We start from the raw sequence: 277900 nt of genomic DNA on the forward strand, positions 1-277900 counted from the left end.
TTCTTGATGCCTCTTCTAGTGCAGAGATTCCACACATGGAATAAAGGAACAAAGGAATTCCATTCCCATGTTGTTCTATAGGTTCTGGATGGTTACTACATTCCCAGTGGAAAAGATCTTTCCTCTTTTTTGGTGCTTGTGACATCATGCTCCTGAGTTTCTAGTCGACATTCTCCCTCCCAGTCCTAGTGTGATTGAAGACTGACAGCAGTGAGGCCAAATAAGTGATTCCATAGACACCATATCAATGGGAGGATAATAATGAATACATCTTACTGCCACACACACATAAATGCCCCAGAGAGTCCCCAGGGAGCTTCATATAGGGAGGACAGCCATTCTGCAGCGTGAGTGAGAGAATCCTTGTATCCTACTGGGGTAGTTGCTAGATGAGAGCCAACACCCCAAAGCTTCCCTTTAAAATCACTAGCTGTTGTGCCACTGTGGGTTAAGTTAGCAAGAAAAAACATAATTTAGAGGAGTCTGATTATCAGAAGTAGTGTTATACACAAGTATAGTGGCACAAATAAAGGTGTCTCCTTTAGAAATATTTGTGAACAAGATAGGCTTAGTGCAATTCCAAATGGTACTCAAATTTAGAGTAGCATTAATTCTCTCCTCTCTTTTAACACAAAATGGAAGATGGGTAAAGGCAATACTACTGGCAGGACAATACTCCTACTTTTGTGGGCAATGGTAGAGTCATTAAGAACCACAAGGAAGTAGATATTTCCCATATCAGCAAAAGTGACGGCCTACAGGGCTGTCCACTTAGGGTTTTTATCCTTTTTGGTTATATAGCATAGCACATTACTAACAGAAAAGGGGGTGGGGGTAGGATGGGAAAAGTTCTTCAAGCAGAGGGGGTGCATTATAATTTCCATCAATTTGTAGTTCCCTCCTTCACCTGACTGGGTTGTGGAGTGGTCTCATTCTCATTAATGGGAAGGACCATGCATGATTCTGGGTCTCCCTGATGCGTGTGATGGCACAACCAACACCCAGGAGGTCCAATAGCTTTAAGGTAATACAGAGCATGTTCTACTTCTCCAAGGATGTTGCTAATGGCATCAAGTCTTTTCCAATCTTCTTGTGAGGAGTGGACAGGAGAAATTCAGTTTAGGGTAGAAAACATAAAAGCAGTAATGAGTAACGTAGTTAGGATAGGGCCAGGGAATAAGACAGAGCAATATTGTGTCATGGTCAATACTAAGTCCTTGTTATAAAGGGCAGACTTTACGTGGGAATAATGTATCCAGCAATTCTCTTGCCAATCTTGATTGTTGTTGGAATGGTCAGAAGCACCTGGAATAGGCCTTTCCAAGCCAGCTGGGGCTTGTTGGTTCTTTGGAATTCCTGATGTATATCTTATCTCCGGATCAAAATTATGGAGTGAAAAGTTCAATGGTCCAGTCTGTACTGCCACTTCTGCATCATGAGTTCTTACAGCCTGGTTTGCAGATCCTGTATACAAGAAGCAACAGAGGTATCTCCTTCTAACAGAGATGTGTATACTGAGGGGAAAAGTCTTACTTGGGGGGAGGGTGTGTGTGCCTGAAAAGCATTTCAAAAGAAGATATATGTAATTGTTCCCTTGATCTGCTGTGCAGACAGAACAAAGCCAGAGGAAGTGTATCAGACCACTTTAGATAGGTTTCAGCAAATAATTTTCCAACCATCATTTTAAGTTCCTTGTTCAACCTGATCAAAGCTTTGGGGGTGGTAAGTTGTGTGAAATTTCAGGACACCCTCTAGGCAAAAGTAAATCTGGATAGGATAGAATCAGTAAAGTGGGTACCCCTATCAGAATTAATGTGGGCTGGAGGGCCAAAATGGGAAACAATCTCTCTCTCTCTCTCTCTCTTTTTTTCTTTGCTTTTTGGTGAGGCAATCGGGGTTAAGTGACTTGCCCAGGGTCACACAACTAGTAAGTGTCAAGTGTCTGAGGTCGGATTGGAACTCAGGTCCTCATGACTCCAAGGTTGAAACTCTATCCACTGTGCCACCTAGCTGCCCCAGGGAACAATTTCTTTAAGGAGAACCTTTACAACAAATCCACCTGTGGCCCAAGAGATAGGAAAGTCCTCAATCCATTGAGTGAGTTAGTCAACAATAACTTGGCAGACTTTAAAGTGGCCAGACAGCATATACATAAAATCAATCTGCAAATGCTCAAAAGGTGTATAGGCTAGGGGGCACCCACTATAGGCAATGGCAAGGAAGATGTGCTAATTAAATGTTCAGCAAATGGGACAGGAGGCACACACATGGGCAGCTATGGGGTAATGCCTGGGGCAACCTAAACTCTGCTTACCAAGTCCACAATCCTTCATGAAAGTCTTTTTTATGAATAGATAGACATACCTTGTGAGAAAAGCTCTAGGGCAGGAGCAGTTTGCTTCCCACAGTCACCCAGACTCCAGCAACCTGTTTAGCCTGAAAATGTTGTTTCTATTGTGTAATCTCATAGTCACTGCAGGCAAGAGAAAGGTCATCAGAAAGGGAGAGAGGAAAAACATGTGCAGGTCCCTCTAGAGCAACGAGTTTCATGGTAGGTGTCAGCACATCTCTTGTGAAAAAGGATCTGTTCCATTGGTGTGGACAGGACAATGGACAGTGGTCAGGACATTGGGAAGCCTCAAGGAAGATATGAGATCTCTAAATGAATTCTGCATTTTCAATGACCTTACTGTCAGCCAAAGCATCCCAACCCCACGACAGACACCAAATGAGTCAGTATAGATTGAGGCACTTTTTCCACTGGTAAGGTGACATGCCTAGGTAAGGGCATAATCTCAGCAGCCTGGGCACTGAGGTTTAAGGGCAGAGAAGCCATCCAAATGAGGTCATGGTCAGAGACCACAGCAGTGCCAGTGTAACAAAGACATGAAAGAAGACCTGTTGGTATACAAAACATAATCAGGATTTTGCAAGTGGGTATCAGAGTTCATTGAGGGATTTTTCAGACATGCCCACTACAGAGGCAAGATCGTGCAGTGGCTCCTCTGAGACTGGCAAATCAGGGAGCAATGTGGGAATGAGGATGGCACATTGCTTGAAAGTGACATTCTCTTTACCCAGCAAGGTCACTTTATATTTGGCAAGTCTCTGGTCAGAAAAAGCCTGAGTTCAATGGGAAAGTAGAAGGACCTCAACTTTGTAAGGACACCGCACCTTCAAGGGGGCACCCAGGACCAGATTAACAACTTTCTCCAAAATTGCAGTGGTGGTCACAGCCCATAGGCAAGGAAGAATGCCAGCAGCCACAGCATCAATCTGAACAGAATAACAAGCCACTAGATGCGAAGTGGACCTAAATGTTGGGTCAGAACCCTGGAAGCCACCCCTCTTCATTCATATACAAAGAGATGAGACATTTACTTTAATCTAGGAGTGCCAGTGCTGGAGACAACAACCTCATCCTCAGATGTAGGATCATTAAAATCCACTGTCCCCATCACCAAGACTAAGGGAGCACCACCCCCCTATCCATTCCTCAATATCCTTTGTCCAGGGAGACCATTGATGGTATTTCAAGGCCCTTTTGAGAGCCTTAACGGCACAGAGATACTGCTGATCAAACTGCAAAGGTTCTGGAATAGTCTTTAGTCAGAGAAATAAAGGTTTAGAGATCTCACCAAAGGATGGGACCCACTGTCAGTAATATTCTGCTCCTCAGAGGATTTTGCACAGTTGCCTTTTGTTAGTAGCAAGACAGCTTCTGTAAGATCCTGCACACACTTAAGGGAAACAGAGTGGATGCCGGCAAATAAAATGAATCCGAGATATCACCCCGCCGGAAGCATCACTGAACATTTGATGGAGTGGTCCCAAGCAGGTTATGGCTCTCATCCTGACAGACTTTAACATCGGGTCCTGCCAGTAGGAAGTCATCAGCATATTGGATTAAAGATAAGCACTTGAAAGTGATGGAAGCTAGATCTCGCTGCAGGAGTCAAGAAAACATGGTAGGGCTTTCTAGGTATTCTTGAGGTGAAAGTGTCCATGTCCCTTGTGTGTTCTTCCAGGTGAAGGCAAACAGGTACTGAGGATCTAGGTGAATTGGAATGGTGAAAAAAAAAAAAAAGCTGACGAAAGGTCTATTACAGTAAAACAGATAGCCTCACAGGGAATTGAGGGAATGATGGCAGCAGAGTTGAGCATCACTGGATGCCAGGGTATAACATTCATTCACAGTGCACAAATCTCGTACAAAACAATAAACAGGTTTGTCATCTGGATCTGGCTTAGGTTGCTTAACAGAGAAAATCAGTATATCACAAGGCAATGTGCAAGGCACAATGATATCTTGATCTCTTAAAGAGTCAATAATGGGTCTAATACCTTCAATGGCCTCCCTGGACAAAGGATATTGAGAAATGGAGGTGGGAGGGGCTCCCTTCCTCTTGTTGGTGATGGGGACAGTAGATTCTAAAAATTCCACCTCTGAGGATGAAGTCACCCTTTGAATCAGGGATATCAGATGGAATCCACAGACTATCATCAGGGGTCTCTTGGGCATTCTGAACCAATACTGAGAACAAAGAGAGGGAGTCCTTAGGAAATTGCAAGGACAGAGATCCATTGGGGGAACAGGAAATGTCAGCCCTAAGTTTGCAGAGGAGATCCCAGCTCAACAGGTTAATGGGGAATTTGGGCATTAGGACAAAGGAGTGTTCATCAAAAAGGGGACCAATGGATACCAGTAACGAGATAATTTTGGAACACTCTGAGGTTTCCCTACAACATTCAGAGACCCTAGAGAGGTACAGTTAGAGTCTGGTTTACTCATTAAAACCTAATTAGAAGTTCCAGTATCTAGTAAGCAATCATAGATTGTATCACCAACTTTAAGGCTGACATGAGGTTTACTAGCGTGGGAAGAGACATCACTGGGATGGCTGGGACAAGGACATATGATCAGGGAAAACAAAAGAGCCCTCTCCAAAATTCTTAGCCCCTTCCCTCCCATGCACCTTCATGGAGTAGAATTTCCCTGGGCCTATCTAGGTCCATTAGTATTTTTATTCCTAAAGTCTCATTTTTTTTCTTTCTAAATTCTTGGGCAATATGGCCCTTCTTGTGGCAGCAAAAACATTAGTGTAATTTTCAGGTTCCTGATACAACCTGTGCAGAGGCAAGGATGGCAGTTTGGTCCTTTGACTTACATTTCTCTTCCTCCTTATCCTTTCCTACATAAACATATTGGACAATGCTTTTGAAGTTCACTTATAGGCTTTTCATGCCATCCAGGGCAACTTTTACGAAAGTACTTCCATATTTCTGACTAGGATTGACTGACAAAGGCATAATTTACAATTCTGGCATCTCACAGATTGAGTGGATCTAGGCCCACACACCATTTAGCACGTTTATATAATCTATTATAAAAATAGTTTGGAGTTTCATTTTCTTCTTGAATTGTCCTTTGGAATTTACTCCTATTCTCAGAGCAGACAGCCAAGCCTCCAAGCCTCTAATTAAGGATCATCTAGCCTGAAGTAACATGGTATAATCAGCAGGAGTGTTGAGGTTCCATTGTGGGTCCTGTAATGGGTAGTTCGGGAGGTCCACAGGGCAAGGCTCTCCTACCTCCTCCCCCCACCCCAGCCAGAGCTTGCTAATTATCAGTTTCAGTAATGGCAGTTCTTTCACAAGATTTTCATAAGTTTGACCATGCCCCCCCAAGGTGGGATTATAACCTTTAAAGATGGCCTGAGTACTCTCGCAAGATGGTGGAGTAAAAGTAGTGACTTGCTTGAGCTCTACCCCAAACCTGTGGTCAGAAGGACTGCCAGAAAACAAATTCAGGTCTTTTTTCTACATCTTCAGTGTTTTGTTCCAAAGCTACAGCTAACATATTTTGCTCTGGGTCAAGTGACATTAAATACACTCTCAAACTTTTAAAACAGATATATTCAATTGAACAACATGTGCTCAAGGGAAGCAGGGAAGAAGGGATTTCCCCAAGGATTCAGTCACCAAAGTAGGTGAGGAAGAGGAATTTCAACCAATCTGAAAAAATTGTTCTTACTGACTAGGAGTTTAACTCACTTGTTTCTAAAAGCTTGAAGGACTAAGAGTTCCATCAGTGCACTCTAAATGTACATACTCTGTGAAAATATTTGGTCATCACCTCACCCTAGGCATGATTTTATTTGTTTCACTATACAATACAATGGCTCTTCCATAACTCACATTCCCTCAGAGAAGCCCAGCCCAGCAAGGTGTCAAGAAGCAAACATTACAATTGTGTGATTAAAGTACTTTAAGCATTCTGGGGATATTTTAATAGAGTTACTTATTAACCCAAATCCACCTCTCTAAATATTGAAACATGTAAAAGAAAGATTTGTGACCAGAAAGGTCATTCCTTTCCCCTTGCTTACTCCCAGGAGCACCACTTGTCCCATCACTGCATACAGTAGAAGAGGGGTCAGTCACTGGCAGCCTACTTCTATCTTAAACAAAATACAAAAGGGCAAGGGGGAATTGTTCAGACTAAAAAGAGTAAGAAAATAGATTTCAGTAGAAAATTTTATCCAATGATTCAAAAAATTAGCTTCCAGTGAAAGTCAAAATCATACATTTAATATTTTATAAAGTTTTCCATTTTGGAGCACATGTAGAAGCATAATGTATGTGACAACGGTGTTTTCACCCTTTCCCCCCGCCCCAATTCATTATATATGAATAAAGACTATATTGTGAAAACAAAAAGATGGCCTAAAATTGGGTTAAGACTGCTCTTGGATCTTCATCAAACTTGGGGGTGCCCTTTCTCCAGGTATAAAGATCAGAGGGATTGAAAGGGTGATGATTCCTAGTTGTGACCATATGACCAGACTGTGCCAAGTTATGTACAAGCCTTTCTTGAAGAGGGAAAACACCAGTTGTGGGTCCCTCTTGCTCAAGAGAAATTAAATCTCCAGTTAATTCTGGAAAATAAGATAGACATGCAGCGGGTAGGGAAGAGAAGGAATAGCAGAAGAATAAGTACCTGAAAGGCATTGCAAAGGACCAGGAGAGGGAGCAGGCAAGACGAGACAAAGAGAAGATATGCACAGGTATGTCAGGCATATGCAATCAGAAAGGGCAACCCAACAGAACCAGAATTCCATCTGGCTTGGATGTTTGTTTCCTATGGCTAGTTTTATATCCTTTATTTACAATACTCAAAGGCACCCAATCAAGGCCAAAACAATCAGCTGAATGTCTCACAGTTTTAGACCAAATTTCACATAATCTAATGACTTCTTGGTCATTCCTGGTTCAACTGGAAGCTTCCCCTGGACTCATTCTATGAGAATTTTTTCAGGGGGGAGGGTGATTCCCTTCAGTATGCTGTTACTGGATTCCATTATTCCCTTAAAGAGACTTTCCCAGGCATGTGGAGGCTTGCCTTAGCTTAGGAATTGAAATCAAGGGGGAGTCTGACCTCTAGGGTAGGCTTCTGTGGAAAAATCCTTCATTGAGAAAAATCAACCAGAGCACTCCGAATTCCTTGGAGAATTTGTCCCTGTACCTGGGGTCCCCTCTCAACTTCCTGGCTGGCTTGCCAATTAATAATTGTAATTAATAATTACTAGTACTTTTGTAATAACTAAGGAAACAAAATCTAAACTATTTGATTTATAAGCAAGGCATGCAACTGCAGAACAAATCAGGTCCAAGGCCCCTCAACAGGCACAAGGACCCTGAAGAAAGATTTACAAGGGTTTTTATACAGTTACTATTTTTTACTATTTTAAGATTTAGGGACTTTCCACAGTCCAACTGGGGACTTTGGTTGCATCCCTCAACTAGAGATACAATAATAAATGATCCCCTTGAAATTAAGTGACTTAACTAGGAAAACTAAACTTAACTCAGGAAAATGAGATTTGACTCTAGCAGTTGTACAGAATGTCAGTGATGACACAAAATGGAATTGATTTGGTTCCGTCAATGGGAATGCTACAAAACTGGAAGGCACAAGTGCTGTTTGTTTTTATAGGAAAATCAACCTCCACAAATCTTTGCCAAACAAAACAGAGGTTCCTGTGGAGAGGAGCAGTGGATTACAAATCTAGAATTATTTAAGTGCTTCCGGTAGTAGGCACATAATGAGTGTAAGTGGCAACAGACAGTAGCTGTATAGTTGGCTAGGCTCCAGAGAGTTCCAGGATGTTAGGAAGTGCTGGGAAAGTGAGGAGGTGCCAAAATACTGGGACCATCGTGCTTCCTGAGAATCTGCCCTCAGGAAATCATTGTGGTGTGTGTGGGTTTGTTCACTGGTGAACCCTGGTCAGGATTTTGTAGCTTGGTTGCATATGAGTACATGGAAAGAGTTCTACACTTGGAATCAGAAAGATTAAACCTGGGTTTATGTTCAGACCATATACAGGTTTTCTGTCTGCTTACTGCATGGCAGAGAAAAGGTTTTGTTTTGTTTTGGTTTGGTTTTTAAAAAAATTTTATAAATTAATTTATTTTTAGTTTGCAACATTCACCTCCATAAGACTTTAAGTTCTAAATTTTCTCCCCCTCCCTCCTCTCCCTTTTCCCCAAGATGGCATGTAATCTGATATAGGCTATACATATACATTCCTATTAAACATATTTTCACATTAGTCATGTTGTAAGCAAGAATTAGAACCAATGGGAGGAACCACGAGAAAGAATTTTTAAAAAAGAAAGAGAGCAAATAGTACTCTTTGATCTGCATTCAGAGTCCATAGGTCTTTCTTTGGATATGGATGACATTTTCCATCATGAGTCTTTTGGAATTGTCTTAGATCCTTGCATTGCTGAGAAGAGCTAAGTCTACCAAAGTTAGTCATCACTCAATGTTACTGTTATTGTGTACAATGTTCTCCTGGTTCTGTTCACTTCACTCATCATCAGTTCATATAAGTCTTTCCAGGTTTTTCTGAAGTTCAGCTGCTCATCATTTCTTATGGAACAATAGTATTCCATCACATTCATATACCACAACTTGTTCAGCCATTCCCCATTTGATGGGCATCCCCTCAATTTCCAATTCTTGGCCACCACAGAAAGAACTACTGTAAATATTCTTGTACATGTTGGTCCTTTTCCCATTTTTATGATCTCTTTGGGATACAGCCCTAGACATGCTATTGCTGGGTCAAAGAGCATGCACATTTTTGTAGCCCTTTGGGCATAGTTCCAAATTGCTTTCCAGAATGGTTGGATCGGTTCACAATTTCACCAACATTGCATTAGTGTTCAAATTTTTCCACATCTTCTCCAACATTTATCATTTTCCTGTTTTGTCATGTTAGCCAATCTGATAGGTGTGATGTGGTACCTCAAAGTTGTTTTGATTTGTATTTCTCTAACCAATAGTGATTTAGAGCATTTGAGAAAAGCTTTTTTAAATTTTCTATGAAGCCAAAACTAAGAGTTGCATATATAGGGCTACAACAGAAAAACCTGGCCTCTCTTCCTGTCCTTGAGGTATAAGGATAGGTTCCAAATCTCTAGAGCAGATGTAGGGGGTACCTTTCTCCTCTCTCTAAGAGGTTGGCCATGAGTACATGGCCTCCTAGGCAAGCCAATACATTGTGTCTATGTCTTCTTTCCTTTGGCACAGATCCTTATGGTATCTTGAAAGGTTAGTAGAACCACCACAGATCCAGGAATTGGAAGTCATACCAGAATTTGCTGGCAGCCAAGCCTAGTGTGTGCTGGAAGCCTGGGAGGAATGTTCATTCCAATAGCCTGGCCACTATATCCTGCAGCAAGGAAGTGGCTCATCCAGTGTTATACCTAAAACTGAACTTGGCAGGGTGAATGCTCATAGCAGCCACTTTAAATATGAGCTCATTATCCCCAGACGCCAAGATGGTATAGAAAAGGGTGCGCCCCAGTTTTGGAGGGAGGAAGTTTTTTTGTACTTTGGCTCTTGATATATCTTTTCAGCAAATATCCCCTTATAAAATCTAATTGATGATAATTGGTTAGATGATATTCCAAAAGTTAACTGATATTAAATGGCTACATGATATTGGGGGCACTGGTAATTAATATTGGGGAGAACATAACAGGATGGAGACTTGAGCCATAGCATTAGATGAATCACTAAAACCCCTCAGGGCCACCCTATGAACCCTGAGGAGAAAATGTAGCCAGCTGTGCTCTGGGGTCCTGACTTGCTAGTGGGAGTTGAGATAAGGACTCCACAGAGTATATATGGGTTGCAAATGTATACAAGGATTACAGATCCCAAATAGTATGTTTTTCCAGAATCCAAAGACAATCCTGGAGGTCATCCTCTGAAACTGGAGCTAATAAAAGTTAGCATAAAATGAATGAAGTCAGCCATAGGCAGAAGTAATCCCCCCTAGGAGGTGGCTTGTAAATATGTTGCTGATTAGAAAAGAGTGATTCCCAAGTGTAAAAAAGAAATAAGGATACTTCCCCAACCTCACCAAGATGAAGGTATAAGTAATGTAAATTAAACTGGGACCTAACTAATTTGAACATATTTAAGACACTGTCCTAATGGAGTCTGGAAATAAGAGGAGCAATGAAGAACCTCTTGATGCACATAAGAAAGCGTACCCTGATTATCCTTAATTTGGGTTCTCTAGAGAAAAAATCCTGAAATTGGAAAGGGCCAGCTCATTAAATTGTGGTGACTTAGGGTCTTCAGAGGCCCATAGGGGTTAAATGACTTGTCTGGGACAACACAGCAATTATCTAACCTAGAATTAAAATCCAGAACCTTTGACTCCAAATCCTCTAGTCTTTTCATCGCACTATTTGCCTTTCAACTCATATCTATTTCCTTTTTCTCTAATTATATGCTAGTTGAACGATCTATTTTGAAATTAGAGCCCCTGGGTGGACACACCCATCAATTAGTTGGAAGTATTCCTTATTAATTTCCTTTATAGGTTATTGTCTAGGTCAGGAGTTCTTAACCTTTTCTATGCCTGGTAGTTAGACAAAGCCTTTTGATTCCGACTTCATTACTCTTTCCCTCTGCACCACCCACAAATACACAAATCAATGCAGCCATGTTTTTGCAAGTACATTTTAGTTTGTTGTGAGTCCATGTCTATGATTCCATTCATATAGGGAACTTTTGGCATGGAAATTCCCATCAGCAATACAAACCTGCAACTCCTCTACAACTTAACTGTCACAGAAAGTTGTCTGGGCCACTAAAGAGATAAATGGTCATACAGCTATTCTAGAGACTTGAACTGGGATCCTGCTGTTTTTGAGGCTGACCCACTATCCATTTAATGGTATTGACAGCTTCTGCCAGCCACAGCTCAAACGGAGCAGCTTTCTGCCACCCCCCCTGCAATTGTTTTCATGTTTCTCTTCCTTTCCTGCTGCTATCTTGCATGATGCTTCTTAGAGGACAGCCTCCTAACTCTCTGTATAAAGTCCCAATTCCCCAAATTTCTCACTAGTCAACTCACTAGTCCTTTTGTAATCATAGCCTATGCCTCAGCCTATAAATGCTTATATGATTCGCAACATGGTTCTCTCTTTGGTATCCTTGAAATTCTTTTCACTCTCATTTATTTTAACTGTCTTTATAGGATGTCCCAAAAGTCTTAATTCACTTTTAAGCTATAAAAACTTTATAGAGGGCGTCCCAAAAGTGTTAGTGTAGTTTTAATCTATCTTGGACCTTAGAGTCTTATCAGAGATATTTGATTTTTAAGAGATTTTTTCACAGTTAACCACTTCTCTTTTAAATTTAGTTGCATTAATTTTGTCCACTCAAAAGCTTTTAAATTTCATATTATCAAAATTATCTAGTTTGTCTTTTGTAATTACCTCTATAATTTGGTTCAGATTTGCTCCCTACCCATAGCTGTGAAATATTATTTATAATGTATGCATATATATTTAAATATAATACTTATGTACTGCTCTTCTTTTAATTTTTTAATGACAAGATCTTTAATATTCAAATGTAGTATCCATTTTTAATTTACTGTGGTACAAAAATAAGATGTCACTCTAAACTGGGTCAAGGGATGGGGGTAGTTCTTATATTAATTAATTTATTTTCAGTTTTTAACATTCACTTCCATAAGATTTTGAGTTCCAAGTTTTCTCTGTATCTTGTCCCTCCCCCCATCCCAAGAAAGTATGCATTCTGAATAACCCTTCCCCTAATGTGCACTCCCTTCTGTCTTCCCCCTCTCGCCTTCTCTTATCCCCTTCCCCTTCTATTTTCCTGTAGGGCAGGATAGATTTCTATACCCCATTGCCTGTATATCTTATTTCCCAGTTGCACGTGAAAACAATTTTTAACATTTGTTTTTAAAATTTTGGGTTCCAAATCTTCTCCCTTCCTCGCTCCCCACTCACCCTCATTGAGAAGGCAAGCAACTTGATATAGAATTTAGAAATACAATAATAATACAAACAACAAACTTCAGATGACATCAACTGCATTTCCAAATCATCACATATAGAAATCACTGATCTTATTATCTTTGACATTTTAAACCCATTTTATTTTTTTTATTAATTTGTTTTGATTTATCAATAATCACTTTCACATGCTTTTGAGTTTAAAATTTTTCTCTCCCTTCCTACCCACTACCCTCCCCAAGATGGCATACAATCTGATATAGGCTATACATTTACACTCATATTAAACATATTTTCACATTAGTGATGTTGTAAGTAAAAATTAAAACCAACAGGAGGAACCATCAGAAAGAGGAAACAAAACTCAACAGAAGAGCAAAAAAAATAGCAATTTGACTTCCATAGTTCTTTCCTTGGATGTGGATAGCATTTTCCATCACAAGGCCTCTGGAGATGTCTTAGATCCTTGTAATGCCAGGAAGGGTTAAGTTTATCAATATTAGTCATCATACAACATGGCTGTTATTGTGTACAATGTTCTCTTGGTTCTGCTCACTTCACTCAGCATCAGACCATACAAGTCTTTCCAGGTTTTTCTGAAGTCAGCCTGTTCATCATTTCTTACAGCACAATAGTATTCCATCACATTTATATACCACAACTTGCTCAGCCATTCCCCAATTGATGGGCATCCTCTCAATTTCCAATTCTTTGCCACCACAAAAAGAGCTGCTATGAATATTTTTGTACCTGTAGGTCCTTTTCCCATGTGTGTGATCTCTTTGGGATATAGCCCTAGAAGTGCTATTGCTGGGTCAAAGGGTATGCATATTTTTATAGCCCTTTGGGCATAGTTCCAAATTGCTCTCCAAAATGGTTGGATCATTTCACAACTTCACCAACAATGCATTAGTGTTCCAATTTTCCCACATCTTCTCCAGCATTTATCATTTTCCTGTTTTGTCATGTTGGCCATTTTGATAGGTGTGATGTGGTACCTCAGAGTTGTTTTGATTTGCATTTCTCTAATCAATAGTGATTTAGAGCATTTTTTCATATGACTATAGATGGCTTTAATTTCTTCATCTGAGAACTGTCTGTTCATATCCTTTGACCATTTATCAACCGGGGACATTTTAAGCCCATTTTAGAATTATCAGGTATGGAATAATTACATTCAATTAAAGAAATAATAATGTAGTAATTAGTACATGCCAGTCACTTTGTTAAGCACTTTACAATCATTATATTATTTTGATCTTCATAACAACTCTGGGAGATGGGTAACACTATTATCTTTCTCTTTATAGATCAAGAAACTGGAGTAAACAAAGGTAAGATAACTTGTCTAACATAAATTTCTGCAACCAGAACATAATTAAAATTTCTCTACATTTTTCCAGCATTTTTTTCTCAGCACCTATATTTGGGAATCTGATCTAGGATGAGAGGGGTTAACAGGAAGAGGTTCTCTGACCTGGGGGGTGAATCGCAGGAGTTTCTTTGGTTTAAACAATCTTTTCTCTTTTTATTGTCAGAAATGTCAAGGAAAGGTGAATAAAAGGTTGCTATAAGGTGCAAACCATTTGCCTATTTTTTCTTTCTTCACTCTGAGATTACTTCCAAACTAGTTGCCTTTCTTCATTGCCCTACAATAATGAAGCTATTAACCTTGCCATTTACTTTTAAAACTTTTATAAAATCTCATCTTTATTTTTCCTTAAAACAAATTCTATAGAGTGGTACCCCAGAACCTACTAAGATATTTCAGGAGGGAGTGAGCTCCTGGAATTACCTGCAAGGTCCCAGGAGTTCTCCCCTGAAAACTTAAAATGATTAGTTTCCAAATTCCTTAATCTACCAAGATGTTTTTAGCAGTTCTACAAACTTTGATTATCTGACTTGATTTCTGCAAGTCCAACATAGCCAAAACTAAAAGGATAGAAAAAGTGTCTTGCAGATTGTTTCTTTTTCTCTTTTCTTACAATCTAATCTCCTCCAGAAAGCCTAAAGAGGGTGTTAGTCCTGCTTACTGGGACAATTGCTTCAACTATGAAACTTCATTAATCTTTCCCAGTGTTCTAAACTCTCTGGCAATGGCCCTTAGAAGTTTTTCTGGCTGGCTACAGTTTAAATCCTTCTGCAGAATCTAGGTCACAACACAAACACTACAGAAACATTTTACATTTTACAAAGACACAGACCAAACGACAAGACAGATACAGACACATATAGCTTTAACAAAATGCACAGGTACAGTCCATACAGAGGCACACTGTTACCGAGGTGGAGAGTTTCAGCTTTACAGAGGTGTACAGTTTCAAAAACAACAGAGGCATGCAGAGGGACAAGAGGCATGCAGTCACAATTTTACAGAGGCTTGCAGCAAAAAAAAACAACAACAACAACCACCAACAGAGGCAGACAGAGAGACCGATTAACAGAGGTGTGCTATTTAAGAGAAGATATCCTTACCAGAATGATCAAGATGAACCCAGTCACCAGAGACTGGGCCCTGGACTTTTCCTCATGAAGAATGGCGAGTTTGACCAAGGCAGGAGCTCAGAGGATTGGAGGCGGGAAAAGGGCAGAGGACTCACCAGACGAGGGTGGGGTCAGACTCTGGAGAAATAAAGTTCTGGTGGTGCCTAGTCTGTTCCCACTGGTACCAGAGAGTTCAATGGCCCAGTTCTATGTCTGATTTTACTGCTGCTGCCAATTAATATCAAATGGACTAAACCTGTGGATACAAAGCAAGCTAGAGACAGGAGAGTCAGGAATCAAATAAAAGTTTAATTTCAAAGTGAGGAGAAATGGCTTGCAAGCAAGGACAGGGTGGGACTTGGGTGTGGCCAGATCTCAACACTTACACCAATGGCTGTGCAGTGAGCTGTAGCCCTGACAATGACTGGTAATAGCAACGATAGGACAAGTTTGATTCATAGCAGGGCTTCATGACCAGGACATGGATATGAGCTCAGAGGACACCTGGTGCTGGTCAAAGCAATACAATAATTATATGAAACAATTCTGGGATTTTGCTGCAGCTGAGATCATCCAGAGGGTGAGTGCAAAGGATTGTTGTTATGCCAAACTCAGGGCACGGCTAGCTTGCTGGGTCTTAGCTCTGGAAAACAGGGTGTCTCCTAGTATCTTGACACAAGATAGTGAGAGAGAGAGAGAGAGAGAGAGAGATACCATGCCGTTGAAAAACTGGTGATATTTAGCCAAGAGAATATTTATTTGGGTTATGGTCCAGCCCTTATCTTGCTCCTTAACTCTAGTCACCCAGATTTACAAGATTGGAGTTATTCTTGACTCTCCACTCTCCTTCCTCCCACAATACCCATGTGTGATAGGAATAGAACTTATTTTGTATAGCCATGGATGGTTAAGGAACTCTGTACATTCCCATTTGGCCCTACCAACAATAACTGACAGAGTAGTTATTTTTAAGTATCCACACTAACTCCTAAGAACTCATAAATATTCATCCCATAATATATTCACCCTGATTAACTATCACAACTGTGACCTAGATAATTGTGTATTTAGTAACTGGATAAAAGTATGGATCTGCTATTGGTTTGCAAAGATTGTGCCTTGAAGACAGAGGAGCATTTGATGGCTTTAGTAACCACACAGATGAAAGGGTTGGAGACTACAATAGGGCATGGCCTCTGACCCAGAGGGTTAAGGCTAAAGAATGTGTTAAATTCCACTGATATTTTGGGCCATGAGGGATAAGAACTGTGAACTGTCACTAGTGGTAGGAGAGTACCAGACTTATTCAGTTATTATCTCTACCAACACACCCCACCTCACCCACATGATCTGTATCACATGGGAGCATTCCTGGAATAAATCTCACCTGGTCATAGTGTATGATCCTTCTGATATCCTGCTGTAATCTCTGCCAGCATTTCATTTAAATTTTTTCATCAATATTCATTGGGGAAATTGGTCTATAACTTTCTCTCCCTGTTTTGGCTCTTCCTGCTTTGGGTATCAGCACCATATTTGTGTCCTAAAAGGAGTTTGGTAGGACTCTTTCTTCACCTATTTTTCCTAATAGGTTATATAGTATTGAGATTAATTGTTCTTTAAATGTTTGGTGGAATTTGCTTGTGAATCCATCTGGTCCTGGGAATTTTTTTCTTAGAAAGTTCATTGATGGCTTGTTCAATTTCTTTTTCTAAGATTGCGTTATTTAAGTATTTTATTTCTTTTGTTAGTCTGGATAATTTATATTTTTGTAGTTAGATTTATCTAGTTCTGAGAGGGGAAAGTTGAAGTCCCTCACTAGTATAGTTTTATTATCTATTTCCTCCTGTAACTTATTCAACTTCTTCAAAAAATTTAGATGCTATACCATTTGATGCATATATGTTTAATATTGACATGACATCACTGTCTGTGATACCTTTCAGCAAGATAGCATTTCCTTCTTTATCTCTTTTAATTAGATTCATTTTTCCCCTGAAAGATTATATTCAATTTTGCTGGGTAGGTAATTCTTGGTTTTGAATCAAATGAACCAATAGTTTATCTATTTTTTAATATAAAACCAGCTTCTAGTTTTATTTATTAGTTCAATGTTTTTTTTTTTTTACTTTCAGTTTTATTAATCTCCTTTGATTTCAGGGTTTCCAATCTGATGTTTAATTGGGGATTTTTAATTTGTTCTTGTTCTACTTTTTTTTAGTTGCATGCCCAATTCATTGATCTGCTTTTTCTCTACTTGATTGATGTAAGCATTGGAGATATAAATTTTCCCCTAAGTACTGCTTTGGTTGCATCCCATAAATTTTGTTATATTGTCTCATTTTTGTCATTTTCTTTAATGAAATTATTGATTGTTTCTGTGACTTATTCTTTGACCCACTTGTTTTTTAGGATTATATTATTTAATTTCCAACTAACTTTTAATCTTTCTATTATTCACTACTGGATGTAATTTTTATTTCATTATGATCTGAAAAAGATGTTTACTATTTCTACTTTTCTGCATTTGGTTGTGAGGTTTTTCTATTCCTATTCAATTTTCTCCCTCTTTCAAGCATTTCTAATTAAAAGGCTAGTGCTGAATAAAAATTGGACCTCTAAATATCTAACTTTTTCAGAATTTTACTCACTTCCTTAACTTCTTTCTTGCTTGTTTTGTCTGAGATCATGATTGCTACCCCTGCTTTCTTTGCTTCAGCTGAAACATAATAGATTCTGCTCCAGTCCCTTACCTTTACTCTGTGTGTATCTCTCTGCTTCAAATGTTTCTTGTAAACAACATATTGTAGAATTGCTATCTGCTTCTGTTTATGATTGAGTTCATTCCATTCACATTTATAGTTATGATAATTCTGTGTTTCCCTCCATGCTATTTTTCACTTGTTTATCCCCAATTCTCTCTTACACCTCACCTTTTCCCTCCTCACAAGTGTTTTACTTCTGATGACCACCTTTCCCAGTATAACCCCCTTTTTATTAGTCCCCCCTTCTATTAATCCCTGTCCCTTTTTACTTCCTTATAGGTTAACATAGATTTCTATATCCAACTGAGTGTATATATTATTCCCTCTTTGAGCCAATTTAGATGAGAGTAAGGTTTAAGTTTGGCTCACCTCCCCCCCCCCAATCTTTCCCTACATTATAATAGCTCTTTCATGCCTCTTTTATGTAGGATAATTTACCCCCATTCAACCTCTCCCTTCCTTCTTCTTCCAGTGCAATTTTCTTTCTCACCCTTTTATTTTGGTTTTTTTTCGGAGTATCATCCCATTAAAGTCACCTTATATCCACACTCTCTGTCTACATATACTCCTTCCAATTGCTCTTATACTAATAAAATTGTTGAGCTACAAATATTATCTTGTCATATAGAAATATAAGCACTTCAATCTTATTGAATTTCTTACGTTTTCTCTTTCTTGTTTCTTTTACCTTTTTATGTGTCCCATGAGTTTTGTATTTAGAGATCCAATTTTTTATTCAGCACTATTCTTTTAATTAGAAATGCTTGAAAGTCCTCTATTTCATTAAATGCCCATTTTTCCCCTAAAGCATTATATTCAATTTTGCTGGGTAGGTGATTCTAGGTTGTAATCATAATTCCTTTGCCTTCTGGTATATTATATTCCAAGCCTTCCTGTTCATTAATGTAGAAGCTGCCAAATCTTGTGTTATCCTGACCATAGTTTCACGATATTTGAATTGTTTCTTTTTGGCTGCTTGCAATACTTTCTCCTTGATCTGTGAGCACTGGAATTTGGCTCTGATGTTCCTGGGAGTTTTCGTTTTGGGATCTCTTTCAGGCAGTGACAGGTGGATTCTTTCAATTTCTATTTTGTTCTTTGGTTCTACTAAATCAGGGAAATTTTCTTTGATAATTCTTAAAAGATATTGTCCAGGCTTTTTTTTTTTTTTTTAATCATGGCTTTCAGGTAGTCCAATAATTCCTATATTATCTCTCCTGCATCTATTTTCAAGGTTGGCTGTTTTTCTGATGAAGAATTGTACATTGTATTCTATTTTTTTAAACTTTTTTTATTTTATCATATCTTAATATCTCACAGTCATTAATTTCCACTTGTTCAATTCTAATTAAGAAATTATTTTCTTCAGTGAGTTTTTGTACCTCCTTTTCCATTTAGCCAATTCTATTTTGGGGGGAGTTATTTTCCTCAGCAAATTTTTGAGTATCTTTTCCCATGCTATTGGCTCTTTTTTCATGATTCTCTTGCATTACTCTCATTTCTTTTTCCAATTTTTCTTTTATCCCTCTAATTTGCTTTTTTAAATCCTTTTTAAGCTCTTCCAGGAATTATTCTGGGGCCTGGGGCCATATAATATTTTTCTTTGAGGCTTCACATGTAGCATTTTGACACTACTGTAGTCTTCTAAGTTTATGCCTTGATCCTCTCTAGCACCATAGTAACTTTCTACAGGCAAGCTCTTTTTTTGTTTTTTGCTCATTTCTTCTGCCTTTTTTTTTTTTTTTTTTTTTTGGTGACAGTGTTCTTATGTGAGAATTGGACTCTGGTCCTGCACCGGCTCAAGCTTTTTTTGTGCTAGGGTTCCGGGTCTTACTGCTGGCTTTCACTGGGTTTCAGGGCTTAGCTGCTTGCTTTCTCTGGAGGGTAGACTACCCCTCTGGCTTGTACTGGGGGTGGGACCTCCCTGTTGGCCTCTCCTGGGTGTGGGGTTTAGCTGCTGGCCTGCTCCATGGGTGGGGCCTTGCTGCTGGGTTGCTATGGTAACAGAGTCTTCCTGATGGCTGGCCCCGGGAGGAGGGATCTTTTTGCTGGTCTGCCCCAGGGGTGGAGCCCTGCCCCTGAGTTGCTATGGAAATGGTCTCTCCTGGGCTGGGTCTCGCTGTTGGCGGTCACAGGGTGGGGCTTCACTACTAGTAGGTCAGCAATGGGGTCAAGGTCTCACTGGTGGCTGGTGTGTGGGGTGGAGCCTTGCCACGCTGCACAGATTGCTCACGTGCTTAGGGGGCTGCTGGGTTGCAGGAGGGTGGCCTTTGCCCCAGGCTTGGAACTTTGCAGCAGGCTCCCTGCTGTGAGGATGGTGGCTGCTGTTCTTGGACTTTGCTCCCACACAGTAAGACAGACCTTTTCTGCCAGGCTGATAAGCCGCTTCTCTATTCCTAGATCAATTCTGAAACTGTTTTCTTGTTTTTGGAAGGGAATTTGGGAGGGCTTTGGAAGCTTCCTTCTTCACTTTGCCATCTTGGCACTGCAAGAGAGTTCTTTACTTAAGTGAATTTTTGTTCCTCTTTTTTCCCATTTGGCAAATTCTGCTTTTCAAGGCATTCTTCTCTTCATTGGCTTTTTGTACCTCTTTTATCATGTGGCCTAGTCTGTTTTTTAAGGTGTTATTTTCTACAGTATTTTTTGTATCTCTTTCAACCAAGCTGTTGGCTCTTTTTCATGGTTTTCATGGTTTTTTCTCTTCCCAATTTTTTCCTCTACCTCACTTACTTGGTTTTAAAAATCTTCTTTGGGCTTTTCCATGGCCTGAGACCAATTTATATTTTTCTTTGAGGGTTTAGAAGTAGGAATTTTGACTTTGCTGTCTTCTTCTGTGTGTGTGTTTTATCTTCCTTGTCACCATAGTAACTTTCTAAAGTCAGAATTTTTTCTTTTTGCTCATTTTCCCAGCCTATTTCTTGACTTTGGACTCTTTGCTAAAGTGTGGCTCTGCTTCCAGGGTGGAGGGCACACTGTCCCAAGCTTGAAGGTTTTGTGCTGCTGTTTTCAGAGATACTTCTGGGGACCTCTAAGTTTTCAGTTTTTCCAAGGCAGTATGATCTAAGCAGAAGTGCATTTACTATTCTTCTGGCCTGTGCTCTGGTCTGTGAGCCACCGTAAGCTCTCTTTTCTGCCCTGGAACTGTGAGGAGGGTCCCTGCTCCACTGCTACCACAAACTCTGGTGTGTTCCTCCTCACCCTGTGACAGCCACCCAGGACTGGGACGCAGATCCACGTAGGGGCAAAGCAATAGGGTCCTGCCCTCAGTGCCAGCACAGCGACCCCTGCAATCTCCTTCTGACCAGTTGTTCAACCTTCTTACTATCTGTGGGCTGAGAGTTCCAGAAGCAGCTAGAAACTAGGCTACTGTGCTCATTTGCTTCTGTACCTAATCTGTTTCATTGACCTTGATATTTTTTAAGCAGTACCCAATAATTTTGATGACTATTGCTTTGTAGTCTAATTTGAGATCTAGCACTATTGGGCTCCTATTATTCCCACCTTTCTTTTTTCATTATTTCCCTTAGGACTGCTTGATCTTTTGTTCTTCCAGATTAATTTTGCTACTATTTTTTCTCTATAAAGCAATCATTTAGTAGTTTGATTAACAGGCAAGCAAATTAAAAGTAAATTAAGTTAGGTCATATTGTCATTTGTTTCATATTAGCTTGGCCTACCCATGAACAATTAATATTTCTCCAGTATTCCTTTGTGTAAAGAGTATTTGTTAAACCCACATAAATCATTGGCAGTTCTATATATTACTAACAAAGCCCAGTAGCAAGAGACAGAAAGAAAAATTCCATGTAAAGAAACTGTAAGTAATATAAAATATTTGGGTGTCTACCTGCCAAGACTAAGCCAAGAACCATATGAACATAATTACAAAACACTTCATACAAATAAAATAATTGGAAAAATATCAATTGCTCATGGGTAGGCCAAGCTAATATAATAAAAATGACAATTATACCTAAATCAATTTACTTATCCAGTGCCATACCAATCAAACTACCAAAAATTATTTTATAGAGCTAGAAAAAATAATAACAAAATTCATTTGGAAGAACAAAAGGTCCAGAATATCAAGGGAATTAATGAAAATAAATGTAAGAGAAGGTGACCTAGCTATACCAGATCTAAAACTGTATGTAAAGCGGCAATCATCAAAACTACTCGGTACTAAGAAATAGAGTGGTGGATCAATGGAATAGGTTAGGTACATAAGACACAGTAGACATTGACTATGGTAATCTACTATTTGATAAACTCAAAGACTCCAGCTTCTGGGATAAGAACTCACTATTTGACAAAAACTGCTGGGAAAACCAAAAAATACTATGACAGAAACTAGGCATGGACTAACATCTTACACTATATACCAAGATAAAGTCAAAATGACTACATGATTTAGCTATAAAGTGTGATACTATAAACAGATTAGGAGAGTGGGTGCTATCTTTGACTTCTCAGTTTTTCACTCCCATGTCTAATTTGTTGCTAAGTGCTGTCTGTTTCATCTTTATAACATGTCTCGTTTCATTGCCACCATCCTGGCATAGTCCCTTATCACCTCATGCTGGGCTATTGTGATAACTTGGCTGGTTGGTCTCCCTGCCTCGTCTAACCTCTGCTCAACTGTCAAATATATCTTTCTAAATTGTTGGTCTGACCATGTAGCTATGGTTAGTTGCTTCCCATTATCTCTAGGATCAAATATAAAATTCTCTAATATTCAAGCCCTTCATAAAATGGCCCCTTCTTTCCTTTCCAGTCTTCTTACACATTACTGCTATATACTCAGCTATCCTCATTATTCCTCTTGTTCCTGAAACAAGACATTCCCAAGATCTCCCAATTCTATGCATTTTCACTGACTGTCACTCCATTTCTGGAATGCACTCCTTCCTTGTCTCTGCCCCTAACTTCCCTGGCTTCCTTAAATGGCTCTCCTGGCTTCCTTCACATCCCATTAAGATCTCACCTTCAGGGGCAGATAGGTGGATAGAGCACCGGCCCTGAAGTCAGGAGGACCTGAGTTGAAATCTGGCCTCGGACCAAATACTTGACACTTACTAGCTGCGTGACCCTGGGCAAGTCACTTAACCCCAATTGCCTTAAAAAAAGAAATCCCACCTTCTACAAGAAGCCTTTCCTGATTCCCTTATTGCTAGTGCCTTCCCTCTACTGGTTGTCTCCAATTTATCCTGCATATCTCTTGCATAGTTGTTTGGATGCTGTCTCCCCCATTAGACTCTGAGCTCCCTGAGAACAGGGACTGTCTTTTAACTTTCTTTTGTAAGTCTAGACCTAGAACATTGCCTGGCACATCTTATACACTTAATAAATGCACGATGACTGAATGTAGAAACCAGTGGCAAGAGGTAGACTGGTGGGTTTGAGTCCAGTTACCAGCCCTGCCAAGGATGTAAAGAGTCAAAGAAATCTTGGGATGTATATCCCTCCTATCCTACACAGGCAAGCAAGGCATTGTTGGAACTTCTTTATTAAATGTAATAGATACACTTAAAAACACAAGCATATGTAATAGTAATTAGGGATTTCACACACAATCCTCATTTTTTTTTGTTCTTTTGGATGTGGAAATGTTCATATTTATTGACGTTTATCATATTCTGAATTAAAGAAAAAATTAAAGATAATTGGATCATTGATTTAGGTTTGGATGGAAATAGACGTCATAAATTACAACTCCTTCGTTTTAATAAATGAGGAAAATTAGGCTCATGCGGCTTATGTGATTTGCACAGGGATCCACAGGTAGGAGTTAGGCAATCTAGGATTTGAACACAGGTCCTCTTTCTCTGAAGCCAGTGCTCTTTCTTCTACACTACAGCTCATTTGTAACTTTATTGCCTGGAGAGGCTGTATGCCTTATCTATTGTCACACAAGTCCATTTGTTGAAGGTAGAATTTGAACCCAAGTCTTCCTGACTCCAAGGATGGTTTTTGTCTACTATGCCATGGTGCCTTTGTTACAATTTTGCATTTACTCTGTCTAGTAAAGATTAAGAGAAGGAACATTTTTAAAGTGCCTATAATATGTCAGGCCCTGTGCTAAGTGCTTTATAATTATCATCTCATTTGAATAGATGGCTGTTATTATCCCCATTTTATAATCAAGGACAGTTTAATGACATGCCCAGGGTCACACAACTACTAAGTATCTGAGCTTGGATTTGAACTCAGGTTTTCCTGACTCTGGGGCGCTGGTATTCTATCCACTATATACATAGTTGCCTTTAAGAGGAGATAACATGTACATGTATATGTCAATACCAAACAAATACATACAGAGCAAATGCAAAATAAATGCAAGTCCCTTTCATCATCTGTAAGCATTTATAAAATAGATATGGTAACGTGCCCAGTCTATCTCACAGAGAAGTGTTTGAGGCACAGTTTGAACTTGGGTTTTCTTGACTCCAGGCCCAGTATACTCTGTCCACTCGGCCATCTGCTGGTGGTCCAACTGCATATATGCCCCGAGACTTGCTAGAGCAATAGATGATTTGAGGTCTCCCTCTGCTTTCACTTTAGAGAAAGATCACAAAAATATCAGTTATTACCAGCCAGGTTATGGGAGAGTAAATGTTTACCTCAAGTGTTTAACTTAAGATTATAAGATAACTATGAGTGGGACAAAAGCTTTGTATGTAGTAACTTATTGTGAACTTTCTAATTTTAGATTTAGACTTCCTTTCATCAGCTTTGGGAGCGGGTGACAGAGGAAGCATGGAACATTCTTCAACATGTCACAGCTATCTCTTGGATTTCTGAATCATTAAATGATGCTTAATAAACTTAATTTTTACATTAATAATTTTAAATATATATGTATATTTGTGTTTATGTGTATACACACACACACAGAGCTAGGTGGTACAGTGGACAGAGCACCAGGCCTGGGATTAGGAAGACCTGAGTTCAAATCTGGCTTTAGACACTTACTAACTATGTGACCCTGGGCAAGTCACTTAACTCTGTTTGCCTCAGTTCCTCCAAGAAAACCCCAAATGGGATCACAAAGAGTCAGATATAACTGAACAACAACAATCTATCTATACATATATATTTACATATATGTAATACACATATATTATATACAATATGTTATATACACACATATACACACACACAACAAAAAGAAAGAATATACATTGTTGTCATCAAGCCTTTAATAGTAAAGGAGTGAGGACCACTGTTTTCCTTTGTCAACTTTTCTTCACTATCAATCAAAAAAGCTGAATCTGAGATCCTGTAATCTTTTCCAAGTTCAGTTCTCTTTTACCACTCAGAATTAAGCAAAATTTTAGAATAAAAACAATCAAAAACCCTGATCAAAAGGAATACTAGTCCACAGTATGAGAGTTGGTGTTAGGAACCACAAAAGAAACCATTTCTGCCTACATGGTATTAAACATGTTATCATGTGTTTCCTCTGTTAAAATATAAGAATTGACTGGATGCAATGTGGAGGATTCATAAACTCTACACTGCAGCACAATCATACAGGGTTGAGACAAACTATTTCCCAACCAACATTTGGACACTGATGTAATTTGAAGGAAATCTTGACATGTCACTGTTAGGTTTCTATGCTGCTGTTTACTGACTTTAAAACAGACTACATAGAGAAAGGAATGACAGATGTGTGTTTATCTATATAAAATGTCTGTTTGGGAGAAGGATGAATTGACTGGTAGAAATTGGTAGATATGGAAGAAAAATTTCCTCACTGAAATTGTCTGGATCCTTTAGCAAATTCATCAGTAGGTTTGTAGACAAAATACACACCATTCTCTTTATCACACTGGATAAAGATGCTGGACTTGGACTCAAGAAGATCCGAATTCAAATCCAGCTTCAGACACTTGCTGGCTCTGCAACTCTGATCAAGTCACTTAATCTCTTTGTGCCTCCATCAAAAAGGGATCATAATAGCACCTACCTCTCAAGGTTGTTATGAGAGTAACTGAGACATTTACAAAGGTCTGTGTAAACCTTAAATCATTATGTAAAAGCTAGCTATGGAAAACACTATGTAATTGTATTAGTAAGAAAGTCTCCCCAGTCCCCTCAAAATGCAAAAACTAGTAAACATTTTATTAGGGGATGGGTTAAGTACAGTCCTTCCTGGAGAAAAAGGAATAATTCCATAAACAACCACAGATTTGGTCTTCAGACATGTTCTGGTCTTGTACAGTTTTTGTGTAAATCACCTGTAAGAGAAATCAAGAGACGTGTGCCAGAAAGAGCACAAACTTCATTTATCATGATTACTCACCTCCCCTTCTTGTTTCTGTATTTAGACAAAGAATTTAATGGTGTACAGTGTAGGTGTAGTGGAAAGTGCATTTAACCTTGAAGCAGCAGGCCTAATTCCCACCTTCTTCATTTAATAAGTGTATGAATTGGGCAGTTCTTTTAAATCTCTGGGTCTAAGCTTACTCATGTGTTAAAAGAGAAAAGAATACTAGCCCTATCAATTTCAAAAGGTTGTGAAAGTCTCTGGAAATGGAAATGGGATATACTCACACACAATTGTGAATTATTTATTAACATTAAAGAGTAGGGGAGGCAGGGAGGGAGTAGCATTTGAATGAGATCTGGTCTTACTGGCAAACTCATATTGGCGGGGGAAGAGCACTGGATTTTTAGTCAGAGGACCTGGATTCAAGCTGGGCTCTACTATTAACTACCTGAGGGCAGGTAGCTGGTGTAGTGGATAGAGCACCAAGCCCGGAGTTAGGAAAACTCATTTTCCTGAGTTCAAATGTGGCCTCAGACACTTACTATCTGTGTGACCCTGGGCAAGTCACTTAACCCCATTGCAGCAGTTCCCTCATCTGTCAAATGAGCTAGAGAGGAAATGGCAAACCACTCCAGTATCTTTGCCAAAAAAACCCCAAATGGGGTCGCAGAAGAGTCGACAGACTGAACTACATTTACTACCCAAATAGTGTTAAACAAGTCCACTTGATTTCTCCGGCCCAAGGACCGCACATCAGTATGTAAAATAAGGAGGTCTGACTAGATAATGAGTAAAGTCTAAATTCTCCGACATCAGAACAGGGCTACTCTTCCTCACAGCTTGTTGGGTATAAACTCCCATTCTGTCCATCTGGCCCCACACAAGCTTTACAGATTCCCTGTCACTCTTATATTAACTATGCTTTCAGAGATTTTGACCACAAACAAGTAAGTTTTTTAGTACTTAGGGTGCATTCAATGTTGTTAAGTAATGTTGAAAATCTTTTCTAGGTCATACTCATCCTTGGACAACACTCAAACTCCACCCAGAGAAGGGGTAACAATATTAACTAAGAAAAATCAACCCAAGAGCTCTGGCCTTGGAGTCAGGAGGACCTGGGTTCAAATCTGGTCTCAGACCCTTGACACTTACTAGCTGTGTGACCCTGGCCAAGGGGACCCCCGATTGCCTAAAGCAAAAAAAAAAAAAAAATCAACCCATCAGGTACAGTATTGCCTGATTTAAAATGTATCCCCCAACTCTCCCTACCTGGGGGGGAAAAAAGGCTACTCAAGTGAAATATTAGGAAGATGGTGGAGAACTACGGACACGCTCTTCATCTTACCCCTCTTCTGCTTGGCAGGGCACAGTGCCCTCCTCCTCTAGTCTCACGCCTGAAAAAGTCCCCAGTGCGCAAAGCCTCCCCAGCCTCTGTGCTGCCTACTCCTCCAGGTGATCCACTTTCGCAGGGCGTGGGAACGGCTCTGGAACCAAATCCCCCCGTGTTTGTGGAACCCGATCTTCCTTTGTCCTGAAGGCACCCTCCACCTCTCTGACATCAAGCCGCTTTCCCAATCGGGTGATTTTCCGGTGGTGCTGTAGGGAAGAGAACACCCAACCTTAACCAAGGTACTGTACACACTCCTCTCTTTTCCCTGGTTTTCTCTCTTAGCCCGCAGGTTTGGTTTTCCCCGCCCAGTGCTGCAATTCTAGCTGCAACTACCCTCACACATCTGGCAGGACCGCAGCTTTACTCCTTGCCTTTTCCCTGAAGGGCACTGAGGAATAACAGGGCTTGCCTCCATGGAAGGTCCTAGGGCAGGTCGGACGTGGTGGCCCCGGGGACCCAAGCGAGAGTGGCAGAGAGAGAGGGAGAGAAAGAGAGGGAGGGAGAATGAAAGAGGGAGAAGGAAAGAGGGAGGGAGAGAGACGCAGACAGACAGGCAGAGAGAGAGAGAGAGAGAGAGAGAGAGAGGTGGGTACTGCACAGAGACCGAGGCGGCCACAAGGACCCCCGCCTCAGACGCCTCCAGCCAGGACGCGGACGCAAGTCGAGGGCCCCCTCCGCCTTCCTGCCCATCCAGCCCTCCACCCCCCGCGGCTGCAGCCTCCCTGCCCCAATGCGGCAGAAGTCACCGACAGCGTCCAGGGCGACCAGCAAGCAAGGGGCGGCGAGGTAGCGGCCTGGCCAGAAGCGCCTGGCAGGTTTGGGAGCCCGTGGCTTTCTCCGCGTTCCTGGCGCAGTGACCCAGACCTCAGGGCGTGGGTCGTGTGGGTTTGGCTGCCGGGGGCGTCGGCTTCCCCTTCGCGAGCGGACGGCTGCTCAGGGGAGGAGCTGGTTTCCGAGCTTCCCCCGCCGGCGTTTGGCCTCCGGCCCCGGGCTCTCGCCCTCTCTGCTTGGCCACCCCTGGCTCCCCGAGCTTGGAGAGGCTTTGGTGGGGAGAGGTAAGCGGCATTCTCCTTCCTCCCCTTCCCCCTCCCCCGTCCGGGAACCTGAAATCCATGCTGAGGAGACCTGAGTCTCGGGTCTTGGGTTAGCTTTAGAAAGGGCTGGGGGCCAGAAAGGAAGGGACCCCCTTTTAAACCACCTCCGCCCCCACCCCCACCCCCGGGACGCAGGGATTCGGGAGGGCGAGAGAGGTCTGTGAATTTTGGGTGCATTAGGTGCTGGTTCCGTAACAGGAGGAGAGAGGAGTCTTTGCAGACCTAACGGGCCCGGCGGACTCGGGCCACTTGAAGGGAGAGGCTCCCCGACATTACCTCTAGCCCAGGCGCGTAACGTGGGGGCGCCCAGAGCAGGCACGGGCGCGTGGGCGTGCCCGGACTCCCTGGCACTGTGGGAAGATAAGGACCTGCCGAGGGACATTTAGGGTCGTCTGGCTGCTCCAGCTGTCTAGAACTACTATCTCCATTTGGTCGTCTTTTTCAAAAGAAAGGAACTTTTGTTCTTTCAGAGTTTCCAAAAGAACCCTTATGTCTGCTAACAGTGTAACTAGAGCTACAAAAATAAAGCAGAAAAGGCGCCCTGGCAATGATCCTGCAAATTGGCTTGGGCAGCTAATTATAATGCAAGCAGAAAACTTGTGCTTTTGCTGTCATTCCAAGTGTTCCTTTGCCCCATCCCTTTCCTGTGGGTTGCTATTTTGGATAACAAACCCCAACCCCCACACCAATCCGGTTACGAAAAAGAAGGGCACACAAAGATTTTCATCATTAGAAAATGGGGTTTATTTAAAGTTTTTTTTGTTTTGTTTTGTTTTTAATGGAAAGTAGATCTCAAACCAAAGCCTCACACACCTAATTTAGAAATTATTCAGAAGTCCTTCAGAAGGACTCAGATAACACTGAAAATCTGCTCAGGATATTAGCGACTACAGAGCTCCTTTTTTAATCTCGTGTGCCTTATTCTCCTATTACATGTGCTCTGCCCATATTGACCTTTTATACTACTATCAGCCATTTCAAATAATCACATTCAAAAACCAAACCCTACAGTAGAACTCATTTTCTTATTGTACTCTTTCTACATTAAATAATTGTTGAAATTGCATTTTAGTTACATGAAGTTTAGAATTTCTGGGAGGCCCAGCCTAGCTGGGAGAACTTCCTCTATTTTTCAGGAGAAAACAGCTAGCTTTGACTCCACCTTTCAGTTTGTGGTACTTGACTCATTTCTTGACTTTTCACACACCAAGGCCTATGAAAATAAATAGGTACTCTCAGGGTAACCTAGTCAGGACAGAGTTAACTAACTCCTAGGGCTCTTTAGATAATTAGAACTTTGATTTGTAGGCTTAGAAAAAGATTTCTATGCAAATTTAAGTTGTTAGTGATATGCTGAACTACAAATTGAACATGATGGAATCCACATTTTCTATAGAAAGCTTTCTGTGGCCTTGAAAAAAATCACTATCTAAATGCTGTCTTATTATTATTAAAATGAGACTACCACTGAGACTTACTAATAAGCTTTGATGAGGATAATGTATTTGCACGAACAATGCCCATTAGAACAAAAATTCTTAAGATTCAGAGAGGGAAAATGGCAAAATATTGACAGGGATGCATTTCAAAGTTTAGAAAAATGCATGAGAAAATAATTGTTTCATAAAATTTTTAATTTCTGAATTTTCAAAAAATCAAAGATTCTCCTTGACATATGATTTGGCAGCACAAATTCCCCACCTCTTAATCCTGTTCATACGTAGCCCTTTCTCTGAAGTGCTGTATTTTGTGTCCTACCCTTATCATATATCTGGGATTTTTAACTTACTATTTTTTTTTACAATCTCCCTCTCTTCTGCTTTTAAATGCTTAATTATCTCTCAAGTGGAACACAGCATTGACTTGGTTCTAAGAAACTTTTCCAGTACCATTTCATTTCTCTCTTTTCTTATAGCTAAACTGCTGAAACAGATGATTTTTCTATATTTTTCTTAACACTTTTTACCTCTTTAAATCCAAAAGGTTGATAAGGAAGAAATCAGATTTTTAATATGTGTGTTTGTTACACTTTGATGTTCGGAATTTACTGATAATCTGCAGGACTAAGTTGGTTTCCTTTTGCATTTAAAAAAAAAAAGTTTTATACAAATAAAGTCTTGATTGCCAAGAAAATGGTTTACGTTTTTAAAAGTACAGCCTATTTCTGAGTGCTTTAGAAGCTCAAGTACTTAAGTGGAGACTTGCTCTGCTTAGGCTTTGGGTCTGTATGTTAATTATAAATAATTCTTATCTAGTCACCATGGTAGGAACTCTACCAGGCAACACTTAGTGAGTGTTATACCTATACAATGATATCTCCATGACTAATTTTTTTTTTCCTAAATAAAGCCAGCTTCAACTTAAGAGTTAGGAAAGGGTCCAATCTTCTTTTTCTGTTGGTGGCACAGGTGGTCAAAGAGGAGAGGTGCTCCTTGGGTTCAGACTCCTCAAAGACAGACCAGTGACTAGGTCTGGTTAAATAGAGGATACCGCTCCTGACATGTTTTCCAGGGAACTGGGAAGCTAAATCTCAAATTTGGTGAACCTATCATTGGACCAGTGAGGCTAGCCTGGTATCCCTTGCAGTTTGAGAGATTGGGCAGCCTTAACCTTCTGGAGGGAAAGGAGAGAGGGTGTATCCTGATGAGTTGTGGAAAGGAATCCATGTCTTGGAAAACATCCCTCTACCTTTTATATTCTTTGAATATCTGGTAGCAAAAGCATTGTTGGATTGCATCCTTTTATTACTCTCCTTGAAAATAACAAAAAGTATATTTACACTAACGATAGATCAGCAAACGTGATATATAGTGAATGCTGAATTTGCAGTCAAGAAGTTGTCCAGTTGTGTTCAACTCTTCATGACCCCATTTGGGGTTTTCTTGGGAAAGACAAGAAGTGGTTTTCTATTTCTTTCTGATTTTACTGATGAGGAAGCCAGGCAAACAGGGTTAATTAAATAGCTTGTCCAAGGTCACACAGCTAGTTAAGTGTTTGAGGCCATATAACTGAAGTCTTTCTGACTCTCAGCCCAGTGCTCTACCCACTGAGCCACCCATCTACCCCTTTCAAGTCAGGAAGAGCTGGGTTCTAATCTTATCTCTGACACATACATACTAGCTTTGTGGCAGTGGACAAGTCGTTTAATTTTTTTTGCCTATTAAGTTCTAGAATGGCTTAAAAGATCCTTGAGCAATTTTTGATGTTTAAGACTTCTACTGCTTGGTCTGATTTAGTGAGGCCCTGCTCTACCCTTCATGCATGAATAATCTGTGAACTCATCCCTTTGGATTTGGTACTGATTTTATTGCACTATTTTTAATTCAAGGTCAGATTTCAGTCTTCAAAGAATATGTAAGATTAGTAAGCATGTGAACGGGAGACTGGTGGGTTTTTCCACTTAAGCTGTTTTCTTAATGTCATGTTTAGATGTCCTAACCTCCCAATCACTTGGTTAGTTCCATAGGTAACAAGTCTTCTGTAGCTATTTGAGTTCAAGGTTTGGTAAATTGGGGAGGTATGGAAGCCAAACTTGGCATACTCAGCTATAGCACCTAAGAATGAAAATATAGCATGAATTTTCCTGTTTAAAAAAAAAAATTCCCTAGTTTGTTCTTACATTTGTTTTTAAGACTTTTGAAATTGAGAAGTGGATTATCCAGAATCATTCAGATGAGAGAAAAATAGATGATAATCTAGACATTTACTTGTAGTTTTGAATAAAAAGGACTGGAATATAATTGATTTCCACATGACCAAAAAAAACAAAAAAACAACCCTTTAATTTGTAATTTGATTTAACTGGCAGGTTCCAGAATGCTAGACAGGTTTCTTGTCTCCAGCCTAGAGACACTTTCAGGATCCAGTTTGCCCTATACTCAGCTGTCAAACACTGTGTTTTTTTTCTTTCTTTTCTTTTTTGAATTTTAATACAGATAATTTTTTTTACACTTAATAGTATTTTATTTTTTAATTACATTTAAAGATAGTTTTCAGCATTCATTTTTATAAGATTTTGAGTTCTAAATTTTTCTCTCTCCCTTCTTCCCCTCCCACCTCCCCAAGGTAGCAAGCAGTCTGATATAGCTTATACATGTACAATCATGTTAACCACATCTCCACATTAGTCATGTTGTGAAAAAAGAATCAGAACAAGAGAAAAACCATGAAAAAGAAAAAAAAATTAAAACTGAAAATAGTATATTTTGATCTGCATCAATCTCCATAGGTAAATTTTCTCTGAATAAGGATAGCATTTTTCATCATGAGTCTTTTGGAATTGTCTTGGATCAAAGTCTATCATAGTTGATCATCGCACAGTATTGCTGTAAACTGTGTACAATGTTCTCCTGGTTCTGTTCACTTCACTCATCATCAGTTCATACAAGTCTTTCCAGATTTTTCTGAAGTCAGCCAGTTCATCATTTCTTATAGCACAATAGTATTCCATCACATTTGTATACCACAACTTGCTCAGCCATTCCCCAATTGATGGGCATTCCTTCAATTTCCAATTCTTTGCCACCACAAAAAGAGCTGCTATAAATATTTTTGTACATGTAGATCCTTTTCCCGTTTTTATAGTTGCTTTGGGTTACAGACCTAGTAGTGATATTGCTAGATCAAAGGGTATGCATAGGTTAATTGGCCTTTGGGCATAGTTCCAAATTGCTCTCCAGAATAGTTGGATAAGTTCACAACTCTACTAACAATGCATTAGTGTTCCAGTATTCCCACATCTTCTCTAACATTTATCATTTTCCATTTCTGTCATATTAGCAATCTGATAGGCATGAGCTGGTACGTCAGAGTTGCTTTAATTTGCATTTCTCTACTCAATAGTGATGTAGAGCATTTTTCATGTGACTATAGATAGCTTTAATTTCTTCATCTGAGAACTGCCTGTTCATATCCTTTGACTATTTATCAATTGGACAATGACCTCTAGTCTTATAAATTTGACTCAGTTCTTTATGTATTTGAGAAATGAGGCATTTATCAGAAATACTTGCTATAAAAATTGTTTCCCAGCTTTTTGCTTTCCTTCTAATTTTGGTTGCATTGGTTTTGCTTGTGCAAAACCTTTTTAATTTAATGTAATCAAAATTATTCATTTTGCATTTCATAATGTTCTCTGTCTCTTGTTTGGTCATAAATTCTTCTCTTCTCCATAGATCTGACAGGGAAATTATTCCTTGCTTTCCTAATTTGTTTATGGTATCACCCTTTATGTTTAAATCATGTACCCATTTTGACTTTTTCTTTGTATATGGTATAAGATGTTGATCTGTGCCTAGTTTCTACCATACTCTTTTCCAGTTTTCCCAGCAGTTTTTGTCAGATAGTGAGTTCTTATCCCAGAAGCTGTAGTCTTTGGGTTTATCAAATAGTAGATTACTATAGTCATTGACTACTGTGTCTTGTGTCCCTAACCTATTCCACTGATCCACCACTCTATTTCTTACAGTACCAAGTAGTTTTGATGATTGCCACTTTATAATACAGTTTTAAATCTAATATGGCTAGACCACCTTCCTTTGCATTTTTTTCATTAATTCTCTTCATATTCTTGACCTTTTGTTTTTCCAGACGAATTTTGTTATTATTTTTTCTAGCTCTATAATGTTTTGGTAGTTTGATTGGTATGGCACTGAATAAGTAAATTGATTTAGGTGGAATTGTCATTTTTACTGTATTGGTTCGGCCTACCCACGAACAATTGATATTTTTCCAGTTGTTCAGATCTGACTATATTTGTGTGAAAAGTGTTTTGAAATTGTATTGATACAGTTTCTGGGTTTGTCTTGGCAGACAGATTCCCAAATATATTATATTGTCTTTAGTTATTTTAAGTGGAATTTCTCTTTATTTTAAGTGGAATATCTCTTGCTGTTGGGCTTTGTTGGTAATATATAGAAATGCTGATGATTTGTGTGGATTTATTTTATATCTTGCAACTTTGCTAAAGTTGTTAATTGTTTCAAGTAGTTTTTTAATTGATTCTCTGGGATTCTGTCAGTATACCATCATATCATCTGCAAAGAGTGATAGTTTTGTTTCTTCATTGCCTAGTCTAATTCCTTAAATTTCTTTTTCTTCTGTCATTGCTAAAGCTAACATTTCCAGTACAATATTGAATAATTGTGGTGATAATGGGCATCTTTGTTTCACCCCTAATCTTACTGAGAATGCTTCTAGCTTATCTTCATTACATATAATGCTTGCTGATGGTTTTAGATATCATTTTAGTGTATCATTTTAAGGAAAACTCTTCTTTAGATATCATTAGTGTAGCATTTTAAGGAAAACTCCATTTATACCTATGCTCTCTATGCTTTTAATAGGAATGGGTTCTGTATTTTGTCAAAAGCTTTTTCTGCATCTATTGAGATAATCATATGATTTCTGTTAGTTTTGTTATTGATATGGTCAATTATGCTGCTAGTTTTCCTAATATTGAACCTCACCTGGTCATAGTGTATTATCCTTGTAATAAATTGTTTTAATCTCTTTGCTAATATTTCATCTAAAATTTTTGTATCCATATTCATCAGGGAAATTGGTCTATAATTTTCTTTCTCTGTTTTGGCTCTTCTTGGTTTAGGTATCAGCACCATATTTATGTCATGATAGGAATTAGACTGGGCAATGAGGAAACGAAGCTATCACTTTTTGCAGAGAGATTTGTTGGCATACAGTTGGGCAAAATAGTTCCTAATTAATGCTTCAGTTTCCTCTTCCTTGGTGGTAAATCCACCATTTCATTTTTGATACTGGTAATTTGTCTTTCTCGTTTTTTAAAAAATCACATTAAATAAAGGTTTATCTATTTTATTGGGTTGTTTTTCATAAAACCAGCTCTTAGTTTCATTTATTAGTTTAATAGTTTTTTTTACTTTCAATTTTATTAACCTCCCCTTTGATTTTCAGAATTTCTAATTTGGTATCTAATTGGGGATCTTTAATTTGTTCTTTTTCCACCTTTTTTAGTTGCATGCCCAATTCATTGATCTGCTCTTTCTCTATTTTATTCATGCAAGCATTTAGAGACACAAAATTTCCCATAAGTACCGCTTTGGCTGCATCTCATAAGTTTTGGTATGTTTGTGTCTTTATTGTCATTCACTTTGATGAAATTATTAGCGCTGTGATTTGTTTTTTGATCCACTCATTCTTTAGGATTAGATTATTTAGTTTCCAATTAATTTTTAGTCTGTCTTTCCATAGCCTTTTTTTACATGTAATTTTTATTGCATTATGATCTGAAAAGAATGCATTTAATATTTTTGCCTTTCTGTATTTGATTATGAGGTTTTTATGCCCTACTACATGGATCTCAGAGTATGTGGGACAGAGAGAATAAAGTGTATGAAAGTCTCTTGGGGGGAAGGGTTACAAAGGGCTTTGAACACCAAATAAAAGATTTTATATTTTATCTTGGGCAGGTAGGTGGTGCAATGTATCATAGAATGCTGGGTCTGGAATCAGGAAAATCTGAGTTCAAATCCAGCTTCAGACACTTACTTGCTGTGTGGCCTTGGGCAAGTCACTTAACCCAGTTTGTTTTAGTTTCCTCACCTGTAAAATGAATTGGAGAAGAAAATGGCAAACCACTCCAGTATCTTTGCCAAGTAAATCCCAAATGGGGTCACGAAGAGTTGGACACAACTGAAAATGACTAAACAACAACTTAGGCTATAGTGTGCCTCTTTGCTATTCTTCATCTTGTTTGAAATTTTTATTCTTCAGAAGTTGTGACCAAATAATATTATTGAAAGAAAATATTGATGTTAAAAAAAATGGACTTATGCATCAGAAAGCAAACTGTTTGGGATTGTTTATGAGTACATTGGAGTTTGCCAAAAGGAAACTGCTTCCTCTGGTTTAATTCTGGGCTGAATTCATTGTTCATCTGCACTGCATGCCCAAGATAAATATATGAATGGACCAATTGAGTGGGCTGCCTGAACAATATGCTTTTTTTACTCTCTTATTTGTTTTTTCTTTGTGTATTGCTGGGTTGGTCTCTTTTGAATGATAGTGCATCTTATTGAAAAGGCCCTGTGAATTCTAGGTCCTGATGCAGTCACCCCAGTGTTGTTCACAAACAGAAATATCAGGAGAACCTCTCTGTATATATTGAGAATCCCTCCTACATTTGAACTTCAGACAGGTCATCATGCATGACCGCAATAAACGCTTGGCATCCATAGCTCCTTATTTTGCATTGCTTGAATCATGATAACCAGCTGATTGTTGGACAAAGTTTTTTTTAATCAAGCAATGATGAAGAAAGACAGAAATGATTAGAGAATAGGAATCTTCCTAGTATCAGGATAATTTAGAGTCATTCAAAATGAACTGGAATGTCAACATTTTGGGGGGAGTAGGTGGAGAAAGTTGTTGGTAATGCACATGTGAAGTTCTTTTGACTTCAAAGAAAAACAAAACAAACCCTTAAGAAAAAAATTTCTGAGACTTTTGTTGGGGGGGGGAAACAAATTCCTCTTATCTAAGGTTTTATAAATTCAGAGAGGCAGTGTTGTATAGTGGATAAAGTGACCATGGTTAAGCCACATGACCTCTCAATACTCTAAGTCACTCTAAACCTGCATGTTACAGATCACTTGCTAGTCTACATTGATGAAGGGAGTTTATCATTCTGATGAAATCACAGGTCTAGACCATCTTGTCCAAAATAAAATCCTAATGATGGATCTCAAATTTGGTCGGGGCCAACACAGTGCTTTATGCCTACATTCTTAGTAACTATAATATAAGGAGGAAGAGAAGAGATCCAAGTTCTGCAAACTTTAAGCACTGAGTTAGGAAATAATCCTTAAACATGGGAGAAATTCTTATTTTAAATAGGTCCATGGTGGGGGAAATGCCTTGCTGGCGTCTGGCTTACAAAGTTAGCATGCTATGAAACAGACTACCGAATGACTTCAGAGGCTGTGGGGGAAGCTTCTTTTCTAATAGAATACATCTCTGGTTTTCGTGATGAACTTTAATGAGAAAATAGGATTTACTTTACAGCCAGCTTTGCTGGGTCCTCGTCCATAAGATGGATGATACTTGTACAACATGAGTCTGTTAAATTATGTGAGGTCTCATGTATCTAGAATCCAGATGGACTTTTATTTGCAATGTTATTCCTGTGATAATGTTATACAAAGATTCTGAGGTCTTCACGATATTGAGGTAGCTTCCAAATCCTCAGAGGAAGAATAAATTATGTTTATTGCAGGGTTAGTATCAAGTGTATTTTATGTTCTGATTCTTCAAAGATTGATATCCCATGTATGAAATCATAAGCTGCTATTTGTGTCATACAGAAACTTCATATCTAGTTAACTCACAATTCTGATCATTAGAGATTTTATCCCATGCTTAGACCCCTAGGATCCAGATAATCCAAACACTGTGGGCCACATGAGTCCTATGTGGACTCCACTTTTCTATGATAATATTTTATACTTGGACATCACTTTAAAGGTTACAAAGCATTTGAATTATGTGTTATTTCATTTGTTCCTCTTAGTTAAATAATCCTGTATTGTATGTAGAACAGGTAGTAGCATCTATTTTACAAAAATCTGAGGGTGAGAAAAGTTAAGCAACTTGCCCAAGATTTCTCAAACATGGAAAGGATATTCTGTTTTTCTCAGCTAAGGTATTGGAACTCTTTTTTCCACTGCCCATGGCAACCAGGCTTCGAATTATTAGTTACCACTTAAGGATTTACATGAGGCCCATGGAGGTTCACTGATACTGGGAAGGTTCCTACTCTCTCTTTATCAATGCTTGATTAGACAGAGCTTTGTTCAGCAATCAGCTGGTCATCATGATTTAAGCAATGCAAAAATAAGGAGCTATGAATGCCAGTTATTTGCCACTACCATACAGGATGATCTTTCCAAAGACCAGCTGGTCCAGGGTCATAAACCTAATAAGGGTTTGATTTTACCCCAGGTTTTCCTGACTCCAGACCTATGGTATCCATGGTACCATACTGCTTCTGAGTTCTGGAAAATACAATAAATCTTGGAAGCAAAATTGGAGAGGGATGGATTAATCCTGGTTTCTTAATCTGGGATCTGTCAGCTCTAAAAAAACAATTGGATAGCTATACTTAAATATAATCCTATATATTTTATTTTATACATCTAAAATGTTTTTCTGAGCAGGAGGGAGGGAGAGAATTTGGAACTTAAAATTTAATTTTAAAAATGTTAAAAAGTGAAAAATTGAATTAATAAAGTAAAAATGTTATACTGAGAAAGGGTTCTTGGGCATCACCAGATGGCTAAAGAGGTCTACGACGTGACTTACATGTGAAGAATCTGTGGATTAGGTGAACTCTAATTTCTTTTTCTGCTTGAAATTCTTTGATCCTGTAAATTAAACTTTTATGGCTCTTTGAATTACAACATACTGTCAGTCTACTAGGGGGTGGGACTGAGTATGTGTATGACTCTTCTATAACCTATCACTCTTAACAGAAAAAGCAACTTAATGCCCAAGTCCTCCTGATGGTATATCAGTATCATCATCCTTGTTTATCAACATATATGGAATGTATGTTTACTTGATATGAATTGTCATAATGATATTTATATTGTTATGCTATATCAAATTCCCTTAGCTATTAGGCATCCCCAGTACATCTTGGAAAACTTTTGAATCATTGAGTTGACCAACTTTTTTTAATCTTAAAGCTTTTATCTTATTCATTGTTATGCCTACAAAGATGGTTAGATGAGTTTAAAATGCATACAATTAGAATTTTAATTTTTTTGAAACTTATGTGACCCAGGGCTAAGCAAACATGCTACAAATCATAACCACATTGCTTGCAGGCTTATACTAATATATAACTGTTTTTTCAGCATAGGTTTGTTAAACACTTATTGTGGGCTCGTCACTCTACTAGGTGCTAGGTAACCAAAGCTATGTAACCAGCTACATAACCATCTAGGCAAACAGTCTAAACCAGGTTGAGGATAAACCACAGGCCTCAAACCCCCTGGTGAGTCAGGGGGATGACTACTCCAAGCATGTGAAGAGTTTTCCTTCTGGAATGGGTGGGTGAGAACAGTTTGTTCCAGTGGCCATGAAGGGGACTGAAGCAGGCTCTGTGGAGCACTTAGAGCTTGGTCAGACATCAAAGGCACCAAGGTCATGTGCTGCATCCTGGGCCATCGCCAGTCATCCTGACTTCTGTCCGGCCGCTGAACTTCAGTGACTCTGGTCAGACTCGGAGAGTTGAGGCTGACCACTTGGTGCAACTCTGTCGTGATGTCATTAATCCTCTTCGAAAAGGAAGGACAGAGAATAACAGTTGGGGAAAGAGGATATAGATGATGATGATGATGATGATGATATGTGTATGCTAGAACACAACTGGAATGGACCTTAGGATTTACTTAATCCAATCTATAAGTAAGCAAAAATGTCTTCTGTGACATCCCTGACAAGTCGTAGTAATTGTACAACTACTACTTTAGTCCATAGATTAAAAGGAGAGGGACTATATCTATGGTTCCCAGTACCAAACTCCCGTTACCAAGGCAAGTTGCACCTTCTGTGTAACTTTTAATGTTTGAGACTTACCTAAAGCACTGAGCAGTTAAATATACTTCAGTAATCTAGTAAGCATTTATTAAGTGTCAGTGACATGCCAGACACTGTGCTAAGAGCTAGGGATTAATTAATTTCATTAATTAGTTTTTAATTAATAAAAAGAAAGGCAGTCCCTATCCTTAACAAGCTTACAATCTAAAGGGGAAGACAAAAGGAGCAAAGAGCAGGGAGAGGGGGTGAGGGAGAAGGAACAGGACACCAGGAGGTAACTTATGTCATGGAGTTAAAATCAGGCAGGGCACAGATACAAAATGGAGTGATCTCAGAGTTCAGTTTCTGCCCTCTGTAAAAGAGGGCGTTGGGAGACAACAGATACAAAGTTAAGTGACTTGTCTTGGGTCACACAGCGTATATGTATTGGAGACTGGACTTGAACCCGGGTCTTCCTGGCTTTGGGGCAGGTAGGTGGTACACTAGATAGAGACCTGGGCCTGGAATCGGGAAGATCTGAGTTCGAATTTGGCCTCAGACACTAGCTGTGTGATCCTGGGAAAGTCACTTAACCCTGTTTGCCTCAGTTTCCTCATCTGTAAAATGAGCCGGAGAAGAAAACGGCAGACTATTCCGGTATCTTTGCCAAGAAAACCACAAATGGGGTCATGAAGAGTCAGATAGGACTGAAAGGACTGAGCGACGACGACGACTTCCTGGCTTTGAGGTCAGCTCTTTATGTGTGCCGCCTCTTTATGTAAACTAAAACTGTATTAAAATGACTGCAGTTTTTAAAAAGCAATGCTTCTATCTGTATTGCTAGTGTTACAGAATGTCAAACTTGGAAGGGAACATAGAACGAAGTCCATCCACTAGCTTTTATTAAGCACCTCCTAGGTCTTCAGCATTTTGCTAAGTGCTGGGGATACAAAGAAAGGTCAAACCCAGACTCTCCTCTCAAGGAGCTTTTCTCACGGGGGAAAACATAGGAACAACTACATACACATGAGATACAGTAAGGACATGTGGGGAGTGGCCTCAGAGGGAAGGCATTCACATCCAGGAGATCTAGGAAAGGCTTCCTGAAGAAAGTGGGACTTCGGCCGAGACAGGAGGAAGCCAGGAGGTGAACATGCTGGCCCCTTGATGACTTGTGCCACTCACGTTATTGAGGAATAATACTGTCGACCTATTTGAGGACAAACACCCCTCCTAGAAGAGTCCCTCGATCAAGGGCTCTCAACTAACCGTGGTTAAAATATCTTAACAACTGCGTTCCAAGGTAATCGGTTTCCTTTATCATGCTATGTGCTGTATTTTATTTTATGCGTTTAAAGACAGTTTTCTGAGAAGAGCTTCGTAGGTTTCACCAGCCTACCAAAGAAGGGTCCGTGACCAAAAAGAAAGAAGGAAAAAAAAGGTTAAGAAGCGCTGCACAAGAGAGCTTCTGGGTTGTAGCCACGCCTTTGTCATGAGCTCTTGGTCACTTACCTCTCTTAGGTCACAGCCTTATTGTCTGTAAAATGAGGGAGCTGCATTAAATAACTTTCACATTCCTTTCCACCTCCGAGATTTTGTGCCCCACTCTTCTCTGGGGACTCTTCTAAGTGTATCAGGGCGTGTACTACTCTAGAAAGAGAACAGGAGGGCGAATTACTGATGTGAAGATGTGATGTATTCTAGCGCTAGCAAGAGAGACTGCTTATGGATTAGGAAAGGGTAAGAGATTTGGACACGTTTAGACACATCTAGCCCCGCTCCTTACTCTCTACAAGACTTCACGGTTACATTACCGCTGTAGGCCTTGGTTCTTTTATTTGTGAAACGAGATGATTCTTAAGCTCTCTTCTAGCCCTCGTGTTCTGTGATTACTTTTACCCATAGGGGAACATTTTGGCACGACTGAATGTTGTAGACGCATCCCTTCATTACCTGGATCAAAAGTTTCCCTTCATCTTGTGCCCCACAGCATGCCAATATAGGATAAGCTTACAAGTCATGGACAAATTTTGGAAACTTTTAAAATGTGGATTCAGAAAAATTTGTATTTAGTGTCTCAGAACCTAAGTAGATTGTCTAGTAACTGGCCGTCCCTGTATTATCCTTAGACTATCCCATAGATTTGCCTCCATGAAGTGGGGGTGGGGGTGGGGGTAGGGAATAAGAATTTATTAAGCACCTACTATGTATCAGGTGCTGTGCACTTTGCAAATGTTTTCTCATTTGATGCCTTTCAATGAAGTTTGTATTAAAGTGATTTCTTATTAAGTGAATTGTATTTCTTATTGAATTTCATTTAAAAATTAAAGATGCAGTCCACCGAATAATGACTTAATATCTAGGCAAAGCTATAACTAGAGCGAAGCAACTTTTCCCAGGGTGCCGTGTTTGCAGGGCACTGATAGCCTTGCCATCCTTTAGCAACAGAGAAATGATAGAACTCCTTGTTTATTCATAATCAGTCAAAATAGAAGAGAGGGAATGAGGGGTAGGAAGCTGGTCTCAAGAGATAAATACATGCATTTCTTCTGATACATACTGCTTATGTGACCATGGGCAAGTTAACCTCTCCACACTGTTAAGCAACTCACAGCATAAACATTTGCAGAAACGTTGTTGATTTGCATCAATTGAGGGAGTTCCCTCATGAGGAATTCTGAGCACCAATGAAATCCCTGATCTCTAACCAACTGCAAGCTTGTGGAGGTGTGCTGGATACCACCCCCCCACACACACACACCTCTGATGTTGTTTTGTTTTTTTATTAAAAAGGAGCTTTGCTCTTTTAGCACATGTCCTACTCTTTTAGTTTTAAGGTATGGAATGTCATATTAAAAAAAAACCATACAGAAAGCCTCTATTTGTTCACAGTGTAGCACCCCCCCTTCTGCCCCAGACGAACTTATCCAGACCACCTGGCTCCTTGCCCAGCCTCTCTCTGCCTCCCTCCCTCCCTCCATCTTGAGCCAGCCAGCCTGCCTCACCATTTTTTGGCTGCTTGTATTTTATCAGGATTTCTCTTCTTATCTCAAATATACATGAGTTTGATTTTATTCTGATTCAGTCTAGTCCCCAGCTTGCTGTGCTCATTCATTCTTTTCTCCTTCATAGCTATTGTTTTTTCAAGCCTTTTTGTTCTTACTGCAGAATTCTTCATTTTTCTATTTGTCCTTTTTTCTGTTCCTTTGGTGAATTTTTCCTTCCTTTCTACATGTTCCTTCCTTCTCCCACCCCCATCTGGCCTCCATTCATCTTTTCTTACAGTACTTTCTTTTTCTCCTTCCCTCATACCTCTTTTCTCTTAGAGGAAAATGTTGAATTACTCTGCTTGTTGTGAGAACACCATTCCTTTTATTTTTATGGAAAGGGATAGAGGGGACATGGTGAGTTTTAGCTCAGCCTCTCCTCCAAACTCAGCCGTCTGGGATAGGAAGGCGAAGAAGCCTTAATTTGGTTGGTCAATTTGATTTAGCTAATTACCTGGTTGAAGATAAAGATGATAAAAAATTATCTTTCCGTATATTTGGTTGTTGCTACAGCAAAAAAAAAAGTTCTATTTTAGGTCTTATTTTTAAATTTTAGTTGTAAATTAAAAAAATAAGTTTGTTTCATTAGCTTGATTAATAAAAATAATGACCTTTATGATTGGATAGTCAGTAAATGTTTAGCTTAAAAATGAATTACCTGCATACTCACCCTAACAAAATGTGCTACATGCCTGTATGTCTAGAACAAGAGAAGAAAGCTGGGAGAGGTTCCTGCCAGCTACCTGTGCCAGTATCCTGGGGTCTCATTCTCCCCTCCAGGTTTTGTCCCAGTTGCTCCAACTATTGAATGTATCTTTTTGTGGGATTTGCCCCCAAGTACTTTTTGGTGCTTACTCCAAGTGTAAAGACTTCTAATTATGGTTCTGATTCTGGATATACTAAAATTATATTAGATCCATATAGCCGATCTTTAATATGGTATATATTTAAAGGAAAAAAAGGCTTTTCAAGTAACATTGACCAAAACATCAGTATTTCTGTGTTTATGTTTAGAGCAAGTCAAAATTTAAATGATGAGTAGTAAAAATTGAGACCAACCCAGAAGCTCCAGCAGTATTTCTTTATCTGTGAAATAAGGTTATTGGACTGTTTTATTATCAAGATCCCTTTAAATTTCAAATGCTGTTTTTCTTACCCTATTTCATGCTGTTGTTAATAATAAAAGTAACTAGTGCTTGTTAGCACTTTATCATTTATAAAGCATCTTCATATATATTTTTGCATTTTATCCTTCCAACAAACCTATAAAATTGAATATCACCATTTGTGGATGAGGAAACTGACACTCAGAGAAATTAATTGCTTTACATGAAGTCACAAAACTAGTAAGTTAGATTTGGCTAAAGAGGGGCAATGCTGCTCAGTAGGTCTTTAATCTAACTTGGTCAGGGAGTTACTTTGGTGGTTTAGGTGGTGGTTTAGGAAGAGAACTTTTCTTCTTCCTCTTCTCCCTAATGGAACAGATCGGTTTTTACATCACATGTCGTTATGAACTATCCATACCTCTGTTATCCGGGTTAATCGACTGTAGCTTATCTAAGAATTTCATATTTCATTTTTGTTTAGAGCCATAGTGGACATATAGATTGCAAGTTTATTGGAAGTGGTTGGGTAAAAATTAGCATTCTCAAAAGATGTTTTGTTTTGGTGAAAAATCCTGAGTTTTGTAGTTGTAACCCATAACTATATCTACCAGCAACTTTTGAGTAACATTTTGCAAATCACTTTTTTTCTAATTGCATTTAAAATTTTTACATTCTTTAAAAAAAATTTGAGTTTCCAAATTTCCTTCCTCCCACCTGCCCCTCCCCTACCCATTGAGAAGGCAAGCAATACACCATCAGTTATACATGTAAGATCATGAAAAACAGAATTCCATACCAGTTATGCAAAGAAAGAAAGGAAGGAAGGAAGAACCCCTTCCAAGTCAAGAAAAATAAAGAAAAGGGAAAAGTATGCTTCACTCTGCACTCAGAGTTCATCAATTCTCTGTGGAGGTGGATAGCTATGGGTCATTATTGGTCCTTTGAAATTCCCTTGGATCATTGTCTTGATCAGAGCCTCTTAAGTTTTTCGTGATTATCATTGTTACAATATAACTGTTACTGTGTACAATGTTCTCCTGGTCACTTCGCTTTGCATCAGTTCATGTCAGTCGTCCCAGGTTTTTCTGAAACCATCCTGCTCGTCATTTCTTAGAACACAATAGTATTTCATCAAAATCATATACCACAACTTGTTTAGCCATTCCACAATCAATGGGCATTCTGTTAATTTCCAGTTCTTTACCATCACAAAAAGAACAGCTACAGATATTTTTGTGCAGATAGGTCCTTTTTCCTTTTCTTTGATGTGTTTTGAGATAAAGACCTCCTAGTGGTACTGCCGAATCAAAGGATGTGCATAGTCTTATAACCTTTTGGGCAGAGTTCCAAATTGTTTTCTGGAATGGTTAGGCCAGTTCACAACTCCACCAAATATGCATTCTTGTCCCTATTTTTCAACATGTCCTCCAAAATTTATTATTTCTTTTTCTGGAATGTTAGGCAATTCAGTAGGTGAGGTGGTACCTCAGAGTTGTTTTAATTTGCATTTTTCTGATCAATGGTGATTTAGATAATTTCTTATGTGACTCTTGATTGCTTTGATTTTTTTTTGAAAATTTCCTGTTCATATCTTTTGACCATTTATCAATTGGGGAATGACTCTTATTTTTATAAATTTGACTGAGTTTCCTATATATTTGAGAAATGAGGCCTATATCAGAGAAAGTTGCTGCAAAAATCTTTCACTAGTTTCTTGTTTTCTTTCTAAGTTTGGCTGCATTGATTGTGTTTGTGCAAAACCTTTTAAATTTCATGTAATAAAAACTAACCATTTTATTCCAGTGAGCCTCTCTATCTTTTGTTTAATCATAAATTCTTCCCTTATCTATATATCTGATGGGTAAATTTTTCCATGCTCCCCTAATTTGCTTATGCTATCATCCTTTATGCTGAATCACGTACCCATTTTGGCCTTATCTTGATATACAGTGTGAGATGTTGGTCTGTACCTACTTTCTATCAAACTGCTTTCCAGTTTTTCCAGCAATTTTTGTCACATGGTGAGTTCTTACCACCCAGACTTGGATCTTTGGGTTTATCAAATCCTAGATTACTATGGTCATTTACTGCTATGTATTGTGTACCTAATTTATTCTACTTACCCACTATTCTATTTCTTAGTCAGTACCAGATTGTTTTGATGATTATCACTTAATAATATAGTTTGAAATCTGGTACTGCTAGGCCACCATTCTTCTCATTTTTAAAATTTGATTCTCTTGGTATTCTTGACTTTTTATTCTTCCAGATGAATTTTGTTATTATTTTTTTCTAGCTCCATAAAACAATTCTTTGGTAGTTTAATTGATATGGCACTAAATAAGTGAACTAATTTAGGTAGAATTTTCATTTTTATTATACTGGCTTAAACTACCCATGAGCAATTAATATTTTTCCAGTTGTTGAACTCTGTCTTTATTTGCATGAAAAGTGCTTTGTAGTTGTGTTCATATAGTGCCTGGATTTTTCTTGGCAAGTAGACTCCCGGTTTTTTTTTTAATTGTCTGCAATTATTTTAAGTGGAATGTCTCTATCTCTTCTTGCTGGGTTTTCTTTCTAATACATAGAAATGCTGATGATTTATGTAGGTTTATTTATATTCTGCAACTTTGCAGAAGTTGTTAATTGTTTCAGCTAGCTTTTTGGTTGATTCTTTAGGGTTATCTAGGTATACCACTGATTGTCTGCAAAGAGTGATAGTTTTGTTTCCTCATCTCCTATTTGTATTCCTCCAGTTTCTTTTTCTTGTCTTATTTCTATAGCTAGCATTTCTAACACAACATTCAATGATAATGGTAATAAAAGATATCTTTGCTTCACAACTGATCTTATTGGGAGAGACTTCTATTTCACCTTTATTACAGATAATGTTTGCTCTTGGTTTTAGATAAATGCTACTTGTCACTTTGAGAAAGGCTTCTTTTTCCTATGCTTTTTAGTGTTTTTAATAAGAATGGGTGTTGCATTTTGTCAAAAGCTTCTTTATCAAAATGATCACATGATTTTTGTTGTTTTTGTTATTGATATGGTAATTTATGAACAGATTCCCTAAAATTGAACTAGCCCTGCATTCCTGTCCATAGTGTATGATCCTTGTGATATATTGCTGTAATATTCTTGCAGGTACAAATTTTTTGTACCAATATTCACTAGGGAAATTGGCCTACAGTTTTCTTTATCTTTATTCAACCTGTTTAGGTATCAAAACCATATTTGTGTCATAAGAGGAATTTGGTAGGACTCCTTTATCTATTTTTTCAAATAGTTTATGTAAAATTGGGATTAATTGTTCTTTAAATGTTTACAAAATTTACCACATCTGATCCTAGGGATTTTTTCTTAGGGAGCTCACTTATGATTTGTTCAATTTATTTTTCTAAGTTATCTTAAGTATTCTACTTCTGTCAATTTTATAGTTTTGTAAATATTCATCCCTTTTCTTTAGAATGTCAATTTTACTAGTGTATAATTGGGCAAAATAGCTCCTAATAATTTCTTTAATATCATCCTTGGTGGTAGTGTGTTCATCCTTTTCATTTTTGACACTGGTAATTTGGTTCTCTTCTTTCTTTTTTTTTTTAAATCAAATTAACTGATGGTTTATTTATTTATTTTCACCCCATAAATCAAGCCACTAGTTTAATTTATTAGTTTTTAAATTTCCACTTTTATTGTCTTTCCTTTGATTTTCAGGATTTCCATTTTAATTAGAGATCTTTAATTTGTTCTTTTCCTAGGTTTTTTTTTAGTTACATGCCCAATTCATTGATTTACTTTCTTTTATTGATTTATATATTTAGAAGTATAAATTTTCCTTTCTTAAGTTCTGTTTTTTGTTGCATTCCACAAATTTTGGTAGGTTGTCTCATTTTTATTCTCTTTAATGAAATTATTGTTTCTGTTATTTGTTTTTCTACCCACTCATTCTTTTTAGTTTCCAATTAATTTAGTTTCCAATAAATTTTTAATCTATGCTTCCTCTATTGAATGTAATTTTTATTGCATTATGTTCTTTAAAGGGTACATTTCTGCTTTTCTGCATTTGTTTGTGAGGTTTTTATGCACTAATACATGGTCAGATTTTGTAAAGGGGCCATGTACAGCTGAGAAAAAGGTACACTCTTTTCTATTCCCATTCAGTTTTTTTCCAGAGGCCTACCATATCTAACTTTTCTAAAAGTCTAGTCATCTCCTTAACCTCTTTCTTATTTATTTTATGGTTAGATTTATCTAGCTCTGAAAGGGGAAAGTTGAGGTCACTCACTGGTATAATTTTACTATTTATTTCCTCCTAAAGTTCATTTAACTTTTCCTTTAAGAATTTTGATGCTAATTTGGATGCTGTGCCATTTCGTGCGTATATGTTTAATATTGATATTACTTCATTGTCTATGAGATTTTTAGCAAGATGTAGTTTCCCTGCTTATCTCTTTTAATTAAGTCTATTTTTGTTTTTGCTTTGTCTGAGATTATGATTGCTATCCCTGCTCTTTTTATTTCAGCTGAAGTGTAATAGATTCTACTCACTCCCCTTATTTTAACTCTGTGTGTTCCTCTGTTTCAAGTGTGTTTCTTGTAAATACATTGTTAGATTCTGGTTTCTAATCCATTCTGCTATCCCCTTCTGTTTTATGGGTGAATTCATCCCATTCACAGTTATGATTACTGTGTATTTCCCTCCATCCTATTTTCTTCTATTTCTTCTTCTCTCTCTCTTTTTTACCATGTCCTTCTTAAAAAATCTATTTCGTTTCTGACCACTGCCTCCCCTAATCCACCTTCCTTTTTCTTTTATCACTTCCCCTTTCTCTTATTTCCTTTCTCTCCTCCTTACCTTTAGGTAAGATAGATTTCTATACTCAATTGAGTATGTGTGTATGTGTGTATGTATCATATAATATTATATAATATATATTGTATATATTATATATATGATATATATTGTGTGTATTGCCCTTGAAGGAAAGACAGTAATTTTTTTCTTTAAAATTAAAATTTCATTCTTTCTACTCTCCACTCTCAATTTACCCATAATCATATATGGACCATTGACTAGTCTTTGATCAAATGCAGTCCATTGTTTCTCTTAAGCATTCACAACTTATGCAGGCTGAATAGTATTCTGTTTGCCCAACTTATAGCTGGATGGAACCTCAAGAGATCCTTTGGTACAAGTTCCTGTCTTCAGGAAGAGCAATGTGTCATTTCCCCCATTTTATAGATGAGGCAATGATAGATACCCAGAGGGTTTGTGTGACTCGTGCATATTTTGCACCTAATGACAAAGGATGTCATCAGAGAAGGCAGTTTTGGCATGTGTTGTTTCCCTTTTTCGAGGTGATCATACTTTTCATTCACCTCAGATAGCTTTCTCAATCATTTTTGTTAGTTGACTTGTGCTAGTTAACTACTTGTGCTAAGTATAGACAGGATAATTTGTGGAGAGAGAGAATTAACAGCTTAGGATTTGTGATAGGATGAGCAGGAATCTGAGAATAGCTCATCTCAGGAATTTTCAGAGAGCAATTTTCAAAGAGTGTTGCGAAATGATGAATTCCATAGACTGAAATACAAGTCAGCCCAGTCTGGATGGGAAGTTCTCCAGAATGAAATTCTAAAGACATAGAAATAATCCTGGTAAGGAAAGGGTGGGGGAATTGTCAACGAAACCAATGTGGGAGTACAAGTAGATGCATCATGTATAAACAGTGGAAGCAAAGGAAGGTCACAGAAGATGAGTAGAAAGTTTAGCATGGTTCTATCAGCAGAGTGTTCAGAGTATGAATCTCAGAATGAGTCTAGACTGCCAGAGAGGAGGCTGAAGACCATAGGAAGGGCTGTTTTTGTTTGTTTGTTTAGCAGTATTAAAAGGAAGAGGAAGATCAGAGAAGGGATAGGGCCACTGCATGGGGTAAATGGGATCATTGTAACAGAAAAAGAGGCAGAGCTGCTCAACTCTTTATTTTATTTCAATTTTCTTTGGCAAGGAAAATGACCTTTAGCTTCTGAAAGGCAATTCAATTTAATTGTACAGATAATTAGCTAATACTCTATGTAATGTGCTGTGCTGTGTTTGGGTTACAAAAACAAAACAACACCTCCCAGAACAGAAATGGTTAATAGGGACCTGATGCCCAAGAGGAATAGGGAAATAGGAAGGGACACTTCACTACCATGATGAGTTCAAGTCATTTAATCATATGAGCCAGGGGTGGTGGCAAAGTCAGTGGCAGAGAGGTCTGTGAATTGTGGGGAGAAGAGAGGAGGCTCTTGGGGAATGTCTTTAATTTTTTCAGTGAAATAGATTGCAAAGGGGAAAGTGAAGAGAGGGTGTGGGACAGGAGTTATGGGAAATTTGAGAATGGATGAAAAATCTGGAAGAGCAGCTGTGGTATAATAATGAATCAGTTAGGGAGGGGTAAAAAGGTTGCCTTGCTTTATTGAGCCCACAGTTGAGATTATGTATTATAAATTTGTAGTGGGTCCAGTCAGCATGGTTCTGTGATTTTCTCCGGCTTTTTTTTAGCAGCATGTGATTAGAAGTGAAGGGAGCAGATGGTGGAAGTAATCTAGGACTGAGAGTTGGAAAGATTGGTGATGTTATAAGGGGGGAGAATCAAGAGAAGAAGAGAGTGTAGAGTTGAAGTGGTCCATCAAAGGGTCAGGTCAGGAAAGGGAGGACAATAATGCAGGGGAAGTATCCTAGGAAAGAACTAATGCGTTGAAATATTGGAGGTGTCAGTGAAGACGAAGAGTGGGGTTTGAGGTTACAAGTTAGAGGGAAAGGTGAAATGAAAGAAGATTGTGATTAGGTTAGAAAAGTTAAGAGTTCACAAACACAGAAGTGGAACGAACACTTGTGGGTAATGGCAAGATCAAGGGTATGACTATTTTTGGTTGTGACTGAACTAAGGTAGAGAAATTAGTCATAGGAAATTAATAAATTGAGGAACTAGGAGGATAGGACGTTTAGGACAGTATAGGTATATATCTTGAAATACCCTAGAATGCAGGCAGAGATTGGAGAGGAGAGAAAGACCATGGGCCTGACAGAAACAGGTGTCTTAGAGGTCAGTAGATAACTGCTACCAGAATTGTGATTGGGTGGTTAAATATAGATGTAGTGAACTTCAAGAGAAGAAAGGTGATGCAGGTAGAAGGGAGAGTCTGAAAGTGGTGATGGGGAACGAGGAATTTTCTGAATACCCCATCTTGACCTGTGAGTCAGGGGTTCTGAATAAAAATATAAACACTGCTGCAAAGGATAGACAGGATGTCTGTGTTATGTCATCAGGAAGAAACCAGGTGTCGATGAGTGCAAGAAGATTGGAGGAATGGGGAAGGAAAAGATTTAAAGTGAAAGCAATTTGGGGCTGGAGGGATGGATTGCTTCAGAGTGGGACATTGGGAAAATAACTTTAGTCAATTACTCCCCTTTAAAATTTTCTTTTATTCTTTTTCTTTAATTAATTTATATATTTTTAGTTTTCAACATTCACTTCCACAAGATTTTGAGTTCCAAATTTTCTCCCCATATCATCCCTTCCCCCATCCCAAGATGGCATGCATTCTGAATACCCCTTCTCCTGATCTGCCCACCTTTCTATCTCCCTCCCTTCTCCTATCCTCTTTCCCTTCTATTTTCTTATAGGGCAGGATGGATTTCTATACCCCATTGCCTGTGTATCTTATTTCCCAGTTGCATGTGAAAACAATTTTTAACATTTGTTTTTAAAACTTTGGGTTCCAAAATTTCTCCCTTGCTGCCTCCTTCCCTCCCCACCCACCCTTATTTAGAAGGCAAGCAACTCGATACAGGTTATAAATGTGTAGTCATGCAAAACACTTCCATAGTAGTGACGTTGTGAAAAACTAACTATATTTCCCTTCATCCTATCCCATCCCCCATTTATTCTCGTCTCTCTTTTGACCCTGTCCCTCATTAGAAGTGTTTGCTTCTGATTACCCCCTTCCCCAATCTGCCCTCCCCTCTATCATCCCTCTGATCTCTTATCCCCTTCTCCCTTATTTTCCTATAGGGTAAGATAGATTTCCATACCCAATTGAGTGTGTATCGTATTCCCTCCTTAAGCCAAATCCTATGAGAATAATATTCACTCATTCCCTCTCACCTTCCCCCACTTCCCCTCCACCATAAAAGCCTTTTCTTGTCTGTTTTATGTGAGATAATTTACCCCATTCTACCTCTCCCTTTCGCTTCTTCCGGGATAATCTCTCTTAACCCTTAATATTATTCTCCAGATATCACCCCTACATCTTCAACTCACCCTGTGCCCTCTATCTATATATATATATATATATATACATATACATATATACACACACACACATACATATATACACACACACACACATACATATAATTTTTCCCTCCAACTACCCTAATACTGACAAAGGACTCATGAGTTACAAATATCATCTTTCCAAGCAGGAATGTAAACAGTTCAACCTTAATAAGTCCTTTATGATTTCTCTTTCCTGTTTACTTCTTCATGTTTCTCTTGAGTCTTGTATTTGAAAGTCAAATTTTCTATTCAGCTCTATTCTTTTCCTCAGGAATGCTTGAAAGTCTCCTGTTTCATTGAATGACTATTTTTTACCCTGAAGGATTATACTCAGTTTTTCTGAGTAAATGATTCTTGGTTGTAATCCTATCTCCTCAGGAATATCATATTCCAAGCCTTCCTGTTCCTTATTGTAGAAGCTGCTAAATCTTGTGTTATTCTGACTGTGTTTCCACAATACTTGAATTGTTTCTTTCTGGTTGCTTGCAATATTTTCTCCTTGACTGGGAACTCTGGAATTTGGCTACAATATTCTTAGGAGTTTTTCCTTTGGGGATCTCTTTCAGGAGGTGATCAGTGGATTCTTTCCACTTCTATTTTGCCCTCTGGTTCTAGAATATCAAGGCAGTTTTCCTTGATAATTTCTTAAATGATGTCTAGACTCTTTTTTTGATCATGGCTTTCAGATAGTCCAATAATTTTTAAATTATCTCTCCTGGATCTATTTTCCAGGTCAATTGGTTTTCCAATGAAATTTTTACATTGTTTTCTATTTTTTCATTCTTTTGGTTTTGTTTTACGATGTCTTGATTTTTTGTAAAGTCATTGGCTTCCATTTGCTCCATTCTAATTTTTAAGGAAGTATTTTCTTCAGTGACCTTTGGACTTCCTTTTCCATTTGGCCAATTCTGCTTTTTAAGGCATTCTTCTCCACACTGACTTTTTAGAACTCTTTTGCCATTTTGGTTAGGTTATTTTTTAAGGTGTTATTTTCTTCAACATTTTTTTGGGCCTCCTTTAGCAAGCTGTTGACTTGTTTTTCATGATTTTCTTGCATCACTTTTATTTCTCTTCCCAGTTTTTTCTCTACTTCTCCTACTTGCTTCTCAGAATCCTTTTTGAGCTCTTCCATGGCCTGGGACTGATTCGTATTTTTCTTGGAGGCTTTGGATGTAAGAGCTTTGACTTTGTTGTCTTCTTCTGGTTGTATACTTTGATCTTCTTTGTCACCAAAGAAAGAGTCTATGGTCTGACTTATTTTGCACAGTTTGCTCATGATCCCAGCCAATTACTTGAGTTATAAACTCTGTTAAGGTAAGGATCTGCTTCCATTGTGTAGAATGTACTGTCCCAAGCTTTGGGGGTTTTGTGCAGCTGTTTTCAGAGATACTTGTAGGGACCTGTAAATTTTCAGTTCTTCTAAGGTGGTATGATCGAGGGGCAAGGTGTTTACTCCTTTCCTGACCTGAGCTCTGGTCTATGAGTGACCACAAGCACTCTTTTCTGTCTTGGAACTGTGAGGGGGATTTCCTCTTCACCACTACTATAAGCTCCACCATGCCAGCACTTCTCCTTGCCCCAGGATCGTCACCCAGAACTGTGACCCAGATCCAAGCATGGGCAAAGCAAGAGAATCCTGCCTCAGCACCAGCAAAGAGATCCCTGCAATCCCCCTCTGCTCAGCCACTCGATTCCCCCTCAGTCTGTGGGCCAGAAGCTTAGGAAGCAGCTGCCACCACAGGAATGTAGCTGGCACTGGGGCTGGGACCAACCTTCTTTCTCACTATGGTCACAGACCTTTTCTACTGACCTTCTAAGGTATCTTTGGCATTTGTGGGTTGAGAAGTCTGGAAAATGCCACAGCTGCCTGTGATTCAGTCGTCTGAGGCCTGCTCCAGGTTTGCTGAGGCCTGCTTTTCTTGCATGCCCACGCTGAACTGCGTTCCTCTCCCAGCCTGGCGCAATAGACCTTTCCTATCAACCCTCCAGGTCGTCTTAGGCTGGAAATTTGTTTCACTCTTTTTGTGGGTTCTGCTGTTTTAGAATTTGTTTAGAGCCATTTTTTACAGATATTTGGAGGGTTTTGGGGGAGAGCTTAAGCAAGTCACTGCTTTTACTCCGCCATCTTGGCTCCACCTTTCTTAATCATAAGGTAGACCTATAAGGTTATCTCTGCTGCGTTCATTAGAAAACCTTATATGATTTTAGCATATTACATGGGTTATACTTTATTATATACTTTTATATATTATACTATACTTCATTATATACTTTTATATACATTATGCTATATATATAATATATAATTACCTATATTGTATACTTTCAAAATTGCATTTTGCTCCACTAAATCAAATGCTGTTTTAGAGTCAAAAGAATAAGCACAGTGGAATCTTGTATTCTATTCACCTTTCCATCAGTTGTGTGACTATAAAGATGTGGTCTGTTATGGATTATCATTCCAAATGCCTGCCTCTTCATTGGGGCAGCTGGGTGGCACAATGGATAGAGTGCCAAGCCCGAAGTCAGGAAGACTCATATTCCTGAATTCAAATTTTCCTCAGACACTTACTAGCTATGTGACCCTGGACAAGTCACTTAACCCTGTTTGCTTCAGTTTCCTCATCTGTAAAATGATCTGGAGAAGGAAATGGCAAATTACTCCAGTCAGTATTTTTGAAGAAAATCCCAAATGTGGTTACAAAAGAATCAGGCATGACTGAAACAAGTGAACAACAACAAAAACCTCTTCTCTTGTCATATTTTGTCAAGGATGCCCTTGATAAGGTGTAGATTATTCTAACAAAGATTTTGTAGAGGTGAGAAATTAGATATATCAATTGGTAGCTATTACTATCCTCTGAGTTGTTTTCTAAGCAATAATAAATATTTTTAATTTTTCCAGTAATTTACCTCTTCTCTTATTTTCAGATATCTTAAAAATCCATCTTTTCACAACGTCAAGAGGAGATTGTCTCTTTGAAAGCTGGACTAGACAAAGTATATGTAGAAGAGGTTCATGCAGAAGGTAACACAGTGAACTTTACAGGTTGTCCTCAGCTTTTCTTTCCAATCTTATCTCCTAATGCCACCCTCCACAAACCTTTTGCTTTTGACTGTCTGGTTTATTCTGTATCCCCCAAACACATCTTCCTTCTTTGGTTTTCACTTTCAGGGTACAAGGTGAGGAGATAGGGGCAGGATAAATCATTTTAGAAAGCTAAAACTGGATTAACCAACATTCAGGGTTAGGTGGAACCTAATTATATAAGGGCCCTTCTAATTCCACAATCTTAAGAACTACTCCCAAGATTCTGTGCCTCGTAAATTAATTCAACTCACACATTTAAGTCTTGGGTTGTATGAGTTCAAAACTGTAGACCTTCAGGCATCCATCACTTTATAATAGGTATACCCATTTCCTTCAACGAAGATGATGGCTGTTTTAGTGTTGCCATGCACTTTAAGTGGTCACAGCTGGTCTCTGTACAATTCAATATGGAGTCATGACTGAGAGGGTCAGGGCTAGCATCCATTCTTTTTAAGGCATTGAACCCTCCTTCCGGGATCTACCATTTAGGGGACTAGCTGTGATACCAAGCCTACAGTGTGGCAGTGTAGATAGTCATGCATTTGGAAGTGTATGAGTCATAAATTTAGTTTTAAATGGCCACCTTACAGGTAATTTTTAGTTTGTCAACATATCCTAGGATAGAAGCTATGGCAGTGTAGCAAGAATGACCCTGCATTTATAGTTAGAACTGGAATTCCAGAGCAGCTGCTTAGTGACCTTGGGCAAATGTCTCATCTATCTGGGACTCACTGTCTTCAGCTGTAAAACTAGGAGTTTGTATTTGAAGAGAAATATTCCTTCTGGCTTTAACGCCTATGAACCTCTAATTTTCAAATGCAAGATATCATGCTCTTAAAGACTTTTAATATCTGATTCTCCTACATCCTCTTCTCCTCCCCGACTGCCATAGGTTATACGCACTATATTCCTAACCTGAGCTTCTTTCCATGTATCTTGACTTGTCATTTTTGTGTAATGTGTCAGTAATGATGCTTTTTACACTGATGGGAGAAGGGCCAAAGTCTGAGAAGGTCCTCAAATGCCTTCTAAAAAGAGTTCCCTTTATAACTTTAAAAACCCTCTGAGACAGATGATGATACAATCATTTTACAAATTGGTGGCTGAGAAATTCAGTGACTGACCAGAGTTATAGTGTGATGTTTTGGGGTTTTTTTTGCAGTGCTCTAGAAATAACTTTATTCTTCAAGTCCAGCTGCTAGACTAGACATAAACTTTAGAGAATTTGGACTCTTTGATGTGGGTGAGTACTTCCCTCTTAGGTCACAGATCTATACCTTATCTATCTGAGGCAGCTACATGGTACAGAGGATAGAACTCTGGGCCTGGAGTGAGGAAGACCTCAGTTCAGATCTGCCTTATACATGTGCAGACTGTGTAACCCTGGGCAAGTCATTTTACCTCTTTTTGCCTCGGTTTCCTGAGCTATAAAATGGGGATAAGAATTGCACCTGCCTCATAGGATTTCTACGGGGATAAAGTCTGATAACATGTGCAAAATGCCTGCCCAATAGTAAGTGTTGTATACATACTTCTTGTTGTTATTGTTATCGTCATCATAGTATTATTCCATCTTACCTTATGTTGCTTTCCTCCATGCCCCCCATGGTGGGTCTTATCAGTGCCCCAGGGGGACCTTTTTGGGGTCTTTCAACATCACTTGAGTACAAAGGTAGCACGCCAGCTCTCCATCAGTTATCCCTCAGTTCGTGCATGGCCAGACCACTTCCTTTTCTGATATGTTAATTTTTTTGTTTAGATTTGTGATTTTATTAGCGTAGGTAAATCCTGATGTGGAAACTTCTTTTTCCAAGGCAGATCATCAAATCTTCTGTGACTTTTTAGTCTTAAGCAAGGTGCCTGGCACAAGGAGCTGAGATTTGCCTGGGTTTACAGAGCTAATTCGTGTCAGAGGCACTTCTTAAACATCGATGTTTCTAACTCTGAGCCTGGTCTTCTCCCCACTCCCTAAGATACCAGAGTTATTTTCCTTACATAAGCAGCATGTAAGCATCTACCTCTAAAGGTCCTATTGATTTCACTGTTTGTATTTGCTTTGGAATGGATCATGTGATGTTTTGGCAGCATCTTGTTATTCTAATTATGTTTTGTTTGGCAGATGTCAGAGTTTATTTGAGTTCTTTGAGCAAGTACAACCAGCTGGTTGGGAAGGTAGCTTGGAGTGCGTTGGGGGACAGAGTAGGAAAGTCAGTTTGCATAAAAATGTAGTGCTTGCAGTTATTAAAAACTTTTTTTATGACAGAAAGCTGCAAGGTAGCTCAGATAGGGTATGTTTTAACTGTATGTCCTATTGATTTGTTAATTCTTGAACATATTCTGCATCTTTTAATAAATGTTGATAAAGATTTATTTATCAGTCAATCCTTTATTATATAATCATTCACTTTTTTAGAGGCTGTCATAAAGTGGTTTGCTGTTGAATGTTTAACAACTGACTCAAAAAAATACATGTATATCTAATGTCACAAGATTATCATAAATTTTACTAAGTAACACATAATGTACAAATAATAATAAAATATATAAAACTCTTTATTATAAATTCCATAAAGACACTGATTCTCACAAAATGCTTTTGTTGATTTTTTTTTTGGTGAACTCTTGTATCTGTAGCCAACCTATGGTTGCAATTCAACCTTGATATAACAAATGGAGTTCCATCCCAGTTAAGTTTTTTCCCAATTTATTACCATTAAGTCTGAGATGACATCTACCATTGAAGTATTTCTTACCCTGGTACAGTTTATATTCATTAACCTGAAACCTCTTTCAACCTCATCATGGTTAATGGGAGTAGTACTAACTAACTTTTTAGCTTTTTGTATAGTTGTAGGGATTGGAACATTGAGTCTATATTTTTATCTGCAAAATCTTAAAAATTGTTCATATCAATTTCTTGTTTCAAAATTTCACTTAAGTGATGTAGGGTTTTTTTTTTTACCCCTATATATATCAGCTATATACATAGTCTATACCCACTATATACCAGCTATATACATGGCATATACCCAGTATATACCAGCTATTGATACATGGCATATATCCAGTATATACCGGCTATTGATACATGGCATATACCCAGTATATACCAGCTATTGATACATGGCATATATCTAGTATATACCGGCTATTGATACATGGTATATACCCAGTATATACCAGCTATATGCAGGTGAAATTAGTTCTTCACAAGGCTAGGTAGATAATAAAATCAAAATTTTAAATGTTTTAATAATTTCTATCTGATAAAAGATATAAGTCCATGTTTTGAATTCTGTTTTCTAGTAACATTCTTAGGAAGAGCATTAGATATATTATTTTTATTCAATGAGGTATCATTAAACTTATTTGACTTAATCAGATCTTCAGCTTGAGATTCATGGTTTCCAGTATCAATCTTTAAATTCTCCCAAACTCTCATGGAACATTTGATTTTTATGCTTTCTGAATGTTAGCTAATTTTGACTGTAATGCAGCTGACTTCTTTAGGAATGTCAGTCACTAAGGCAAGGTGTTAAAAGAAGTTAATGTTCGCTAATCTCTTTGCCAAATCAGAATAAGAAGAATGAGAAAAATGCATGTAGAGTATGGGCTATGCACAGTATACCGAAGTAGCAGTTTATAAAGTACACACCACCCATCTTGGTCCTACACTCAACCAATATTAATAATTTTCATTTCAGGTTCTTTAGTTTCTCACTTGGTTGGTTTTTTATTAGATTGGCAAAAATAGAATATGTTTTATCTAGAAATATTCAGAATTGTCATAATTGATCAATTGAATAATTGATAATTGAATCAATTGATTTAAAATAGTGCCAAATAATGACCTTAGGAAAATTTTCTAATAACTTTGTGGCTACTCCAGAATTTATCCCCCAATATGTATTAACACCATCAGAACAAAATTCAATAGTTTACTTTCAGATATTCAATATTAAAGTCATAGTTATTTAACGTATACAATAACACATTGAAAACACACTCTGCTGTGCTTGATTAACAACAATGCTTTCATGCCAACAAATAACATTGCTGGCATAGGAACTGGTTGAACTTTGCACCAAATTCCTGAAAATTTAGCAATTTGTTTTCATGAGCCAGTAGGGGCTGACTCCAGCACAATGTTCTGTCATTCTACCCTGAATTACCAAATATTATTTTGCTTCAAAAGTAAATTAGAAATTGTTTTAGATATTTAGGAATATCTAAAGTCAATGTAGCTAAATACCATGATGTTCCATTTTGTTTCCCTAAATTGATTTACCTTGGGGCTCTTTGTATATTTGCCTAACAAATTACATTTCCAAGTTTTGATGTTATAGAACTAGTCATTTTAATCTACCCATTTACATAGACTGGAATTAATTTTTTAATAGAAGTTACCCCTCAGTTTTGTAACCCAGGAATATTGCTTATTTCACTCTTAATTAATATCCTAAATCTTTCAAGGGCTAGGGTGCTTTTCTCTATAGTATTTTTTAGTACGAAAAGCAGTATTGTGTAACAAGGGGTAGGCAAATTATTGCCTCTAACCCAAACATACTGGCATTTACATAATACATAAATGTAAAAGCCATTCTTACCTTTGGGCCATGGTTTGTCAACCTCTGGTGTGGTGGATAGAAAGCCAGAGTAGGAGTTAGGAAGACCTGGGTTCAAATCTAACTCTGGGACATTAACAAGCCCCCATTGATGTGGCTACTTTTCCCTCTGATTTTTTTTTTTTTTAAGCAATTGGGGTTAAGTGACTTGCCCAGGGTCACAAAGCTAGTAAGTGTCAAGTGTTTTGTCTGAGGCTGGATTTGAACTCAGGTACTCTGACTTCAGGGCCAGTGCTCTATCCACTGCGCCACCTAGCTGCCCCTCTCCCTCTGATATTTCTTTGACCCACCACTTCTTTAGGATTGTCATTTGGTCTCCAATTTTTAATTCTTCCATTAATGACCCTTTATTGAATATAATATTCATTGCATTATGGTCAGTAAAAGATATGTTTTGTACTTCTACTTTTCTGCATTTCTAAGATTTTTATGTGTGTTTTTTATAAAGTTTTTGTTGGTTTTCTTTTATATATTTGGAGGGAAGCTGGGAAGCAGTGAAAATGAATTCATGTTCTTTTCTTTTTAAGTAAAAGCTCAAAAAAAAGAAAAAAATCATATTCAGAACAGTATAAAATGATTCCACTTGCAATTAATATGGTGAGAAGAATTGCCCACCTTCATTCCCTCACAATCAATTGATTGTGAATTACAATTCACTGCGAGATATCTACAATTCACAATTAGTGGAGAAACTGAAATATTCTGATTTTGCACAGCAGATGAAGCAAGAGATGTAGTTTAAAATACTAATTTGATTATATATGTACAATATATTGTATTGCAGAGCTGTCAGACTCACGCCCACAAGCAGTACTGGATTAAAATGTAATTGGGAAATGTTTAACAAAGTTTTAAAAAATTTAATAAAAATATATAATTTATGACTTTTTAAGTGAATATGTTTCCCAAGACTCATGGGAATGCTTATGTATGGTTTAGTGGACACATTTCAATTTGAGTGTGACACCCCTGTACTGTACTGTGCTCACAGAGGTTATTCATTTTTAGGAAGACATTTGAGTGTATTAATACCCATTAAAATTGTAACTTCTCATGTAATTTGGAGGTGAGAAGCTCCATATGGTTTTTCAAACACAAGAGCATTCAACTTTCTTTAAATGCAAACAAAAAAATACAAGTCGATTAACAAAAAGGCTCTTTTAAAAATTGCTTAACAATATAGGGGAAGGGCACAATAATACAGGAATGCCCTGTGCTCTTCTCCTGTATTATTGAGGCACATGCTGACTTTATTTTCCCAAAATAGTGCAAAGGGTATTTGTCCCAATAGAACTTCCTCTAGGATAATTTTTAGGCCCCTAGAATTTGCAAGGGCCTACTAATGGGATTCTCTATCCAGTACTCTTATTCTTGAATACCCTAGTTTGCAGGGATCCACTAGAGAAAAATTAACATTTTTTCTCGTGTTAGACTGTAGTTGCACAAGCTGTTTTTTAGTATGTGTCATTACAAGTTAGATGAGTTCCTTTGAGATAACTTTTGTTTGTTTGAATGCTCATGTCCTAATGTATATTGTGCTATTGTGCTTATCTGTTTGAGATCATGCAGTTACTTCAGTTCACTGAGAGCATGCTGTGATAGCAGATAATTAAATGTTTATTTCTGGGGCAGATAGGTGGCACAGCGGATAGAGCGCTGGCCCTGAAGTTAGGAGGACCCAAGTTCAAATAGAAATACTTGCTATAAAAATTGTTTCCCATCTTTCTGCTTTCTTTCTAAACTTGGTTGCTTTGGTTTTGTCTGTGCAAAACCTTTTAAATTTAACGTAATCAAAAGTAACCATTTTGCACTTCATAATGTTCTTTGTCTCTTATTTGGTCATAAATTCTTCCCTTCTTATAGATCTGACATGAAAACTATTCCTTGCACTCCTAATTTGCTTATGGTATCACCCTTTATGTCTAAATCATATACCTATTTTTACTTTATCTTGGTATAGAGTGTGAGATATTGGTCTGTGCCTAGTTTCTGCCATACTGTTTTCCAGTTTTGCCAGCATTTTTTGTCAAATAGTGAGTCGCAATAATCATTTATTACTGTGTTTTGTGTACTTAATCTATTCCACTCATCCACCACGCTATTTCTTATCCAGTACCAAATGGTTTTGATGATTGCTGCTTTATAATATAGTTTTAGATCTTATAGGGCTAAGCCATGTTCCTTTGCATTTTTTCATTACTTCCCTTGATATTCTGGCCCTTTTGTTCTTCCAGATGAATTTTGTTATTTTTTCTAGCTCTATAAAATAGTTGTCATATTGTAATTTATGCTATTATGTAATCTATATATTAAGTAATTTATATTATAATAATTTTTGGTATTTTGGTTAGTATGGCACTGAATAAGTTAATTAATTTAGGTAGAATTGTAATTTTTATTACATTAACTTGGCCTATCCATGAGCAGTTGATATTTTTCCACTTGTTTAGATCTGACTTTATTTGTGTGAAAAGTGTTTTATAATTGTGATCATATAGTTCCTGCGTTTGTCTTGGCAAGTGGACTCCCAAATATTTTATATTATCTACAGTTATTTTAAATGGAATTTCTCTTTTTATCTCTTCTTGCTGAGCTTTGTTGGTAATGTGTAGAAATCCTGATGATTTATGTGGGTTTATTTTCTATCTTGCAACTTCGCTAAAGTTGTTAATTATTTCAAATAGTTTTTTAGTTGATTCTCTAGGATTCTCTAAGTATATCATCATATCATCTGTAGAGTGACAGTTTTATTTCCTCATTGCCTATTCTAATTCCTTCAATTCTTTTTCTTCTCTTATTGCTAAAGCTAGCATTTCTAGTCCAATATTGAATAATAGTGGTGATAACATGCATCCTTGTTTCACCCCGATCTTATTGGGAATGCTTTTAGCTTATCCCCATTGTGGAAAATGCTTGCTGATAGTTTGAGATAGATATTACTTATCATTTTAAGGAAAGTTCCATTTATTCCTATGCTCTTTAGTGTTTTTAATAGGAATGGATGCTGTATATTGTCAATAGTTTTTTCTGCATCTGTTGAGATAATCATATGATTTCTGTTAGTTTTGTTATTGATATGGTCAATTATACTGCTAGTTTTCCTAATGTAGAAACCATCCCTGTGTTCCTGGTATAAATCTCACTTGATTGTAGTGTATTATCCTTATGATGAATTGCTGTAATCTCTTTGCTAATATTTTATTTAAAATTTTTGCATCAATATTCATTAGAGAAATGGTTTCTACAAGCCAGTATAACTTGCAGCCCATGGGCTGCTTACAGCCTTTGGGCTGCTTGCAGCACACCAAAAGATTTCTAGTGGCCTGCGAAAAATATAGAGGAAAACACCTTTTGTATGTAGAGGAAATCCTTTGGCATGCTGCAAAAAGCCCGAGGGCCATAAGTGGTCCACTGGCTGCAAGTTGTACAGTCTTGGTCTATAATTTTCTTTCTCTGTTTTGGTTTAGGTGTAGGTATCGATACCCCGTTTGTATCATAAAAAGAATTTGGTAGTACTGCGTCTTTGCTTCTTTTCCCAAATAGTGTATATAGTATTAGAATTAATTGTTCTTTAAATGTTTGGTAGAATTCACTTATAAATCTATCTGACCCTGGAGATTTTTTTCTTAGGGAGTTCATTAATGGCTTGTTTAATTTCTTTTTAAAGATGTGGTTATTTAAATATTTTATTTCCTCTTCTGTTAATCTTGGCAATTTATGTTTTTGTATATATTCATCCATTTTACTTAGATTGTCACATTTATTGGCATACAATTGGGCAAAATAGCTCCTAATTATTGTTTTAATTTCCTCTTCATTGGTGGTAAATTTTCATTTTTGATACTGGTAATTTGATTTTCTTCTTTCTTTTAATCAAATTAACCAAAAGTTTATGTATTTTTTTTCATAAAACCAGTTCTTAGTTTTATTTATTAGTTCAATAGTTTTCTCCAGAGGTCTGTCATATTTAGCTTTTCTAAAATTCTATTCACCTCCTTAACTTCTTTCTTGTTTATTTTGTTTTAAGATTTATCTAGGTTTTTTTTTAACTCTTTTTATTTTTAACATGTGTTTTTAAATTTTTGGGTTGCAAATTTTCTCCCTTCCTTCCTCCCCACCCACCCTCACTGAAAAGGCAAGCATCTTCATACAGATTATAGATGTGTAGTCATGCAAAATACTTCCATAGTAGTCATGTTGTGAAAAACTAAGTATATTTCCCTTTATCCTATTCTACCCCCCATTTATTCTATTCTCTCTTTTGACCCTGTTCCTCCTCAGAAGTGTTTGCTTTTGATTATTCCCTCCCCCAATCTGCCCCCCATTCTATCAACCCCCTGCTCTCTTACTCCCTTCCCCCCTTATTTTCCTATAGGGTAAGTTAGATTTCCCTACCCCATTGTGTATGTTATTCCCTCCTTAAGCCAAATCCTGTGAGAATAAGATTCACTCATTCCCTCTCACCTTCCCCCATTTCCCCTCCACTATAAAAGTCTTTTCTTGTCTGTTTCATGTGAGATAATTTACCCCATTCTACTTCTCCCTTTCTCCTTCTCCCAGTATAATCCTCTTTCACCCCTTAATTTTATTTTCCAGATATCATGCCTTCATCTTCAACTTACCCTGTTGCCCTCTATCTATCTATCTATCCATACTTACATATAATTTTTTCCCTTCCCACTACCCTAATACTGACAAAGGACTCATGAGTTACAGATTATCATTTTTCCTGGTAGGAATGTAAACAGTTCAGCTTTAATAAGTCTCTTATGATTTCTCTTTCTTGTTTATCTCTTCCATGTTTCACTTGAGTCTTGTATTTGAGAGTCAGATTTTATATTCAGCTCTGTTCTTTCCCTCAGGAATGCTTGAAAGTCTCCTATTTCATTGAATGACCATTTATTACCCTTAAGGATTATACTCAGTTTTGCTGGGTAGGTGATTCTTGGTTGTAGTCCTGTCTCCTTTACCCTCCAGAATATTATATTCCGTGCCCTCCGGTCACTTAATGTAGAAGCTGCCAAATCTTGTGTTATCCTGATTGTGTTTCCACAATACATGAATTGTTTCTTTCTGGCTGCCTGCAATATTTTCTCCTTGACCTGAGAATTCAGGAATTTGGCTACAATATTCCTAGGAGTTTTCCTTTGGGGATGTCTTTCAGGAGGTGATCGGTGGATTCTTTCAATTTCTATTTTGCCCTCTGGTTCTAAAATATCAGGGCAGTTTTCCTTGATAATTTCTTGAAAGATGAGGTCTACGTTCTTTTTTTGCTCATGGCTTTCAGATAGTCAGTAATTTTTAAATTCTGTCTCCTGGATCTATTTTCCAGGTCAGTTGTTTTTCCAGTGAGATATTTCACATTCTCTTCTATTTTTTCATTCTTTGGGATTAGTGTTACAGTGCCTTGATTTCTCAAATTGTCCCTAGCTTCCAATTTCTCCATTCTAATTTTTAAGGAAGTATTTTCTTCAGTAAGCTTTTGGACTTCCTTTTCCATTTGGCCAATTTTGCTTTTGAGGGCATTCTTCTCCTCATTGGCTTTTTGGACCTTTTTTACCATTTGGGTTAGACTTTTTTAAGGTGTTATTTTCTTCAGTATTTTGGGGGGTCTTCTTTAGCATCACTCTCAGTTTTTCCTCTCCTTCTCTTACTTGCTTGTCAAACTCCTTTTTGAGCTCTTCCATGGCCTGGGACCAATTCATATTTTTCTTGGAGGCTTTGGATGTAGAAACTTTGGCTTCATTGCCTTCTTCTGGTTGTGTGTTTTGATCTTCTTTGTCACCAAAGTAAGATAATATAGTCTGACTCTTTTTGCGCTGCTTGCTCATGATCTCAGCCAATTACTTGAATTATAAACTCTTTGTTAAGGTCGGGGTCTGTCTGCAGTGTGGAGAATGTACTGTCCCAAGCTTCAGGGATTTTGTCAGCTGTTTTCAGAGATATTCTAGGGACCTGTAAATTTCCAGTTCTTCCAAGGTGGTATGATAAAAGGTGAGGTGTTTACTCCTTTCCTGGCCTGTGCTCTGGTCTACGAGTGACCACAAGCACTCTTTTCTGTCTTGGAACTGTGAGGAGGATTTCCTCTCCACAGCCACTATAAGCTATACCATGCCAGTGCTCCTCCTCGCCCCAGGACCGCCACCCAGAACTGTGACCCAGATCCAACGAATCCTGCACCAGCAGAGAGATCCCTGCAATCCCCCTCTGATCAGCCCCTCAATTTCCCCTCAGTCTGTGGGCTGGATGCTCAGGAGGCAGCCGCCACTCCGGGGCCAAGCTTGGGTAATGGGGCTGGGACCCTGGAGAGAGAGAACTCTCACCACCGCAGAAACAGACTTTTCCCACTGACCTTCTAAGTTGACTTTGGCGTTTGTGGGTTGAGAAGTCTGGAAACCACCACAGCTGCCCGCGATTCAGTCCTCTAAGGCCTGTTCCAGGTTAGCTGCGGCCTATGCGCCCACACCAAACTGTGTTCCTATCCCAGCCCAGTGCGGCAGGCCTTTCTGATCAACCATCCAGGTTATCTTGGGCTGGAAATTTGTTTCACTCTATCTTTTTGTGGGTACTGCTGCTTTAAAATTTGTTTAGAGATATTTTTTTAAATAGATATTTGGAGGGGTTTGGGTGAGAACTCAAGCAAGTCATTGCTTTTACTTTGCCATCTTGGCTCCGCCTCCAAGATTTATCTAGTTTTGAGAGGGGGAGGTTGAGGTATCCCACTTAGTATAGTTTTGCTGTCTATTCCTTCCTGTAACTCACTTAACTTCTCCTCTAAGAATTTGTATGCCATACCACTTATTGCATATATGTTTAGTATTGATATTTCTTCATTGTCTATATTACCTTTTATTTTATTTTTTTACTTTATTTTTTTATTAATTTATTTTGATTTATCAACAATCATTTCCATAAGCTTTTGAGTTTAAAATTTTTCTCCCCACCTCCCTCCCACAATCTGATATAGGCTATACATATACATTCCTATTAAACATATTTTCATATTAGTGATGTTGTAAGTAAGAATTAGAACCCATCAGAAGAACCACCAAAAGAGGAAACAAAACTCAACAGGAGAAAAAAAAATAGCAAATAGTATGCTTTGATCTGCATTCAAATTCCATAGTTCTTTCTTTGGATGTGGATAGCATTTTCCATCATGAGGCCTTTGGAGATGTCTTAGATCCTTGTATTGCTGGGAAGGGTTAAGTTTATCAATATTAGTCATCGCACAACGTGGCTGTTATTGTGTACAATGTTTTCTTGGTTCTGCTCACATCATTCAGCATCAGACCATACGAGTCTTTCCAGGTTTTTCTGAAGTCAGCCTGTTCATCATTTCTTATAGCACAATAGTATTCCATTACATTCATATACGACAACTTGCTCAGCCATTCCACAGTTGATGGGCATCCTCTCAATTTCCAATTCTTTGCCACCACAAAAAGAGTTGCTATGAATATTTTTGTACATGTGGGTCCTTTTCCCATTTGTGTGATCTCTTTGGGATATAGCCCTAGAAGTGGTATTGCTGGGTCAATGTCTATAGTACCTTTTAGCAAGATGTAATTTCATTTTTTGTCTCTTGTAATTAGATCTGTTTTTGCTTTTGCTTTGTCTGAGATCAGGATTGCTACGTCTGCTTATGTTCTGCTCCACACTTTTACCTTTACTCTCCGTGTCTCTCTCTGTTTTGAATATGTATCTTTTTATGCTTCTCTTGAGTCTTTTATTTGAAGATCATATTTTCTGTTCGGCTCTGGTCTTTTCATCAGGAAAGTTTGAAAGTTCCCTAATTCATTGAATGTCCATCTTTTCCCTTGAAAGATTATGCTCAGTTTTGCTGGGTAGTTGATTCTTTGTTGTAATCCAAATTATTTTGCCTTCCAGAATATCATATTCCAAGCCCTCCAGTCTCTTAATGTAGAAGCTGCTAAGTCCTGTATAATCCTGACTGTTACTCTTTGATATTTGAATTGTTTCTTTCAGGCTGCTTGCAGGATTTTCTCCTTTACCTGATAGTACTACAATTTGGCTACAATATTCCATGGAATTTTCATTTTGGGATCTTTCTCAGGAAGTGATTTGTGGATTCTTTCAGTGACTATTTTGCCCTCTGGTTCTAGGATATCAGGTTAGTTTTCCTTGATAATTTCTTGAAATATGCTGTCTGAGCTCTTTTTATGATCATGGCCTTCAAATAGTCTAATAATTATTAAATTATCTCTCCTGGATCTATTTTCCAGCTCAGTTGTTTTTCCAGTAAGGTATTTTACATTTTCTTCTATTTTTTTCATTCATTTTGTTTGACTGATTCTTATTGTCTCATGAAGTCATTATCTTCCACTTGCCAAATTTTAATTTTTTTTTTTGCAAGGCAGTTGGGGTTAAGTGACTTGCCCAGAGTCACACAGATAATAAGTATCAAGTGATCAAGTGTCTGAGGCCAGATTTGAACTCAGGTCTTCCTGACTCTAGAGCCGGCGCTCTAATTTTTAAAGAATTATTTTCTTCAGTTAGCTTTTGTACCTTGTTTTCCATTTGGCCAATTCTACTTTCAAAAGGAGTTATTTTCTTCAGTGGATTTTTTTTTTCAATTTGGCCAATTCTGTTTTTTAAGGAATTGTTTTCTTCAGTCAATTTTTGTACTGCTTTTTCCAAACTTTTGACTCTTTTTCATGATTCTCTTCCATATCTTTCACTTCTTTTCCAAACTTTTCTTCTACCTCACTTACTTGATTTTTAAAATCCTTTTTTGAGTTCTTCCAAGAGGACTTTTTGGCCTTGAGCTGAATTCACGTTTCCCTTTGAGATTTCGTAAGTAGGAATTTTGACTTTATTGTCCCCTTCTGAATTTGTGTTTTGATCTTCCCTGTCACCATAATAACTTTTTATAGTCAGTGCTCTTTTTTGTTTTTTGCTTATTTTAAAAAGTTGAGCTGTGCTCCTGGGATACACGGGTCACTGTCCCAAGCTTCTTGCACTGGGGTCCAGGGTCCTGGACACTGACTTTCTGCACTGGTGCCTCTAGGGCTAGTAGCTTGCCCGCTGAATTAGGGGGAAATATTGAGTATTTTAAATAAACCAAGCTAGGATCCCCAAATATATATACCTCTGATTCAGAAAGATAAGAAAGATTCAACTCAAAAAACCTTTCTGCCTATCAGAGCTATCCCACAATGGAATGGTCTGCCTTGAGAGGTGGTGGCTTCCCATTCCTTAGAGATTTTCAAGGAGAGCCTGGATAAACCCATTTGTACGTAGGAAATTCTCTTTCAGTTGTCTCTGAGATGCTTTCCCAGTTTTTGAAACTTTATTATTCTGTGACGTGTATCTGGAAGAGGCTAAGCATACACACTAGGACTTAAAGCTTTCAAAACTAGAGGAGAGGAGAAAGCTGTTACTTCAACATCTGTAAATAAATATTGCCTGGTTTATTATAAAATAAAATATTTATTGCCTCCTTTAGCATGTCAGTCATCTATCAGAAGCAAGGAAGAGAAAAAATAACAGGCAAAACAGTGTAATAACAAATATAAAGTTAAAAAAATGGAAATATTCAGTTTCTTTTACCAAAAAAAAAATACAATGAAAGAGCTGCTAAAATAGAGAAAGGCATTCAGCTTCTACGCTTATTTTTGTTTAAAATTCTTCCATTAAGAAATACTTGAAAAATGGCACAGAAAAATCTGCTTGGTTCCTAGCATGAATATGAAGATTGATATTCCATTCATCATTCCTGAAAGTTCTCAAAATGGAAAAATGCATCCAAATCCTACATCATGCCCCATTTCAGTGACTGTTTTATGGCCAGAACGCCTCTTTCCTGAATAGATCATCTAAGAACAAGCAATGCCTGCTCTCTCCACGTCTTCTAGTAGAAAGATAGCCATACTGGTGATGGCTTTCATCAGAAGGCATAAGAGCATCTTGGTGAGGTTTTGGTGTATAGCTAAATCCATATGCACAAGGATCATGCTTGCTGTAACCACACTGGGGCAGTGAGGCACCAAAAAAGGGAGCGGATCAGAAAAAACAACATTTTTACAAAGGGAGGAAAGAATGTATAAAATTATGTTTAAAAAAAAAAAGGAGAGAGGCTTAAAGGACACTGGAACACAATGAAAAGTCATGAAAAAAGAAAGATTCATAAATATAGTCATATTTTTGAAAAAAGTTCAAGTTCAAGTTGTATATCATAACTTTGCAAAATAATATTTATGTTTTCCAATTTAAAAAATTCTTCCCTGAAAAATTAATTCCTGGACTGGTCAATAGAAGCAGTTATCATTTTCTTTTTAAGATCTGGATATTCCAAATGTAAAAAACTATATATATATATATATCCTATTTAGTATAGATACACATGATACATTTGATCTTATGCCATCTGAACCTGAACAGTGAATAGATTTAGCTTGTGATAGTACCATGAAGCAAGCATTTGAACCGGAAATCTTACACGTTTTTTTTGTCTCCATGTGAATAGAAAGTTCTCTGGTGTATCAAAGTGATATGATTTTTTTAGTACCATCCATAACATCTAGTCTTTGCAAAATAGGGATTTTTTGCAATAACTGTTATAAAGACAAACTATCACTTTCAGTCGATCACTAGTTGAAAAATAACTCTTAAGTAACACTATCAATGATGCCATGTTTTGAGACACTTTGTCCACCCATCATATTAATGTTTTCATCATGGTTATATATATGTGTGTGTGTCAGATTGGCACCTACTTTGAAACTTTTTCATTCAGCCTTGATTTTACAAATGAGGAAACAGGCTTAGGGTAGTGAAATGATTTGGCCAAGGCCCCATGAAATGTAATAAGGACCAAGATGGGACCTGAGACCAGGTCTTTCCACTCTAAGCCCAGTGCTCTTTGGGTAGATTCTCTTGGTCTTTTATTAGAATTTAAGAGTAACACTAACCACAGTGTATTTGTCATACAATATGTTAACTAATTTGCACTAGTTTACTTAGATGTAAAATTGGAACTTTTAAAAGTTCTTACTTATTTTTGGAATGTTGATGTGCTGTTTAGTTTTTTACATTTATATTTTTCTGGAAAAATGTATGATAATAGGTACATCTATTGACTAAATGAGATGTTTGTAAAGTACTTTACAAACCTTAAAGTAATCAGGTATTGTCAAATGTATAAGCATTTATTAAGTACTTATTATGTACCAGGCGCGGTGCTAAGCACTTTACAATATCTCATTTGATCCTTAAAACAACCCTGAGAAGACAGGTGCTTTTTTAGGCTCATTTTACAGCTGAGGAAACTAAAAGTAGGCAGAGATTTAATGACTTGACCAGGATCACACAGCTAGGAGGATTCGGGTCTTCCTGATCCAGGCCCAGCACTGTAGCTGTCAGGCATCATCATCATCTAAGAAATAGCGACATTTAAAATTATGAAAAATTTAATTCTAGACATTGGAAATGTTTTCAGTAGTTTCCTTTCCTATTGTGTTTTAAATCTTTAAATTATATTTAAGTAGAAACTTAGAAAGGAACAAATTATAAAATTAGCTTTTTAAAGAATCATATCAAGCTCATAAATAAGAAAATACTTTTTACAATGGAAGACTCACTCATTTCCCATATTTAGAAAGAGAAAGATAGATTTTCTTTAACTCTTTGTGGAAAGAGAATAATTTTTGAATGTGAATCACAAACTCATCGAACATTCGACCTGGAAGGAAATTTAGAATGCATCTAGTCCTTTACAGGTGAGAAAGGCGAGGTCTAGAGAGGAGCACTGATTTGTCCAAGGTCACACAGCTAATTAGTAGCAGTCATAATTTGATCAGTCTACACTCTCCTCTAGTTTAGAGTTCCACATATGGAACCCTATGTCGATTACTATGAACACATCATTCCATGAGATGTGTTTTTCTCCAAATATAGGAAACTTGTAGTGAATTTTCTGTATAATTTGCTTTCTATCACATGATGAAAAATTCATGTTTCCTCTTTCCTTGACATTTCTGTGATGTATACATCTCTTCATTGTTATTTCTTCCTTTGTATGCCCTGTATTTGTGTAATAACCACGATTCTCTTTTTTTTTCTCTCAGGCCTATAGCTTTACCAAATATATAACTCCATGTATTGTAATTTCAGGTTTGCTAGCAATGAGACGATACCTGGTGTTCATAATTCTGAGTTGTGTCTTTCTCTCTTATGTACTTCATTGCATTTTGTGGAGAGAGAATCATATCAGTTGGTAAGTTTTATTTTTCTGTTGAAATAAAAACACCCTGATTGGTTAATTTATTGTAAATATATGTTGAACTGAGGTTTTTGTAGAGATAAATATCATCAGGGACTTCCTGAATCTCTCGTCACACCCATGCATATATTAATTGTAATAAAAACATTCTAGCTCTCCTGTGGAAGTAAGTCCACTGAAGATATTACATTTACTTAATAGAGTCTTGTATTTCAACAGACTTTCTTTTTAAAAAAGCAAGAAGCAGTGTGGTGTGGTGGGAAGAGAGATAGTACAGGAGTAATAGTATCATGGGGAGAGCATGGGATTTAGAATCAGGAGACCAAGATACAATTCTTAGCATTCCTTCTTATGTAGCTGTAAGAGTTGCAATGGGGCAGCTAGGTGGTACATGGGGCAGCTAGGTGGCGCAGTGGATAGAGCACCAGCCTTGAAGCCAGGAGGACCTGAGTTCAAATGCAGCCTCAGACCAAACACTTGACACTTAGTAGCTGTGTGACCCTGGGCAAGTCACTTAACCCCAATTGCCTAAATAAATAAATAAAAATAAAAAAATATATATTTAAAAAAAATTTTTTAAAAAAGAGTTGCAAATCATTTAATCTCTCTGAGTCTCAACTTCTTTCTCTGTGAAGTAGGTATAATAATAATTGCAATGTCTACCATACAGAGTTGTTATAATGATTCATAATGTATGTGAATAAGCTTTGTAAAAAATTATGACAAGATATTATTGGTTACAAAAGAAGGTGTAGCCTCAGCTCTTTATGTTGTAGATTATTTGTTGTTGACTCTTTTTCAGTCATGTCCAACTCTTTATGACTTCATTTGGAGTTTTCTTGGCAAATATAGTGGAGGGGGTTGCCATTTTCTTCTCCAGCTCGTTTTTACAGATGAGACAACTCAGGCAAACAGGGTTAAGTGACTTGCCCATGGTCACATAGCTAGCAAGTGCCTGAAACTAGATTTGAACTCATGAAGATGAGTCTTTTAGATTCCAAGCCTGCCAGCTCTATCCACTGTGCTACCTAGCTGCCCTAGGTACAGATTATACTTTGCTGCTATTGCTCCAGGCTTAATGGAGCTAATGGAGGAGTGGCTTCTTTGACTTTGTGGTGTTGGTGGGAGTCAAAAACTAAACTAAATTCGTCTCAAATGATGTTTTCATCCCTGAAACCTGAATTAAATGTTGACAACTTTATGTTGAAAAACTGAGTAGTACATATTTCGATATAATAATAAGGATAAATAAGTGGCTTGTCTCCACTTCAAAATTCCTTTTGGAAACCCATGATGTTTAGGCTGATGAAACTGCAATATTTATGTAATGCATGGGGCTTCAGATATTTCATGAATATTGTTTTTCCGTTTTATACAAAATTATTTTTATACAGTGAGACTTCTTTGAAACATCACATATTGAAGACTTTTAATATTTATGTGCACTTTTGATAGATTGAAAACTTCCCCAGAGAGAATTTTCTATTCCAGCATTAGTTTGGGTAGCATTTTTTTCCCATCCTCATGCCCAGAGAACTGTGATTAAAAATAGCTTTCAATGACCCTTTAAAATACAGAGCATGTGACCTTGACGATTAAGTCGAAATCAATTAAATGCTAGTTTCCTTTTGCATGAAAAGAAGCGCTAATGCAAGCTCTTTGGTTCAGCATCAAGTCCTAACTAGTTCTTCTTTAGCTTGTATTTGAAAACTAATGATACATTTAGGCTGTGCTTCTGCATTTAGTTCCTCACTTCCTTAGGTGCCAACCTAAAAGCTTCTTAGGTAGAAAGAGAAGGAAATGTACTTTGTGAATCATTAAGAACTCTTCCAGAAAGAAGGACCCCGTGCTGGGATCTCTTCTGAGATGTGGGAGATAACAGAACAGGGATAGAGGTAGAGAAGGAAATTTATTGATTCATCATTGATACTTATGTTAAATATTACAGGGGTGTTCTGATAAATGTTTAAACAACTGGCTCTCTGGGGCAAAAATATACATAGGGCACACTTTTAAGTTTAATTCACATCATTAACATTTTACTCATCACTTAATTAACAAAGCAGTAAATCAACCCCTGATTTGTAGCATTTGCTGATTTTTGAGGTGTAAATTCTCACACTGAAAATTTAACAATTGGTTCTCACTAACCAATTAAAGCTGGCACCAGAACACGGCTATATACATCCAAGTTGTATTAGTGTTTCCCAGTCAAATGCTCCTTCCCTGTGCAGATCCCTCCTTTTTCCCTCCATCCACCTTTTCACTCTGCCATACTATTTTAGATGGGGTATGCCAAAACCAATTCCAGTGTTGGGCTTCTAAGTTTGGTTGGAGAAGGGATCCCCCCATAAAGCTGGAATAAGGCTCAGGATGGATCCTAACAGTAGCTCTGAGGCACAGCTGGGATTTCACAAGCCAAACACAAAATCCGACCCCAGCCTCCTGGCCCTCAGTCTGATCGAGTCTCTCCTTTCAAATTACCTTGTAGTAAAGGAACCACAGCAGAATCTGTGAACTGGAAGACAGCCCAGTGGTCATCTAGCCCAACCCTTCCCCAGAGAAAAACCAAGTCCACATCAAACCTGACAAAGTAGCCATCTGGCCTTTATTTTAGAGACTTCAATCAGTGGGAGCCTACCACCTCCCATTCTACTTTTGGTCAACTCTAATTATTACAACGTTTTGTTTTGTTTTTTTTTTCCCTTTCCCCCCTACATTCAATTGTGAGCCCGGCCTAAATCTGTCTTTCTTCAACCTTCACTGTTGATTCATCATTTTGTACATTCTTTCTATCCTTGTAAAGCTACCCTAACCTTGTTGTTTGTTGTTGTTAAGTTGTATTAGTCGGGTCCAACTCTCCGTGGCCCCATTTTTTATGGCTTCTCTTGGCAGAGATACTGAAGTAGTTTGCTGTTTTCTTCTCTAAGCTCCCCATTTTACAGTTGAGAAAAACAGAGGTTAAGTGACTTGCCCAGGGTCACACAGATAGTAAGCATCTGATGCTGGATTTGAACTCAGGTCTTCCTGACTCCAGGCCCAGTGCTCTATCTACTGAGCCTCCTAGCTGCCTTCCTGACCTTAGGCTTTAGTATTTCTGTTGAGGAGTCATCCTTGACTCTCCTGCCCTCACATGAATCAGTTGCCTACTATTATCCATTCTACAGCCACCAAATTGGTCCCCTTTTCTCCACTTGCATGGCCAGCACCCTAGTTAAGGAATTCATCCCCTTTCCCCTGGACTATTGGAAAAGGCTTCTAAATCATTTTCCCATCTTCCAGTCTCTCCTTCCTTCACTATGTCTTTACATGGCTGCCAAAATAATCCTCCTAAATCCTGAGTCTGGCCGTGTTTGTCCCTTGCTCAGAATCCTTCAGTAACTCCGCATTGCTGACAGGATGAAGCCTACTTTCTTTATTTTGGCTTTTAAAGTCCTCTCCTGTCTGACTTCCACATCTTCTCTATCCCTAATTTCCGCTGACTGCTCACTCCCATGACCTTTGCCTTCTAGCCAAACTGGGTAACTAGGGGCAGCTAAGTGATGCAGTGCATAGAGCACTGGCCTTGGAGTCAGGAGGACCTGAGTTCAAATCTGGCCTCAGACACATAACACTTACTAGCTGTGTGACCCTGGGCAAGTCACTTAACCCTGATTGCCTCACTGCCCCCCTCAAAGAGCAAACAAACCCTGGATAACTAGTTTCTGACAGACCCTGAGGCTCCTCCTTTCACATCTGCCTTTGCCTTTCTCCCCAGACCTGCCTGTAATACCCTTCCTCCCCATCTTTGCTTCTAATAATTCCTGTCTTTCTTCAGGGTCAAGCTCTGGTGCCTCTTTCTTCATGAAGTCTTCTAGGACCTCTGGCCTCAATTTTTAGTGCTCTTTTCCTCCACAGTTTCTCTTGTCTTATACTGATTTGCATGTGTTATGTTCCCTCAGTAGAATGTCAAGCCCCTTGAGGTCAGAAACTATTTCATTTTTGTCATCATTGTCTTACATTCCCTAGCATAGTACATTGTCCATAGTAGGCCTAATAAATGTTAATTGAATAGAATTCAGTATGGGCATGGTCTCTAGACCTTTCACCATCCTGTGCACATACTCCAGAACCTAAACAAGTAATTAAAAAAATTAGTCTTGGGAATTCCAGAAGAGAGTCTTCAACACCTTCTTTTTTCTTGCCTCATTCTTCTGCCATAACCCTACAACTACTTTTTGTTCTTTTTTTTTCTCTTTGAAATACCACCTCAACTGCCTTCCTTCCCTCAAAGCTGTCAAATTCCCTAACCTCAAGTCTCAAAGCACACACAAGGATCCAGAGACACTTCTCAGAAGAAAGACCTTGAGATAAAGCACCTGGCCAGCAGCTCTTTCTCTCTGCTAAGTCACTGCAGGATTTTTAAATTTTCATTTTATTTCCTTCTTCAATCTCTATTACAAACAGCAGCAATAACAGCAATAATAATCCAGACCATTTCTGGATTAGACTTTGCAGAGACAAATTTTGGTTGAAATGAATAAAAGGAAAAGCTTCCTACCAATGAGTCCTGTCTCAAACTGGATGACCTTGTAAGATAATGAGTTCCCTATCACTGGATAGACATCCAGTCTGTAGATGCTTGATGACCACCTCCCCAGGGATTCATGCTTTTAGTAGGGCTGATTGAAGGGGAGGGAGAAGCATTTATTAAGCACTTACTATGTCCCAAACACTGTGCTAAGTGCTGGGGGTAGATAAAGATATGGGATCTTTATATCTATATATGACAGCTGTAGAAGGCAGTTCCTGCTGTCTATGAGCTCACATTTCAATCGAGAGAGACATTCAGGAGGGCACACCTTTACGGCAGATGGCAAGGCCTGGCAGTCCTTACAGTACGTCGAGGTATCTCAGGGCCTCAGTGGGACTGGCCCACTTCCATTAGGAGGTAGAAGCAGAATTGGCTGACCAATGAGATCCTTTCCACCTGGAGATTTGGTAATTCTTCAAAAATTTTTCAGTCAAACTCAGTCCAGCCAGAAGAGGCACATTTTTTCTTTTGAAGGTGGGAACCTCAGTTCTATTCTTGAGTGTTGATTTGAGACCAAATGAATGAGATTTATTTTTGTCCTCTGTTCCCCAATTTTTATTATATTCCTGACTCTTCTTCATTTTCCATCAGCTTGTGGTCTTCAGGCCACTCTTTCTCTGAACTAAAACCCCACCTTCTGCAGGAAACCTACAGAAGCAGAGTGTAACAGAGCTGGCCTCATATTCAGGGCATGGGTTAAAATCCCGCTTTTTATATAGAATGGCCTGTGTGAACCTGGGTAAATTACTTAATTTCTTGGTACTGCTCCAGGCCAGTGGTGTCAAACTCAAATAGAAACAGGGAGCACTAGGACTATACATAGTAATCACCGCTAGCCATTTGTTGACTTAGCCACAAGTTAATGTTATCTTCATTCTATTGTGTTTTTATTGATTTTGTTAAATATTTCCCAATTATATTTTAATCATGTCCCCAGATGCTTGGAATTGGAGCCATCTACACTAATAGGAAGCAGCATTATTACTTATCTGCGTTGTTGGAGAGAGCTCCTTACAACAATAAAATCATAGGTCTGGGGTGGGCAAAATAATTAATTCTAAGAGAAGCTACTGAAGTTACAGAAGGATTTGTTTTCCTTTTGGCAAGCCACCAGTCAATCAATTATTTCCTGTTTTTGTCTCATAGGCTTCGAGTTACAGAAATGAAAAGGTCGCCAGTGCTGTCTTGTCCACTGAAACCTGCTTTTGAGTCTCTACTGAGGTAAAAATCAAAAGGGAAATGTGGGGTGTTGTCGCTGTTTTGTCTCAAAGCCATTTTTCTCGTGTTCCTTTGTTTTAAAGCAAAGACAAAAAATAGTCACATTCATTGTAACACTGTCAATCAGACATACACAAGGGAAAGCCTGAATATCCTGTTGCTTCTTAGTGTTAGAAAGAGAGTTCTTCCAAAGAACTCTGAAATTAGTGTCGGTTTGCCTAAGTGAGGTTAGACAGGATTGTCGATGAAAAGGTCAACCATATGGCAGCTTCTCTTTTTAAAAAAAAAATTTCTCTCTGATGTTCTGTTATTCCCTAATTTGCCTCTTCTTTTTCTTGCTTTCAGAGATTAACTTTCAAGCTTAGAAAGTTGCCCTGATTTTCATTGTGTAGTAGCCTACACTTTGTATAAATGTTAGTTAATCTGCCTAAAAGTATAAGGAAATATAATGAATCTATAAATAAAAAGTAGCCCTTTCCTTCCTTTATTCACCTTAACTCTGTTATATCTGTATAGTGAACCTAAAATAAGTAGTGATGAAAAATTCCCTACTCTAAAGATTAAAATAGTATAAAGTGGCTGGAAACTTCAGTTTTGTGTTTTTCCCTTCATTTAAAGGTCAGTTATCCATACTTCTTATTCATCCCACTTTCAAATTTTTTTTTGTTTGATTGTTTTTTTTTTTTTGGTGAGGCAATTGGGGTTAAGTGACTTGCCTAGAGTCAGACAGCTAGTGAATGTTATGTGTCTGAGGCTGGATTTGAATTCCTAACTCCAAAGTCAGTGCTGTATCCACTGTGCCACCTACCTGCCCCCTCAAATTTTTTAAATAAATGTTTTGATACTTTTTAAAAATTGCTTTTCCTTCCCAGTGAATCCTCCCACCCACAAAAGAGAAACTTAAGCAAAACAAAGGAGCTTAGCAGTCATTTGTAATATTATATTCCAAGAGACCCATCTAAGCAAAATCAGCCTACCAGTATTCAAGGATAAAAATGAAGGGAGAACACTAAATACAAGAAACATTGGAAAGATTGGCTAAGATTCTTATAACAAAATTTTTACACCATCAGTGAAAATGGAGCCAAACACAACTGGTCTGAAACATCACGGTCCTCAACATGTCAGTTATTGAACCCCTATTCTGTGCCAGGCCTGTGCTGAGCACTAGGGATGCAAAGAAGAGCAAAAGACAGTCCCTGATATTAAGGACCTCCCATTATAATTGAGGAGACAACATGCAAACAGCTATATACAAACAAGCTATATAAGGATTAAACTGGAAATGATCAACAGAAGGTGCTAGAATTCAAAGAGATCAAGAAAGGCTTCCTGCAGAAGATGAGATTTTAGCTAGGACTTAGGGGAAGCCAGGGGAGCCTAGAGGAAAAGGTGAGGAGGAACGTCATTCCAGGTATAGGGACTAGGCAGTGAAAATGCCTGGACAAGAGAAAGGATGTCTTGTTTGAGAGTGTATCAAAGAGCAGGTGAGGGGGCAGCTAGGTGGCACAGTGGATAGAGCACCGGCCCTGGATTCAGGAGGACCTGAGTTCAAATCTGGCCTCAGACACCTAACACTTACTAGCTGTGTGACCTTGGGCAAGTCACTTAGCCCCATTGCCTAGTCCAAAAAAAAACACAAAACAAAGAGCAGGTGAGGGAGGGGATGGGAGGATAAGATGTACTGAGACGGGAAAGGTAGGGGGGATACTAAAGAAAAAAATGATGGGGAAAGCAACAGTATTAGACCAAGTATACATAGAAAAGAGCTATGCTAGAAGTTACCTGGCATTGAAGGACACCATGGAATGATTCACAAAGTATTTGAAGCCATGGAAGATACCAAAGGCATGGAAAAAATATTTGACTATATTAATGATGAAAAATCTGTAAAGAAAATATCCATTATTACCAAATTTACTTTCTCACATATATGAAGTTTTATGAGAACAATCCACATATAGATTGAGGATGTCTTTGATGAAGGTTGAAGTAGGGAACAGGAAATCTTTCACAAGCTGGATTTGGAATGAGAAGACTGGTTTGAATCGAGGCCCTGTCGTATGTGACCTTGGGCAAACCCTTTAACTTTAATTCCACTTTCTCATATTTAAAATGAGGGTGTTGTATTTAGATCATTCTCCCAGTTCTTTTTTTTCTAAATAAATTTATAATTTATTTTTAACATTCTTTTTAAAAATTTTTAAATTTTGAATTATTTTCTTCCCTTCAGTCTCTCCCCCACCCACTGAGAAGGCAAGCAATATGATGTCAATTTTACATGTGAAATCATGCAACACCTGTTTCCATTTTGGCCATATTGCAAAAAACAAAGCAAGAAAAATAAAGTGAAAAAATTATACGCTATCTGTACTCAGACTTCGTCATTACAGTATTGTTCTTAATATGTACAATGTTCTCCTACTTCTGTTCACTTCACTTTGCATCAGTTCATGTAAGACTTTCCAGGTTTTTCTGAAACCATCCTGCTCATCACTTCTTATAGCAAAATAGTATTCCATTATAATCATACACTACAAGTTCAATCATTCACCAATTGATGGACATCCCCTCCATTTCCAATTCTTTGCTACCACAAAAAGAGCTATAAATATTTTTGTAATGTATAAGTCCCTTTTCATTTTCTTTGATCTCTTTGGGATACAGACTTAGAAGTGGTATTGCTGAGTCAAAGGGTATGTACAGTTTTATAGACATTTGGGCATAGTTCCAAATTACTCTCCAGAATGGTTGGATCAGTTCACAACTCCACCAACAATGTATTAGTATTCCAATTTTCCCACGTCTTCTCCTCCATTTATCAGTTTCCTTTTTTGTCATATTAGCCAATCTGATAGGGTGTGAAGTGGTACCTCAGAGTTGTTTTAATTTGTAGTTCTCTAATCAATAATGATTTAGAGCATTTTTTCATATGACTATAGATAGCTTTAATTTCTTCATCTGAAAACTGCCTGCTCATATCCTTTGACCATTTATCAATTGAGCAATGACTTGTATTCCTATAAAATTGACTCCATTCTTTATATACTTTAGAAATGAAGCCTTTATCATAAACACTGGTAGTAAAAATTGTTTCCCAGTCAAAGGCTTATTTAGTGTAGCCAGTGAAACAGAAGTAGATGTTTTTCAGGATCTCCCTTGCTTACCCCATAATCCAGTGGATGTTGGCTTGGACTCTAGTTCCTCTGCCTCTCTGAAAATCTGCCTGCACTTCTGGTAATTCTCAGTTGATATATTGCTGAACAGGTTCTTAAGCATATCTTTACTGGTATGCGAAGTGAGTACAGTTGTTCAGTAATTTGAACATTTTTTGGCATTGCCCTTCTTTAGGATTGGAACATAAATTGACCTTTTCTGATCCAGTGGTCACTGCCGAGTCTTCCAAATTTGCTGGCGTGTTTGGTGAAGCATCATCTTTTAAGGGTTTTGAATAGCTCAGCTGGAATTCCATCACTTCTGCTAGCCTTATTGTTAGCACCGCTTCCTAAAGCTCTCTTGATTTCATTCTCCAGGATGTATGGCTCTAGATTAGTAAACACTGGTGATGTTGAGATCATTTTTGTATAGTTGTATAGTTCTGTATATTCTCGCCACCTTTTCTTAATCTCCTCTACTTCTGTTCAGTCCATACCATTTTTTTTTTCTTTTATCATGGCTGTTTTTGCATGAAACATTCCTTTGATGTCTCTAATTTTCTTGAAGAGATCCCTTATCTTTCCATTCTATTGTTTTATTTCTTTCCATTGCTCATTTAAGAAAACCTTTGTATCTCTCCTTGATACTTTATGAAATTCTGCATTCACTTAGGTATATCTTTCCATGTCTGCTTTGTCTTTCACTTTCCTTCTTTCACCAGCTATTTGCCAAGCCTCATGAGATAGCCATTTTGCTTTATTGCTCTTTTTCTTTGGGATGTTTTTTGTTGGTGCCTCCTGTACAATATTGCAAACCTCTGTCCGTAGTTCTTTAGGCACTCAATCTTCCAGATCTAATACCTTAAATCTATTTGTCACTTCCACTTCATATTCGTAAGGAATGTTATTTAAGTCATACTTATGTGGTCTGATGGATTTCCCTACTTTTTAAAATTTGAGTCTGAATTTTCCAATAAAAAGCTTGTGAATCTGAGCCACAATCAGTTCCAGGTCTTACTTTAACTGCCTGTGTAGAGTTTCTCCACCTTTGACTGTAAAGTATATAATCAATCTGATTTTTATATTAACCCTCTGGTGATATCCATGTGTAGAGTTGCCTTTTGGGTTGTTGAAAAAGACCGTTTGTTATGGCCAGAGAGTTAATTTGACAAAAGTTAGTCTCTGCCCTGCTTCATTTTGTATTCTAGGGCCAAACTTGCCTGTAATCTTTTGATTTCCATTCCAATCCCATATGGGGTCCTATTTTTCGAAGATGTAGGTCTTCATAGAACTGGTCAATTTTGGCATCAGTTGTTGGAGCATAGTATTGTGTTACTGTGATGTTGAATAGTTTACTTAGTTCAACTCTTCATCCTTCTCTATTAAGGCTAAATGTTATAGTTTTGCTCTAACTAGTAAAGCTAATAGTTTGTTAGAAAAATTATATCAGAGCTGTTCTGCTTTTTGCTTATTCTCCTCATTCCATCTTTAATATTCTTGGTATGATATGGCTTAATTTGATCTCATATCAGATTTTCTTTGAATGATTCCCCTTTCAGTCCTTCTCACTATTTTTAGACAATGCTGCTTCTAACCTTTCTCATCTGTAACATTTTGCAGTTGAGTTTTTAATCCACATCTGTTGTACTTGACTGCCATGGTTTTTCTGTTTTGTAAGAATACGATTTCTGGGCTCTTTTGACCTCCTTACTGTGCTAGTTGCTTTATATCCACTAAACCTCCATAAAAAAAATTGATAATCCACATCAATATATTTTTATTTACCCATAATTCATCGTCAATAACTTGTTGGAATACACCATGTTGGAGAGGGTCTAACCGTGGGCCATATGCTATAATCTTTATCCTTCCTTTTAATTTGATATTTTAACCTTTATTATAACAATATCATGGTCTGAACTCATTCTATGTGAATCATAGTCATAATTTCTTTGACTGGTTGCATATATTATTCCTAGCACTAATCCTCTTTGATTTGGCAGGAATCATCTAACCTCATAGCTTAAATGTGTGTATACATGCATATATGTGTATATATTTGCATATGTATGCAGACATTTGTACAAAATATAATAAAGTTTATATACAGGTTGTCCCAAAAGTCTTAATGCAGTTTAAAACTATTAATTCTTTAATAAAAACTTTAATTTTAATACTTTAATATTATATCAAATCTGTAATATTTTATTATTGATAATAATTGATAGTAATAATTTTCACTATCATATTAATTGCATATCTAAAATTAACTTTTAATATTAAAGCCTTAAAATATTAAGCTTTAATAGCTTAAAACTATACTAAGCCGAAGTTGCCTGACCCATAGTAAGAACTTAAGAAATGATTTGACTTGTTGACTCAAGCACAGCAAAGTAATACAATGTAGATATTATAAGGTGACTTTATTAAGCTGTTATAGTATTTAATAAAATCAAACTTTTTTTTACTTCCTCAGTTTTCAAGGAATATATCCTTTCATGTGTGCAAGTCATTTAAAAACAATATCTACTCTTCATGAAAGTGATAAGATTGCACTACCCTATGGGGTAAAGAAATCAGGTCAGTAATCCTCTTCTTATTCAGTTTTATTAAAGTAGAGTGGTTTATGAAAACTGTATTTAAATGATATCTAACTTATAGATTATTTATCTTCTCTGTTAAGCATATTTTTATCTTCAAGGTAGCACATTGGATACAGCGCTGGGCCTAGAGTAAAGAAGACTTGTCTTTATGAGTTCAGTCTGGCCTCAGATACTTACTAGCTGTGTGACCCTGGGCAAGTCACTTAACCCTGTTTGCCTCGGTGTCCTCATCCGTAAAATGATCCAGAGAAGGAAATAGCAAACCACTCTAGTATCTTTACCAAGAAAACCCCAAATGGGGTCACAAAGAACAGACACAACTAAAACAATTGAACAGCACCAATCTTCTCATGTGTCAGAGAAGATTTGGGCATATTTGTTTTCAGAGGTATCAGCATGGCATTTAGTGGAAAGAACACTGGATGTGAAATTAAGAAAATCTAGATTCAAATCCTAACTCCTATATTTACTGATAGCGTGATCCTTGGCAATTCCCACCAAGCCTTAGTTTCCTCCTCTGGAGAATGGGGATAATAGTAATTGTAGTAATTGTTCATACGACTGTTGTGAGAACCATGAGATTATGTACATGAGGTGGTTGTCAAACCTTAAAGCACTAAGGAAAAATCAGAGAACAGCTGCCCCTGACCCCCCACCAGCATTACTGTTACTGCGACTGCTCCAGGTCGACAGGAGAGGCAGCTGTACGGGAAGTGTTGCCATTACTCTAGGAGGGTGGTATGAAATAAGAGGCTGAAAGGTCAGGTTTAGAGTGGAAGCTTTTGTTTTTTATATCGTCGTTTGGCCACTCTGTCACTTATGAGTTTAGGCAATTTATTTTTATTCAGCTACAAGATTAGAATGATAACCCTTGTTCAAATGATGTATAATATGAAAGTTATGACACTTGTTAAATGATGTCAATCAAATTATCCTCTCCTCTAGGACATCAAGGTGTCTAATGCACTTCTGATGATTCAGTTTGTTGTTGTTGAGTTGTTTCAATTGTATCCAACTCTCCTTGACCCCGTTTGGGGTTTTCTTGGCAAAGATGCTGGAGTGGTTTTGCTTTTCCTTCTCCAACTCATTTTACAGAGGAAAAAAAAAAAACAAAAAACAGAGGCAGTGGGGGTTAGGTGACTTGCCCTGGGTCACACAGCTAGTGTCTGACATCAGATTTGAACTCAAGTCCTCCTGACTCCTAAGCCGGTGCTCTGTCCACTGCAATATCTAGCTGCCTTTGAATATTCAGTAGCTTCTGGGAAACTTCAGGAATTAATTTGGAACTTGCTGGACATGTGTCCCTGAAGTTTACTATTCTATCATCTATGGAAAAACTGTTTACTAAGCAACTCAGTAGTGTAAATATGGAACACATATTTCAGCCAAGGGTAGGCTTAATTGGATCTCTGACAAAACCTACTTTTAAGTGTAATCTATATTATTGACATTTTCTCGATCACTTTATTAAGTCTAGACAGTCATTAAAATAATAAATCAAACCCAAATTTGTATACTCACCTATTTCTAACATAAAAATACACACACTGAAGGTTTAACAATTTGCTTTCACTAATTTCAGTCAATTTTAACTACTTTGGAAATAGGACTTGATTACATACAAAGAATGTTAATTGATGTGATACTTCTCCATTTAATAAAGGAATTACAGGACCTTCTAAGGATTTAATTCTAGTCAGAAATGTTATTCAATCTCCTGAGAAGTCAAGTTTTTAACATTTAATTGCATAAAAACGTTTTGTGATTCCAAATTTTCACTGTCATATAATCATAAAATTGTAAAAATGGGAAGGTTCTTAAAGATGATCTGTTTGGATCCTCTCCTTTCACAAATGAAGGAAATAGACCAGAAAAGTTAAACAGCAAGGACATCGAGGCTTTGCGTGTCAAGAGTTGTGTTTACTTGGCAATATGGGCTCTCTGAAAGTGTACATTATTCTTGAAGTTTATGCCCGCTGTCCTCCTTCACTCTTGAGTATATTTGTGGAAGATTGTACTCCAGGGTTTGGGGGAGAGGGGGAAAAGGTTGAATGTTTTGTAACTACTGTTCTTGCTATCCCACTTGAATAAATTGAGTTTTTGCTAATAAGAAGAAAAAAAGAAAAGTTAAACAGCTAACCAGAGGTCATCTAGTTGATGGTAGAGCTGTGACTGGAATTTCAATTTCTGTACTTCTCCTCCTCTGTTTTTCTTACTATAATGCTGTGAATTTCAACTGGTCCACTGATTTTTAAAGTAGGAAGTATAAGATTTTTTTTCTCAGTTTAAAAAATGTGGAAGTATTTAAGGTTATGATTATACAGGAAAGGTGCTAGAGAAACCTAGCAAAATTCTAAAAGAAGTACCAGAAGGAATAATGATTAAAAAAAAAAAAAACAAACCAGAGTGAAACAACTCTAAAGTCCTCTTCAAGCTCTAACCCTAAAATCTCATGATCCTATCCAGTCCAGAACTTCACAAAATGTAGACATGAACTGGAGATAAACAAGAGGAGAATGATGCCACAGTGCCATAGAAGTCAGTGTCAGAGTGGCAGTAAGAGATAGGGCAGTGCCTGGGCAGCATAAACACAGGAATCTTCCTTGAGAATCCACAATTAATGCCTGGTTGGGCCTGTCAGGGCCACAGCAAGGAACAGAGCCAAATAAAGATTGGAGATCTTTTTCAGGAAGAAAAGGGCCAAAACCTTCATTGGGATACCAAGAATCAGCAACCAAATGAACAATGTACAGTGACTATAATGTTATAAAGGAAAACAAGTTTGAAAGAATTGAGAACTCTGATCAGTGCAATGATGAATTAGGACTAGAGAAGCCTTATGAGGAAGAATGATTCATCCCTCTTGGCAGGGAGGTGATAGTGTCAGTGAGACATATTTTTAGGTGGGAGCAATACAGACACAAATTTGTCTTGCTTAATTATACTTAGAAGTGAGGGCCTTTCTCTGAGAGTGGTAGAGTTTTGGGGAAAAGTGGGGGTAGTGATGATGCAAAACAAATAGAAAAGGCAGAAAAGAACATCAATGAAACCATTAAAAACACAAAGGAGAGAGCAAAGGAAGTCTAGAAGGGGACAGAGAGATATAGGGTAGCATTGATTCCACCATGTTAGATTCAATAAGGAAGAAACACTATTAATACTGTTAAGTAATACTGTTAATATTATGCTTTTAGGTAAAAATTAAAACCATATATAACAAACCCTGGGAATGTTTATACCTATAAGGAAAAATCAAGATGGTTATGCCTCTTTGACTCCCTCTCCTCCACCCCCCCGCCAAAATAGTTAGTTCATTATGACTAAGGTGTTTGGAAAACATAGAAATTGCATTTTCACAACTATTTACATTCTACATTGTGTGTATATATCTCTTAAATGTAGCATACATTTATATAAAACTAATGATTCCCAATCTAATAAGAAGATAACATATGTAGTTATATATGTGTGTGTATGTGTCCATACTCTCACCCACACACACACACACACGCACACACACACACACACACATACATTATAGAAGGGAGGAAACACTTTTTTTGCCATTTCCTTTTTTTTATTAATTTATTTTGATTTATTAACAATCACTTCCATATGCTTTTGAGTTTAAAATTTTTCTTCCCCCTTCCTCCCCACCACCCTCCCCAAGACAGCACGCAATCTGATATAGGCTATACATATACATTCCTATTAAACACATTTTCACATTAGTGATGTTGTAAGTAAGAATTAGAACCCATCAGAAGAACCACCAAAAGAGGAAACAAAACTCAACAGGAGAAAAAAAAATAGCAAATAGTATGCTTTGATCTGCATTCAAATTCCATAGTTCTTTCTTTGGATGTAGATAGCATTTTCCATCATGAGGCCTTTGGAGATGTCTTAGATCCTTGTATTGCTGGGAAGGGTTAAGTTTATCAATATTAGTCATCATACAACGTGGCTGTTATTATGTACAACGTTCTCTTGGTTCTGCTCACTTCACTCAGCATCAGACCATACAAGTCTTTCCAGGTTTTTCTGAAGTCAACCTGTTCATCATTTCTTATAGCACAATAGTATTCCATTACATTCATATACCACAGCTTGTTCAGCTATTCCCCAATTGATGGGCATCCTCTCAATTTCTAATTCTTTGCCACCACAAAAAGAGCTGCTATAAATATTTTTGTACGTGTGGGAGGAAACACACTTTTAAAAAAGGAAGTTCATATGTGTTTACAATAAAACACATCTGGTTTTTCTACTTGGTTTATTTCTTTTTTAATATAATTTCATTTTTTTTAATTAACAACAACAAAATTATCTCCCTTCTTCCCTACTCTCCTACCTGCTTCAGTTGGGAAAAAAGAAGAAGAAAAAGAAAATTCTTGTAACATAAGCATAGACAAGTAAAACAAATTCTTGAATTGCCCATGTCCCCCCCCCCCCCCAAAAAAAGTCTCATTCTGTTCTCTGAGTCCATATCTACACTTTGAGGAGACGGGTAGCATGTTTCATCATTGGCTTCCTAGAATCATGATTGGTCATTGCATTAATCAGAGTTCTCAAGTCTTTCAAAGTTGTCCATATGTAACAAGTGAACTTATTAACTTTTCCCCTAACCAGGGGTGGGGAACCTGTGGTCTTGAGGCCACATGTGGCCTTCTAGGTCCTCGTGTGTGGCCTTTTGAATGAGTCTAAGTTCTACAGGACAAATCCTTTTATTAAGGGGATTTGTTCTGTGAAGTTTGAATTCAGTCAGAGAGCTGCACTTGAGGCCGTAGGTTCCCTAACCCTGCCTAAGACTTCCACCCTCCTAACTTCCCTATTACTATTGAAGTCAATACCATCCTTCCAGTCCCTCAGGCTACAACTTAGGTGTTATCCTCAATTCCTCACTCTCACCCCGCCATATCCAATCTGTTGCCAAAGCCTGAAGACTTTACCCTTTGCAACATCTGTCTGATGTGTCCCCTTCTCTCCTCTGATACTGCTTCTATCCTGGTCCAGGCCCTCATCAACTTATGCTTAGACCATTATGATAGCCTGTTGGTGGGTCTTCCTGCTTCAAGTCTCTCCCCACTCCAATCCATCCTCCATTCAGCCACCAAAGTGCTTTTCCTAAAGCAGAGGTTGGGCCATGTTACCCTCCCCAGTGGTTTCCTATTGCTTCCTTCCAGGATCAAAAGCAAAATCAAAGCTCTTCATAATTCCTCCTACCTTCTACCTTTCCAGGTACTTCTTACCACCACGTCTTCTTTAGTCTGCTACATACTGGCCTCCTTGCTGTTCCTAGAATAAGACACGCCATCTCTCCACTCAGCGCATTTTCTCTGGCTGTCCTTCATCCTCAGAATGTTCTCCTCCACTTCTATACCTTTTGCCTTCCCTGGCTTCCTTTAAGTCCTATCTAAAATCCCATCCTCTCCCAACCCTTCTAAATTCTACTGCCTTCCCTCTGTTAATTATTTCTTATTTGCCCAGTATGTAGCTTGTCTATGCATATTTATTTGCCTCCTCCATTAGACTGTGAGCTCTTTGAAGACAGGAGCTGTCTTTTGTACCCCCAGTCTTTTTTTGTATCCCCTGTGTTTAGCACAGTGCCCGGCAGCACATAGTAGGTGCTTAATAGATGTCTATTGACTGAATGATTGACATTGTTGTTGCCTTTGTATAGATTGTTGTCCTGGTGCTGTCCACTGTACTCTGCCTTCAGTTCATACAAGTCTTCCCTAGTTTCCCTGAATCCATTCCTTTCATTATTTCTTACATCACAATAGTATTCAGTTACATCCATATACAGATTTTGTTTAGCCATTCTTCAATTGATGATCACTCCCTTAGTTTCCAGTAGTTTGCCACTACAAGAATAGCTGTTCTAAATATTTTTGTACACATGAGTACTTTTTCCTTCTTAGAATTCTTTAGTATATAGGTCTAGTAATGGTATTGCCAAGTCAAAGAGTACGCAGTTTAGTACCAAATCATTTCCGTAATGGCTGTACCAATTCACAGCTCTACCAACAGTGCATTAATGTGCTTGTTTTCCCATGACCTCTTCAGCATTTGCCATTTTCCATACTTGTCAACTTTGTGACCAATCTGATAGGAGTGAGTTGGAACATCAGAGTTGCTTTGATTTGTAATTTTCTAATTATTAGCAATTTGGAACTTTTAAAAGTTAAAAATATAACTGTTGCTATCTTGGATTTCATCCTGAGAAGACTGGTCAAGAATATCAAGGGAATCAGTGAAAAAAATGTAAAGAAAGGTAGCTTAGCCATACCTGATTTCAGACTATATTGCAAAGCAGTAAAAACAATCTGGTGTTAAGAAATAGAGTGTTGGATCAGTGGAATAGATTAGGTACACAATACACAGTAATAAATGACCATAGTAATCTAGTGTTTGATAAACCCAAAGATCCAAGTCTTTATTTGGGGCAAGAACTTGCCATTTGACAAAAATAGCTGGAAAAAGTGGATAGCAGTTTGGTAGATGAACTAGGCATGGATCAACATCTTACACCATATACAAAGATAAGGTCAAAATGGGTATGTGATTTAGCCATAAAGGGTAATACCATAAGCAAATTAGGGGAGCATGGAAAAATTTACCCATCAGATCTGTGGATAAGAGAAGAGTTTATGACCAAAGATCATAAGAAGTAAAATGGATACAAAAAAAAGGCAATAAGACTTAAAGGTTCATTCCTTTTCTGAGTTTAATTTTATTATATTACAATGAGGCATAGATGGCTTTATATCTTTTAACATCAATAGAAAATTTGTCAGTATACCTAGAGGTAATAGCTAAAACTCCATGAGTATTGATTGTTATTTTTGGACAGGAACTGTATCAGAATAACTAGATTGTTAACAGACTTTATCACTTGTGTTGTTGCTCAAGATAAAAATTAGAAAGAATGAATTTATTGGGTATTACAAATAGCATGGTTAATGTAGAGCATTTGCGAGATTGATTCTGACTAAACTGGCTCACTGCCTTCTCACTGCAGAATAAACCTTATGTGAGCTACAGTAGGCGAAAATACTAGGGAGAAAGTATCTTGATGCACAAACAATAACAGTATTTAAATTTGTAACCTATTCACTCTTGCCCCATTTTTTTCTTTTTTGAAGTGCATCATTTCCACCTTGCTCTCTCAAAACTTCAGAGTTGTGACCTGTTCCCTGAGTCTGACAAGTGAGTCCATTATCTATCGTTTCTGTCTGATTGATTTAGCTAAGATATAACATGACATTTTTAATTGTACTTATTGATATCTGATAGTACTCATGTCTACAGTAACCTAATTTAGAAGTTTTAGGTGAGTTTGGGTTTGATCAGTTATTATACAAAGCCTTAGTGCAATTTTAAGATTTTAAGACTAAGACTTTTGGGATATTCTATAGATATGTACTGTAACTAGGTATGTAAGTGATATCATATAGAAAGCACTAGACTTGGAGTAAGGAAGACCTGAGTTTGAATCCTGCCTCAAATATTTATTAAGTGTATGATCCTGAGGTAAGTTGCTTAACCTCTGTCAGACTCAGTTTTCTCTGTAAAATAAGGCTAATAATATGACACCTGTCTCCCAGGGTTGTTGTGAGCTTCAAATGAGATAAAACATGTAAAACACTGCATGGTAACTGCTTAGTAGTAGTGGTAGTAGTGGTAGGAGTAGGAGTAGGAATAGGAGTAGTGGTAGTAGTAATAATAGTAGTTGTAGTAGTAGTGGTAACAGTGGTAGTAGTAGTAGCTGTAGTTGTAGCAATAGTAGTAGTAGTAGTGGTGGTAGTAGTAATAATAGTAGTTGTAGTAGTAGTAGTACTAGTACCACCACCACCGCATACTGAACACTAATTTTCATTTCACCAGCAGAGGAACTGCTTTTCTTACAATATCTACTTTGCCCACTCCTGGCCCTGTCAAATACATAGGACAAAGGATGAATGGGAAAATCTTTTTATATATAGTCTAATACCTACTTAGGTGCGCATGCACTCTCACACATATGTATGTATTTATGTATCTATGTATGGTATGTCTATCCCACCCTCACCCCCTCCCATGCTACTGTTGATAACTTCTGGGATACCTGTGCTATTGGGCCTAAGATTTTGTCCTAGGCTGACTAAGGATAAGCCACTTGAAACAGAGGCATCTTTATAGCGATTCCCTTTAAAACTGTTTTTCTTTAACTGCAGTGTTTCACCAGCAGCTTGTCTAGACTGCTTGCTAAACAGCACTCAAAGTTGATATTCTCCCTTCTGTCACTAAGGAGAAGGCTTAGAGAATATTTTCTTAGGCGTTGTTGAGAGTGTCTCCCCAGTCTCTTTCACAAAAGTTCCTGATTTGGAGGAATGCAAGAAAACATTTTTTCTCCCCAAAAATGGCAAATTGTTTTTCTTAAAGATTTGAATACAGCTTTCATAAAATTTAATACTCATTAATACTGCTGTTGTTTTACATGAATTTTTTCCATTACTTTTCTTCCTCTAGTGTTATATATTTAGTTGTGTAACTTCTAGTATAATTAAATGCTCAGTTCTGTAATCATATGCACTGTAACATATTCAACAAACAAGTTAAACATAGTATTTGCTTGCTTTTAATATAGCTTCAAGAACTGATACTCTATAGAAGGGTATTACTGTAAACCATTTTGAAGCATTACATAAATTGAATTGAATCAGAACTTCTTTTTAAATATGAATTAAGTAATTTTTTAGACTGTTGTCGCCGGAGTATTCCGCCAAAAGAACAGGGTTCTTGTGTACTGAATGAAGTAAGACACTTTTTAAAGCTGTTTACTCCAGAAGCAAGTGAGAAATGAGGAAGTACTATGTATAACCTGGCCCAAGGGTTTGATTGTCAGTGTATTTTTTACCCAGGTATTTTAAGAAAGGCGTTTGTTTCTGTTCCACTTTTGGTTGCCTCAGTCTTCTCTGACAAAATGGTGTTAGCATACCCTTTTTGTTCTAATTAGTTCTTTCACTGTCACATTTATTTACAAACTAATTTGAGGTTCAGTCATTCAGATTACAGTAATATGTCAGATTATTTGCTATCTTTGGAATACAAAAGTAATGGTATCCATTCACCAATAATAGTAAATATATATTTTTTTATCGTAGGCATGGATTTGGTTCGCTTTATCCATACTATCTCTCTTTTTTGCATCCAGGGGCACATTCCTCTGAGATAAGTGATTGGGCTTGGGGGAGGGATCATGACTTTGGAACAGAAGGAAACTTAACTGCCCCAATTTAGCTGCTACAGAAAATGTGCCTCCCCAAACCTGAAACAAATGAGTTTGTCAAAAAGTAAACTCCAAATCATAGGTGTGAGCCTGGCAGGGACCTTAAAGGTTACCAATCCATTTTTCAGGTGAGAAAGTTGAACTTGCTTAAGATCATAGACCTAGCAGTAAAGTCACCATTGGAGTCTTATCCCACCCACTTATTATTGTTATTTCCATTATATTACAGCTGTCTCCCTTTCACATTTGGACATTTATTTGACATCAACAAAGTAATCTTGATGATCTAGAAGATGTTAAATTTGATGTCAATACCCAAGGAGCTATTGATGAGGGAATTTTAAAGTTGCCAATTCTTATGCAAGTGTCACTTAGGAATTTCCCATCTGGTTCATTCAGAGGAGTATGAAGTAGCTAGAAAGATGTTGAAAATATTCCTCTTACTGACAACATGATTTTTAAAAATTTCTCTTGCTAACCTCAAATCATGTTCAAATTGTAGTTGTTATCATTGTTGTTTGTCATAACTCTTAATGGATTTTCTTTTTATTTCTCTTTTCAGAGTTACCTTTACAAACTTTAGGTCTTTCACTAGAAATGTGTGACAGGCATTCGAAGACAGGGATGGTGGTAAAGGTGGTGGAAAATGACAGATGAACATATGGTCCTTTTTTCTGGTTGGGCTACTCAAATATTTACAACTCAAATATGTGGTCTTTTGGCGAACACTAGTTTTACTAGCCCAAATAACTTTGTCCCCTTTGAAGTTAGCTCATTTACTGATGGAGTAGTAATCTCTCATTAGTATGTCCTATAAAATAAATACAGGTTTAGACTTGGTCTTCTTCGTTACTTACCATTAAAAACTTCTTAGGTTTAGGATTATATTCAGTAGGACTTTCTTAGGCAAGTCCCATAGCCTGGCATACATTAGCATAGTTAGCTTTGAACATACCAGGTACTTAGTAAGTGGTTCCATTTTTCATCCATGAGGAAACATGCTTTACTCCCTTTTCAGTATCTTAATTCATTCCAGACACCTCCTCTTCTTCCCCTACATATCTTCCAGTCTATAGTTCATATCATTAATTTCTGAGTATGCTGTATAGTAGGCAAGATAAAGGGGTAGATGCCTTCTTGAATTTTCCAGTAAAAGGTATTTTTACAAGAAGAGATAACTCAGGAATTGGGAACTTGTGGCCTTGAGGCCACATATGGCCCTCGAGGTCCTCAAGTGTGGGCCTTTGACTTGAACTTCCCTAGATTTAGTCAAAGGGCCACACTTGAGGACTTCGAGGGCCACATGTGGCCTCAAGGCCACAGGTTCCCCACCCCTGAGATAACTCATGTTGAATACCATTCGTTGGTTCAAAAAATATTGATTAAGAACTACACATATAACGTTCCATATCATATACTGGGGATGGGGATATAAAATATAGCCCCTACCCTCAAGGGGCTTATCTGGCATCCTAACCAGATGGCTATACCACAGATTTAATGTGGAAGTAAAAACCATAGAGAAGGGCTTGTTGCAAAAAGGGGGGAAAAAACTCTTAGTGATAGGCTAATGTAATGAGGTGTTCCTCTGTGGTTAAAAAAAAAAAGTAGAATGTGAACCATTCCATTGACACAAGAACAAAAAATTGACTTTCATTGGAATCTAGTTTTTGTAGCAGCAGACTTGTACCGCAGATGTTCAGAGCCCATTACAGTCACTCAAAGCACCATGGTATCGATGGGGATCCTGGATACTAGGTGTTTTTTTAGCTAGTTGAGAGGAGAATAGAAGAAAGCCAAATTCTTACTCTGGTAGTGCAGAAGTCTTGTTGGGGATCTTTTGACTGAGACTGGAAATTTTTCAAGTGGGCTTTTGAACAAAGGTTTGAAGATATTTTTCTATGATTTCTCTCAATTTGTTTTGCAGGAGGTTAAAACTTCAGGGGATAATAGGCAGGGATCACTTCAGGAGGAGGGAATGGAGAGTCTGGGTTGCAAGGAAGGACCCCCCCACTTTGTGACTTATCCTTCTGGGTCGAGTAGATAAGATGTGTCTCCAGCACTCAGTCCCTGTACCTTGCTAATAAAGAGTATACCAGAGGTGTGAAAGAACATGCAAGAACTTCAGTAAAGGATGAGGACACAGAATATTAGCCTCTCAGGTTAGCTGCCCATCTTTCTGGTTATTTTATTTTAAATGATTTAATATTTTATTTTTACCATTAATGTCATTGAAGCAGTGAAAAATGTGTTCCCCTGTCCTTTAGACTTCAGTTCATCTTTAGAGTGAAAAATCTCAACTTACGAGTTTATTGTAGGGCCTTTCTCTTTTTAGAGGGGAACATTAAGTTTTCTTTAGAACCTTGCTTTATTTTCATTCAATAAACATTTACGTAGGGCCTCAGGTGTGCAAGGCAGTGGAGATACAGATGAAAATCAATACTTTGAGCTGTGAGATGGGAATCAGGGAAGGTAGGAATTGGGGAAGGTGGCATTGAGAATGTGGTACTTCTGAGTAAACCTCGATAAAAAAGGAGATTTTAGCAAGCAGAAATAAGGATAGAAGTGTGTTCCAGCAGAGAACCAGGACAAAATGCAGGGTGTTGGGAGGAATAGCCAGTGGTTCTGTTTGACTGAAATCAGGGCAGGAAGAGAAATAATGTGAAATAAATTTGAAAAAAAAATAGGTTGGAACTGTATTATGTAAGGTCTCAATTTCCAGGCTAATGAGTTTGTATTTTATTTTAATAGATGATATGGAAGCACTGAAAGGTTTTTTTTTAAATAAAAAAAAAAGTCTATGCATTAGGGAGACTATTTTGGTAGCTTTGTAAAAAAAAAAAGAATTGGGAAGAGGAGTGACTACAAGTTAAGGAGACCAGTTAGGAAACTATTCTGATTGTCTGAGCAAGTGGTGATGAGAGCACAAATTAGGGGGATGGTAGTGAGTGGAAAGAAGGGGAGGGCATAAGAGTGATACTGTAGGCAGCTAAGTGGTTCAGTGGGTAGAACACCAGGTTTGGAATCAGAAACACCTGAGTTTAAATCCAACCTCAGACATTTGTTAGCTGTGTGACCCTGGACAAGTCATTTAACCTTTTTTGCCTCAGTTTCCTCATCTGTCAAATAGGGATAAAAATAACACTTTACCACTCAGGGTTGTTGTGAAGACCAAATGAGATAATAATTGTAAGACACAGCACAGTGCCTGGCACATAGTAAGCACTATATCAATGTTAGCTGCTGTTGTTGTTGTGGAGGTTGAATCAGTAGGACAAGGCAATAAATTGGAAGTGACCGGTAAAGGAAGGGAGTAGAGTGAGAAGATGATTGAGGTTTTAAGTCTGGTGGTAGTGATACAATTTACAGAAGTAGGATTTTAGAATCATGATAGCTGATCATACCTATGGCTGGTGATACTAGTTATATACATAGTTACATGTCACACATGACATAAAGACCAGACTTCCTAGAAGGAGAACCCTGACTATGAACAAAGTTTTTTTATTTCTTTTTCTTTGGGAGTGGGGGGTGGGGGTGGGGAGGCAATCGGGGTTAAGTGACTTGCCCAGGGGTTACACAGCTAGTAAGTGGCTGAGGTCAGATTTTAACTCAGGTCCTCTGTCTACTGTGCCACTTAGCTGACCTGTTTTGTTTTGTTTTTTAAATAAAATCTGATCTTACAGAGATTGTGTTTCAGGGAGCCCATGATATTTATATAGGTCTTTGTAATCACCTATAACATAGCTGTCATGTAGATGATGCTCAGCTGAACCCTGAATATAGAGAAAGAGCAGACCAGCATTTTAAGTTTTAGTAATAATCATTACAGCTTTCTTTGTTTATGATATTACAGAGAAGCTATTTTGCTCGATTTCTGTCTCCTTCCCCATCCATCCCTCCTCACCTGGTACTCTAAATACATTGCTATAGAATATTTAGAATCTTACTACAGGTTGGGATTTTTAAGCACGGTAGGCAGTTCTGAAAGGGAGGGAGAGACTGACAAAGGAAAATAAGCTCATTGGATGGAGGCTAATAGTGTTAGAGGATGTACAGTGGGACCAGAGGAACAAGATTCCTGTTGGGGCCAATCTCCAGAACTGACTCTAATTTCTAATGTAGGGATCAGTAAGTTCTTTTGGATTAAAAAAGAGGACAACTTAAGTCCAACTCCCTTAGACTTTCATTCTGAAAGGAATGAAAGGGTAGATTTTACAAGGTGAAGATAATCTGGAAATTTCTTAACAAGTAGAGGTGAGTCTGAGGATGGGGACACAGATATCCAGATAGGCTCATACAGAATCAGATTGCTAGAACTGGAAAAAAGCTTAGTGATCTTGTAATCAACCCTGCCCCCCATCCCTATTCTACAGAGAGGAAGTGTCTCCATTAATAGTTTCCAAACTCTTTGTAGCTGCAGTGAGGATTGCATCATTATTACAACATATTAAGGTGCCTGAAATTCAGAAGTTTCTCAACTTGGTGAGGTCAGCAAAAATCCAGGTCTTTCTATTCCTATCCAGTACTCTGTACTACTCTTCATATTGTGTGGTAATCAGGCATAAATGGTATAGGAGGGCCCAAAAGCACACTTAGTAACTATTTTACATGTTTTCATTTACGTTCTCGTTGCCTGGCTCTTCAGATCCTATGGGACAAACTCCCAGAGCTAATGGGGCTTATTCAGAGTAGGGCTGTTGCCACTGATGACATTGCCAGGACTGGGTCTTGGCTGTATCTGGGTCAGTATGCCTGGGTCATCCATTGAGTCAGTGCCCAGTTCTTAGGAGAAGAGGATGAGAGGTAGGCCTCCCATGAATGCCCAAAAGTTGCAGGCTTCAGATTAGGGGCAGTATTTCTAAGGTCAGCTTTGTGGAATGGAGGGTGGAAAGGGAGAAACAGAAAGCTGGTCCTAGTATCCTGTGAAGATCCTTAACTTAAAGGAAACCACATGGACTTGCCTGCTTTTTGGGAAGGATTGCTCAGAGCTTGGGTTTTCTGGCTAAAAGGTGTACCTGTTCCTGGGTGATGGGAGTCAAAGCAAAATGGATGCTAGAGTCCCTTTGGCTTATGACACTGAAGACCTCTTTGATATGAAATATTAGACTGGAATAAGACACTCTCCTCTCCCTGTCCTTCTACCCCATTGACTTTGTTTATTAGCAGAATAGAGGACCTTACTTTTAAGTGCTGTGATTTATTAGGTCAAAGGGAAGGCATCCTACCAAAAAGACCTCCCTGACATTGTCTAAAAGTCTAACAATTAGAGATGCAGTCAGACTAGCAAACACCACTGGATCATTAAAGGGTTCAGGGAAAGGGATGTACCTGTCTGTCTGTCAGTCATACATAGCGTGGATGCTTTCCTTCTAACACTGAGGGACTGAGAGTTTTAATGTGGTGGGGGTGCAGGAGAAGAGCATCATTTTAGAGTGTAAACCACTCTGGGAGAGGGTAGGAGATGGAAACTTCAGGCTGTTGATAATGAGGGCATTAGAGGTGGAGATACATGGGAGGGAGGTTAAGAAAGCATCTTCTTAAGAATTTTTCCTACAGAAAGCCATGATCCCCTTCTCCTGGGGGCCATATGGGAAGAGTATGCTGTCAGTGTAACCCATGGCATGTACTTGGCTCCCCGTCATGCTGCCCTTCCTGGAAGAATGAGGCAAGGGGTAGAAGCAGTGAGCCAGCTTCTGCATTCCTACTCCTTTCCTATTCTCCTGTGCTCTCTTTCTCTCTTTCTCTCTCTCTCTCTCTCTCTCTCTCTCTCTCTCTCTCTCTCTCTCTCTCTCTCTCTCTCTCTCTGTCTCTCTCCCTCCTTCCCTCTCTGTCTCTCCCTCTCCCTCTCTCCCTCTCCTTCTTCTCCTCCCTTCTCCCCCTCATCTTCCTCTTCTTGTTTTCTCTTTCCTCTCTTTCTCCCCCCACTCCAAAGATTAACTAGGCTAACAAACATAAAGGTTGTTCCTAGAGATCTTATATGTTTTGTTTTTAATATTCGTAAGAACAAAGTTGGATTTCCTTCAGGGTTTTGAATGTTTTAATTGTTTGACGGTTGTTGAGTCTTAATGATGTAGAGTTCTATGATGCTTGCCAGTGTAGGCTTCTTAGAATAGGAATTGAGACTAGGTTTATATGTAACACATGCACACACGCACGCATGCGCACACACACACAGTAGCAGCATGGCAGAGTGGATAGAGAGCCTCACAGGCAGAAGGACCTGGGTTCAGCTCCTACTTTTCACACATACTGGTTATGTGACCCTATGTGCCCTCAGCAGTTCTCTAAGGCTGTGAGTTGCAGAGGAGGTGTCAGCTTGCACTGACAGAGGGAATTTCTTCACTTGGGAGTTCCTTATACCAGTGAAATCACAAGTTCGGTCCCTATGCCTACAATAAAGGCATACATTCTAAGATGAAAACATTTATCTTTCCTAGGCTTTTTTTTTTTTTAGAAAATTGTAAGTTTAGCTGTGCTGTTATTGCTATTTGAGATTTGGCGGTATGTCCTAAAAGGACTTTAGGCAGAGTCATTCTACCAATGGACATCTGTAGCTCATCTATAATGTAATAGTAATAATAGTTAACATTTACATAGTGTTTTAAGATTTGCAAAGCATTTGACATATATTATCTCATAATAACCCTATGAGATAGGTGGTATTATCATTCCCATTTTATATGCTTATTTAATTAATTTCTAGAACAAATACTATTCCTCCTCCTAACAAGTAGCAAAGGCAGGGATTCAGACTCAAGTCTTGCACCTGAAAGTCTGGTGTCCTTTCCACTGTATTGTTGAGCAGAGGAAACTTGGGGAAGGTACATTTGAGTGGATGGAAAATACCAGCTAAGTATAAGTGTATAAAGTATAGACAGTTTTGAAGCCAATTTTTTTTTTTAGTATCTGAGAGGTTAATAATATAAGGATTCAGAATGTTCAGCAGTTTCAAAGAGTCATGCCTGACTCTTTGTGACCCCATTTGGCCTTTTCTTGGCAAAGGTACTGGAGTGGTTTGCCATTTCCTTCTCCAGCTCATTTTGCAGATGAGGAAATTGAGGCAAACAGGGTTAAAGACTTGCCCAGGGCCATAAGCGTCTGAGGCTGCATTTGAACTCATGAAGATGAGTTTAGCACTGTCTACTGCATCACCTAGCTGCTCCCAGCTCTCTTTACTCTTTACTTTAGCATAGTTAATCTTTGGAGTAGGGGGAGAAAGAGAGAGAGAGAGTGGGGAGAGAGAAAACAAGGAGAAGAGGAGAATGAGAGGGAGAAGGGAGGGAAGAAGGAGAGGGAGAGGGAGAGAGAGGGAGAGAGAGGGAGGTACAGAGAGAGAGTAGAGTGAGTGCAGGAGAACAGGTAAGGAGTAGGAATGTAGAAGCTCTTTACTCCATCATAGTTTGGTATGGGTTTGCAGTACTGGTGCTTCACGATCCACTATCCTCCCTCTCCCCTCACCTAAAAAGATTTTATAATTGCTGATACATAAACTGATACAGGATAAACTTAAGTTATAGCTGGACCTTAAAATTCACCCTTGAGCCATTGTCAAAGAGTTTATATCTGCTACCCTTTTCCTGTAAAATAAAACTGACAGTTTCTTTTGACTTCGTAGCATCTGCAAATTAAGCCAGATTTAGAACCTGTGGTCATGATTTTAAAGGTCATTTGAAAGATTTATTATTATATTTGTGATATATATGTATGTGTGTATATGTATGTGTACACACACACACACACACACACACACACACACACACACACACACACACTACTCCTCCAAGCCTTTTGGGCAATGGGAACAGAAAGTCTCTGAATCTAACTTTGCAAAAGAAAATTCTCTCTGTGGACTATTTTCACCATCAGAAGTACATGTAAATATTCAAAACCTTAAATAATGTCCTATTTCAAGAAAAAATAGCACAGTTAATGGAATGAGTGATGGATCTAGAGTCAAAGGACCTTGTATGAATGTTCTCTTTGTCTCTGTCTGTCTCCTGTCCTTCCTCTTCCCTTATTTCCCCTCCTCTTTCTCCTCTCCTCTTTTTTCCCTTCCCCTCTCTCCTCTACCCCATCTTTCCTCTTCTTTCTCCTCCCCTCTCCTCTCTTCTCTTTTCTCTCTCCTCCCCTCTTTCTCTTTCTGTCTCCTTTACCCTCCCCTCCCCTCCTCTCCCTGTGTGAACTTGTCACTTAACCCTTCTGAGGCACGATTTCCTCATTTGTAAAAAGAGGGAGGTGAACTAGAACTCTAAAATCCCTACAATCATTGAATCTGGGCTTCTAATCCTGGTTTATTGCTTCAAAATAAATTTCTATAATTGATGGGCAAATGTATTTCACAAAAACATCTGAAGCCTCTTGTTTTACACACATACACACACACATTTGATCAGCTTCTTTCAAGCTTTAGGTCGCAAATTTTAACTAGTCTTCCCATAGATAGCTTAGTCCAGTAACTCTACCATAATGACAGCAGCTGACTTTTAGATGTGGAAACTCCTTCACCAACAGTGATCCACACAGTGCTGTGAGCCCTCCTACTTGTGAGGTAGATAGTGTGAATGTAATTCCAGCTTTCTGATGACTCCCTAGGTGATGAATGAAAGTATAGTCAATGAATTGACTCTCTGTGATACTGAGGAGTATCACATAGCACCTATTTTTACCTTTGTAATAAGAGATTCCATTTATTGTCATATTTGAAAGGCCTAACCCAGATTGAAGGTAGCTAAGTGGCACAGTGGATAGATTGCTGGGCCTGGAGTTGGAAGACTCATCTTCCTGACATCAGATCTGGCCTGGGACACTTAATAGCTGTGTGAGCCTGTGTAAATCACTTAACCCTGTCTGCCTCAGTTTTCTCCTCTGTAAAATGAACTGGAGAAGGAAATGGTAAATCACTCTAGTATCTCTGCCAAGAAAACCCCAAACGAGGTCACCAGAAGTTGGACGTGACTGAAATGACTTACCAACAAACCTAGATTGAAGAATGCTAAGAGTCAGTACTTCTGCAGCAAGATCCACATCTCTGCTTGGGCCTGTATTCATTACATGGCCATGAAATGCTCAGAATAATGGGTAGCATGTGTGTGTGTGTGTGTATGTATGTGTGTGTATGTGTGTATTTTATTCACATGATTTTTAAAACAAACAACACCTTATCTTCACCATCAACACAGAATATATTTGTTCTTTAGCTAACTACTTCCTGCCAACATCTTCTTTCTTGCTGGCACGTCCCATACGGCATTGGTTTCTTGTTTCTGTATGTACTATTATTGGAACTTTGCTTTGGGTCTTTAAAAAAATGAATAACCCTATGCCTGAGTAATGAGTAATTCAATAAAGGAATCTCTAAGTATCTAATCCATTGCTTTCTGTTATATCTATGTTTTCAAGAGTTCCCTGTAAAAAATGTATTGTTGTTGGTAATGGCGCAGTTTTAAAGAATAAGACACTGGGAGAAAAAATCGACTCCTATGATGTGATAATAAGGTAAATACATTTCATTTCTTCTATTGTTTCATAACTGTTTAAGAAAGTATAGGTCTTTACTTATGTATTCCCATAAAAAGTGATCTTTACATTTTAAATACTAACTGGTTCCCATTTATTGTCCCCCAAAGATTTGCTGTAATTCTTACAGTTTTGGGAATTTCTAGAGTGTAAGTTATCTTCCACCTTCACTAAATTATCATGATTTGTTGTTTATTTTTGTACAGTTAGACTCTTTGTATGGGTACAAAGAATCATGTGGGAAAGAAATCTTATATAACAGATGATTCAATACCCCTTTCTCATTTAGTGATTAAAGTATTTAATTAAGATGTCTTTTGTGCAATATTTATATTTCTGTACCTTTAAAATGTCAAATTTCATTATCTGTCAAAATGCTATAATGTATAATTTGGGGACTGATGAAATTCCAGGTTTTTCTGTTGGTGGTGGTGGTGGTTTAAGCAGACTGCTTCTTAGGGTATTTGGCATTTCAGATTTTAAAGCTAAGTAAAGATTTTCAGCAACAAGGATAGAAATAAAAAGACCCTCATAAACTCATGCTCAGATTAACTGGAAATCCTAATTTACCAAGCATTTAGGTCAATCAAGATTTGCCCTATCTAAATACATTCCATAGGTATACTCTTTGCACTTAAACATATTCAGTTTGTGTGTGATATTGGGAGCATGGTTAAAACGATTGGGTCAGGGTTTCCACGATTTAAGGGTTTCCATATTTAAAGTTAGTGACTCTAGATTTATCAAAATTCAGTTTATCCCTATATGAAACAACATATCTGTGGCATAAAATGAGATAAACGTCTAACGTTGTGGAGTCAAAGATTATTAATATTATTAATGAAAATATATTCAGAGAAGACGTCATTGCACGACATTACAAAAACCTGTGTATTCCATTTGCTTTGCTTTTTTCTAGTTGGATGTTTTTTAGTGGGGCAGGTGACTTTGCTTTTCAGCTGCAGAACAATACTAATGCAGAGCTATAATAGGTTTCACTGGTTTGTAATATGTTATGGTCATAGATACTTAGTTTCACATCCTCTAAAAACAAATCCAGAAGGAGGAAAAAAAAAAGCCAGAAACACTAGTCCAATCCTGTGCTCACGTGTGGATCGTGCACTCTTGTAGGTGAGCTACGCATTTTTCAGAGCACAGTGATGGAAAGGGAAGAACACTGGACTAGGAGGCAGTAGATAAGGGCTCTACTGAGCAAGTCATTTCACCATTCTGCAAAATGGGGGATGGGAGGCAGCCGGACTGGATGACCTTTAAAGCCCCTTCCAAGTATAACCATTTTTTTGTTATGATTTTCTACAAATCATAGAGAGAGCATAGAATTATAGAGCTAGAGTCCGAGAGGACTTCCTAGGGGATCTAGCCCAACACCTTGTTTTGTAGCCATCTCCTGACTCCAAGCATTTTCTCTGGTTGTCCCCCATGCCTGGAATACCCTCCCTCTTCATCTCTGCCTCATGGCTTCCTAGACGTCTTTCAAGTCTCAACTAAAATCTCATTTTCTACAAGCAGTTTTCCTGATTCTCCTTAATTCAAATGTCTTCCCTCTGTTAGTTATTTCCAATTTATCCTGTATATAGGTTTTTTCCTCTTTTGGGGGGGGGGGCGGAAGGGGAAGGAAACAGCTAGGTGGTACAGTGGATAGAGCACTGGGGTGTGGAGTCAGGAAAACCTGAATTCAAATCCAGCCTAAGACTCGAGTTGTGTGACCTTGGGCAAGTCACTTAACCCTGTTTGCCTCCGTTTCCTCATCTCTAAAATGAGCTGGAGAAGGAAATGGCAAACCACTCCAGTATTTCTACCAAGAAAAGTGTCACAAAGAATTGGACATGACTGAAAAACGACTAAACGATAACAAACTTGTTTTTATACAATTGTTTGCATGTTGTCTCCCCAATTAGACTGTGCTCCTTGAGAACAGGGACTGTCTTTCACCTTTCTTTGTATCCTCAACACTTAGCACTGTGCCTGACACATAGTGGGTGCTTAATCAGTATTTATTGACTGACTAACCAAGGAAACTGAGGCCCAGGGAGGTTGTTAATGACTCAGCCCAGGAACCCCAGAGAGTAAGCCTCAAAGGCAAGATTTGAACCCAGGCCCTCTGACCCCACAGCCAGTGTCCTTTTCTCATATCACCTTCCAAGCAAATGAGAAGTAGCCTCTCCTGGCCCTTTACATTATATTATAAAGAAATGAAAATACTCAAACTATACTTGAAAATTTCAACCAAAATTTTCTGAATTCAGGGTTTCTACCAACTTGACAAGTAAATGGCTGAAACAAATTACACATCCCTGCCTTCGGTAAGGAGGTATCAGCTAGAGTCACACTCTTCGGGGTCATAGAGGTAATTACTTGCCTGTGCAATGCCCAGTAAGGGCCGTCCTGGGCCATTGTTTAAGACATTGAAGATTTGTTTTGTGCTTCAGAAGTGGGCGACCCAGGCTGGTTTGCCTGTGGTTTGTTTTAAAGGTCCTGTCATTATGAAATCTCTTCATGCTGTAGTAAAGGACAAGAGCAGATTTACAGCTACATTGAATTTCCTCTGCAGAATAAATGATGGACCTGTCAGAGGACACGAAGAGGATGTCGGGACAAGAACAACTTTCCGGATTTTTTACCCAGAGTCCGTCTTTACAAACCCAGCCGACAGTGATCCTAACTCTGTTGCCATCCTTACAGTCTTCAAATCCCATGACTTGAAGTGGTTGTGGGAATTGCTGGCTGGCATCACACCAGTAAGTTGGTCTAAAAGTTTGTTTTTTTTTTAATTTTTGAAAACATTTGATTTTTTGAAAAAAAGTGTTTCAATGCCAATTTTCATCATTTTGCTGTTTCTTTATTTTAGGAGGTTAATTATTTTTGGAAGAAACCAGCCTTAAATCTGATCTATAAACCTGAAAAAATCAGAATCCTCGACCCTATAATTACAAGAATAGCTGCTTTCAACTTGCTTCATTTTCCTACAACTTTTCCCAAAAAGGAGGTATGGACTTTTTCACTTATTCTTTAACAATTCCAGAATCAGGATTTTTTTTTTAAGGGACAAAAGAAGGGCTTTGGCAAAAAGACCTATAAACTAGAGAGAGGAGTGGTATCCTCTACTGGGATTATTCTGAGATGTATGGAAGGAGTAAGAATGCTGACATGCACCTATATATATTTGCACGTGTTTTTAATGTCTATGTATAGATGTATACATATACATGCATACATGTGTACAGGTATATGTGTATATGTACATATATGTATATTTTATATAAAGAAGATATGCATATATTTCTATATACATAGAAGAAATGCCTATTTCTATGAATATAGAAATATATGTGTGTGCACAGATCAGCTAAGTCCAACCCTGATGCCTAATCACTGTGTGGAGATTGCCCTGCTTTCTAAAAGGCAGACTTTGGGCCTGTCCTAAGAACTGAAGAAGCTTTGATTATGGATGAGGGATGGACTGTGTGCTTCTTAGCTGAGGAGGAGCCAAGCTAAGCCAGGCTAAGCATGGGGAAGTGCCTGGGTTAGAGCACCTTACAAAGACTGTCTACAAGCCTTGTGGGGCATGCACAACCTACATGAATGGAAGAAATGCCCACACATTATACAGCGATGGATCTTTTGAGGTTTTGAAATAAGTATGGATTGTATAATCTATTCTCATGCAACTGATGTTTTTTTTTTCTTCTTTTATGTTTGTTTTGTCTTTTCTCCCCCAATTGTCATAGATTAGGAGAATAGGGAGAGTCAGAACTTTTAGGGTTACCCAGAATCTATGGTCTTAGGCTAATAGATCTAGGGCTGGGAGGGAACTTAGAGGCCATGTATTTGGCACAGCTCTTTCATTTTGCAGATAGGGAAACTAAGGCACAGATATTACAGAGCAGAGCAAGCTGCTATGGGCAGAGGTATGATTTGAATCCAGATCTTCTGGAATCAAGGTCTCGTGCTCTGTCCACCACACCACTCTGCCTCTTAGAATTTCATAGGCAGCTGAGTGGTTCAATGAGTAGTGCACTGAGCCTGGAGTCAAGAAGAACTGAGTTTGAATGTGGCCTTGGACACTTACTAGCTCTCTGATCCTGGGCAAGTCACTTAGTCCCTGTTTGCCTCAGTTTCCTGAACTGTAAAATGGGGATAATAATAGCACCTACATTCTAGGGTTGTTGTGAGGATCAAATGAGATATTTATATTATTATCATTATTGTTTTGAGTTGTGCTACAGAAAACTGCTTTAGAAATAGTGGCCAAAGTAACATTAGCTCTTTAAAGACTGAGATGTTATTTTAAAATAAATCTTGTTGACTATGTACTATCCAGACTCACTTGTTAGAGTATCAGCAAAATAAACGTCCATATAATTGTCTGCTTTTTTATCTGTAGTCTGGTAAGGAGAAAAAAAAAACTTTACATTTGAAAACTCAGCTCCATACAATTCAGGTAAAATATTTCAACTCCATCATTCAGGCAAACAATTTATAAAATTTGATGCTTATTTAATAAGTAACATTTGATGGCAGAGGACAGTTGCTGAATGGGTGCTCTGTCTTACCAGCCCAGGGAAGGATTTTCATTGATTTCTCTCCTTGACTAATTGACCTAATTAGGGTTCAGCAAAGATGGAGGATGTTAGACTTAACATAGCGAGATTCTACTGTCTGTTACGACACAGCAGAAAGAAATGGAAATTGCATCAGAAGACTTAGTTTTAGCCCTGGGATTCAGTTTTCTCTCTATTAAACTGAGGCACTTGAATAATTTTGACTAGATGCTCTCTGAAGTTTCTTCCAGCTTGATCCCTTATTGTACATCAGCAGAACGGGTGAACAAGAGTTTTGCCCAGGAACACTAGAATTTAAAGGCTTCTGACAGCTTTGATACGACTTCAGTAGATAGGAAGAAGTGAACTTAACTCTTAATTAGCAAGAATAAGGAATCTATCACATGGCTTCCCCCATTGTCCGTTGTCCTGTACTTCTTCCTCATCCACTTATCCCTGAAGCCTCCCCAGCAACAACTTTTAAATGACTGGTAAATTGTCCTAGGGTCTCTTTCCCCATAGGGCAAGAATGGGGAATCCGTGGCTTTGAGGCCACATGTGGCTCTCTAGGTCCTCAAGTGCGGCCCTTTGACTGAATCCAAACTTCACAGAACAAATTCCCTTAGTAAAAAGGATTTGTTCTGTAAAAGTTGGACTCAGTCAAAAGGTCACACCCAAGGACCTAGAAGGCCTGGAGACTGCAGATTCCCCACCCCTGCCATGGAGTCTCATGTCTTGAGGTCCAAGGTCTCTTCTCAAGAGTCTACACACTCCCTGGGCCTCTGTTTCCTCATCTGTAGCTCTGAAACTTATGGATGGTGAAATAATACATATATAATATTAATACAGTAATATGTTATAATATACATGTTTCTATGAAACATGTATATTCTATATTAGATCCCTATTGTGTTTGTATGTATGTAAGTATACACATGGCATATTGAGTAGAAGGCAAAGAAGGGGCACCTAATGTAGAACTACTACTCTAGATCATTGGTCTCCAGAAGTGGGGGCTTTGGCCTGACCCCAGGAAATAGGTGATCATTCAGTGGAGGGTAGGAAGATGGGTCATGTCACACCCTCCCCGTGATAGCTAACATGGGATTTGTCTTAATGCACTCACATTTAGCTTTATCTTCTAGTAGTATCCTCTCTCTCTCTCTCTCTCTCTCTCTCTCTCTCTCTCTCTCTCTCTCTTTCTCTCTTTCTCTCTTTCTGTCTTTCTCTTTCTTTCTCTCTGTCTCTTGTTCACTAGGTAAGCAGGTTCTGGCTCTGGGGCAGTGATGGGGTGATGAAAAAACCCCCACCTTCTCCCTTTTCATTTTGTATGGGATAGGACGAGCAGGCATGGATGATCTGAAATATCCATCACAGATCTTATTACCTCCATATTGTTTGATTTTTTTTCATCTGTATTCTGGTAAAGAAAAAAAAATACTTTTTACATTTGAAACTTAACTATTTACAATTAAGGTAAAATATATCCATTCTGTAATTTGGACAAACAGTTTAGAAATCAGATGCTTATTTATAAGTAACACTTGAGGGCAAAGAACAATTACTAAATGTGTGCCTCTTCTGCGCTTCCCTGTTTCTCACCACCATCTTTCTAGTCACCTAGGTTTGCCTCCTTAGTATCATCTTTAACTCACATACCCTCTCCCTCACATATCCAAGCCTTGTCATTTCTCTGTCCACAACATTGCTCTCATCACTCCTATTCTGTCCCCTAACACAGTCACCACACCTTAGTCCAGATCCTTATCACCTAGATTGGTACAATAATTTAGCTGCCATGGTGATTTTCCCAAAGTGCAGGTCTGACTATATTATTCTTCTGTTCAATAAACTTCAGTGGGTCCCCTGTTGAGTCTAGGATCAATATTTATTCATCTTTATCTCATTCTTTTTAAATTTGTATTTTTGTGTAAGTTTTCTAGTATATACAATAGCATATATATATGATTATGATTATCTATCCATCTATCCATATATATTATATATATATATGTGTGTGTTTGTGTAGGGAATAGGGATCAGGTTTTTTTTCACTGATTAGAATGCATCATCAAAAAAGTTTGATCATGCTAAGAATTGTTTAATTAATAAGATTCAGTGGTAGAGTAATAGTGTTTGGGATAAAAACATTCTTCCTGCCATATGCAATTACGCTTTCTGAAATGGTATAACTACAGCTCCTTCTGAAGTAACAGAAACAACCAAGTTCCCTTAAGGTTATTAGTATGACATGTTAACAGAAAGGAAAATCCTTGATTCATTGTAAAAGAGGAAGGATATAATACTTAACAAACGTCATATACTGAATTCACCTTTGAATGTCATAGTAGAGAAGTTATTAACACTGAAATGTGAAAGTCACTTGTGTTGCTTCAAACAGGATGTGTTGGAGAAATGCTCTGAAATTTAAAAGGACACCTCTCTAAAAAATGAGCAAATTATGTGTATTATACTGGTAACTTTTTATTTTTTTGTCAGGTGATGATTGTCACATTCTGTCTTTTGGGTTGTTTAACTGCAGAGACCCCTCCCTTTAGAACCCATGTATGTTTGCAGGACTAGTAATAGAGTTGTTAGTTCCCCTGAATAACTTGTCATCAAGGCATAAACATTTAACTTTTATCTTTGATTTTCAAAAATATAGTTTTAAATTTCACAAGTTTTATATAGGCAAATTGAAAAATACTTTCACAAACTAGATAAACAAATTTATCTTAGGAACACAATGTTAAATAGCAATTAATTTGCTAATTACCCATTCATCACTACCAGCATATGGTGACACAAATACATGCTATTTCTCTAGCCCAGGAAAGTATCTTAATAAAATAGTCTTTTTTTTAAAATAAGTCCTGTGGTATTTGAATTATTCTAGGCAAATACAGTAATTGTATATAATGCCCTTCATTTTTTTAGGATGTGTTGTTTTCATTCTTCTGTGGCAAATGCTTTTTGTTGAAGATAAGATTCTTCAAATCCATTATGCTTTAAAACTAAAGTAGGCTGTTGTATTAGACTTTCCTTGCAGGTTACAAGCCCTTTATGCCCTGTTTCTCATTGCTTTTAGAAACCCAAACACCCAACAACAGGGATCATCGCCATCACACTGGCATTTTATATATGCCATGAAGTTCACTTAGCAGGTTTTAAGTACAATTTTACTGATATAAATGGGCCTTTGCACTATTATGGGAATACAACCATGTCTCTGATGATCGAGGTAAGGAAAGCATGCCTCTTTGGTGTCCTCTTGGGGGATGGATTAGGAGAGAGGGATGTGGTTAGTGAAAACAGGTCTTTTGCATGACGTTTGGTTGCATTTTCTGAAGCTTGTTAAGGGTTTGGATTCTGTGTTGCTCTGTTGCCGTAGCTCTGAAATCTGCCTTACACGATATTCTCAAGGTTATGATGTTACAAGTTTATACTGGCAGTGTAGATTAGGACAGTCTCATCATTCACAACTACTCTTGAGTCAGGGGGTTATTTTGCTCCATTCTGAAGATGAAATTTGTCCAGACTTAATTCTCCTATTGCCAATTTTATTTGTTGTCCCGTAGAATGAGATAACACAAGCTCTGTGATCACCAGTGACAGTCTCAGAGGCTGAGCAAAAAAGCCACACTTTAGTTAAGCCCAGCATAGACCTCATATTTCCCAATATATCCAAAAACATCACTGAGTTGGGGCGTATCTCCAAGTGACTTACAACTGACAGGACCAGAGTGACCGACAGACAACGTGGCTTGTTTAAAAATGAAACCGAGTTCCTCAAATCATTTCCAAACTCATCTAAAGCCAGAGAGGAAGGAACCTTATTTTGATGAGATCTGCCTACTTAATTGTAGGAAAGCTAGGTGGTGCAGTGGATACAGCTCCAGGTCTGGAATCAGGAAGACCTGAGTTCAAAGGCAGCCTCAGACATTTACTCCCTGTGTGACCCTGGGAAATTCACTTAACTCTCTTTGCCTCGGTTTCCTCATCTGTAAAATGACCTGGAGAAGGAAATGGCAAACCATTCCTGTATGTTAGCCAAGAAAAGCTCAAATGGGGTCATGAAGAGCTGGACATGACTGAAACAACTGAACAAAAACCACAAACTTAGTTTTTAGACCATACTAATTTCTGTTGGCTTCCTATGAAATAAGATAAATTGTTGGATTAACCTTTGATGCAGGCTGTGGTTACATGCATTATTTAAAAAAAAACCCACTGGATTTAGAATTGAAAGACCTGTCTCTGTCACTAGCTCCTTGAACTTGGACAAATCACTGAGCCTCAATGTCCTCACTGGTAAAATGAAAGCAACTGGATGACCTCCAAGGCCTCTTCTCAACCTAAATCCTATGAACTTAGGTCACCTAACAGCTATACCCCCATTCCTCAGAGCCTTTTCTTTCTTCCTTCCTTCCTCTCTCTCCTTCTCCATCCCTGGCACCGCCACACCCCTCCGCCAGCACCCTGACTCTCCCTCAGTGGATGGAGCACTTGGCCTGGAGTCAGGAAGATTCATCTTCCCAAGATCACATCTGGCCTTAGACACTTACTAGTTGTGTGCCCGTGGGCAAGTCATTTAACCTTTAACAACAAAAATGTTTATCCAAAAGGGAAGTAATCTCAGAAAGGATACCTCTTTTATCTTATGTGTACATAGTTGCTTACATGTTGTCTCCTCTGTTAGAATGTAAGCTCCTTGAAGGCAGTATTATTACGTGTCTTATATTCCCAGAAATTAATATATGTTTTTGTTGACTGCCTCCAGCGTGGCTCAGGAAGCAGCATAGCACAGTAAACTTGGAGCCAGAGGACCCAGGTTCAAATCCTGACTGTAATTATTATCCATGTGACCTAGAACAAGTCAGTCAGTATCTCTGGGTCTCAGTTCTTCATCTATAAAATGAGGTGGGGTGGGTTGAACTAGAAGGCCCTAAAGTCTCTTCTACCTCTCTTGAATATATAATGCTTTCTTTCCATTTCAATTAAAATTCTTCTTTGCTATTTTCTCGGTCTAGACAAATTTTTTTTCAGGGAAAACCTAGCCATTTGGCTAGGTTATTGTTCAGTAGTTTTTCAGTCATGCCTGACTCTTCATGACCTCATTTTGGAGGTGTTCTTGGCAGAGATACTGGAATGGTTTGCCATTTCTTCTCCAGCTCATTTTGCAGATGAGGAAACTGAGGCAAACAGGGTTAAGCGACTTGCCCAGGGTCACAAATGCCATACTGGATTTGAACTCAGGAAGATGAGTCTTCCTGACTCCACGCCCAGAGCTCTCTCCCCTGTGCCACCTAACTGCCCATAGACTGGGTTAGGTCCTACCAAATTAAAAAAGCGATTATTCATGGAATGAATGGAAAAGGTGAGTTTGAGAGATGCCAAAATAAAAAAGATATAGCAAGTATGCCCTTTTAGAAAAACTGTGGCTTTTCATTATTTTTTGATACTTAACTAGAGAGAAACAGAGAGATTTACTCTTAGCCGCTCCCTTGCATTCTGGCAGACATGTAATTTTTGTTTTTGAATGGCAACAATTTATAATTTCACTTTTTCTTTGTCTTTAGAATGAATACCACAACATAACTGCAGAACAGATTTTCTTAAAGAATATCATAGAAAAGAACTTCGTTGTTAACTTGACAAAAGATTGACCCTAAAGACTCTCAAGATATTGATTTTTCATTGGTATTTTTTTTATAAAATTTGAGTTTATTTTTTTAAATGTCAAGCTACTTCTGTAAAATATGTCTTTCAGTTTTTGTATGATTGTTAGGAAGTGTTCAAGACTTGAGTCTGCTACTGTCTGCTGGTGTAGATTTAACAGAAGTTGCATTCTGTGAATATATTTAATTATGAAAACAAATTGCAGTTAAGATAGCAGGTCAAATGTTAGAATATTCTGAAAATTCAATTTTTAAAATGAAAGAATCCTAACTTTAAATTCTCATTTGGAAGAAGTCTAAATTTCTAAGGATCAAGAAAATTGGGAAGCTCTACAGTTCTCTTCAGATACCCCAATCAAAATGATAATTATATTCTGAAAGCTGGACTACCTGAGTAGAGTTGATCTGGGATGAAATAGGCCTGAATAGCATGAGAATAAAGGAACGATAATAGCATTGTGTCTGTGGAATTTTAAGTTTTCATCTGAATCATCTGGAGATTTTAATTTGCAACCGTTGCATCTCTGACTCAGGAGCTGTGTTTTGGCCAAAGTTAACTGAATAGCCTTAATCTCTGTTTAATCTCTATTGTTTTTCTCCTCAAGCCAACTTTGATCATGGAAGGCCATGGCATCTGGAGACATTCATTTTAGTTTACAGTGGTGATATGTCTTTAGAATGAAATAGAAATTGAGTTTTCAGAAGCGCAAATGTAAATTATAAAAATACTTGAATGAAAGCTTAAATGAAAAATACTTGAATAAAAACTGAGTTGTTTTTTGTTGTTTTTTTTTTTTCAAAATATTACAAAAGTCATCCTTGTAACTCTTGTAGTCTTGACACTTCTTTTAGGGATTGTCTTTCTTGCCACCGGTTGTCTCTGGTCTAGACATGTTTCCCCCTCTCTCTCCCTTCCCCCCCTTATTGATTTTCTTGAGTCTTTGATGCTTAAAAACTTGTAAACTTTCAGGTCCATGCTATCTTCACCTGGGTTTCTTAAACTGTCTCTGGTTTCTTACTACCTGTGATATCACTGATAGGAAACCAATTAAATGCACTTGAACAAGACCTCTGTCCCTCCCTATAAAACCCCACTGAGCTGCCCTGATGTATGGACAAACTAGCTATATCCATTCTGAACTACTTTGAATAATGATTTTGGCATCACTGGATGGGTTAGTTGTGGACCATCAATCCCCTTCTCTCTCTGGCTGTAGCCTGAAAAGGCAGTGATTTGGGGGACTTCTCCAGCTGTATCCTTGACTGTTCCTACCCAATTTTATACCTTAAGTCTTCGCTTGTATCAATTAAAAATGCACTTGTAATAAAAACCTACTGCTCTCAGCATCCTAGTTGTCTACCTCAGTATCCCCCAAAATGGCTGCAATAGATGAAGACAATCTAATAATTCACAATATTTGCCTGGCTTGAAGTCCCTGGATCTCTCACATAATGTTTCACCCTCACATTCTTCCTCTTACCCACAGCCCCCTCATTTTCAAAGTACTACCCCCTTCATTACCACAGTACCTCCTGTACCTTTTTTTTTTTAAACAACTACCTTCTAACTGCCTCTGGTCACTGTGGTCCACTACAATTACTCTTCCTAACGCACTGCTTTGGTTGTTATTCACTACTATAAAACTCTTCAGTGACTTTCCCTTGGCTTACAGAATGAATTCATAACTTACATCAGGAAATTCCCACTGAACTAAATAAAGTGCTTCCCCACCTTAGTATTTTCACTCATTATGTTCTGCCCTAAAATGTCCTTCCCACAGCATCTGTTCTGTCTACTTAAATTCTCATATGCCTCTTTCTCCATGATTACTCCCAAATCCTCCACCCTTAAGTTACCTCCACCTCCACAGCACCCCCGCTGTGTTTAAGACCTTTCTGTTAGCCTTGTATTTCTATTTTATGTAAATGTCATCCCTTTTACTAGATTGTAAGCTTTTTGAGGCAAGGACCACATCTTCTTAATCTGTCTCCCCACAGTGATTTGTACATAGTAGCTGCTTAATAAAAATTTATTTAAATTAAGAAAAAGTAGTGTGAAATACATTTATCCTCATCCTAAGGTTGAACCCTGTCCTCTAGGATATCAGTGTGTTCAGTTTCTTTTCATTTTGCATTGTGAAACAGGTGTATGAGTAAATTTACTAGATTAGATCATAAATCTGTAGAGGAAACTTACTTATACATCATCCTTCCTTTAGGGCATTGAGGATCAAGATGAAACAATACAAAAGAAAAATGAAGATATAACGTTCTCCACTTTGACAGCTTTATGTTGAGCTTCCAACTTTGACAATGATTTTGGTAACAAGGAAACTAATGCTGTGCTGCTCTTTTGACAAGCTGTTTATGGTGTAAACCTCTAAGTTCTACTCCAGAGGGTGAAATCAGGAATTACATAACAAATCATGGGGCCTGGAGGAGGAGACCTGCAGCATGAAGAACAGTTTGGAGAACACTGTCTTTGGACTGTTTGATGTAGAAAAAGGATTCTAAGATTAAATCATAATGATGACCAGAAGCCCCATGAAGAAAAAAGTATTTCACCTATTCAAACATTTAACAGTAGCAATGAGTAATGTAAATATATTTCATATATACACATACCACTTCAATAGGCAACGCTTAACAACCTTGTTACTATCTCTGACTACACACTAGAATTCAGAGGAAAAAAAGATTTAAAGAAGATTTAACGATTAAAAGAATGGGAAAAATGGAGAAAAGTACAAAATGGGTCGACTCTTATTTGCTCACCCAATGACAATATTACTCAACTGAAGGGAAAGGATAAATTTTAATTTAAGAACAAAAGTTAACAAGGTCGGGGGGCAGCTAGGTGGGACATTGGATAGAGAACTAGCCCTGGAGTCAGGAAGACCTGAGCTCAAATCTGGCCTCAGACACGTAATGCTCACTAGCTGTGTGACCCTGGGCAAGTCACTTAACCCCGATTGCCTCCCTCCTCCCAAAAAAAGAGAACAAAAGTACACGTAAAGGTAGTACCAGCCTCTCCCAGCACTTAACAAGCTTGAAATCTCTTTGATTTATTTCTACAAATAAATGAGGAAATAGCAAGTCAATTCACAGTTAGGAGGTTGGACCTGATGTTATCTCAAATCTAAATCAAGTTTTGTGAGATTGACTTGGAAAATTTGAGACTGACACTGATTGACTTAGAAAATTTTGTTTTAAATGTCAAAGTTTAATTCTTTATTTCAAAAGTTAGATAAGCATCTGTCTTTTTCCATGAAATCCCTTAATTTGTGCAAAGCATGTAAAAAGCACAAAAAACCCTTCCTGATTTTTGGTGCCTGAGCAATTAGGTGGCGAAGTGGATAGAGTGCCACGCCTGGAGTCAGGAAGATTCATCTTCCCAAGTTCAAATCTGGCCTCAGACACTTACTAGCTGTGTGGCCCTGGGCAAGTCACTTAACCCTGTTTGCCTCAGTTTCCTCATCTGTAAAATGAGCTGGAGAAGGAAATGGCAAACCACTCCAGTATATTTGCCGAGAAAACCCCAGATGGGGTCATGAAGAGTCAGACACAACTGAACAACAAGAGACTTTTGATGCATCAGGACACAGTTTTCTCAATATTATGAAAAATTCACCATTTTCTTCACAAATAACTTGAGCATAGTATGTACATAATTTATTAAAAACAACATCAACACATAGAATTCTATTTATACAATCTAAATTCTAGCAACATATACAAATACAGAGTGACTACAAGTCCATGCTGAGGTAAGAAAAGTACATTCTGGGAGAATTATCACTGATCCTCAAACCATTCTCATTCCCCAAAAAATATTTCAATGAATATTTTGCTTCCACTTTTCCCAGTGTCAAAAGAGAAAATGTAACTTGGCACAAATAAAAATTAATAGGAAATGGTTCCAAAGCTGACCTAAAAATTATGCCACCTAAACAGTGATATCCAATTCTTAGACTGATGCAGTTTAGGACTTCATGTTAAAGCCAGACTAAAGACAAGGGCAGAACTATCTAGTTTGGTGTGGTTTTAGGCATTGTTTCAGTGAATTAATTCACTATCTCACAAATTCTCTCAATTTTATCTAATAGTGACCCATTTACAGAATGTCCCATCTCCCTTCCCTTCTAGATAATTCTTCGTTTCCAGATATCTTGGGTGGTCAGGAAAGACTGTGGGGCTTAATTCTTAATCAAATGAGTTCATTCACCTCTATCAGAAAAACCAAAACACTAACACATCCTGATGTTGGAGTTTTCACTTCTGTAACAAATCCTTTACTTGAAGATTTTCTTCATCAGTTAATTAACCCATTTTTAAATGAAAAGTGCAAATTGTGAAATGTGGACTTAACTGGATTAGACCCTCCATAAAAGAATAGGATCTATGTGGATTTATAGCACTAAATAGTAGAATTCACAAAATTGTGGCTTTCACTGTGCTGGTTCTCAAAAAATCAAGTCACAGCTAAGTCAATGTGGTTATATATTATCATATTCACACAGTCTTGGTCTCCACAGAAATGTGACAAATTCAAACAAAACAACATTAAGTATTTAAAACTTATAAATAAACATATTGAACAAGAAATCCAAACGTCTTGATTAAGAAGTCCAAAAGGTTGTCTGGCTAAAAATGGTTGCCGTTTGATTGTCTCAGAGCCAGATGTAGATGTAGATACAACACCACACATACAAAGTCGGGAAAATTCATTATGAAATTACCTAAATGGATTATCTAAGATAATCCTAACAGAAAATTTATATCCCCTCCCCCCCTCCCCCCAAAAAAGTTTTGGATCAAACCAATCCAGCTCTTGAAATAATCAAAACGCAATGCAAAAAGTGTTTTACCACAAAATAAAGAGACATTAGATAATCATCGGATAGTTATTTTGAGGACATCAAACTGGCAAACATGAATCAAATTGTTAAAAAATCTTCAATATGAAAGTCAAGTCTTAAAATCTATATCATATAAAAAACAGTTCATTTGTTTCCCTGTAAGCTTTTAAAGAAAATAAAATAAAAAAACAAAACAAAACAAAACAAAACCCAGGTGTATATCTCATTACAATGAGGGAAAAAAAACAAGAAAATCACTAACAAGTTTAACAGTTCAAAATGTATCCCTAAAAGGTTTTAATATGTGCACAGTCCCAGAACTCAATCTCTCCTCCTTATGCATGACAGAAAGGACTAAGTAGTGACACATTCATCTTTTCTGCCTGAAAAGGGCTGACTTAATTCAGTTATGTTTAGCCATATTCATATTTATGTTTGCTAACATCTCTACTTTCTACTCTAAACATGCCCAAGCTGTATTTTGGTACCTCAAGTTAAAAATAAATAAATTTTGCCTCTTGGTTTTTTTTTTGTCATAATAATAACTTAAAAATGAAATTAAGTAAAGCTAACGCAGTAAAGTAAACTTTTAATTACAGAACAAGTGAAATACAACATCCTTTTTTTTGGTCTGGACCTATGATTTCATCTATATAAGCAAGGAACTTGTGATAAGGAAACTCTCTGGGTCTAATGAGATGGAAATTCTTTTGTACCTTAAAGTGTTAGCACAGGCTGCAGCCAGAGAACTGTAACTTAACAAAAATGTTAAGTGACTTATCCAGGTCACATGGCTAATGTCAGAGGCAGGACTAAAATCCAGGCCTTCCTGATTTCAAGGAATCGCTACTCACTATCCACTATGCCATGCTGCCTTAAAAACAAAATCTGTAGTATCCACAATACTATCGCTTAAAGATCTGGAATTGTACAAAACAAAAAATAAAATAAAATACTGTGCAACTTCACTAGTCAATTTACACTGGTGTGATAAGAACATGATGACTCAGACAAGGGAAAACCAACATCTTTTAAATCCAAAAGCTGAATCACAGAACTGGGCTCACACGAGAGAGACAGAGAGAGATGGTACCTTTTCTACTTCTACCAAGCCATTCAGCTGGTCAAAAGACTAAAAACTTTCAAAAGTTTTATCCTCATCTAGGTCAGAAATAAAACATAAAAATGACTTCCGATTTTCCCCAGTGTAAGCCTTGGCTTCAAGGAAAATAAGCTACGATGGGGGTAAATACTCTCAATAAATATCAATTCAGATAAAATTTCATTGGATTAGATGTGACACACAGTTCTATATCAACTGTTATACACATTGACTTAGCTGTCTCAAAGGTCTGAGTTGCAGTTCTAAACTATTTTAAGATAGTAAATAGCTTAAAACTGTACTCAGACCTTTGGGATACCCCATGTCTCCCATGATAAGGTATCATTAATCTTCCCTTCACAATGCAGCAGGACAAGAAAGGGACTGAAAAAAATGTTGCATTTGTTACCTACTTTAGAATGTCATATTCTACCATTTAAAAAATCAAGTTTAGAATCATTGATCAAATTTTTAAAAATTATATAGGAGAGTTGACTAAGACTTGCCAAAAAAATACACATTTTTATACAATTAAAATGTATTAATTCTGAGTTGTGGTTTGTGCTGTTGTATTTCATTCTGATGACAAACATCAACTGGGGTCCCATTAACTTTTCCTTCACAACCTTCTCCTGACAAGTCACACAGGTTCATTTATAAACCCTTTGATGCCATTGCACACATGAGTGGGGGAAAAAACCTGCTGCATAACTTTTCTCAGCTGCAAAGTGGTTGTTGAGCCACAGAGAATCTCCTTTCATTAGGCTGCCCAAGCAAAACCCACTGAGGATGGTCAGAACAAAGTCCCTAAGAATACTGACAGCCATGGCTTTTGGCCAAATTAAGAGAAGGCTGAGGGCGTGCTTTGGAAGAAATCAGCAAGGAGCATAAATTATGTCATCTACAATGAAAGGCTTTTAAAGCTGTAGATTTCTTATCTCACTGAAGATTTAGATCTACAAGACAGTTGCTAAAAACAATTCAGAGATATTACAGGATTCTAAACTTTAAAAACATAAATGATAACATGGGAACCAGAGAGGAGATAAATCAGGACAGTTTCCACCTTTGCATGTATATCTTAAGAACTTCAAGCCATTTACTGGAACAGTACCATTAGCAATTATTGCTAGTAAGGCTTACAGAGCCATTACTTTTAAGTTCATTAATGTACCTGCAGCATCAGTAATAAATATTTCATCTCAGTGATTTTCAAATTCTTTGAAGTGCATCTGAGGCGCTCTCTTATGACTTAAAGAATATTGCATTTTACAGTAGTAACAAAAAAGGATATTAAATCACAAACAGGGAAGCATCGACAATTGTGTGGTGTATATCTTCAAAGCAAAATGGCCAGATTAGTAGTTTCCTGTACCTCAGTTATAGTATTTTCCCTCAATTATTTCAGTGATAGGTACTGATAGACTTTTTCATATATCACCATGACTAGTACAAAAAAATTCAATGTGCTTTAAAAATGATGCTCTGGAAGAAGTGGCACCACCTTCAAAGGATTTCCTTAAAAACATCCCCTTCTCCTTCCCTCCCTGCCCCAGACACTTCCCCTTTGCTTCCAGCTGTGTGGGGTGTGCCCTGGGGTACCTGGTACATCATTTCATCGGGGGCACTTAGTCCTGGTTTCCCTCCTTTTGGAGTGTCATACTCTGCACGTGTCAGAGGGCAGCTGTCAGTCCGAGAGAGTTTATTGTGAGTTCCCACTAAAGGAGGTGCTTTGTTCCCTGTAGCCTTGAAGGTGGATGTAGAGGGTGCCCCGCCTGAGGCGCTGGGGTGGCCTGACATATCCATGACTATTGGTGTGGCATATTCTGGGCCAGTAATGGGCAGTGGTTCTGCATATGCATGATAAACTTCTTGCACCGGAGAATTATAAGGATCGAGGTCGGCATAACCTGCTTCTTTTCCTTCCTCTGGTTTAAAGGTTGATCTCTGATGAAGTGTACCAACAATTCCTCCCACCAAAGGTTGAGCATACTCTGTGTGACAACATAAAGCAGAAAAGAAGATTTATTCATACAGCTATTACCCAGAAAGAAAATTATCTGTGCTGTCACAGAACTGCCACTGAAAACACTGATCTACAGTCTTTCCTGCTGCCATCTTCAAAACAGTGAAACCTTTCCAAAACAGCATCATCCACTTTGGGAGAAAGATTCTGGGAGATATGTAATAAGACTATGGTAATGTAATGTCCTCTAAAAACTCAAAGTACTTGAAAACGTTTGTATTAAGCATTCTTAAGATGGGCTTTGGCGATACTGCAGGTTTCTGTCCTGCACAATAAAGAGACTGGTCCAGATGACCTCTAAAGTTGTTGTAGTGTAAAGGTTATAGATATAATAACTAGCAATTTCTTCTTGGACATGTTCACATCACTTCTCTTGAGCCTCAATTTCCTAATCTGTAAAATGAGGCTGCTTTGGTCCCTTCTCAATTCTGCACTTCTATAATTCTATGATGCTATACTGGAACAAGATCAACTTCCATCAACAAGCACATAATTTGTTTTTCTTTCTTTTTTGGAATACTTAACATTTCAAATGGCTGTACATCCTGGTAGTTAATAAACATAAATACTTTGGGAGAAAAAGACAGAAGAAATCCTGGAGGTCATACAGTCCAACGCCCTTTTTTTATAAATGAATAAATTGAAGCACAGAGATGTTAAGTGAATTATCCAAGGTCACAGAGGAACAGAGGTACACAAAGTAACAGAGATGGGATTTGAAACCAGGTTCTCAGACTCCAAATTCAGAGTCTAAGCTATCTCCATACTCTTAAGTGGGTACTATTTAATGGATGAAATGCCTAAGTCACACAGGTAACTTAAGGTCATTTATTTCACAGACAAAGGTAATACCCCTTTGTCTCACCTTCTTCAACTCAAGCCCCTTGAATAAAAGGAACATGAAAAAAATCAGGTATCTTTACTTCAAAGATTGAAAATTTATTATGCTCTAACTTTGACCAGAAGAAATTTAAACAAAAATGGCCTAATTACCATTACTATACAATTAATGATATACTATAGAGTGTGCTCCAAAACTACAGTAATCCTCCAACAAACACTAGTTCCTGGAAAATATGATCTTGGGTAAAACTAGAGGAGAAAAGCTAGTGTCATAGAATTTACTGTAATGCTAAATGTGAGCACTTAGCAGGATTTACAGTATTACAGTTGGATCTTGTTATAAAGTACTAATCATTTTATTGTAAAATGTTATACCGGGTATGCCCATACATCCTTCCAAGTGGTTACCTGCAGTTTCAGTCTGTAACACAGATGTTACTTCTCTTGGTCTCAAGTGGCCAACTTCACTGCTGCTATAACGAACAGGAGTTTCCTCATGTTCCAGTGATTTGGCTGGGAAAAGCTGCTTCATTCCTTTCCACCAACCTTCATCGGGGTTTCAAGCAAGAAGGAATATTACACAAAAAATGTCTTTCTCTAATACAAATGGCTTAAATATTACCATAAGCAAACTCTTCAGACAAAGTCCATAATAATGGTTTTCAAGGGCATATGAGGCACTACAGATGGGTAATGAAAGGTTTATAAAAGGGAAATGGCAGTCTATGCAAATGCAGGAGGTGAGAGAGGGGATGGCAGGCAAAGGGAACAACAAGTAGAACAACTTGGATGTGAGGGGAAAGTGGGGTAAGTCTGGAAAGTTGAATTGAACTCAGATTGTGAAGGGCTTTCAATAGAGGAGTTTGTATTTGATACTAGAAAGAGAGAGCTTCTGGAACAGGGAAATGATATGGTCAGACCTCTGTTTTTGGAATATCACTTTCACAGCTTGTAGGACAGACTGAAGAAGAAGATAAATATTTTATATAAATAAATAAAACAGACCAAATAGGAGACTAGTGTGACAGTCTAGGTGAAAGATGATAAGGGACTAAACTGGGGTACAGGCTATAGGAAAAGGTAGAAGGAGGGAACTGAGATTGTTACCTTCATAGAGATAATAATTACACCTAAGGGAACTGAAGAAATCACAAGAGACAATGTCGAGAAAAAGCCCAGGACAGCCCTAGGTTACACATACACATAAGAGCACAGGATATCCAGAGAGGAAGAAGATGAACTAAGAGAGATCAGACTCACCAAAAAAAAGGGGGAGGTGGGTAGAAGAGCCTATTCCGGAGGAGGAAGTGGGTGGTCAACAAGGTCATTGTCTGTCACATAGGAGACAGGAGTTTCAGCCAAATGATGGGGCTGGAAGTCAGATTGCAAGGGACTGAGAAATGAATGGAAAGAAATGAAGATAAAAGGGAAGAAATGAAGATGTAAGTATAGGTAACTTTTTCTAGGGGTTTAGTTGTGAATGGGAGGAGAGATGTAGAACAATAGCTTGAGGAAAGGGTGAGGAAATCTGGGCATGTTGGTAGGCAGGAGGAAGTAGTTAAGAGAGACTGGATAATTAGGCGGGCCAGTCTTAAGGAACACAATTAGAGGAACTGGCCTTTTCCAGGAAGAAGGGACTTGACTGGAACAGACAGAGAGAATGGAGGATGATGGGGGGATTTAAGGTATAGAATTGGGGAAAGGAGTAAACTTATGATAAATAGGCTCTATTTTTTAGGCAAAGTATGAAGTGTGAAATCTACTGTGAGAGGAAAGGAGAAAACTGATGACGTAGGTAGACTGAGGAGAGAAGAAAAGATTTGGAATAGATGCTGTAGGAACTGCAACAAGGAGTTAATCAGGGAAAAATTAAGGCATTTAATTAGGTGTGACAGTAAGGACCAATCAATCAGAATTATTGTGACTTCTTTGTAATCTTTTCTTCACAAAGGACAATCAAAAATTCTTCAATAACTATACCAATGTTCTTCTTAGGCAATTCCCAACTTGTAAGTAAGTTGTATTCTAAACATTATTTAGATCGCTGGTTGTCAAAGTGTGGTCTGCGGTCCCCAAGGGTTGCCTAGAGGTTTTGGGGGGGTCTGCGAGATCTGCGAGATCAAAGTATTTTCATAAAAACACTAAGATGTTTTAATTTCTAATACAACAAATATCAACAGATATAAAATATCTTTGGGGATTCCGCAATAATTTTAAAGAATATAAAGAGGTCCTGAAACGAAAACATTTGAGAGCTACTGTTTTCAACCATCATCCATTTAACAATGGCTATTGGATCTTAGAACTGATTTTCTCACACAAACAGTGTTCTTAAACATGATTGCTGTTTCCTTCTAAGAATACAATGGATAATGGAAAATGAAGGTAAACTACTGTAATTTGCTTTGGCAGATGAATCACAGAAGAGTTAAGTACAAAAAAGCTATATTGTTTTGCCAAGATGTAAATCCTTCATTTTGCATATTTTGGAGAGAGGTCAGAGATTAGAGCAATCAAATTTCTTCCAGAGGGTTCAGCCCTCTAAGAAGGAATACCAGATCAAATTCTTAAGATGAAAAAGAACAGAAACAGTACTACAGGACTTTATTTTCATTCTACTTCTCTACATATTACTTAGGGGAGAAGTAGAAAGAGGAGAGTAAAATGGAAAAGTAAAGCGAGAAGTACCACCAACCATGACAGAGTCCTACAAACTAAGCTGGTGATAAGCTGTTTGTTTTTGGTATGCCATTTATAGAATACAAGGTAAGGATCAAAGGTTTGTTCCTTAGCCAAGGATCAGAGCATATGTATATTTTATACTAATTATGTGAGAGCTGCAAATAAAGTATTTAATTATTTACCTGCACGGTCCCAATAAGGTAAGTCATATGTTCCTTCTGTTTTTTTCTTTCTGGAAAGAGACACACACACACACAGACACACACACACACACACACACACAAAAACAAACATAAATTAACTCACAGATTAAATATATCCCTAAGACACTTCTACAACTAAAGCACAAACACAAAAAGTTAATTATTAAGCCTACAAAATTCCACTTGAAATACTGCCTGGGTGTGCTTTCTGCTGTGATGACAGCTAAACTGCATTTTGAAATCTCAAGAAATATTAAAACACAACAAGCTTTCAGAGAAAAATGCAGTGTGCCCCCCCTCTTGCTCTCCTCTCCCGAAATCCCACTTTCCCTTTCTAGAGCTATTAACCTAAAAAAGGATTAATTAGCAAATTAATTAGCAAATTAGAGGCCAAGAAAATGAGGGAGTAAATAAAAACAGCTCCCTGTCCTGCCACCTTGTACACAGTTCAGGGAGGGGACAGAGGAGAAGAGGGTTAGCCTTTGATTTTGTTCTGTTTCCTGGGAGATGGAGTGAGAATAAGAAGTGTCTTTATTTTTTAGGTCATAAAACACGTAGCAGGAAAATAATATTAGTGCCTGTCTTTCACCTCTGATTTTTCTTTGCCTGGTTCAATTTGACAAATGTTTTCTTCTATTGCCCAATGCTCCAGAAAATAGTGTCACTCAGCCTAATGTGTTTTGATTAGGAATTACATGGTCTTTGGTAAAGGTTGGACATTGAGGGGATGCCCATCAATTGGGGAATGGCTGAACAAGTTGTGGTATATGAATGTAATAGAATACTATTGTTTCATAAGAAATGGTGAGCAAGTAGACTTCAGAAAAACCTAGAAAGACTCGTATGGACTGATGCTGAGTGAAGTGAGCTGAACCAGAACGTTGTACACAGTAACAGCCATGCTGTACGATGACTAACTTTGACAGACTCATTTCCTCTCAGCAATGCAAGAATCCAATACAACTCTAAAGGACTCATCATGGAAAATGCTGTCCACATCCAGAAAAAGAACTATGGAGTCTGAATGCAGATCGAAACACAACATTTGATCTTTTTCCTTTTTTTTTGTTCATTTCTTCTTTATTGTAGTTCCTCCTGTTAGTTCTAATTCTTCTATACATCATGACTAATGTGAAAATATGCTTAATATGAATGTATAAGTACAGCCTATATGCCATTTGGGGAGGGAGGAAGAAAGGGAGGTGGAGAAAATTTAAAACTCAAAATCTTAAGGAAGTAGATGTTGAAAACTAAAAATAAATAATTTTTAAAAAGGATCTACATGGTCTTAATTTACCTTTTTGTGGAACATCTTAATCTAGAGGCTTGGAGACATCTTTAAACATTTTCCTGCTCTTAGTTTTTTATTTAATATTACATAATGTGCCTCCAAACTCTCTTTGCAAAGAGTAGGATGAAAGATTGTATTATTATATTTTTACAAAATGAGGAAACAGAAATGATGTTACTTCTTCAATATGACATTCAAAGAACAATTTAAGTTCTGCTGAATGACAGTTCCTTCCAATATACAAATTCTAGGCAGATTTAAACTTTCTATTCCTAATAGTACTTTCCTTATTAAGTCTGTATTTATTTAAAGTATAACATTCATGGTTTCAAACCAAGAAATCATGTAAATAATACACTAGGCTAAATGGTGTGTGACGTGACTAACCAGTAATTTAATGAAGGTATAATAAAATGTTAGTTTTATGAGGAAACATACAAGCTGTCTTTTACCACTGAATAAATTTGTTTCTTCCTTGGTGTTTTATGGCTAGAACAAATCTTTATAATGCAATGGGAAGAGTGCTACATTTGGGAGTCAGAAATTCTGAGTTAAATGACCAGTGTCTGTATGTACTGATATCTGTGAATCAAATACATGAGTTACATTACCTGTTTCTCCAATGCCAACCACAAACTAAGATGAGGATAAGGGTAGTGAGAACCATGACCAGAACAGGCACCAGGACAGCAGCCAGTGCTACATCTGAAATTCATTTAAAAAAAAAAATACCACTAGTAACAATTTAAACAGAAACTGAATATTATGTCTGTTAACATTTCTCCACACAAGCATCAAGTCCGTTGTATTTTATTCTAATACTTCTTCTAAGCAGGTAAATCTTATTTCATCTTCCATACATGGTTGTATTTGATGTCTGTAGAATTTTCTGCCCACAGAAAATAACTTTAATAATAATAAAAAACAGAACTAGATTTCACTTCCTTATATGTAAAACAGGGATAATAATAATATCTACCCCAAAGGTGAGATGATACATGTAAAGCACTTTGTAAACCTCAAAGTGCTATTTTTATATGTTTATTTTATTCATATTTTTGTTTTTTATAATTTTATATAATATGTATTATATAATATATAATTTATAAAAATATTTTATATTTATGATGTGAGCTGCTATTATTATGGAACGGCCTAAGCTGACTACTACTCTCATAGAAAGCAACTGCACCAAAAAGTGTGGTACAAGTTTTGAGACTATTACCTTCTCAATTTTTATGAAAAGTTGTTTTTAACTATTTAACTATTTCTTAATCTTTGATAAGTTTGAGAACACTTGCTAGGCTAGGTATACAGCCTGAACAACCTTTTGGTTCCTTAGTTTCCTCATTCATAAAATAGGATAATAATATGTTACTTACTGCTTACGGCTGTCTAGATAAGCAAATGAAAATTAATTATGTAAAAAATATACATACATATATATAAACACATATATGTGGCAGTACCTCAAGGTTCTGTTCTAAGCACTCTTCTCTTTCCTCTCTATATTGGTGATCTTCAAGAGCTCCCATGGAGTTGTTCTTAATTTTATGAAGATGATTTCCACATCTATACACATCCGCCTCTAGTTTCTCTTGTGAGTCTAGGTCCTTTTAGATATCTTAAACTGAATGTTCAAAACTCAACGTGTCCAAAACACACAATTTTTAAAATTCCCTCTAAAGTTGATCAATGGAACAGATTAGATACACAATACACAGAAGCAAATGTGCATAGTAACCTAGCGTTTGATTAACCCAAAAATTCCAGCTATGGGGTCGAGAACTCACTATCTGACAAAAATTGGGGGAAAACTGTAAAGTAGACTGGCAGAAACCATGCACAGACCAATATCTTATACCATAGACTAGAATAAGCTCAAAATGGGTACATGATTTAAACAGAAAGAGTGATAGCATAAAAAAAAAATCAGTGGAACATGGAAGTTACCTATCAGATCTATGGATCTGTTCATAACCAAACAAGAGACAGAGAGTTTTGCCAGAGCTAAAATGAATCATTTTGATTACCTAAAATTAAAAAGATTTTGTGCAAACAAATGTGCATAGAACTGTAAGAGAAGCAGGAAACTGGGGGAAAAACTAGGCTGGCAAGTTTATCTGATAACAGATATCATTTCTAAAGTATATAGAGAATTAAATCAAATTTACGAGAATAAGATCTGTTCCCCAATTGATAAACAATCAAAGGATTTTGGCAGTTTTCCGAGGAATAAATCAAAACTATCAATAGCCATATGAAAAAATGCTCTAAATCACTAATATTTATAGAATTGCAAATTAAAACAGTTCTGAGGTATCCTCTTACAACCATCAGATGGGCTAAGATGATAAAAAGGAAAAATGACAAATGCTGGAGGAGATATGGGACAACAGTACAATGATGCACTGTTGGTTGAACTGTGAACTAGTCTAACCATCCTAAAAAGTAATTTAGAACTATGCCCTAAAAATTATTAAATTATACATACCCTGTGCCACAGAGATACCACTACTAGGTCTGTATGTACCCCAAAGAGATCAACAAAAGGTCAAAAAATATTTATAGCCACTCTTTTTATGGTGGCAAAGAATTGGAAGGTGAAGGAAATACTATTGTGCTATAAGAAACGATAAAGGGGAAGGTTTCAGAAACACCTAGAAAGACTTGTATGACTTGATGCGGAGTGAAGTAAGCAGAACCAGGAGAATAATTTATATAGTAACAATAATATTGTAAAGATGATTAACTTTGAAAAACTCAGTAACTCTGATCAACACAATGACCAATCACATGATGAAACATGCTATCCATCTCCAGATAGAGAACTGATAACTAAGAGTGCAGATTTAAGCATATTTTCCTCTATTTCTTTTTCTTGATTTTTTTGGGGGGTGAACATAGAGGAACAAAATTTGTTTTACATTATTATATATATTTGTAAAGAGTTCTATGTTTTTCCCTCTTATCAGTGGGTGGGGGATGGGATAGAGGGAAGGAGAGAATTTCAACTGAAAATAGAATAAAATTGTTTTTAAAAAAAAAGAAATTCCCTCTCTCTGTCAAAGGCATTACTATGTTTTATCCTTCTAGTCACTTAGATTCACAACTTTCACTTCACATATACCATCAGTTGCCAAATCTCATTATTCTTTCTCTATAACATCTCCCATATATTTTTCTTCTCCCCACTCACAGAACCACCACTCTAGTTCAGACCTTCATCACCTTCTGCCTAGACTACTGCAAAGGCTTTTTAAAAAAGCAATCTCCTTTCCTCAAATCTTTCCTCACTGCTACCCATCCTCCACATAGCTACCACAGTTTTTGTCTAAAGCACAAGTCTTCCTAAAGCTCCATTCTCCATAAACTTCAGTGGCTCTTTATTAGCTCTACAATCAATTATAAGTTCTTTTGTTTGTAATTGATTTTTCCAAAACATGATTCCTTCCTATTTTTTGTTTTAATAATAATAACAATAATATCTAGCACTTACACAGAATTTTAAAGTTTGCAAAGTGCTTTACAAATATTAACTCATTTTAACCTCATAACAATCCTAGGAGATAACCCTAAATTTGTGCTATTATGATCCCCATTTTATAAATAAGGAAACTGAGGCAAAGAGGTTCAGTGACTTAGCCAGGATTATATAATTAAGTAAGTGTCTAAGGCTGGATTTGAACCCAGGTCTTTCTGACACCAGGTTCAGTGCTCTATCCACTGCACCACCTACTTGCCTCATTCCCTCTCATTCATTCTACATACAGTAGTCATACTAGCCTTTTTGATGTTCTTCACAAATGCTGTTTTTACTGCCTGCCCCCCATGCCTAGAAAGCTCACCTCCTCTTCACTTCCAACCCTTGGAATCTCTGGTATCCTTCAAGAATCAGCTTACACATCACCTTTTGCAGAAAGCCTGCCTGTTAATACTTAGTGTTTTATTTCCTTTCCCTTAACTTCTTAAAAAAAAACAAAACAGTGATCAACTTTCTATGTTTTACCCTTCAAAGATTTCAATTTTAAGACCTCCTTCATTAGCCTTTCTCTGAACACTAGTAATTTTATAGTGTTGTTTGATCTCCATTAGAGATTATTGATGAAGTGGTTTGCTGTTAGAAACAGTCTCCCAAAAAACAAAAGGTCAAGAATATCAAAGGAATTAATGAAGAAAGCATGGGAGGGAAGAGGTTCTAGCAATACCAGATGACAAATTATACTACAAAGACATAATCATCAAAACAATTTGGTACTGGGTGAGAAAAGGAGACAATCAATGAATTAGGTTAGGAACACAATCTACAGAAGCAAATGAACAAAGTAGCCTGTTTAATGAACCCAAAGACTCCAGCTACTGGGGAAAGAACTCATTATTAAACAGAAACTGTTGGGAACGCAGTCTGATAGAAACTAGCCAACATCCCACACTGTATGTTAAGACAAGCTCTACATTGGTATATGACTTGGACATAAAGGATGACACCACAAATTAGAAAAACAAAGAAGAAATTACCTGTCAGATCTCAGGATAGGGAAAGAGTTTATGACCAAAGGAGAAAAAATGGTTCACAGAAGGAAAATGGACAATTGTGATCATGTAAAACTAAAAGGCTTGTACACAACTGAAATCAATTCATTTAAAATTAGAAAAGCAGCAGGAAACTGGGAAAAATCTTTGCAGCAAGTTTCTCTGATATAGGCTTCATTTCTAAGATATATATGAAGCTGATTCAAAATTATAAGAATAATAGTGACTGCCCAAATGATAAGTGATCAAAAGATATGAGTAGATACATTTCATAGGATGAAATCCAAAAGTTATCAATAGCCATATGAAAAATGTTCTAAAGCAAGTGTCTAACATGCAGCCCACGAGCCTTGTCTGACTAAAAACACTCTTAAATGTGGCTGAAAATAGATAAAAATGTATTTCCCGTTTGATTTTAATGTGTTGATATATCAATAAAAATAAACATGTATGATTTATATAAACATGTATGATTTTCTAAATCAACATATGGTCCAAAGGGAACCTTCTGTATTAAAGAGTTTAATTCCCCCTCCTTCTATTTGAGTTTGACACCACTTTTTTAAATCACTAATATTGAGATATGCAAATTAAAACAACTGAGGTACCACTTCATAACCATTAGATTTGCTATACTGACAAAAGCAAAAAAAAAAAAAAAAAAAAAAAAAGCCTGAGGGACAATAAGTAAATTAATGCACTGTTGTTGGAACTGTAAACTGGTTCAGTCATTTTGAAAAGCAATTTAGAACTATGCCTCCAAGATGATTATATTGTGCATACCCTTTGACCCATCAATATCACTATTATGTCAATATCAGGGCGGATGGGGAACCTGCAGCCTTGAAGGCCACAGGTTCCCCACCCCTGCCTCAAAAGATATCAAAGAAAGAAAAGGACGCATAAGTCCTTTTTAAAAAATATATTTCTGTAGTATATATTTATACCAACTATTTTTATGGTGGCAAAGAATTGGAAATAGAGGGGGTATCCATCAACTGGGGGAATAGAAGAACAAGTTATGGTATATGAATGTGATGGAATACTACCATGCTATAAAAAATTAAGAGGAGAATGGTTGCAGAGAAATCTGAAAAGACTCATGAAAATTAAGGCACAGTGAAGTGAGCAAAACCAGAGCAATTCATGTAATAACAGAAAAAACTGAAGGACTTGGGAAACTTGCTACCCATATTCAGACAGATGAATGGTGGATTCAGAGTGGAGATTGGGGCATATGACATTTCTTTTTGGACACAGCCAATGATTATACATGTTATAATAGATTTTGTTTTGCTTGCTTTCTCAAGCTTGGGGAGTGGGAGAGAATTCAGAGCTAAAATAAAATGAAATTAAATTTTAAAGAGAAATTTTTCTTAAAAATAGCCCCCAAAACAATATGTAAGTGTAGAAGAATATAATACTGAAGCCATTGACCTTTTTCTTTTGTGTTCTAGGATCATAAAAATGCCATATTAATTTTTTTAAAATTATATGTTTTTTGCTCACTCTCCCTACCTCACACCAAGGAAAAAAAGAAAAAAAGACCTCTGTGACCAACATGTATAGTTAAACAAAACCAATTTATGCACTGGCCACGTCCAGAAAAAATATGTCCCATTCTGTACTCTGAGTCTTTCACTGCTCTACCAAGAAGCAGGTAGTTACGTCCTCGTTGTCTTTAATCCTCTGGAATCATATTTGGTTACAATGATTAGAGTTTCTAATTCTTCAAAGTTGTTTTTCTTTGCCATATTGTTGTCACTGTATAACTCATTCTGGTTCTGTTCATTTCACTCTGAATCAGTCATACAAGTTCTCTCAAGGTTTCTTGAAACCATTTCCTTCATTTTTTACGGCACAACAGTATTCCATTACATTTATATACCATAATTTGTTTAGTCATTTTCCTCAATTTATGGGCACCTCCTCAGATTCCCACCTTTTGCCATCCCAAGAGGAGCTATAAATATTTTTGAACATTCTAAATTAAAGTCTGTTTGGCTTAGGACTAACCCCTCCATAAATCTACTTCCTAATTTTCCCTTCTCTTTTTTGCCTATTTCCTTGTTGAGTGAAAAATATTTCTGTACCCAACATGTGTATTATTCCCTTCTCTGACCAGTTCAAATGAGAATGAGGTTCAGGTGCCAGCTGCTGCCCCCCCCCACTCCCTCTTCCTTATTGGTATAGATGTCTATTCCCTCTTCCTCTTTCTATTCTTCTCTTCAGGTCATCAACACCTAACAGAACCACTCCTAGTCCTTATCTAATTAAACTCCTCAGTAGGATTCAGAGGGGATACATGTATCACCACTTTTGTTTTTGAATTTCAAAGGATCTCTGTAGCTCTAGTCTTTTCTTTAGGAAGGGTTGTAAGTCCTCTATTTCATTAAAGCTCCACTTTTATCCCCCCTGTAGGATTATGTTCAGTTTTGTTGGATAAGTTTTTCTTGCTTACAGGTCTACATTTTTTGCTTTATGGACTATCCTATTCTAAGATCTCTGCTTCTTTATAGTGGCTGTTGCTAAATCATATGTGATTCTGAGAATGGCTCCTTGGTACCTGAATCCTTTCTGGTTGCAGTACTTTTTATTCTTTGATCTGGAAGCTCTGTACTTCGGCTATAATGTTCCTGGGAGTTTTCATTTAGGTGCTTCCTTTAGGAGCTGACGTGTGAATTCTATTGACATTTTGTCCTCTGGTTCTAGGAGATATGGGTAGTTTTCTTTTAAGATTTCTTGAAATCTGATGCTTATGCCCTTGTTTTGGTTATGGCATTTAGGTAGTCTAATAATTCTTAAAAAGTTTTTTCTGCTGGATTTGTTTTCTAGTTTTTTAGGTTAGTTGTTTTTATAAGATACTTTATATTTTCTCCTTTTTTTTCAGACGAGTTTGATTTAATATTTCTTCTTGTCTCATTGAATCATTGGCTTCTATCTGAATCATTCTCATTTTCATGGAGTTTTTTGCTTGGGCAAGTTTTTGTACGTCTTGTGCCATGCTGTTAATTTCCTTTCCAATTCTTTCTCTTATAGCTCATTTCTTTTCCTTTTTCTTTTTAGCCTAAATTTGTTGTAACAGGGTTAGAGATGTTATGGTAGTATTTATAAAAGATAGAGTATACTGAAAAAACACTCACTTGGAGTCAGAAAAACCTGGGTTCGAATTCCAGTTCAAACATCTACCAGATATTTAACCAGGCTAAATCAGTAAGTATTTCTAAGCCCTTTTTTAAAAAATCATTTGTAAAATGGAGATAATAACATTTATACTACCACCTCAGAGAGTTTGGAGAATGGAAAACACTTTGTAAAACTCAAAGCACTATGTAAAGGAGAATTATTATGTTTATTATTATTTATTTGCAATAGTGAAACCATTATAGAGAGTCCACATGTAGCTAGTTAAAACTTCAAGAAGTGAAACTCAAGTTGCACCCTACAGGATAGACAGGATTTAGATGGGTACTGGCAATGACTTCAGGCATGCATGGGAGACCCTCTTATTGGGATAAGGAAGCTGCTCCCCTTGACTCTGTAAGATTAACTTATGGAGTTTGACTGAAAGGGAAGAATCATTACAAAATTGACTATTGCCTGCCTTTATTGATGGCTCTTGAAAAGCAGGATAGAAGATAAAAAAAAAAGAAAAGCAGGAAAACTGATCTAAGGAAAACAAAAATAAACAGTTTGCATATTTAGCAATTACAGCTAGATATGAATGTACTTTCTGATTCGTTAAAGGTCATGCCTTGAAGACGGAGAAGGATCTAGTAATAGCAAGCTGATGGGCTATAAATGGGAAACATGATCTCTGACTCACAGATCTTACTGGCAGAGTTGAACCCTGCTGAGATCAGGGCTATTAGGAAAGGCAACAGGAATAGGAGTGAAGTCAAGGCTTGCAAGGTATGGCAAGAGAGCTTCCAGCCTATCTCATTACTTCTCTCCAGGGAGTCTACCTCCCTGGGAATGACTTTCTCTGTAAGGGGCTCAGGAGTTGGAGGATCTTTACCACATAGGAACTTGGGAGGCTTCAGAAGCTTAAACAAGAAGCTAAATAACTCATGAGAACAAGGGCTAATTACAATGTGGTCACATGGGGGGAAGTCAGCTTTTGTCAGTTGCAGAATCTCATCTTTAGGAGATATTATAGAAGATTTGTACTTGCAAAACCAGATGGGAATTTCTATTTGTCTTTTTTTTTTTTTTGGCAGGTATAAGGTGGGAGAGGGATGGTTCTACATATGTGGTCTCACAACAATGATTTTCCTTTGTAGTGGTTCCCCATGGGAGAAAGCAGAGAAGGGAATAAATATTTTTTTCTTTTTTGGCGGGGGAGGGAATAAATATTTTTAAACAGATGGATTTGGGAGACTGGTTATACCTTGTACCATGACTCCCATTGCTTGTCTGGTGTCTACACAATAAGATCCTGTCTTTCGGGCAGAGCTCCACTTGAATGGCTTCAGGCATTAGCTGTGGGCTTTCTCTACCAGATGATCACACAAATCTGGGCTGATCAATCCATGAAGTTTTAGTGAAAGACTGGCATAGCCCCACCATCTGTCCCTCTGGGGATGATGCACGGTGCCTTGTCATTATATTAGTCGGGCAGAGATACCCTTTCTTATAAGAAGCCCTAGGTATGGTTTTTGAAATAAGACATAAACAAGATAATTGATAGTTTATGGGGATGTTAGTAAAATTATTATCTCGACCAAGTCTGAAAGAGTTCTTTTGCTCTATCCTTCACTGACCATTCCAAACCAGTCAACTCTATCCATACAGATCTGAGGGACTGTCAGGACAAGTACCCCTAGGGTAAAGACAGAGGTTCCTCTCAGACTGGGGTAATTTTAAATACTTGGACCCTAAGGGAATGGAGGGCATATGCCTGAATTATGATGGTTTGGAAAGGGGATGGCAAACATAAAGAGCTGTTGCCTCTAACACAAATATAACTGGCTGATAGGTTATTATTTATCAGGGTCCCCTGAAGGTCTAGTGGGGTAGTCCAATCTTACTTGCATATTATGTAAAGAGGACCTTAGTGACCTTCCCCTCAAAAGAAGGAGCACATTTGCTCAAGTAAAGATGGATAGAGGACCTTATATGGACTACAGTTGTGGCGGCTAATTGAGAGTACGCAAACCACAGGCATGGATATGAGCTTCTAATGGTAACTATATTAGCACTTACAGCAGCTATTGTGGGTACATACAAATAAGAAGCTCTTAGAGTTGCCAGAACCACCTAGGGTGGGAGGAAAGGTATCTCCTCCTGAATAATAGACATAAAGGAAGTTAGAGTATTCCATGATACAAATTCCCCTTATAATAGTCCTTAGTGGCTGGTGAAGGTGTTATCTGCAATTTGTGGCCATTCATGACCTCATCAAGGTAGAGCACCAGGCAGAATAGGCCTCAGGAAAGTGGCATAGAGTTAATGATCTCATTAATGCCTTTTTCTCAATAACCAAGGAGGCAAGTCAGTCAGTAATCAACAAGCATTTATTAAGCATTTACTATAATGTCAGGAGTGCAGTAAATACAAATGTAAGCAAAAAAGATAGTTGCTATCTTCAAAAAGCTTACATTTTAATGTGGGAAGACAACACATAGAACAGAGCTGAAAATCAGGTAGAGGTGAAGGAACCAATTTGAGAACCTGGTGTCAAAGTTCAGATTCAGAAGCACAGCTGGAAAGGAAATGAAGGAAGGCCAATCTGAGGCCCTCCCCAAACTGGAGGCCCTGGAATATTCCAGAATTTAAAGACCACAGGCCCTGAGGCAGCTAAAGCATAGGGTAGAAATGCAGAGGCAAGAAGATAACGAAAGTCAAGAGCACCTTTCTCAGGTTGATGAATAGAGATCTGAAAGAGGCCTCACTTCCTGAGGGTACTGACATTCACAATTGTATTTATAACATAATGATGACTTGGTTACATAAGGCCATACTATACCAGCAGAGGCCCTAAATTACCCAGTGGTTGACAAGAGATGAAGATGAAAGAACCACCCTAACAGAGTCCATAATCCTACTTGTTTGGTTAAGCTTTGGGGAATATATCAGATAAGGAGAACCTAGTTGATTCTAGATGTAATATCTATAACAAACTACTTTTATTTGCTCCCCCAGTCAATAAGCTTGGATGTTTATGGGACTTTTCAAGTTCTGGATAAATCATATTCCCCATCTTGATATTTTGATAGGCCCCATTTAGCAAGTCCCTCCCAAGCCTACCTATTTGGCGTGGAGCCCCAAATAAGTTATAGCCCTACTAAGCCTAAAGCAGGATGCCCAACAACCTCTCCCCCTGGGGCTTTATGATCCTAGATTTCTAAGTCTCTGTCCATAAGAACCAGGCTGAGTGAAGCCTCTGGCAACTCCCAATGAGTCACCAGATTAAATGAATGCTAGGCTTCTGGAGCAGTTATTTCTCCATGGTAGTCACGTGCTAAACCCCTTTTGAAATGTAGTTCTTTGACTATTATTGGGCCATAGTTGCTACTGAACAGATGCTACAGTCAGATATACCATTAAACTTCATCCAGAGTTGCCTTTTATGAGCTAGGTGATACCAAATGATTCCTCTAACATTTGGTTCCCCTAACAACGGTTCCTGAGATGGGTCAGACATATGGGGTTTCTATTGCTAAATAGAAATGATATTTAATACCGTGCTTTCCTGAGCTTCTCCAGTGTTACTGCTTTTCAAGATCTGGATATCTTTGCCAATGCTGAGACCTGTAGTCCCAGGTACAATGCTTTGTTTCCTTTAATAATCCAAAGGACCTCTGCCTATGAGGCCATTTTGTTGGTTTCACTGGTAGCTCTGTTCTTCATGAGAAAATTATTGGCACTTGCATGTCAAAAACCATTAATCAGATAACAGAGGATGCTCTGAGGAATGGGGGCCCTGGAAAGTCCTCTTAGGAGACTGAGTTTTAGGCTACATAATGGGTGTGTGAGAAAGCCTTGAGGTCTTGACCTAAATTTTATTGTTAAATTGATTATATTGGTCCTCTTTCTCCTTTTCAGTGTAAGAGATTTGCCCTTAGTGCAGTTGATACTTACTCAGGATATGGGGCAGTGCTAGCTAAGTCCACTGCCAAAGTAGCTACCATTGAAGATTTTACCCAGCATTATTTCTTTTTCCTTATAGTCTCTCCATTACCATTGCCTCTGTTCAGAATCCTCATTTTACCTCAACAAAGGACCACGTTTGGGCCCATCAATTGTGTCTTTGACAAATCACCACTCCTCAAGAGAAGAGGGGCTCTCCAGTCCAAGGGTCTCTTGGATTCAGTGGTTTCTTGGATTCTTTTGGAAGACTTATAAGGTTGAGCTGCTTTTAGACACAGTCCCAGTTAACTCTCTCCTCCAGTCTTTTCTTATTCCATCCTCTAAGTAACTTAGGCTTTGAGGTTTCTGCCCTATCAGAAGGCTCTACATAACCCAGGAAGGTAGAAGTTCAAGTCTTTCTTAACTGGCAAGTTTCCTGGCCCTTGTGACGGCTCGGACAATTTCCTCCTAGAAAGGGGACTAAGAACCAAAGGGTAGAATTATTGGGAGGCGCTTTGCTTAATGATATGGGAAGAAATGAGACTGTCTTTTTATAATCATGGTAAACAAAAATTTACCTGGAAAGAAAGGGATCTTTTAATGGATTTTGGTGGTAACTTGAATTCCTGGATAAAGGTGAGAAAGAGTCTTCATCCAACTCTCACCAAATGGAGGCCCCTAAGCAGAGATCTCCAAAAGACCCCAAATTTGGTCTCATCCTTCTGAAGACTAGGGGGCAATATGGGCCCTGAAACAGATTGCTGTTAGCAACTGTGCTACAGATGATCTGGACCTATGATGAAAATCAGTGATGGCAGTGGAGGTAATAGCATCTCTGTTGATCTGAGGTTCCTGAGGCTGCTCCATCATTGTTCTTTTTATATCAGGAGACCCACTATGGACTGCCTTTAACATTACCCAGTTGCACAGATTATTTTTTAGAAGATTGCTTATATTGGCTTATATTCATATCTCTTCATTATTTTATTAAACTCCTCTTTTAATGTTGCATATATAGTCAGAATTGTTTGAAGACCATTTTAGTGGTGGAAGGTCCCCTAGAAAAATTCTGAGATCTTACTACCAAAGGTTGGGATACAGTAGGAGCAGCATCTGTGGGTCAGCTTCCTTCTCCTCTGAAGAATAAAAGGTCATCTATGAGGAATTGAGCTCTTGAAGCTTGGTGGAATAACTACTGCCCTGTAGAGACATTTTTCTCATCCAGTACTACCAATTACCATGACAAATGCAGAGGTAGAGTGTGGTAGTGTTTACCTGAATTTAACTAGAAAATGAATACTTTTTGATCTTATTATGAGGAAAGTTGTTTTTATTATATTTTTATCATCTAGGAGGGTTCTCACTACATTTTAATTATGAGCCTAAATCATTGAACAGGTGTGAGCTAGGTCTGGCCCAGAATAAATGGATTCCCCCAGGTAACAGAGACAATGATTTCATTATGCCAAAGTTTTGTCACTTTCAGGCTTTCAGTTGTTTCATTCACAGCTTATCAAAGGGCACAGGAACATTAAATGGCTCATACCATGAGTGACCTTTTCAAAAAAAATGAGAAGTGAATAACTGGGAGTGGTCTATTTGCTGCAAAGAGATCATTCTTTCAGTCTCTGATGAGTCAAGTAAAAAGGAAGTCATAAAAAATGTTTACACCTCACTACTTTATGAGGTATGAGGGATCTCAATCAACTTAAAGGAATAATAAAATGGCAAGCATTACTTGCTGACAAACACATTGAGATTCAATAAAGGTACATGTGAAGTTTTTCACTAGGGTCTGAAAAAAAACAACTTCACAATGACAAAACAAGAGGCCTGGTTAGATAGTAGGTATTCTGAAAAAGATATGAGAGTTTTACGATTAAGAAATGTGTACCACAGCAGCCAAGAAATCTAATGCAATCTTAGTTCACACTGAAGAGAAACCTAGTGCCCAAGAAAAAAGAGGTGATAGTACTACAGAACTCTTCCCTGGTTAATCCAAATCTGGAGCACGGCATTCAGTGGTGGGTGCCATATTTCAACAAGAACATCAATAAGTTAGAGTGTATGTAGAAGAGGTCAATCAAGAGTGAAGGTCTTTGAGGCAATGTTACATGAAGATTGGATGAAGTTATTGAAGAAGGCTGGCCTGGAGAAGGGAAGGAAGGAACTAGGGAAGAATCAAGATATTATAGAATAGGAAGGGCCATCAGACAGATGAAAGACAGATGAGACCTAATCTGATTCAAAGGGCAAAAATTTCCTGCCCTTAAGAAGTTTACAATCTAAGAAAATGAGACACATTCATGAATAACTAAAAAGAAAGTTAGAACCAAAATAATTACATAGAATGGTACAAACAATGTCCTGAGAGATACAAAGAGGGCTGCCTTAGATGATTACAATTTATAAAGAGGGTCACCACATGGACCCCAACTGCACAAAGTAGGCAAGACACAATAAAGGAAAGCAGTTGGTCCAGTGTTGCTTCAACATATAGAATGATAACCAAAATAGTATGAAATAAGCCTCTAAGTACAAGCAGGAGCTGGAATATTAAGGGTCTCATACATCAACATCAAGAGTTTTTAGTTAGCAGGTAATGGTTTGGAAAACTTTTCAGCTGACAAGTGAATCTACCAGAGCAGTGAGCTACCAAGATTACTTCAGGAGTGTGAAGGATGGATTGAGGAGGAGAGAGATGATAAGCAAGAACAATTTGCATCCTATTATAGTTGTCTAGGCAAGAAGAGATGAACTAAAGTGGCTGAAGCAGAAGTGGAAAAGAAGGGGAGAGATATGAGTGATATTGTTGAGGCAGAAGAGCCAGGACTTGGCAATTAACTGGATGTGGGAGGTAAGAGTGAGCAAAGAATTAAAAAAAAAAAAGCCAATGACAAAAATAAGGAAGTGGATAAGAAGATGACACAGTGGAAAGAATATTCGACTTGGTGTCAAAAGACCTGAGTTAAAATAAAATCCGAACTTTGTGACTTTGGCATTGTTGAGTCACATGGGTGACCGTAGGAAAATCACTTCACTTTTCTAGGCCTTAGTTTCATCTATTTCATTAAATATTTACTTTTCTTTTTTTTTTTTTTAAAGGCAATTGGGGTTAAGTGACTTGCCCAGGGTCTCACAGCCAGTAAGTGTCAAGTGTTTGGTCTGAAGCCGCATTTGAACTCAGGTCCTCCTGACTTCAGGGCCAGTGCTCTATCCACTATGCCACCTACCTGCCCCCAATATTTACTTTTCTCCTGAAGGATTATATTCAGCTTTGCTGGGTAGGTATGTTATTCTTGGTTGTAATCCTAGTTCCTTTGCCCTCCAGAATATCATATTCTAAGCCTTTTGATCATTTAATATAAAAGATGCTAAATCTTGTGTTATCCTGACTGTGGCTCCATGATATGTAAACTGTTTCTTTCTGGCTACTTGCAATACTTTCTCCTTGACCTGGGAGCTCTGGCATCTGACTATAATATTCCTGGGGGAAGTGGAGGGAGAGTTCATTTTGGAATCTATTTCAAGAGGTGATCAGTGGATTCTTTCAATTTCTATTTCACCCTCTGGTTCTAACTTATCAGGGCAGTTTTCCTTGGTTAACACTTTCCTTGATGAATACTTATGTTCTTATATTATTCTTATATTCTTCAGGCTAGCATTTCTTTTAAAAAAATACACATATGCACAAACATACTTTTTGGTGTATTTACCTTTCTCAACTCTGCTTCTAAAAAGAAAAAATTCACTAAAACTTTGATCTGGGAAGAAGTGACTGTGGCATTAGGAAGTCCTTATGTTTTTTCTATACTGCGCCAATAAAAAGAAATAATGTCTGGTTACTTTGGGAAAACATCCCAGGACGTATACACATAACTGAATTATGTTTTTTTGCATAAAATACGAACTATTTCACATATGTTATCTTTTAAAGGTATACCTCAAGTTAATACAAGGTTATTATATATATTTCTTGACTTTTAACTTTATGTTAAAGTTGAGCTCTGTTCCCAGGCTGAAGGCAGCACTGTCCCAACCTTCAGGTTTTTTGTATGCTGTTTTCAGAGTTAGTTTTGTGGGGTCTGTAAGTTTTCAGTTCTTCTAAGATGGTATGATCTAAGGAGAGGTATAGTCATTGCTCAGCTGCCCTGTGCTCTGGTTTGTGAACAATCACAAGCACTCTTTTCTGCTCTGGAACTGTGACCAGGGTCTTCGTTCCCCTGGGACTACAAATAGCTCCTCCTCACCCTGAACCTTTAACCTGTAACCACATATGGGCAATACAAGAGCACTGCAACCAGTGCCACTAAAGGGTTCCCTGTAATCTCCTTCTGAACAGTTGTTCGACTCCCTTATTATGAATTCTATTTTTATTATATAGATGTAATTTTTGATAGGCTGTTCGTAGTTGATTATGAGTTAACAATTCCTCTACAGTACATATGCTGTTGATGCTAATTAAAAACTTCTATTAAGAACAAAAATTGTGTAGTTATTTTGGAGTGTTTAGTTTTGAAGACACATTCTATGACCAAGGCCTAAAGATGTCAGGGTTCCAAGAATCCCAACAAATTTGGAAATACAGCAAATATCAAAAGTTAAGAGTTAGGGGTGCCCCTCCTCTATATAATGACACGATAGAGGACTTAGTGGTTGTGGTAGTTAAGGAACCGAGAGGTCAGAGTGTTTATTGAAGTCACTGAGAACAACAAGAAGATGGTGTTGAAAAATTGTTCACCAGAAACCTCACTCACTAAGGAAAATGGGAGAGGCTCCTGGAGGTTATTAGATGGCAGAGACAAGGAATGGAGAGCTCTGTGATAGTATGGAATGACATCAGAGGAAGATAGGTGGTTAAGTGAAGGTGGCAGAAGTCTGCAAGAATTTTTTTTTTTTTAAGATAGGAGACAATTGATACCTGAGATAATGAATGAATGAAACATTTAATAAATGCTTATTACACGCAAAGCACTAATCTCTGAGCAGCTAATCTTTGGACACAAAATAGAAAAGAAAGACAGTCCCTGCTCTTAAAGAGCTCACATTATAATAGGAGAGTCAACATATATGGAAGGATTCAGCTACAAGTAAGATGAAAAGATCCCACATTCCTCAGGGCGTAGCAGTAAAACAGATTGTAATGATGCTTTTCTTTTTTTAAACTTTCAACTTTGTTAATCTCTCTTTTGATTTTTCAATATTTCTATTTTAATGTTTAACAGGAGGTTTTCTAGGTTTTTGGGTTTTCTTAGACGATCTGCTCATTCCCTCTTTTATTGCTATAAGCTGACAGGGATGTAAAATTTCCCCTACATACTATTTTGACTGCCTCCTACAAAATTTGTTACGTTGTCCTGTTGTTGACATTCTCTGGAATTAAATTACTGATTATTTCTATATTTGTTCTTTGACCCATTCTTTAGGATTAGGTTATTTAGTTTCCAATTGATTTTTAATAGATGATTCCAAGGGCCTTTATTGAATGTAATTTTTATTGTATTATGTTCAGAAAAAGATGCATTTAATATTTCTCCTTTTTGCTCTATTTTTCTGCACTATGTACTATAAAAACTTCACAATATATACGAAATGTATTCCAACTCCTCCACTACTTTATCATGGTAGTGGCTAAATCTTGTGCATTCCTGACTATGGCTTCACAGAATTTGAATTAGTTTTTTCTGGATGCCTTCAGTATTTTCTTTGTGACCTGGAAACTCTGGTTTGGCTATAATATTCCTAGGAGTTCTTGTTTTGGGATTTCTTGCAGGAAGAAACTGGTGGATTTTTTCAGTTTGTACTTTCCCTCTCTTTCTAAAATATCTGGGCAATTTTCCTTTATAATTTTATAAAATATGATATTTAGGCTCTTTTTTGATCATGGCTTTCAGATACTCCAATAATTCTTAAATTATCTCTGCTCAATCTATTTTCCAGGTCAGTTGTTCTACCTATGAGATATTCAGACTTTCTTCTATTTTTAAACTTGTGATTTCTTTTATTTCTTGATATATCACAGTCATTAGCTTCCATCTGACTAATTCTAATTTTAGGGAATTATTTTCTTCAGTATTTTGTGTCCTTTTTTTTTTTTACTAAGCTGTTAATGCTCTTTTCATAATTTTCTTGCAAAATTCTTTTCTTTCCCCAATTTTTTCTCTACTCCTCTTACTTGGTTTAAAAATTTTTTTGCCCTTTTTTAAAAATCTCTTTCTCTAACTGGTCGAGCAAATCTTGTTAGACTTTTGTCCAATCTGCATCTTTTCTTGGGGACATTGCTTGTAGATTTTTCAAGTCACTGTCTTCTTCTGGGTTTGTGTCTTGACCTTCTTTGTCACCTTTTTATAGTCAGATCCTTCTACTGTTGTTGCTTTCTCATTTTTCCAGCCTATTTCTTGACTTTGTCCTTTATGTTGTGTAGGGTTCTGCTCACCTCTGGGTGGTGTCTGGCCTAAGCTTCTGTCTTTTATGTCCTTCTGCTGCTTTCACAACTCAATCTGGAGGCCTGGAAATTTTTTGGTGCTTCCAAAGTGGTGTAATCTGGGGATAGGCACAGTCACTGTCCTACTGGTCTGTGTTCTGGTCCTTACCTGGGTAGAGTTCCTGCTCCCTCATGACTGTGACCACTCCTTTCCACTCTGGAACTGTGACCCAGATCTGGGTAATGGATAACAGAGCTGCTGGATAGAACAGCTGCTCTGTTCTATCTCCTAATGCTAGTTCAGGAGATTTCTTTCTGTCCAGCTTTTCAGTCCCTGGGCACCGAGCTGCTCACTGCTACTGCTGTGGCCTCTACAAACTGTTGCACTCCCAGCTGGACCAGACCCCCAGTGTCTACAGATCTTCCTGTGTCTTCCTAAGCTGCTCTGAGACTGGAAACATGATTTACTGTGAATTTTTCTTGACATTCCCACTCAGAATTCAGTTTGGCAAGTTTTTTATGTCATTGTGAAAGGTTTTAGGGAAGCTCAAATGAAGTTGCTACCTCTCCCTCTTTTTAAATGATACTTTTACTGATAAAATCATATCCCTTTCTGATGCTGAACCCTTTGACAAAGCCAAGGAATTTGTTAGCAAGAACTTTCCTTTCTTGGTGTCCAGTAGCTGTGGCTGCTACAACCCCTACAGAAGCAGTTACTAGGCTATATCTCCACTGCTTCCCAGAATGATGGCTAAGAGCACAGGGCTGAAAGCATTGCTATTCCCAAGGTTCTTGGGTCCAGGCTCTTAGGCTGCCTCCATCAGCAACTGAGGGGAGATACGGTCCACGTGCGGGTGGTCTGACTTTCCTGGAACATGCTGCTTTTTGTCTTTCTCTCAGGATCCCTTTTGCTTCAGCAAGGCTGGCTTGTCTGCCCTGTGTGTGATAGATGGTTGGCAGTTGGTGGGGATGGCTGGCCTCTTCTCAACAAGAGTTGCTTCCATGGATGATGACTATGAGGGCTGGGCTAAAAGCAAATCTAATTGTCTGGGAGGTGCTACCACTTCCAGATTTCTGTACCAATCTGCCTCTCAGTGGCACTAGTCAGCAATTGTTGCTGGTGGTAATAAGCCCTTCTCCACAATGATAGAAAGCTAGGCTTACTACTATACTGTTAGTGGAATTATGAAATGATTCAACTATTCTAGAGAACAGTTTGGAATTATGCAAAAAAGTCACTAAACTATACATATACTTCATAAGTGCTCCCTCCAAAGTTACCAACTAGCTCTCAGTTGCTAATTATGATGTTTTTTCTTGACCTCACTGCAAGATTTGACATTGCTGACTAGCTTGTAGAGGGAGAAATAAGGGTAAAAATAAGGGCTCAAGCTTAGAATGTACCTGAAATACTACTGAAAACCCTGACTTTGAAGAAATAGTCCTATATACTATTATTTTTCATATATAAAGCTTTGAAAAAAATCATTTTCAGTGATTTTCAATGGTTTACAGAACATATACCTTTGGTTAAATTTGGAGTTACTGTAGTGTTTTTGATATCTGGGGTCACTGTTGTTTGATCAGTCTGCAGAGGGAAATTAATGCCATGCCGAGGTGGTGGTGGTCGATTGAATTTTGGAGCGCGACCTGGAGGAAAAAGTTTATTTCTTTTGATTACATAATTTCAAATGAATTAAAATTAAAATCATTTTGAAATAGCTTAAAAATTTTTACAATCTAATGCTCTTATTTCAAGAAAGACCAAGTCTCAATATAAGAAACTGCTAAAATCAATTACCTTTAAAATATACACACCTTTGGCTACATGTGAAGTGACTGTTGTGTTTCTTACATCATTGTTGCTCCGGGGAAATGGTGGCTGAGTTAGTTTTGGAGCACGACCTTGAAACAAGTTTTTTTAAAAATTAGCTTTTAGTTAAAAAATAAGGATTTTACAAGTCCTTAAAATGTTTTTAGGAGACTACTTCACGAATGTAAATTTAATACTCAAAGAGAAATTTAAAAGGATAAACAATATATTTTGCATTTACATATTATACAAATTATTTGCATAAAAAGCATAATGCATTTGCATTACACAAAAATTTTAAATTCCAAATTTCTAAACAGTGAAATATAATCTAGAGATCATTATTTTAGGGCTACCCATGACAAAGTGGGAAAGTGCATGAAAGCTGAATGCTCTGGATCTATGATTTCATTGTAGATGAAATCTAAAGTGTAGATTTCAACTTCCTCCCAAGTAAGCTGCCTACTGCCTCTACAAATGAAGATCAATTATAATCTTCAGAGAGTCCCTTGGGGAGATGAGAGGTCAAGTGACTTCCTCAGATCATACCACCAGTGTTTGTTAAAAGCAAGATCTGAGCCCAGGTTTTCCTGACTCTAATGTTAACTATGTTTCCACTATATCATAATCCCTCAGTTATTATTACCTGGAAAAAAATTAAGTTTCCAGGAGTTTCACATGTAAACTGTGATGCCTTTTTAAAACTTCATTTTAAATTCTAAGTTACCTGTCTTCTCCTATAAGGAAAATTTAATAACCAAAGGGAGAAAAAGAGTTCCCAACACTTTGAAAAATGCAGATTTCTAGTTAGCCCACTAATTGATCAGACAGTTCTCATACAGAGGTTTTAAGTTTACTAAGAATTTAATGAGCTTTTTGGTTAAGAAAACTTTTTCTGTATCAGACTTTCAAAAGCACAGGTGCAGATGGTAATGATACATGGAAAAAGTGGTTTAGTTTCTTCAAAACACATGAATTCTTTTGGGAACTTCAATTTCAACATTACAGACTAATGCTATATATGTAGGATGTAACTAAAAACAGAGAATGATCTAATTTTAAACTATATGCAAACATCAATTTCCTCACTTAAGATTCCACCTCCCACTTTATTCTATGGTCACTTATGACAATATTTGAAAACTAGGTATCTTGCCAAATAAACTGAAAGCTCATAGAACAAAATGATATAATTTTACATCCATTTAAGGTAATGTCATCATAACACTTCAAAATACAAACTACATTCCCTCCACTCTTTGGTAAGATTGGTCAAAACAAAAACAACAAAAAAATCAATTTAAATACACATACAGTTCAACCACATACTGCTCCTTACCTATAGGAATAAACTGACATCCAAGCAATTCCACTTTCATTGCAATTTTCTGCTGCCACTGTACGGGATTAATTCTAACAAAACGTGCTGTAATGGGTGGGATGAAGTTATTGCGTACATCCTGGTGGTAGTCTGTGTTTCCTTGAAATATCTAGGAAAAAAACAAAAATTTGTATTTTATATCAACAAGAACCAAATGGATTCCAAAGATCTGGTTTAATATGTATTACTTTTTTCTCTGTACCTTTACTGACAGCTAACTAACAACTAACAGTAACTAAACATGTGACAATAATTAAACATAATTTTTAAAATACACAGAGAATCAAAATATTCAGAACAGCCTTTCTGCAGTAGCAAAGAACTAGAAACCAAGAAGCTGCCCATTGACTGAGGAGGGCTAAACAAGTATGTCACAAAAACACTGGAATATTACAGATCCTTCACAAATGACAAATAGGAAGAATTCAGAGAAACATGAAAACATTTATATAAATTAAAGCAGAGTAAAGATGTAGAACCAGAAAATCAATATACATCATGATTCCAATAATGTAAATGAAAAGTCAAAATCAAAACTTAACACTGACTGGGCAATTATAATAACCAAGGTTGGTCCCCAACCAAAAAAAGATTAAAAATGATCCTCCCTTCTATGCAGATGTGGAAATCATGGCTGGGGAACATTGCTTGTACTATCAGACTCATTTAATATGCTAGTTAATTCTGTTGAACTGCTCCTCCCCCACCTTTTTATTCTTTGTTACAAAGGATAGTTCACTGGGTAGGAAAAGAGAGACATACAAGTTCAAAAATGAAAGCGATGCAAAACAAAAAATGAACAAAAATGTACTTCTTTAAACACTGAACGCTAATAATTGGAAAACTAGCAAGATGCTTGATAATTTTTTATATGGAATATGCATACTGTCTTCAAATGACTCAAGAAATTAATGAGACTTTTAGATTGGCAGCTTTAAAGATTCTAATTAGAGTGAGGAAGATGAAGTAAAAACACAAATGTGCTTACAATAGTAATTTATATGGATATAAATACATTAGTTTTAATTCTAAGTAACATAAAGAGTAAAAGTCATGGACAGAGGGAGGTTTGCTCATGTGCTTTTTTTTGTAATCCTTCAGTATGAATTAAGAAAACTAAAAGTGAGGGTTCACTCACATGTACTAGAAACATGTCTCCCCCTACAGGAAAACGACAATCAGGATAGCTTCCCAGTCAATTTTTTTTTTTAAGGTTTAACCAAAAGACAAATATTTATTTCAACATTAAAAATGATAAAGAACATATCTGACAAAACACAAAACCTATTTATATCAAAAACACTAAAAAACATTAGCTGCCAAATCTTATGAATCCTATCTCTACATCTCTCACTATTACACTTTCTTTCAACTCAACTCATTTCTAGTTAAACTGATCTTCTATAAGAGACCAAAAATAATAGCTAACATTTATATAATGCCTACTACATGCCAGGCACTACATTATTTACAATTATTATTATCTCATTTGATTTTCAAAATAACCCTGCAAAATAGGTGCTATTATCATCCCCATTTTAAAGATAAGGAAACCAAGGCAAAGAGGTTAAGTGACTTCCCAGGGTCACAGAGCTAGTATGTAGCTGAGGCTGGATTTGCACTCCACCTGGATGGTGTTATCAGGTAGTCTTAGAATGTAAATAGCCACTAATCTGTAGCAAAGGCAGTCTACAAGTAGCCTAAAGGAAAATTAGCTATTCAGGTGAGAATAAAGTTCTCGTTCTAACTGCACTTCTCAAAACTCACACATTCAACAGATAAAGAATGATAAAAATATCATTAACTACAGATTCCATGAAGTCAAATAAACAAATTACAATACTCAGATTTCTTGAGATGCTAAACAAGGAAGTGGAATAGCAGCCTAAAATCAATATGATACATACTTTGTTTCAAAAAACACTGGTGAGCCATAGAACAGAGGATGACAAACAAAATAATAAAGGGTTCTAAATTATGTCATGAGAACTGAATTGGGCGTGTTTAACTTGTAGAAGAGAGGATGTAGGAGGGACGTGAGAGCTGTCCAAAGAATCTGAAGGACCATGATCATGTTTAAGGAAATCAACTTTACTCGGCTTGGCTCTGGAGGGCAGAACCAGGAAGGTGCAGAAGGAAGATTTAGGTTACCTGATGAAAGAAAAACTTCCTAACAGCTATCTCAAAATAAAATGTACTGCCTCACTACAGATCTTCGAGCAAAAGCTAGAAAATGAATTCTTGTGCATTTTGTATGATCTTATTTAGATACGGGATATCTGATATCAATCAATCAATAAATCAACTAGGATTTATTAAGCACCAACAGGCTGCCAGGCATAGTGTTAGGCCCTAGAGATACAAAGGTAAAAGAGAAGCAGTCCCTTCCCTTAAAAAACTTACAGTCTAAAAGGAAAAACAACCTGCACATACAGAGTTGTATTTGAAACACTATAAAACAGACAGAAGGGAAGAAGGGAAGTTAAGTTCTAGCATCTGGGGCAACTAAGAAAGAGCTGCATAGCAGGTAGCATTTAAGCTAGGTACTGAAGGAAACCAGTGAATCCAAGAGGTGGAAGCAAGGCAGGAAAGCATCCAACAACCAGATGAAACAAATGCTCCAAATCACTAATACCTAGTGATGCAAATTAAGCAACTGAGGTTCTACCTCACAGCCATCAAATCAGCAGAGGTGACAACAGGAGAAAATGACAAACACTGAAGGAGCTTCAGGAAAATAGGTAAACCACACTGCTTTTGGTGGAGCTGGGAATTGGTCCAGTCATTCTGGAAAGCAATCTGGAACTACATCCAAAAAAGTCACTAAACCGTGCATATCCTTGACCCAACAACACCACTACTAGGCCTGTTCTTCAAATAGATCAAAGAGAGAGGAAAGAAACCCATGTGTACAAACATACCTACTGCAGCTTTTCATAATAGTCCTAAACCACTTATCAGGGAATGGATAAACAAATCATGGTAAATGAATGTAATGGAATATTACTTAAAGAAACCATGAAATGGACAGTTTTAGAGGAAATTGGGAAGACCTCAATGAACTGAAGAAGAGTGAAGTGCAAACTAAGGAAAATTAAATTTGAAAGACTTTAGAACTCGAATGATGATTGCAATGGAAAAAATCACCATTCCCCGAAGCCTGAATGTGCAGGCTTCACAGAATATTTAGTGCTGCTCCCTTCCTGCCAGAGAAGGGCTAAATGAGACATAATTAGACATGGCCAATGTGGGAATCTGTTTTGTTATAAAGGTTTTTTTTTTTCCCCAAAACTCTTCAATTGGGGAGGGAAGATGAGGGAAAGAAGTGGGAAGGACAGATAATAAATGTTTGCTAAAATAAATAATTAAATAAAATCTTAAGGAAGGTGATATAAAAATCGAAGATTTAAAAAAAAAAAACCGATGCAGCAGTTGAGGCATGAGAGGATAAGGACAATCACTCACAGAATCATAGAATTTGAGAGCTGGAAGTGACCCAAAAGGAATTTCCTCTAAAATATACCTGAAAAATGGATCATCCAACCATTGATGAATCAGGACATATTTTTATGAGCAGAATTCAGCTTGTGTACACATTTGTGCGCCAAACATTTATCTTAAAGTAAGCCATTTGGAAAGCATTTTTACCATAAAAACAACGTTACATATGATTGAGTGCTTTTACTGACTAGCCTGGAAACCTATTTGCCCAGGATTTGGTTAATTTATAGTACTAATAGTACTGGAGTAACTAATCAAAATTTATGACAATATTTCTAAGAGCTCTGATCAAACACTCCCTCCATTTTGGTGGTAGAAGGCAATAAAGTTAGGAAATTTGAATACTCTTTGAATTTAGTTTAAATTTGAATTTAAATTTGAATATAGTTGGGGGCAGGTAGGTGGTGCAGTGGATAGAGCTCCAACCCAGGGGTCAAGAGGACCACAGTTCAATTTGACCACAGATACTTGACACTTACTAGTTGTGTGACCCTGGGCAAGTCACTTAACCCCATTGCCTAGCTAAAAACAAAACAAAACGAAAATAAAATAAATAAATTTGAATATAGACATAGTCACTATTGCTTAGTTGGCATATCCATTTTCAAGGAAGGGGGACAGTTTATCAGAAAGTGGCAATGAGGTAAAAGCAAAAGGCATCAATAAAACCTACTTTTAAGGAAAAAAAAGTATCATACTGGTTTTTTTTAAACAATAGTAAGAGAAAAATACATTTAGAAGTTCAACCTGGGTGACCAAGAACATGACTCTTGGTATGTCAGCCTTGGGAACAGAAATTCCTCTACGTTCAAATCTCTTCTATTTACTTCTTATAATATTTACAATTTTAAAACAATTTCTATGTTCTGGAGCAGGATTTGCAGATAGAAAAATCAAAAAGGAAATGTGTACAGGGATAGGAACAGGCAATCTAGAGAAGAAAGTGAAGAATGGAGAAAAAGGCTCTAGCAACAAGGGTAAGGTGAGTGAATAGGAGTAATAAGGCACTGAGTGAATAACAGTAATGTGTGCAGAGAGGTATGAGGGCAATGGAAGAAAAGTAGCCAGGATAAAGGTATGACGAAGATTGGAGGAAAGGTGGAATGTAGTGGCAGAATAGAAGAACACTGCTAATAATGGGACCCTGTCCCCAATAATTTCTCCTGGGGTTGAAAAAGAAGTGCAGCTGAGGAATAGGAACCATGTTGAGGAACAGCAGGTACATTCATATAAGGAGGTGTGTTAAATTAATAAAGGACTTTTAATAATATATATAATAAAGAATTATGAGACTTATATGTGAAACACATACACACATGCAGACATAAGAAAGAAAATATTCTCAGACTCAATCTTATAAATCCCAAAAAACCTTAGAAGTCACTTGAGTGGAAAACCTTGAACTAGAATTATTCTCTTTGTGCAACACAACTGTCTGATACAAGGTGATATGGTAAAAGTTCATGAGTCTATAGAGATAGACTAAATGTGGAATAAATGAGATAACTGAAATAGGAGAAGTAGTACAACAGAAAATATTAGAATGAGTATCAGATGTTAGTATGAGTTACCAAAAGATGCAAAAAAATCTTAAAATAATAATATAAGCTAGGTAGTCATTCAGTTTCGAATATCTTATACAGGCAGCAAGGTGGCAGCAGTGGATAGAGAGCTGGGCTGGAAGACAGGAAGACCTGAGTTCAAATCCAGCCTCAGACACTTACTAGCTGTGTGACCTTGGAGAAGTCACTTAACTCATTTGCCTCCATTTCCTCATGAGGATAAGCACCTACCTCTACCAGGGCTGCTGTGAGGATGAAAAGAAATACTATTGCATACTGAACTGCCTATTTAGACATCTCAAACTGTCTGTCTCACAGACATCTCAAACTCAACATGTCCAAAACTGAACTCTCTATTAAAACCTTTCCTTCCTTTTTTTCACTTCCCTATTACTTTTGGTGGTACCATCACCCTCCCAGTTTGCAAGATTTACAACCTAGGTGTCATCCTGGACTCCTCATACTCTTGTCCCCTAAATCAATGATTTACCAAGTCCTATCAATTCAAACTTCTTAACATCTCCAGTATATGCTTCCTTTTCTACTAGCACTGCCCCTACCCCAATACAGGCCCTCATCACCTCAGGTCTAGGCTATTGCAATAGTCTCCTGGCTGGTCTCCCTACCTCCAGTCTCTCCTCACTTCAATCTATTCTTAATCATCAAACTGATTTTCCTACGGTATAGGCCTGATCATGTCACCCCTCCACCAGTCCTTAACTTCAGTGGCTCCTTAGTACCTCTAGGGTCAAATATAAAATCCTCTGCTTGGCATTCAAAGTCCTTCACAACCTGGTCCCTTCCTACCTTTCCAGTCTTCTTATGCCTTCCTCTTCTCCATCTGCTTTCCTACAATTCAGTGACACTGACCTCCCTGCTGTTCCTTGAAAGGGATACTTTAACCTAACTCAAAGTATTTTCACAGGCTGACCTCCAAAGCCTGGAACTTTCATTCTTCATCTCAATATGCTGGTTTCTATGGCTTCCTTCAAGTCTCTAAGTCTCACTTTCAGCAAGATGTCTTTCCAGGCCTCTTTAATATCAGTGCCTTCCCTCTGTGATTACCTCCATAACCTATAATCTAATATCCTGTAATATACCCTATCCTATTCTATATCATATCCTACAGTTGTTTGCATGTTGTTTCCTCCATTAGCCTGTTAACTCCTTGACAGCAGGGACTACTTTTTATATCCCCAGTACTCAGCACAATGCCTGGCACATAGTAGATGATTAATAAATGCTTTATCATTCTGTAAACAGGCTTTGGTTTCCAATTACCTTAAAAGATCTGTGAATACATTCTGTATAATGCTATGAATTAGTTAATTAAACAAAAAGGAATATTAATCATTCTTTTAATGGAGTCAAACTCCTATTTTCTCTCTACTAGTGATAAGAAATATAATGGAGTTTTTTTGTAATACTCCTCTAACCTGTAGAATTAATCTTAATATAACAAAGTAATTAATCTTAATATGATAAAGCAAGAGGCCAACTATTTTCACAGACAGATAACTATATACTGGAAAGGAGTTATGGATTTGGAGCTATATAAGACTTGGGTTTGAATCGTACCTCTGCCACATAACATCCCTGGGACTGTAGGCGACTCACTTAACCTCTCTGGGCCCCCAGTTCTAAATCTATAATAGTAAGCCAGAAAATTACGGTGTCAATTACTCATGGGTTTTATTTTCTAAAAAATATAATTATAAAGGCTTATTCTATGATAAATTCAACTAATATTTGGTCAACTATTTTAAAAATGGTAAGAAAAATTCAGATATGTAAACACATAAATGAATCAAAACAACACTTTTAAATTTAAAATTTTGATCACAACTTTAGTCTTCAATCTACAGAATGATTTCAAAATCCCTATGTACTACCATTAGTCATTTTCAATACAGGTCTACATGAACTTTTATCTCATCCTATATTAGACAATTATGTAACCCAAAGAAAATAAACATTACTTAACATTTTGTAACTTGATCGTATCAAGTTGGTAAAGGCCAAGGATTAATACTTTACCCAAAATAACCAGAAGAGGGAGATATGAGACAACATTCTCTTTAACTCACTGACTTTATTTTTAATTATGTATGTAGACTACACTGATCTAGATTTTCACTTGTACCAGCTTACTGAAATAACATTCTTGAAAAGGAAAAAATTAATCTAACACGTCATTTAGAAAGATGCCCTAGACTCTCAATGTATGTTCCATTTCTGAATACTGTATTTACTTTGTAAACATATCCATAATAGAGTAAATAGTAATAGTTTTACCTTATCCTGTTCAATACCAGGTTCTCTATACACTGTCCATTTCTGTGCATCATCACTATATAGAATTCTATAGGCAGACACATAGTAGTTGTGTTCTATCATGGTGGATCCAGTGGTTATAATGCCTGTGAACATTAAGGTTTATTGTCATAAATGCCCCACTTCCAATGACTGAAGTATTCCAGCATTAACAAATGATCAAGTCTTCTCCTACTTCTTATGTTTTATAAACATTTGCATCTGAGATAAAATGAGTAGTTTTAACATAAAAACTTAAATATCCTTGAATTCCTTTCTTCAATGGAGGCAGGAAAAAAATCGGGGCTGATAACAAGCTTGTGTGTGTGTGTGTGTGTGTGTGTGTGTGTGTGTGTGTGTGTGTGTGTGTTTATGGGGAGGGAAAAGGTTTGTTTTGGCATGATTTAAGCAGAATTATGAAATATATCTCAATTATGATATCACTCACTATTTAAGAATAAATAATAAAATTTAACAGATGTGATCATTCAACTGATTTCTTGATAGCCTTAAGCATCAAAGCAAAATAAATCCATTTCTCCTTTAACTAAATTTTCTTGAACCAGTCCAATTCAATTATTTCTGACAGAGAATCTTTACAAAGTAACAATATTTGCTGACAAAATTAAGACAAATGGAAAATACTTTCCAGTTCTTTTCCATTCCTCCAACATATACTTTAACAGTTTAAGAGATTATCATTTTAGAGTTGTAACAGAACATAGGGTTAAAAAGCAGTTAAAATACTTCAAAAAGAAATGGACAGTAAAACAATATCAATTCTACCATTCTTTAATAAAATTCTAAGAATTTTAGTGTTGGCTGAGGAAAGGTTAAAACCCTATCACTTAGTTGCCAGTGTGCTAATTTCAACTGAACCTCTTTCTTACACCAAACCACAATATTAGATTTGGAAGAGACCTTAGAAGTAACTTAATCTAACCTCACCTATACTGGTTTTTGAGAGAAGACTGAAGTGGAAAGAGACCTTGATTTGAAGTCAGAAGACCTGGGCATAAATTCCAGCTCTGATGTTTACTGGCTGACCTTGGATAAGCTACTTTGCTTGGATCAGGGGTATCAAGAACCCCTTTGGCAGTCTGGTGAATCTTCTTAAATGAATAAAATAAAACATGTGAGTTTCAAATGGAAATCAAATAAATATTAAAAATAACAAGTTTACAGGTTCTACATTAAGAACCCTGGACTACAGAATCTCTAAGGTCTTCTCTGCCTCAAAAATCTCATGCCTAGCACAATTCTAGCACATAGTAAGCAATTTAAAAATGCTTGTTACCTTATCTATCTACACCTCTGCTTGAACATTTCCAATAATGGAAAAGTCACTTTACCTTACAAACAACAGCCCATTCCATCTGGAGAGCTGTTAGAAGCTGTTTAAAAACCAAGTTTAAAAATCCCACCTCCCCCAACCATTGGTCTTAGCTCCTATCATCTAGAACAGTGGTAAGAAACCTGCAGCCTCGAGGCCACATGTGGTCCTCGCGGTTAAGTGTGGCCCTTTGATTGAATCCAAACTTCACAGAACAAATCCCCTTAATAAAAGGATTTGTTCTGTAAAATTTGGAACTTAGTCAAAAGGCTGCACCCGAGGCCCTAGAAAGCTATATGTAGTCTCAGGGCCACAGGCTCCCCACCCCTGCTCTATAACAATACAGGACAAGTTTACTCCCCTCTTCCCCATAGGAGCCTTTCAATATGATGACATCAATCATGTCCTCTCTACTCCAAGGGTTCTCTTTTTCTAGTTAAACATCTCCTCTTATGGGTCTGATCATCCTGGAAATCACTTTAGAACGATATCCAAAATAAGTCACTAAACTGTGTATACCTTTTGACCTGGTGATACACCACTAGGTCTACTAAATATCCTAAAGAGATCAGTGAGGAGATGGCCAAAAATACACAAAAAAATTTATATGAGCTCTTACTTTAATACCAAAGAACTAGAAATCAAGGGGATGCCTATCACTTGAGGAATAGCTGAACAAATTATGGTACATGAATAAAATAAATCTATTCTATAATTAACATATGCTATAAGAAATGATGAAAGGGATGATACAGTTTCAGAGAAACCTGGGAGACTTTTATGAGCTGATGAAGGGTGAAGTGAGCTGAACCAGGACATTAATGTACATAGGAACACAATAACAAAAATATGATAAAGACGGATAACTTTGAAATACTTAAGAACTCTGATCACACTAAACATCATTCCAGCAGACCAGTGATGAAGCATGCTGACTACATCCTGACAGAGGTAACGGACTAAGGATATAGAATGAGACAAATACTTTTTGGACACAACCAGTGCAGGAATTTATTTTGCTTGACTACATAGATTTGTTATAAGTTTTTTTCTTTTTTTCCAAATGGGTCATAAGGACAGAAAATTAATTTTTGTTAAAGTAAAATTTAATTTAAAAAATTTTTAATACATACTTTAAAAAACATTATCCACAGGGGCAGCTAGGTGGTGCAGTGGATACAGCACCGGCCCTGAAGTCAGTAGGACCTGAGGTTAAATCTGACCTCAGACCAAACACTTAACACTTACTAGTTGTGTGACCCTGGGCAAGTCACTTAACCCCAACTGCCTAAAAATAAAAATCTTTTTTTAAAAAATCATTTAAAAAAACCCATCATCCACAATAAAGATAAATGGCTTGATATACAATTTTTTCTGTTGTTTTTTGTATATGCAATGTTTGTGATTACTAATTTATAGTACATTAATATTTTTTACACACATACACACAAAAAAACAAACACTGGCTCTTTAACTACTGTACATATAAATGATTTCTTGATCCTTTATCAATCTGGTTTCCTCTCCAGATACTCTTCAATTTGTCAGTAATTATTAAAATGTGGTTCCCAATATTCAAAACATATGCTCCAGTTCTCCAGGTGTCTACTAATAAACACTAAGACTGAATTAGCAGTTTTGGTAGACACCAACTGTTGATTCACATAGAACTTGCTAAACGACTTTCTTTTTCACAGGATAACTCCTATTAGGCTAGGCCTCTCTAGTCTACACTTGCATAATTAAAATTTTGGACTTAAGGGCAGGATATTTTAGAATTATCCCTGTTAAATTTCACAGTTATATTCTGACCCATCAGCTCCTGCTTGTTGAGATCTTTTTGAATTCTGATTCTGTCATCAAAGTTCTTGTTATCCTACTAGTTTTGTGTCAACCCCAAACTTCATAAGCATGCCTCGTATGTCTTCAAGCCACTGATCAAAAAGCCAAACAATATAGGGTCAAGGAGAAAACTGTAGTATGTCCTACAAGTCCTCCTTTCTATAAGAGTTCCTCAATATTACTATCACAACTTGTTCTTAAATGAGAGGTGCTACTTACCTGTTATTTTCTTTTCCTTATTCATATCTATTTGTAACCACTGATATTTATTAGTGTCACTAGCAGCCCAAGGAGGTCCAGGTTTTTTCAGTCTAGCCTTTTCAGGTTTCCAACTATTCTGCTGCCCTGTGTAGTCAGTCCACACAGATGATGCTGTTATCTGAAAATCGGGGATAACTCCAGATTCCATTCCCAGTGTTCCATAACAGCCTTAAATTAAAACAAACAAAAAACTAGGCTTTCAAATTTAAATTGTACTACTGTCAGAATTTGATTTTTGGCTTACACATATTTGCATACATACATTTCAAATCTGTAAGTTCAGAAGTGTAAAAATCTAAGTTTCTATCCCACAAGCAAACTTAACAATATTTTCATTCTGTTTGTTAAACAGAAATTTTCAATTCAATCGAAGCCCAATCACTTCTGATTGCCTCAAGAACCACCTTTGCTTGAAAATGTTATATGAGTCACTTTATCAACTCTCTCACTTTATCTTTTATTTCTTATTCTTTGTTAAAATGGTTTATTATTAACTTAGATTTAAACACCAAAAACCATTTAAACATATTTTATAACACCTTACATTTTAAAAAGTTAAATTCAACATGTAAACATTTCTACCAACTTAGTTACCCACATTCTGTTCCTTTCAACTTTGCCAAAAGTCCTTATATTTATATATAATCCTTTTATTTTATATAATTTTATATATAATCCTTTTTCCCCCCTCTATCACATTAAGCCTAATTGTTTCCAGACTTGTCTGCAGAGGCTTAACCAGAACAAGCTTCATCCTCCTTCTACATGACAGTCTTTCAATATTCAGACAATAACTATGTCCTCCCCTAGGTCTTATATTCTTTAGTCTAAACTTTCCAGTTCCTTCAAATCATCTCTCAAGGTCCTTACCACCCCGTTGGCTATCCTTTGTAAAATGTAGCATCCATAACAAGACAATTTTCCAGATAGAGCCTGGCTAGGGTGGAGTATCTTAGATATCGTGTATCTCTTTCTGTGGACAATTTTTATTTACAACTCAACAAATACATACCAAGCACCCAGTACATGCAGAGCACTGGGAGGCACTGAGGATACAAAAACAAAAACAAAATCGGGGTATTTTGCCTCAAGGACCTACCATTTTATTTTTGTCTGCTACTCAATTTTAATCTAGTTAAAATTCTTGGAAGTGACATACTGATTTATTTTATGGGAATTCAAACCACTCACATCTAACATGAATGATGCTAAATGTGATTTATCATTACTTTCTTTTTCTATTTACATTCTTCTTGTTTGGAGAAAGTAAAATCTTTCCTTGGCCAAAAACTAATATGCAAAATAATTAAATTTACTTATTAAACTATTAAATTTTTAATGATTCCTTGAGGGTTAACCTTTAGTCTCTTTCATTAAAGACAAATGGTCTCGCTTTCAAGGATCACTAACATCTACCCTTTCCCCACTTTTTATTTTTGGTCAATTTCAAAGGCTGTTTTATTGATAAATATAGATATATACATATATTTATGAACAAAAAGACATGTACACTACAGGTGATTTACCAGTATCATGGAGGATCCACTGTGCAAAGTACAAGTGAAAGAGATTCCCTATTGATGATGTGTACCATGGTTCTGTTTCGAGAAGACATTGTGCTTACTACATGGACCCTGGAACATGACAGGATCTCTTCAGTGAAATTCAGGGTCCCTCAAATTTTGACTGTGCTCACAACCCTCCCGGGGAAAAACCAAGTAATTAAGGTCTATTGCCAAGCTTATGATATGCAGTTGAAAAGGCTGCCCATTCAAGCATATATTTTGAATGTGTACTGAAGATGGACAATCATACTTCACTCTCAGTGACTCCAAACTGCTCATTCCTGTCAAAGTCCATAATTTTAATGCCAATACTCTCCCAGGGATCCTAGATGGCTGTGGATCACAGAACACTATCAGAGAAGAATCAAATCTGCAGGTGGCTCAAAATGGGTGCAAGCAGGTTACAGTATAATGCTGACAGCATTATATGTATGAGAAGTGTTATTAAAGACACCCTTGAGACATGAATGACTGGAAAAGGTGTGGGCTGGTCTTATTGTGAAATCAAGGGATGATAGCTAGAGTACTGAACTAGTACCTGTGATGTAACAAAAAGACCAGAAGAAGGCTTCCAGCATATTGGGTAGATCCCAATGGAATATTCATTGAAAACGATAACACTCAAGAAGATACTGAAGGATGGTGAATTGTACTAGAGGAGGGATTACAACCATTAATGATATCATGGATCCATCAAAGTATATATTTTAATTCTAATTTGTTAAGCAGAATGTTTTATCTCATGCCTTAATTTTCACTAACAAAAATTCACATACCTTACTTCCCACTCTTAAGTATTCTAACTATAGCCACAAAAGTAATGCGCTTCTGAATCCTTGCAAATCTCTCCTAATTAATTTTTATCTCTCAATCCCCAGCTCCCCCCTCCCATTAAATCTACCTTTGTTCAGTGGTAGCAGTGAAAACAGTAAGTTTCTTAGGAATAGAAACTGCTTCATTCTTCGTATTTGCTCTGTTCAGTGACTGGCACAGTGGCTAACATCCCACACACGTGATAAATGTTTTTCTGATGGACTGTAACGAGTGAAAACTATGACTACAGGTCCCTTGGGACTGGTGAGGGAGGGCTGCAAGTGAGATCTGTGGCCACTAGACCACAGATGGGCCTCTGGCTGCTGAGATTTCTATGGTGGGTATAGGTTGGGGGTGGAGGGAGGGCCAAGGATCCGCTACAGCTTTCATAAATTTTTATTATTTTTTTTCAGCATTTTTACATACTGAGAATATGTCAATAAAGCGGGTTTCTTGTAGACCATTTCATGCATGCATACATTTTTGTTTTTGAGTTATTTCATATTTGCATATTTTAGTTAGCTATCTAAAAAGGGCTCTTGCCTTATATATCTTAAGATCATATTCTCCCTATCATTTACTCTTTGGTGTTCAAACAGCAATCTCTGCATAAGGGCCTGGTCAACTCAATTACAAACCATGGCAAATGAATATAGGACTCCTAATTCATTAAGATTGGCATTTTACTGATTTCTAATTAAATGTTAAAGTCAATAACAGACTTACCACTAGTTTTAAAGGTAAATAGACTTGCAGACAACTGTCCCCTACAGAAAACAAAAGACAGAATTTCAGAGTCACATAATGGACTTATCCAAATCTACCTCCACGAAAACCCAGACTTTCCACATCACTGTTTACAAAAGTAAAGCTGCTTTAATGTGGCAACATCAGATTGTTTTTTATACTGAATCAAAGAAAAAAAATTTCCCCTGTATTTTTTGCTTCTAATGAATAAAGTGTCAGCCATAGGAACTGAAAAAAATTAAATACCCAGGACAACTCAGATTATTCAGTGAAAAAATATGTGTGGGGGGGGAGGGGGGAGGATGTTCACCACAAAATAAACTGGGTATCTATTTCTTTAAAAATGTATAATTCTACCAAAAGTCAATTCCTAGTCAGTAGCACTCAGTATTTCCTCATACAGATAGAACAAAACCTGACTGATACAACCAGTATAACCTTGAGAATATGTCTATATAATTGAGAACCAAAAAGAAGTTTTAGTTTTGATTTTGTGATTCAATATTGGGTTTGGAATTCTCAGTAATGGATGTTGATTACTAAGGTAACTCTAGGCCAAAACAAAGTTACTGATTATCTCACAATGTGAAAGCACCACAGACTAGAAGGAACACCGAGATGTCATCTAGTATACACCCCTTTCTAGAGTAATGTATTCAAACCATTACTGAAAAGTAAGGTCCTAACCTTTCTATAACTCTCCAAAGGATACTGGAATACTATCTGTCTGTAGAACTGAAAAAAAGGACTAATTAAATCGGTATTATAGGCCTAGAGGAAACAGAAAAGAGAAATCAGACTGAACGTAATTGGGATTCGACATAATCCTCTCTCGTTTCAAATAAAAAATTGGATTGTTAACTTTGATAAGGGATTTGTTTCAATAAGCCTTAACCACATGTATTTTATCCAAGTGTTCTTTATATGATAATACATACAGAAGACATGATTTGTACAAGGAAATTTTCCTGCTACACTAATGCTCTACCTCAACTCCTCCTGGTTTGGAATACTTCAAGGATGCCTAAGGAGATATTACATAAATGCACAAAAAAGAACAACATGGTATAGTACAAAATATACTGAATTTGTAGTCAAAAGATCTGAGTTCAAGTCCTTCAGCAAATCTCAAATCTATCATCTATAAAGGAACTGTATTATATTATCTCTACTTCTCCACTAGTACCTCTACTTGTTCTAAAATACTATGATCCTACAGATAGTAAATTTCCTAACGAACAACTCTGCTTGCATTATTCTATGACTTAAAAAAATCTTCAACGGCCTTCCCCTGTGTAACAAAGACAATCCAGACATCCATCTCTCAAGATCCTTCATAATCTGGCCTATTGAAGGAGGTAGCACTGGCTCCAATCTACCTTTTCCAATCTTATCTCACCATACTCCCTCCTCCAATCAGATGGTAGTACATGACTTCTCTTGATTAAAGACCCATAATTTTTTACCTTAGCTCATGGTGTTTTCTGAGCTTGTATCTGTGCTGCAAAGCCCAATTCAAACAGTGCTTCCTCCATGAAGCTTGCTCTGATTTCAACAAGTCAGTAATGGTCACATCTTTGTCTAATTTAATAGCACTTTGAGTAAATGCTATTAAATCCTGGCTCTGCAGTTTGGCAAATGCTTAGACATGCAAAGGTAAGTGAAAAACCAAGGATGAATCCTAAGTTGCAAACTTTGGTGACTATGTGACACCCTGAATAACCTGTATGGGCTTCAGTTACTTCACATACAAAATAAGGAGTTGTACTAGATGACCTCTGTGCAACCTTATAGCTGTTACCTATTAATGCTTTCTCAGCATCTTCACCTGCCAAATGGGGATAATAATAGCACATACATCATAGGGTTATGAGGATTCAATGAATTAACATATGGAAGCACTTTGCAAACTTTAAAGTACTATATAAATGGAAGATGAGGATGTGCACATGTGTTACCACTCATGCCACAAACCTCTGGAGGGCAAAAATTATGTCTTATATATCACTGAATGTCCCCCTCTACTTTGAATAGGTCCTTGCAGAGAATAGGGGCTTAATAAATGTTTACTAAAGAGGGCAGCTAAATGGTGCAGTGGATAGAGCACTGGCCCTGGATTCGGGAGGACCTGAGTTCAAATGCGGCCTCAGACACATAACACTTACTAGCTGTGTGACCCTGGGTAAGTCACTTAGCCCCACTGCCTAGCCAAAAAAAAAAAATGTTTACTAAATGCTGAAGGAGTTTTTAACTTAGCCTCAAAAATTCCTCAAGTGATATTATTTACTGGTGGGAAATAGATACAAAGCACTTTATGCAATTACTTTTGATCACAAGAGGTAATCAGAGCACACATATTTTGATTCTCATTGGTGCTACTTCCATAAAAATGTTGAGGGGAGGTATGGAAATACTATGCTAGAATACTGATCCAGCTTTTCTCTATTTATATTAGATTCTTAACCGGGACTCCCCATAGACTCCCAAACAAGTCCACAGTTTATAACTATAAGAGGGGCTGTGAACTTCGATGAAAAAAAAAGTCAGATCTTTATTTTTCATTAATCTAACTGAAATACAGTACTTCCTTCAATTCTGAATTTTCAAAAACAAAAGTATTATTCTAAGAATGGATCTATAGGTTTAACCAGACTGCCAAAGGGATCTACATCACAAAAAGAACCTTTGATTTACAAAGATATAAAATATATAAAAACTATCTTACTCCCAAGTGCCTTGAACGTTTATTTTATGAGCATTTGGTATGTACAACTTTGTTATTACTAGAATATAAACTCTCCCCACCACTCCCAAAACAAATTCACAACACAACAAGAATACTTACACTACAGATGTGACGTTATTAGCCAAAGAACTTTCATAGTATGGTATACCTTTGCTGATTACAACACTGATCTGGCCACCCAAATTATTTGACACAACTCCTGCATGTATACCAGCCATGCAAAGTGAAGATGACTTGAGGAAAAGAAAAGGAAAATACTCAAGATTAGTTTTCTTTTGATTATTTCTGTTACAAACAATATATTTAGTCTATTTTAACTGTCTGGTCTGTAGGTTATAAAATATGACATGTTTTTTGTGAATAATATATAGATACATACCAGTTGGAATCAATTAAGATTTATTAAATGCTTGCTATATGGCAGGAACTGTCCTAGACATGGGGGGTGGAGGGTGAGAAGGGCTCCAAAATAAAAAAGGGAGACATTCCCTGTCCTCCATGGGTTAATATGCTACTGCAGAGAAGCAACGTGTTCACAGGCAGGTAAATACAGGATACATTCAAGATAAATACACAGTGCTTTGGGGTCATGAGGAACACTAACAACTAGGGGAATCAGGCAGACAACCTTGAAGGAGGTGGCACCAGAGGTGAAACTTTAAAGTTGCTAAAAACTCCAACAGTTAGTGAGTAATAAGAGCATTCCAAGCATGCAGGACAGCCTGTGCAAACACCACTGCAGAAAATGAAACATGTTATACAGGGAACAGCAACTAGAAAAAGAGTATTTAATCAGCTTCAAAATATAGGCTGGAGCTAGAACGCCAGAGGAGTTGTATTTGTCCTAAAGGCAACAGAGAACCAATGAAACTTCTTGAGAAGGGGAATGATGGGCAATCCTGCACTTTAGGAATAACAATCTGGCAGCCAAGTGGAAGACTGGAAGAATGGAGAAGAGGGAGAACAAATCAGGGTGGGGAGAGGAGAAAACTATCTGGAGGCTATAGCTAAAGTCTAGACAAAAGGTAGTGAGGTCCCATGGAGACTAAGGTGATGAATAGAAGAGGACAAAAGCAAGTTCAGTAGGTAGAATTAAGAAGGTGTGGCAATTGATTAGATATGCAAAGATAAGTGAAAAATCAAGGATGAATCCTAGGTTGCAAACTTTGGTGACTGGAAGAATGACACCATTGGCAGAAGTAAGGAAATTAAAAACATTAAAGCACCAATTCCTAAAATAGAGAATTCATTAAAAGGTTATATATCTTTAAATATATACACATATATATATGTGTGCATGTATATGTGCATAAAGACATATATATATATATATATACAAAGATATAGATACAGATATATATACCAATATATACCAAAATAAAGTCAAAATAGGTTCATGGTTTAAATATAAAGGCTGATACTATAAGCAAACTGGGAGAGCAAGGAATAGTTTACCTGTCAGATTTATGGAGAACAGAAGAATTCATGACCAAACAGGAGATAAAGAACATTATGAAATGCAAAATGGATAACTTTGATTACGTTAAATTGAAAAATTTTTGCACAAAGCCAATGCAATCAAGATTAGAAGGAAAGTAGAAAATTGGGAAAGAATTTTCATAACCAGTCTCTCTGGTAAGGGCCTCATTTCTAAAATATATAGAGAATTAAGTCAAATTTATAAGAAAACAATTGAGAAACGGTGAAAGAATATGAACAGGCAGTTCTCAGATGAAAAAATTAAAGCCATCTACAATCTTATGAAAAAATGCTCTAAATCACTATTGATTAGAGAAATGCAAATCAAAGCACTCTGAGGTACCACATAACACCCATCAGATTGGCCAACATGACAAAACAGGAAAATGGTAAATGTTGGAGAAGATGTGGGAAAATGTAAACACTAATGCATTGCTGGTGGAGTTGTGAAATGATCCAACCATTCTGGAGAGCAGTTTGGAACTATGCCCAAAGGGCTACAAAAATGCGCACACTCTTTGACCCAGCAATAACATTTCTAGGGCTATATCCCAAAGAGATCATATAAATGGGAAAAGGACCCACATGTACAAAAATATTCATAGCAGCTCTTTTTGTGGTGGCAAAGAATTAGAAATTGAGAGGATGCCCACCACACTGAACAAGTGTGGTATATGAATGTAATGGAATACTATTGTGCTATAAGAAATGATGAACAGGCAGACTTCAGAAAAACCTGGAAAGACTTGTATGGTCTCATACTGAGTGAAGTGAGCAGAACCAGGAGAATGTTGTACACAGTAACAAACACACTGTGCGATGACATATATTGATAAACTTAACCCTTCCTGGCATTACAAGGATCTAAGACATCTCCAAAGGCCTCATGATGGAAAATGCTATCCACAAAGAAGAAAGAACTATGGAGTTTGAACGCAGATCAAACCACATTATTTGCTCTTTTTTTTCTTCTGTTGTATTTTGTTTCCTCTTTCTGGTGGTGCCTCCTATTGGTTCTAATTCTTCCTTACAACATTCCTAACGTGAAAATATGTTTAATAGGAATGTATATGTATAGCCTATATCAGATTGTGGGAGGGAGGGTGAGAAAAATTTTAAACTCCAAAGCTTATGGAAGTGATTGTTGATAATTCAAAATAAATTAATTAAAAAAAAAAGAAAAACGTACACCTACCTGCTCTGGACTTTTAAAAAATGAATGTATTACAAAGTAGAATTTCTAAAATAAAATCTACATCCAACTTACATCTCTATATCCATGAGGAATAGTTCCAGAAATCTCAGCAAAAGGAACCAGGCACCCTGCTGGACAGTACTTACTGAAAGACAAAAACAATTTGAAGAATGTGTGCTGGTATACCTTCAGCCAACAACACTACTTTAACTCAATTAAGTGTTCAGATCCTACATCTAAATTGTAAACAACATTCATGGCTTAGTGGTTCTGTTTCTCCACAGCTGCTGGTCACCTACGAACCTCATGTAGTGACATTCAATCAATACGTTTCTAAGAGCATGTGGAGAAGGCGATGGATTTGAGGTGTAGGTTGAGGCACACATTTTCAGACATGCCCATGGATGAATTTGTTTTGTTTGACTATATTTGTTACAAGGAGCAACTTTTATTACATTGGGAGAGGGGGGAGTTGTGGAGGTGAAGGGGTGAGTAGTGACAGATGAAAGAAAGTGTCAATGAAACATTTTAAAAAATAAACAGCAAAGAACAGGAGTCCAAGCAGCGAAGTGCTGGTACTGTAATGTGAAGTTTAACATATAATTAAAGAAAACCAAGTTATATATAAGAGATTTATGGTTTCATTTATAATATTCTTTTTAAATTCTTTTTAAAAGGAAATGACCATGACCTGAGTTCAAATCCAGCCTCAGACATGTAATACTCATTAGCTGTGTGACTCTAGGCAAGTCACTTAACCCCAATTGCCTCACCAAAAAAAAAAAAGGAAATGACCATGTTTGTTGATGCTGGTTAAGCTCATGAGAAAAAAAAAAGAAAGTGTTTTTAAAAGGAAAAAGAAGAGTATTGTTGATAAAAATAAAAAGTGATTTTATCTGACTTAAAAAAAAAACCAGTTATCAAAATTATCTACCAAAAATAGTAAATAAGTATAGGTGGTATGGTTGGTTCTTAGTCATTCACTATTGCTAATTAAAATAACAGTTTACATTTTTATAGCACTGACTATGTACCTGCCAGGCACTGTGCTAAACATCATACAATTATTATCTCATTTGATGCTCATAATATCCCTGGGAGGTGAGTGCTATTACTATCTCCATTTTACAGATAAGAAAACTGAGGCAAATGGATTAAGTAATTTGTCCAGAGTCACATAGCTAACAAAGGTCTGAGGTTTTATCCACTATACCATATGTTGTCTATACTATCACTGAAGAACTTTGAAAAACATTAAGTAACATGCTCAATCTGTAAAATGAAAGCATCGACTAGATCTTTAAAAGTCCTTTCCAACCTTAAAATGATATGATTTCACTAACTGTGATAGCAGAGCTTAGCATTTACTCACTTAAAAAACTGACTACCATTATTCTTGCACTTTGCAAATCGGAAGTCAGTGATGTTGATGTTTAAATGCCATGTCCTGCCATTCTAACTGTAAAGGGCTAGATTATAATATCAAAACCTGTAAATATTTAAAAGTAACTGGTATCAACAAACTCTGAAGAAAGGGCAATCAGGAATATAAAATGGTAACTCGAAAAAAAAAAAAACCCAAAATATCTAATCTGTTTAGAAGGTACTTTATTTTATGAACTTTCAAAGTTAAAAAAAAAAGGCAATAGAAACAATTCCCAATTAAACAAAATTTAAAAATACCACTAATTTTGTGATGGAAAATGCTATCCACATCCAAAGAAAGAACTATGGAGTTTGAATGCAGATCAAAGCTATTTTTTTTTATTCTGTTGAATTTTGTTTCCCCTTTCTGGTGGTTCCTCCTATTGGTTCTCATTCTTTAACATCACTAATGTGAAAATAGGTTTAATAGGAATTTATGTATAGCCTGTATCAGATTGTGCACCGTCTTGGGGAGGGTGGTGGAGAGGAAGGGGGAGAAAAATTTTAAACTCAAAAGCATATGGAAGTGATTGTTGATAAATCAAAAGAAATTAATTTAAAAAAGAATATTTAAAAAATCACTAATTGAAGTACAATTAAAGAGGACTAATAGTTCATAATAATCCTATATATTACTCCTAATTTGGGTGTAGGTGGGTAAACCTTTTGTGGATAGGCATACTTTCTAGCAAAATATAAGGCACACACTTATGGGGATAATACATTGAGTATACATGACATCATTTTAAAAAAGGTAGAAAAAGAAAGCTAAGTTGCATTGAAAAAATAGGAGTTCCAAAGATCCAATACAAGTTCAAAATAGTGGTTAATATTTTTATAAAACATATTAAATGTACTTTACCCATTAAAATTATTTCTCTACCTTCCCCTTATCTTATATCATAAGAGCTTTTTCAAAATTCTGAAGAAATAATTCTCCGAGTTTTAAATTCATGTTATCCTTCTTTTTTCTCAGCTTATTCATCTATAAAATGGGGATAATAATATACCTGCACTGCCTACCCCAGATGATTGTTATGAAGGAATGAAGTTTTATTGTAAGTTAAGATTAAGATGTCAATTCCACTATGTCCAAAGGGCTACAAAATTGTGCATATCCTTTGACCCAGCAATACCACTTCTAGGGCTATATCCCAAAGAGATCAGAAAAACAGGAAAAGGATCTACATGTACAAAAATATTTACAGCAGCTCTTTGTGTGTGGCAAAGCATTGGAAATTGAGGGGATGCCCATCTATTTGGGAATGGCTGAATGAGTTGTGGTATATGAATGTAATGTAAAATACTATTGTACTATAAGAAATGACCATGAGCTGGTGGATTTCAGAAAAACCTGTAAAGACTTACATGAACTGATGTTGAGTGAAGTGAGCAGAACCAGGTTCATTGTACACAGTAACACCCACACTGTGCTATGACCGACTTTGATAGACTTAGGTCTTCTCAGCAATACAATGAACTAAGACAATTCAAAAAGATTCATGATGGAAAATGCTATCCACATCCAGAAAAAAGAACTATGGAGTCTGAATGCAGATCGAAGCATACTATTTCCACTTTCTTTGTTTTTTCTTTCTCATGGTTTTTCCCTTTTGTTCTAATTCTTCTTTTACAACATGACTTATGTGGAAATATGTTTAATATGATTGTACATGTATGACCTATAATAGATTGTTTACTGTCTTGGGGAACAGGGAAGAAAGGAAGGGGGGAAAATTTGGAACTCAAAATCTTATAAAAGTGAAGGTTAAAACTATCTTTACATGTAATTGGAAAAAATAAAATACTATGAAGTGGTGGGAAAAAAGATGTCAATTCCAAGCTGAGAAAGATTCAAAATATGACAATGAAGGTAGAGTCTGGAACCTTTTTTTTAAATATGGCAAGAACACTGTCATATAAATATAAGAGTCTTGGAAGAATAACAATATTGCGTAATGTATCTATCAATATAATAATATTTGGATCAATATGGCATATGAATAACAAAAATGAAATAAAGCAAAGTGTGAAATTTGGTCATACCTGAACTCAGGCTCCAAAAAATTAGTTGCAGTATCTAAACAAGTAATTAGATCTAGAAAAAGAAAATGAAAAAATGCTACGTTAATAAGATAGAGACCAGTCCCACAGAAAATTTCTAACTCTCAGTTATTAAAAGAAAGACTCAAGAAAATACTGCATGATTTAAACAGCATTTATATTTTAAGTTTCTTGATAATGGGGGAAATTTTCCCCCATGGCCCCATATATTTTATCTGATGATCATCATACTACCTAGTACTGTAATGTATATATTGTTTATTGATGTACATGAATATTTCATAAAAGCTGAAGATGTAATTTCTATTAAATATTTCAAATTTAAGTAAGAAATATTTCTTAGCTAACCATATCTATAATGTAACAAAGATACCCTTAACTACTTGGTTATACACAAAAGAGGAAAAGGAGACAAAAAGCATAGTGGTAATTGTCTTGGTACACAGTAGGAGATTTACTTTTTTAAATTAAGATGAAACGCCCATATTTAAACTCTGTGTTGATATAACAATGGACATACAAAGAGCCACAAACCAGAACAAAGACCAAGAAAGGTCTTTAACACAGACAGCTATGTGACTGAGAATGTCAAATGAACCTCTTTGGGCATCATTTTGGGCATTTGTAAAATGAGGTTAGACTAGCTGATGGCTAAGATTCCTTCCAACTAAAGTTCTATGATCCCTGAAGCCATTTGCTCCTAACTCCATGGTGTTATTGGTACAATCTTAGACATCTGGTGGTAAGAGTTGGCTTGTGAAGAGAGAAACACATATTAAGTTTTAGAATCTGTGAGTGAGACAATCTAGAGTCTGTATCAAGTTTTAATGCTTAGAAGGAAAGTTTACAACTATGAGGCAAAGAAAAAATTATAAACATAAATGCTTAACTAAATGGGACTGGTAATCTAGGTGTCCAAATGGGGCCACCAGCCAATACTACATTCAAATGCATCCAAAAGAAAACCCAAATTAGACTGACATCCTGAATTTACTAGATTGACTCTAGCTAGGCATAAGCAGTATATTAAATATCAAACCCTAAGTATCTGTTATCATGGCACCTTATTACAAAAACTCCAAACTTGATCCATACTATCCATTTCTATCAAGAGAGAATTTCCTAGAGGAAGTAGGCATTTTGCTGAGTTTGGAAGACAAGAATGTTACTCAGCGTGGGATAGGAAGCTATTCTTGGCAGAAGAAAAGGCTAATCACAATATGTCACCAGTTCACCTTTATCCTGAGCACTCCCTTATCATTTTGCCTATAATGCCCTGCCCAGCATCAGCTTTGGATCACTCACACCATTCGCTGCCTTAAATCCTAAAGGTAACCTGCTAAAGGAAGGTGGAGAAAATCATGCAACCATTCTGACTGGGTGCACTACAAATTTATATTACACAATCTCAACTGGGCTCTCAATGCTGCCAGGCAATCTTTCTATAGCTGCCTCATCAACTCACTATCCTACTCTCCCCAGTGGCTCTTCCAGACCTTTCAGCCCTCCTCAAACCTCCCACGGCTCCTAATTCCCCCACGCTGAGAACCCTGTCTCTCATATTTAGCAGAAACAATTGAAGCTATTTTTCATCAACTCTGTCTTCATCGCTGTTCCGTGATCTCCTATCACTCAGGTATCTTCTGCCACTCTCTTCTCCTTCACCCTTGCCTCAGGTGATGAAGCAGCCTTACCGCTTACCAAGGCTACCCCTCTACCTGCTAAAGCAACCCCATTCCATTCCTGTCTCTTCCAACAACTTGCTCCCTGGCATTCGCATCCCATCATTTATCTTCAATCTCTTCTTATCTACTGGCTCATTTCCTACTGCCTACAAGTATATCTACGGCATCCACACACTGAAAAAGCCCTCATTCGATGTTTATCTGTCCCTTCTGTCCTTTGTAGTTAAACTCCTCAAAAAGGCCATCTACAATAGCTGGCTCCATTTTCTCTCTTCTCATTCTCTTCTTAAACCCTTACAATTCAGGCTCTGACTTGGTCATTCCACTGAAACTTCTCTCTCTAAAGTTATTCTTAGCTGCCAAGTCTAAAGCCCTTTTCTTAATCCTCATTCCCTTTGACCTCTCCACAGCCTCTGACACTGATGATCACTCTCTCCTCATCGATACTGTCTCTTCTCTTTTGGTGTTCAGCACATAAGTCTTTCCTGGTTCTCCTCCAAATTTTCTGACCGCTCCTTCTCGATCTTCTTTATGTATCCTCACCCAGATCATGATCTTTGACTGTAGGTATGCCTCAGGTTCTGTCCTGGGCCCTCTTCTCTTCTCCCTCTCTACTACTTCACTTGGTGGTCCATCTGTTACCATATATTTAATTACCATCGCTACACTGATAATTCTCAAATCTATCTTTCCTGCCCCTGTCTCTCAACTAACCTCCAATCTTGCATCTCCAACTGACTTTCACATATCTCAAACTAAATATCCAACAGACATCTTAAACTCAATATATCCAGGAGAACTTATTATTGTTCCCCCTAAATCTTCCCCATTGCCTTCCTACCCTATTACTATAGACGTGACAGCATCCTTTCAGGCCTTCAGGCTCACAACCTAGGAGTCATCCTATATTCCTCCCTATTTCTCACCCCCAGATCAAGGACTATGGATGTCACCTTTATAACATCTCTCTGTATGCCTTCTTCTCTCCTCTGACACTGCTACCACTCTAATGCAGGTCTTCATCACCTCAAGCTTAGACTACTGAAATAGCCTGTTGGTAGGTCTTCCTGCTCCAAGACTCTCTGCATTCTAATCCATCCTCAATTTAACCACAAAAGTGCTTTACAGGTCTGAAAAGTCACTCCCTTACTCAATAAATTCCAGTGGCTCCCTATGGTCTCCAAGATTAAATATAAAATCCTCTGTTTGCATTAAAAGTCCTTCATCACCTAGCCCCCTCCTACCATTCTAGTCTTCGTATACCTACTCCCCATCATACACTCTTCTATCCAGTGACACTGGCCTCCTGACTGTTCCACAAACAGGATACTCCACCTCTTGGTTCTGAGCATTTTTTTTGGCTGTTTATGCTTAGAACAATCTCCCTCCACATCTCCACCTACTGACTTTCCTGGCTTTCTGCAAGTCCCAGCTAAAATTCTGTCTTCTACAGGAAGCCTTTCCCAACCTCTCATAATTCTAGGCCTTCCCTCTGTTAATTATTTCCTATTTATCCTGTATATGGCTCATTTATATATATTTGTTTACATGTTGTGTCCCCTATTATATTTGTGAACTCCTTGAGGGCAGGGACTATTTCTTGCCTCTTTTTTGTACCCCTAGTGCTTAGCAAAGTGCCTGGCACATAGTAGGTGCTTAATAAATGTTTACTGATTGACTGATTGACATGATACACCAACAATATTTAACAACTACATTTTTTTTTTAAAGCACAGGCTACAAAACAAGTTTAGGTTCAAATATCCATGTTAACTACATGACCATGAAACTGGTATTTTGATTTTTCAGTTTCGTGTTCACAATTAAATAATTCTAATATTAGCTAATCTGAGTCAATAAACATCAGATTTTTCTGAAAAGGCTCTATATTTGGAAAGCAATATTTTTAATGATGCTAATAAATATTCTTTCAACAGGACTTTAAGTAAAACTGTAAAGTCCTAAATGGAAGAAAAATGAAAAAGGCTGGAAATTTAATAACTTCTTTCATGAAACATGTATTTAAAAGCTTAGTGTCACTTAAATTCATAAGTAACATAAAATGAAAACTAACAATCAATCCAAAGAGCATATTACTCCATAAAATATGGTCTCATAAAACTGTTTCTTTAAAATAGCCAAATGACAGCATGATAGCTACCTGAAGTGATTATATAATCAAAATGTATTTAAAGTTTTTGTAACCAACTCTCCTGGTTTTATATGTGAAATTTACCTATTTTATAAAGCTGAGAGACAGAGCACTTTACATGCGTTAGACACTGACTTACAAGCCTCCAAAGGATGAAAAGTCTGAGTCTGTATGTCCTTCACACTTCAAAACAAGTTTCATATGGTAAAGTTACTATAATTACTTAGTTAATAAATAACAGAAGACAGAACAGGAAGATAATTTTTGTCATACAAAATATAATTTGGTCCTTTATTCAATTCTCCAATTAATAGGATTTCCAGAGTCCTTTTGAAGGTATAGCACAGTGGTCTCTCTGGTTCTTAACCCTCAGTTCTCATGACTTCTATCCTATACTCTACTTAAATTATGTCAACGGGTGGAGTGGAACTGTCATGCTATGATGCTATGGACCTCATTATTGCTTGAACTACTCCAGCTTCGAGATCCTTTACCCCAAAATTTTACTCTTTCACTACCATTTCCTCTCCTTCCATAAATACCATAAATCTTCCTTCTACACTTGTCTTCATTCTCATTTTACCTACTGATTCCTTGATCCTTCTCTCTTTTCTCCTAGTTTGTTACCTATTCTAGCTTCATATTCCTTCAATCGCAATATTAAACACATAGTAAATCAGTGAAATAACTCTCCTCCTTGGAATGTATTCTGCTGTGATCCAATAACTTCTAGAATGCTGTGTTCAGTCCTGAGCACCACATTTTAGGAAGGACACCGATAATCTTCGGGGTGTTCAGTTAAGGCAATCCAGATGGTGAGGGTCCTCAAATTTATACTATATGTGAACTGACTGAAAGAAATAACCATGTATAACCTGGAGAATAGAAGACTTTGAGGAGGCTAGGGGTAAGGACCATGATAATGATCTTCAAGTATTGAAAGAGCTGCCATATGGAAGTCTGAAGAGACTTGTTCTTGGCCCCAGAGGACAGAGCCAGGAGCACTGAGTAAAAGTTACAAAAACAAAATAATTAGGCTTGAGGTAAGGAAAAATTTCATAACAATTAAAGCTGATCAAAAATGGAATGGAATATATATCAGGAGGTCTTGAAGTAAAGGTCTGATGATCATTTGCTGGAAAAGTATGTGTTGGACCAGAGGCCTCAATGGTCCCTCTCAACTCTGAGATTCTGGGATTTTGGGGATACTTTAGTCCCAAGTTAACTGAAGTTAGTAATTAATGGAATAACAACAAGGAATGGAATTCTACTCTTCAACGCCCTCTACTTCTGCTTCCAAGTTGCTAAGTACTAGTTAGGTGGCACAGTGGAAGGAACACCGGCTCTGGTATCTGGAAGACCTGAATCCAAATCCAGCCTTAAGACACATACTAGCTGTGTAACCCCCAGGCAAGTCACTTGACCTTTTTTGTCCCAAATGTAAATTAAGGATAATAATAGTACCTACCTCCCATGGTTGTTCTGAGGATCAAATAAGATAATATCTGTAAAGAGTTTAGCACACTGCCTGGTACATAAATACTAACTTCCTTTTTTTCCTTACTGGAAGAAGTTCTCAAGAAAGGCTAATGGGGTATGCTTAAAATTTATGCTAACTAAACTTTCAACTGAGCCTACAAAAGCTGAAAAGAAATGCTTTTAACCCATTTCTAACTATTTCCCAATAAGACTACTTTGAGTCCCCTTCCCCTGTCTAAAACACCAAGGTTCCAATCCTCCCAATGCCCTTTCTTTTAACAGATTATTTCACCTCTTATTTGACTGAGATTCATGTTAATCAATGTGAACCTCTTCAACTTTTCATTTCTATTCATTTGTTTAAAGAAATACACGTGTGTGTGTGTACGCGCACACGCGCGTGCGTGTGTTCTCTCCTTTCTACTTTATACTAATCCCAGGTCCTACTTTCCTTTATCTGGACTATTACATTGTAACATAATATAAAGATTCCTAACTGAGTCTACATGTATTTGGTCTCTTCCTTCTCCAAACCCTTCACACAGTCCTTGCCATCTTCCGATGAGTAAGTCTAACAACATCCTTTCCTTCTCAAACCTTATCAATGGCTTTTCATTGCCTACCAGGGTGGGGAAACCTGCAGCCTTGAGGCCACATGCTGGCCCTCTAGGTCCTCAAGTGTTGCCCTTTGACTGGGTCCAACTTTTACAGATCAAATCCTTTTATTAAGAGGATTTGTTCTGTGAAGTTCTGTGAGGACCTAGAGGGCCACACGTGGCCTTGAGGCCTCAGGTTCCCCACCCCTGGTCCCTATACCATAAAATAATAACAACTAACATTTATATAGCTTTTTAGAGTTTATAAAGGTTCGCTATCTTATACAAATGACCCTCCCTAACATTCAAGTCCCTCCAAAATCTGGCCCCAACCTACCTTTCCAAGCTTATCTCATTATTATTCTCCTTTGTCTATAACATCTCTATCTTAATCAAATTGAACTATGAGCTACTCCCTAATCACTTTGCCCTCCTGTCACTGTGTATCTGCACAAGCTATTTTCCATGACTGAAACAAACTCCCTCCATATCTCTACCTGTTGAAATCCTTCTCTTCATTCACTTATGAATTTCTCAATGAAGCCTTCCCCTGAGCCCCTTAGCTAGAGGGGACCATTTCATATTTGACTCCTCTTCATTTGAAGTTAATCACCTTCTAATTTGTATTATAGTTATCTGTATATATGTCTTACTCTAACCTAGGTTGTATCCTACTAAATGGTAAACTTCTAGAGGCCATGAATCTTTTTAATCTTTCTACTGATCTTCAGTGTGCTGCTTAATAAATATTTGTTGAATTAAAGCAATAACTTTCCTTCCCACAATTCACTCCTGAATTAGGCTCCTATGAGTATCATCAGACTGGTTCCTTACAGAGGATTTATTCTGGTTATCTGTAGGGAGGAGGTAGTAAAAGAAGAGACAAGAAGCAGGAAGATAAAATCTGAGGTAATTAAAATCATTAGGTAATAAGTAATAAAGGACTGAATTAAGGTAATAGTCATATGAGTGGAGGGAAGTGGACAGCTATGCAAGACTATGAATTTGAAATTCACAAAATTTAGCAAATGAATGGATGTGAGAAGTAAGGAAGAAGGAAAAATCTAAGATGGCAGAGATTACAAAACTGGGTCACTGGAAGAGTAGTGGAGCCTTTAACAAAATAAGAGGATAAGGGAAGTGGAGGAAACTGCTGAACTCAGTATGGGGCAAATGTTTGAGATTCCAATGGAACATCTAGTTGGTATTTCCAGAAGAAAGTTAGAGATGCAGAACTGTAGTTCCTAAGGAAAAAACTAAGACTGAATATGTAGATTTAAGAGTCATTTGCAGAAATGAATAGGAGCAGATGAGGTCACAAAAGGAGAGAGCATAAGAAGAGAATAGAGAACATAGTCCAAAACAGAGTCTTTGTGTATACCTATATTTCAAGGGTATGGGATAAAAAATGAAAAGTGCAGAAGAGAGAGGAACAGTTAGATAGAAAAGAGAAATACTGAGAAGAAAAAAAGTTTTCAAAGCCAGAGGAAAAGAATATTCTGGAGGTATGATCAACAAAACAATGTAAAACTGCAGAAAGGTCAAGGATAAAGACTAAATAGGATAAGAGTTAGGAGAAGACCATCAGATTTAGACATTAAGAGATCAGTTTGCATAGCTTTGTTTTGCACAACTATATTTGTTTCAAGAGAAATTTTGGGGCAGCTAGGTGGCGCAGTGGATACAGCACCGGTCCTGAAGTCAAGAGTACCTGAGTTCAAATCTAATCTCAGATTAAACACTTGACACTTACTAGTTGTGTGACCCTGCGCAAGTCACTTAACCCCAATTGCCTAAAAAAAAAACAAAAAAAAACACAAGAGAATTTTTGTTTTTGTTTTCAGGAAGGAATGATGGTAATGCAAAAAAACAAAAGAGAGAGAGAAAAGAACATCAATGAAACATTGTAAAAATACACAAAATAGAGCAGTAGTCAGGAGACAAACAGGAAAAACTTGGAACTACTATGTTATATTCTACACACACACACACACACACACACACACTCTCGCTCTCTCTCCAAAGTACGTAAAATCAAGATTTGTGATTTCATACACAATACTTTTTACCTATTCTTCTTCGCATATGGAAATGATAATGTTTGCTGATATTTCATAATAACTTTTTAAAGAGCTCATTGAGAATTTCAAAAACGGTTTCAGTCTAATATTAGGGTTGGAAGTCCAAGTATAAGGAGTTGAGAAGTGAATGGAGAGTGAGGAAGTAAAGACACAAGGGTAGACAATGCTTTCTAGTAGCTTGGGAGTGAAATTTGGGAAGAAATAGTGCCATATATAATATGGGATCAAATGAAAGTTTTTAATCATGGGAGAATACACAACCATGTCTGGAGCCAATACATAGGAAGAGACTGAAGATAAGAAAGAAAAAGAGGAAGAGGAAAAAGAGAAAAAAAAATAGAGGGAATAGTTGCCAGGCAATAAAGGAAATGAACTAGATTAATCTTGGAAAGGAAAAAAGCCATTTTAAGAAGCTGGAGTTTAACCTAGGTAAATGGTGTGAGGTAGTAAACAACAAAGGACCTCAACTTTTTCAGTACAGTAAAAGTTATGGTCATTTACTGGGAGACAAGGTTTCCTGGCAGCGTTAGAAACTTATGAAGAAAGTCTGAGAAAGCTACTGTGAGGGTCATACCAGGGAATCATTAAGGGAAGAATAAAAGGATTGAAATATAGCAGTTATAACCTAGTTCACATCAAATAACACGAATCTGTAATAGACACAGATAACAAGGTTGTATGACTTGCTCCAGTAGTAGAGTTAGGCTATGGAGAAGACAGAGAGTGAGTGTAACCCAAGACTGAAGACTGAGAGGGCATTAACAATAAGGAAAGTGATTTAGAAATGGAAAACAATACAAAACTGAACTGGCTACCTTTGGGGTCAAGGCTATGAAGAGAGAAAAAGGAGGCTGGGGGAGAATTATGGATGGGGAGAACAGGAAAAGACAAAGAATAGCTTTAGGAGGGAGTCAAAGGGAAAGATGGAAGGTTAAGGAAATTATGGCCATAAAGAAGAATTTCTGAATTTAAAATAATGGAGGCAGAATAGTTGTGGGTGATACTAAAGGGGATGGATAAAAGATATTTTGTAATAAGAAAATGTTCAAGACTTGGAAATTGTTCAAATACTTCCTCCACTAGCACCAATGACTTATTCCTCCCTCCTCACATTCACTCCAGTCCTGCCCACCACTTTCCTATCCCCTTGCTTAGAATCCCTTGCTATATTCTAAACAAATCCCCCTCATTCTACAAGTTTTCTTTAGCCCCTGGAATCCTCTTGCTCTATTACTAGTAAACTATTCTTCATTTTTGCTTAACAGAATCCTGGCTTCCCACTAAGATGACACATTCCTTTTAGCTTTCTCTAAAGGGAAGTTGCTCTTCCCAGTTTCCCTTGGAAAGGAACAGGGAACTGATCAATACACTCCTTCCTTATCCTCTACTAGTAATTCTAGACCATTACTTTGCCACTATTCCTCAGTAATCTTTCCTCTTTCAAAGTTCACATAATCTAAAAACGTCGTCTCCCCATCTTTGGTGTTACAATATACCAATCTCAAGCTTCCCTGTCTGTCCCCCTCCCATTTTTCTCCCTTCCTCCCTCCCAGAATCTGCCATTATCCTCTGACTTCAATATTCATAATGATTTTTCTAATAAATACATCTAAACTGCTCCCACAAACCCTTGTAAATTGTCTTCCATTCATAAAAGGCCATCTCCTACTAGGTAAAATCGATAGCCTTTCTCAGTACCCTTAATTTCTCTGCAGCAAGTGACACTTTTGATCACCCTCTGTGTCCTTGATGCTTTTATCCTCTCTTCCTATGGCTTCCAAGATACATTTTCTTATTTCCATTGGTACCTTTATTTCCTTCACCTGATTTGTGAATCATGAAGATGGGTAGCTGTCCCCTGTATTCCTAATGTCCAACTAATGTGAGATTAGCAAACTTATTACATAAATTTGTTGTACAAAATAAACAGAAAGCTGAATTTGTTTTTAAGATAAATATAAACGTAGTTCTATTTTTATAAAAATCCAAGTATACATTTTCTTCTGATTAAAAAAAAATACACTCTATTCTGCCATTGTCACAGATGTGAAGTGGTATGTTTACATCTGAACAATAAAGTTTTACATATATATTATGTTAAAATCTTTTCTAAATATTATGCCTTTTCATGAGACTGAAATGAAAAAACTGGTATTCCTCTGTCGAGGAAAAGACTTTAAGGGATAGCATGCAACATTTTAAGTCATTTTGATCAAATCTGGAAGAGGCTTACTATTTTTACCACCAACATACAGAAAAAAAAGTTTTGGTAGAGTTTATCCTCTCCCTTCTATCTTGAACTTATGAACTATCTAGAGAAGTTTTTTTTTAATTGGCAATATGTGGGAAGCTATGAAAACTAAAAATTACCTGGTTTATCTGTAATTGAATAGGAGGCCAAAAATCCACGTCCAGAAACATGGGTTCCACTCATGAATAGCACTGTCATTTCATTGCTTTTTGATTCAATAGAATGGTTCAGTTGCAATCCCAGACCACAATACTTGCCTAAGAAATTTTAAAAAGTATATTAGCTTATGTATCCATCATGCATAACACAATCAAATGTAGATACCAGCAATGTATTTACAATTAATATTCAGCAGCCATTCAATTATATTAATTGATAATACTAAAGTTTTGAAATGGTAACTGAACTATCACTTTATTGAAGAAAATTAAAAAGTAACTCATTCAAAGAAAAGACAGTGAAGGCAGTAAATTTTAAATTCTCTACTTATCAGTGCTCCATTTTATTGATTTGTAGCAGACAGATATCACACAGATGAACTTTTAGTAAGTTTGCTTTTTGATATGCTCAGTGACTTTCTTCCTGGCTTTTGCTTCAGTTCACAGACAGGCCTTCTCCTTGGGGGTCCTCAGACTGCTGGCTCAACGAAGGAGAGTGGGGTGGGGGTTGGGGGTATGGGGGGGAGTGGTGGGTAGAGAGTGAGAACTAACCAGTGAAGCAGAAACAATGAGAAAAAATAAAGGTCAGGGACCTAAATAGTGTCTGATGCATGGTGCCTGGCACTTGATTAAGTGCTAAATAAATGTTTGTGGTTGACTAAATAATATGTGACTGGTAAACTCTAAAAGCAATTCCAAAAAAAAAGTTCCAAAATGTTTAAAACAACAGAAGCATCATCTGAATTAAGTGCACAGACTACTAAGAAAAACATTTTAATAGGCATACTTCCTTCTATGCATAAACTCTGATATGTCTGTTTAAAAAAGCTCAATAATTCAATTCAACAAGTACCTAACATGCCTGGTACTGTACTGGACACTGCAAATAGACAAAAATGGAAAAGAGTCGCTGCTCAAAAAACAGCAAGCACACAGACATATAAATGCAAATATATGCAAAGTAATGGATTTGAAGTCAGAAGGATCTGAGTCCAAATCCTGCCTCATATACTTGGTAGGATGGTTCCCCAGCAGCCCCCTCTGTAGCCCAGGGGACCACTGTCCCATTCCTCCCCCAACAAACACCAGGTTGCAGAAGCTGACCTAGGCCTTGACCAGCTCACTCTCATTCCCCACTTGACCATATCCATTAACATCATTCCATCTTTCTCTATACCTCACCCCCATCTAAACCTGTTCCAAACGATTGAGTCCTACAGTCCTTTTACCTCTCAATGTTTTTAGTTCATTCCCCCTGGCTCTGGCTTTATTTTCCTCCAACTTTGACTCAATAGCCATTTCAACTCTATGACTCGACTCAACTCTCCTCTTGCGATCCTTGCTCCCTTGTCCTCTCACTGCTCCTCTCAAGTCAAACCCTGTCTGGGATTACTCTCACCACCTGCCTCTTCTACTACTACTCATTGGCCACTGAGAAGTTAGAGGAAAGCTCAATTGCACTGATCAGGTACATTACAAATTTGCGTTACCTGATCTCAACTGGGCAATCATTGTAGCAAAGAATTCCTTTTATTTATTCTCTAATTAATTCCCTATCTCTCCTCCTTAAGAAACTATTGTAAAACTTATCTTCCCTACTCAAGCTCCTCTCCTCCTTCCTTTTAAAGAGGACCTTGCCTCATTTCATGAGAGCTCCTTCTTTTGCCATTCTCATCTCAAAACTGCTTGATATCATCTCCCACTCTTTCCTCCTTTCCTTCCAGTCTAGGACAAAAGGCATATGTGCACTTAATCCTAACCCCCTTCTGCATTCTCCAGCAGATTACATTGTCTAATCATCAACTCCATCCCCCAACTTTTCTGGAATTTTCAACCTCTCCTTATCAACTAGTTCCTTCCCTACTCCTTTCAAATATGCCCATGTCTTCCCCATACTTAAAAAAATCTTCACTAGACCAAACCATTCCATCAAGATCTCATTTCTCTTCCCTCTCTCAGCCAAAATCAATGCCTCCACTTCACTTCCTCTTTTCTCACTCCTCAATCCATTACAAGCTGGCTTCAAATCTAATCCAACTGAAACTATCTTCTCCAAAGGAACCAATGATCTTTTAATTGCTAAATTGAAGGTATCTTCTCAGTCTTAATCATTCTCCACATATCTGCTGCATGTGACACTGCTTAGCACAATGGATAGAAGATAGTAGGTGCTAAATAAATGCAAATATTGATTTTAACACTGTTAATCACCTCTCCCTCCTAGATAACTCTGCTCTTTCCCGACTCTCCTTCTACCTTTCTGACCACTCCTTCTCAGTCTCCTTTTTTGGATGTCATCCCAGTCATTCATGTCTCCTACCTGTGGGTGTGTTCCCTTAGAGTTCTGTCCCAGGCTCTCTTTCTCTTCTCCCTTAACACTCTCTGTAACTCTGTAATCAGCTCTGGTAGTTTGATTAGCATCTCTATGTAGATAGTATCTATGCAGATAGAATTAACTATCCAGTTCCAGTCTCCCCCTTGAACTTCAGTTCTACATTAACAACTGTCAATTTGACAATTCAAGCTAGATGTCCTGGAGACACCTTAAACTTAGGGTGTCAAAAAAACTAACTCATTATCTTCCCCCCTTAGTTCAAGCTCCCATTACCTCCTACCTGTACTACCTACAACTGGACTTCCTGCCTCATCTTCTCCACTCCAATCCATCAACCATACAACTGCCTAAGGGACTCCCCTTAAAGGCAGATGTGACTTATCTACTCAGTCAACTCCAGTGGTTTCCAACTGCCTCCGCTATAAAACATAAAATCCTCTACTTTGCTTTTAAATCCCTCCACAACCTGGACCCAACCTCCTTCCAGTCTCACTGGACATTATACCCCTTTCCAAACTGATCTTGTCAAAACTGGCATTCTGTTTAAATGGTGATAAAATGAGATAATGCTTGTAATGCAAGCAGCACATTGCCTAGATCATGGTAGGTGGTTAATAAATGCTTGCCACCCTTCCCCCCAACACTTCTTTCTCTCACATATAAAACTTGATCTCTTGTCTCTGGACTTTGGTTGACCCATGGTCTGGAACGCACTCTTTCCTGATCTCACCTCAAAGAATGTCTCTCTTCCTTTAAGATGAAATTGAAGAACCATCTTCTGCATGAAATTTTTGTTCCCCATGTCTGCTCATGCATGCCCTTCCTCCCGAATGACCTTATATTTAACTATTTTGAATGTATTTGTATTTATTAACTTTATACTCATGCAGCATAAATTTTTCTACGTCCTTGTTGTTTCTCTCATTAGAATGTAAAGTCCTTGGTGAGCAGGGATTGTCTCATTTTTTGTACTTGCACCCCAGAATCTAGCATAGTGCCGAGCATGAAGTAGGTATTTAAAGAATTGCTGACTGGTTGACTTTCAGCAAGTCACCTAACCTCTCTCAGCCTCAGTTTCCTTAGTTTACAAACAAGAGGACTGAACTCCATGGTCTCCAAGGTCCCATCCAGGTCTGAATTTAGGGGTGGCAACGGAGAAGGAGAAAGAATGCTAACAATTGAGAGCATCCAGAAAGGCTTTCTATGGAAGGTAGCACTTGAGTGGAGACTACAACAGAAGCAAAGATTTCAAAAGATAGAGATGAGGCAGGAAAATATTCCAGGATTCCAGAAATGAAGGGGAGGTGGATGGAGGAGTGGGTGGGACAGGAATGAGGGGAAGATATGACAGCCTGTATAAAGGCACTAAAGCAGAACAGGGAATAGCAAGTAACACAGTATGGAAATAATAATAATTGTTAAAAATAATGATAATGTGAAATAAGTTAGTAAAAAGAAACTGGAACCAGATCATGAAGGGCTTCAAATGCCATAGGTATTTGTATTTTATCCTAGAAACAAGATGGAGCCACTTTATTTTCTTAATCAGGAGTGTTAGGGTCAGACCTGTATTTCAGGAATATCAATTTTGCAACTGTCCAAGGGATGGATTGGAGAAAGGAAAGAAAATGAATTAGAGAGAGCAATTAAAAGACTATTCCAGCAGTCTAGATCCACCCTCCTCCCCAACTTCCCTATTTCTGTCAAGGGGAATCATCATCCTTCCAGTCATATGGGTTTACATCCTCAGAATAACCACTGACTCTTCTTTATTCCTCCCCTCCCACATTGAATAGTCGCCAAATCTTGTCAGTTTGATATCTACAAAGTATCTTTTATCCATCCTTCTCACTGGGTCAGGTCATTACTTTTCATTTCTAAAATAGGACAAAGATGTCAGAATGCCTGAATCCATGGTATGAAATATTATAAAATATGCAAGCAAAATAAAAGGGCAATGCTACATCAGCTTTTTATGGGTTGCAAACAATTAGAAAAAATAAAAGTGTTACAGGGATAGAAAAGGAAAGCTTTTAGTTGTAGGGATTGAAGATCAAAAAACAAAAACAAAAACATGCTCTTAGAGTAGCCACTCAAGTCAAAAGATTCAAATTTCTTTAAGGCAGTGAACGAAAGTAAGAATGAAATGAATACTGAAGAAATTTTTACTGCAAGCCATGGCTGGTTCAACTGCTTTCAAAATCAAGTTCAACTGCACAATATTAAAATTACTGGAAAGGCAGCCAGTACAGATGAGGACTTGGCAGGGAAATACATCATGTTCGGAAGAAGATAATCAAAGGAGGAAGATACACTCATAAACACATTTTTAATCTAGATAAAATGGGCTTCTTCTGGGAAAGGATGCCTTCTAGAACTCTCATTTCTAAGAAAGAAAAAAACTCAATTTGCTTTTAAATTGCCTAAGGATGACCTAATACTCTTACTGGGGGGTAATGCAGAAAGGGATTTTAAATGGAAAGCAATGTTTGTTTATTGGTGTTGAAATCCTCATGCTCCCACAGCCTATAACTACTGATTGCTTTTCAGGTCTTTAGTGGTCAAATAAGAAGGCATGGATGATTAAAGCTATTTTCAAAGAATGATTTTCAAGTTATTTTAGTCTAGCAGCTGAAATATATTATAAGGACAACAATACTGAGTTTAAAGCATTAGTGATTTTAGAAAATGCCTCAGGTCATCCAACTACACTAGCTAAATTGTGTAACAATGTGAAAGCATGCTAATTCTCTTGAGATGTGGGGATAGTACATATATGTACAAAGATTTAAAGAAAGAAAAGACGCTTTAGTCTACACTACTAAAAGTATTTTCAACAACAGTATTTTTGTCATATTATTGTATAGTTTATGATATTTGGTAATTTTTTATTTTTAAAAATTTTGCTTTCTATAACTACCCTTTTACTTTGTAATAAATGAATCAGAAACACAGAGTTCTTATCCTTTGCTGTCATATTACATTATTAAATAAAGTTATTTTTAAATTTTTCTCATTAGGTTAGAAACAATGGCCATATTTTACATATAATCATAACTTCAAATAGTATATATTCAAATAATGTGACCACTTCTATACTGCTTTTGAAAATTAATCAATAACAATATTTTCATTGTAAATCATCTTTCTGTAAAACACTGTACTGTTTTTCTGTTTATTTTCATCTGGATAAGACATCAGCAGCAATTTTCTGACCTATACATGAAGATAATGCTGTGAATTTTCCATAGATAAGACTACTTATATTCCTTGTTTATTTCCCATACTAGAAGGATTTCTCTTTCATTGTTTCAAAAGGAACCCACTATTGTACTCTGAAAATCCCCAAAAGAGATTTGAGCTAAATATCTTATTGTAGAAGGTTAAAAGGCAAAGAAGAGACACCCCTCTTTAGTATGCCAGTCCTTTTGCCATTCTATGAGACATAAACATCCTTACCCTTGAGGGGTATTACTCTCAAAAACACCATTCTGACAGGTAATCACTGAGTACAAATCTAACCTAGTTATCTTTACATGGATTCTTTTTTACTCTCGGGTTTTGACTTAGCACATAGACAGTTAACACCACCACTCACCCCAAAAAAATCACATAGCAGTAATTACATTCTTTAAATCTTAATCCACGAGAAAAAGGTGAAGAAATTTTAAGGTTTAGTGAAAAATTCTAAGGAAGAAAGGATTTGGATACTAAAAATAAAAATCAATTTTTAAAAATAGGAACACATAAGTATTTCATACTCCTTCCAACCACCACCCAAAGTATTGTAGTATGACTTCAATTTTTGGCTTTATTAGCTGCTTTATCATTTGTTAGCTGCAAAGCAAGCTGGACTTAAAGTTACTGCCCAGCACATTAAATTTTCAAACCAGCTGGAAATAGCTAAAAAGTAAGCTGAGTCATCCCAAGCAAAAAATATACATAAGCCAGTTGATTCTTATTAAAGTGTGAAGCTTCGACCAGATGCATCAGTATTGGATGTTCTTTGCCACATAAGGATCTGAGTGAGATTCATTAAAAGGTAACTACAAAAAAATACATTCAAATAAAAAAGACTAGAGCTGTGAATGCAAAGACAGATACATCATCCCTACTGTCAAGTTTGCATTACACTACCTCAGTAGAAACACTTAATTTATCTCACACTTCTGGGTAACAAGGAAAAAAAAAAACCAGAAAAATGCTTAAGTTACCAGATCAAACAAAGTGAACCTCAATGAACTGAAATTATAGTACTAGAGAAAAGCTACTTAATTAAGAAAATTTAAAAGTGAAAACTGTGGTTTGCTGATGAGGAAGGAGTGGAGAGAAATTCCCCTTTCCTCCTTGTTGCAGGTAGCAGGAGGCTTTTTTCAGCTCACAGTTTTCTTGTCTCAGACTTGGGCCAGCTTGCTTTTGAGCTAGGCCATGAGGGGTATGATCTCCCGAGCCACTTTTTAGAATAATGATGTTGATGATGATAGTAATAATAATAAGCTAACATTTATATAGAACCTACTTTATCATGATTATCTTATTTGATCCTCACAACAACTCTGGGAGGTATAGCAGCTAAAATTATACCCATTTTACAGATGGGGAGACTGAAGCAGACAGATGAAGTGATTTGTCCAGGGTCACATAACTAATAAGTGTCTGAGGTCCAATTTGAATTACAGTCTTCCTGATTCTAGGCCCAGCTCTCTATCCATTGTGCTTATTTACCCGCCAGATCCTCGGATATCTTCCATGGTCTTCATCTAGTAACTCTCTAAACCAGACCTGCACAGCTTGGCAGTAGGTAGGGGCCAAAATTAAAATAGGTTAACCTTCCTTGGGCTGCAGATAGGTTAGACTAGAGACAGAATGGCGATGGTTAGTTGTCATAGGGCATGTGACAAACAGGAGAGTGGCAACCTAACATTTTTCACTGGCATCTGGAAATCCTTTGGCAGGCCCATTGTTGTGCAGGCCTGCTCTAATCCCATCAGTTTGGTTGAGGAACTAATTCAGTTTGATCAGTTGCTAACAGTGGCTCAGTCTTTTATGTGATTAGGCTGTTCAGAAACTCCTTTATACTTTGTTATTGGATGGCTTAAGAAAATTCTCCAATTTAGGCAGGAACTTCCCCTGATCCACTTTTCTTTGCACTGTTCTTCAGAGATGAAATGTTGGAATAACATCATGAGATCAGATATTACAACTATTCTTGCCACTGTGCTGGTCTTCATTTAACATGATTCATTTTTACCACACCAAAAAAAAATCAATTTACGTTCGCCAGCTGTAAAATCCTATAAAACCTATCTTTATTAAGCTTCTGTTAATTGTATAAAAGTGAGATACTTCAGTATTTGCCGATAGCTTGTCATGTTAGCCAATCTGATAGGTGTGATGTGGTACCTCAGATTTGTTTTGATTTTCATTTCTCTAATCAATAGTGATTTAGAGCATTTTTTCATATGACTATGGTATGTGAATACAGATCAAAGCAAATTATTTGATCTCTCTTTTTTGTTGTTTGTTTCTTCTTTCTCGAGGTTTCTCCCATTGGTTCTAATTCTTTATAACATGACTAATGTGAAAATAGGTTCAATATGAATGTTATGTGTAGAGCCTATATCAGATTGCATGTCGTCTTGGGGATGGGGGAGGGGAGACATGGGGAGAAAATTTGGAACTTAAAATCTCATGGAAGAGAAAGTTGAAAACTAAAAACAAATAGATTAAAAAATTTAAAAAAAAAATCTGAGGCCAAATTTGAACTCGGGTTTTCCTGACTCCAGGCCCATCTATCTATCCACTGCACTATCTAGCTGCCCAAACAATGTATAGGCAAGATCATTTTAAATACCATGTCTTACTAAGTGGTTTGAACTGAACATTTAAGAACAGAATTTTTATTAACATAGCAAGGTAGCTATAGGCAATACATTATTCAAAGGTATTCAGCAAGAAGCAGTATATATATATTCAGAGTTATTCCAACATTACTTCTGAATTGTATGTTAGGGTCTTTGTATGATAAGGTTAGGACCCTCTTGAGCATCTGTAAAATGCAACTGAAAGGGCTTTCTATCATCTCTACATGCTTTAATTTAGTAAGTTTTAAAGTTCCAGAAAACTCTTAAGTAGTTGTAAGACAGAACTGTTTTTTTTTTTCCAATTTTTTAACATTTTTGTTTAAACTCACAACTTTTGAGTTCCAAATTCTATCCCTCAGGGCTCCCTTTCTCTCTTCCCCCCTCCATGAGATGGTAAGCTATAGGTTATATAGCTTATTATTATTACTATCATCATCAACATCATTATTCTAAAAAGTGGCTCAGGAGATCATACCCCTCATGGCCTAGATCAAAAGCAAGCTGGCCCAAGTCTGAGACAAGAAAACTGTGAGCTGAAAAAAGCCTCCTGCTACCTGCAACAAGGAGGAAAGGGGAATTTCTCTCCACTCCTTCCTCATCAGCAAAAAGGAGTCATTTATAGAAGGCAGCATGTGCCAGACAGGTCAAAGCATCATTACCACCCTGACCATCATTTCCCCATGGAGAGAATGGCAGTGTCCTTCCTCCATCTTGGCCTCCACAGGAAGCTTCAGGTCTACTATCTTGTCACTGTCAACAACAACCAATAACCAGCTGCCCAAGAAAACCCAAGACACCCATGAATAGCAAAGCCACCCCAGACCATAGGACCTGCTTCCATGTAGCCATCATTCACAATGGCAAACCTCGTGGAGATGAGACCTGGCAACCTCTGCAGATGCTGCAGTCCCTACCTCCTTATCAGCCTCAGCTAATGGAGACTGGAAAACAAAGTTCTCCCCAGTGAAGTTGTTTGCACTGTCAAACAGTTCAACATCAGAAATGTGTATGGTTTTATCAAGGGGAACGACATTAAAGATGATGCATTACTATCTGCTCTGCCATGGCACTCTGAGGATCAGAGTGCCTCTCCACCTGACTTGAAGTTGTCAGTTATTAGAATGTGAGCTCTTTGAGAGCAGAAATGGTCTTGCTATTCCATTTATCCATCTGTAGCTTGCACACTTCCTGAATGGGGGGGGGGGGGGGGGAATGGGGACGGGGGTAGGAGTCCATCCCCAGTCATCCTGATCTATGTCTTGCCACCAGACCCAGATGGCTCCGGAGGAAAAAGTGAGGCTGATGACTTTGCACAGCTCTCCCTCACTTAAATCCAATTCACTTGCAAGTCATGGCATCATCTTCCCTGATGTCATAGTCCTCTTCAAGAACAAAGGACAAAAAAGAAGAAGAAGCCTGGAATAGGTAAATTTAAGGACATAGCTGATAGCTTTTAGAACGTGAGCTCCTTGAGAGCAGAAACGGACTTGCTTTTCCATTTATACCACTAGTTTGCATACTCACTGTTTTCTGAACTTAAACATTCTACACTGAGAATGTCAAAGTTTGGAAGGAGAGTTTGGTACCTTGAATAGGGATCCTGTTGCTCAGAATCCTAGAAACCTAAGAGCTAGGGTACTGAAGAAGAAGAACTAGGAAGGCTTCCTGTCACTGCTAGAATAAAGATTCTGGTTCTTTCCAAAAGATCTTGGCAATGTCTTACAAAAGGATTTCAGCTTTGTCAAAAGCTATAGACTAGTGGTGCCAAACTCAAATACAAATGGAGAAATAAAGATCCTTTTGGGATACAAACTGACAGTTTTTAAGAAATAAAGCTGTCTATATTTCATAGTATTTTTACTTGTTTTGTTAAAAAAATTTCCCAATTACATTTCACTCTGGTTCAGGCTGCATTCTGGATTATTGTAGGATGTGTATTCGACATCTCTGCTAAAACTACAGTCACCCAGCAAAGCAACAGACCCTGCAGAAAGCAGGTCACGAAACCTAGTGGAGCAACACGTCCTGCAAAGAACAAGTCTAGTGAACCTACTGAGGCAATACATCCAGCCCAAATATCACACATAGCAAGGAATACTATGGGGACAATATAAGAATGTATTCAAGTTCCTCACATGTAATCTTTATTTTTGCAGAATCTCTCTTTTGGCGTGTATGCTGGCTGGAGGGCATGCCCTGAGTATTAAGTAGCAGAGTCTTCTGTTGTGTATCATCTTACTATATTCCAGGAAATGACTACTACTTTGAGCTGTCTCTTTTAGCTAACTACTGAAAGGTAAACACATCAGTGAGGGCTTGTGGCCTATAGTTTTGTGAGTACAGACTCAGAGAGTACCCTGAACTTGAGGAACCTATGCTGTGAATTGGAGAGAGGGGGTGCACAAAAGGATACTATACCTCTATCAAGTTTAAAATAGCTATAAGTATACCTAAGAGATATAAGGAATGAACAAAAATATGTAAGACCAAAATCAGTTCCCCAATGGTTAAGTGGTCAAAGGATATGAACAAATAATTATCCAGAGAATTTCAAAACATTAACGAAAATATAAGGTCACTGTAAAGCACTTCCCCACAGAAACAATGTGATACATAAGAGATTAGGTTTCTAAGACACTCCACAAAAGTCTTAACCCTAAGTGAACCCGAAGTATATTACGGAATCATACTATGAAACCTAACAGTACCATGTGAAATAACATCTGTATGGGAAATGCTTTCAGAGGTCCAACTTAGGACACCTGGAACTGACTTCTGAAAGAAATGGATGGATAACAAACTGGATACAGGTTCTACATAGGACAGAACAGGGTCATAAGGTTATGTCCTTTGGTCCTGTCCTGTTCAATATTTTTATCATACTTAAAGGCACTGAAGGCATGCTACTATATATCCGTGGATGAGACAGAGCTCTGGATATCAAAATCAAGATTCAAACAAATCATAACAAGTGAGAACACTGATGAGATGAAATTGAATATGGATAAATGTAAAATTATAAATCTCTAGGTCAGAGCTAGAAAGAACTCAAGAGATGATAAAATTTTCCAAATTTTATGTGTCAAAAATAAACTGCATGAAAGTCAAGGCAAACTGGCCTGACTCAGGAAGACCTGAATTCAAGCAGTAGCTCTCTCTGAGTCACATTGGCTGTATGACCCTGGGCAAGGTGCTTAGCCTTTCTGTGTCCCTAAATAACTCTCAAATAACTAAGTTACAGAGAAGCCAATACATACTGAGAGAAGTTTCCTTACCAGGAATCCTGTACATTAACTAAATTAACAGGTAGAGGACTCAATTTATTAGACTGTATGAACAAGGTGTGAGGTTTTAATTAAATGAAAAGTTAATGATATGATTGCCCCACTCCTGACAATGGCTGTTCTCTCCCGGAGGCCTCAGAATCATCCCTTGTCCCATTTCTTACAGCAGCTATCACCTTACTTTACCAAGAAAACTGGGGTTAGTATGACTTCGCTCATGCCTCCTAACATACATCTTAAAACTCGTCTACATCTTCGACCACGCTCTCTTCCTTTGCTCCAGTTCCTGAGAAAGAAGCAGCTTTTTCTCTTCCAAACTCTCTATTTCCCATCTCCTCTGGGGACTTAACCCAACAACCTTTTCTCTCCTCTCACCTTGAGATTTCTTTCTACTGGGTCTTTTGCCACTGTCTGCAGACAAACTCAGTTTTCTCCCATCCTTAATAGAAACTTCGCTAAGTCTCATCATCATACAAAGCTACCATCTTACAACTCTCCGCCCTTTCACTGCTAAACTCCTAAAAAGAGCTCTCTGTGCTCAGTCTCAATTTCTTCACCACCTGCCTACTCATCTTCTTTCTAGCTCCCTTGCAAACTGGACTCCAAGCCAATCACTGACAAACTGTTCTCTCAAAGTCAAACAAGACCTCTTAAATGGACAGCTTCTAACAATGCCAACCAAAGCCTCTTCCCATTACACTCTCCTCCTTTGGCTTTTCCTGACATTACTCTTTTCTTTCCTCCTACTTCTCTGACCCTCACCTCAGTTTCTTCAGAGGGTTCGTCATCAATCTCCTCCTTTATATGAAGCACAGATATTTACTAAGGATCTGTGCTGGGACTTTGCTATCTCTCCAGGTTTCTCTTGGTGATCTTATCAGTTCCCATTGATTCAATTATCTTCTCTAGCCAGATGACTCCCCAGCTCTGTATTTATAGCTATAATCTCTCCTGAGCTAGAATCCCACCTCCCCAGTTGCCTGCTAAATTATCTCCAAGATAGTAAATGGCTCTCCCTGTCCCCCACCCCTCAAAAATGACACTTAAATTTAATCTGCATTAAGATTTTTTCCATCACTTTATCATCTAAACAATCAACAAAACAATAAATCAAGCCCTGATTTTTAGCATTTCTGAGGTATAAATGCTACACTGTAAATTTAAGTCAGCTTTCTAAGCCAGTACAAGCTGACTCCAGCACATTCCTGAATTTATCTCCACTTAGATGTCCTATTGGCACCACAAATTCAACATGTCTACAAAAGAATTCATTAAAACTTGCTACTGACCCTCTAAATTTTCTTATTATATGTCTTAACGAAACCACTATTCTTAGTCACCGAGGTTCCCAACTTCAAAGTCAACCCTGAATTGTCCTTCTCTCTCCCATCTGATAGCCTGTCAGCTACCAAATCCTGCCAATTATACCTCATCTACATTTCTGCAATCTATCTTCTTCTCTCCACTCAAACAACTCATGTTCATTAGCACTTACTTGAAATATCAAAAAAGCCTCTAAATTGTCTTCCTTCATTCAATTCAATCTGACATGACTGCCCCACTCCTGACAGCGGCTGTTCCAAACCTTCCCCTTTCCCCTGAACACCTCAGAATCATCCGATTTCCCATTTCTTACAGTAGCTATCACCTTCTTGAAAAAACTGAGATTACCATGACTTTCCTCATGCCTCCTACTACACACCTCAAAACTCGTCTACATGTTCTATCAGGCTCTCTTCCTTTGCTCTAGTCTCTTGAGAAAGAAGCAGTCCTACTCTCTTCTAAACTCTCTATTTCCTTGCCATCTCTATTTCTTTTACCTCTCTGATTCATTCACTATACATCTGCCAAATTAGTATCCCTAAAGCACAGTTCTGACCATGCCTCTCTCCTGCTCAAAAATCTTCAAACTAGCTACCAATGGATTCTAACAGAAATATAAATTCCTCAGCCTGTTATTTTAAATCTCTCTGCAATCCTACTCCCACTTGCCTTTAAAGACATTTCAAATCATTCCACTTCACATACAATACATTCAGCCAAATTAAATTATTAGCTATCCCCAAACTCAACATTTCATGTATCACCTCCTTTTCTTTGCACAGGCTATGTATCCCCCATATCTCAAATGCATTTTCACCTCACCTAGCTCAGGCGCCACTATAGGAAAAGAAAGCCTTTCCCGAATCCTCTAGTTATTATTCTATCATCATACAGTCTTCTACTTATCTGCATATTCCTAACAGAATATAAATTCTTAAGGATAAGAACCACTTCAATCTTTGCCTTTGTAACTCGAAGCACCTAGAACAATGCCTTGAACAAAGAAGCATTTAATGTATATTTGTTGAATTGCATTGTTGAAATCCTTGAAGGATCAGATGTCCTCTGGAAGACAGCCTGTGGCTAGTTCAGCTCTCCCTCAAATTAAGTGTTGGTTCTTCACCATATTTATGAGAATTAAAGATTAGGCATAAATGTGGAGTTCGCTTCCCCATAGCCACAGTCTGGTCTAAAAACAGAAAGCATTTCCACAAAGGTGGGGGACATATCTTCTATTCGTAACTGTACTGCTGAACTTGTGACACAGAGGCACTTAATAGCTTTTGTTCTATGCTTCACTTTCTCAACGTGAAATACAAACAGCTCTGCTAACCTTTTTCACAAAGGTGCCAGGAAAGATCATCAATTTGGAAAATGTTACATGAATTCTTAATAAGGGAAGCTGTCTTTAATAATAATTTCATAAATTACAACTACAAATCTAGGCTACTATTGCCATTACCAGTTAAGATAACTGCTCTCCAGTAAGTTTCTAAGCTGCTCTAAATTAAGGAGGTAACAAAGTTGCTTTACTTATACAGACGTCTTAACTGTCCTGTGACATACAAATTTATAGTTATCTTGACCATAGTAGGTACCCAATGAAGTATAGTAACCTTGATCATAGTAGGTACCCAATGAATAAATAATTCATTCATTTTCCAATGAATGAAAAGCTCTTTAAGACAACACACAGTGATTTTAGAATTTTTCATTTTTATTCAGTCAACAGTTAAGCTGATACACCAAATAACCTGTGTCTTATAAAAAAAAAGGGGGAAGAGGGAATAGTTCTTGGATGATTTTGATCTTGGCTCTTTATTTCTTAAAATAATAATAAGTAATATTCTTTCCTTCTATTATCTTTATAATACCAATGGACCTCCTGGAATAAATTATACTTCTACTCATAAGTTTTTGTTATTGCTTGTCCTTCATTCTCGAAGAGGACAACGACATCAGGAAGGTGATGCTACAACTTGCAAATAAACTGTATTTAAGTGAGGCAGGGCTGTGAAAAGTCACCAGCCTCACTTTCTCCCATGGAGCCATCTAGGTCCAGTGGACAGATATAGATCAGGATAACTGGAGATGGCCCCCCTACTCTAAGTACAAATACAATCAACTGTCAAGAAATCTGATGCTTAGATGATTAGCATCTATCCTTTTGACAGCTAAAGGACAGTTGTACTGTGCAAAAGCACAAAGAAAAACAGTACAATAATCAATGAATGAGTTAATAAAGCATTTATCACTTACTATGAGTAAAACACTCTCTTAAGTGCTAGGAATATAAATATCTCCCTAAGAACATCCTTAAAACAAAACCTGAACAATTAAAAGATAAGACAAACAACCAAAGGTCAAATTTTATTATTTTTAACACTAGAAGACGGTATGTGTTAACTGATACAAAAATTTTATTACAATTTACTTTGAAATAAAAAATTTTATCCTATTTTCTTTGCCTTATAGATAAAAACAAATCCTCTGTGTCAAATGACAGAGTATTCTTAAATTCTGGTCCTCCCAGTGTTAAATCAAGCTATTAAAGCATTAAAAATACATTTATAGAAAAAAAATACAAGATTCCTACCTATCTCAGTCCTGCTGAGTCCAATTCCGTTGTAAACTCTCAAATAATTAAAGTGACAAGAATCTGAATCTTCTATGTCAAAGTCACCAAATTTGATGTGCACTCTCTCCCCTGCCTTCACACGGATCTCCCACTTACAAACTGTGCTGTTAGGATAGGTATGTGGGTAGTTTATTGATGTAAGAGTTCCACTTTCAGGACCTAATACAGTGTGTCCACATCCATCACCTAAAAAGATAAAAAACAAAAATAAAAACAAAAAACTCTTTCAATTATACTTTCATATTTTTTAGCTGAAAAATCTGTAAGTCATGAGGTATAAGGGTTTATGAGTTTTCTTTTGTTGTTGTTTCATGAAATGTTTTAAATACCTCTTTTAAAATCCTAAAAAACAGAGTAGTAAGTAAGGCCTCTGGAGGATTTGTGTGCGAACATGGAAAATCACTGCTGAAGTTGAGAATACATGGATGGCTTGTGATTTGTACTACTAGAGAATAACACACAAATAAAATTAATGGGAACAGGCGTGAAATAAAATGTAAAATTTAGACTGAAATATTAGTATAGTAAAATTTATCTATACCAGAAAAATACAAGCGGGTAAATGTTAAGGTATTCACAGCACTGAACAGAAACTCCGACTTAAAATGGATCCGTTCATTCAGAGCCTTTTAAGTTTTTTCAAATAACTTAAATAGTATTTTTAAAGTGTTTATAGAAAGTTTTACATACATTAATAATAATATTAAGCATTTTCTTCCTAACAACTCTGTGAGGGAGATAACTCAAGTATTATTCTCATTTTATAAAAGTCCAAAGAAGACAGAAAATTTGGCCTAGGTCCCAAAGCTATTATTAAGTGGTAAACCCAGGCTGAACTCTGGTTTTCTGATTCAATGTCCAGTGCTGTTTCTACTCTACCATTTGGCTCCAAAAATAATTGGACATAAATGTTTGAATACTATCATTACATACAATCGTTTTTAGTGATTTAAAAAACAAAGTAAGTCCAAGAGGGATTTCTCAAAATATGAGCAAAATACACATTCAAAAGGACACCATCAATATTAATAATTCATTCATATATGAAATACCTCCTAAAATCTTCTCTAATTATGAACATTCCCTGAAAAATATCCACAAGATCTTTGTTCATGTGTGTGAATATGTATGTGTGTAAATACACATACATGTTCATATATATGTAAATGTCTATGTGTATATACATATAGAAGCATAGATATGTATGTATATACACATGAAGACAGATAGCATTATCATTAGTGATGGTATCACTTCTTAAAGGGCAGTTAAATAGCAGCTAATAAATAATTGTAAATTTTATATTCTCTAGCTGTTTGGTTTGGAAACGAAAAATATATAGTCACAACTAAAATGGATATGTACACAGAAGACCTAAGACACTGATATTTTAAAAAGTTGTTTAAGTTTAAAAGAAGTTAAAAAACTTCTATCAAAGTTAGACTCTATCCTATTCACCTACAAAGCAAAAAATTTGGGTTAATCCAAAATTTCCAGCTGCTGTTGCTGTAAAGGAACTGTTGTTTAACATTCCATAATAAGGAGAGAAGCAGGTAAATACTTTTCCAACAGAACCCTGAAAACATTACTTTAAAATGATGGCTCCTAAAGTAAGGAATATTTAGAATGACTTTCCTATTTGCCCTTACCAATTCTGCTGCATTTTTAACTCAATATACAGACATAGCTTTAGTAGCTTGTTTCTCTCTCACTTTAAAAAGCAGTGATTCTTTTTTTCTCCTTGTTGTAAAAATAAACAAGGGCAACTTCTACGAATAAGTACTATAAAAATTTTAGATTTAGGCTAGTCTCTTAAAATAGTGATAAAAATGTTAACTTATACATTAAATTCAGTTGTTAAAAAACAATAAGTATATACATATTTCCATAATTTTGACTGTTCAATATAGTCTGAAAAACAAAATTATGTTATAACTGAGTCTTTGAATTTCCCAAAAAAAACAAACCCCAAAGATACTTCTCTCATCTAAAAACTTGACCTTAATTGATATGAATGATTTGACACTCCCTCTTATATTATGTTCTCCTAACACAAAGAAACTTGTGTTTTGATTTTTAAAATGGGTTTTGTAAAGATTAAAAGATTAAGATATTTTTAGACACAGAGAAATAAAATATATAATCTTCCCCCCCAAAAAAATTGTACTCAGCAAAATAACTGTTGAATATCACAATCACTCATTTCTGTTGTGTGGCTAGCCCATCTCCCTTTTTTGGCCATTTATGCTCTGATTAAGCTGCTTCTGTAAGAGGCACGATGCAGCTTTCCCTTGCATTTGGGGTCACATACAATTTTGAATTTTTGGGAAGCATGGTTTTCAGTTGTCACTGAGGGGAGCAATTCCTGTGGGTAATGGGTCTACCTTCCTCCCCATCACCAACAAGTGCTGACCAATGGCAGTGCCAGCATCCTCCAGAGCAGAGGAGTAACACTGAAGGCCAAAGGCAGCCCAGAATAAAAAATAATTGAGAAATGTTTAACAAGATAAATAAAAACCAATGCAACATAATGTTAATTTGTGGTTTTCTAAGTCAATATGTGGCCTGAGGGGGATCTGTTTCTAATTATCAATCTGACTAGCCCAGGTAGTCAACTACTCTGTTTACAGAAACAGTGCCTAGGAGGGGGCCTGGCTCAGTGACTGCTTTGTGCAGGTATTGTAGACATAGCTACTGAAGACCCAGAAAAGAAAGCATTAACGACCAAAGTCCTTAGTGCTATCAAATGGTTCAGCATCAGAACTTGACATGATTTTACTAGAAGATGCATTATGATTTGATTTGCCACTAAAACCTAAGTAAATGGGACCTTTCCATCTATGTGCAACTAAAAATATTTGTACCCATTAGAATGTGAGCTCCCGAGAGCAGGGACTGTCTTATTTTACTATTTATATTCCCACTGCTTTACCTGGTGTTTTGCAAATGTTGGTTTTTAGTTGTTTTTAGTCCTATCTGACTCTTCGTGACCCCTTTTGTGATTATCTTGGCAAAGATACTGAAGTGGTTTGCTACTTCCTTATCCAGCTCACTTTACAGATGAAGAAATTGAGGCAAACGGTTAAACGACTTGCCCAGGGTCATACAGCTAAAGCATCTGAGGCTAGATTAAAACTCAAGTCTTCCTGATGCCTCCACTGCACCACCCAGTGGCATGCTTTGCAAATAGTAAGCACTTAATAAATGCTTTTTTCATTCATTCAATCAGGCAAGTCATGCCCATATAGTAAATCAGGAGAAGAATAATGTTTTTTTATAGACTGAGATAGACACAAGAAGCTCAGGATACAAAAAGCATTAGCAATTTCCCTAAGTGATGGTGTTGTTCATGCTTCATTTTTGAAGATCACCAATGACATCATGATGGGTTGATGTCATGACTTGGATTTAAACGAGGTAGAGTTGTGCGATGTCATCATCCTCTCTCTCTTCCAGTCATCAAAGTCCAGTGGCAAGACCAAAAAAGTCAAGATGACTGGTGATGGCCTGGATGTAGTATATGACCGTGGGTATCTTCAATGTCAGACCAAGCTCTAAGCACTCCACAGCACCTGCTTTAGCCACCTTCATGGCCACCAGAACAAACTGTTCTCATCTGCCCATTTCACCAGAGGAAGTCCACATGCTTGGGGGAGGGGGGGCATCTCCCTAAGTCACCAATAGGTTTGAGGCCTGTCAGTTACCATCAACCTGGTTTAGCCCATCTGCCAAGATGGTTTACCAGCGTGTGACCAATGCACATGTTACAGCTTCTTGGAGCCAAAGGTGAGAGGTGAGTGCCAGGTGGACACTAAGGTGGGTGAACAGTCCTGAAAAGGCTTTGGTAAGCCCTCACACCAGATGTCCCCACCCCAGAACGCTCCATAGTCCCCCAAAGGTGATACATGTAGGGCTAAGATACATAAATCTTCCTGAGTACAATGTGAGTTAGCTGTCCTAAAGGAGTCATTCTTTAGGGGCATATGTAGACATTCTCTGTTCCCCATAAATTACCTGATGGCCTGGGGGGGGGGGGGGGGGGCGGCTTCCAGCTATTCACAACTGGGGGACTTTTACTAAGTAATGACTAAAGTCTCCAAACTAGGTGCTAAGCCAAAAGAACTGATGGCCTAGTGTATGAATCTACAAAAGAAGAATTTTCTGAAGAGTCAAGTCAAGGAAAGAGGATCTGCTTCTCCAGAAGCCAGAAATTTAACAAGCAGATGGGAAGGATGCTCCTTTTGTAGTTCATCCAATAAGTCATCAGATCTCCTGAGTTCAACAGCCAATTACAAGACTCTTCACCATGATATAGTTTAAACTCCTCCAAATGTCTAGAAGCAGGCATTCCTCCATTCCCCCACACCCACCCTTCCTCAAAGACTCCATGTAGTTGACTATATACAAGTAGGCAAGGAAAATCTGCACGTGCTGCAAGGAATGGCTCCCATAAGCCAGTTGACACATATTATACATATCATAATCAAGGTCATATGTTTTTCATCTATTTTATTCAGTATAGATGGCTAAGTTAAATCTCTTCCAAAGGACTACTGATTATAACCCAAGAGGCCTTCTAATGTTCCAGGGTACTATATAATCTTCACAACATCATTTGTAAATAAAGCATTTGGAAAGTCTCATGATCAACAGAAAACTATTCTTTTGGGCCATGTGCAGGGCATCAATTGTCTAATACATCTTCCAATTCCATGACTCATTTGGTACCTAGAATATTATTTTAAAGAATTAACTCCATGTCCATATTTATTAAAGAACAGTATATAATTATTTGTACAACTTATAAAGATAAAGTCTGGTATGAAAAGAAATCTTCAAAAACCTTTTGTTTCTTGCTTATGTTTTTCACCAAAACCATTTTCAATGTATGAACACATCATTTCATAAAGATTTTAGATTTTAAAGACGGAAAGTAAGCATATACGTTGGCAGCTGCTAATGTTGTAAGCCATATTTTGAGGGATAAAAGTACCATATGTGCATGATCTTTTGCACTCTTTTAGAAGCTTTGAGATATACTGAAAATTCATCCTTTGGTGGCTTCAGAATTATGTTGTCTCTGCCAGAGTCCTTTGGTACATACTTGGCCAAAAGTAAGGAATTATATAGTAAGCAGTGACAGGGTTGGAGCTAGGAACACAGGTTAAAATTAATTTCTGACGCTTGCTGACAAGTCATTTGAATACTAAGGATTAGTGCCGAGGCAGACTGAAATCTTCACTTATAAAATCACAGATGCTTCATATAATACTCTATATTTGGGAAACTCTAGGCACACTGCCTCTTAAATATCCTTCTTCAGTTTCCACCTGTTTCCTGTTGAGTTAATGTATTTCTACACCAAACATGGTATATGTGTGCATCTGTGTAGTATGTGTGTGTGTTCAACCCACTCCTGTCTGGTTCAGTTAAGTGTGAGAGTCATGAGATACCCATCTCCCCACCCTTTCCTCCATGTTTGTAAGCTTCTTTTGCAATCACTAGTATGAAAAAGTTAGTCCTTCCCTAGTGTATTCTTTATTCCTCCTTTTTGTTTCTTAAAACAAAATAGAACAAAACCATCCTAGGCCTAGTGTTTACCCTCAACTCCCTCTGTGACTGATCTTTGAAGAAAGTTGAGTTCTGCAGAAATATTTGTCTTTTCTCCCCATTTTGATTTGCTACTATTTAGTCCATTTGTTGTATTTACCTGTCCAGGCTCCTCATGATTTTTGTATATATTTCAAAGATTTTACTGAACTCTGGTCTTTCATCATGAACGTCTGAAAGTCCTCTCTTCTATTAAAGATCCATTTTTCCCCTGTAGGATTAAACAGTCTTGCCTTGGTTGTAAGCCTTTATCTTTTGCCCTGTGGAATATCATATTAAAATTTCTCTCCTGTAGAGTAGTTTCTGTCAAGTTTTATGTGATCCAGACTGCAGTTACTTGGTACAAGTAAATTTTCTTTCCGGCTGCTTGCAGTATTTTTTCTTTGACCTGAAAGCTCTAAATTTTCCTTGTGACATTCCTGGAAGTTCTTAATTTGGTGTTTCTTTCATGAAGCAACAAGTGGTTTCTTTCTGTTTTTTATCTGCCCTCAAGTTCTAGTAAATTTGTGCAGTTTTCTTTTATTATGTCTTAAAATAAAATATTTGGGTTTCTATTTGGACAATTATTTCTTGCTGACCTAATAGTAGATACTTTAAATTTTCTTCTTCCTTTTTTCATAATCTTTTGATTTTATTCTAATATTTTTTATTGTCTCCTGAAGTTACTAAGTTCTCTTAACTCAATTCTGATTTTCAGGGAGTTTGATACTTGGATAAATTTTTCTACTTTCTGTCCTAGGCTATTTAATCTATTCCCAATTCTTTCTCCTAGAGCCCTCATTTCACTTTTAATTTCATTTTTAAACATCTTATTTTATTCCTTCTAGCTGACCTTTAAACCCTTCTAGCCAAGTCAATTTTCCCCCAAGACTCTACCTACGTTTGTTGTGGAGTTATACCATTCTTCTGGGTTTACATGGGTCTCTTCATCCACTGAGTTTCTTTACTGGGTACAGTGTTTTCTATTTACTCTTAACTCGAGCCTCAGTACCTACTTTGGGACTTTGTGCCAAGGCCAGGCTCTGCTTCCTCCTGAAATCTCAGATGGGATGGTCAGGCCCTGTGGGTCATGTCCCTAATTTCCTAGGCACCTAACACTGGCTTCGACCTCCAATGGTGTGTCTGTACGAAAAACACTCATAGGGATAATTCAAAGGTAGGCATCATATTACAGGTCCCCTAGAGCAGCGGTGTCAAACTCCGATGGCAACATTCAAGGCTGCAAGGATCTTTTTCTATTTGAATGTGACACCACTGCCTTACAGCATCCACAATCACAGCAACAAGGGGTCCTGGTTCCCATAGGCCGAGAATATCTTTGCTCAGAGCCACTGACTTCCAGCTGACCTAGAATTTCCGTGCTTGTCAGAGGGCTATGGGCTTCAAGTTCCCCTGGAATCTTCCCAAGTGCAGGCAGTCTGCCAGTCTGTTTATCTGTGTTTTTGCTGGTTGTCCTAAGAGGTCTGTTTTCCCAAAGTGGACATGCCTCTGACTTTTTGTACAGTCTGGGATGGATGAAAAGAGCTAATTCGGGGCAGCTAGGTGGCGCAATGGATAGAGCACTGGCCCTGAAGTCAGGAAGACCTGAGTTCAAATCCGGCCTCCGACCAAACCCTTGACACTTACTGGCTGTGTGACCTTGGGCAAGTCACTTAACCCCAACTGCCTTTAAAAAAAAAAAAGGAGCTAATTCGTATTTTTTCTTTGTTCATTATTTGATCTGATGTCCTTTGCACATCTTTGCCAAAGTATATATGTGACAACTAGGCACCTCTATGACCTTTCACATCATCATCTTAACTAGAAGTTGTCTCTACAGACTCAGTTTCCTATCAAATGCTTTTCAACAATTTGGGAAATTCCCAACAAGCTCCTCATGTTGTTGCGTAATAAATTTGTACCTTGGCGCTGACTGGTATTCTCCTTGGCTTCTTCTCTTCTCTTCATAAAAAGATCAAGTATTTTTTCCGCATAAGACAAGCTCTTAGGCTCTTTTGGACCCCTTGTTGGGAAACTATTTTAGATTAGTTAAGCCTCTAAAAATGAAAATAAGTCATTTTCTTATTTTTGTCCATTTTCCATTTGTAAAAGCCACAGTTTATTTAAAAGTTGAGAAATGATGTAATTCCATAAAATGTTTTCATCCCATCCTTATCTTTTTTCATTTTATATTCTGACTTCTGCTATAAAAGTCAATGATCTTACTATATACAAAGAATTGATTCTAAAATGATTTCCATATTTATAACCAGTCCGTTCTTGCCTGTTAAGACATGCGACCAATTTTATTTGTGTGATATTATTCAGTTCTAGCCACATAGCTCAAAGTTTATCTTAGGTTCTAAAGTCAGCTCAAAAGGAAATAAAGTCCCTTAAAATCAAAATTATCCTAAAAAAATATTTAAAGTCACCCATGATACCTTTAAATAGCTATAACTGGAAAAGGTTTTCAAGTTCCTTTAAAAAAAAAAAGGTAGCCTATTATTTAGAGCAGACGGACCTAAGATAATTGTTGTGGAAACCACAGAAGGTAAATTTGTCACAAAACCTAGTTATTGATTAGCAGGTGAGGAGGATTTCAGTCAAACTGAAGCAAATTAAAACAGGTTAAAGATTTAGCTGACAGGAAAACTGATGGTTAGGGAAAATTCCTCTTGCAAGGTCTTCCTATGTAACTGTGAATAGAATGCCACCAAAAAATAGATGCTTTTCCCTGCTTTACTATGAGTCAAGAGAGAACACAAGGAACCCAAAGAGAATACAGCACATGTTTTCTAGCAGGTATCTTCTAGCTTTCCAATAGTATTAGGAATGGGGCAGCTAGGTGTTGCAGACGATAGAGTACCGGCCCTGAAGTCAGGAGGACCTGAGTTCAAATCTGGCTTCAGACCAAACACTTGACACTTACGAGCTGTGTGACCCTGGGCAAGTCACTTAATCCCAATTGCCTTAAGGAAAAAAAAAAACCAATAGTATTAGGAAGATCAACTAAACTGCCCTTCTAAAAGGACAACCTAAGCAAAATTAATAAATTTGTAGCTATTATGAAGAGGGGCTTCCAGAATTGCACTTAATGTTGTAGATGGTTATATTACTTTTAAGTAGTCTATAAGTATTTGACCTCCTTCATTTCCTGATCCTTAACTATTTTTTCTAATAAGTTTGGCTGTCCTCCCCTTTGCACACTTTCACATTAACAGTTTGGTAAAATTTGTCATATTCATCACAGAATTTGTCCACTTCAACTATAATATATGTTGGTATATACACTATAAAATATTGTATTCATGGTGGCCTGTCTGTTTCTGTTCATCTCGAGCAATGCAAGGTAAGATGGCCCATCCCACACATGAAAATGTTGTTTCTGGCTGCCTTCGATTTTGTGATAAAATCACCACTGCCAAAACCATTCATCAAATCTTTGATAATTTATATCTTTCCATTTATCGGCAACATCTTTATGTTTTTTGGCTTCTTTTATATTGAAAATGCAAACACATTTATCCTACAGGTCACCAAACATGAGTTTGGTACAACAGAAAGAGTGCTTGCTCTGGAGTGAGAGAGCAAGGGTCGTTTCCTGTCTGGACATTCACTTATATGAATCTTTGACCTCCCTGAATCTCAGTTTTTTCATCTGTAAAATGGATGGTGTCTGAGGCCTCTTCCAGCTCTATACATGTGACTTGGTGACTAAATTAAGGGTACCAATAATTAGATTGGCAGTTAGGTGGCACGGCAGACAAGAGTGCCAGGCCTAAAGTCAGGAAGACTCATCTTCCTGAGTTCAAATATGGCCTCAGACACCCATATGACCCTAGGCAACCCTGTTTGCCTCAGTTTCTTCATCTGTAATAGCAAATCACTCCAGTACCTTTGCCAAGAAAACCCCAAATGGGGTCACAAAGAATTGGACATGACTGAAACAACTGAACAACAATAATTAAATTAATGTTTGCAGATAGTCAAAAGAACAGTATGTTTCTTAGAATATTTTGCTTCCTTTTCTCCCATCATTCCTGTGGAAGAAGAAAGCAATCTCAAAGGCCTGAGGGATATTTTGTACTTTTCTGCTTTGTGAAAAAGCAGCATACTGCAGTAGCGCTGAAAGTCAGCTTCAGATTTTTACACCTATGACCATGGCAAAGCACTTCCCTCACAGGGGTCCTATTCAATTCTTTGAGATTATAAATGATCAATCAGTAGCTGATTTGCACTGGTTGAGGAAATGTTCTTGCCCAGGAACTCACTAGACCAATGAAACTGAGAGTCCAGTCCAAAAAACAAACAGACCTGTTTTACAGAATTGTCATTCCAAAAACTTTAATGAATTAGTCCTGCCCCCACAGTGAGGAGCCTCCCAGCTCAGACTACATCAGGGCCTGCCAAGACTCATGTGCCATTGGCACAATCGCCAAGAACTTCAAGTCTACTAGATAAAGTGGAGGACTATAGAATTAAAAAATCAAAATCTGAAAATTAAGCTCCCTAAAAGTGTTCTTTCAGGATGGGCTTCCTGAGGATTTATAGGTAATACTACTTGATTATACACATTTACCTGGATATGCCGATGATAAAATATTATTTGAACCTGTCTTTCCTTATTGAGTCCCAATCTGCGTAATAATTACTTGGACCTTAATAAAAAGGAAACAGTTTGAACCAAAATAAATAAATGCCAAATGTACTTTTGGTATCTTCAAAAATTAAGTCATCGATCAAATAAAATAAAAACTCAAAATGTAAATATAAACCTATCTTCATCAATGAATGGAAAATAACAACAAAACTTTTTCAAGCAGTTGACAAATACTAGTTTTTTTAAAAAGCAAAGCATTCCCACAAGCAGGTTAATTCCACAAAATATGAAGGGCAGCTTGACACTTGTCATTTTTTCCAAACTTGTTATTTAAAAAATAAAATTTTATTTTAAAAATTACATCAAGATTTTGAGAATAATCATGGAAGTAATCATAGAGGTCTTCATGTCAATATTTGTCACAGCAATCAACAAGCACTCATTAAATGTTACCCTGTATAAGGCACAACACTATGCAGTGATACTAATATTTGACTTTTAATAATCATTCATCGTGGGTATACTCCAAAGTGTTTTCCTAGACCTAGTTCTCCTCTCTACACCCTCTTTCTTAGTGACCAGAATTTTTCATGGGTTTAATTATCTTCTTAATGCAGATGACTTCCAGATCTATAGATCCAGCCCTAATCCTTCTCTGAAGCTCAATTACCACATCAGGCATGGATGCTTTCAACTGGATGGTCCAAGGTATCTCAAAATATAATTCAAGGCAATACTCATAGCAATGGTCAAGCAATTAAAAACTCCATACCTACATTAATTGTCTACTATCTCGTATGATAAATCCATAAGGATTTGTTAAGCTCAAATGAGATAACATTTTTCATATGCTTAGCACAGTTCTTGGTACATAGTGTTAAATGTTAGTTCCTTCGCTTCTCCTACAATGTGCCAGTGACTGTACTATGGGCTACAGATGCAAATGCAACGAATGAAATAATCCCTTCTTGCAAGGTACTTAAATTCTAATGGGAGAGGTAAGTACTTAAATAAGTACCTAAAGGATAAATAGAAAAGGAATAAACATACAGTAAATAACAAGGTAGTTTGGAAGAAAGGGTACAAGCTCTTGGGGAAAACAGTAAGGTCCATCAAGTAGGATGTGTGTTTGAGTTACATCTTTTTAAAAACTTGTTTTTAAAAAATGTTATCATCAATTCCAAATTTTGTCCCTCCCCCACCTATTGAGAAGGCAAAAAATATGACACCCATCATACATATGAAGTCATGCAAAACATTTTCACATTTGCAATGGTGTAAAGAAAAAAGAGATAAAGTGAAATTATGCTTCAGCCTGTACTCAGTCCATCAATTCTCTGTGAAGGTGGATAGCACTGTTTACCACAAGACCTTTGGAACTGTTGTGGATCCTTGTACTGATCAGAGTGGTTCAGTCTTTCAGAGTTTATGCTCATTACAACACTGCTGTCACGCTGTTCTCCTAATTTTACTCATCTCCCTTTGTTCATACACAGTTCTTCCCGGATTTTTCTGAAACTATCGCCCTCATCATTTCTTACAGCATAATAGTATCCCATCATAATCATACAGCCTAACTTGTTCAGTCATTCCCCAGTGGATGGGCATCCCCTCAGTTTCCAATTCTTTGCCACCACAAAAAAAAAGCTACCATAAATATTTTTGTATATGCAGATCCTTTTCTTTTCCTTTAATCTCTCTGGGATACTGACCCAGTAGCTGGGTCAAAGGGTATGCACAGTTTTGTAGCCTTATGTCAGAGTTTATAAGGATCCCGGGGATCATCTGCAGTTCCCTTATGTCCTATAATTTTCAAGGACTCAATTTTTGGAGGGGTAGGAGCTATCTTCCCCAGTCCCAACCATAGACCCAAGTCTTCTGGGAATGGGGTAGGGTCTTTAGGAGGTATGGGGTACAGTGGCAAGGTGCTGGGGTGCTCAGAGCACGTGCCTCCCAGCCTTATGTGGCAGCTGTCAATAATGCCTCTCTCTTTCAACTGGTCCTTCAAATTAGTCATTTCCCTTTGTCAGTCTAGCAGCCTCCTCCTTAAGCCTTCTTTCATTTTCCTCAGGGCTTCAAACAACAGACTGAATTTTCTTCTTGGTTGCTTCCTCATATCAGAGAAAATAAGTGTTAATCTGGTAGGGGTATTTGGTCTGGATGGACTAATTTCTGTTATTCAAAGGAGCCTTCTTCAGGGAACGGCAAAGTGGTATCATCCCTGTATAAACATGCCACTGTGAAAGATATTTCACAGAATGTGGGCCATAAAGCTAAAACATCTCTTCAGACATCCCCAGGGAGATCTTAGAGCTAGACTGGCTCACTGCAAAAAGAATCCACAGACAACATCAAAGACAAACTAGGACAGGGAATTCCCTGTGAAACTCATAAGGAGGTTAAAAAGAGGAAGAAGGAAAGGAGTCCCTGTCTTTCTTTGTAGACACCATTGGAGGTTGAAGCCAGTGACAGGTGCTTGGGAAATTAGGGACGTGACCCATAGGGCCTGACCATCCCATCTGAAATTTCAGGCCTGAGAGCATATACTTCAAGCTTCCCTCATAATTTTGAGGCTGTCCTAAGTGAATGAATATAGAACTATTTTGGACAACAAGTTGTCAAAGTGACTCAATCAACTAACTAACTAAAGGGGTACTGGGATGAGACAAGTACAACATCTGATATCTGATAAAAAGGTTCCTCCTGGTGGGTCATGACCTTGCATTTGAGACGTACATCATGATGCCATGCTTATCAGGCTATCAGTGAAGCTACAAACCAATATATGATCTGTCTTGTTTATAATTTATAGTCAAGAGAGGGTAAAGGGGAAGAGAAAAAGAGGAGAGAGAAAAAGAGAGAGGGCACAACACAGGGAGCACTGTATCTCTTGGAGGTCTAGCCAAGTTTAACAGATTGCAGCTGCTATCAGAACCCTCAGGTGATCAACAGGAGAAGACTTGTGGATAAGGATGGCCTGACTAGTTCTAACCTGCCCTGAGTGGCTCCCAGGTCAAGGAATCACATAAACCCCAAGCTTTCTGATCATATGGAATCCCCAGTTATGAGACCCAGTCTGGAGCCAGGGGAAATCCGACGGTGTTCCTCCCGAACCCTAAGATACTCACTGAGAGCCAATCCATCCCGCGTAGGTCATTCGAACCTTCCCTGGTCCCAGAGACTCACTCAACGTTCAGAGTCTTAGAGGGCTGCTTACAGCAACCCTTAGGGATTCCATTTCTGATACCAAATTTGTCAGCTGAGAATGAATTACAGGCTAAGAAGGTTTGAGGGGAAAAAAAAAATTATTAAGCTTTCTGGCAGAGGGGAGAGCCTAAATAAATGGCCAACTCCCAAGCCTCTATGGGTTTCACATTTATAGGGTCTGAGCTCAGGTTACAGAGGAGACAGGGAATGAAGCTGACTGGCCCCACCATGCGAACAGAAGGCTACTCTCCTAATAAGGCACACAATCTGTATATGAAGCAAGGCATGCTGACTATTAGACCTGGAAGGTCTCTGGGGTCTCCAGTAAACTGAGCACATCCTGGGTTAGATAATAAGCTGGGTTAAGCAATAAACAAGTCTGGTCTCAACAAGTCCTGTCTTTTGCTGTGCAGGACAAGGTTGCGACTTTCATGGTTTCCCAACAAAACCACTGGAGTTTATTGAACATGAGATACACTCACTGTAAACCTATGTGGTTATAACTGCTTCTCGCTTTTTTGGTTTTATTCCCTAAAACTAGACCAAAAGGTTCACCTCTTCTTAATTCCTCCACGTATAACTTCATTACTAAATGGCCCCCTGAACCCAAATGACCCCAAAGCACCTGTAATCATATACAGGGGATCTCAAAAGTCTTAGTGTAGTTTTAATCTATTAAAGCTTAAGGTATTTAAATTATTAAAGCTTAAAACTGCACTAAGACTTTTGGGATAGCCTGTAAAAGAACGTCCATATCCCTTTTGTTAGCAATCCAATCCCATTTTCTGGAGCCCCTTAAATGGTTACTGCATTCAGATATCAAAGCAAAGATCTTGTAGTAGAAGTAATAGACAACACCACGTTCCCTTCCAAATACCAAACTGGGTCTCCAGAAAAGGAGGAAAATCTCTAATATATCAGAGATGGGGTTTTTCCTATACAAAAGGGGAAAGCTGGGAAGCCATTTTGAGATGGTTTGGAACTACCACCCTAGTACTACCCCAATCTGGATGCAGATTTGGAAGACCACAATGTTCGTAAAGAATATCTTTCAATAAGATCCATTTGGACACATAAGTCTTATTATGGGTTTTCTTTTCTTTTCCTTAGCAAGGAAATTGAATTATCACGTCCACATTTTTGAAGAGGTTTTTGTCACAAAATGAAGAAAATGAAATGGGTACATCTCTTCATTTTAGAACTCAAGCTCACATAGATAGCTTTCATTCAGTTTCCTGCAGTGAACAGACCTAATTCACTGCCTCCACCACTATAGAATATATTCCCCTCCTTGCCTCTATTTATTAAAGTCCCTAGCTTCCTTCAAAGCTCAACTCAAGTCTCCTATGTGAGACTTCTCCTGATCCCCAATAGTTGCTAGTGCCTAGCTCTCCACCAAAATAAGTTTATATTTACTTTATGTATAGTTTGTACATACTTAGATGTTGTTTCCTCAGTAGAATATAATCTTCTTGAGGGCAAAGGCTTTTTAGTTTTTGCCTTTATGTCTCCAGTTTCTAGGATATAGTAGATGCTTAATAAATGCTTGTTGAGTGAATAGGTAATATTTAAATCTTTTTAACCCTTTTCTCTAATAAAAATTATCTGCTTAACAAAATACTTGACAAAATAACAAAAAGATGGAAATAGGGCCTCTTTACATGCATAATGATGAAGTAAATAATTAAAATATATCTAGCTCTTTCAAAAGCTTATAGGAGGAGGGTATTAACAGTCCATAAATAATGCCAGGTATGTCCTGAAATATGTGATGAATTTCAGTCCTTCCTAGTTGATATGCAGCAGAAAACTGAAGTAAAAACAAAGTCTCAACTTTGTTGCATTGAACAAGTTAGAATATTCTCGCCTACATTTTTAAAAGTTTTCTATAAAGAAAAATTAACCAGATAATAGTTTAAATGGCATGGATTGTAGCAGATGGATAGTTAACTGCTTGAGTCTGAGCTCGCTGAATTTTCAAGTAAACCCAAATGTTAACAGGATGAATCAATTTTATTAAAACATATGTTCAAAGCAGTATCCTACTGTAGAATTCTCAAGATATGTCTTTGTTTCCTCCACAAATCAGTCATTAAACATATCTGATTGCAATCCTTAATGACAAAGTATGCTTTGCAATAATATGACACTCAAGAATAGGAGAAAGTCCTCACAAATAAAAGTAAAAATTTGTAACTTGCTCTTTAACACATTGGGTTAGAATAAGGATTGGAAGCCTCAGGCTTAGGGTCCTAATTCAGCTGCCAGTTTGATTTTATCAAGCCCTCAGGACAATATTACTTTGGTTATTGCTGCTAGAGGCCACAGAATAATTTTACCCGAGGGAATCTGCTGTTATACTGAGTAAAATTTTATGCTCCTTGTTCTTAATTCTAAAAGTGAGTAAAAAGTGTTGTATTTCTCTAAGGGGACAGAAAACCATAAATTAAATCTCTTTCTAGGAGTATATAGTTCTTAATTTACTTTTTTTTGTGGGACATTGGCCCTCTATCAATAAAATCCTTCTCTCCCATCCCTGGGCTTCAACAGGGCCAACGTCACGGATTTGAGTCCCCAGTCTGAGAGTGGCTTTTAATCCAGAAAAATCCTATCCTGTTACCTGACAATACAGATAGTTCAGTGAAAACCAATAACTACTACTAGAAAAACTCAAAATGGGTCATTAGTACAATCTTCACCAAGTACTTACTATACATTAGCATCATATCTTAGTGTCAAATCCTCATGTCTCTCTCAAGGGTTTTTTAAACTAGATGTCTTCTGGGTCCTTCCAGCTCTAAATCTATGATCTCCACTAAAGAATAAAAATAAATCTGATAACCCAGTCAAAAATTCTCCAACAGATTATTTTATTTAGTTATTAACTACAGTAGGAGGCAGCATGAATCAGTGAAAAGATCATTTGGTCTGCAGTCAGAACACCCAGAATTCAAGTACTGACTCTGATCTTTATTAATCTGTGGGATCTTGAATAAGTCACTTAAGGTCTCTGAGCTTCAGGTTCCTCACCTGTAAAATAAGGAGTTTGGATCAGATGTACTCAAAAGTCTCTTATTTCTAATTCTATGAAGCCTATGGTTAATATTCTATAGATCCATTTTTTTTTCATTTTAAGTGATTTTATAGAAATACAAATATATAGAATAACTTACTAGAAGTGAATTCTACTATATTTAAAAGAATTTCAAAATTTTTACAATGCTTATTGATGAAGAATTAATTCCTAGTGGCTTTCTCTCAGAAAAATAGATTTTTGCTTCTATAATGGCCATCCTAGAGAGATTCTGAAACAAGAGATTCCTCAGAAATATATGCAGCACTAGACATATACCCCCAAAGAAGTCAAAGACAGAAAGAAAAGTCCATATGCACAAAAAAAAAAGCATAACAGCACTTTTTGTAGTGAAATAAAATAGATGTTAATCAATTGAAGAATGGATAAACCAACTGTGGTATATGAATGTAATGGAATCTTACTGTACCCATTTTAAAAAAAGATGAATATGAAGACTTCAGAAAGAAAATCATGGATGAGGAAATTCCCTCTACTAATGAAGATTGGCAACTGCTCCATAATTTATGATCTTAGAGAGTTGCCTGGGGTGGGGAGGGAAGAGAATGAGAAGCACTGAAAAGTTAAATGACTTGTCCATGGACATCAAAGGCCCCGTGTTGGAGGTGGGATTTGAACTTAGGTTTTACTGACTCTTGAGCCTCTCAATTCACTACAACATCCTGCCTCTCAAAAAGCAGATGTAAATATCAAAGATATCAACAATTTCTTGGGGCAGCTAAGTGGCGAAGTGGATAGAGCACCGGCCCTGAAGTCAGGAGGATCTGAGTTCAAATGTGGCCTCAGACCAAACACCTGACACTAGCTGTGTGACCCTGGGCAAGTGACTTAACCCCAACTGCCTAAGCAAAAAAAAAAAAAATTCTTTTTAATTTTGACAAAGACAGTTAAGGAAAAAGTAACCCCCAAAAATGATAAGCAGAAAAACATGATGCTATAGACCCAAATCCTCAAACCTCCAAAAATCTTATGACAAGAACATTTTCTTTAGCTTTAAGTCTCCTTAAATGACATGTACTAGTTTTGTAGTTCTTCTTTAAATTAGGAAAATCTGCTATTATTAAATATTACATTACTTGTATTATTCCTCTTAGTCACCAAGGTTCACTTCAATTGCCCAATACAGATGAGTACTGCTAGAATGTTGTTGAAAATATTCCTCAAGTACTCTATTTATCCCCAGCTTACTATAAAAAAGTTAGTATGTTTTGGGATGTGGCAGACAAGAAGCTAATTTAGAATGATTAGATTCAGCCACTGATCAAATCATAGTGATTTCAAAGTAAAAATGCTTCCTGTAGTGTCATATTTCAAACTCAACAAATATATTCTCAACTCACTGGGAAAGAATAAAACAATCATATTTTATAGTATATTATTCAACAAACATTAAGCATTACCAAAAAAAAAAAGACAAAAACTACTTAGGTAGATTAAAAGGAATAAAGCAAGACATGTTGAAGAGACAAAGTAAATAAGACAGGGCAACTGACTGGATTTGAAAGGTTAGGGAGAAGGAGAATTCAGCGATTTCCTACAGATTACAAAATTTAAAAGACAAAAAGCACCTACCCCTCCCCCCCCCAGGGTTATTGTAAGGATTAAACTGCTATCCACATCCAAAGAAAGAACTATGGAGTTTGAATGCAGATCGAAGCTTACTATTTGCTCTTTTTTTAATTCTTCTTTTCTGTTTTCTCTTTCTTGTGGTTCCTCCTATTGGTTATAATGCTTCTTTACAACATGACTAATGTGAAATTATGTTTAATAGGAATGTTTATGTATAGCCTATATCAGATTGTGCGCTGTCTCAGGCAGGTAAGTGAGGAGGGAGGGGAAGAAAAATTTAAAACTCAAAAACTTAGGGAAGTGATTCTTAATAATGCAAAATAAATTAATAAAAAATTAAAAAAAAATAAAATGAGATATTTGCAAAGTACTTAGCACAGTGCCAGGGATGTAATAGGTGCTTAATAAATGTTTCTTTCTTTTTCCTTTCTTTCTTCTCTCTTCACTCCACTTCCTGCCTTCATATTAGGAGACTTCTTCAACTGATATACTGATGTTCCCTTTAATAAATCTACTCCTCAGTTCCTCAATCTACTCAATTCCCATAACCTACTCCTTCCTCAGTTATACAGACAGACAGCCATCTCTTTGGTCTTACCAGTATCTGAAAGTACTCCACTTTCATGTTCATAATTTCCAAAATCCTTTTATCCAATTATAATATTTTATCTTTCTAACTCTCTGTATGCCTCATCAATACCTTCCACCATTCCCAAGCTCCCTTGATAAATCAGTTAAATTCAAATATTCTGCTCCTTTTGTCTTATTGGCAACTTTAGATAGCTCCACCCACCTGTTTTGCTCCTTTTCACAAGCTGCAAAACAGAGTGGAGGAAGTCACAAAACCATGCTGATTAGGTACACTACAAATTTGTGTTATTTATTTTCAGCTAAGACTTTACTGAAGTCCTCCCGAATCAATTTCCTGTCCCACTCACCACACAGCAGCAGTTCCCAATCTTCTCTTAAGCATCTTAAAATAATCTTTCCCCTCACTCTCTCAGTTGAGGGCTTCAACTCATACTTTACTTTAAAAATTGAGATCATAACACTGAAATATCCCACCTCAGTTAGTTATCATCTTATCTTTGCTAGAAAATTGAAACTATTCCTTATGAGCTTCCTCTTTCCCTACACATTACCTCCACTCTCCTCCTTTCCCCCAGTCTCTGATAATGAGGGGCCCTTCTCCTAGCCAAAGACTACCTAGGAGTCCTTAATCCCAACCCGTGGTCTCCAAAAGAATGCCCCCTCATTCATTCCCTCTCTCTAATCTTTCACCTTGTTATCTAGTGGTTCCTCCCTTTTGCCTAAACATGCCTATCTCCCCCAGCCTTAAAAACTACTCCCTACCATCCCCCACCTCACGCCATCATTGTTTCTTCTCTCAGCCAAACTTTTAGAAAAAAAGCTATCTATACTAGTTGTTTCCAATCTCTCAAACTTGTATTACTTGTATTATTCCTCTCAGTCACCAAGGTTCACTTCAATTGCCCAATACAGATGAGTATGGCTAGAATGTTGTTGAAAATATTCCTCAAGTACTCTATTTTTCCCCAGCTTACTATAAAAATGTTAGTATGTTTTGGGATGTGGCAGACAACAAGCTAATTTAGAATGATTACATTCTTCAAACATCCCTTTCCAGTCTGGTTTCCAACCTCATCACAAATGAAATCACTCTCCAAACTTACCTATGATATCTTTTTGGGGGGGGGGGCTAGGCAAGGGGGTTAAGTGACTTGCCCAGGGTCACACAGCTAGTAAGTGTCAAGTGTCTGGTCTGAGGCCAATGATATCTTAATTGCCAAATCTGATGGTCTTTTTCATCCTTAACCTACCTGACCTCTTTTGCTACATTTGCACTGCTGACTACCCTGGGATTTTGTGAAACTACCCTTTCCGGGTTCTTCTCCTCTCTGACACCTCCTTAATCTTCTTTGCTGGCTCATCACCCATGGTACAACACTTTACCTGGAGGTGTTCCCCATGGCTTTATCCTGGGTACTCTGGTCTTCTCTCTCTAGCCTCTCTCCTAATGACTTCATCAACTGCTACAAACTGAGTTACGATCTCTCTCTCTCTTGAACTTCAGTCGTGCATCATCTCCCTTTTGGACATTTTAAATGGATGTACTAGAAACTTTTCAAACATAGCGAGTTCAAAACAGAACTCATTATCTTTCCCCCAAAACTCTTCTCCTCTTTGGAAATTTACTATTTCTGTTTAAATACTACCATTCTTCAGGTATGGCAAGCTCATGTTCTTAGCATCTTCCTTGATTTCTCTCTCTGCCTCATTCACTGACATAACTAATCAATTGCCAAATCTTGCTATTTCTATCTCTACAACATATCTCATATCCTACCCTTTCTCTCTACTCACTATAATCCAAGCTTAAATTGTTTTTTTTTTTGCTAGATTATTGCAATAATCTACTAATTGGTCTTCTTGCTGCAAGCCTCTGCCCATTTCGATTTACATGCCTTAAGATCCAATCATATCACTCCCCTACTTAATAAACTCCAATAACTCTTTCTTGTCTCTACGATCAAATATAAATCCCAATGATTAGTTTTCAAAGCCCTTCACAACCTGACCCTAATCTACCTTTCAGTCCCATTTTAGAGTAACTTCCTTCCTAAACTCTGGCCTTTTGCTCCATGCCTCAAATACACACTCTCCTTTCACTGCTCCTTTATAGACTCCCTCTCTTCCTTTAAGGAGTTCAAGCAATTCTTTCTACATGAACTCTTTCCTGAGCCATGAAACTGTTAGTGTCCTCCTTAACTGCCTTATATTTAACTATCTTGCATTCATTCTCTTAATATTTATTCTGTATATACTCATATATGTACTTGTCTATCCATTAGAATAGACACTCTCTAAGAGAAGGGATTATTTTATTCTTTGGAATGGTATCTCCAGAGCTCAGTATAAGGCCTGGAACAAAACAGGCATTTAATTAATGAATATTCTTGTTGTACCTATCAGACCACTAATACTCATTTTCCAGTTGGATCTCTTGGCATGCCCATTAACTCTAAGAGTCCCCCAAGGCTCTGTCCTGGGCCCTCATTTCTCTCAACATATCTCACTTGGTGATCTCATAAGTTCCCAAGGGTTCAATTATCATCTATATGTTGATGATTCCCAAATCTATATATCCAGACCTAATCTCTTTCCTGAGTTCCAGTTCTACATTACAAACTGCCTATTGGACACTTTGAAATGAATGTCTCCATATACGTCTAAAATTCAACATGTCCAAAACAGAACTTATTATCTCTTCCTCAAAACCCAACCCTCTTCTGAACTTCCCCAAGGTTGTGTAGGCCAAAGGTGTCAGATTTGCAGCCCCAAACTCCCCAGCCCAACCAGATTAAAATGTTACTGTGAAATGTTTAACAAAATAAATGAAAATACAGTATAACATAGATGATGAAATTTGTGGTTTTTCATTTCTATTTGAATTCGGCACCACAGGTCTAAGGCAGAGGTGTCAAGCTAAAAGGCCTCAAAACTCCTCAGTGCAGTCTGAACCACAGTAAAACATAATTGGGAAATGTTTAACAAAAAAATAAAAATACTACATAACACTGACAATGTTAAGTTGTGGTTTTCCATCCCTTTCTAGTTGAGTTTGACACCACCTGTCTAGGGCACCACCATCCACTCAAATTTACAACCTTTGCTGTCACCCTTGATTCCTCGCCTCATTCACCAGACAATCTACCTCTCCAGCATCTCTCCTGTAGTCCCATTCTCTTCACTCACAAGCACGTTTGTTTGCTCACGCAAACAAGTATGCCAAAAAAGTTAAAGGGACAATTCATCACCTCTCACCTAGACTGTTACAATAGCCTTCTAGCTGGTCTGGCTTCAAGCCTCTTCCTCCTCTAATCCATCTTCCACTCAGCTGCCAAAATGATTTTCCTAATGCTTAAATCAGACCAAGTCACTCCCTACTCAAATTCCAGCGGCTTTCTCTGACTTCTAGGACCAAATATAAACTCCTTTGCTTGGCATTTGAAACACTTCAAAACTGGCGCCTTCGTATTTCCCCAGTCGCCTGACACATTACTCCCATTTACACAGTGTGTAGTCCGGCCACTCTTGTCACAGTGTCCATCTCCCATCTTTAGTCTATGCACTGGCTATCCTCCATTCCTGGAATGCTTTCCCTCTCATATCAGATGAGATGATGTTTGCAAAGCATTCAGCACAATGTCTGGCACAAAATGAGTGCTTAATGAATACTTTTTCCCTTCCCCTGCCTTTCTTCACCTTCCTTTCTTAGAATCCCTGGATTCCTTCAAGACTCAATTTCAACACCAATTTCAGAAGGCCTTTCCCGTTACTCCAACTCTAGTGCATTCTCCTCAAAGGAGCCCTTCCATCCCTCAATATCTTTATGTACCTACTTATATTTACATACATATTTCTTCCCTATTAAAATAAAAAAGTAAAACTCCTTAAGAGTAGGGACTTTAGTTTTTCTTTTTCTTTGTATTCCCACTGCTTAGCATAATGCCTGGTACAGAATAAACACTCAATAAATACTTTTTTATTGATTGTGAAAAAGCAAGTAAAAACAACCATAGTAAAAATGGGTACGTGATAAAAGGCACAAACAGTATGACAAAAGTAAGGACAAGTCATTCCTAAATGAGGTGATAAGAGAAGATTTCATGGAGGAACTGGCATTATGAGCCGGGCCCTAAAAGAACATTTTTGAGGACAGAGATTAGGGAGGAGGCACATTCTATGCAAAAAGGACAGCATCAGCAAAGTTTGAGGCATATTTAGAGCACAAGTGGTCCCAGTTGGAGATTTATGTAGGAGGGCAACAGAAGAAAAGACTAGAAAAACTGAATACGATCATGAAGAGTCTCCTAAATCCATCCTTCCTAAATGTTCCTATTTCAAAGACAGTGTCATCTTTCTAGTTCAATCAGGTTCATAACTTAGGAGTCACATGCGATCACATGCGACTCCTCCTTTTCCCAAACCTTCCAAAGACAGTCAGTTGTCTTATCTTGTCTAGTCTGCCTCTGTATTTCTAGTTCCCTTCCCCTTCTCTGCACTCACACCATAATAAAGGTTCTTTTCTCCTCTCATCTGGAGTAATGCAATAAGTAGACTAATTGGTCTCCCTACCTATAGCCTTTCATCTCTCAGTCCACTCTCCACTTAACTGTAAAGGTTATCTTCCTAAAACTGAAAACCTTTAGGTTTGACCTAAAACTCAAAACTTGACTACAGTCAATTCTCTTCTCAAGAAGCTCCAGTGTTCCCTTTTACCTCTAGGATAACTCTTTTGTTTGACATTTAAAGCCCTTCACAATCTGGCTCTAGCCCACCTTTGCAGACTTGTTTCACATTACACTCTCTCACAAAATGTTCCAGTTAAAACAGCCTACTACTTAGTATTCCCCATACATGACATTCCATCTCCTCTCTTCTTGACTCTACAAAGGCTACCCACTCCCATTTCTAAAACACTCTCCTTCTTTATCTTTGCCTCTTTGAATTTCTAACTTTCTTCACACACCTCACATTGGTACTTCCCAATCCCATAAGTTAATTTTTTTATCTCACCCCACCAACATTACTTTGCATTTTACCTGATATATACTTTGTTCTAACTTATTCATGTAAGCTTTATATCCTACTCATAAAAGATAAGGTCGTTTAAGTCAGAGAAATTTAGTTGGTGGTTTGTTTTTTTTTTAATATCCCTAGTATCTAGCAGTAATTTGCACCTATCAGTCTTAACAAATGTTCCTTGAATTGAACTAACTCCTTATCAGGCATTGATTTTTCCTTTTGTGTGCAACCAGACTCCAGCTAAAGGGCCAATGGTGCATTCTCTCATCAGTGGAAAGTGATTACTCAATGCCCAGAGTCTGTGTAAGGGGCTTGAGGGGCAGTTACGAGACCTGGAGAGAAAAGAGATCCAGTTATGCCACTCTAATCTCTCTTCAGATCCCTGAAGGGAAAGAAAGACCTTGGGAAGAAGCTGACATGTAAAGGAGCTGGCAGTCTCTATTATAACCCTATCCCCAGCTTGCTACTCTACAGACTTCAAGGAATTTTCCCTTAGATAAGATATGGGACTTTTTTGGTTTAGTTGAGTTACCTCACTCCCAACAGAACTCATTCACTGTGTATTGTCTGGTATATAGTTTCATACGTATACTTTTTCTGTTTTCTGTTTTGCTATCCACCTAGATAAATGGATGCATTTGCATTCACTGTAGAACGGCCATCTGGTAGGAAGGGGGTCAAGCCTCAGATATATAGCTAGCCATACTCCTTTCCCATTAAGGAACAGTAATTAGGAATGTAGTTTCAACCTAAAAATTACTTTCCCTAGACTAACAATATTTAATGGAGCAGATAGATATAATTCTAGCCCAGGATTCCCTCTCTCTGAAGAAAGGCGAGTGGCCAGCTTTGGTACCAATCTCCTACTTCCCTTCTCGGCAGGAATTAAAGTCTCTTTTGAAGAGGGGTAAGGGAAGGATGCTGGAGAGTTAATTCTTGCAAGTCACATCTACACATACCTCTGTGAGCACACCTACGTGGAGAAAACCAAAACAGAACCCACACAAATCTCCTTACATGTGCAAATGTGCTCATTGTCCCCTGTGACTAATCATCCTCAAACTTTCAATATACAGATATGTGTTCTACCACTATCTGCAATACTTTCTTGAGCATTTTTTCTAAGTTTTTAAAATCTGAATTTTTTAATGAAGTTACAAATGTAAAATATAAGTTCTTTGAGGGCACATAATTTCATTTTAAACTCCCTAAGAGCCCAGTATCTCATACATATTATGCACATAAACACCAAATCTGAATTTGAAGCTTTCTCAGACAAAACTGAAAGAAGGTAATGATTTGCCCTCAACTTCCGCCTACTCAAAATCATGTGACTCCAGCTACTACTGTACAATGCAAGTAGCTCATATTTACTCTTTTTTTTAAAATATAAATTGTATTTTCCCCCAAATAAATCCAGGTTGTAAGAAGCATAAGTACAGTCTACTATCAGTTTCATTTTTTCAGTGACTTTTTTTCCTTTCAAAAACATTTCATTGCAGGAGTATGCCTCAGTACAATATTAAAATCTATTTACTATTGATAGATTTTGTCTATATTTTTCTACTTGTTCATTCACTCCAGTATAACAAATACTTAATTGAATTCAGTGGGAGTATGAAACATTGCATAGTAGAAAAAGTACTGGATATGGAATTTAAAAACCTGCTTTCAAATTATACCTCTGCAACTTATTGTCTGTGACCTTGGGCAAATTATTTTTAACTTTCTAGTTTTCAGTTTCCTCATCTGTAAAATGAAGGGTGGGGAAAAGCATCAGGGAGGCAGAGAATGGAAACAGGTGATCTCTAAGATCTTTTCGAACACAGTTTGTGATCTTACCAACAGTAAGACACCCAAATAATGACTAAAGGAATATTTACAAAGAAGAGATGAGATCTAAAATCAAAGGACATGGTTCCAATTCTCTCAAAGTTACTACCTTTCTCACCCTGGTAAAGTCATTTCAGTTTTCTCAAAACTGTTCATTTGGATTAAAAAACTTTTTTGGTCCCATCCAGTTCCCATTCCACAATAGTGATAATGACACTTAAAAATAAGGTCACACCCCTGAAAAATGAGCCCAGTTTGTTAAGACAAGACTTTGCAGGTACCAAATTCACTCAGTTTTACCTCTACTTGATCTCACACACCATCCACTAATTTTATTCTGGAAAATTTCATCACAAATTAGGATACTTTTCCTCCTAAAATTCAATCTCTTGAATGCATCCAACCTTCTTTGTTCAAGTTATATTCTATTTTTATTTTTTCTACCCACAAAGCAGTCATCAGAAAGTATTTATAAAGTTCCCAATATGTGCTAGTAGGCACTGTAAATACAAAGAAAAAAATCAAGAGTCCTTGCATTCAAGAAGCTTATATTCCATAAGAACTGCACATCTAGAAGCGCTTACAGAATATAGAGAGAATGAGTGCAAAATAAATACAAGATAGTTAAAAACAGGGTAGTTAGCAAGAGAGGGAAATAGAAGGTAGGGGGAGAGGGTCAGGAAAGTCTTGTGCAGAAGGTGGTACATACATAATCTGCTTCCTGAAAGAAGACAATAATTTTATGTTGCAGAGGTACTGCAATTATATTGTAAAGCTAAGGAAGGATTCACTTGAGAGACGGGGGACCACTAATGCAAAGGTACAGAGATCAGAGATGGAGTGCTATGTACATCAGGAGAAAGCACAGCAATCTGGCTGGATCACGGAGTGCAGGAAGGAAAGTAATGCGTAAAGACTATGGAAATATAGGTTAGGGCCAGGCTGTGAAGGACTTTAAAAGTCAAATTTAAAGAGTTTATATTTTGTCCTATAGGCAAAGGGAGCCACTAGAATTTATCAAATAGAAAAGTAGGAAAGTCAGACCTGCACTTAAGGAAAACCACTTTGTCAGTTGTGTGGAGGATGGATTAGTGTGGGGAGGGACTAGTGGCAGGGAGACCAATTGCAATAATCCCGGTGAGAGGTGATGGGACACCAAATGAATTTGCCTCAACTCAGGATGGGTCAACTCAGGAGATACTGTAGAGATCGAAACAAGATTTAGCAATTGACTGCATAGGCCATCCACTCCACCGAAAAAGTAACGGCTTTCCATTTCATTGCTTCAATATTTTTCTTGTTTGTTTTCTACTCTGAGAAGCATTTCTGGAAAGGCGATCAGATAATTAAATAAATCACATTTCCATATATTTTTGGGGGTGGTGGTATAATGTTTACTATTTACTTATATCAAGAAATCTAAAAATATACGTTACATATTAGCATTCTTATTAATTAAATTAGAACAGAATATTAGGGCTAGAAGGGGCCTTACAGAGAACCTTGTCCATCCACTTCATTTTACACAGATGACAAAAAGAGGACCGAGGAAGTTAAACGATGTGCCAAAGGTTAGGTGTACTCCTCATCATTTAAAGATTTCAAATACAGGTACCCTGTAATTACAAGGCAGCAGTTAGGTGGTACATTGGACAGAGAACCAGGCCTGGAGTAAGGAAGACCTGAGTTCAAATCCAGTCTCAGACATTTACTAGCTGTGTGACCCTGGGCAAGTTACTTCACCCTGTTGCCTCAGTCTCTTCATCTGTAAGATGAACTGGAGAAGAAAATGGCAAATCACTCCAGTATCTTTGCCAAGAAAACCCCAAATGGGGTCAAGAACAGTAGGACAAGACTGAAACAACTCAACCACAAAAGTACTCACAAGATTGGGTACAAAAATGCCTATATAGTAGTTCTCTAGAGAATGCAAGTTTATGTGTTATATATTATTAAATGCATATTTTTCTTACAACATAGACTCAATGTCTGTCCCTGAGCCTCAGTTTTTTCACCTATAAAATTAAAAGACTGAACTAACCAACCTCTGATGTACCTTCCAGCTCTAGATCCTACGGTCATTTGATACAATGAAAAGAGGCTCTTGGGGCAGCTAGGTGGCGCAGTGGATAGAGCACCCGCCCTGAAGTCAGGAGGACCTGAGTTCAAATCTGGCCTCAGACCAAACACCTGACACTACCTGTGTGACCCTGGGCAAGTCACTTAACGCCAACTGCCTCTTAAAAAAAAAAAAAAGAAAGAAGGAGGCTCTGGCAGAGGACCTAGGATTAAATCCAGTTTCTGATACTTAACTAAGTGACCTTGGGCAAGTCACATGCTTTATAGACCTCACCATGTCACTTCACCCTGTATACTTTCCTCATCTACATAATGAGGGAGTTGGACAAGACTTTTCTGAGGTTCCCTTGAACTCTGTAACTATGATCCAGCGATTGTCAAGATGTCAGCATCTCCACAAAAACCTGTTTATGCTAATTCTTGCCTACATCACAAATAACAAATGTGAGCAACATTTAAATGACAGCTGGACTCAAACAAGGAAATCAACACAAAAAAACCTTACACACACTTCAACAAAACAGGAAATTCAGAAGAGAACTGTTTTACAACTAATACTAAACAAATTTTAAAAGTAAAGCCAAAATATGGAACAGTATCGTTTTAACTCGGGGAAATATTAGCCTTTACTTTTTCTTTCCTATTTTAATTCCTCCCTCAAACTTTTATGCAGGTTTTTCATTACAGAGTTTTGATAATTTCTGAAATACATTTCTTAAGGATTCTAAGTGGGAAAATGTTTTGCTGCTTTTTGGAAAGATTTGGTGAGCCTCTTAATATGGAAAATAACTTTATTAGAGCAATATAGCACTGTAATTTGGGTTGAAACCAGCATATGATCAAAGTAATCTTGACCACCATTCTTAAAAATTTGGGTAGGAAATACCACTTGTAAACTTCTCCTTTTGGTCTGTTTCATGTGGGAATTCAGAATAGATAACCTTAGATTTAAACTTTTTGTTATCAAGCTTTGAGTTTTACCAGTTAAAAGTTGATATTTATTCTTTTTTCTCAATTGACTCCCCCCATATACTACCCTCTCTCCAAGCCTTTTTTAAAACCTTTTATCTTTTAAGTTTTCTACTCAAAGAAAAAGATTAGTAGAACTCCACCGTTCCTTCTCCTCCCTAAACATTAATTAGCTAGCCCTTATTAGCTTCATTACCAGCAAAAAAAAATTGAAATTTTAACTTTAAGAACTCAGTATGGGTTACTACCCACTTTCTGACAGACAAGCGATGGACTCAAGATAAAGAGTGAGACACTTATTTTTGGACGTGGCTAATGTGGGAATTTGTGTTGCTTAACTATGCTTATTTACTGCGGGGATTTTTTTTCCTTTTTTTTTCAATGGATGGGTAGGAGGGAGAGGAAATAAATGCTTCTTAATGTAAAGATGTTTTTAAAAATAAGCAGAGGTCACACATATGTACACACACCCATAGGCACAACTAGACACACTCCTACCTAAACACTGTATATATTCAACTCTAAGACTGGCACCACCCACCCACTCCTTCAACCAGGGGCAATTAAACTAAGGCCGGGGAACTTATTTCCTTTAACATTTTGATAACTGTATTTCAATAGAATTCGTTTCCTTTTGTGCTATGTTCTCTGTTGTATGCATTTTACAACATTATTCGGAGAAAAGAGTCCACAGGCTTCACTAGACTACCAAAGGGGTCCACGACCCAAAAGAGGTTAGGACTCCCAGCCCTAAGTAACCCTGCAGTACCGCCACCCCCGCCTCCGCTCCGGGGTGGATGCGGGGCAGCAAGTTCCGAGACCACGAGCGCGGGCTGCAAGTTGTCTGCTCCCTCGGGAAATGACGTGCGGGTCTCCCCCACAGACCGCACATCTGCGGGTCTTGCATAGCCCGGGCGGGAGCGGGGTGTGCAAACACCCCAACCCAACCTCACGCTGCCCTGCAGAAGGGATAGACTCCCCCACCCCCCAACACCATGCACAGTCCCCCCCAACCCCCCCGCTGGGGAGGGGGCGGCCCCGGTCAGCTCACCTAGTTGGGCTCCGGTGTCTTCCAGCAGCAGCAGAAGTACGAGGAGGAGAAAGAGTGGGGTGAAAAGAGAAGAGGAGGAGGAGGAGAGAGAGGGGGAGAGGGGGAAGGCGGCCGCCCGGGCCGGGATCCGGACCGGGGGAAGCGACGACAGGCTGCGCTGGGTTCTCAGCATCCCCCGGCTCTCCATCCCGGCCTGCAGTCCGCATGCATAGTGCGGGCGGCGGCGCGGAGCTGGCGGAGCCCCTGGACCCGCGGCGGCCGCGGCGGCAGCACGGGCTGGGGGTGGGGGATGGAGAGCGCGCGGCCCTCTGGCGCCCCGGCTCCCTCCTCCGGCTCCCTCCTCCTTCTCCTTCTTCCCCCTCCCCCGCTCCTTTCTCTTCCTCCTCCTCCTCCTCCTCCTCTTCTTTCCCCGGCCCTGCCTTCCAGCCCCGAAGCTAACGGCGCAGCAGCCCGGGGCGAAGGGGCGCCCCAAGCCCGGCACTCAGCCCTGGCTCCCCGAAGGGAAGGGGAGGGGAAGGGGAGCGCCAGAGCCCGGGCCCGCCCCTCGCCCCGCCCCTCCACTCTCTTCCCCCAATCGGAGCCCGCTCCTTCTCCCACCCGACCCGTTAGCCCACCCTTCTCTCTCCGCCCCGCGGGTGCTCCGAGGGTCCTTCCTTCTCCAATCGCGATGCTCCTCTCCTCCCCCCACTCTCCGTCCTGCCCCCGCCCCTCCCTCTCCCGGGTCCTCGCGCTGCCCCCGCCGCTCGCGCGCGTCGTGGTGCTGGTGGCTCGGCTAGTGCAGATGCCGCAGTGGTCGCTCGCGATCTCTGCACGTTCTCTCGCTCAGGCCCTGGGCGGTGACTTCCGAGACTTCGCCGGCGCTTTTCTTTCTGACTTCTCCTGCATCGTGCATCCGGGGGCTGGTGGGTGGAGATGGCGGAGACCTGCGGGAACTCAGCTGCAGCTCGTGGTTAGAGACTCGGATTTTAAGGAAGAAAAAAGGGCGCTTTCTTTTTTTTTTTCAACTTAGAAAATTCTTTTACTGCAGGGGCACAGCATGTTTTATGAAAACTAAAGCATCGCTTTACTGCAATTCAGAGTTAGAACCAGAGATAAGGACCGAACCTGTGATTTCATTCGTCTTTTTAAATTAAATTGTATTTTTTCAAGTAACTAGCTTTTATTTTCTCTCCCTCCCACTCCCCACCCCAGCCCCGCAGCCAAAAAGAGAAAAAGAAAACCTTTCTAACAAATATGCCTGCAAAACAAATTCCCACGTTGATCATATTCAAAAACTATGTCTCTTTCTACATATTTAGTCTATCAGTTCATGGTCGGGAAGCACGTAACTTTCTTCATCAGTCTTCTGGGAATTCCAGGGTGAGGAAACACCCCCGCAGTTCATGGTCTGAAAGAGATGCCCAGAGCACTGAGAGGTTTAAGTGCCTTGCCAAGGTCACAGAGCATGTGCCAGAGGAAAGGCTGGAACCCAAGTCTTCCTGAGAGCAACCTTTTATCCACTATGCCAGGCTGCCTCTTAGAGTCATAGAAAGCAAATTAAATTTAATGGGTAAGTGTTCGCACCTAGTATGAGGTCATTCCTTGATTAGGTTGTAGATAATGTAAAAAGTTATGACATGATGTAGTCCTTGCCCTCCAAGTTCTTACAGGATGGAATAAAAGAACCTTTGAATAGTAAGGGATCTAATATACCTAACAAATGATCTTCCAGCCTCTATTTATAGGGAGCCCCCATCTTATGAGGTAGACCTTTCTACTGTTGAGCGTCTGGAATTAGTTTTTCCTTACATCGAACCGATATATCCCCTATTGCAATTTCTATCCAACCATTGTACTGTCACATAATTCATCGTCAGAAACTGATGTGATTTTATCAGTAAAAATGACATTAAAGATGAGGTATTACCACCTACTTGGCCCCAGAAACTTAAGGAGTGTGAAACCTTTCCAACTAACTTTAAGCTGAAACCTTCCAAGTGTGTTGTCTTCTAGATTAGAATGTGAATTCCTTGAAAGCAAGAAGTGTCTTACCTTCTTCTTTGTATGCCCAAGGGATTTGCCTGGTGCTTTGCACTTGGTAAGTACTTAATGAATGCTTTTTTCATTAATTCATTCAACCAGAATTTATTAATCATTTTCTCTTTCCCCTCTCTCTAGCATGATATGAGTTGCCAAGAAGCATTTATTAACTGCCACTGTGCTAAGTACTGAGGATTAAAAAAAAGCAAGACAGCCCCCACTCTGGAGGAGCTACCTCATAGTGGAATGGAGAAACCACATGCAAACAACATTGGTCAAACAAGAGATAGGATAAATTAGAGATATTCAACAGAAGGAAGGCACTAGTAACAAGGGTGATCAGAAAAGGCTTTTTGCAGAAGGTGGGATTTTTAGCCGAGTCTTGAAGGAGGCCAGGGGAGCCCGGAAGCTGAAATGAGGAGGGAGTGAATTCCAGTCAGGAAGGTCAAGAGATAGAGTGTCACGTTCAAGAAACAGCAGGAAAGCCCATGTCACTGGATCACAGCACACATGGAGTGCATAGTAAATTATAAGAAGACTAGAAAGGTATGAGGAGGGGCAAATTATGAAGGGTTTTGAAAGCCAAATGGGATTTTATAGGTGACCCAGGCAATGATACAATGATAGGAGCCAGTGGAGTTTATTGAATAAGGGAGCCATGCTGCATGAGTTCTTGATTTCTAATCCAAAGCTTTTTCCATTATATTGTGTTCTTCAATATACCTTACTTCAAAAAAGAGAGATAATACTGCTAGCTGTAAAGATTCGTAAATTGTAAAATCCTTGAAGGCAGAGACTAGGCTCTTTTTTTTCTGTCCCCTTAACACCATATGCCTTGCACCCAGTAGTGCTCAGTAAATATTTGTTGATTGAACCAATGAATGAATGAATGCTTTATGGGAGAGGAGGGATTTGAGATGAAGTCACCCTTTTGTTATTACGGCACGGAAGAATATAGATTTCACAATATTAATACAACTAGCACAAAATAAATACTTTTTCTGTCTTTCAGAAGCATTTTAAGTTTATTAAAAGCGGAAACTAGAAAACTAGCATAGTGTGATGGGATAATAGGTGGGATAGGTAGGATAATAGGAGGATAATAGATGGGAAGACCAAGTTATGATAAATGGTCCTTGATAACATCATTTTCCTCACTATCTCAGTTTCGTTTTCTGAAATTATGTATCTCTCACCACAGCTGGCCCCAGATTATTTGACAGAGAGTACCCCCTTTGACTGAAGTATAGAGTACCAGGAAAGAAATAGTAATCACAATAACAGCAACAATAATCAATTACATTTATGTGACACTTTTAAGACTTATGACACATTTTGCACATACCTCATTTGTTCTATATGACGGCTTCATAATGTTGGTATAATTATTATTCCCATTTTACAGATGAGGAAATTGGGGCAGACTTAGTGACTAGTGACGAGTTAGCGACTTGCCTAGAGTCACACAGCTAACAGGTGTTTGAGAAGGGATTTGAGCCCAGATCTTCCAGACTCCACTTTAACCATGATGACGTGTAGTTTTAGTAGCATGACAGATGACTAGAAATAGAAGATAGTACTTGAATATGAAGAATCTTGAACGCCAAGCTAAAGAGCTTAGCCTCATCTTCCTCATCTGAAAAATAAAGGTGGCACATAACATAATCCATAAGATCCCTCCTAGCTTTGTGATACTCTATTCTATGAATCCCACTCCGTGGGTAATAGGTAACCACTGAAGGTGAAGTATGAAAGATGGATGGGATGCAGAAGCATTGGCAACAGAAACCAATGCAGTGATCTTCTTTCATCATATTCTTGTGGTAGGTCTCAGAGGTACTTCCTCCTTGACTTTGGCCCTTGATCCCCACCGTGCCGATGGAAAAATCATGGGATCATAGATTTTTTTTTTTTGAGAGGGTGGGGGTTGTTGTTGAGGGTAGGTCTCACTCTCTTCACCGGGCTGGAAGTACAGCAGCTACCTGAAGACTGGACTTTGATGACTCTGAAGGACACAGTGAGGCTGACAGACTTTACACAGCTCTGCCTCACTTAAATCCAATTCACAAGTAAGTCAAAACATGGAGCTTGTAATGTCATCGATCTTCTTCAAAAACAAAGGAGGAACCACCCACATCCCCACTGCCAAGCAGCACAGAAGCCTCACTTTATTAGTGAGTGCTGAATGCCCAGTCAATGACTTTTAGCCCAGCTGAACTCCTGAGGTCAAGTGACCCAGCAGCCTCAGCCTCTCCAGGAACAGGGATTACAGGTGTGTACAAACTATGCCTGAGTAAGAACTTGAACTTAGAATTGTAAGGGACCCTATGACTAGGCAAAACTTTCATTTTTGCAGATGAAGAGAATGAGAGAAATCAAATGACTTGCCTAGGATCACTCACCTAAGTGGCAGAAACTGGATGTGATCCAAGGTGCACTGCTACCCCATCCAGCATTTATCCCACAACACCACGCTGCTGGGCCTCTTTCTTTTCGGTCTCGGCTGCCAAGGCCCACAACTCTGTCCAGGTCATCCTCTTCAGCTTTGATCAGAGCTTCGTGATGCTTTCTCCCTGTCTTCCTCATTTCTTTGCTCGTTCGTTTCTACTTTAACACACTTAATAAAGGCAAGATAGTCATTATTCTCTCTTGGAGGAAGCAGCAGTGTTTTGGGGTTTCAGCAGCTGGACCAAAAGCAGCTATATACTGCTTATCTTACAGAAGGAGCAGCAAGTCTTTGGGTTTTGTTACCTCTCAAGCTCATTGCAAAAGTATGTGTCTCTCCTATAGCCAGGGCCGCGTCAAAGCTATTAGACCAAATTATAGTGGGCCCCAGGGTAAGGGTGGAGTGACTCTAGTTTAAACCATCTGTGCAGTACAAAGGACCCCTGGGAAGCTGGAGCTTCTCAGGAAGCAAACTCAGTAAGGATTGTTTCCCCAAGGGCTGCCTTAATCTGGATTCAAATCCCAAGAGAAGTCTTAAGAGACTCTAAGGAACATGCAGGATCACCTGGGAACATATTAAACTGTACAGTTTCTCCATAGCTCGGTGGATCACATAATCATTGACATAAACCTTTTCTCTACCCACTTCCAAACTATAGTGTGCACTCATTAAATATTCATTGGTTAATTGATGAGGATCTCAGTGCAAATTCCCCCCATCCTCCAAGGGAAGGGAGTAAAGAAGACAACTATATGGTAATGACAAATAGGAAACCTAGAAACAAAAATGTGCGTTTGATGATTTCACACTATATTTAAGCCCAGATTTCCTTGGGTTTTTCCCTATGTGTCATGAAAAGTTTTTTTTTTTAAATATATAATAATAGTAATAATAGCTGCTGCTTTTTGGTTTGCAAAGTGCTTTACAAATATGATCTCATGTTTTCCTCACAACAACCCTGGGAGATAGTCTTATTGTTATCCCCATTTCACAGATAAACTGACATAGGAGTTAAAGTGTGTTGCCCAAGGTCACACGACTGGTAAGTACTTGAGGCACTCAGAAGAGTGCCTGAACTCTTAAACTTAGGTTTTTCTGACTCCTAATCTAGCATTCTATCCATTTTGCTCCTGGATCTGTGGTTCAGTCCCCCAACTCACACTCACACTCATGTTTTGAGGTCCTTCCAGGATTGGCTATTACTTTCAGTATTCTGGGGTAATCCTGAAGTCTGGAGTTTCTAATGACATCACTCACAAGTCCCCACCATTGTGCTTTCCATTAACAATCATCTACTAGACAAAATTGGTTTTTGTTGTTGTTCAGTCAAGTCTGATTCTTTGTGACCCCATTTGGGCTTTTCTTTGGCAAAGATACTGGAGTGGTTTGCCATTTCTTTCTCCAGCTTGTTAGACAGATGAGGAAACTGAGACAAACAAGGTTAAGTGACTTTCCCAGGGTCACATAGCTAATAAGTGTCTGAGACTGGATTTGAACTCAGGCCTTCCTAACTCTAGGCCTGGCACTTTATTCATTGCACCACCTAACTGCCCTATTGGTTTAGCAAAGGTATGTACTAAGATGGTATAAGAATAATTGTTACTAAATATTCTCCCCAAATCCAGGCATACAGACAATGAGCATTCATTAAGCTTTTACTATGTACTGAGCAATAGTAAGTTTGGGAGATAAAAATATAAGCAAAAGGAAAGTCCCTTCTCTCAAGAAACTTACTTTCTAGGAGAAGATAGCACATGTAAGGAAACTGAAAATCTGAAGGGGTAGGGTGAGAAAGTAGCATGGTGGTCCACAGAGTCAGAAGCACGGCTTAGAGGAAAATGAAAGATTACTGCTCTCCCCTAAATGGAGGACTAGAAGGAACCCACCAATAGGAGAAAGAGCGTAGGATGACAGAGGGTCATTCCAGGGTTAAAAAAAAAAAAACCCTAGATGCTATAGGAAATTCTAGGCAAAAAAAACAAAAAACAAAACACTTGAAACATGGTATAGTCTGCCCATAAATACATGAAACATTCAAGCAGGATACACAGGTGATAAAGAAGTAACATAACTGTTGGTGCTTTGTGGCTTGTAAGTGGTTTCTCAGATCCATAGATAGCCAGCATTATTCTGTGGTACAAGAGACCATGAAGCTAACTTCCTCCTTGGATGACTGTCTTTCCCTATCCATTTGCCTTTAATATGCTACTCTATTCCTGAATGGAAATGTCTCCCACTCCCCCAGTCTTTCTGATGGCAGTACTGTCTGCTTTTGGTCCAATAGTTGTAATGACAAAGGTAAATACTGAGATTCAAATTGGGTTTTTAAAGCCATTGTTTTAATCAGCACAGAATCTCACAGCATTTCAGATCTCTGTGTATAAGGAGGAGAAAAGAACAGAATCTAATCATTGAAAAACCTTTAGAGGTCATTTAGGCCGACCAGTATAGACCTGAATAAAAATTTCTTTGACATGAGCCATACACTAACTCTGGAGGCAGCACATTCCATTTTTGATATAGGTAATTTTGAAAAAAAGGTTTTCATTATTTTTATGATAAATTTACCCTCTACAATTTCCACCCACTATTCCTACCTCTATCATCTGCGGCCAAGCAAAGCACATGTATTCCCTATGAGACAGACCTTCAGAAATGTGAAAACATCTTTTGGGTCAGAGGATCATAAAACCTGAACTAGAAATAATTTTAGTAGTCATCAAGTCCAACCTTCTCATTTTTCGGGTAAGATTCTGAATCCCAAAGAGTTTAAGTAACTTGCTTAAGTTCATACAAATGGTATGTAAGCAAGCTGAACCAAGATTTGAACCCAAGTTCTTCTCTTCTTGGTTCTTTGGACTGTTCTGCTTACAGTATAATCTCAAGGACCTTCATGATCCTGCCCAGTCTCTAATTGAATATCCCTCCTGAAATGTGAAATCCAGAATTGAATGCAATCTTCCACATGTAGTCTGGCCTCGGTAGAGAGCTGTAGAATTGCCATTTCCTCAGTTCTGGATGCTATGGCTCTCAATGACCCTAAGACTGAGTTATCCTTTTTGGGGTGGCATATTATACTATTGTCCTATGTTAAGCATGAAGTCTACTAAAACCTCCAAATCTTTTTCAGTCGTATAACATGAACCACATATGATTGCCTTCCCTGGTCACCACTCTCTTATACATGCTGTCTCTCTCTTTCTCTTAGAATGAAAGCTTCTTGAGGACAGAGACTCTCTTTGCTTTAGTATATGTATTCCTCATGCTCAGCACATCTTAAGTACTTAATAGATTTTTTTTATTCATTCATTTTTGTCATTCACTCATTCATTCATTCTTTTTTTTTTTTCACTTTGCCGTGCCAGTCTTCTAGGACAGACCTAATAGCCTCCAAGGCTGTGGAGGTAGTGGCTGCTGTTGCTACTGCTTTTGCTGCCAGGGACATGAATGACCAGGACCACAAGAGAAGGGACAAAACCATGTCTGGGCTTTCCTAGAGCTTTGGTGTCCCAGATCAGTGATGGTCAATGTTTAATGACTAGTTCCTAGGGAAACAAACAAACATGTACATACAGGACACTTTTGAATTTAATTCGCGTTATTTATGTTTTTTCCATCACCTTTTTAAGTCTAGACAATGAACAAAATAAATCAAACCCTGATTTGTAGCATTTGCTAATTTCTGAGGTGAAAATGCTCACACTGAAAATGTAACAATTAGCTCCTGGTTTAAGCTGGCTCCAGCATACTCCTGCCTGAAAGGAAGATGATGGGAAGCCATGGAAGCAGGAAAAATTCTGCTCCTCTGCTGACCAGGAGCCACAGAGAGAAGATGGTAGAGTTGCTGACAACTGTCAGCTATCACGAATCCCATCAGGCTGGGGAGCTGTGAGCTGACTTCCCCCATCTTCCCTGCTTTCTCTTGTTTCTAGTCTATGATCCTGAGATGGAGTATGGACATGCCTTCCTGTCTTCCTTTCCCGTGAAACATAGATATACATGGTCAGGTGCAGCTCATCTACACCCCTACATGTGGAATGGCAACTGGAAGAAGGTTTAAGTCACTTGTTCAGATGCCCCCATACGGGAATGCTTGATTTATTTCCTTTTCACTGTAACTTCAATGTCATATGGCTAAAGCATAGCAAGTATCAGAATCCTGTGAATGAAGTAGGCTGTAACTGAGGGAGGAGAGTTCAAATTGGGTGATGGCTCGTGAACTAGATTTAGACATCAGAGTTCAGAGGTAGCTACAGGGGTGCAATGGGCAGAGTACTGGATTTGGAGTTAGAAGACCTGAGTTCAAATCTGGCCTCAGACACTTATTAGCTGTCTAATAGATCTTAGGCAAGGCACTTTACTTCTGTTTGCCTCCGTTTCATTATCTGTAAGATAGGGATAATAATAGTACCTACCTCCTACGGTTGTGGTGAGCATTAAATGAAATATTTGTAAAGCACTTAGCACAGTGTCTGGCACATTTTTGTTGTTGTTGTTCACTCATTTTTCAGTCATATCTGACTGTTCTTGGCATAGATACTAGAGTGGGTTGTCATTTCCTTCCCCAGCTCATTTTACAGAGGAGGAAAGTGAGGCAAACAGGGTTAAGTGACTTACCCAGGGTCACACAGCTAGTAAGTGTCTAAGGCCAAATTTGAACTCAGGTCTTCCTGACTTTAGGCCCTACACTATATGCCACCTATCTGGTATATAGTAAGTGCTATATAAATGTTAGCTATTATTATTATGATTAACAATAATAATAACAATTAACAATAATAGTATTTTAACATTTTGAGCAATATTCCATTTCATCTCCTAAATAAATCATGGGCCTAATAAGTGAGGTTTAATCCAACTGATTAGAATGACTGCTAATGCATGGGTGTAATGGTTGGAGAGTCGGGATGTGGATATAATCTAAACAGTTAACTGGCTTGAGTTACGTCTTGAGGATAGAGGAGATTTTATGAGGCAGAGAAGGGAATACATTCCCTAGCATGGCATTTAGTGCAAAGGATTGGAGATGGCATATCATGTGTAGGGGAGAGAGAGAAGGCCAGTTTGCCTAGATGTGTGAGAGGGGAATGATATATGATGAGACCAGAGTACGTTGCAAAGGGCTTTAAAAGCTCAACAGAAGAGTTTCTATTTTAACCTAGAGGCAATAGAAAGCCACTAGAGTTTATTGAGTAGGAGAGTGACATGATGAAATCTGCTCTTTAGGAAAATCCCTTGGATAGCTGGGCGGAAGATAGACTAGAGCAGGAAGAGACTCGAAGCAGACAGAGCAGTTAGGAGGTTAGTGTAATAATCCAGTTACAAAGCCATGTAACTCTACTTTTGTCTAGCTCACAAGACTCCATTCTGTCCACTAGAAGAGTAAGAGTCTTTGTCAAATGCTTTGGTGAAATCCATGTAAACTCCATCTCCAACATAATTCTGATTTTCCAGTCTAGTGACACTGTCAAAATAGGAAATGAAGTTAGTCTGACATGACCTGTTTTAAATGAAGCTATGCTGACTCTTTGTGATCATCATTTCCCTTTACTGTATGTGCACTAACCATTCTTCTAAGAAGTCCCAGAATTAGCCAAAAATGGAAGTCAACCTCACTGTATTATAAATTAATCACACCATCCTCTTTGTTTTGTTTTTTAAATTTGGTGATACTTGCCTTTCTTTAGTCCTGTTCTCTTCTGTTCACCTTCATCTTTCAACATCATTGGAATCAGTTCAGCAATCACATCTGGGAAACAGAGTTGATTTGATAAAAGGAAAGGCAATTATGTGTAAAGCATGTATACATCTTCCTGTTGTTCCTTCTAAAGCTTAGCCAGTACCAGTTGCTGGTGGGAGAGTGTTCATGGAAGAAAAAAGACCTGGACATTTTGTTTCTTTTTGTACAGCAGTGGCTTAGTTTTAACAGTATGATAGGCAAAGCATTATTGGCATCATCAATTGCTATTTATTGCCTGCAATGAATTAATAAAATGGACATAAATTGTTTTCAAATGTCATTTATATTGGAAGCACCAGACTGCATTTCACTTAATGAATCATTGATCGGTTCTATCAGTGCTTGTCTCTCCTTGATAGGATAAAACAGAGGGGAAACAAAAGGGAATTTGCTTTTGAAATCTTCCTATCTGGGGGGTGGGGGGGGAAGAAAGTGGCAGTTCCAGGGAAGCATTTCAAACTTCAAAGACCACAGCTCTAAGATCTTGTTACTGTTCTCACAGGAAACTTTTAATTGTCCTGTTGTCTCTTTGGACAAATGTTTATAGCCAGGCTTAATGGAGAAGTTTCTGAATTGTGAGGAGACAATTCTTTAAGTACATTGAGATGATATGGGTACGTCCTTTCTTATTTTGATTGTTCCTATCAGTTGTTAGTCATTTCAAATAAAATCTGGCATCAAAAGTTGTATGTCTGTCATTCAGTGATTTATAAGTTACATCTGCTGTATTTAGGTTTTGTGAGTGCTATTTTTAATTTTTTTAAATTTTTATTGACATATTTTGTTTCTCATCACTTTTATTTCCAAATATATCCCTTTCCTATCCATTGAATCATCCTCTGTTTAAAAAAAAAAAGAATTCAGCATTATTTTTTTTAAAAGAGCAAATTCAAGCAAGGCAATTTGAAATTTAATTTATTGTAGATATTGAGTTATTTAGGTCCTTAGATGTAGGATTTTAGGCATCTTGAAAAATGTATTTCTATTTCAAGAATAGAAATAGAACATTGGAATATTTCAGTAAAATAGATGCTTTAGATAATATCCTTCCCTTCCCCTCTCTCTATTTGAATCTTGCCAGAGAAGAGAGAAGAAAGAGAATCAATCCAGGTTTTTCTTGGGTTAGAACAACAATACATGTAGCCTCGAATTCTATCTCTGAAAAAGGCAACAAGGAATTTTGGTGAGTGGATGAAAACTAATCCTCCTCTCTCCTTATCAAACATGAATTTAAAGATGAACATGTCATTGTAATCCACTGTTCTTCTGCTGTGATGTATATTATTTGTGTTAATAGCATTTATATAGCACTTTTATATTTGCAAAGCACTTTCCAAATATCTCATTTAATCTTCACAACAACACTGGAAGGTAGCTATTATTATCCTCATTTTACAGATTGAGAAACTGAGTCAGAAAGAGGTTAAATAACTTGTCATATACCATTCCTGCAGTCAGATCTAGGTCCAATTTTCTATCCACGGCATCAACAGTATGGTAACAATACCTGAATATTTGAATTGATAAATAATATGAACTTGTAAAAAGGGGAAAGAGACTTCCTCTTTTGCAGTCCTCTGTTCTTTATAACCAGCTTTATGCTGGTATCTCAACAGAGATCAATGTAGTGAGTTAAAATGCTATCTGACTTTTTCACTGTATGTATCCTTGAAAAAAAAATAAAAAAGATAGTTATACTTTATTTTCTAGTTAGGACAACTAAAGAATTAATAAGTGGGGATTAAGATGCCTGATTTCTAAATTTCCTGATTCCTTGACCTTTTTTTTTTTTTTAAGAAGTCTTTTTCCTTCACACATTCCTTTTGAAAACTTTCAGGAAGGCTTTAATTTTTTATAATAACCTAAATTGAGAATTCATGTCCTGAATTATACTGAGTCTTCAGAAATGTAATATTCAAAAAAGGAGTTCCCAAGCTTTTCAAGACAAAGAAATATATAACCTGCTTCATGCCTCTTACATAAACACTGGCTTGTATTAGTCTGTCCTTTAACATAACAAGACACAAATGAGATACAGAATATATTATCCATTTTCATTTGAGCAACCCTTTCATTTTTGACATTATATCAAGCATCATTTGTGAAAAGACAGATTCAAGACCAAAAGAAAATAATATATAATTCAGATTGACTTGACTGTCCATAAGGTTCTGAATTAATAATCAAGTTTAAATACAAATAAAAGTGAGAATTTACATTTTTGACTGACATTCACTATCATTTTGTTCATTTTGAACTCATTGAACAAAAGGGAAGACGTGAGAGATTTACTGAAGGGTTGATTGCAGGCCTAGATATTTCCTAGGCCAGAAACAAGGGAGAATATAATTTTCCTGATCTACAGAGTAAATGTACAGGCCCACTGCTTATAAAATGTTATGTAAATAAGATTTTATGTACTCTGTATCAGGCTATTATTTAGTAGAGATGCCTCCAGACCACTGCCTAATTCCAATCTCAGAGTTCATTTTGGGAACATAAATCACTATTTTTGGCTAATTAGGACTCTTAAGTTTTGCTTTCAAGTTGAAGGGGCACTTAAACATTGCCTGGCTATAAATGTCAATGATTAAATTGCAGAAACACCTATATGTAAAGGTTTCCTATGCACTTAGTACCCAGTAAGCACAAAAACATTGTTGACTGATCTATCATCTGACAGACCCTATGATCTAGTAGGGAAAAGGGAAGGGAACGAGAATTTATTAAGCACCTACTACAAGCCAGGCACTTGCTTTTAAAAATATAGTACATAACGAGATGGGGAGAAAATTTGGAACTCAAAATCTTGTGAAAGTGAATAATTTGGCATTCAAACACAAGACTAAGCGCTTTTAAAAATATAGCACATAACAAGATGGGGAGAAAATTTGGAACTCAAAATCTTGTGGAAGTGAATATTGAAAACTAAAAATAAATTAATAAAAATAACATAAAATAAAAGGCCTCCAAAAAAACAAAAAAAATATATAGTACATATCTGTCAGTTTATGAGACGTGGTTTTTAAAAAGGGAGCTATAAAGCACAAAAAACTCAGTCAACAGTGAGTTACCACCTATCATTTAGTTATAACAGTGATGGTGAGTTCTAATGGAAAAAAAACCAGATTTGACATCAGAGCTGGATTTAAAGTCAGACAATCTGGGTTAAAATCTTGACTCTGTTTCATTCCTACTTTCATAATTTTGGGCAAGCCACCTTCCCACTTGGGGCCTCAGTTTCTTTATCTATAAAATGAGAAAATTGGACTACTCAGTCTCTAAAATCCTTTCCTCTGAAGCTCTACACGCTATAATCCTATGAATACTTTATTATTCCAGGACAAGTAGTAATGTTCAACAAGCTTTGTACTGTGAGCACTAGCTCTCCATAGATATTCAGTTACCTTCAAAGCAATATTTCCTTCACATATGTGCACATAACCATTCCCAATATTTATTTCACAGTTTGCTGTAACATTGTGCATAATTAAATTGGGAAGTTTTTTGAAGGAATAGACTTATACAGGTAAACAGACTTACATGGCCACTAATACCTACTGATGGCAGTCATATTTGAAAAAAAATTTATTAATATCTTTTGTTTTTATTACCTTCATTTCCCAATGTATCCTTTCTCCCTCCCCTCACCATGATGTCACTTCTTATAACAATTAATAAGAAATGGAAAAAGAAAAGCCATTCAGCAAAACTGACCAACACTTCAATTGATGCAGTGCCCTATACCCCAGTAATTATAATTACACAGCATTTAGTTTCCATTTTTAAATTTTCTGTTTACATTGATATAGTTGTATATATTGTTTCCTTGGTTTTACTTACTTTACATTGGTTTGTGTTTTTCCATGCTTATCTGTATTATTCATATTTTTAACTTCTGATAACGCAATAAAATTCCATTAAATTTGTGTATTGTAATTTGTCTAGCAACTCTTCCATCAGTGGACATTTTCTTTGTTTCCAATTCTTTGCTACTATAAAAACTTTGATAATATATGGGACCTTTATTTCCTATTTGAGATATATTACTAGCATTGGAATTTCTGGGTATAAGGGTATGGGTATTTCAGCTACTTCTGTCACATAATTCCAAATTGCTTTCCAGCATGGTTGTACTACTCTACAATTCTACCAAAGGTGTGTTAATACACTTTAAAAAAACCATAAACATTAGTTATCCCCATCTTTTGGCATCTTTGCCAATTTTCTGGGTGTGAAGTAAAACCTCAGAGTTGTTTTGATGTTCATTTCTCTTATTATTCATGATTTTGACTAATCACTTACATAATTGTTTATAGTTCCCAATTCTTTTGAGAACTGTTTTTGCTCATATCCCTTAAAACTCTCATCTATTGGGAAATGGTTCTTGGCCTTTTATATTTGTGTTAGTTCCTAGGCAGCCATATATATGGAGACTGTTCATGATGACAATTGCAATACACATATACATTAATGAAAGAAAAAGCAAACAAACCCAAGACCGAGTTTGAACTTATGTTCAAATGGCATGGAAAATGCCATCTACAATCATACATTTATCTTCATCATTTATACTGTGTGTATGTGTGTGCATGGATAGGATAAATTATTGGAGTCTCTGATCAATTGATGAGCTCCTCAATCAAACTGATAAACTTACGTGGCATGATCCTTTGCTTGGAAAAGTTTAATTTTGGGAACATTATGTGAACATTAGCATGCCCACTATCGCAGTAGTAACTAGGTTCCAGAAACTGGGACTTCTTCTTTAGAACTAGTTGACTGAGGATCAGCTGCCACTCACTATGGTCTATACAAGTGAGTTGATTGGTCTTTCTTAGCTCTTTAGGACTTTCTCTTTGCTTTTCCCCATAGTGCCTTCTCTTACAGTGCAGTGAGGTTGGGGAAAAGGAATTCTCTTTACCTCCAGCTGTTGCCCAGGGGCAGTTGATGGTCATTTGCTGCAGAAGCACATGGCTGTGCTAGGCATATTCTTGCATGCAACCTGAGAGCAGAGAGTTTGAGAGTGGGATTTTCCCTTTTAATACTTCATAACAACCAGAGAACTGAAAGGTTTCTTTTAGAAGCACATTGCAGAAGCAGACATATGTGTTTCTTTTAGACCAAAAGAGAGAGGTCCCAGCTTTGGGAGTTGCCTTATGGGTAACCTCAAATTTAACCATTCCTGAATTTAAGAGTTCAGGTACCAGATCTCCTAGAGAGAGACAGGTTTCCTGATATAGCATGCTCCTTGGAGAAGAAAAGACAATAATCTATAGAGCTCACACTCAGGTTTGTGCTTGAAAACTGTTCGTAACCCTGTGGGACAGAGGGATTTCATTAGAATGTCAGTGTTCCCCCAGTAGTTTCTGTATCTCTTCATGGGCATTCGTAGGTCCTTTGTACATTCTAAGTTTTCTATGGAGTGAAATAAAGTCTGTCCCATACATCATGCCATATTGTACCTTGAAACTTTTTATGAAAGCTGGAGATCCATTTTACTCACTGAGGAATATCTAGATATGGGTTGTAATATGAGTAAATAAGGAAATTTTCTAGAAGCAACTCCAGGAGGGCACAGTATGTCAGGTGTAGAAAATTATCTTCATAAGGTCATGACCACAGCATCATACCTGGTTCATGTGAGCCTGAAAAAACAAAACTTTCACTTGATGTGTTGCATATCAAGGGAGTGAAGGAGCAAGCTATATTTGCACTATCTGGCCTTAGATGAGGATCCTACAGAATGAATGAATCAATGAATCAGTCAAGGAATGAAAAAGCATGTAAGTGCTTAATATATGCCAAACACTGTACTAAGCACTGGGGACACAAATACAAAAACAAAACAAAAAACCAAAAACAAACAAAAAAATACCAGTCTCTGCCATCAAGAGACTTCCATTCTCATGGGGGAGAAGATACACATAGAGAAATGGTGTGACCAGGCAGGAATACTTTGGACTGGAAAGTAACGGATGGGGGTGAGATCCTTGGGACTTAGATATAATGAGGAAGAATTTGTTGTGGCTGTCATTTCCTGAAGAGGTGAGAGATGTCTACATGTGTGGGACACCACTCCTTGTCTGAGGGAGAAAAGACATTATGATTTGTATTTACCTTATCTGAATCTGGTGTTAGTGACCAGGATGTCCTTGAAAATAGAGAATTATGGGATTCTGATTCCCGGGCAAGTTTTTAGGAGGTAAGAGTAATGCAGAAGAAAATAACCTAAATGAGAGGAAGTCCTTCGCTTGCATCATCCCCATATCAATCAGAACTCATTGGTGGGAAGCTATGCAATGCCCCTGTATAACTTCACTCAATTCAATAAAAAATTATTTATTATGTGCCTATGATGTTCCAGGCACTATGCTAAGCTGGAGATATAAAGAAGAAGGAAAAAAATTATAGTTCCTGCCCTTGAGGAGCTTACAATCTAGTAGGGAAAAACAACTTGCAAAAGGAAATTAACGTGTGGCAGGGCTGAGATGTCCAACATGGGGTATGATGTTCCACAGAGTCAAAATTAAGCAGAACTGCTGATGAAAAATGGAATCACCTGGAAAGTTCTAATGCCAATTCTCTATTATTAAAGGAAAGTTTTGTGAGGAGTTTAGTGCTTCATTCTCCAACCCTCCAATCAGAGGGAAGAGAAAACTAATGGAGTTGAGAAGATATTAAGTACCAAAAACAGCATGACTTCAGGTAATCAGTTTATCTTGGGTAGGGCATGATGCTTTCTGGAGTTGAAAGCAAGCAAAACCACTGATAGAAAATAGAGTTACCTAGAAAATTACCTGTGCTACATGAACATTTTCTTTTCTTGTGACAATATTATAATAGGGATAGGAATAGAGATTGGATCTGGGATTTCACTGGTATAGCAAACTCCCTCTACCAATGTGGATCATCAACTTCTCTGAAACTCTATCAGCTTAGAGGGTTGCCTAGAACACTGAAATGTTATGCAATTTACCCATGGCTGCACAGCCAGCAATCATCAGAGGTGACACTTGAACCCAGGCCTTCCTGGTTTCAAGATCAATTCTCTATGTCCTTTAGTGCAGCTAGCTGGCACAGTAGATAGAGTGCCAGGTCTGGAGTCTGGAAGACCCATCTTCCATAGTTCAAATCTGGCCTTAGACACTAGCAGTGGGACCCTGGGCAAGTCACTTACCCCTGTTCACCTCAGTTTCCTCCTCTATAAAATGAGCTGGAGAAAGAAATGGCAAACCATTCCAGTTTCTTTGCCAAGAAAACTCCAAAGTGTCAGACACAACTGAAATGAGTGAACAGCAACAACAAAACTATGTTCTTTACCACATAACATAGAAATAGAGCCCTTTATTTAGAATGTTATTAGAACTCTCCATCTATTTAGAATGCTAATAGAACCCTCTGTCTATTTAGAATGTTATTGGAAAGATCAAGTTAGACAATGTCTAAAGTACACAGAGACCTCAGGACAAAATGAACTTCCAAGTACTGTTTGTTGGCTATTGTTATTACTTATTTTCAGTGAGAGTGGTAAGTTGTGTGGAAATATTACAGGGCTGGTTGGTTTGTTTCTTAAGTGCCATAGGAAAATAAGATGATGGGTATTGGAATTTGCTATTTTGTTGTCTTTGAAATCCAATAGCTTAGAAAGAACATACATGATGAATTCAAAATCTGATTTCCCCTTCCTCCCTTTTTCTTTCCCCTTCCTCCCCAGGTTCTTATTTTCCATCCAACTGCGCAACTAATGATTTATCTCTTCCTGAGTACTTTTTATGCTGATTCCAATAACTGCTATTTAATGATTTGAAGACAGTAGCAAATGCAATCTGTTTAAATAATCCTGCCTGTTGTATAGTGTGATAGAGCCTGTTACTCTTCTTAATTGCACTCCTTGTCAATAAAGGGATATTAGGCAAGGGAAAAGAGAATTATGAAGTTCTTTAGAGAGCTCTTTAGGCTGATGTCTGCTACTCTGCGTCTGCCACTTTGACAGACATAACTGCAGGATATGAGAACTGCCAAAGATAGAATTATCCTAATGAATCTCTAACCCCCCATTCTATACCACAGATCTTGTGAAGTAACCTCTATAAATCAAATTGATACTATTCAACTAAGAGCATTTGACAAATTATCAAGGATTTGGGAGAGTCGGGTCCAAGGAGGGAGAGGTGATTTTGCTATTGACAAAAGAGGATTGTTTTTGAGCTATAGCTGATGGCTTCCAGCAAGTGGACCCAGAAAATTAGCTCAGTCCTTATTTGTTTTTTATGACATTTTGTTCAATCAACAAAAATCCACCTTTTCTTTCTTCCAACGTACCCTGTTCTCAAAATAAACACATACATGTTCATTGAGAAAGAAAAACAAGATCTCTGTTGTAAACATGTATAGTTAAGCAAAACAAATCCCCATGTTGTCCACATCCAAAAAAATTATGTCTCAATCTGTACTGAATCTGTTACCTCTCTATTGGAAAGTGGGTAGCATGTTTTGGCATGAATCTTCTGGCACTACGGGTGGTCATTCTGTTGATTAGAGTTTCTAATTCTTTCAAAGTAGTTTGTTTTTATTACAATATTTCTATTACTGGATAAATTGTTCTTCTGGTTCTTCTCACCTCACTCATCAACAATTCATACAAGTCTTCCCAGGTTTCTCTGATACTATTTTTTTTTCATAATTTATTATAACACAATAGTGTACATCCTTAGTTAGAGTTTGTTTTGCTTAGGACTGTTCTTTCCCATAATCTACCCTCCTAACTCTACACTCTCCTTTCTCCCCTTTCCTTCCTTTTCCCCAGTACAGTGAAATGTATTTCTCTACTTGTATATGTATTTTTTTTCTTTTTTTGACAAGTTCAGCTGAGTTTCATTGAAGTTCAAGTATCAGTCACTACCCCTCCTGCTTGCTCCTTGTTTGTATAGACTTCTACTTGTTCACGCCAATTATGTGAGATAATTTCCCCTATTTTTCCTCTCCCTTTCCATCCCTAGTGTATTCTTCTTTATCTTCCTTTCCATTTGTCTTTTAAGATCACAACAAAACACAAAACATCAAAACACTATCAGGCCCTTTGTCTAATTAGACTTTCTATATCCCTGATGATGATAGAGTTCTGAAGGGACAGTTGTATCGTCCTGTAGATGATAGAATGTAAAAACTTTATCCTTGATTAATCCCTTATGATTGTTAGCTTATGTTTACTTTTTTTTTGTTTCTTTTGACTCTTGTGTTTGTACTTCAGGGTTTCTCTGCAACTCCTTTCTTTTCACTGGGAATGCTTAGAAGTCTTCTATTTCATTAAGGGGCTATTCTCCCCCTTCCGCACAAGATTATACTCAGTTTTGCTGGATAGGTTATTCTTAGTTGTATACCTATATCTTTTGACTTCTGGAATATCAATCACATTACAACCTCTCAGCTTATTTAGAATGGTGGCTGCTAAATCTTGTGTGATTCTGACTATGGCCACCCATTACTTAAATTCTTTCTTTCTGACTGCTTGAAGTTTTTTTTCTTTGACCTCTTCCTGGGAGTTTTCATTGGGGTATTTCTTTTAGGAAGTGACAGGTAGATTCTTTCAAGTTCTACTTTGGCATCTGGTTCTAACAGATCTGGGCAGTTTCCATTTGTGATTTTTTGAAATATGATATATAGACTTTTTTTTCCTTTTTTTTGATATGGCCTTCAGGAAGTCCAATGATCTTTAAATTATCTCTACTTTGTCTGTTTTCAGGTTAAATATGTTTACTATGAGATACCTGGCATTTTCTTCCACTTTTTAGTTTATTGACTTTGTTTTCATGTATCATATTGTCTCATGGAGTCACTTACTTCATTTGGTCCATTATAATTTTCTGGAAGTCTGTTCTTTGGGTAAGGTTTTCTATTTTTGTGCCAAGCTGTTAATTCTTTTCAAATTATTTTTTCTGTTGCTTTCATTCATTTTCCATTTTTTCTCCAGTAGTCTCATTTCATTTATAAAAGATTTTTAGATCTTAAAAAAACCTCTTGCTTCAGTTCTTGCAGTTATTCTAGATTTCATTTGAACTTGTGCCTAAAGTCTTCCTTCCTTTCTCTCTTTTCCTCCTTCCCCCCTCCCTTTCTCTCTGTCTGTCTTTCTGTCTGATTCTCTTTGTTTATGGATGTTTTGGATTCATCCTCTTCATCTGAGTATATTGAATGTCCCTGTCACAAGCTTTTTATGATAGGATTCTTCCTGACTTCAGACAATGTTAGGGCTAGGCTTCCTAAGACTTTCTCAGAGTATTGAGTGTTGAATTATTCCAGGATCTCAGGGATAGCTCAGGCTCAGGATATGTAAGTTTTCAGTGTCTAAAAAAGTTGTCTGATAGAGGGAAAAGTATAATCTCTGCCCTCCTCATTTGACATCTGTAAGTTTGGTTTGACATCTATAAGTTTCTGAGTTTTCTTCCTCATGATATTTTTGGTAAATTCAGTTTTTTTTCTTTATATTCCCCTATTAATCACTTTCTGATTTCTTCTTCTTTTATGACTATTTTCCTGGGCACTGGACCTCAAAGCTTTCTCAGCCTCCAATCACACTGGCCTCAGTTTCTGCCCTCAGTGACTTTGTAGAGGACATAACTGGCCCCTAATGTATGCTAAGCCCTTTTCCTCAAGCTTAGTAGATGTTTTCTGTCCCCAGTTTTCTCTATTCCACAATTCTCTGACTGAGCTCTGTTGCAGCACAGGGCATTGTCATCCTCTTGTCCCAGACCAATTAAGCTTTTGCCTTTTGATTATCTGTGTCACATATGTATATGTATGTGGTGTGTATATATGTGTGTGTGTGTATATGTGTGTGTGTGTGTGTGTGTGTGTGTGTGTGTGTGTGTGTGTAGAATAGAGTTGAATTCTGTTGCAATCTTATGGGTTGGCTTGTGCAGCCTTCCCAGACAGTAGTGGGAGAAGGGGTGCTGAATGAGTTCATCAGAGGCTTGAGATTGGTTTCCTTTGTTGTTAGTTCACTGAATTGCTACCTGGTTAGGATTCTTGGTGTCTTGAACTGTGAAAATAAGAGAAAATATTTTGTCTCTTGTGCCAGTTTCTATTTTGGAGAGGTTTGAGAGGTCATAAGGATCAGATATAGTGTCTAGTCTTCCATCTTGTTGCTAAAGTTAAGTCTGTTCTATAAATTCCTGACTTTTATCTGAGCAGCACATCCATGGGCTAGCCCCTGGAGTTCCAGTAGACTTTGCTAGATTTAGCCATAATCAACCAGCCAGAAAGCTCTTTGGATAGAACTGCAAGCTCCTCTTTGATCTGGACTTCCTGCTCAGGATTCAGACTGGATTAGAAGATGGACCTGAGAACTATTCTGCTCCTGGGGTCAGTACCATGCAGATGCTGCTTGTTTCTAAACTTGCTTGTTGCTCAGTACACAGCCTAGTGTCTGTAGCTACTTCTTACTTTAAAACACCATACCTAGGTGCAGGGGCCCTTCTCAGTCATTCTTGAAACTATGATCTGAAACTGGGTCGTGAGCAACAGAGCTCTCACTTGGCATCTACTCTTCTACCCTCCACAAGTTTGGGTCCTTCTTTGCTGGATTGGGAACCTTTTCTTGTCCTGGTACATAGTCTCATCTGGTGCATTGCGCTGGAAATCTCTTAGTTAGTTAGACCCCATCTCCAATGTCCATAGACCTCTTTTTCTATCTTCCCATGTTGACCTGAGCTAGGAAAATTACTCACTGTGATTTTTTTTCTTGGATTTCACAATGAAGACTTTGGAATGTTTTCTACCTGTTTGAAAGTGTTGTGGAGTTCAACTGGACTTCTTCCAGGTACTCAGCCATTTTTGTGAGACTCATTCCTTACTTATTGCAACATACAATGATTGTATTATATTGTATCCTGATAATATGGTAGAGGGTTGAGATACAGAAGGGAAGCTGAAAAAGGATTAGGTTATGTGGGTCAGTCAATGAGGAAGATCCACAAAATGATTTCAGAGAATGTTAAATCTAATAAGAATATGGAAGTCCTGCTTATGCTTTGTACCTTGATTCTCTCAAAGCAGAAATAAAATTTTAAAGGTACCAAAATTAAGGGATACCCCAAAGCTGAAGAGACAAAGAAATAGAGAGAAAACTTCATAATTGGACATAAAATTGGACACAAATTATCATTAAATCCACTACTTAAAAGTGATATTGAATTCAGGGGTGAAACCTGGATTACTGGCTGATGTTTCTCTGTTAAATATTAACATGAGGTATTGAGTATTTAATATGTACAGGATTATAAGGATGCTCCCTAACATGTAACAGGATTATGTAGGTCTCAACTCATTTATTAGTCACCCTTCAGTCTGCTACTTGACTCATTCCCATATTTAATCTTATCATCTCAAGCTATGTGGCAGGGACTCTTAACTTTTTTAGTATGTCACTGACCCCTTTCACAGACCAGTGAAGCCTATCTCAGGATGTTTTTAAATGCATAAAATAAAATGCATAGGTTTACAAAGGAAATATACTATGTTGAAATGCTGTTACAGAAATATTGAAAACCCATGTCTCTGAATGCCAGGTTAAGAACTTCTGCTCTAGGGTTGTCCTTAGTATGTTTATATATTCCATCATTAATTAATACATTGTTCACATATCTATCCATTTATTTAATATACCAGAGAAACCCCTTTTTCTCCCAAGAAGTTGCTCTCTGTCTCTCTCTTTCTTTTTCTGCATATATGCATACACACACACATTTGAAACATTTTAATATCCTAGGATTGGGTCAATGTAAAGTTACTAGTTATATAAGTTATTAACAATGCAATCAATGATATATGCAGAGATATAAATTAGTCTTTCCAATATCTGAGTTATGAGAAAGATCACAATCTAACTATCACTGTAACTGCTGATGACTTTTCCTTGCTTCTGGAAAAATTGTTCCTCCATTCAGCTAACTCAAGGTACTAAATTCTCTTACCAATAATTCTCTTCATCCTCTTTTTAATATAAAGGTTAAAACAGTTGAATCAAGAAAGAATGCTTCTATATCCTCTATCTTTTCATTTCTCTCCAATCATGAAAATTAAACCACTTCTTTAACACTTCTCAAACTAACACTCATAAGTCTCTCTCCAGACACATGCTTCATAAAATTTACTTCTGTAATTGCTTCATGAAATAATAGTTGACATTCTTAACAAGAAAAAAAGGTCCTTCTTCACCTTCTTTCCCTGTCTTCTCCACAGTTTCTCTCAAATCTTCTCATAGATTTTCATAGAGATCAAAGTTAAAATTCACATACTGCCTGACTCCATAGGGAAATCATCTCAAGGAATGAATTATAATTGTTACCTCAACTTTTCTGTTCCTATATAGCCTTTGTAGGAAAGGTCTTTCAAACGGGAATTGCATTTTGTTACAAGGGACAACATGGGGGCTTTCATGGAAGATGTTGGCAATTTTTAAAAATGTAAATTAATTCATTCATTCCAATCTAAATTATGTGAGTGCAGCTCACATAATGATGAACCAATGATGAATATCAGAAGTAATGATCCCTCATTCACAGTTTTGGTTTTTGTCTAAATAAGAGACCCTAAGCTTATGGTAACAGGTTGTTTTTTTCCCCCTCCACAATGAAGTATTTAAATATGAATGGGGATAGTCTAATAGGGATATCATGAACTAAAGTTGGTAAGGGAGGAGGAGATCATAATGTCATAGGGCTTAGAGTTGGAAGGGATCTCCAAAATCTTGTCCAACCATTTCATTTTGCAGATAAGGACACTAAAGCCCAAATAGGTCAAATGATTTGCCTAAGGACATACAGTCAGAAAATAAGTCCTAGTCACAGAACTATTATTTGAACCCATGTACGCTGACTCCAAATCCATTACTTTTCCCACTATTCCATGTTGCCTAAAGAAAGTCAAAGCTGGGATACGTGGGTTGGTATGTGGAGGTAGATAGAAGGCGTTGAATTTTGAAGAGTATATTTTGGAGAACAGTTTTAGTACCCTGTTTCAAGAAAGAAAAGGAGATACAGAAAATCCTTTATTCATTCATTCAAGAGACCAAAGGAATAGTAAATGTTTATTGTCCAGTACCAGGCACTGTGCCAGGTACTTTTTTTTTTTACAAATATTATCTCATTTGATCTTCACTTCAACCCTGAGAAGTTTTATTATTATCTCCATTGTACAGTGGAAGAAACTGGGCCAAACAGAGGTTAAGTGATTTGCTCGGGGTCACACAGCTAGTAAAAGTCTGAAGCTGGATTTGAACTCAGGTCTTCCTGACTCCAGGTCTAGCTCTCTATCTACTGGACCACAAAGTTACCTCAGGTCAATAGGGGCTCTATAAATGCTTAGTCTCTTCCTCGTATTCCCTAAGTGGGAAAAAAATCCCAAAGTAATAAGACAGGATTTGAGAAAGGAAGGGATAGAGAAAACTCTAGTCAGGGAAGCCAGGATGTAATAATCCAGAACAAATGGAAGAGGGAATGGAAGAAAACAGCTTTGAGGTGAAGCTCTTCTTGGTAGAAATCACAAGAGATAAACCTGGGACATAGAGAAGACTTTACTTTGCCAGAAACCAAAAAAGCGGCCAATGACAATGGTTTAGTCTGGGGCTGGAGCACAGAGCACTGTAGCCCTGAGGATCAGAGCCTGAAGGAAGTGTCTGCAGAGTCTAAGGAGAGTGACCACAAGAAGGTCCTGTTTGATGCATAAGACTGAGTCACCCACACAGGGTCTAATCTAGTGTCCAGCGGGTAGAGTATGTACCATAAATTCCCTCTCATTTAGTCATATGCTTAAATTTTGGGTGTGTACTAGTCTGTAGAAAACAAGGTAGAAGAAAGGAAACATAGTGAGACTTAATAAATAAGATTTGTTCTGTAAAACTTGGACTCAGTCAAAAGGCCGCACCCAAGGGACTTACAGGGCCACATGTGGCCTTGAGGCCACAGATTCCCTACCCCTGATAGGATGTGATTTAAACCTATAAGCACTCGGGTAAGATTATTAAGGGCAGCTCAGTGGGGCAGTGGATAGAGTGCTGGGCCTGGAGTCAGGAAGATGCATCTCCCTGAGTTCAAATCAGGTTTCAGACGCTTACTAGCTGTGTGCCTCTGAGCGTCACTTAACTCTGTTTGCCTCACTTTCCTCATCTGGAAAATGAACTGGAGAAAAAAATGGCAAACCACTTCAGCATCCTTGCCAAGAAAACCCCAGATGGGGTCACAAGGAGTCGGACACAACTGAACAACAACAAGATTATTATAATAATAGATTCTCCTTTCTCATTATCTCCTCACTGCCTCATATAAGTCTCTTCTCCCTCAGTAGGTTTGCTTTCTTTCTTTCAATATTGCTCTGTGCAATAGTCAGAAAAACTCATAGTAAATGCTTGTATGATTTTAGTATATATATATATAATATATATACATATATTTAATAGCATATATTAATATAACATAGTATTATTAGTAAGTAATAAAAGAAAAAAAGTTTCCAAATATCAGTTGCATTAGCTGCATCTGGGAAATGATGAAGGTCTTCATCATCACCTCTGAGCTTCTGAAGTTCCTTCAAGCTCAAAATCTATGATCTTATGAAATCTTTAAGCAGAGACTGCATAATGGTATGCAAGGGATATTAGGAAACAGGATTCCTTTGCTGGGTGGTTGCTATTCAGTTGTTTCAGTCATATTTGACTTTCCATGACTCCATTTTGGGGTTTTCTTGGCAGAGATACTGGAATGGTTTTCCATTTCCTTCTCCAGCTCATTTTATAGATGAGGAAACTGAGGCAAACAAGGTTAAGTGACTTGCTCAGGGTCACACAGCCAGTAAGTGTCTGAGGCCAGACGTGAACTCAGAAAGACAAATCTTACTGATTCCAAGCCAGTGCTCTAGCCACTGCGCCATCTAGTTGCCCTTTGTGAGGTGGTAGCCTGGCCTAGATGGCCCCTAAGGTCCCTTCTGGCTCCAACATAGTATGATTCTGTGGGTTTGGTTTTCAAGTTATTTCTCTCTCTCTGTCTGTCTCTCTGTCTCTGTCTGTCTGTCTCTATCTCTTTCTGTCTCTGTCTTTTTGTCTGTCTGTATCTGTAATTGTTGAAGCATTTTGAAACAAATTGGTGGGTAGTGATTGTGATGCAGAAAAGGAACAAAAGAAAGAAAAGATCATCAATAAAATATTAAAAATAGACATGAGTTTAAGGAAGTTAAGAGGACACAGGCAAGCATGAAAATTTTGTTGCCATGGTGTTAAGTTTAATATGCATTTTGAAAAAAAATCTTTATATATAACAAGTTTATAGCTTTACAATCTTTCTGTTATTCTTTGTATAAGGAATTATTCATGTCATTAATGTTTGTTAATTATTAAAAAACTTAAAACAGAAAAAAACCCTTTGGATTAATATATAGATGATCATAAAGATATTCAAATTTGGAATACTACAAATTAAATTATCAAAGAATGACACTTAAGCTAAAACCTTCTGAAGTGCTCATCAGCTGATTTTCAAGATGAAAAAAACTGCTCCATTTTAAATCACAGTTTTCCTGCTGCTTCAGTGTTTTGAATGGCTCTCTCTGAGGAAATGATGCTGTAAATGAAAGTCTGAAAGTTAAATGACTGTACACTCCACCAAGGTGCCCTCTGTACGTGTCATTATGTTTTGAGTGGGAAAGGGAGAGAGGGTTAGAATAATTAGTGAAATGAATTCTGAACAACATGGAAAAACATGACTTCTGAGTCATCTATGTACACATTCCTTTGAACTTCATTCATCCTATGGCAGATGAAGCAATTACACAGACATAATGACTTCTCCTTTCTGTACCACACAGCCTTCATTCCCCAATCCATTCATCATCATTAATGGTATTTATGTTTGGTGCTGTCATGCTGAGCTAGCCGCCAACAAATATTAAGAAAGAAAACGAAGAGCTTATGCATTTAGGAGACAAAGCAAAACCAATTTTCACAATGTGTATTATAGAGACGTCAATCCATTAAAGAAAAAAAACAGATTGCTAAGGAGCTCCTCAGCAATACTTTTGCATCACAGTCTATCTCTAGAGACCCTAAGAAGTAAATGAAACGATTATCTATGTCTCTTTCTATTTCTCTTCTCTGGAGAAAAATCTGCAACTGCTGTGGCCCAGCAGCACAATAATTTTCTCCTCTCTTTTTGCCCTTCATTTCACCTTTCCTTCCTATTTATCACATTTGCATGTATCTTTTGCTGCCTCCCTCCCCTTATGTTAAAAAGAGTGATCTCATTGAAATAAATGATTTTGAGATCCTAAACAAGATAAAGTTTATTTTTACTTTTCCCACTTAATAGTATTTTATTTTATCTAATTACATGTAAAGATAGTTTTCAACATTCATTTTTATAAGATTTTGACTTCCAAATTTTTTTCTCCCTCCCTCCTTCCCCTTCCCCAAGATGGCAAGCAATCTGATATAGGCTATACATGTATAATCATATTAAACATATTTCCACATTAGTTATGTTGTGAAAGAAGAATCAGAACAAAAGGAAAAAACCATGAAAAAGGGAAAAAAAGAGATAAAATAGTATGCCTCAATCTGCATTCAGATTCTACTCTGGATATGGATAGCAAGAAATTTTTTTTTTTTTATAAAAGAACTCCACATCCTCCCTCCATTTTTTTATCTTATGCTCTTTTTTCCTTAAAACCTATTTTTCATATATACTTTTGTGAGGAGCTCCTAGTAATCAGGGGTCTTTTGATGTCCTTTGACTTTCCCAGTCCATTATTTATATCTGTAAATGCCAGATCACCTTGCAACCAGTAGGCACCATTAAATGGACCAAACAGCATGCAGGCTTAGTGCTAGAGTCTGAGACTGCCTTTTATTCAATTCAATTCAATTCTCATTCATTAAGTGCTTTTTATATGCAAGGCAGCATATTAGGTGAAGGCGATACAAAGACAGAATGAGACAATCCTTGCCTTCTAGGAATTTACATTGTACCAGAAGGATACAGTATGTACTTTAATAAGTAAAGACAAGGTTATTTGAGGTAAATAGAGAACAGTGACAATGGAAGGATCAGGGAAGGAGTCATGGAACAGGTTCGTGAGTTGAACCTTGAAAGGTGATAAGAGTGATGAGAAGCAATTATGAAGGGAGGGAATTGGCAACACTAGGAACCTGATTATAAAATATAGATAATAGATAACACAATGTTATATATGCATAAATATGTTATATTATAAAATAATACATAATAAGGGAAAGGGAGCTCTTAGATTTGCTCCAAGGTCATGAATTTAGGTGGCAGGTGATATCATCAATAAACATAAGGAAGTTTGGAGGAAAGGTGAGTTTAGAAGAGAAGGGTGTGAAAACAGTTTTGGACACATTTAATATGAGATGTTGACAGGATACCCAAGAGGAATTTGTCCATCAGGCAGTTAGAAATATGAGACTGGACTGCAAGACAGAGATTAGGTATATCTTCTTGTTGGTGCCCTTTTTTGCTGACTCTTTTACCCCTCATTACTCTCTCTCTCTCTTCCCTCTCCTTCTGCTCCCTCTCCCCCCTCTCTTTTTCTCTTTCTTTCCCTCTTCCATCTCTCTGTAAGTGCATATTTATTAAAATAATAGTAAACATATTTCAATGCAGCTGTGATCTCATCAATAGAAGTATTCTCCGTCACTGTTGATTGTGCCCCATCCACACTTTTTTATCCTATGAAGCGCTTGCTCATTTCTAGATCCTCCACACAGAATCCATCCCAAATACAGGACTTCCTCTATACTCTTTATATGTTATCACCACCAATGCTGCTCTTGGATTGTTGATTGATTATTCTTCCAACCCCTCTCCATCCTCTCTTTTTTTTTAAAAAATAGGGTCTGTCATTTCATACTGATGTGGGGAAGTTCCAGTGAAGAAACTCTCTATATTTTGCAGTAGCTGCTAATGTATACTCTTACTCCTAGTGTACAGCTTAAAATCTTAGACCTAAGATTTTTAACTTTTTTTTTGTATCATGGATCCTTTTCTCATTCTAGTGAAAGCTATTGATCTCTTCTCAGAATGACGTTTTTAAGTAGTTGAAGAAAATGCTAAATTTCAATGAAAAGCTAGTAAAAATAAAGATATAGTTTCGTTCTCATCCAAGTTCATAGATATCCTAAAATCTATTCTCTCTTGAGGATTCATGGCCCCAGGTTAAGAAGTCCTATCTTAGAATATTACCTAGCAGCACTGAGAGGTTATTTCTCTAGGGTCACATGGCCAATATGTTTCCATTAGGGCTTGAACCTAAGACTTATTCCTGATCTATTTCTATCCACTACAGCAGGATACTTTCTGTTAACTCTTACTTTCCCTATGACCTACCCATCTCCTTTTCTGATAACATTTTGCAAGAATCTCTAATGCCACTTCTTAGCAAAGGTCATTATTGGCAATATGCTACAAGCTACTGTTACTTATTGCATATATCTTTCAGTCATCAGCAACTTTGATTCTTCAGAGACTGTGGTATTTCAAAGTTTAAAACCACATAGCATCACTGGTAGAACATTTGTATTTAAAAGGTTAGCTTTTGTGTTGAGGAACTACCTGGGCTCATTGAAAGTACTGCATAATTTTCCAAAGGCATTCCAGACCACTCTCTTACTTGTATTCAGTTCTATGTCCAATTTATTGTCTATCTGTGATGCCAACCCAAGATATATTTACTGATGGTCTTTACATAGTAAGTGCTTAATCAATGCTTGTTGAGTGATTGATCCAAGGGGATTAGCTTTCCTACTGAACACCAGTCTGGTGAACAGATATTTTTCATCAATCTAGTTTTTTTTCTGTAAGGATTATTAGACTTATATTGTTAGGGGTAATCATCTCATAATAAAGATTTTATGAAAATTAGAAAATAGTCATATAGGTGGGAACTTATTGATGTCTTCTCTATTGTCTTTGAAAAACAGTAATATTCTCCATGATTTTTTTCCCCATTCTTTACTTCCCTGAGACATCTCATAAAATAATCCCCTGATTCTTTTAACATCATGCTCCCTCCAGCACAGATTTCCTTGGTTATGCCTTTGGTCTGCTCCCAACATTCCTCCTGACTTAATCTTTTAAAGTGTCATTTCTACCTCCTCACATAGCAGTAAAAGGAATAGTAATAGAGCCCACATTTATGTAACAGAGAGTTTATGTAATAGAGCCAGTTGTAAAGGGAGAGTTGCCTAGCTAGGAACATAAGTTTTGTGTCACTTGTAATTTCCTTAGTTTGTGTATAAATAAGTATACTTATAATAGATTAATTTTGAAGGTAAGGACAATTCTTATTTTAACATTTCAGAAGGATTTAATTTCATCAGTGGGATGGCTCCTTTCATCCACATGTTTCACAGTCCCTTCTTGCCCTAGGATATGAAGTCTTTGGTGAGTTATTATAGCCAGGGAAATGTTGGTAAATATTTAAAAATGGCCTCCCTAGAAAAAAGAAAAGATATGACTGACACGCTTTTATGTTTAATTTGCATTATTAACATTTTCTCCATCACTTTCTTAAGTCTGGGCATTTAACAAAACAATACTTCAAACTCTGAATTGACAGTTTCTAAAGTGTAAATGCTCACACCGAAATTTTAATAATTGGAGCTAGCTCCAGCACATCTCTGACACAGATGACTTTTGGTAATGTGACAACCTGAACTTAGTTAGGCTGATCTTCATATCCAATTCTATGACTTTATTTGAATCCTTCCCACTTTGAGCTGCTAGCACTTCTGTTTATTAACATAGAACCCAGATTTACCTCTAACCAATGATGAGGCATCAGGAAGGATTCGGGCATCAGAAAATAGGCATGGCTATAATATTTTCCTTGTAAAATTTATCATCCATAAATAATATAACACTGTGAGGGTAATAGTTTACATCTATCCTGTGAGGTAGATGCTATTATTATCCACTCTTTACAGAGGTAGAAACTTAGAGACAGAGAGGTTAAGTGACTTGCCTCGAGGCACACAGGATTTAATCTTAGGTCTTCCTAACTTTCTTTCCAATGCTCCAACTGTTGTGTCACCTGGCTGTCTAAAGTTAGTCCATGAAAATCCAGAGGTATATTAAAGTCTCTGTATAAATGTGGGTATGCTTAAGGTTGTGCCCTGCAGTTTTACTTATAAGAACTGCGAACTATTTTTCTGAATTTATGTAAAGTTACCACAACACACATTCATAAAGGGAGTCGTTACATTATATCCATAACATATTTTCTTCCACTCAGAATCCTCCCTTACTCTAATCCTCAATAAGAAACATCATAATTATACTTGGTTCACTTAATTTTCTTTTAATATGCTCTTTGGTCAGTGCCAATAAAAACAAAAGCAACTCTGCCTCTTCCTCCTTTTTACTGTTTAGCAAACTCAGCTTGATGATTTTCCCTTTGTGCTGGGAATTTTCTTAATGAAGAACTCTGTCCCTTACATATTCTCTCCTCCATCCAGCATTTATCCTTAGGGAGGCAAGAGTCTCTCTGTATCCTGAATTCACACCCTTAGCCATATACTATTTGGAGGCTTTACTCGGATGAAGCAACCTTGAAATACATAGTTACACTGTGCACAGAACAGCAACTGTCTCTTTCCTTTGTGACTGTATTTCAGTGTATGATTGAGAGTCTTTAACTTGAAAAGCGTTTGCTCTGATTTTGATGTAGTATAATAAAAATGGAACAGTTGGGATCATTTTGCAAGAGTTTTCAAAGCAGCCTGAGAAAAACATAGGACTTTCCTCTCCTCCCCTTCAACTATGTCTAACAGTTACACAGTGCCTTTGTTGATTCTGCCAGTCAATCTCTTACCTGTTTATCATCACTTGGTACTCTGTCTACATATACTCTTACCCTGCCTCATACCTCGCCCACTCATTCACATGATTTGTATGCACTTGAGCCCAAACTAGGGTTGGGTATTACTTGTGGGACCTGTGCTAATTGTGGTGTTTATGTTATTGACCAGCTCTGGAAGTTCATTTAGAACATGCTATGTTTAGAATACAATTTGTAATTTTGGCATAGTGGAAAGGGGAAAACCATTTGAGTCATGAAGACCTGGATTCAAATCCTGCCTTTGGAACATACTACTGACCATGGGCCACTTAACCTTTCAGTGTGTCAGACCTCTCTACAAGACTATCAGCTACAGACGAGTTGTTGATCTGATTGGTGGAGAGTTTTGTCAAACTGGAAGTTCCTCATACTGATGAAAACACAGGTCAGGTTGCTCTTTTCTTCCTCTCCCATTTTTCAGTATAGGCTATTTGTATATTCCTAAATCCTTTATTTAGGTGAATCTAGCAATTATAATTTTGTGTCCCTAGAGCTTTTTTATGCTAATGATAATTATCACTAAGAGCTTAATGTAATCAGCATGATCTCTTAAAGTGTTATGCAAATACAGACTATAAGTTTTTTTTTTAATCATTAACATACAAAAAATATTTTCTTAACTGTTTTCAATCTGAGCGGTCTGGCCAAATAGCCAGTAGGTAGTTTTTTTTTTTTTTATTTCAATGATGACTTGATTTTGAGGCATAATGATCTTGAGGTGAAAGATGTGGGAAGGGGACTTGCTTTCCCCCCAAGAGGACATGCTCCTTCATCTTATGCCTCTCCCCGAAGACTTGTATGCCAGGCTGCCCCAAGTCACTTTCCCCAGGCTACTTTTCTCCCTAAGCACCACCAGAGAAAGTGCTAGACTGTCTCCTCTAGAACAAATGTACCTTAAATCCCATTAGATTATGAGCTCCTTGAGGAGAGAGACTATCTTTTGTCTCTTTTTGTATCACCAGCACATAGCAAAGCGCCTGGCACACAGTAGGCACTTAATAAATATTTGTTTATTGATTGACTGTTCTCTGCACCACTTCACCACTGCTTTACCTGCCACCCCCCAAAATTCCTGGTTATGGCTCTGGTATTGCCTTTTAAATCAACTCTCAAAGTAAAACTTACTTTAATATTTATAAATTTTCACTCACAACAAACTTTTGAAAAGGGTAGTGCCAATATCCTTATCATGTACAATAATTGGATAAGAAAATGGAAAGTCAGAGAAATAAGTGACTTTCCAAAGTCCCACTACTAGTAATTGTCAGGCTATTTTCGAACTCAATTGTCCTAATTCAAATCCAGTACCTTTTCCAGTGCATTCACATCCAAAAGGACTCTAGCAGGATACTGTCATAGGCATAAAGGGAAGGAAAGTTTTTGTTCTCCCACTCCCTTTTATTTGCCTGAAAGTGGCAGTAGTTCTCCATCCCATGGTGGTCTCTGTGGCTGCTGTTAAAAGAAAGACTTGGTTGTACTGGCCGCACGCCGACCTTCTGCCAGCCGTACGCCGGTACCCACTTCTCTTATAAGAAGCACACTACCAGAGTCTTACTCACACCCGAGTCTTCGGTCCTCAGCCGGATCACCACACAGAGACGAGCCATCGGGAGGCGCCAACACCAGAGCTTTATTCAGAGGCCAACACAGCAAGCCATCATAGCAAGCCCAAGCAGCAAGGCCAGAGCAACAGGGCAGGAGCCAGGGGAGAGCGCGTGTGATCTGACCACGCTTGTTCCTAAAAACCTACCTAACCCCTCCTCTCCATCTTGCTTACTAGCCAATGATTGTAGGGTCAGATACCGGAAGGGGCTGTCTGAGTTTAGCACACCAAGGGGGAGGGAGTGACGTAGGAAGCCAGGATTGGATATAGGAAGGAGGCATCTGGGAATGACGCATAGACAAGAGTACGTGACCTAGGAAGTCAGACTCAGGAGGGGTCTGGGTCAGTGCTGCACAAAGGGACCCAGGAAGTCAGGAAGGTCACAAGAGGCATCTGGGGATGACGTTGCATATAGGGAGGGGACTAAGCAGAGGGAACTCAGTCCTCTGCCGTCCCACTCCCACGTGGCACCACCCCTTGCCTCAGGAGCTCAAGCTCCGACTACTTCCTTGTACCCAGCTTATCTCACAAAGCACTGCCCATTGTCTCAGGGCTTCTCCGTATCCAGCCCATCCCAGTTCACCACGACTCTGCCTACCACAGCCCCTGCCTCGACTTCTAAAATACCCAGATCTTACCCTACCCTTGCCACAGCGCTCAACCTGGTAGCTGCCAACATCAGACAGTCCCTCACACTTGGTAAAACTAATTTTTAAGCCATGATTGTTGTTAATATCCTAATTTAATTCTATTAAACAATTACATGGTGTCTTTCTAAAATGTTTTTAAAAAAAGAGAATTCATCCTAAAGTTGATGCGAAAGTTTGAAAATATTTTGTCAGAACACCATACATAGTATTAAGTATGTTTTTTTAAGCTATAGTTATTTCCCCTTAAGCTTCGCCTCACCACTGAACCTTTCCCTTTATCAAATAAATATTTGAGTAAAGCCAACTGACCCAGAGCACATCTGGCAAGAGAAACAACTTTTGAAAACCATATCCTACTTTCCATATTCATAGTGTCTGCTTGTCTACTGAGAAGACAGAGGTGATGCCTTTCATTATTATTTCTCAGGGACTACAGTTGTTTATTAATATTTATTAGAATTCAACTATTTTTTATTGTTATTGTTTACAATAGCTGTAGCTGCTGCATCTATTGTTCTTTTTTGTGCCGGCCGCCGTACGCTCTCTTCCTATAAGGAGCAGGCTGCCAGAGTCATACTTACCAGTCTTCGGTGCCTACCTGGATAAACACACAGAGACGAGCCGACCAGGAGGTGCCAACACCCGAGCTTTATTCAGAGGCCATCACAGCAAGGCCAAGCAGGAAGGCCATAGCAAGAAAGCAGGAGCAAAGAGAGAGCGTGCTCCGACCACGACCGTTCCTTAAGACCTACTTAGCCCCTCCTCCTCAGCCCGCCTACTAGTCATTGATTGTAGGATCAGATACCGGAAGGGGATGTTTAGCGCACCAAGGGAGAGGAAGTGACGCAGGAGGCTAGGACCGGATACAGGAAGGAGGCGTCTGGGATTAGTGCATAGACAAAGAGAGAGTACGTGACCTAGGAAGTCAGGCCCAGATATCGGGAGGAGGCGTCTGGGGTCAGTGCTACACAAAGGGAAGGTACGTGACCCAGGAAGTCAGGAAGGACACAGGAAGGAGGTGTCTGGGGTTGACGTTGCACTTAGGGAGGGGACTAGACAAAGGAACTCATTCTCTGCCATCCCACTCCCACGTGGCACAGCCCCCTGCCTCAGGAGCACGTGCTCCGGCTACTTCCTTGTATTCTGTTCCTTCCTCAGCTTCATAGCACTGCCCACTGCCTCAGGAATATGAGCTCCGGTTACTTCTCCGTATCCAGCCCCCACAACTCCGCCTAGCACAGCCCCTGCCTCGGGAGCGTGAGCTCCGGTTATTTCCTAATATCTTGTTCCTACCCCATCTTGCCACAATTCACACTTGGCAGTATCCAACATCAGACAGTCCCTCACACTTTTTGTTCTACTTTTTTCACTGTCACTTTATATATCTTCTCATTTTTCTTTTAATCTCTCAAATTTGTTGTTTCTTACAGTGCAATAATATTCCCTTAATTCATGTACCACATTTTTTTTGGACATTTCCCAACCAATGGGGACCCATTGTGTTTCTAATTTTTTACTACCAGAAAGAGTAATGCTATGAATATTTGTTATATAATGGGTCTTTTTTTCTGACCTTGAGCTCCTTGGAATAAGGATTTGAACAGTTTAACCATTTATCTCACAGAATTCCCAAATTTTTATTTCAGGATAGTTGGACCAAACCATAGCTCCATTTACAATGTATCAGTGTTCTTTTCTTCCCACAGCTTCTCTAACATTGGCAATATCAATTTTTTAAAATCAACTTTCTTAATTTGATAGTTTTGAGATTAAACCTGAGTTTTAAAATTTTATTTATCTTTTTATTAGTGATTTGGAGCACTTTTACATAATTATTTGCTTTTCTTCTTTTGAAAACTAATTACTCATGTTCTTTGATGGGTTATACTATATTAAGACATAAATTCTCTTCCAGGGATGTGAATGCTAAAGGCAAAACAGAGTAGATATGCATATGTAGCCTTAATCCTTATAAACCTCTTTAAAATCTTGCATTGTCCTTATATTAATTATTTCCAGACTTTTATTTGTTTTTAGGTTTTTCATCTTTAAAAATATATTTTATTCTGTTATTCACCTCATGCCATTTGAAAAAAGGCAAAGAACCCAAAGCAAAATACTAGCTCTGATTATAATAAGAAGACTCTCTCATGGCACATTAATGTCTTTGTGATTGAGCATAATGAATGACAATGAGTGCAATTAATAGTATCATCAGAAACACTCATTTGCAAGATTCTGAAACGGAAGTTCTTAGAAGAAAATATTTAAAATTAAAGACTTTCCTAGTTTGTTTGTTTTTTAACTCCATATAGTCATATAGGATTATTCATTTGGTTTATTACATTTGCAGTCTTCTGAGTGATCCTTAATTTTTGAATAATCAAATTTTGTTATTGACTACTCAAAAACACTTTAGGTCATAGACTCCAACCCTACCTTTTCATTTTAGAGAACGAAATTGCCAAAAAGGTTCAATGATTTGCAAAAAGTCATACAATGAGGAGTCAGAACTTGAACCAAGATCTTTCTCCCTGACTATTCCTATTGGCATGTGACTAATAAGAGTGCACGGACATAATGCTAAAACATCTACTATATATTCAGGCTTCTGATACCATCAAACAACCATTTTGTGTAGTAAAACGAACAAACACAGTTCAGTCTAAAACAAAGGCATCTCTTTAATTGATGTTTTATAAAACAAAAACTAGCTCAGGAGTTTTTAATCTGGGGTTCGTAAACTTATTTAAATTTTTTTTGATAACTGTATTTCAGTGTAATTGATTTCCTTTGTAAGCCTATGTATTTTATTTTATACACTTAAAAACATTATTTTGAGAAAAGATCCATAGACTTCACCAGACTGCCAAAAGGGACCACAACACACATCAAAAAGTTTAGGAACTCCTGAATTAGTTGACTGATTGAATTTTTGTTCATAATAATAATAATAGTAATAGTTAACATTTATAAAGCAATTTAAGGTTTGGAAAGCATTTTACAAATATTATCCTACAAATTTTATCCTCACAACAATCCTGGGAGGTTGATGCTATGATTATCCCCATTTTATAGATGAAGGGAGACAAAAAGGTTAAGTGACTTGCTTAGGGTCACATATCTAGGAAGTGTCTGACATAGGATTACTACCAGGTTGTTCTGACTCCAGGTCCAGTGCTCTATCCAACATAGGTAATTGGAGTGAAAGAAATCATTCATTGATGATTTGTTTATGTCGTATTTTGCCATCTGTATAGAAGCGTTATGCCTTTGCGGATAGACTACTGGACTTGGACTCAGAATGACCAAGGTTCAAATACACTTCTGACATTTAGCTGCTATGGGCTAATGCTTCTAGAATCCTCTTCTCACTCAACCTGAAATCACAAATCCTTTGTGTATTAGCTTTATCTATAAAAATCTGAGCAGCTAGGTGGTTCAGTGGTTAGAGTTCAGGGCCTGGAGTCAGAAAGACTCATGTTCCTGAATTAAAATCTGGCCTCAGACACTTACTAGTTGTGTGACCTTGGGCAGGTCACTTAGCCCTGTTTGCCTCAGTTTCCTCATCTGTAAAATGAGCTGGAGAAGGAAATGGCAAACCACTCCAGAATCTTTGCCAAAAAAAACACCAAATAGGGTCACAAAGAGTCAGAAATGAAACGACTAACAACCACAATAAAAATCCAGCTCAACTGAATTTGCTGACTTAAACACATTTTACATTTGTGGGTAGGCAGAGGGTGCTCCCCAGGGAATACTGGAGAAGCATGTTCTCTGCCTCTTCTCATCTGGTTATGTTCCTTTGATCTCTGTGCTTGGAAGGCTGTCAGACATGAACTGCAGCCATAAGGGAATAAGCATTTGTTAAGCACCTATGACCTGGGCTCTGTGCTAAGAGCTTTACAAAATACTATTTCATTCAATCCTCACAACCATCCTAGGGGGTAGGAGATAGTATTATCTACAATCTGCCCCAGGAAACTGAGGCTGGCAGGGGTTAAGTGACTTGCCCAGAGTCACACAGCTACTGAGTGTCTGAGAATGGATTTGAACTCAGACGTTTCTGATTCCAGACACAGAACAGAATACATGTACTCAAATGGGTGACACATTTCTCTCCTATTCATAATTAGGGGCAAAATCAGGGTCATTCTATTTAGTTAGCTCAGAAATTATGTTTTAGACCATGATAAACACTGGTGAATAACAACTTTGTCTGGGGCAGATAAAGAACTTGGTCAGAGCATGGATGTTTCTCATGTTGAATTTCTATCCTATCACCATGAAGTGGTTAGGGCTGAGGCTCAAGCACATTGCTGATTCAGGAGGTAAAATAGCGTCAAGAAAGAAATATGAAAACAATATGTAGTAATCAAAATAAATCATTCATGGACACTGAAAAAAAGGAAACATAGCAGCTGCTTTAAATCTTTACCCTGTCTGGTTATAGGGATCAATAGAACAAAAAGAAGTAAAGCCATTCTTTTGTATCTGAGAATCAGAAGGCTAGAGTGTATCTCAGCATTTTGTAAATGTTTCCCTTTTTTATCTCTCCCAGAACCCACTCTTCTTTCGTCCTCTTTCTCCAGAAAATCATTTTTTGCTTTCCACATGTTCATTCATTCATTCCATCATTCAATTCCATCTAGACCAGAATTCCCTTACTACTGTGTGAACCTGGGCAAGTCACTTAACCACCATTGTGTCACAAACAAACAAAAAAAGAATAGAGAGGCTGGTCTTGGCAGAAGGAAAGCAAAGCATTAGGACAGCTAGGCAGCGCAGTGGATAGAGCACTATCCCTGGAGTCAAGAAGACCCGAGTTCAAATCTGGCTTCAGACACATAACACTCACTAGCTTTGTGACTCTGGGAAAGTCACTTAACCCCAATTGCCTAACCCCCCCCCAAAAAAATAGAGCAGAGGTTCCCAAAGTGGGTGATACCTCCCCCTGGGAGGCACTGGAATGATCCAGGGGAGCAGTAGTAGCCTTGGGTGTAATTGGGGGTCATTAAATAAAAAGAGGGGCAGTGGAAGCATAAGTAAAGAAGATAAAATTTTGAAAAACTGTTCGTAAATGTTTCATCTGTTGTGTAACAAATTTAAAGTTCTAATGATTACATTATTTTCCAAATAAACACACAAAATGCAAGTTATAACTGATCAGTGATCAAGTCCACCAACAGGTCTTAGCAAGCAAGTGTTGGCAGGTGAGCCTGTCTCACATTGCTGGGAAGTCCAGCATGCATGGGCAGGGATACATGTGTGTAACAACTTATTTACAATACAGTACTATATGGTTACATGATGCAATATTGCATCATCAAAATTTCAGTGCAGGAAAAAACCCACAAATTTACAATAAATTATTAAATTTAAGGTGTATCATTTTTTAAAAAAATTATATATTTTTTGAAATGATGCAAATTAAAAAAAAAAACCACTAAAGGATTAAAGGAAGTAGATTTCCAGAGGGGCGCTGAGTAATTTTTTTTAAAAGGGGGCGGTAGGTCAAATAAATTTGGGAACCTCTGATCTGGAGGGTCCAACAGGAATTGGCAGTGCATGAAACCTTTCTCCCAATTTTTTTGTTTGTTTTTTGCCAATGTCCCTTCTTGTTTCTTCTTCTTAAATGTACATTAGATGGTCCCCATCAACTCCCACTTCCTTCCCTTCCCCCAACCCCTTATTCCTGTCTGTGGAAACCCAGAGTGCCTGCTCTACTCCAATTTTCAGGCCCCCTTCTCAGGGTGATGGACCAGTTCTCCCTTCCCACCAAATTTCTTCCCTCCAACTCACCCCATATTTATGTACTTATTAGGTAGACAAATCTGCTCATACCACTTGGATGAATGAGGAGTCACCAGCAAAGTCCTGCTAATAAAATGGAAGATCACCACCAGACTTTAACATCTGCCCTGCCATCAGGCATTGCCATATGACCTACTAATATTTCCCAAAAACCCTTTTCCATCTGTCTGCAGTTACATTCTTAGGACAACCAGGCTAAGGATTCTTAATCTCTTTGTGTCACAGACCCCTTTGGCAGTCGGTAAAGCTTATGGACTCCCTTCTCCAAATAATGTTTTTAAATGTACAAAATATATCAGATTACAAAAGAAACCAATTATATTGAAATATAATAAATATTAAATAAAAATGAAGTTTAGCCCCAGGGTTAAACCCTCCACATTAAAATGTGAACTCCTTCAAAGCAGGAACTATCTCACTTTTGTTTTTGCATCCCCAACACTTAACACAGCTCCTGGCATCCAATAAGCACATAATGCATGATTTTTTATTCATTTATTTTCCATTTTTTTTCTCAACCATTATTTACTCAGTGCCTACTGTGTTAGTACTATACTAAGAAGAAGGGACAGAGAAATATAAAATATAATTTTTAAGCTCAACCAGGACTTCAGGGAGCCAAGATGGTGGAGTAAGCAGTAAATCAATGTAACTCTCTCATACTCACCTCCAAACAACCCCAAATAGAGCCCCAAAACAAATCTTGAAACAGCAGAACCAGCAAAAAGATAGAGTGAAGCAATCTTTTAGCTCAAGAAACTTGGAGGATTAGCAAGAGAGATCTGTCACATTTAGGTGAAAAGGGAGCACAGTGTAGGATCAAAGGGTTCCAGCAAGCCAGCAGCAACCCCCACCTCAGCTAAGCAGTGGGAATTCCTGAGCCCCAGTGTAGTTAAGCAGGACACCCCACATGCCTTAGCATTGCCAGGGGAACCAGCAGACTCCAGCTCTGAGAACCAACAAATTCTTCAGTGTAATACTGGACAAACAGGCATCCTCCAGCAGCCAGACATCCACATGCTTCAGCACAGCTGCAGGCAAACAGATAGACACCAACCCTATGGGTACCTAAGCAAACAAGCAACTGCCAGCCAGCACCAGCCCCACCTTGCTTCAGCAAAGCCCTGGGCAAAGAGGCAGCCTCCAGAGGCCAGACCTCCACATACTTTAGTGTAGCCATGGGGAAACACAGAAACACCTCACTGAGCATCAGTACCACCACTATTAACCTAGCTCAGCACCAGGTAAGCTGCCAGATCCCTACAGCCTCCAGCAAAGCCAGCCAACCCCGATCCCCTCAGTGTAGCACCAGACACAGGGGTACCCCATGAGACTTAGGGCAATTTGAGTGAAGCACCAAGTAAACAGCCACCGCCTGCAGCTACTAGTGCAAGAAACTGGAGACAGTGCCCCTGCCACCCTGCTTGCAGAGCTCAATTTTAAAAGAAAGAACCCCCCCCCCCAAAAGAGCAAAAAACAACAATAACAAAAGAATTTGACCATAGAAATTTATTAGAGTAATGGAAGACCAAGACACAAACTCAGAAGAGGACAACAATGTCAAAACACCTAGGGGCAAAACCCCAAAGAAAAACAAGAAGTGGTCACAAGCCCAGAAAGAACTCATGGAAGAGCTCAAAAAAAGTGCTTAAAAATCATATAAGAGAGGTAGAAGAAAAATTGGGAAAAGAAATGAGAGTGATGCAAGAGAATTATGAAAAAGAGTCAACAGCATCGAAAACTGCTTAAAAAGTAGAATTGGCCAAATAGAAAAGAAGATACAAAAATCCACTGAAGAAAACAACTCCTTAAAGAGTACAATTGACCAAATGGAAAGAAAGTACAAAAGCTAATTGAGGAAAACAACACCTTAAAAATTAGAATTGGGCAAGTGGAAGCTAATGACCCTGTGAGACATCAAGAATCAATCAAACAAATTCAAAAGAGTGAAAAAATGGAAGAAAATGTAAAATACTTCATGGGAAAAACAACTGACCTGGAAAACAGATCCAAGAGAGACAACATCAGAATTACTGGACTACCTGAAAGCCATAACCAAAAGGAGGACCTGGACAGCATCTTTCAAAAAATTATCAAGAAAAATTGCCCTGATATCCTGGAACCAGAAGGCAAAATAGGCATTGAAAGAATCCACCAATCACCTCAGGAAAGAGATCTCAAAATAACAACCCCAAGGAACATTATAGCCAAATTTCAGAACTATCAGGTCAAGGAAAAAATATTGCAAGTGACTAGAAAGAAAGAATTCAAATATCAGGGAGTTACAATCAGGATACAAAGGGCTTGGCAGCTGCAACATTAAAGGATCAGAGGTCAAGGAACATGATATTCCAGAGGGCAAAGGATCTAGGACTACAACCAAGAATCACTTCCCAGGCAAAATTAAGCATAATACATCAACGGAAAAAATTGGTCATTCAATGAAATAGAAGGATTTCAAGCCTTCATAAGGAGAAGACCAGAACTAAACCAAAAATTTGACCTCTAATATCAAGACCCAAGAGAAACATAAACAGGTAAAAAGGGAAAAGAAAACATAAGCGATTCAATAAAGCTAAACTGTTTACATCCCTATATGGGAATATGATACTTGTAATTCTTAAAAATTGTATCACTAGTATATAGACAATATGGGTATAAGGTAAACTTGAGGAAATGACATAAAAAAAACTTAACGGATGAGAAAGAGGAGTTCAAAGAGTGCAGAAGGAAGGGAGAGGTAGTATGGGGTAAATTATCTCACATGAAGAGGCGAGAAAGATATATTAGAGCAGAGGAGAAGATGGGAGGGTGGGTGATGGGAATTGCTTCAACCTTACCATCATAAGTATTGACTCAAAGAGGGAATAATATACATAATCAGTTAAGTATAGAAATCTAAAAAGGGTGGGGTGGGGACTGACAGAGGGGAGGGCAGATCAGGGGAGGAGGTAGACAGAAGCAAAACACTGGTGAGGGGGAAAGCACTGGTGAAAGGAGACAGAGGACAAACAGGAGAAAGAATAGGATGAAGAGAATTACAAGATAGTAATCATAACTGTGAATGTGAATAGGATAAATTCTCCCATAAAACAGAAGCAGAGAGCAGAATAAATCAAAAACCAAAATCCTGCAATACTTTGCTTACAATAAACACACTTGAAGCAGAGAGACACATACAGAGTAAAGGGAAAGGGCTGAAGCAGAATCTATTATGCTTCAGCCGAAGTAAAAAAAAGCTGAGGTAGCAATCCTGATTTTAGACAAAGTAAAAGAAAAAATAGACCTAATTAAAAGAGATAAGGAAGGAAACTACATCCTGCTAAAAGGTACCATAGACAATGAAGCAATCAAATTAGAAGAGTAAAGAATAGTATACCTGTCAGATCCATGGGGAGAGGAAGAATTTATGACCAAACAAGAGATAGAGAGCATTATGAAATGTAGAACGGAGAGTTTTGATCATATTGAATTGAAGGGCTTTTGTACAAACAGAACCAATGCAGCGAAGATTAGAAGGAAAGCAGAAAGCTGAAACAATCTTTAGAGCAAGCGTCTCTGATAAAGGCCTAATTTCTCAAATTTATGGAGAACTGAGTTAAATTTGTGAGAATTCAAGCCTTTCCCTGATTGATGTATGGTTGGAGGATGTGAACAAGTACGTTTTCAGATGAAGTAATCAAAGATATCTATAGGCATATGAAAAAATGCTCTGAATCACTTGACTGGAGAGATGCAAATTGAAGTAACTCTGAGATATTACCTCACAACAATTAGATTGACTAATATGACAAAAAAGGAAAATTATAAGTGTTGGAGAGGATGTGGGAAAATTGGGACACTAATGCACTCTTGGTGGAGTTGTGAACTGATACAACTATTCTGGAGAGCAATTTGGAACTATGCTCAAATGGCAACCAAACTGTGCATACCCTTTGATCCGGCAATATCACTACTAGGTCTGTATCCCAAAGAGACCATAAAAAAGGGAAAAGGACCTACACGTTCAAAAATATTTATAGCAATCTTATTCAAGGTGGCAAAATATTAGAAATTGGGGGGTGGCGGAGCCAAGATGGTGGAGGGAAAGCAGTGACTTGCTAGAGTTCTCCCCCAACCCCTCCAAATACCTATAAAAATGGCTCTAAACAAATTCTAAAGCAGCAGAACCCACAAAAAAACAGAGTAAAACAAATTTCCAGTCCAAGACACCCTGGATGGCTGATCAGAAAGGTATATCGCGCCAGGCTGGGAGAGGAGCACAGTTTGGCGTGGGCGCAGCGACCCTGGAGCAGGCCTCAGAGGACTGAATCGCAGGCAGCTGTGGTGGTTTCCAGACTTCTCAACCCACGAACACCAAAGACAACTTAGGTTAGTGGGAAAAGTCTGTGACTGCAGTGAGAGAAGAAACTAGGTCTCAGCCTCAAGTCCAGAGTGTGCCCTCGGGACAACGGCTTCGTCCTGAGCTTGCACAGACTGGGGGGAATTGAGTGGCTGATCAGAGGGCGATCGCAAGAATCTCTTTGCCAGGGCTGAGGCAGAAATCTCTTGCTTTGCCTGTGCTTGGATCTGAGTCCAAGGGACGGTCCTGGGGCGAGAAGGAGCGCTGGCATGGTGGAGCTTGTTGTGGCAGTGGAGAGGAAACATCTCGCCCCTAATCATAGCACCTTGGAAGAACCGACACTTTTCAGGTCCCTAGAAGTATCTCTGAAAACAGCTGTACAAACCCCCGAAGCTTGGGATAGTACATTCTCCACATTGGAAACAGACTCCTACCTTAACAAAGAGTTTAAAACTCAAGTAATTGGTTGGGATCATGAGCAAGCAGTGCAAAAAGAGTCAAACTATATTATCTTACTTTGGTGACAAAGAAGATCAAAACATACAACCAGAAGAAGACAACAAAGTCAAAGCTCCTACATCCAAAACTTCCAAGAAAAATATGAATCAGTCCCAGGCCTTGGAAGAGTTCAAAAGGGATTTTGAGAAGCAAGTAAGAGAAGTAGAGGAAAAACTGGGAAGAGAAATGAGAGTGATGCAAGAAAATCATGAAAAGCAAGTTAACAGCTTGCTAAAGGAGACCCCAAAAAATAGTGAAGAAAATAACACCTTAAAAAAATAGCCTAACTCAAATGGCAAAAGAGGTCCAAAAAACCAATGAAGAGAAGAATGCCCTAAAGAGCAGAATTGGACAAATGGAAAAGGAAGTCCAAAAGATTACTGAAGAAAATACTTCCCTAAAAATTAGAATAGAGCAACTGGAAGCTGGTGACTTTATGAGAAACCAAGACACTGTAAAACAAATCCAAAAGAATGAAGAATTAGAAAACAATGTGAAATATCTCATTGGAAAAACAACTGACCTGGAAAATAGATCCAGGAGAGAGAATTTAAACATTATTGGACTATCTGAAAGCCATGATCAAAAAAAGAGCCTAGACATCATCTTTCAAGAAATGATCGAGGAAAACTGCCCTGAAATTTTAGAACCAGAGGGCAAAATAGAAATTGAAAGAATCCACTGATCTCCTCCTGAAAGAGATCCCCAAAGGAAAACTCCTAGGAATATTGTAGCCAAACTCCAGAGCTCCCAGATCAAGGAGAAAATATTACAAGCAGCCAGAAAGAAACAATTCAAGTATTGTGGAAACACAATCAGGATAACACAAGATTCAGCAGCTTCTACATTAAGGGACCACAGGGCATGGAATATAATATTCCGGAGGGCAAAGGAGATAGGATTACAACCAAGAATCACATACCCAGCAAAACTGAGTGTAATTCTTCAGGGGAAAAAATGGTCATTCAGTCATTCAGAAATAGAGGACTTTCAAGCATTCTTGATGAAAAGACCAGAGCTGAATAGAAAATTTGACTTTCCAATACAAAACTCAAGTAGAACATGAAGAGGTAAACAGGAAAGAGAAATCATAAGAGACTTATTAAGGTTGAACTGTTTACATTCCTGCATGGAAAGATGATATTTGTAACTCATGAGACCTTTGTCAATATTAGGGTAGTTGGAGGGAAAAAATTATATGTATGTATATAGATAGATAGATGGCACAAGGTGAGTTGAAGATGAAAGGGTCATATCTGGAGAATAAAATTGAGGGTGAGAGAGGATTATACTAGGAGAAGGAGAAAGGGAAAGGTAGAATGGGGTAAATTATCTCACAAAAAAAAACCATAAAAGAAATTGAGGGGATATCCATCAATTGGGGAATGGCTGAACAGGTTGTGGTATATGGATGTAGTGGAGTGCTATTGTGCAATATAAAATGATGAACAAGCAGATTTCAGAAAAACTTGGAAAGACTTGTACTAACTGGTGCAAATGAAAATGAGCAGAACCAGGAGAACATCGTACGCAGTATCAGCAACAATGTTCCATTATTAGTGACTCAGTTCTTCTCAACAACACAATGATCCACGACAAGTACAAAGGACTCATGAAGGAAAATTCTGTCCATATCCAGATAAAGAACTGATGGACTCTAAATGCAGATCAAAGCATATTTTTTTTTCATTTACATTATTCTTTCTCATGGTTTTTTCCCCTTTTGATCTGTTTTTTCTTCCACAACTGTGATGAATATGAAAACATATTTTACATGATAGCACATGTATAAACTATATCAAACTGCCTACCCTTTTCAGAAAAGGGGAGGAGAGAGAGGGAGAAAAATTTGGAACTCAAAATCTTGTAAAAATGAATGCTAATTTTATGCAATTGGGGAAAATAAAATACTATTTAAAATTAAAAAAAAATAAACTCAGTCAATCAATAAGCATTTATAAAGAGCTTCTTATGTTCCAGGCATTGTGTTAAGCCCTAGTGATAACAAAGACAAAAGCCAAACCTTATCTTCCTCCTCTCAAATAGCCTAGTTCCAAAAGGAAGACTAAGTAACCTGGTGAGCTAAGCAAGCTTCTCTTGATTTTATTAAAATTCCTCTAAAGAATGAAGGTATTTCTGAAAACCTACAAGTATAGAGAAATACTCCTATTCCTTGTAAACTACATCCAAATCTAAGAATTAAGATACAAAATAAAGTAACCAACCTCTAGGGTTCATCATGCGTATTTCAAAGATACTGTGAAAAATGAGTATTTCTCTCTTATATTTAATAACTAGTTATTGTATTAAGGCCAAGTTTTTACCCTTTTCTATATCCAAAAACCAATGAGTGTGGGAAATCTCTCTTAAAGATTTACCCAGGCCAAGATCTAATCAGACAGTAAAAGACATCCTAAGTTTGGTGTAATGGGTGTGTTCCTGCTGGTTGTACTTTCTCAGATGGGTCTGGGGAAAGGTTCATTCTCCCTATTATAAAGATAGGTGATATGGAAATTGATGTCTCTTTGACCAAGATTTGAGTGACCAAAGTCATGTACCCCAAGACCTTCATTTTAATATAGCCCACATTGTGTTAACCAATCCAAGTTGATTGCCACTCCTTGGGAACACCTCCTCTTTGAAGGGCATGTAAACTGTGATCCCACCATTCGTCATTAGGTGTCTTTGGTCTGAGAGAGATGGCCAAATGACCATCCTTTTATTAATAACCTGCTGGCCTTATTTATAAAACGATTAAATTACCCAGAAACTATGTCTCTCAAACCTTTTTAAATGTCACAGTACAATGCAGAACATTAGCTACCAAAGTATAATCTTGAATAGATTAAACAGAATCTTGCAACTTAGTGTGTTATATGTGATGTTCTGTTTATCTCTTAGTTTACTGAAAATTGTAATTTTGCTGTGGTATTTTTCTATAAAACCTGTAGCTTAGGTATCAAAATGCTTCAGAGGAACAGTAAGCCTTTCTGATCTCTTAAATTTCTTTGTAATATATTATTGGAATATATGAAATGTCACTTTTGAATCAATATTTTAGTATCAGTAAATATAACTCTATGGCAAAATGAAGTCATTGTCATAGATCTGGGTATGGAAAGGATTTTAGAAGCCATCTAGTTCAGCTCCCTAATTTTAGAATTGAGAAAACTGAGGCCTTGAGGGGCTAATTGACTTTCCTAAGGTCTCACAGATATTAAGTGTCAGTGGTAGGATTTGAACCCTGGTTTTTTGACTTCAATCTTCTTTACTCTATCATGATGCTTCCTCCCTGATCAGGCATAGCTCTGTGCAGATTAAGGTATGGATTTAACTACTCGTCAATGGATCTGATATGGAGAGATATATCTAGCAATTTTGGTGTCTAGGGCAAGCACTAGGGGGCAGTCAGGAGACCTATGTTTACGGTTATGGTGGTAAATGCTTAACAACCAGGCTCTGCAAGGAGCCTACATACAGCTCTCTGTAGGATAATATTTGGTTTTACAGGGTCAATTATTCTTAGTTGTAAGCCTTTATCTTTTGCCTTTTACAATATCATATTACAAGATTCTTCTTTATAATAGCTTTTGCCATATTTTATGTGATCTCTGCTGTAGTTTACTGTGCATGAACTCTGACTTTGTGACTGCTTACACCATTTATTTATTAATTTTGACGTGGAAGCTTGAGATTATCATTACGAAATTCTTGAGAGTTTTCAATGTGGTATCACTTTTGGGTAGTGACTAAGGTTCCTTCTATTTTGACTTTGCCCTCTAGTTCTAACAGATATATGTATTTTTATGAATCCCTGAAACATGGTATCCTGAGTTTTTGTTTTGGTATCCATAGTTTTCAGGGAGTTCAATGATTCTTAAATTATTTCTCCTTGACCTATTTTTCAAGGCCAGTTTTTTTTTATATTAAACTTCTTACATTTTCTCTTTTTTTCCAATCTTTTGAATTTTCCCCCAATATTTCTGCTTGTCTCCTATAAGTCATTGAGTTCTTTTTGCTCTGTTTTAATCTCCAGGGAGCACACTAACAGGCAAGGTTTTACATCTGTTGAAAGCTATTTATTCTCCTTCCAATTCTTTACTCCAGAGTTCCTTTCTCACTTATAATTTAATTTTTTATCTCTTACTTCACTTAATCTATACACTCTTGGCATCCTTTTGAGCCAAGCCATTTTTGTCACCTTTGTCTCTGCTTTTCCTTATTGTGGAATTACTCTTTTCCTGGGCTTACTTCTTAGAAGTCATAACCCATAGTATTTCTTCATTGTGTAAAGTATCTTTTTCTATTTATTGATATCTTCAACCTCAGTTCCTAGTTGGGAATTCTGTGTCAGGGCCTGCCTTCATGGTCTCCAGCACACTTAGTGATCAGGCCCTCTTTGCTCCTGACCTCATTTTTCTGGGCTTTTGTCACTGCACCCCATCTCCTCTAATGTGTTGATGTTCAGATTGCTGGTAGTTTTCAGGTGCCCCTAGATTAGAGGTTTTTCACTTGGAGTCCATGTACCTCCAAGGCTATCTAGATTTCAATTGGATGGGGGAAAAAATTACATCTTTATTTTCACTAACCTTTCCCTTTGTTGTCCCATGTATTTTATTTTATGCATTTAAATGCGTTTTTCTGAGAAGGGGTCCATAAGCATCACTAGATTGCCAAAAGCATCTATGAAACAAAAAAGGTAAAAATCAATAAATCAGTAAACGTTTACTAAATGCCTACTACGTGCCAGGAAGTATGTTAAGCACTGGAACCCCTGCCCTAGATCATCTGGGGCCAGAGTGCTGCAGTGTTCGGGTCCTGCCCCTCCATGATCATCCCAGGTGAGAGCACTGTGGGCCCTCATTCCCCAAAGCATTTCTGGTGACTGCATTGTTGGCTTCAGGTATCCCTGCAGCATCCTCATTCAGAGCACCTGCACACATTGGTTTCCTTGATGGGATCCCTTTTCCAAACCCTGAAGGCCTCTGGATGTCTTTTTGCATAGTCCTGGACTGCATGAAGGTAACTACTGTTGATTTTCTTTGGACTTCTTGATTTCATTCAAACTAGTGCTCTTTTTAGTTCTTTGATCTTGTGTATGTAAGAGAGTTGGGCTATTTCTGTGACCCATTCACAATGCCATCTTAGCTGAAAGCCTCTATTCTTCACCCCTGCTCCTTCACAAGCCCATCCCATTTGAGGGGATCTCACTAGTGTTCAATGATGGTTTTTTACGCCACTCATGCCTACACCTACCATCCTGCGTGGGATATATTTTCCTACAGACTTAGGCTGCTAGAATGAACTTAACCTGCCTTTCCCTGACTTTGTGCCATTACTGGTGCTGTTCCTTAGTCTTGGGATGCCCTCTTCTTTCCTCTTCCTGTGACATTCCCCTGCCCCCACCCCCAAACCAGTCTAGTCTTTGCCAATTGGCATTCTATCCATCCTTCAAGGCCCAGCTCAAATCCATTTCTTTCATGAAACTTGGCCTGATTGTTTATGCCAGAAGTGAGTACTTCCTCTGAAATCTCAGATCCTATTATTTGTACTTCTCCTGTGTATTTATATCATTATTATTTTAACTAGTCCTGTGAATTCTTTAGTGTAAGGAGTTCTCCACAAGAGACTTCCTTTACCACCATAGATCACCACAGGCTTTGCAATTTATAGTCTTAGAAAGTTATCTGGGGCCCTGAAAGATTTGGTAACTCATGTAGGGTCTAAGAGTCAATATGTATCAGGAGTGGGAAGTGAAGGCCAATCTTTGTAGAATCATAGTTTTAGAACTAGAAGGCAGCTTGGAAATCACTGAGTCCAACTCTCCCTCCTCCCATTTTATGGATTATGAACCAGGTTCAGAGAAGATAAGGATTAGTTTAGGATCACACAGCTAATAAGTGTCAGCATCTGACTCAGGTTTTTGTGGCTCCAGGCAAAGTAGCATTCTATCCACTATCTCATGCTTCCTTTTATTTTGTATTAAGATTATTTGCGAGTACTTAATCTATTTCAAAATATTTGAAGTTGATTTTGTCAGATCACTAATAGTTCAGATCCCAGGCCCTACATTGCTGTGGTCCTCAAATTTTATTACCAAATGGCCAATCTTCTGGTGATAAATCACTCCAAACTTAGCTAGGGAGGTCTGTCAGTGACAGTCGTGACCCATCACCTGTCCTGTACCTGATGCCTTTCCAGTGTAATGAGGAACTAGCAGAGGTTATGTGTTATTTTCATGTCCTTGGATAACCCAGGGTCATCACCATTCCAAGAGGAGGTATCAGAATAGGATTTTAGTAAAGGCATTATTGTAGTTATGCTGTATTTTCCTTTTTTATTTTTTTTTAAAGGCAATTGGGGTTAAGTGACTTGCCCAGGGTCACAGAGCTAGTAAGTATCAAGTGTCTGAGGCCCAATTTGAACTCAATCAGGTCCTCCTGACTCTAGGGCTGGTGCTCTATCCACTGCACCACCTAGCTGCCCCTATATTTTCTTTTTTAGATCTTAAGCTTCTTAACTGCAGGGAATATGTCTTGCTTGTAGTAAGTGATTAATACATGTCCACTTAATGCATATATGGAATTGTGGTCCATCAAAATGGTTAAGTTTAACATAAAGTTAAAAATGTATAACTTAAATTATCTGGACTACCAGAGAAGAGTTTGGCACAGTTGAGAGAGAATCTATTTGGCCTCTCCAAATCCAGATAAAAAGTGGAAAAAAAAATGTAATCAACCGACCAGGTGTTTTACCCCACCCAAACCGAACATTTGGATGATAGAACTTTTCACTCGTGGTCTGCATGTTTGGCACGATTGGGGACAAAAGAGTTTGTCTGCTCAGACTCTTTAATCCTCCCTTTACGTGTCTCAGAATTGACCAAAAGCCATAGAGTTTTCCATAGCCCTAAAGGGAATGAAGGCCAAAAGCACTGGCTTGTCCCGAGTCAAGAAAATGTGAATTCAGGTGTGGGAGTAGAGTGAGTGAGCTGTGAAATGTTTTGGCTGTTAAGGCAACCCCTACAAGCTGTCCCCTTCCCATAAAGCATGAATGTTTTGCCCTTCTCACTTCAAATAAACTTAGGAACATTATGGCTAAAAACATTTCTGATATGATTACATGTTTTTAATGGAACCCTTTTTGTCAAAGGAGAGGATAGAAATGAAACTCAGAAATGAAAATCATTATCCTACCCCTTGTGAAGGATTTTTCCTTTTTTTAACCATATTTTTGAGCCTATTGTTTTATTTTTTTTAAATAAATTTTTATTGCTATCTATTGTTTTAGCATTTTCTCTATTGCTGATTATACCTCTGCTCCCTCCCCTCACCAATGGACCATTCCTTGTAATAGGAGGAAAATAATGAGAGAGAGAGAGAAAGAGAGAGAGAGAGAGAGAGAGAGAGAGAGAGAGAGAGAGAGAGAGA

The 277900-nt window shown here is 37.8% G+C and overlaps 3 protein-coding genes across 8 annotated transcripts; 1 reads left to right on the plus strand and 2 right to left on the minus strand.

Moving 5' to 3' along the window:
* Window positions 1-27255: 27255 nt before the first annotated feature.
* On the minus strand, window positions 27256-28787 carry LOC114046227. The gene is made up of 3 exons (XM_027866471.1): window positions 28656-28787; window positions 28016-28581; window positions 27256-27471 (listed from the first exon to the last, which is right to left on the minus strand). Exons 1-3 carry the CDS (start codon window positions 28785-28787, stop codon window positions 27264-27266), a joined length of 906 nt encoding a protein of 301 aa, XP_027722272.1. The 3' UTR covers window positions 27256-27263.
* On the plus strand, window positions 27421-115792 carry ST3GAL6 (ST3 beta-galactoside alpha-2,3-sialyltransferase 6). Of its 6 annotated transcripts, XM_027867789.1 has the most exons (12): window positions 28235-28320; window positions 55327-55423; window positions 72247-72349; window positions 78075-78149; window positions 83778-83881; window positions 91050-91113; window positions 102578-102673; window positions 105267-105453; window positions 105564-105701; window positions 110345-110497; window positions 112836-112956; window positions 115154-115241. In XM_027867789.1, exons 3-11 carry the CDS (start codon window positions 72258-72260, stop codon window positions 112920-112922), a joined length of 996 nt encoding a protein of 331 aa, XP_027723590.1. In that variant the 5' UTR covers window positions 28235-28320; window positions 55327-55423; window positions 72247-72257; the 3' UTR covers window positions 112923-112956; window positions 115154-115241. The 6 variants fall into 6 exon arrangements, with proteins under 6 accessions (XP_027723599.1, XP_027723626.1, XP_027723590.1 ...); XM_027867798.1 differs by lacking the exons at window positions 28235-28320; window positions 115154-115241 and adding an exon at window positions 27421-27504 and having other exon boundaries at window positions 112836-113696; XM_027867825.1 differs by lacking the exon at window positions 112836-112956 and having other exon boundaries at window positions 28234-28320; window positions 115154-115792.
* Window positions 115793-116580: 788 nt separating this feature from the next.
* On the minus strand, window positions 116581-225661 carry DCBLD2 (discoidin, CUB and LCCL domain containing 2). Its single transcript, XM_027866404.1, has 16 exons — window positions 225456-225661; window positions 195813-196040; window positions 180372-180509; window positions 169991-170042; window positions 166592-166664; window positions 163945-164078; window positions 161079-161119; window positions 157933-158142; window positions 154521-154645; window positions 147121-147271; window positions 145787-145873; window positions 145493-145618; window positions 126552-126645; window positions 124629-124678; window positions 122173-122310; window positions 116581-120889 (listed from the first exon to the last, which is right to left on the minus strand). Exons 1-16 carry the CDS (start codon window positions 225640-225642, stop codon window positions 120402-120404), a joined length of 2322 nt encoding a protein of 773 aa, XP_027722205.1. The 5' UTR covers window positions 225643-225661; the 3' UTR covers window positions 116581-120401.
* Between the last annotated feature and the right edge of the window lie 52239 nt (window positions 225662-277900).

This window comes from Vombatus ursinus, unplaced genomic scaffold (genome assembly GCF_900497805.2).
Source record: "Vombatus ursinus unplaced genomic scaffold, bare-nosed wombat genome assembly UNPS02001419.1, whole genome shotgun sequence".
Taxonomy (NCBI): Eukaryota; Metazoa; Chordata; class Mammalia; order Diprotodontia; family Vombatidae; genus Vombatus; species Vombatus ursinus.

Bases quoted from the DNA above. Each gene is read 5' to 3' on its own strand.
- LOC114046227 (XM_027866471.1), bottom strand. From the start codon at position 28,787: ATGGAGATAGTAGTTCTAGACAGCTGGAGCAGCCAGACGACCCTAAAT. The intron at 28,582-28,655 runs GTTACGCGCCTG...CGGGCCCGTTAG, and splicing joins CCTGCTCTGGGCGCCCCCAC to GTCTGCAAAGACTCCTCTCT. The intron at 27,472-28,015 runs GTCGGTGACTTC...TCTTCCCTACAG, and splicing joins TGCTGGTCGCCCTGGACGCT to CACCACCGGAAAATCACCCG.
- ST3GAL6 (XM_027867798.1), top strand. From the start codon at position 72,258: ATGAGACGATACCTGGTGTTCATAATTCTGAGTTGTGTCTTTCTCTCT. The intron at 72,350-78,074 runs GTAAGTTTTATT...TTTGTCTCATAG, and splicing joins AGAGAGAATCATATCAGTTG to GCTTCGAGTTACAGAAATGA. The intron at 105,702-110,344 runs GTATGGACTTTT...CATTGCTTTTAG, and splicing joins CAACTTTTCCCAAAAAGGAG to AAACCCAAACACCCAACAAC.
- DCBLD2 (XM_027866404.1), bottom strand. From the start codon at position 225,642: ATGGAGAGCCGGGGGATGCTGAGAACCCAGCGCAGCCTGTCGTCGCTT. The intron at 180,510-195,812 runs GTAGGAATCTTG...AAAATTTCTTAG, and splicing joins ACTCAGCAGGACTGAGATAG to GCAAGTATTGTGGTCTGGGA. The intron at 161,120-163,944 runs GTAAGTATTCTT...TGTTTTCTGTAG, and splicing joins AATAACGTCACATCTGTAGT to GGGACAGTTGTCTGCAAGTC.